This window comes from Prinia subflava, chromosome 1 (assembly GCF_021018805.1).
Source record: "Prinia subflava isolate CZ2003 ecotype Zambia chromosome 1, Cam_Psub_1.2, whole genome shotgun sequence".
Lineage (NCBI taxonomy): Eukaryota > Metazoa > Chordata > Aves > Passeriformes > Cisticolidae > Prinia > Prinia subflava.
The window spans coordinates 133,450,341-133,738,698 of record NC_086247.1 but is presented as its reverse complement, the minus strand read 5'-3'; the positions used below and the strand labels follow the sequence as shown (position 1 = coordinate 133,738,698).

The following is a 288,358-nucleotide window of genomic DNA, read 5'->3' as shown; positions in this document are numbered from 1 at the left end:
TCTGGCCTTAAAGAAAGCCTGAACCACATGCAACAACATGATGGCTCCTAGCAAAAAGATCAGTATGGTTTCAAGGGTAGTCACAGGATATACAAAGTCTTTAAAATTCTTGGTGACTGTAATCAGCCTGGAGGAAAAGGAAGGAATAAAGGAGGGGAGAAGAAAAAATAGGGAGGTGTTTGCCTCACACATTGTTCCTCTGAGAAAAAGGAGAAAAAGCCAAAGGTTTGATTTTTAGTTGTTCCCAGTAGATGACCCCCAAAGCACAGAGGTGCCTGCAACACTGAATACATCTGCTAGGTTGGTGTCCTTACAAGCAACACTGTCACATCATAAATCCAGTCTATGAAATACACCACAGAGAACATGTACTGCAAGTGAGGTATTAGCCTAGACAAAACACCACAAATATGAGGGCAAATAAGTCCACATTTTAACTAGCAACTATTGTTAAACCGATACAATGCATGTTCATAACAATTTTCTTTTAACACACCCTAGTTCTTATCTCAACCTGTGGTTCCCCTGTTCAGGTGCCAAAAAAGGACTGCCATGGTTTTAAGCCCAGCTGGTGACAAAATACCAATCCCCAGCCCCTGGTGGAATGGGGAGAAGAATTGAAGTAAAACTTGTTGACACAAGAACTATTTAATAATTGAGAATAAAGTAAAATACAATAATAATGGTAAATAATGATAATAAAAAGGAAACAAACCATGGATACACAGTACAATTGCTGATCACCTGCTGACCCAGGCCAGACCTCCCTTCCCAAACCCAGACTGGCCCTGCTTGCAGGTAACTCCCCCCAGTTTATAGACTGGGAATGGTGTTCTGTGGTGTGGGATATCTTTTTGGTCAGTTTGGGTCAACCCTCCTGTCTATGCTCCCACCCAGTATTTATTTTTGTGCGTGCATCTCTTCACTGAGACAAAGAAAGACAAAAGTCCTTGACTTAGAATAAAATGACTTAGCAAAAATATGCATCAATGTGTTATCAGCACCTCTCTCATTCTGAATCCAAAACACAGCACTGTAACAGCTACTGAGAAGAAATTAACTCTATTATGGTTTAAACCAGGACACTGAGATAGATAAAATAGTTGTTGAGCAATATCCAGAATGATTTCTGCCATAATACCCTCTCTCAAGCCTGCTAACTCAATGGATTTTAAGTTCTCTGCTTTGCTACATTGCACAACTTCAAATTATATTTCAGGGAATGAACAGAGCTGGTGCATCTATCCACCTGTGTAAAGAAGTGATACGGAAAGGGTACGAGGAATCATGAAGCAACGAGCTGGAGGCTAGGGAGTTCCATGAGGAGGACATGGACATGGACATGGACAGGGCATGGATACCCTGAAATACAGTCAGTGAATTTAGTGCACAGATTTTGATGTTTACAACCCGCAAGGCCGAAGATGTGGCAGTTGATGTGCTCCAATTGACTTGGAAGTGTCAGAGGTCCCATATTGCTGTCCAGATCAGCAAAGGCATAAATCAGCAGGAGCCTGGCTGGAATATCTGAATGGAGGCCCATACTGCTGAGGAGTGGCTTGCAATAGGAGTGGGCCTGTGGGGTGAAACAGTTGCCACTGGGGATCCAATGTCCACACTATCCAGGGTGGGGGCATGGAGGGGGATGGAGAAGGCTATTATTGCCATTAGTGGTTGGAGCCCACTAGAGACAACCCAACCCAGTAGTCCGTCTTCTGGTTTAATTTAATCTGAAAGCCAGCCATTTTGTGTACCCTGAGACAACTCCACAAAGCAAACAAAAAGAGGATTGGTAGGGTGACTGACTTTAAAAACATTCCCTGAGTGTCATACCCTCTCCATTTCTCTAACGATATAAGCCAATAACTTGAGTGGAAATCATTCCCATTGGCAGGAAAAAGCTTGGTTAAGAGGTGAACTAATACTCATGGGAAACAAAGCAGTGCTTGCTCCAGAGCTCTCTGTTTAGGATGTTGAAGTATTTCTCATGCAGCTGTTTACAGTTTGTAAAATACCATAGACCCACAACTCCTGCAGACGCTGATCACCTGTGCCTCGGTGTCTGGTCTTTGGCACCACAGACCTCTGATGCCGCTGTGGGACCTGGGGTGATGCTGCACAGCCAGCAACAAAAACCCATTTCTATTTCCTCTGATCATTAATCACTCAGGATTTCATCGGTGCTAATGGCGATACTTTGGGCTCTCCTATAAAGACTATAAGATTTCGTGTACTTGGAACCCTTCTGCCTTTCTAAGGCACTTACATTTTCTTTTTCTAGGAATAGCCTTGGTGATAAAATGAGTCACCTAGCCCTCTGCCAACAGTGAACATGATGACTGACGCTTAAATGACACCTTTCACGCTAGGAATGTTTAAGCTATGTGTGGAATCCTTCCCTGGCTGCTGGCTGTGCTGTCAATACGATGCCAGAGCCTTTCTACACACACAGACCAGGAGGTCTCAGTGTGAGGATTCAACACCCTTGGTTGCTGCCTTGGAAAGGATCTGTGTGTGAGGCTCTGACATGGCTGGCAGGCACAAGTATTACACAGGGAGTTACAGTGCTCCTATGCCATGTTGCAGGGAAGAGAAATGGAACTGTGCAAGTCCTGTGGTAAGGTTCCTGCAGCCTTGTCACAGGCACTTCTTCCAATCCTTCCTAATGTGCCAACAGCTTGATCCTCTAGCACACCAGTAGTCTCCTGAGTGCTGCAGAGATCCAGGCGGTTGAGCATCATGAAAAGGCAAGAGACATGAGCTTTATGTTTATTCTGTTCCTACTGGCTTAACACAAGCAAGACTTGACTGTGTGCCTTAGAAACATGAATTAATTTCTCAGGAATGTGGTGCCTAGCAGCGCTAATGTTAGAAAGACTAAGTATTTAATATTGATAGTTTACAGAATATTCTTCATGGACAGAATCGCAACACAAAAGCATCTGAGGAGCAAACAGCTCAGCTGTTCCTTCAGCCAGCCGGCCAAACACATCTTCAGCTTCTCTGCCACAAAGTACCTGATTCAGAGAAACCTGTAAACTACAGAAAGGAATTAGACAAGTAATATTGAGCTTCATTTTTTCTTTTATGAAACTTGAACTTTTGCAGGGCTGATTCACAAGTTCTTACAAGATAATATTGCAAGTATCAAATAAAAATATACTTCAGTTACAAGGGAAGTCAGTGTTGCTACAGCCAGAAGCAAGCAAGTGGGAGATGGAAGAGGATGGTGTCATTCAGTGTTGATGGGAGCCTTGGTCTTTTGAAAGCCTGTGCACATCTGCCCAGCAACATCAGTAGTTTTCTGTTTAAAGTCAAACACTGGTTTGCTGAACCTGACTCAAAGATAACTGCAGCATGTTTCATAAAACTGGAAAATTAATGGGTGTGAAATGTATTGGAAAACAGAATGGTTATTCATCTGCCTCAGCAGTTTCCTTATTAGGTAAAACAAGCTTTTGATTTTTCTCCCAGGGCATACAATACCTCAATATGCTGCAAAATAGGCTGTTGGAAAATGAGCCAGCACGACTTGCATACCTCAGTGACCACTTGACAAATGCAAATGAATATTTTGAATCCAAGGTCAAAGTCTAATCATTGAAATGGCAAAGGCTCAATCACTAACTTCTTTAAATGTATTCTTCACCCTACATAAACAGCCTGCCCTGGGATCCAGTGGGGTTTGCAGAGGGCATGGACCACTGGTTGTCCCTATGATGAGTTCCCTTGACAGCTACAATGTAAATTCTTCACAGCAGATGCAAAAGAAACTAGCATGGGATCAAAACCCTCCTATGGAAGGAAACACTACACATTAAAATAGTGGGATTAGAAGCTCGTAAAACAAAAGGGTGGCTTAGGGTTCCAGATGTATCATGTTACTAATGGTCTTTTACAGTTGGCTCTACTCCTTGGAACCACTGAATCATTTCCTACTTAGGCATGTTTGGAAATGTCAGCTTTTTCCAATTCAATTCTATGTGGTTGCATCAACTGAAAATTCAGAGTGGCTCAGTGACTAAGTGTGGGAAAGACAGTTGTGTAGAAGAATATAAATGAATTCATTATCCCAGCAGAACTAAGCTCATTTTAATAGCACCCCCTACCCTGAACAATGCTAGAATAAAAATCAAAAGGCAGGTCCTTTACCAAGAAGAAAGTGTTCCTTTTTTGGTCTACACTGCTTTTCAGCAAGTAGTGATAATAACATCCATAATAATAGGATGCAGCAGGTCTGGATGCTCTCTGCCTCCATCCCTGAGGAATGGGGTGATGAAAAATTGTGTTTACTTAACCATATGTCCAGAAGGATTAATTTTGATTCTGTAGTCGTGGTATCAGCTGCTACCTCACAGGAGATGAGTGTGATGGTGATGTTTCTAGGCTACTGATTACTTGCTATCCCTGACCTGAAAAATGACAAGACACCTGATTTTACATGTTCCCAGCCTGACTATGGACTACTGCTAGGAGAGAGAATTAGAAGAGATGGTGAGATTTCTTTAAATACATCTTTACATCTGGTCAAGACACAGATTTACTACGCCAAGATGTTATTTCATGGTGTGGGTTGATTCAAGTAATATCTGTAACGAGGTTAAGTCACACAGTGCACACCACAGCAAAATCCCAGTGCAAGCTGGCACAGCCCCTGTGGCCAGCAGCACCTGCACATGCATCAGATCTTCTGAGCCTCAGTGTTCAACTTATGTGTCCATGTTATGCTGGCAATATACAAAATGTGATTTGCTTGATGATTTTGGAGTGCAGACAAGTAAATTTTCAAACCTTGTCAGCCCCCTGTGGTTTCTGCCCTCCCTGGGGCAGCGCTGCATGCCTGTTCACACCAGACAAATCTTTCAGGGTCCTCCCAGGCCACCCCCAGCAGCTGGTGAATGGACATTTTGTGCTGGCAGGCAGCTGGCCTGCCACCTCCTGCTTGTCCCCTTCCCCACAGGCTGCACCCAGAGCAGCTGCAGGGGGCTGATGCTGCTGTGCCATCGACCGGACAGAAGCTTCTCTCTGAGCACTGCCCAAGTGACTGGGATTTTGAGTGTCTGGTTAATGGCACTTGTACAGCCTAATGGAAAACCAACTTGATACAAAGGAGTTGTAATAATCTCCAAGTGAATGATTTCTACTGTTTTGTTAATATTTTTAAACAAACTCAAGACCACATTTCTAGAAGATTTCTACATTGTGAGTGGACTTTTCCACTGTACAAAATGTTTCACTCCACTAATATCTGTCTGCAGGAGAGTGGAAAGGACTTAGCAGCATCCATGGACATGTAATTTCTATTTAAATTTCATGACATTTATACCCTAACCATATTGTGTTTGCAGACATTCATTTCTAAAGGTTTTCTTTTCCTCTGCCTGAAAAAATTGCCTTTTTATGGGTAAAACAATCAGTGAAAGTGGCCATGGTGCCACTATCCCCTTTAAATTATCAAAAATAAAAAATAAGCTCAAATAATACAAAGCACAGCTCATTTCTGGTTGTTATCTATTATTTATATGCATTGTCAATAGTTCATTAGTTCTGGTCTGTTTTCCTATGTCAAAAATCTTGTTTTTCGTGCCTACAGTCAGTCACGCAGTACAAAAAATAGAATGATCCATTACCTCAATACAATGAAAAGAACCCATTTAAAATTATCTGTTTGCATTCACATCCCATTTCTGAAAAAAACTCAATCCAACAGCATTTCAGGGAAACAAAATTTATTTTCAAATAGAAATTAATTTTCTTACTGTTTTGAGTGAGGTATTTGAATGGATTCTTGCAAATAACACTGGCAGAAATGGGGATGAGTTTGTAAACAGCCTGTAAAAAAGGAAAAATTGATCTTTTGTGATAACATATCCCTCTTCATAAAAATTGCAGCTAGTCCTACCTAACCCGGAGCTGTTTGTGAGCATTTCTCAAAGTGATGAATGGTGTCTTAGCATTTCCTTCTCTCTTTCTGATGATCTGTTATAATGACAGCAGCTTTTATCATGTCTCTATTTGTGAGGGCCCCTCACTTTCTTCCTTCTTTTACTACAAAAGCTCTCAAAGGAAGCCTTTGTGTGTCAGGAGAAGCCAAATTAACATAACACGCAGCATCTATAAATAGTTGCTTCAAATTAGGCTTCTACAAAACCTTGAAGCAATATTTCTTCAGGTTTTTTTCCTACTGCTGGTAAAAGATACAATTTCGTATCACATTTTTTCCTTTATAAAACATTAATGTTGTTCAGATTTTGTATATTTTTCAATTCTTTGATCCAGCCACAGGTAAAAGATGGACAGTTCGTTGTTCCTGTATTTTGAATTTGTGCAAAAAAAGATCCTGTGAGAAATATGGCATCTGGTACTGGCAAATTAATTACCAAAACAATGCCAAATTATCTGTCTGAAAGACAGATCCTGGAAAATATGGATTTTTCATAAATTCTGCTCCTAAATTTTTTCAAACCTTTTGAGAATTGTTTCCAGATGTAAAAAAATTGGAAAGAATTCATAAGCTGAGATGGATTAAGACAAGGCTAATTAAATCACTGTCTGGTATGAGGATAACAAGAAAATGTTAACCACTATTTGTACATCATAACAATGAAGACGTGAAATTATCAGATATCCAATGCAAATGAAATAACAGGTTTGGTTGGGGTTTTTTTTCTGTACATAATTCCCAACCAAGAAATTCAACTCCATGTAACAAGGAAGTTCAAGAGGAATTTAGACAAATTCCTGGAAGAAGAAACCCTTTGGTTTTTTAACAAGACAGTCCAAAGGTAACCAGTAACTTGGAGATTTCACAGAGCTGAAGGTTTACACTAGGGAAAGCTTACTGGATGCATCCTTCTCCTTTTGCTGTTTTCCTCTCATGGTTGGACATAGTTGGAGAGAGGCATTGAGGCTGCCCCAAACACACACAGTGGTTGTTATGATCTTAAACGTCTCAGGTGCTGCCCAGGGTGAGCTCTGGAGGCAAAGACCCGGTGCCACCTGGTACGTGTTGGGATGGGAGGTGTGCACATCAGCCCTGGGGCCCTTCCCCACATCTGTCCCCTCACCTTCAGGACAGTCTGGCACAGACATCGAGTCCCAGAGCATGAGCACGGCTGTGAGAGCTGTAGAAAAGCACTGATATGCTGCCTGATTGAGGCTCGTTGCCACTGAGCTGGCAGCACTGTGAATGTCAGTGAGTGCCAGGAGGGAGGCAGCAGTTCCAGCTGTGCCAGACAGGAACAACCTGGCCCGTGCGCCGCTCACCGTCTGCTGCGCTGGGCTGGAGGAGGCTCCAGATTGTGCTCCAACACAGGCTGGACCTCTTCTGCCTGATAGTTATTTGTTTGGGGCTTTCTTCTAAGGACCAAGGGGTAAAAAATGGTTTCAAAAATTATCACTAGAAACTATACAGTCTCTTTTCCACATTAGTTGCTTACTAATGGCTGGTACTGTCAAACACAGCTTTACAAAACCTGCAAAAGAACACACCAGTTCTGCCAAAATTAACTTTGGTTTTTTGTTTGTTTCATTAACACTGAGGAACTTCTATTTTAATTTTTTCTCTTCTGCAATTATAAGGGCTAATAATTTAGTTTTTAAAGGAAAAGCTTGGCTTTTCACAATCTCATGACTCCAGTGACTAAGCAGTGAGGGAAACACTAAATGACACAAGATGCCTAATTAAATCACAGGCAAACTCCAATCTCTTTAATTCTTCAATTTCTTGAGATTTTGTCCTGAGAATATTTTCTTGATCTTCAAAGCGGCCAACATTTTAATCCTAACCACGGAAAGGCAACCACCCCTACTCAATCTAATCTAATCTAATCTAATCTAATCTAATCTAATCTAATCTAATCTAATCTAATCTAATCTAAGGTTTACGTTAAACTAACTCATGACCAAACTGTTTACTTTTAATTCCATGGCAGTATAATACATTGCTATATCCTGGAAAAATTATTGATTCCAGCTCATGTATAAATATAGAGGTTATTTACATAAATCTTAGACTATAGTATCAAACAGCTACTCAAAGAACGTCTGTTTTCAAATCAAATAGCAGGTGCATTGAAGAAATCCTATGATGAAAACTATTATTTCCAACTATTAGGGCTCCTCAGTAGATATTTTTTTGAGAAAAGGCAATAGCTGAATAATCATAAAGCAAGCTCTTTATGTAGCCAAGCTCACTATGCTTCTGAGGCAGCACCATCTACCTACTTCTCCTTCCCCACAACAGTCACTTCTTCAGGAGGAATTTACAAAATTAAAATAGCTTTTATTGAATAGCTGAATGTTTTGCATGATGGAAATTCTTTTAACACTTCCACTTCTGTAACTCTGTAACTCAGTGCAATGACTCAAAAATGACAGACGAAATTTCTTAAAACATGTTCACAGGAGATATTTAGGAGCAGATTTCTTGCTCTGCTTTAATTTGAGTGTCATTTTCCAGGAACTGCAGACTGAGCCTCTCTTCTTTATTTTTTTCTCTTTTTTTTTTTTTTTTAACAGATTAAGGGGGTTTTTAATATTCTTGCCAATCTTCTCTTTTTTAAGGAGTTTAGCTCCTCTTTGTTCACTAAGATATTCCTGTACATACAGCTGTACTGTAACCCAGGAAGGCCTCCTACACTGCTGGGCTGTCTGTACTCACCATGTTTTGTGGCTCGCAGGGTTCTTTGTGCCCAGGCCCATTCACCTGGCACATTTATGGCTCAACATTAGAACCTGCGGCAGCTCCTTTTCTTGAAGAAGCATGCTCAGCCTGACAGAATATGAGTTGTAGAGACACACAGGGGTGTCACTGAGGGACATGGTTTAGTGATGGTCTTGGTAGTACTGGATTAATAGTTGGAATAATATTTTAGACGTCTTCCAGTTTAAATGATCCTATGGTTCACTGATTTGAACCTAGACTTTTGTTAATTGTTGTTTTTCTCATGCATGCAAATAAAAAATCAACACAATACTCTTTCCAAGTCTCTTATAACTTTGAGAATGGTTATGGAGAATGGACTTTTGATAGTTGAATTCCCAAACCAAGCCACACTTTGTGATTTTCTTAATATGAACAGCATGAGCCACAACCCTGGCCGTGCTCTGTACACCAGTGCCATCCAATCAGGGTGGCATCAGAATGCTCCACAGATGATGGATCAGTTATTTTGGTGGATACAAGATTTCTCTGTGTAGTTCCCACCAACTAATTCTGCTCTCTGGGGAATTTAACAGCAAAACCGCTTTTAATTTCTGCGGTAAGTGCTTGAAAAATTCCACCTGCTATAAGATAAGTGTAGCAGACTTCTACAAGAAAAGGATAAAGGCTAATTTTGGCTCTAAATTCAGGAGAAATTGAAGTAGATAGCATGAATATAGCAGGGTGTCCATGGACAGGATAACTCGTGTCAGTAAGGTCATGAGAACATGCACTGTACCAAGTCTCTAAATTATTTTTCCCACATAATTACACATGCAAATGTAATTAAACCCTACATCTATCAAGCTTAGTCCATGTCAAAATGTGACTTTATTCAGCCTTGTGTCTCTAGTAGAAGTTGTGTGTCAGACTATGTAAGTAATACTCATTTAAAAGCTTGCTATCACCTCATAATATAATACGTCTGAATACATGAAAAAAAATCAGTGTTTTCAGATGAGAGGAGGAATGCTTTTAATTCCCCAAATATTTCTCAGGAGAAGAGGGCTTTACCTCACCTGTAGCTGAAACAGTCTCTCTGGGCTTTTTACGCACATGATAATAAATATTAACCTAAATATGTTCACTTTTGGATGAAATATATTTCTCTCCAGAAGTGAGTATCTTTCATTTAGGTATAAATGGAACCAGGGTGAATGGTTCAGATGTGGATGTATATATTTCATATGACTGTATCTGATAATATGAGACCCAGCCATGATGTGCCATTTGTGTTCTACAAAGGCAAACTTTGTGTCTTTGTTTTTTAAAGATTGTTTACATAAATAGATCTAATGAGGTTTATACTTTCAATGAAAAATGTATAATTTCAGCTTCCCTTTAAAACTAGAAGCCCTTACAAGGTCTTCTATCTATAACTGGCAAAACCAGCTTGTTTCTACATAATTTATTCATTTTGCATCCTGTCTAGGTAAACACATTATCTGTAGGGTATTTAAAAACAAATTGTAAATGCGGAGGTAAGTTTATATTTCATGACTTAGTTAATTTCCTAAAAATGTTCTCTTTACTGAAATAAAAGAAAAGTAACTACCTATGGACTGAGGAATATAACCCAACCTTCCAAATTTTGTACTATTTTACCCTGATGATTACAGAATAGATCAGTACAGTCAAAGGTCAAAGGGGGAGCTCTGTCACTCTTTCTGTTATGTTACCTGAACATGGGAGCACACATGCTATACTCTACAGAAAATAATCTGTTTACTATAACCAGGAAAAAAACCCAAGAGAGATCTGACCTTCATGTGCCCACTGCAGAGCTCCTTCAGTGTTTCTTCACCCAGAGCCTGGGGAAAACACAGCTCCCTTCCCTGCTGAACCCTCCAACAGCTGCTGCGGTTTGTGATCAGGGTGGTGCTTTGTGTGGGGTAAGTGAGTGAGCAGCTCAAAGCACCGCCACCCATGTCACATCGAGGACCTCAGCCAACTCGTACCCAGGGCACAGGTTCCTACTGCAGCTCTAGCAATGCTATTCTCCATGCTCTGCTCACTCCTCCCTGGCCCACACCTCTTTCCCTGGTTTCCTACAGAACATCTGGCAACACCTTCTCATCAAGCATTGGAAGTGCCCTCACGTAGTGATGCGTTCTTGCTTTTGTTCAGCCTGAAATATTTTTGTGTTTGTTAAAAATGGCCTGTACTCTGTTTATGAATCTAGATAAAATACATGCCTAATAAATGTAAAACGTCAGTAAATGGTAAAACAGTATTTATAACTGGGCCAGTCATTATAGACCAAACATTGACTTATAGTGCTGTGTTGCAGCTTTACGAATTATATGGTGTCTGAACAGAGAAATCAATATGTCACAATTTTGAATTACTTGTCACCTTTTAGTTTTCAGAGATAATCTTGCTTGAGACCTTGACATGCATCACTGCATGTTTCCAGACAGGAAATGGGCCCCATGACGGCACTGGTTCCTGTCTTACAGGGCTCAAGAGGCTACATGCAAATATCCTGTGCAGCAGATCTTCCAGATACCTGCCACTACACATCATCTTCAGCTAGATGCTAGCGTGCCTCAGAAATGCAAATATGTAATTCAGTGTTGAAAATCTGGCTCACTGTGGCTGAGAAAGGGAGCTAGTTCCAACTCCTCCAATGTGGACTGAATTTGTGGTCTCAGTCTCATCCCTGGTGAAAAGATTGTTGGTTGTTGGGGTTTTTCCTCCCAAAGGGAAATTATTCCACCATATTCGCATTACTGAAGACTGAGTCACACAAGATGGAAAAAGGTAGTGCAAAGGCTAAAGCACTGTCTGTCCTCAAAGAAGATCCAAGTAATGTGGTTTGGGGCAGTTCAGGGAGGTGCTGCTGCATCTGCTTGCTGCTCTCTGTGGTACTCTCTGGTCAGCTGTCAGCAGGGGGCTCGTTCAGTTTTTCATGACCATACCCAACAGTTATCAATAAAAATTCACATATTGCTTACTTGCTAAATTCTCAGTTTTCTCTTAAGGACAGTCAAGCTGAGCCTGAGCGCATCTGGGGAGCCTGCATAAATTTTCTTCAGCTGCAGGTTCCAAGTGATGATTCCTTGCTTTAGAATTGACTTTTACACACACTCAGCTATTCGGTCAAATGCATACTCATGCAATATGCAAACACAACATTAAAGGCGAAGAATTCTAAATGCTGGTATTTAAAATGCACATCTCCCCAGCACATGATAATGGTACTTTAAGCATCAGCATTCCTCTCAGCTGAAAATGCCTTCATCCTCCCGCCCCTCTGCCCTTAGTGCTCAGGCTCCACACCCTTCACACGCCATCCTGTCCCCCACACTGAGTCTCTATGTTCCCCTTGCACCCCTTCACTGTCCCGGATCCTCCATTCTCCTCTCCCTCTCCTGCTCTCCCTTTTGGGTCCTCTTCCCAAACACTGATACATTTTTAGACATCTTCAGATCTATTGCTGACGCCAAGGCTGTTCAATATAAAGGACTCAGAAATGGTATATGCATGCAAACCATATATTTATAAACTTAGTCTATTTAGATGGATTTGTTAATTGTAGGGGATGTCCAAATAAGTAGTATGGGTGTTAAAGCTCTCAAGATTAAAAATGGGGTTGGTCAGTCTGTAAGAAGAAAATGACCATGTGCTGCAGAAAGTCTCACCTGGGAGCTAAGTACTGAATGCCTGTTCTGAAAATAATGCTAAACATAAGAGTTATTACTGATCCCTTCTGTTCAATTGACACTCACTCTTCCTAAGCTACATTTGTTTTTCCTCTCTGCTAGACCTTATTTTTTTTCTGCCAGGCCATCAAAGGCACTGGATATAATAAACTAAAATGTGCTTTCTCTTGAAGTACAGTAATTGAGAGGGAGACAAATAGATAAGTGACTATCTGAGGACTGTAGGAGAGATTCTGGCTTATCCAGCACACAGATTTTGCAGGAATGGCAGTATATTTGCAGAGCCTAATGAAAGTGAGCCAGGGCTGCAATACAATCAGCAAGGCCTGTCACTGAGGTATGGGATATCAGCATATTTACTGAAGTCCCATGCCTAGCACTACATGTTTAGAGGAGAGAGACAGAGAGAGAGGAAGAGAGCTGAGCCAAATTGATGATGATCTGCTGTGAGAAGGAAAATGTCCTAACTCCCTCCCTTGGCCTCTGCCTGCTACCTTCCATGCCCCAGACACAGCACAGGCCTTCCAAGGTTTCTCACTTTCTCCCTATGCCAGAGAGGGGCTGTGCTGCTTTGAAGCTGCCAGGGAGAGCCCCAATGCAGCTGCCCCACTGCCAGTCCTCTCCCCAGCAGGACAGCAATGGTCATGCACTGGCTGAGATGGCCCTCTCATATGTTGGCATGAATCCTGTCATGTTTTGGCCCATTTTGGGCTCTGGTCTACAACCAGCATGGTTGAGACAAAAAATTTCTTCAGAAGAGGAAAGAAAAAAAAACATCTGAGACAACTCCGGCTTACAGCAAGCATTCCCAAATGTCCGTATGTCTTCTTGATAGCTCTTAAAGTACCCTGGATTTATTTCTGTTTAGAGGTAAAGGTTTTCAGTTCCAGTTTATAAATGGCTCAAGATGTTACCAAACAAACAGAAATAAAGAATTGTGCAGAGTTCCGCCCCCCCCCGCCTTGCTTTCACAGACGATTCTGAAACAGGAAGCCACCCTAAAGTTTAGAGGTAGATTTTTTTGTACAGCTTATTTTCCTATATATTTCCCTTCCCAAGATGTGCTGAAGGTTGAGTGACTATCTTCCTTTTCCTCATCACTGCATGGATATGCCCCCTGCCCTGTGTGAACACTGATGTTTCACTTCAGAGACACACTGAGCTTTCAGAGGACTCTGGCAGGTGCCTCACCAGAAGCTCAAGACTGGCCCCAGGTTAATACGTGCTTAAAGCTGCATCTGCACTAAGGGACCTTGTTGTACCCTGACTCTCAAGCACCCCCACAATTACATTCCCACACAGCTCCATGATTTATGGGACATGGTTTCTTCTCCAGGTGATCTCCTTTTCACAGCAAGGTATCCCAGTCACAAACCCCCTCTGGCTGACTCCACTGTTGACACCCACGTCCCTCACCTGCACCCCTTTGGCACCCTCCTTGTATCATAGCCTTACCAGCATTAACTTCACTGCTGCAAACAGCCAAAGTACCTGATGATAGAAGAAGGAAAACCTAGGATTTGCAGCTGCTATGTTTCTATGGAGCATTCAACAATTTTAACTGCAGAAGAGACTGTGAGAATCACTATTATGTAAGGATATGTTCAGGCCACAATCTGGGCAGTTATATTTGTAACTCTACTTAATGAGGTTAATGGCTTTTTCCCAGTTTAAAGACAGAGGTCCTGTTTTTCTTCCTCCAAACCCCTAAAATTCATGAGTTCGTGGTGTTCTGTACCACTTCTTTGGTGTTCTTCTATAGCAATGAAGTAGTCTATCCCCAAACTTTGGCACAGGATTCTTCCTTATTTTTCCATTACTGTACTCTGTGAATTTTAACAAAAGAAATACAGGGGGAAAAAGAAAAAAAAAAAGAAAAAAAAAAAAAGAAAAGAAAAAAAAAAAAAAAGAAAAAAAAAAGAAAAAAAAAAAGAGCAAAACGGCTCCAAAAAGACATTTGGAGCTGATCAGTCAGGCCACCCTCCTGGACAGAACTCAGTGGATAATCTTCCCATCCCAAGATTAGGTCTTTACACCTGTCCTTTTTTTTCCTTCTTTCAAGTGATCCCTGCTATTTGCTCATATCATGCATTTATTTTCATGAATTGTTGCTCCGATTTTTCATAAACATAAATTATGCTCACTGACCATCACACTTCATCACTTGTATCATAAAAGATGATTCCCCTATGGCCTCTCATTTCTATCACTGTGTATTTTATATGCACATTTCAACAAACGTGATCCCAAATAGGATTTTTCTACAGATGGGCAGCTGGACACACTGTGTCACACTCAGTGATGGAAAGAAATGTTTAGTTTGACTTAATTACCTCAACCATTGGCCACAGTGCCCAATGAGGACACTTCCATTATGTGACATCCCTTGGAGGCGTATTCCCCCTTCAGCCATGCAGACATTTTAAAAGCCTCTGGGAGCTGTACAGTCAGTCTGCATGCTGATCTATGATGAGCAAATGTTGCCCCAACAGTTTTAGTCAGTGCTAATTTACTTGCTTTGTTTGTTTGCTTAGGGTTTTAATAATTGTATTAAAAGTCTTCGCTCCTGATGTATTTGACATTGTGCCACTGGTCCATTAGGATTTGGTTGAGTGTTGTGCATTATTTTTAATTTGCATTCACAGTATGCTCTGTAATAACTCCCACTGAATTCTAGCAACGGATGCTGTGAATTTGTATTAACAGCAGTGCTGTTTTGTGCAACTGTAGTAAAATTCTTTGCAGAAGAATACTGAGTGCATTATCTCCTTTAGCGAAGGAGATCAGAGTTCCAAATCACAACAGAGACTTGCAAATTGTTCCTGGGCTAATTGTAATGGAAGGATTCATCTTGGATGGAAATCATTGGCACAAGTTGCTGTTGATGCCAGAAGTTTACGGGGTTTCAAAAAGCAATTAGACACAATTATGGAAGAAAAATCCATGAAAGGCAAGTAGACACACAGCTAGCTCTAGTTCAGAAATTCCCTGAGCCATTGATTGCTGGAAGCTGAGAAAGGGTCCTAGGGATGGATCACTGCACAGTTCTTCCCCGGGATTGTGCTACTGGGCACTGTCTGAAGAACATACTGTTCTAGTCTGACCCAGTATGGCCTTTTGCATAGTGTCATATTAAAATGTCGTGCTGAGAGCCTTTAGGAAGAAAAGAGAATGGGGAAAAAAATTATCTCCCTTCAGGTTAACAACTTGCAAGCTTTTCGGTTTCTGAATTAAAAATCCTCCTTTGTACCTAATTGTAATTCAGATCCTCTTGGCCCATCAACTTCCTCTGGAAAAGCATACACACCAGACTGAACTACAGTCATGGGCCTGCATGAAGGCTCACACAGTGGCTGGCAGTAGAGCACTCATTTTCAGTAGTTAAGTTCAAGTTTGCTTATGCTACAAGATGCATTTTTGGCAATGAGTATTTATCTGCCACTGGGCTGGATCATCACTGCTAAAGAAGAGATGCTGGTTTCTCAGTTAAACTAGAAAAAGGAATGTGGTGAAGAGCACACAAAATCTTACTCTGACAGATATAAAAACATAGCTTACAACAGTGAAAAATCATTAATTTTGTGCACAAAAAGTCCTGTTGTTGGTTAGAACAGGGAGCTGATAACAGTGGGTCATGGGTTCAATCCCCATACGGGTCAGTCACTTAAGAGTTGGACTCAATGATCCTTGTCTGTCCCTTCCAACTCAGAATATTCTGCGATTCTGTAAGTATGACATTCTATGAGACACTCAGAGTCCTGAAGACTTCTCCATGCGCCCTGATTTTTTTTTCACCTTGACTTTCACCAAAGAGTGAACAGTGCTTGACTGGATGAGTCATCACTGGCACACTTGATGAACATCTCAACGTCATGGTACATGTAACTGCTTTTAAACACCTAATAATTTAGCTAGGTTTATGTAGATCTCAACAGACTGATTGCTGTCTGAATTTAGTTATTAAATTATTATTTTAATAAAGCCTAATTTTTACATTACAGGACACAAAATTCTGTCCTAAAAAAAAAGAGAGAGAAAAAAATTAAGGCAAGACAAAAAGCATAGCAGCAATAGCCACACAAGGTGATTATTTGGTTTGAACTTTTTTTTTTTTTAATGAGGTACAGGAATGCATTACTTTTTGCAGTTTTCCTTTAGTGGAATGATTGGGGCCATTTGGTGTCCTGGAGTCTGGCAGACGGCACCTTAGTTCTTGCAGTTTATCATTATGTAAAGCCATGTTCCCCAAAACTGTGGGTGGAAATAAATGAAGTTGTGAAATGCAATGAACCAATGACTTTCTCCCAGTTTGAAACACATATGTTTCAGTTTTGTGAATTTGCTGGAAGTTTTTTTTGCTAAAAGAACTCGCATTGTGAGTGCACTAAAAATACCAAAACAGTTGTCTCACACCAACATCTCACTCTGGGGCCTCTTATGCTTCCCCAGAACATGGGACTCCAGTTTCACTGAACATCTTTAGTACTCCTCTCTTCTTCTTAATTGTAGCAGTCATTTCTCCTCCTATTTGCAATAACGAATATCCCTATGACAGCCATTCCTTAGATGAGAAGGCAGCACTAGGAAAGCATTTAATGAACATTAATTGCTTCTTAATATGATTTAGCTGCTGGAAATATGAAGGCTAAGCTGCCTCCATGTGACCAGTAGCCCCACAGGCACCTCCCCCAGACTCTTTTCGAGATGCAATCCTGCTGACCTGGGCCGCAGCAGCCTTTCATGGATGATAACCAAGGCTGCATTTTGCTTTTCCAAATTAGCAGCTAAGTAGGGCTGTAGGAGCTCAGTAACAAAGTCATGATGATACCACCTGGCTGATTAGTGATCTTTTCCTTCTGTGCAAGCCAGCAATTATCAATTCCTGCTGACTTCAGAAGCTAATGGGAATCAGAGGATGGGGGATGCTGCCAAGATGCAGCAGCTTCCAGCTGTGAGGAGGATGATGAGATGGGACACAGACACTGTGTGCACTGCAAGACTCTGTCTTTTCCTGTGTGGCATGTTTGGCACCTGTGCCTTTATGACTTTGACCCTCTACATTACATTACCTGACCATCACTTCTGACATGGCAACACCATGTAAGAGAAACTTAGTCTTTTGAATCTAGCATTCCTAAATTTGAATTCTGATTCACCATTGATTCTCATCCCACCCTCTAGTAGGGTCACTTAACCTTTCTACCAGGCTGCTGTGCCAGGAAATCACAGCTGGTAACATTTAAAGATATTGTAACAATCAATCAATACATGTTTGTAAACTTGTTAGTAAACAACAAGCACCAAGTGCCAAGTCTAATTTAAACACGTACAGTTTATAATCGTCCCATTTTCTTTGCAAGAACTTTAGTATGACACAAAGATTAACCTTCTGATCTTGGAAAAAAAATCTTTACTGGTATTATAGACTAGCATTGGCAGCGGACCTCTAACGTGAAACATGATGTCCTCACTGGAATCACTAAATTTGCCATGGATTAGCTGACAGTGATACCTCAGGACTCATGGGAAAACTGTATTGCAGAGGGAAATGACAGAGAGGACAAAACCCAAATCTTTTTCTGGACTGTAATTCTTACTCTTCTTTCATTCAGAGCTGGAATTGAATACCACTAGGCTTTTAAGATGAAAGACTTATTGTTTTACATTGGATATTTAATAGGTATTATGAAATAGTTGATATTCACTCACACAAGCAAGAGACTTCATGTTTTACAGAGGTAATGGGGGATTGACATTCTAATATCTGCTGATCAATAAACATACATGTATCTTGAAAAGCTTGACTGTTGGCCCCCTACTTGTTCATGTACAGTGTCAACTGGTTTTATAGGATAGGCCCAAAGCAAGCTTTTGGGAAATGGTGATGAATCAGCTTCATGTTCCAAACATTTATGATTCATGACAATCTCAAACCAGGAAACATCTTCAGGACTTCAAAAGTCTGCACACTGGCTTTGTTTCACTATTACAACAAAGCACCTCAAAGCCAAGAATACAATCGAGCTTTGCTCCCAGGGGGACTGTGCAATGAGCCAGTGAGATACCTGCAATCCCTTGGGACACCAGCCAAATGCTTCTAGCTCCCTCCCACCAGCACCCACAGCCCTGCCCACCAGCAAGCTCAAAAACATCAATATTTCTCTGCATACCCCATCACAATCACAGACGGTGCTGTGCTGTTCCTCTGGTGCACTATAGGCATGCTGACTCTTATTGTCATATCTAACCATCATAATAATATCAAGTCCATGTTAATTCGTTAATATAGTTGCAGCACAGCTCTTACTTTGAGACTTTCTAGCCCTTGTTTGATGAGCAGCAGCTCCAAGGCTTAAGGAAATGCTCACAGATCCAGAAAACATGAAGCATAGGGAAGAATCTGCAAAAACAACCTGTCAGACAGCTCACGAGTGAAAGGCTGCTGTAACAGACCTATCATAGCATCTCTTCTACCCACTCTTTTAATAAAGGAGGCCTAGTTATTGGCACCTTATCATCTTACTAGGTTTCTCATACCAATGGCTGACTTGTGAAAGCAACACTGAATGCACCATTAGGTAGAAACATACAAGCTTACGACAGAAATATTTCTTTACCAAAACCACTGCAAATCATAGACTCATAGAATGTTTTGGTTTGGAACTGACCTTATAGATCATCTAGTTCCAACCAACCCTTGCCACAAGCAAGGGACACCTTCCACGAGCTCACACTGATCCAAGCTGGCCTCGAACACTTCCAGGAATGGAGCATCCACAGCTTCTCTGGGCAATCTGTTCCAGTGCCTCACCATGCTCACAGTAAAGAATATCTTCCTAATATTCCATCTAAACCTGCCTTCTTTCAGTTTAAAGCCACCCTGCTTGTCCTATCACTATATGTCCTTGTTAAAAAGTCCCTCTCCAGCTTTCTCGTAGGCCTCCTTCAGACACCAGAAGGCTGTAACGAGGTCCCCCAGAGCCTTCTCCAGGCTGAACCACCTGAGAGCCCTCTCAGCCTCTCCGCAGCAGTGTTCATGTTCACGGGCCTCCTCTCAACAGTCCGTATCCTTCCCACGTTGGGGGTTCCCAGAGCTGCACACGGTATTCCACGTGGGGTCATTTTTATCTATAATATTTTATAACATACCTTTTATTTTTATTTTTATAACATACCTTTTACAAGACAAAATACAGAACACGTCGACTATCACTTTTTAATTCAGACAAAGAGCTATTGAAGTAGCAACGGCTTCACTACCCCAGCCACGGAGCAGGTCTGTGTGCCCTCGCCGGGCAAGCCCCGCGCCCCGCTCCCGCCGCCGTCCCGCACGGCGCCGCTCTCCCCCGTTAAACTTTGGGCAGTTTCGACTCCCTCGCTCCGCCGCCCTCGCCACCGGGAGGCGGCCGCCGGCACAGGCCGCCGGCACAGTCCGCCCGGGTGCCGCCCTCTCGCCGGCCCGGCCCGGCCGCCCCCCGCCAGCACCGGCGGGCCGGGCCCGCGCGCGGCCGCGGCGGGAGGGGGGGGCGATGGCGGCGGCGCAGGGCTGCGGGCGAGGGGCGGAGCGCACAGACCCTGTGGCTGCCATGGCCGCCTCCCCCTCCCCGCAGCCTCCCTTAAATACTATGGGGCGGCCGTAGCTGCGACGGGCGCCGCTGCCGAGCGCACCATGCGGGCTGTCATCGCCTTGGCCGCGGCGCTGGGCAGCCTGCTGCTGGGAGGCTGCCTCCTGCGCCTGGGCGGCCAGCAGCCCCTCCGCGCCAGGTAGGGCGGCCGGGCGGCCTCGCCCGCGGTCCGGAGCCGGCTGGGGAGGGCGGGAGGAGCGGGACGAGCCCCGCGGGGCGCGGCGGAGCCTGGCGCGGTGTCCCCGGCTCGGTCTGGGCTGGGCGCGGGTGCTGGCGGCTCTGAGCGGGTCGTGGGCAGGAGAGCGGCGCCGCTCGCACCGGGTGATGTTCCATCACTGGTCCTGACAACTTTGTTTTCCCGTCTCGCTTGCCAGGGGCTGGGAGGAGGAGGCAGGAGCAGCGGCTGTCACGCCGAAAGTGGTGCGAGCCCTCAGGTCTCCCCTGACGCCCCTTCCTCAGACCGAGAACAGGTACGGGCTGGCCGCCCGCAGGTGGGTCCGTGAGGTCGGGTCTACAAAAGCAGAAATTCGCCTTCGCTCCGGTTCATTCCTCCTTTTGTTTCGGCAGCTTGATCAGAGAGAGCGTTAGAGATTGTTACAGCAAATGAGACTTTGCGTCAACTATACTGAATTATTTGCTCGTGGGCCCTCTTACTGACGGCTGTCACTCTGCCGTTGGTTTGGAGCCCAATAAAACATTGCGTAGAGCGGTTCTGTTAGCGTACGATGCGAAAAGTGCATGCTGAATGGCGTGTTCCAGGTATCTTTTATTCTTCTTTCCAGGAAGGTGGAGCTGGAGCTGGGTGTTACTGTTATTGTAATCTGTATTTAGTTAAAAATACAGATTTATTATTACAATCCATTGGATGAAGGCAAGACATATGAAGCCTGGTTTGTTTTGGGTTGGCATTGTACTTTGTGGGAGCCCATTCACTTGATCCTGTGTCTTGACCTTTCAGATCAGTGTGGATCTTTGCTTTACAGCCTGTTATTTTATACTGTGAGGGTTTTGTAAAATCACCCGTGAAACACATTTTGCCATACATGCAGACTTCAATACTAATGACTACTGTTTTCATGCTCTTGAGTCCTCACGCACTGTAGGGAAACTAAGAATGCAGAAGACAGTGGTGTAATCCACATAAGAAGTAATTTTGAAATATTTTTGCTTTCCTCTTTTACTTTATATAGTCTTATTAACTTTGCAGTTACCATGACTATTATATGTTAATATATATTATGGTCAAAAACACATTATAAAAATTAGAAAGAACTTAAGAACTGGGTCTTTCACAGAAACTGTGATATCCTGGTTGTGCTGAAGACAATGGTGACAGTGCAGTTAACCTTACTGAGGCCACCATCTCACCCAATCAACTTGAATTTGACAGCCTATGCTTTCCTTAAGTAAATGCAAGTGATGTTAGTTTATGATTGCTGTGTACCCTAACAGTGCATTTCTGTTGTGTTTATGATGAGAGACCCTTGTGCTCCCTCCCTCAAAATTTAGAACTTTCACAAGCTGTAAGTTTATAGCATCTTTCAAAATTAGACTGAAAGAGGAGGAACAGAATCCTGCAAATGTTCCTCCCTGATGTTATGAGCTTCTAGCCTGCTTCTCTTTCCTATTCTCATTTTTTCCCTTTCTGCCTTTTCCCCTTGTTTCTCCCTCTTAGTATTTGTTTTGCAGTATGTGCTGTTCTGCTTTGCTTTTTTTATAGCCATTACTCTGTTCTTCTCTCCGCTGTGTTTTGGGTTATATCTGTGGTTTCCCCCCTAGCCCGTCTCCTCACGCTCTTCTCTGCTAGTTTTTGAGCTGCATCTCCTTTCACTCAGCTCTGTGTGCTACACCATGGAGTTGAATTGACTAGAAATACTGGCAGAGAGCACTTCAGAGAACAGTCTAGCTATTTCCCATCTGCTGTTAGCACACTCACAACTGGAGCAAAGAAAGAAGAAACAACACTTAAAAAGAGGTCAAAAAATCCATGTCATGTTTTTAACCTTTGTAATAGGACAAGTGAAATGGAGATTTTAAATATGTATTTTTCCTTATTCTGCTTGGAGGATTTTGGCACCAATTTGAAGCTAGTTTTGGTCAGCCTGAAATTGTATTTCTTCACGACTAAGGGACTGCAAAAGTGTGTCAAGTAAATAATTCATCAAAGAAGGTTTCAATTTACTCAAGCTCCTGTAACCGTAGTGTCTTTGGAGAGATGTCTTGCCAGCTGAATCCAAGAGTGGATGTGCTTTCTCACCTGAATGACTATGCTCAGTAAGCTGGCCTGACAGGGGTTTGTGGTGCATGTTTGGCTTATGAGAAAGGAGAGAGCTGCTGGACTGGAGTGACCAGGAGCTGTTACTTCATCCAGGGAACAGCAGGACTGGGCAGGGAGCCATGCTGGAGGGGTTTGATCCAGGCAGCAGCTGGACTGGGCCTGGCTAAGCGCCATGCTGGAGAGGTTTGATCCAGAGAGCATCTGGACTCATTCAGGAGGTTCAGACCAGGCCCTCGAAGATGGAGATGGATGGTCTAGTCAATAGGAATTAGATTCCAGTGTGCAGTGGGGAGCTATGGTTCTCCTAAACAAGCCTGATCATTTGAATGGTGTTGCTGTGTTATTGACAGGAACGTCCTTTCCTGCATAAAAGGATGCACATGGATATTTCTAGGAAGGGAAAAAAGAAAAAAAAACCTAGGCACTATCCTTGACCTCTAAGTATAAGTAATCTAGACAATCTTCACAGTCACGAGCTAATCTTTTTTTCTTATCATTATTTCCTTTGCTGTTGGAGGCATATTTGTGCCCAGACATCTCCCAAAGAATCTCTAAGGCCCTATTATTCTGGTGCCTTGCAGTATTGAAAACTAATCTGTTCTTTTACTTTGAGTAATTCTTTTAAAAGGATGAAACTGAAGGATGAAAGGATGAAAAGCAGAGGATTGGATCAGACTCTCTTAGATATTTAAGCAGCTATTATTCACAGCCGTGTTTAAATACATGGTGACCAGGCACCTAAAGTTTTCTGAAGATCTGTGTCTTAGTAAATAACCTTGATGATGTAGCTTGTCTCTTAGAGGATGTTGCTTACCCCTTTTTTCTTGTTAAGCCTTAGCTAATTGGAATAATGTGACTGCCTCTACAGTGCGACTTGCACGTTTAGTCTTGGGCTTTATTCATAGCCTACTGTGCCATTTAGTAGGGTTTCTTACTGAAAAGAAAGGCCACTGTTAGTAAGGTATGTCTAGTAGTCCCCAGATTTATTCATGGAATCAGTATCATTTATACTGCAATGCTATATTCTCTGGCAAATTCTCCTATCTATGCCTCATACCGTCCTCTAAATTTTTAAGCTGTAACTGCAAGTAAAATTTATATTTTCTTAAGCCAACAGTATAACTGAAAAACTGGCATTTTTCTCACCTTTAGACCCCTGGTCTTCACTCTCTTCTTTCCTCTCTCCCCAGCTGTGTTTGTGCAGGCATATTTGTTTGTGTAGTGGTTGCGTTAATAGTAGACCAGAAGGCTCAGTACTGCTAGTGATTATCAGGGGAAAATGAAAATAGTAAGAGAAGCTAGGTAGTATTTTCTATGTTATGAGGCTCAGGGTGTGCTAGGTTAAATTTAGGCAGAAATTCTAGCTCCTATTATACTACCCAGAAATATGTAGCAGATAAATAATGCCAGCTCCTGCAAGGGAAGTGAAAATAGCGCTGTTTATGTATACATTATATGAAAGTACCAAGGCAGCAGTATCCTGAAGAACTGCCCACCATTGCTCTTGTACTCAGTGTTGCCACTTTTAAGGCATTCACTTACTATGTCCCTAGCTTGCTTGCTATCTTTGCAGGTCCAAGGCAAGCACAGTGTAAAGACCACTGGGGTAATTGAGCAGGGGGAGGAAGTGATTGAGGAGCTGTGAGTAAACAAGTTAGTATTAATACAGTGTTCCACAGTGTTGATTTCACCAGTTCCTCTCTCAGCAGCAGATCTGTATGCAGGCCTAGGAAATAAACAGCTATGCTTAATTAACAATGCTACAGAGACCTGTACATTCTGTCTCCTGTCAAAAGTCTGCATTCAGGCAGTCAGAAGGGGAAGAAGGGACAGGCTAATAGCGCAATTATGGAGTGGCCTAGTATATTGCACAAATAATTTCCTATGGTTTAGATTAGTCAGCAGTGGGGGCCCACTTCCCTAATTTTACTGCTCTCTTAATATTTTGCTCCTTCATTCCCAAGTGATGCATGCAAACATATTGTAGGAGCACATTTTGAACACATGCCTCATGTATTAGTTCTGTCTAAGTGAATAGGTGTTCAGTTGAAAGCTGCTGCCAGGACACATTTATGTTCTGACAGTGGTGAAAGGTTTCCCAGACTCTTGCTGTTTACCTGGTCCAAGTGAAACTGCTCTGTCATTCTACTGTGTGCCCTTGTAACAGGATTTTAGTGTAAGTACCTTATTCTTTCCACTTCACCTACCGTGAGGCTCTGAATGTTCCTTGTCATGTTACCTGTCATGCAGTTTATGGATTTTATAAGTAAAAAGTATCTGATGTTGTACATAACCCTGGTGAATGCACTGGAGGGTCTTTCAAACAATGTAAAGATGCAGTTTGTGTTAAAGAGATTTAGCATTCCTTAGATAAGCAATACCTCCATAGAAACTTGAACAAAGATAGTAGGATCAATCCCTTTAACAGTTACTGTGATTAATGTTTCAAGACAAATTCTTACTCCTGTGGTTTGATGAAGCCATTTTTATAGTCCATTTCACCAAGAATTTATATTGTGTATTGCCTTATTAATCAAAGTGTTGCAAACTTTAAGAACATCACTATATTCTTATGATCTGACTAATTTGAAATAATGTCAAAGACAGCACTTAAGAGCACCCTTCCTAGAGAAGTATGGATTGTGGGGTTTTTAATAGTATTCAACTAACAGATGATGAGATTCAAATATAAATTAGTCCCTTCAAGGGAAAGATTAAGACAGAAGATATTCACAATCCAGATAATGCTATTCAGTGCCATTTTGGTAGAATGATAAAAACGTGCAATTTTGTGTACAGAAGTTATCCTTTTTAGCTGGAGATGCTCAGCTGGAACATGCTCAGAGCTCTTGTGCTGCTTCAGACAGACAAGGGCAAGAAGCTGTAGAAAAGAGTAATGACGAGTTGTGCTGGGTGTGGAGTGAATAGCCAATGAGTGGAGTTTTCTCTTACTTTCAGTGTGGACTTACTAGAGAGGTAAATTTTTTGTTGATTCACTGCTACCAGACAGTTCAGTTCTGAGAAATTTTGAGTATCTCATCCCACATTCTTTGTTTCCACCTCATTTTGAGGGATTTCTAGAGGAGTGGCCTTACAGTCTTTACATTACAGTATAACTCCCAGCACCAGTTTTCCATCTGCCTTTTTTTTTCCTCTTCCCTACCATTCCTCCATCTTATGCCCATCTCATTTTCCTACTCTGATAACTGGGGTTGAGTTTGGTTTTGTTTTTAAAGGATGTCCCTTTGTTTTCCCTCTCCCTTGTACGTTTCAGCTCCCCCAGAATGCTGCGTTACTTGACATACCTCTCTATCTGGTTGCTCCCTGCACTAAGGTTCCCTGTTGTCTCAGGACTGAATGCTACAGGAGCAGCAAAAGGACTTTCCATATAGTTTCTGTATTTGTTATTCTAAAGGCAGATTCAATCCTTGTCTTAAACAATTTTACAGTTTGAGGATCTGCTGTCTTCCTGAGAGCAAGATATAGAATAAAAACGTGCTGATAAATATGGCACATGATCTTAATCTACTGTGGATTTATTAAAGTACAGATGGTGTACTTCCTGAGTTCCTAGAATTACCATAGGAAGTATGTGGTCCTCAAGCTGTTCATATATGATTAAAAAAAGCACTGTTTTTCAGATTTTGTCCAATGAGATTGGCTTTGAGAACATCTAAGCCCTAAGGGGAATACAGCTGAAATTTCCCTGTATCATCAGTTTTATGAGTTCAAGCCAACAGCATGTTTCTACTTCAAGTTCTCATTTAGCTTAATAGTTCATGGAATTAGTTGAATGTAGCCTGGTATCTGTGGTGTTAGGCACGTTTTCTGATTTCATTGCAGAAGTTGTAGTGCAGCTCTAAGTAGTGAACAAAGACAGTCATCCACTAGGTCAGGTAAATTCATTTAATGGTAAATGTTGCCTTGCACAATTATCTGAAATGAGCAGAAATTTAATCTGGGTCTGATGTCTGCACAACTTTGCCATGAATAATGCAGTAGAAGTCTGGACTACCTCTTGCACAACCATTTTTATCTAAATGTAAAAAGATTTCAGTCATGTGAAGCTGAGGCCACTCTGACAGTGAAACAAAAATTCAGAAATGTAACTTTTAATGGAATGAGTCATTGTTTACATCTCTTGCAAATAAATTGTTTTAATCTTGTACCTTTTGCACCACATAAAGAGCGTTGAGTAAATTTTACATGTAGAAAGCCACAGAAGACTCATTTTGGTGATCTATCATGTGGCTATAAAAGTGACTGTGAAGCTTTAATGACAAAACAGAATAGGGATTTATTTTGTTCTTTTTCTTGGATTTCCTCTTTTTTGAATTTTTCAAGTCTTGAAAATGCATGCATAAAAAACAATTACGTATTAAAAAATGAGGCAACTTGCTTGTGTTGATCTTACGAATTTAAAAGGACTGCAAGTCTGTGGAGTAAAGCTTGAGAGAATATTTATTCATTGCCCCACAGATCTCAGCACATAAATTAATAGGAAACTGTAAGGACTTGTAATGGTTGTCTGCACAGAGTTGTGACAGAATGTTGGTGCTCTGCTGCTGCCTTCTAACACACCTCGGAGGGAGCTGATCAAACCTAACTGCCTGCTCTGGCTTGGTCATCCTGGCAACTTTCACTTATTAGACAGGGTCTCTTCTGGCCAGCTGTGGCTCGAAGGGCTGGGGCCACTTGTCAAATCAGCATCCAACATCCTAGGTTTTACTTACAATGAAAGACTTATTTGAAAGACTTATTTGCAGCAGTAACATACACTTAGCTTATATCAGGAGTGCTTTTTTTTTTTTTTTTTTAAGATGCTGGTTAGGCAGCTAAACTTTTGTCTGGAGTCATTTCTCTTATTTCAAGCTGCAGCTGCAGAATAATCATTTGAGGTTACTGAGTTAAAGAAGCAAGCAAGAAGAAGCAGGATCTAGTGCTAACTAAATTTGTTTGAGAACTGTAGAGGGCCTACCTGGTTTTTCTGCATAGACAGAACCATTCATAGCAAGCTGCAAGAAACCTGTATATGTAAATTTTGTAGGCAGAATATTCGCTAGCTCTTACTATGTGAGAGTTGTTTGCTCTGAACTGTGTGCTCTGAGAACCTTCTGCTATTTGTATTTCACTCCTTGAGAAAAAATGAGATAAAGAGCTGCATGCAAAGACAGCCACGGAGCTCTTAGTAGGCAGTGCTAGCTTTTACTATCTGTTGAAGTCACTGCAGAACTAAAAGGGTAGAGGTTTATGTTGTGTTGGCTTACTGTTGTCCTCAATAAGGGGCATAAAGATTGGATACTTTCTCAGGGGCACTAAGTGTATACTGGGAAGAATTTCTTGGTGGTGGGAAGAAAGAAAGAGAGCTGTTCTCACTCCTCTGCAGCCTACATCCTATGGGAATTCCTACTAGGGGTGGCTGAGTCTGTAGAAAATTCATGGGCAATGGAAAGAAAAAGAAAGGTGGTTCTTTCCTTCCCTGTCAGCTATGATCATGAGAGTCAGTTCAATAGCAAAATAAACAAGCATTTATTCTTCTCCAGTGAGTCTTCTCATCTGAAGTGTTTAAGAGGAGAAGACTTGGGATAGACCTTATTGATTCCTGCAGGGAGGGTGCAAAGAGAATGGAGCCAAGTTCTCCTTAGTGGTGCTCAGTGATAGAACAGAGGCAGTGGGCACCAACTGAAACACAGGAGGTTCCCTCTTGTAGGAGAAGGGAATACAGGTGACCTCACCCCGAATAAGTAATAGCTGTGTTAATTACCCAATACAGCTTTGCTCCCGATGAGTCACAGCTATATTCAATAAAGTTAAGTGTGGTAAAAGGGAGTGGGTTAGCTGGTGAGGGGAAATCATGATGAAGAAGGATTCTGGGGAGAGAGAATGACTGCTGTGAGGTCAGTCTGGGTCTGCAGTTAGAACCTACTGTTGGAACCTGCAGTCATAGTCTAGCTAGGTAAGAGCCTGCATTCAGAGTCTGCAAACAAATACATACAGTCATAGCTTAGCAGGAAGTAACCAGCAGTCAGAGGCTGCAAGGGAAACCTACAGCAAGGACTTGCTGTAGACGGAGTTGGTGAATAGGTGGAGTTAGGATGGCTAATCTGTAAAAAGGAATAAACCAGGACCCTTTTCATGCTGTGATAAGCAAGAAATCTATGTCTCGTCTTGTTCCTACTCTCTAACAAGAGGGCTGCTGCAACACCTTCTGACCATCGGGCATCACTTTTTCACTGTAAGTGACTGAGCACTGGCACAGGCTGCTCAGGTGGGTTCTGGAGTCTCTGTGCTTGGAGATATTCAAAAGCATCTGGACACAGTCCTTGCTCACCCTCTCTAAGTATCCCTGCTGAGCAGGGAGTTTGGACTAGATGACCTCCAGAGATGCCTTCCAACCTCAGCTGTTCTATAGCTTGAAATGGCATCTTTCCCAAGCAAGATCTTCAAAATCAGCTTGTCAGAAATCTTGTTGCTGCAGGGCCTCCATGTTGTGGCAGGTGAAGGCAATGGAGTTTTGGTCCTTGTCAGTAAAAGCAGTGATGGTTCAGAAGCACAGTGCATTCTGTGCTAAGCAGGAAGGCCCTTTATCTTTGTGTGTGAGTGCCTCTGTACAGAGATGTTCCAGTTGTTCTCCAGGAGCAGCACACCGTGTCTCTTGTCTTCTGTGTTTCTACTTCTGGTTTGGACAAATAGGCTGCAATGTCCAAGGGCTCTGTAAGCAGTGAATCAGTGGAAAGAAATACAAAAGAGGGGGAGGTGGCAGGGAGTAACGTGGTGAGGGGCAGGGAATATAATGCCAGAGGATGAATCTTTATGATAAATGGCAGTCCACAGAGTGGAAGGCTGATGTTAGAAGAGTGCTTGTATGAGATTGGACCTAGATACAGGATGAACTGAGGCAAATGGAATAAGACCTCTATCTCGATCATTTACTAATTTACATCTCAGTCTCCTAGAAGGGCTGCCCAGAGCAAGAGGACCACACAGGAGTTTGGCGAAAAAAAAGACAGGAATTAAAGATTACTATCTGGCACTTGCCTTGGTTCCTTTTACAAATATTTGTTCTTTCTATGTGAATAAAGAATAAACAAGGCAGGAAGTATTATGCTGGAGTCAGTAAGTTAAGGTTAAAGTACAAAGATCTGCTTCACCTGTGGTGTTTCCTGTATATATTATATTCATTCTGAATATTGCATTTCATCAACAATTTTAGGACATCACATCTGCTAAATATTTTACTAGTGAATATTTTAAATATCTTCAAAACTTAATGTTCAAGAGGCTTTCCATTTCATTTATTTTTTTAAATTATATTTGCTGATTACAGTGTAAAGTGGAAAATATAATTCAGACTATGAAATAGAGTTATTTTAAAGAATTAAATATTTTGTAGTCCTAGCAGCAAACTCTGTTAGTAACAGGAGCTTCACAATAGAAGTCCATAAGATTTGTTTGGTAATGTTTTCAGCTAAATCAGTGGTTATTAATCTTACTGTCATAGCAAAGTAAATGTGACAACATTGGTAGAGTATGTTCTCTCTTTTAAAGTTTATTGCTTTTTCTCCTTCTGCTCCCTTTTCACAGAACAACTCTTAATAAAAATGGAATTTACCAGTTTGAACAGACTTCAAAATGTAAGGCAATTCAGGACAACATTTTGTCATCATCTATCAAGAAGAAAAGGTAAGTGTTTGCTGTCCTTTCTGCTTTGTTTGTTTTAAATAGAACGGTAAGATTGTCCTTTTTTACATAATTTTTGGTTTATTAATGTGGGGTTATACAACCAAAAACTGAATTTGTTCAGCCAGGGTTTGCTGCATTTTTTCTTTTACATGGATAAGATTTATTCGAGGTGGGATTTCAGCTATCTTATTTTCACAATACAAGACTTCTTGTCAGTTAGCAACATTACATTCCAAGTTACTGACAAAAATATTGAGGGGAAGTGTGGGGTATAATTTCATTTTTGAATGTCTTTTCCCTGTGTGGTGGACACTCCTCCTTGTTATGAGCAGCTTTAGTTAATGATTCTGTTCAGCATTGTTGACTAGAGTAAGTTTGGAGATGTACTAGTATAAAGACTTGGTGGTTAGTGGCATGATTGTATTATGATAACGAGTCCACAGGAAACTAACAGTCTAATTTTAGACACATTGCAAAAAACCACCCCAAATTAACTTTGGATTTCGACTTGCTGTTCTATATTTTTCTGGCATGGAGAAAAATCCAACTTTGATATCAGTCCTGCTCAAATTCCTTGTCACTTTCCAAAGTGAAAAGGGGAGAAGCAGCCATTGTTTTTGACATGTAACATATTTTCCTATATGGATGCACCAATAAATAAAACATTGTAAGTCAGAAAGGCTTCCCATTAGTACTGAGTTGCAGCTTAAAATGGATGGTGCCGTGCTGTCTTTAAAATTGGGAGCTTCGCTCTCCACTCCCCTCCATTTGGGAAGAGAAATGGAATGAGAAACAAAAGGTGAGTTAAAAATAATTATATACCTTTCCCTATTCAAAGTACTGGCAAGGTCAAATTTTTCGTTAATGCCAAAACAACATTAAATTATGATTTGAAAACTTATTCTGTCTTTTCTGCCCCTTCTTCACTTTTTTATTGCATTTAAAGATCTTTCACCTCTTTTTAAGTCATCATATTTCCAGCATTTTGTCTTTGCTCTTACTCTTCTTTTGTTTATTTATTCTTTTTTTCCCCTTCTTTACCACCTCTTCTCCTATCAATATCCCACCTCTTTCAGCAGCACTATCATTGAAGTTTTTATTCTTTTGAAAGGTGCTAGACCACTATCCACTATGTTATTGATGCACTGATAGTGAGAGCTGAAACATAGACTGGCAGAGGTCAAAGAATGCAGTTGACTGAAAACTTCAGTGATTAATACCAAGGGAAGGAACAGCAGTCACTGTATTGCTTTCAAAATCCACTTAGAGCAATATAAGTACTGTTGTTTATCCCACACATTGCAAAGTTTTTCAGTCTTTTGAGATGAGCTCTTCATATTGAAAACATTTTGGAGCTGAGATTATGGGAGAAACTTTACAAAGACCTTTACAAGACCTTTATTCTGTGGTTAAAGAGAAAGGGGCTGTACCCTTTAATGAGGCAGAAGATGAATTGGGCAGGTAGGAAGAGAAACAAATGCTTGGAAATAATGAGCAAGGGGATTGCTTTTTGCCATGAATATTGCAGCTATTGACCTTCACTGAGAGGACCTGCAGAGATTTTGTTGCTTTTTCAAGGTGTGACCCATGGATGTGGTATAGTAATGTTTTATATTGCAATTCTGGACTTGCAGGGGCATCCTGGACACTCTTGCCTCTTAAGTTGGAAGAAAGAGAAAAAAATTACTAATTTAAAGCTTGTCAAATAATTTGATAGTAAGAAATGCTATGTAAGTGGGATATTGTTATTATAGCAGGTGTGTACTGGTGGTGACAAAAGAGCCTGAAATGCTGAGTTTTGTTAGCATTTTTCCATTTTTATTCTAGAGCAAGCCTCATGTACAATCTCCTGCGGGCTTGTAAAACTGATATTATTTTAGGTAGTATTAAAGTGTTCAAAGGCAGAACAGAGCCTTTCCTTATTTTGCATTTCATGCCATAGTTTTTCTTTTTATTTGTTTCTGTCTTGAGCATAAACCGCCAAGTAGAAATGTGTCCTTTTTTCACTCCTGTTGCTTAATCTTCCTTCTAATTTAAATACCTTTTTTTACAAGTTGGTGTTTAGTTTTAGCAAATAACCAGTGAGACTGCATCTCTCTGTTCTGACATTTTACTTGTTGTCTCCATAGTCTCTCAACACTTTTGTCCTTGCTGTTGTCCTTTAAATATCTGCCAAAAATTAGAAGATACTAATCCTTTGTCAGTGCTTTGAATGTCAGTGCATAGTAATTCCACCCTGGCTGCCGCAGTTAACATAGGAGGTCACTGCTTACCTAAAAAATACTGTGGGGAAAGAAAAAAAAAAAAGCCTTACAGATGTTGTCAGTCAGGCTCATTTAGTGTAAGTTTCCTAGGACAGCAAATTAGCATAGTGGTTGTGGTGCAGGTGACAGACAAAAACAGGACAAAACAAAACATGATTCATTCATTCACTCTTCTCAACACTGTAATTATTGTGTTGTCCAAGTATTTTTATAGCTCAATTTACCTGAGATTTTTTTTTACTTAATAATAAAACCCTTTTAGCATCAGTGAATATGTGCTGTAGGCTCCTGGGTGCCAGTGGAAATATATGTAATGTGCCAGCTCTTTAAAATGGAACAGTGGAGAGGATGATTGTCTGGGTTCTAGCAGAGTCATGGAATGATTCCCTGATAACATGAATTGTTTCCTTTGCAGGAGTGAATCCCCAAGCCTCCTTTAAAGCAGAAAATGCTAAAATTGGCTTTCTGAGAGGAAAACAAAGTTTTCTGAGCTGTAAACCCAGCTGCAGCAAATCCCAGAGCTTCATGTTGAGCCTTTAAAAAATTATTTCTAGGAATAATAATACTGTCTGTATTGGAGTTCATCTCATAGAAACCTTTTATTGATGTGAGCAGATGCCTTTGCAGAGCTGCCACAGTTGGGAGCTCCTGTCCCCTGGGACAGTGTGCTGGGATGTCTGTGCTGCCTGCAGCACTGTGCCAGCTGGTAAAGATAAGTTCTGACAGTCCAGAGGGTCTTTGTAAGTCACAGGAAGAGGTAAATTGGATGCATGAGGTGAGCAGAGGTGGTGTTCTGACTTGTAAGGACCTGGAAATGGTGCTTTTCTGTGTGAGCTGGTGAGCTTGGATACCTCCAATCAAGAGCAAGTCCATTCAGCAGAGACAGCTGTGGAAAGGCTGCAGTGTTCTGGCTTTGCAATTCGTGTTTTTACCCTAAGTGCATTTTGTTACAAGTATGAGAAGGCCCTTACGGTTTCTGACAGTGGGTGCCTATGTTTTGTATGAGGTCTCAGAACTAGCTTTATGGATGATGCTTTCATTCTTCTCACTACCAAATGTTTCCCTGTAACTTGCTAAGAACTTGTCAGTCCATGCAATTTCTTTCTGAATAGACAGTAATTTTTTGTTTCTTTTCTGACTCTGATCTTCATCTTTTCAATATCTTTAGGCTAGAATTATTTTTTCTATTTTTTTTCCTGGATAACAGTAGCCTGAGTAACTTCATGGTCTGTGATCCTATTAATTTCTGGAATTTCTTTGCAAGTCCAAGCATCAAAGAGTGATTTCTTGTTTAGATTAAGTAATGAAACCGGATGAGTTATTCAATGTCAGAATAGGCTATTTTGGTCTTGTGTTTTTATCTCATCTTCACAAACACTCCCTGCCCTGCACTGCTGCTGATACTTGTCTGACCCCATGGTGACTCAGTTTGGGTATCAGCTTCAGCAGGAAGGTAGTTCCATTTTTTTCTGGCTGCAGTTCCAAGGCTGATAACATACCAGCAGGCAGCTGCCAAAATAGGAGGGCCTTGATCCCTGCTCATCCATTTCAATCACTCTTTACTTATACTGGCGGTGGTGTTAGATGAAGTCTTTCTTACCTGGTTTAACACAATAAGGAAGAAGAAAATGTATATGCATATCTGTTTTCTTCTGGATTATATTATTGCCCTGGTAGTAAAAGTGGCCTGTGAAGGCATTTGACAAGTGCAAAACCTGGCAAAAGGAAAACAGAGGTGGAGTCAGATAGGTACCCATAGTGACACAAGGGAGCTGGACAGGAAGGAGGAAGGATGTGCTGCAACAGGTCACATCAGCTACAGCTGCAATAAAACTAGTTTTTTCTTTTCCTGCTTCTGCTGATAAAGTTGAGTTGTGAAAGGCTCAGTAGAATCAGTTTAGTCACAATCTTCTAGTTCAATTGAGAGTTTGCTAAGTGTGGAGGATGAAAATTGCACATGTCACAGGTGCAAACTTGAAGCCAGAGACCAGTTTTAATGCAGCATCCCTCCTAAAGTTATAATTTATTTTTTCATGTGGGAATTGGACATGATTTTACTCGGGGTAAGATAAATGAGTTACCTCTAGCAACTGCAGTACTTTCAGGAAATAATCAATCTGTGTATTTCAAATATGGAGCAGAGAGAAGGAAGCTTTCAGGTAACTGACCTCTGCTGCTGCAACCACCAGTATTTTTATATATTGCTTTTTGTCAATGCTCATGTTCCACTTGTAAATAAGTGACTTTTCTTGCCATCCCAACTCTTGTAAAACTGTTCAAATTAGATGCTTCTAAGTGACAGCATGAATAAACTCATGTTTGTTTGGGTAAACACTAAGCTATTTTTCTGAAAATAGTGCAAGTTAGATCTTGTATGGAGACCTGAGTCCCACAGAATTTAGTCATGGCATCCATACTATCCTTTCATCCTACTCCCCTTGTTATTAGAAGTCACTTAGTGTTCTTAAAAAACCTGTATTATGATCCAGGCACAAATGGGAGAAGTAGTAACACTGAACATAAAAGCAAACAATGTCTTCATTCTTTTGATTTGCTTGTTACAAAGTATTTCACTTATGAACAAATTAAAATCTCTTGAATGGATTTGCAAGAGCAGAGAGCTCTTTGGTTATATGTAGCAATGTAACCAAAGTTCTGGATCATATAAAATAGCAGATTGTTGGATTTTAGAGACAATTTAAAGGAAAGTTTACATCTGTAAATATTGCACTATTGTCTTTAGAGGACTGAGCTTTGGGGACTCTATAAAATAAGTGAAAGAAAAGGCATAAGAAGTGTTATGTTCCATCTTGGCCTGCAAGAGCCACTTTCCAAAACACGTTTAAGGTTTAAACCACCAGCTACAAGAGAAATATTTATATTTTTTTTGGAATTTTACACTTGAGATGCTGTCTAATAACTTCAAAATATTTTTGGTCAGTTATGTAAGTTTGAACCACATGCACTTTTGAAAGTTTCTGAAATTCATTGGTACACCAGTACTAAGAAGAGATGTTTAATAGGTCGTGCTAGTTAAATGAGGATAGTGCTGTTACAAATTACAAAAATAAAATAGGTCATGGAGTTCTAAAAGCAATCTATTATATATGCACCATGCACATTATTATTAATAAATGCATCATTTGAATGTTTTTAGAGACTGTTTCTAAATATACACACATATATATTCTACTGTTTGATGTTGTTTCCTTTTTTAGGTACTCAGAAGATTATTATCTTCACATAGTCAAAAAACTGCAGAACTGCACCTGGGTAAGGAAACCAGAAGAATCTTCAAAATTCAGGTAATTTTCATTGTCTCATTTAGAAAAACTGTTTACCCTAGATTTTTCTAACAAGCCATAAATTTTAATATTCCCTTTTAAACAGGTAATTTTGTATTGCTTGTAGTCATTTCTATGAATTTTTTGATGCTTGGGTTCTTCTTGTTTGTTGGAATTAAGCTGTGCAAACTGAGTAGAATAAAAGAGCTACAGAAATAATTTCATCTATCTTCACTATCATGAGTAGTAAACTAACTTAATTAGAATGAATTAAAATATTCGTGACATAAAGCCTACAGTGTTAAAGAAGTACTGATAATGTTATTTTGTCCATCTGAACTGGCACTTTGATAAAAGGCTGTAATGAAGCAGTGTGTTCCTTACCCCAAGACTATTGCATGTATTACAGAAGTGCCCAAGGCACTCATTAGGTTTGTCACTGCATGTCATGGCCCCTGAGCATGGCAGCATGTGATTCCATCTGTCCTTGATTGGGATGGCACAGAGGGACATGCTCAGTAGGGATGGTGAGCTCTGAAAAGCCTAAACTCTCATTTGGAAATCATGCTGGTTTTAAAGAACAGCTTCGCTGTGCCATCCTTGTTTTCTCCAGGGAAAAAAGCTCTCTTGAATTACATTTTTACATGGATCAGAATTAAAGATTCTGTCATGATTGTTTAAAATAAATAGCCTGACCTATCTTCCAACTCTTTGGAGTTAACTAGCATTGAGAGCTTAATATCCACATGCTCAGCATGATCCTTTTGGAAGAAGTATGTGGAGGGGGGAGGGAGGGGCAAGGCAAAGCGGTTTGTGCAAGATAAATTGCTGTGTATCACAACTGACTAATGGTGTTTCCCAAAGCCGAGCCAGGAGTTAAAGAAACTTTGTATTGACTCAGGCAGGCCGTAGCTGTGCAGAGCTATCATGCATGATAAGGAGCTGTAAAGCAGCACATTCCATTTCAGAACAGGCAAGTGTCTTGCACAGAGTTGACAGGCAATGAAGCTGCTCTCACCTGCTCCTCACCCTGCTACATTTGGGCCTTTTGTTTTCCAGTCTATTGTTTTTAAAACTTCCTTCCAAACGGACCAGCCACCATGTACCAGCTATTTGGTGCTGCTCCTGCTGTACTGGGTGTTTGAATCAGTGGCACAGTAGCCACTCCTTGGTCCAGCCTGAGTTCTTAATTTATTGCTTATACAATCTCCCCTCCACTGGGCCAGCTTCTACATCTTTTAGGCCTATGGGAATCAAACATGCAAAACATCACGTGAAACTGGACTTTAAGTGCAGGATGCTTACTGTTCCTCATGCTGTCTTTGGCTTCCAGCAAAGAGCTGGGGTCATAAGTAGTAAAGGTGGGTTATGCAACCAATGATCAAACTGGAAAAATTCAAAAGATAAAACTGTGGGATGCACTAAGCCACCAAAAAAAAAAAAAAAGTAGACTTTATGTGCATTGATGCAATCTTACTAGCTTTAATTTAGCTCAAATATGAAGCAAAACCCCTCTTTTAAAATCCACGGTTCAGCTCAGGCTGGACAAACTTGTTACTGAATGGACATTCAAGGGCTATGCTGTTATGGTTTCCTTGGTTTTTAACGTCCAAACTAGCTGGAGTATTAGCTAGTTAATATGTACATAACCCGTGCTGCAATTCTGATGACAGCACTATGAGTTCTGTTCCTGAAATTGATCTGATTTGATGTCATCAAAGATTTCCATTGAAATCTAAGGAGTGGTGGGGCATTGTGAATGATTATTTTACAAAAGATGGGTGCTTTTGCATAAGTCTTTTTTTTTTTTCATTCGCAGTCTTCTCTATTGTTTTTTGGAAATAGGGTATTAAAATTTTGCAGTTGTCCTTAATCTATGACCATACTGGAGATTTTCAAGGCTCTTAGCAGTTGGTCAATACAGTCTTTAAAAAAAAAGATTTAAAGAAGAAAACCAAGTTTCATATAAAATTTACTGGCTAAACCTCTCCAGCACTCCCAGACTTATTTATCAGACTTAAGCCTGCAACTAGCTTTGGAAGGGCACATTAGCTGAGAAATGATGCATTAACGGAGCTATGGGGGAGAAAAAGTTTCTAGAGTTGTAGTGAAATAAATGAATTAATAATCCCTGGGCAGTAGATCTCTTCCTTTTTCTGACTTAGCCTAGTGTCAGTAATAGCTATGTAATACAAATATTATACAGTTTGAAAATCTCATTAAGTAGGTAGATAAACACACCCATTTGCAGAAGAGGAAATTAATCTCTGAGGAGTTGTGCAGCAGGAATTGGGTACTACAGCCAGCCACCTTCAGCAGGAGAAACCTGAAGCTGCCTGTGTCACATTATTCACCTGCCAGTGCCACCAGAAGTCTGCCTGCTGACAAGACTGCGGTGAAGCTGCTTGACTTCTTTTCCTGTTTGTCCATCTGTTAAATGGAGTGAATGCTTAGATGCTTCTCGGGCACAGTGTCAATTTTATGACATCTCTCTATTATCCTGAAGTTCTGAAGAACAGGCATGCATATTTATAAGGGATTTAATGTCTTATGCTTCAGGGCATAAACTAACCTCTAATTAATAAGGTTCAAGAGCAGCTTCTCCTGGGTAGTTAATTTTTCAGAGAAGCATTCCTGTGGTTTCCTTTGCAGCTTTCGCTGTTGGCTTCCGTCATGCTGCTAGTGGAGTGAAGGAATATGTGATCTAAGCCAGTAACTCCTGTTCCTAGAAGACAGCACTGTGTGCCAAGGAGTACACATCCGTTCTCATTGTTAGCTGCTCTCCCAGCAGATCCAGGCCAAATAAAAGAATATAAATTAGACTTGCAATTCAGGAAAGAAATACTTGTCTTTTTATTTGGCAAAAGGGTTATAGCTGACAGCCATGTCTGGCACAAATTACAGTGTTCTTGCCAACTCGCTGTTGGAGAGTAAAGTGCAGGACTCCAGGCTGCTCCTCTAGTACCTGGCTCAGCTTTGTCATGCAGCTGTGCAAAATGTGTCCGTTTGTCGTCCGAGGGCTGCCCTTTCCCAGCTGGCTCCCTCTAAAGCTGCTCTGCTGTGCAGGCTCACATGCTCTTAGCTAGGTTGCTATCTGGCAGTGCTCACTGGTTCTTGACAGCTATATGATGTTTACACTTGCATTTCTCAAAATCAAGAAGGACCAGGAAGCAAGCGCAAGCCGTGATTTCTTTAATATCTCCCATATCCACAGTCACTCTTTTGTGGTTGATTTTTGTCCAGACTGTGTCAGGGAACTAGACTCCTGGCATTTCACTTATTTTAGTGTCTATAATGGTGACATCAGCATTGCCAGATATAGGCTGCCCTCAGAAGAGCAAGTGCAAGCACTTGGTTCATTGCTCTTGAAATCTGGTTAAGATTTATTGTGCCCCGCAGTCAGTCATTATTACAGGAGTGGTGTAAGTAGCATCCTGCTAACAGTGGGTTTGGGAGCCTTCTCTCTAACATTTACTGCTAGGGACATATAGAAAACTATATGTTACGTGACTTTTCCTTTATAAAATTCTTCTTCTCTTGACCTTTTTAAAATTCCTTTTGTTCTTTGCAGCTCTTCAGTCATCTAGCATCTTTGTATTATGCCTTTGTTTCTAAGCTCACCTGAATTCTTCTTCCCTGTTCAGATTTATGTCAGCTCTAACTTGTTTTACACAGAACAAGTCCTTGGAGTTCTTCTTGTCTGTAAGAGAGAAACTTGGTACAAACTTGGACAAGTGGAGAAGATAATCTCACAGCTGCCTGGAAGGATTATCCTTAAAGCTGTAGGAAAAAAAGCTGTGCTGGGTAGCTTGCTCTGCAAAGGATCTCTAGCTACAGTCAGTAGAGTCTCAAGTTCCCTAGGTAACCTGAATATTAATTATTACATTAGTATTCTCTTCAAAGGTTTTCCACTTTAAAGAAATATTTCATTACTGCAACAAATTACAGAGCCCAATTAAGTGCCAGCTGTAATTGTTTTTGTACACTTGCACATCTCTCTGCTTTACAGACTTTTAAGCGTAATTTACTCTCATTTGGGCTATACACCAATGTTATCAAATATTCTGCAGATTTTCAAAATAGTTGCAACTCCAGTTTTTGCAGAAAGCTACAAAATAGTTAAGCCTCAGAATGAGGGGAGAAAGGCTGAGCAGGTGCTGAGTTTCAGAGAAACCTCTGAGCATTGTGTTTTTGTCTGTCTGACTGAGTTTGAAGCCTGTCAAAGCAATGCAGCAGCACTTCAGGAGTGGTATCATACTGGAATAGTGAGCTATGGGTACTGGGCCCTCTCCCCATGAAAAGACCATTCCAGAAAAACCTTATTTGTATCTCATAATGAAGGAGAAGGATATCCCTAGGTATAAAACACAGTTTTAAAATTTCTCATGTTATGCTGCAGTCTAGTTGGCAGAAAGCTGCCCCTAACCAAAATATTTTAATTTTTTTTCTTTTCTAAAGGAACATTACTTTAAAAAAGGACAGAGTCTTAAAAAAAGAGTAAAAAATAGTTAAAAGATCAACCATTTTCCTAGTCCTGTTACTTTCCATCTTCTTTTTTATTCCACTTGACCTCTATTACCCTTTTCCCACTTTAATATCTCTTCTCAAAAGTGTGTGTTAAACATTCCTGCAGCTTATAGAATCCCCATTCTTGAAGAGATTAGTTTTGTTGCAAGCTACACTCTAACCCATATAACAGTGTTGCTTATCACATCTGTGTACTGCAATGAACCCCAGCTGAAACACAAATAAAACACACTGCAAGGTCAATTTATGCTTATATAAGCTTGCACCACGTCATAATCAATAGTTTTTCTAACACTAACAGATCAATATTTCTGCTGTAATCTCTGAAATCTTCCAGTTTACATGAAAGTACACAGAACTCAGACTGTAGAGCAATTAAGAGTGCATTTGCTGCACAGATTTAATAGATGACATGTAAAATAATGAGTATATATTCAAAGACATATTTTATTTCAGGAGAGAAAAAGATGGGTGGAGAGATAGTAATTAGTGACAGCTTGAAGAAATACTTGAGTCTTTTAATCGGTCTACAGACTATTATATACTTTTCTAAAGGATGGAGGATTCCTATAAAGAGAATCTAATTTTGGATCATTCTGAGCTAATTATGTCTTCATGGCATACTCTTTAAATAGTCTTCGGTTTGAAAGTTTTATTACACTTTTTACATATTCAGCCTTGATTTCAGATTCAACCCTTTTGGCTTTCTTTGTCTTAGACATTTATGATGTTACTTCATTTTTAGGCAGTTCAAGGACTGTCAGTGTAGCATTCCCCTTCAACATGTTCTGTTTTAGATATCAGTTTTAATCACTCTTTTCCTAAAGTTTGGAATATGTCATAATATGACTTATTCCACTTTGACACATTGACTTGGATTGACAAGCGCCTGGAGAAACCTGTATCATTGTCTATAGCCCCCAGTGCAATACAATAAGGTAATTACTTGCTTATTATAAAATAATACAGCAGTGGAGATAGATAAAAAGTAGTCTTCTTGCTTGTAGTTGTGCACTTGAAATTTTGCTGTTATACAGTGGAATTTTTTGTGGGTTCTTCTACTGTTGCAACAGTCTCTGCAGTATGAAACCTCAAGGTCTTTGATGTCTTCACATGTACAGCACAGTAACTTACATGAACTAATGATTACAAATATCCAAGCTAGGTAAACTATTAAAACAAACTAAACAAACTTTTGTGTTTGCTTATTAAGCAAGCATAAAGCTTTTTCTGGTTTGTAGTAATCCACAGATTTTTGTCTCTTGAATGCTTTGCTCTTTGTTCAAATGACCTTACAAGCTGTGAAGTCCACTTAGCTCACAGGAGTTACAGTTCAAATATTTGCTAGTTTTAATTTGTGTTGGGTTCTCTTTTATGTGATGTTTTTGTGTCTAGTGTAACTGGAAATCCACAAGGATATAGATTATGTAAGCATTGCTGGTATGGATAATGCACCGGTGCATTATAACAGGACTGATACGATACTGTTCTTGCTAACAAACATTCACTTTATAGATGTTTGCAAATGATGATGTAAAAACAAACAGATTTACACCATTATTGAAAAAAAGTTTGTCCTGATCACTATTAAAATAATCCAGTTGTTGAAATTTTGCACCTTGTCTCGGCAACTTCTTTCAATGTGTTTCCTAATAGTGAACTTAAGGTTTCTTTAGAGCAAATTAAAACTATTTTCCTTGCTCTTCCCACTATAGTCTTAAAGGACAGTTGAGCATCTACTATTTTAAACTTCTTGACTATTTTGATACTTCTGCTCCTCCCACCCCAGTTTAGTCCAATGCGTAACAACAGTGAAATATTTCACACTGTTCTCAGCAATGACAAATGCCTTCAGGCCACAAATCCACAGGCACTGGTGTCATACTGAAGCATTTTCAATGGAAAAAGCTTGGAAGAATGGGAAGTTTTTAAACTGCAGAAGCTTTTTACATAAAGACTGATTTCACTCTCATTATAGATTCTTCCCATATCACTCAGAGTAAGGTCAGTGCTGGCTTTTGAACCAGCTGAGAGAGAATGCTAAATCTTCAATAACCATTGATTGTTTTAGCCCTTGTGGCTGGTCCACACTGAATTGTTGAAGGTGTTGAGGTGTTTGCAGTACCTTCAGGATGTGTGCACACTGTGACTTGTCAGCAGGCACATGCAGCTTGTTCAGAAGGCTGGAATCAGCCAAAATGCATAAATTCAAACTCGCACAGAACCGAGGTAGCTGATTTTGCTGCTATCTTGGCTACAGAGCAACTGCAGGAGCTGCAAACAAACTATATCAGCATATTTAGAATATGTGTATTCCACTAAATACAGTGGACTATCTATATGAAGTGTTTGTTATGCAGAAAAGTTTGGAAGCATGTAATCAAGGCAACAGCCCTCTGTTACCGCAAGCAGTTCAGCATGGAAAAACGGCATAGCAGTTGGAAAATAACATTATTTGGCTTGTCTCACAAGCCAAAACAATTTTGGTAACTTGCTTCAAGAAATCAGGATTTTCATAAGGTCTCAGTGACCATGAAACTGAAGAAATTATTTGAATGCCGTAGGCTCAAAATTCTGTTCCTGACGAACAACAATACAAACTTGGGTGCTACATCCTTCAGCCACGAAAGGAAAAAATCAGTGCAAGTGTATGCTGAGCAACAAAAAACGTTCTTCAGTGTAACTGTGTATGACTCTGTATTTTCTAATGTGATCAAAACTTCCCAGACAAATGCAGCATACCCCTCTGCTTAGGTTACCAAGATTTTCATGACTGTACTTACTCAGTCCTATGAGATATGTATTGCCAGTCAAAATGGTTTTTTCCTCATTTATTCCAAGTGACTTCTAGATAATGCAATCAACTCCCTTTCTGCTTATCTTGGCAGAAGAAATATCTGTGTTTGGAGTTATGCCGCAGGATTTAAAAATAACTCCTAGATATCACTCAGCTTCCAAATCCCTGCAGGAGAAATATTGGAGGAAAAGGCTTCTCCAAATAAGAAACTGCCAGTAATAACCTCTGCTACAGAGGAGGTATTTTGCCAAGCTAGTGCTCTACAAAACTTGGGTACTTCAGCTCAAGCATCACCTTCAGTCTGGACATGTCATGCCTGGATAATAAACACCCTTTGTCCCAGGACAACTTCACAGTCTCTGATAAAAGCTGGAACTTAAAACTCCCTACTGTAAGCTACATTTGTGTTCTGGAAAGTAGGAGATGGATGCCCTGCTGGCATAGCAGCATCCTATCTTCCAAGAGCAGCTTCCATATCTCACAGTTATCTCCTAGTCAGAGATCTCCTAGTCAGAACAGACAATGTGAATCACTCTCTAGTCAATTAAGAAAAACTACTATTTCGTGCTGTGAAGATTTTGACCATTGTTTGTTATCCCACCATCTCCCCAGGTGACATGATGCAAGTTAAGATGTTGTGTTGACTTTGCAACTCCTCACACAGAGCCCTTGTAGGATACAGGTGTTAATCTTATGAAGTAAATGCTCTTCAGTGAATTGTCACCTCCTGACAGAACATGGGAATGACATTAATACTCTGATGCAATTGCAGTAATAGATTGCTTGAACTGCCCAGTCTCTACCCCTTCCTCACTGTTTGCTGTCAGATTTAGATTACCACTTGTCACAGCTTGTACAAAATCCTGTGTGAACAGATTGCTGAATACGCTGCCGTGGATATTGCTGGCTGCAGTTTACATGCATTCCCACTGGAGCTCTGTACAGGGATGCTTGAGCACAGTGGGATTCTGTGTCATAATTTGATCTAAGTAAAATGTTTCTATTGTTACCACCAAATTTAGCATGGATGCTCTAAGAATATTTGTCATTGCTCAGTATGTATTCTCTTGTTCTTACTGTGTTTCTGGACTAGCTTGGCTCTGTTTTAATTCCTGAGTGAATCCATAATATTAATTTAAAATATTACTTTCTTATTAATTCTGATATCTGTTTTTCTTCTATACTGTTTCTGCTTTTATTGAAGCACAGGTTCTTGTGGAATGAGTAATAAAAAGCAAAAACATGTCATCCCTATTAATGAATGGGATCTGTTATCAGTTTGCCTTTTTGGAGTCTGGTAGCCATCACACACGAAAGAGCTGTTTTACTGAAGTTGACAGGAATATTCTGGCATTATTCCTTTTCCTCTGAATGTCCAGGTTCTGTTGACGCAGATAATGTTTAGGCCTGCTTCATTTAGCTTCAAGAAAATAAACAAGGAAATCGACATAAAGGGTTATATGATTTCCATGTGAGTGCCAGGGAGCAGTGAAGGACAGCTGCTTCCTGAGGGACAGGGTTGTGGAATCCCAACACAGCAACCTGGCCAGCAGAGCAGAAACTGGTAGCTGGGCTCATCCTGCCCCTAGCCAGGACTGGGGCAGCCCAGGCATGGGCACCTCCCTGGGAGCAGGATGGACACAGCTGGAGACTGGCCCTGCTGTGGTGTTTCTGGGGCAGCGACTGATGGCTCTGGAAGATTGAAATAGGGTCCTGGACCCCAGATAGGGTAGGGGCAGCCCCAGGCTGCTGGACAGTACTGAGGCTTGGTGATGCCCTTAGGACCTGACAGTGAGATCTGAGTCCTCTTATTGCTGCAGTATTAAGATTGTAAAGAGCTGGTTAGCAAAAAGTGACAAGAAGGAAAAGCAAGTGTGCTCCATTCAAAACCCACTGATTCAGTAACATCCAGTGTTCCCAGACATTGTAATTTGACTCTACTGCCTTATTGCACCCTTTTTACTTTGCCATATATTTAAAATAGGATACTATATACACAGAGAAATTGTTTTCACCATGTGGGTGTCTCCTGACCACAGAGCATAGTCGCAGTTCCGTCCACAGCCTTGGACCTAGTGGTTTTCATTGGCCACAGATCTTCTCTGCCCCTTAAAGTTCTGAGCAGGGCACTGGGGATCACTGTGTTTAGGGTGTGCAGTCAAATGCAGCTTATGGAAATCTGAACCCTACTGGTTCCTCTCTTAGGAGTGACATTTCCTCGTTACCCTCCCAGTGTGGTGGTTTCAGATCTGTGCCATCTCAGCACTCAGTCTTTCCCAGTGTTCCTCATACCTCTGGAATCTTTGCCTTGGAGGAGTTTTAGAACTCAGTATTCGAAATGGGTTAATATGTACCAGTAAGTCATCTGACAACTGAAATGGTGCTCTTTTCTTTCTTTCTTTCCTTTGGTATTTTATGTGTGAATCAAACCAAGCTTCCCAAGTGCTTTTTTTCCCCTAATTTTGACCATTTTTTCAAGAGAAGTGAGATTGATCTATACCAGACCTGTTCATTCTCTGTCTTCTGGGAAACACAATCTTTAAGTTCTTCCATGTGCTGGACTATGCATCAATTTCTTCAGAAACATGAAACTGTTATTATTTATAATATTTTATATTATTTATAATAATAATTAGTATTTTTGTTGGTTTTAATATTGTTATTATTGTATTTTCTCTGTCTACATTGTTGATAAAATGTAGCAACTTAGCTGTGTCTTAATCCATCAAAGTCAACTCACTTTCAGGCAGAATTTGGCTGCTAATATTTAACTAGTTTCAACAATTTGTTTTACTTTACACATCGAAGCTGTATGAAATAGAACTTTTCTATTCCTTTGGCTTTAATGGTAAATTTTGTTTTCTTCTCAACTTGTAGCGTGGTTGAGAATTTTCAAAATTCTGGGCAATTCTTTTATAAATGTATTTTCTTCTCTGAATTGTTAGTAGTTCTCTTAGTATCTCACCTAATGGGAAAGCTGTGTCCTAGCAATTGATCCATAATGTTTGGCCATGAATATTTCAGCCTTACAGCCTGAAAACCAGATCCCGTGGCAGCAGAGAGGACGTTGTTGCCTAAAGCAAAATGAATTATAGTGTTTTGGGACTGATTTCAAAGGTCTGATGGATATTTTCATTTCATTTCACTTCATCTCACTTTTAATAATGTAGAATGTTTGCACACATAATATTTTTGTAAGTTTGGAGGTAACAGGAATTCTAAGATGAGTGATAGTCTTCACTCCCACAAAAGGTTTGTGTGAATCGCTTGCATTTTTATTTATTTAAGGACTTCTGCTAGGTGTTTTGGGGAGCAGCTAGCCTATTTGTCTAGCACATAGGTAGCTGTCTTCTTTATGTGCAAGTTGTGATGTAAATCTAACACCTGTGGTACTGTGCACAGGAAAATTGTGATTGACAGTCGCAGAAGTTAATTATTAATTAATTGGCTTGCAACCATCTAGATGTTCACTAAGTACCACTGCCAGTACCTTCCATCTCTCTTTTATTTCCTTTTTTTTTTTTCCTTCTTCATCCTTCTAGTTTGTTACAATCACTTCTTCTATGTTGGTTAAAATCACATTTTTAATTCTTTGGGGACTGAAGTCTCTCATTGTTTCTATATTAATCTTAGCAATTAATAATATTGAGGAGATTGATTACAACTTTTTCTCAGTGGGAAAATGAGACCAAGACATAAAAAAAGTTATCAGTTCTTGGTCTGATTAGTTTCTGAATATTTGCCCTGAAAAGAGATTTGCTTAGCAAAGCAAGTCAAAGGAAATGACATCATAGGAGGTTAATGTAGCCTTTTGCTGCTAGTTAATTCAAACTGGTGTTCATTGATCTGGTTCTCTAGCACTGCTTTTCTACTTATTTGCCTGTCTTTGAACAGGTTTTGTTTCCTTGTGTTTTTTGCAGGTCAGAATTAGCTTCCTGCTGTGATGCAGTTCACAATTTTATTGCTTCTCAAAACAACAGCCCACTGGGAAGTAACATGAGTTATGAAGTGGACAGTAAAAAGACTATCCTCATTACAGAGGACATTTTTAAGATGCTGCCTGTGGTAAGAACTGTATCTTTTTCTTGTTATTATAATCATAGTATCTATATTTTGGGTTAGTAATTGAGATGCTGTGATTCCTCTGGAAAAGACCCATCAGCCCCTCTATGCACTTCATGCAGTTCTTTATTTACCTTGCAAGGTGGTTGTTTTTTTTTTTTTTAGCCTTCCTCTGCAGAGGTAGAGGCATTTACAGATATCATAGATCACAGATTGGAGGTACAGTTGCTACAAAACACAAGTGGTGCCTGGCTTAGCAGCCAGTTGAATTCAGGAGCAAATACTCTGAAAATGTTTGTCTTACTTTTATCATTCCTGTTTTTAAAGGCATTTCAACCTGGAAGAACGTTTCATATTCCTTATATGCCCATGCCATTTCCAGTGCATACTTGGAGTCTTATAAGTTACTTATAAGAAAGATATTTGGGTGGTAAATGTGATACAGAATAGCAAAGTACATAATAGAGTAGAACAGAGAAATTTCAGTTGGAAGGGACCTGCAATGAGCACATAGTCCAACTGTCTGACCCAATTCAAGGTTGACCAAGTTTAAGCCAGGTATAAAGGACATGGTCTAAATGCCTCTTAAACACTGACAGCTGAGGATGTCAACCACCTCTCTAGAAGCCCGTTCCAGCAACTGACCATCCTCTTGGTAAAGAAATGCTTCCTAATGTCCAGTGTAAACCTTCCCTGGTGCACCTTGGAACCGTTCTGGTGTATCTATCACTAGATACAATGGAGAAGAGATCAGCACCTTCCTGTCTCTTTCTCTTCCTCACAGAGCAATGAAAATACCTGTTCTTTTCTCCAAACTGTACAAGTCCAAAGTCCTCAGCCACCCTTCATAGAACATTTCTTCCAGCCCTTTCACTAGCTTTGTTACCTACTAGGGCAGGAGGTTTGCAGCCAGAAACACAGGTTGAACAAAGGGATCAGATTTTGTACTTCAGGACTACAGCAGACATACCAGATCCTGAGACTAGACAAAGAGCTTGTATTTGGTTTCTTGAAGCTAAGAACACGTGGGAACCCTCTTAAACCATCTCTGGCATTCTTGATTTGTGAGATCCCAGCTACTATGACTCTGGTACTTCCTAACACTGCTGTGAATCAGTCTTTACTGACTTCATTGCAATAGATGATATAGTAATTCCAAATTTAAGCTGGAGAAATGAAAAAATAGTATGTTTTATGTGCTCATATACATGCTAAGGTAGACAGAATTGCCTGGCCTTTTTGTTGTCCTACCATCCTTTCAGAATTGAACAAACTATTTGAACATGTTGTTTTGTAGTATATTGCCAGGCAATAATGATGTTTGCCACTTTCCCCACACTTTTTGCCTTGTTTGTAACAGTGTCCCTTCTTGCTTCTCTTTGGGCAAGCTGACGAGAGAAGAAGGATAAAGCTTTCCATAAGCAAGTTTTGACTCACTTTTACAACTGGGTTTAATTTCTGCAAAGTTTCCCAGCTGTTTGCCTCTGGTGAATATCAGTGCTCCCACAGCAGAAGAGGTTGAACAAGATGTATGAAAAGTTTCTGAGACTGGGAGAACAGCCAGCTATATTAACGTCAATCTAAATAGCCAACAATTTACATTAATTTTGTAGGTTGTGGACTGTGCTGGTCCTCAAGTGGATGCACTTAGCTTCCACTCAGCTTCCCCACTGCAAGACAGCAAGCTGTAAGAAGAGGAGCAGAGAGGGTGGACAGCTAGAAACAGTAACATCTTCAGTGAGGCCTCACATTCACAAAGAGTTAAGCCAGGTCACATCATCATCCTTTACAGCATCTTCAGGTTTCCCTAAATTTGTTATTCTGCTTCAAATGTAATTGTGTGATGACACAAGAGAGGAAAATTTATAAAGTTACCTTCTATTACCTGAGAAAGTAAATTACTATATGACACCCCCCAGTCTGTTACAGTGCAAAGGAAAATGGCTAAATTTAAAATATCTTCAGTATAAAAATATTTCCTTTGCTTATCAACATTTCAGTCCACTACTAGATAGTTTTAGTGTTAAGTGTATTTAAAAGGTACCCAGTTTTAACAATCCAGTGTTATTCTCTCAAAGTTCTGATAGAAGAGGTAACAATTCTCGTGTCTGTTGGTGCCTATTTTTGACTCTTGGCTGTCCAGGTTTGGCAATCCTGTCTGCTAAATGGTGAGTGCTTTTACTGGGATTAACCAGATTAAACCTGCAAGAGCAAATAGACACAAAGAAACAATCAAAACACTTATAAAGAATTGGCTGTATCTTTTTATTTGTTTGCAGTCTTCTCCTCTTTCAGTCTATCCCTTCAAGAACTGTGCTGTGGTTGGAAATGGAGGCATTCTGAAAAATTCCAGCTGTGGAGCTGAAATCGATAGTTCTGACTTTGTGTTCAGGTAAGAGGTGCTTCATCTTCCTGAAGTGTGTCCAACATTCTAAAAACTTGGCAGGATTGGAAGTATGCCAATGCCAGTTTATAGCAGTAAGGAAGGATCTTGAGAGTTCTTTATGTCTGCCTCTTTAAGAATACTTTTGCTTTGTGGTTTTCAGAATGCTGCTTTCTAATACAGAGCAGGCTGGATGATACATGTATGATCTGTGATTGATTAGTCACCTTGCACTGATGTGAAATGTGATTATCTGAGAACCTGACATTTCTGGTCGTTTAACATCCTTTAGGAGACTGGTTTTAAGTGGTGTGTGTATCTCTGGTTTAACAAAGCATTTACTTAGCCATAGTTTGGCTCACCCACATAGCTACTTAATTACCCTGAGATTTGTTTCATCTGTTCCTCATTTAAAAAAATTAAGCATCTATGTGAGTCGTGTTTTTAATCTCCCTGGATAGACTGGGAGAAAACCAGGCCCACTTTGAGCGTAATTTTGCCCACTCTCCCAGAATATGACTCACAGTTTGTAGTTCGTGCAAAAATACAGAGCAACAGAGGGAAGGTTCTTTTCTCAGTGATGTCGAATCACACAGCATGCTGGATTTTGTTTCCTTTTTCTTACTTTTTCCTAATATTTGAGTCTTTGAAAATCTATTAAAAAATTTAATAAAGTCTTTCCAATTAGATAACTGTTTTAATAAAAATGAGAAGTCTCTGTACTAAGATGCTAAACTTACTAAGTGACTGAATTTAAAAAACTGCTTTCTTTACCTTTTACAGAAGTCACTGTTTCTGTGATAGGGCAAGTTATGCTGTTATTAGAAGACACAGTAGAAGACTTCCAGCAGCAATGCATTTTTTAGGCAAGATGGGCAGTATTTCCTAGCAGCCAGCACAGGGCATTCATAGACTGGCTCCTCCTGGGATTTTGACTGTGCCCCTGGTTTGTGATATGATTTATGAAAATGAGCTCTCTGTGCCCTATTTTAACCATCTGTACAGCAGATTAAATATATTTACCAGAAGTGCTGTAAGCCTTATTTAATATTTGTAAAGTGCTTAGACATCCCTGGGAGCTGACGTGAAAGCATCATTGCACAAGAGAGGAATTTGCAAATAATAACTGCAAAGCATTTCTGGTGCACATCTGTTTAAACAAATGTTTCTCAATTTCAGGTGTAACCTCCCTCCAACCACAGGAAACTTTAGCAAAGACGTTGGCAATAAAACAAACCTTGTGACTGTTAATCCGAGTATCATAGCTCAGAAGTGAGTACTACTGCAAATCTGTTTTTGTGCAATGGTGTATAATTGTTTGACACGATTTAGATTTTCATGGAAATCCATTGGGATACCAGCAGTGCATGTAGATTACCTCATTAAGCCTTAGTTTCCATGTAAAATATGTAGTAAAGTTTACATGGAAATCTTCTAAACCTGGCCTTTTTTGTAGTATAAAAGAGTCAGCAATCCCCAGACTAGCAAGAGCCTTGCTTGATACTACTCAACAGTTTGTGGCAGAGTAAAATTGGTGATTGTAAGCCCAAGCCTCTTCTTTTCCTCCCATGACCCTCACAACCCCAAGCATTTAAAAAGAAATTGTAATCATCTATCAGGAAAGCCTGGAAATGTGTGTGTGACTCTATCAGCAGTACTGTGAGCACGTGTTCTTAGGTAATGTGCTGAGAGGCTGTTCTGATGAAGGTTGTTTCCTGAATCGAGCCCCAGCTTCTGTAATCCATTTTTTCAATCCATATGAAAACTGCTTGCTCACACGCTTTTTTCTCAGCAGAGGTAGGGGGTTTTTTACCTTCTTGATGAAAAGAAAATCTAATAAGGCCAGCCTGACTAATCTGACATCTTCAGCCGGCTGGAACTGCAGCTTATCTATGAAAAGGACTGCTGGGCCATGTTATTTACTGCTTGCTAATCTTACTGCATCTTATTGTCTGTCATAACTGTACTGTCAAAAAGACAACATATGGCAAAGCTTTTTTTTTCTCCTTGAAAGGAAGAAGGAAAAAGTACAATGTGTACATAGAAATGACTAACAGGTATTTTTCATTGATTCAGGGATAGAACTTCATTTTGTGCAATGAGTACTAACTATGTTTATGCTTACACAACTCCTTTTGACTTTAATGATGACAAATTATTGCTTCTCTAAAACTAGTTTTAGCTCATTGATGTTAGTGGGGCTGCACAAGGATGTGAGGAATGGAAATTGTCCAGTAACTCAGCAGCCTTGGTGACTTGTGACCTGATCAACAATTTTTATGGGCTTAATCAGAGTGTTCTGCCACAGCTGCACTCATTTTTTAGCCAAATCAAGTCACACTAGGGTTAATAGGAGTTAATAGGCACTAAAAGAAATGGTAGATAAACCTGTGGGAGGATTGAGTATAAGAGGACTTTATGATTTTAAGAAAGTATTTTTTTAAAAGTTTAGAGGAAACTGTAAATGCTTTTGAAGAAGAAGCAGGAAGCAACTTGGTACCATTTAGCAGAACCAAGTTTGTTTCTTCTCTCAGAAGACCTATTCCAACATTATTTGTGTAATTTCTAATTCTTTGTTTGCATACTGGCTTAGTCTGATGTTGTTATTGTTAAGGTTAATCAACTTTTGAATTGTGTTTGTCAGGGTGTAAAATGTAGGTGAACTTTCTTGGAGAAAAGCACAGTTCTTATGTGTCCTAATGGAACTGGGATATGCTTCTCCTTAGAGTGGCAGAGCTGGAAAGGAGATTGAGACACTGTTGAGTTGTCCAGGTTTCTAGCTAAGGAAGAATAGAGATTTGAATTCTGTCTTGGGGGTCCAGTACTTTACACTGACTAAAAATAGAGAAAATTGTTGTTGTGGAGGCCAGAAATTCACCCTTCAGCCACTTTTTCTAGACATAAGCTCAGGCATTTCTTGCTTGTTTTGGCTGTGTGATGCTTGCATGCACAGAGGCTTGGGATCAACAGGAGGGCCTGAGTCTCTCATTCATTTTGTTTCAGAGTCTGGTAATGGCACTTTTCTGGGATACAGAAGCTGTAAGTTTAAACCCCTTCAGGCTGAGGAGGGGTATATTACTCCTTGCACTAATTTAGTTGTGCAAGAGGTAACTCTTCCATGAATGTTTTGAATGGAAATGGCAGTGACTTCTGTCCTCTGTGTTGAAGTGCTGCATGAAAAGAGGGTTTGAACCTACTCAAGTTGTGAAGAGAATGAAACCAATTTTTCCAGCTCCCACTGTGTCATTTGTAAAAAGTGAGCTCTAATAGCCTTCAAAAGGTGAAAATACACTGCTCAAATAGACAGTTACCTACAGAAGAAGACTCAGTGCTTTAAGTCCCAAAGGCGGTGGAAACTCCACATGTTTAGGTGATTCAGAAAAGTCAGATCTATAGGGGACATGAGTTGAGTGACCCCCTTGCTTGCATTACTTCTCAGATAACTTGGGAATTTCACTAGTCAGTATTTGGGAGCACAAAATTATGCAGTGGTGAGAACTAAGTCTCTTTGCTCTTTGAAAGCGTCTGAGAATTAATCCTTGTAATTTATGAAGTTAGAGCTCCAAGTCTTTATAGATCTCCATATGTTCCCTTTGTCGTTGAAGGACATAAAGAGGGATGCCTATATTTTTAGTTATTTTAAAAGTATATCCTGCACTTGAGCACACAGTAATCTTTAACACCCCAAGGCTGCTCACATGCATCCTTGGATTTCCACACAGGGCAGACATAGAGATTTTGAAGCGAGATTTTTGTATACCCGTTGATGTAAGATACACATTTCACAAACACATACAGTATATATTGTAGTGCATGTATTTTTAAACAGGGAAAGTACGAACAAAACATTTTTTTGCATTCTTAATTTCTTGAATTGATCAATTCTGTAAACATGTCCTAGTCTCATTAGCAGTGAATTCGATCTGCTTCAGTATCTCCTGTGTTGCCAGTTCAATCCTAGTATGTTCTTACTATACAGTAGTCAGATTTTCATAGCTGCACATATGAGAACTTATAATAGGGTGATATAAATTTGCAGTGTAGACAGGCTGAACTGCTGCGGCAGAGTTTATAACACGTCTTTGCCAGTAGAGTTGTGCTGTTCCAGTCTTTAATGTTTGTATCAATACTACATTCCATTCCTAAAATTTTGTACTTTGCAGATACAACAAGCTAAATGAAAAGAAGACAGAATTTCTGGAAAATATTGTGGTCTATGGAGATGCTTTTCTTTTACTGCCGGCATTTTCCTTTAGAAGCAACACAGCCACTTCTTTTAAAGTATACCACACTCTGAAAGAGTTTAAAGCAACGCAAAGGGCGATATTTTTTCACCCCGCTTATCTGAAAAGTCTTGCCCAGTTCTGGAGAACTAAGGGTGTGAAGGCCTACCGGTTGTCATCTGGTTTTATGATCACTAGTGCTGCTCTTGAGTTGTGTGAGAATGTGAAGCTCTATGGCTTCTGGCCTTTCTCAAAATCCACAGAGAAGATGCCAATCAGCCACCACTATTACGACAACCAGCTGCCTAAACCTGGTTTCCATGCAATGCCCAAAGAATACAGCCAGATCCTTCAGCTTCATGGTAAAGGCGTTTTGAAGTTGCAGTTTGGTAAATGTGAATCAGACTAAAAAGGTAGGTCACATTCTTACCACATGAAATGTCTTTATTTCACTAATGTGCCAAGGGAAAACTTGTTTTACAAAGTGTGAGTCTGTTCTTTCTTAGAGAGACATATCTACCATACACTCAATGAAAGTTGTATTCCTAAATAAGTGAAAGGTCGGATCTTTCTGAATAAATATGTGTTCAGAGTTGAGAAATGTTTTTTAATTGTGAACATTAGATGGGGAGCATAGCTAAGTTATCCCCATAAATCATAGTCAGAAGTGTCGCCTTATCTCAGATACATGTCTCTGCCAACTTATGTTTGGCTTGGTATCAGTTCCCAGGTACCAGCCTCCTTTAAGAATTGCTTTATGAAAGGCATTCACACATTGTGATCTCCAAAAGGAGACATCTAATCCTTTCCAGGTGTGTACAGAGAGAGTAAGAATGAGGATTGTTCCATGAAGGAAGCAGAGTAAGGATGAGGATTGTTCCATGCATCTATGGCCTCGTTGCGTCTTGTTAGTTAGAGATTCGAGCAGTGTGCACTCACAGCCCAGGGCTGCAGAGCAGCTCGTGGACAGCAGTGAAGGAGCTGCCATATCCTACAGCAGATCTTGCTGAGCATTTTACCTTGAGGCAGCTCAGAATCTGGGAGTTACAAATAGAGGATGAAGTGTCATTCCTTTTCCTCTGTTCTTTCTCTCCCAACTGCTTGGACCTCTACCCTCTGTGTATTGCCTCGGAGAAATGCAGCACAGTCTGGTCTCTGACCTTGAGCCAATTTGCTATGTACACACTAGAGATGACTCTGAAAAGATTTGTCTGCATGTTTTCAATTTTGATTTGCCTTGTTGACAAAATAAGACCAATTTGTATAAATACTTCCTCATCCTTTAAGCTAACTCAGAAATTTGTGAGCTCACAATACTGTTGTTAGAGTCTCCTTTCACAGAACTCTATTTTTCCAGGGGGTTCAAGTTAATATAATGATAAGTGAAGTGTACAGTAGAACTACCATTGTATACTATGTACTTTAATTGGACTGATGTAATCTCATGACTGTATTACTCAAATAAATAGCATCCTCTTATTCAAGCCAGAAATTTCAAGCTTAAAAGCTAAGGACACTTTTCTTTTGGCTATGTTCTGAAATGTATTTGAAAATGTCCTTTCTTGATATTTTGAAAACATGTTGTCAGAGATACATTCACACTTAGTTTATCATCAGAGAATACTAAGTTTTAAAATAGCAGATTGTTAGTACCAGGAAGGCACAATTTTATTCCGTTTCAAGGGGTTTTTTAAGAAATAGGAAAATAAGTTGCTTTCAGATTATTAGAATAAAATAAAACCTGTGAGAAGGAACCTAGAATCCATATAGTGGATCCATTCTCCTAGTCCATGGCAGGAGATTATCTAGGAGGAGTTGAATTGTATATATATGCAGTTTCATGTGGCTGAGGTATGCTTTTTTTGCTTGTAAAAGGTTACAGCATAGAAAGGTTAAAAAATACATAACGTATTTTTTTCTTAGTGGCTAAGCTGTTTACATCCAGCAGTTTCCATTGTATTTGTTATTCCTATAATATAAATCATTGGGGATATACTGTGTAATTTTAATTGTAGTAACTACATGAGCTAAGAAAATGAAAGTCAGCTCCTTAGAAATATTTGCTCTAGAGAGAAGCCACAAAAATGTTTAGGTATCTGTATGTGTTAATTAAATGCTGTCCATGCTTGACAGACTGAAAATCACTTTGTGGCCATATTTGCCAAATAAGCTGTAAAGAAAAGAATTCACAAGAAGAATAAGTTGTGCTGCCCTAATTTACACTTACGTTTACAAAGAGAAAACCAAAGAAATGGTTTCAGTATGAACTACCATTTTGCTAGTATTATAGCTATTAGATAATTGAAATTATATAATGAGTATATTTTACTGAAGATGACTTTTTCTAAAAATTGAACAATCTCCTTTCTCAATTTTCATTTTATGTTCTTCTCCATGCTTTGTGCTCTTCCCTCGTTGTGGGTAGCTGGAGGTTCCTTACACCAGTGGATGCCCATAGAAGGCTCAGGCAGAACCTCCCACACACATTACTGGGACACAAAATTTGCTGCTGTAAATGAGAAGTGAAGGAAGCTTCTCTGCTAGGAGCACCTATAGGGAGAGTATAATGGCATCCCAAGGATCTTTTTTGGCAGTATTGCTCCTAAACACCATCCTTGGCATTGGAAGGTCAATTTTTCTTATTGGATAGAGAGAATTGTCAGATGTGAGAGCCCTGTAGAGTCCCACAGTGTGGGAAATTCCGCCTTAATATCCTCTTCTGTACCTTTAGGATTATGTCCAACAGACATGTACAGGTCATCACAGGTGCCCTCCTATCATAGAGTATCAAACAGAAAATGCAGCAACAGCAAAATCTTGAAATATAATTAATGATCTTTATTATTTTATTAGATTACCAAATCATTTTTGCTGTGGTCTTGCAGCTGAAGGAAATCTTATTTGTTCATTGGTTTAACCTGACTAGCCTGAAGGGCATGTCATTAGCTTCAAGTAAACGTAGGAGGCAAAATGACCTGATTCATATTTAAAAATAGAAAAAAAATCTGATTAGAAAAGTTGTCAGATGATATATTAATCAGACTGGCATAAATTTGATTGCCCAGAAGCCTGGTTAAAATGCAAATTTTGTCTGACCGAGAATCCATCAGTTTTTCTGTTTGCTAGGAAAAGACAGCAGGGCAGATGAGTATGTGTTGCTTTGACACACAAAACAGTAACATTAAGCATCTGCTCAGAGGAGTCAGTCAACACAAAAGAAAAACACAGAAAGGAAGAATGAAACTGAGACTTTTTCCCTGGGGAAGAAAATAGTACCCAGTTATCTGAGCAGAAGGACTGTGGGAGGAGGGCTTGAGCAGAGGTGTGCTGGGGGTTAGGAAGTAAGAACTGCTGAACTGTCCACTGTGTATCTTATCTGGAAAGCAAAAAGTAGGTATGAGTTTTTTAACTCAAACCAAATGATTAAATGTGATCTATTTCTGACAGAGAGCAGCAGTGACTCCTTCCACTCAGGGTGGAAGTTTTCAGTTCCTGTAGAGCAGGCAGGTGCCTCCTTACTTTCTCAGGAACTGACATCAAAAAGAATCATTTTTTTCCAAACTCTCTCAGCATGTGATATTTTTTAATCTTGAAATTTGCTGCAATCCAAGCAAGTGATAAATACTCTTACACATAACCTATTTATAACTGTAGAATGCCAACATGAGCTTAAATTCTTTTATTCCTGTGATGTCCCAGTGTAGCTAGAGAAATAAGAGCCAACCCACAGTTCACTTTTAATTACCTTGAGCAAAATGATACCACATTTAAAAATATGGATACTTCTGGGTTCCTGTCAGGCAGCCAAACTGCAGACTATTCTTGACTTGGGCAAATATTATCCAAAGTGAAATTATTAGGTATTTAAAGAAAGGTTTTCTGCCTTAGCACCCCTGCAGTACAGCTTTTAAGCACACACTTTGCTTGTGCATTAAGTGAATTAAATTTACATGTTAAGAATAATGTCAGTAATGAAACACGTAGAGATAAATTGTTTCTGGTTTGGTTAAAACCTACCAGAATATAAAATTATAAATTAAATCAACTTAGAATTTATTTTAGAGTTCAGTTCAAATGAAGAGGTATTTACATATCTAGAAGGGTTTTGTTTTGGTTTTCCACAGCAGAGCTATCCTGTTGAGGAAACAGGATATTTCGAAAGAAATTGCTTTGGAAAAGTGATTCCAAAATATGATTAAGATACTATAATTTAGAACATATCCATATTCAAATTAGCAATGGATGTGTCCCCATGAAGATACTGGCTAGACCTAGCCTTGGCTAGCTAAGGAAGCCTGAAGAGTGTGGAGCAGATGAGGTAAGCAGGAGCAGTTCTGGGGCTATTCCAGTGAAGGAGTCCTCCTTTAGAAAGAGCAGATGCTCGAGTTAGAGCAGGCACGAGCATTCCAGCCTAGCCAGGAGAATTCTGAGAGCCTGCGATTCTGTATAAGAGATCTCACACACTCAGCCTGAAATACAGATGAAAAGCAGATGCAGAAGGTGCAGCTCATACATGGAAGACTGAACTATTGGCTTACTTCAAGTATAACAAGCAGTTTTTCTACTATACAAGAAATACCAGTAACATATTTTATTGTTTTAATTTCAGGGTGATGATCCTAAGGAGACAATTTGTGTGTATCTCAGCAGTTTGGTGTTGGATTTGATCTGATGTGATTTTGTGAGGATTAAACTGCATTATTACAATAGAGAAATATTTTACACTTGGGGAGAAAAGGGAGTGATTTTTTTCACATAGTGACTGCTACATTTACAAATTTTGAATGATCATTTTTTAAAACAAAACGTAACAATTATTTGGAAAATCCTGAAACTCCTTACTGCTGGTTTAATGGTAGCAAAGCACAATCTCAGGATGGTGGCAATATGTGACATTCATCATGTTTTGCTTCTTAGAGGATCATTAAAATATTTTGACATAAGATCTCTGGTTTTGTTGATATCACATAGTATAGGCAGTAGTCTCTGTATGGTGGCTGCATGAGTTGGCAGTGAACATTTTCAATTAAGAACTTCATCCTGTAAATACTGGCATTTGTATACATGCGAGAAGCGATGAGAAGAGCTGCAGAAGAGTGATAAATTCAGAGACATGTCATTCTTAGTTTGTCCCAGGGTGCACAGATGAGAAAATCCCTCAGGTCAGAGGTAGTTAAGTGGTTTATGGGCTTTCATTCTGTGGGCAGTAAATAGTGCTGTGGATTTAATGGGCCTTCATTTTGTGAGCAATAGATGATGCTGTGGATTTAATAGGATCACTCTTATGCGTGATGTTAATTCTGAGAACAAGTATATGAAGGACCAGAGCTTTATAATTATTTGTAAACCACTCTACTTGCTTGTGTTCTTGTCTAAGGTCCTGTTCAGCTCCTGGGGACTGTGAACCTGGTTCCACACTAAAATCCCCAGAGTCCTGGTAGGGCATGGCTTGGTAAACATCCTTGCTATTCCAGCTCTGTGTCTTGTCTGATACATGAGATGGAACTTCCATTAGAAAGATACCAAGCCTATAATTCAATTTATTTTCATGTAGTATAGCTTGTATTCATATGTGACTACAGATAATGAAGCTGCACTGAGCATTATTAGAAGAATGTTCCTCTTACTATCAACCCCAAGCTCTTCTACACCAGGATGTATGAGAAAACTGACTACATTCCCCTAATTCATAACCTGTGTAGTCCTTTACATTTTCCATATGGTCCAAGAATACATGTGGAGCATCATCCTGCAGCAAGAGAAAATGCAGTAGAAAGAATGACTTTAATATTTACAGGAGCTTTGACAAGCAGTATTACCCTAGCTTTTACCGCTTATATGTTCTACTGCAGAAAAAAAACCCAAGCAAGCAGACAAATTTTAAAAATTTTAATAACCAGATTCTGTTGAGTTTCACTCACTCACTCAAAGATAGTGTCCTTCTTCTTTTACGGTCAGAGTGAATCAGGTATTTTGTTTACTAAAATTCCTTTTGCTACTGCAGCATTAAATCCCAAATCAAGTGATTTAAAGAGCATTCAGTATTCCACTCTTTGAGGATTATATCTGCAAAAAAAACCTTCCCACTTAAATGAATTGGTCCTTATGAAATAAGGTTCAGAAAAGCCTTTTAGATGTATACTCCATAAGAGCATTACTGTACTGTAATATTTGAAAGCTTACCTTGCAGCAGTTTTATAATCACATAAACACTTGTGGAAGTATTAGAATCAATCATTATGGTTAGAGGTCTGTTGACTGAGACACATTCAGCATCTGGATCCATTTCCAGGATAATGATATAAGAATCCAATATTACTCCTACCCAAGCAGTAGTGTCCATAAATTCTGACTGCAAATATCAGCAATTGTGTCAATTTTTGAAAATAAGGGGTTTTAAAAAATACATAGTGCTTTGGGGCAATAACTGATGCCACTAATGCACATGAGGACCTCTGAGTGTCAGTAGAGCCTTTAACATAAACAAAGAGAGCAGAATTGAGCTGACGAGTCCATCTGCATTACCAGCTGGTAAAAGGAAGAGGGGAGCATAGGGGTTTGATTTACTCTGATCTGTTCCAGTTCCAGCACCACAATCCACATTTTTCCTTCCCCAGCAGTGAGATTTTTGCCATTTTCTGGCCACAGGCATCTGCTGCTCGTGTGCAGAGAGCTGACTGCTGCAAGAACCTGCATCCATGTTACAAGTGTTATGGATGATTGCCTACTGCAACATCCTAGTAGTAGATCAAAGACAAATTTGCTCCCACAAGAGCATCTCCTCTGCTCTAAATTACTCACATGGAGTGTTTTTAATAGAAGCTGTGCAAAGTGATGTAGTTGTCCTTTGGGTGATGCAAACAGCTGACACTGAGGAGAACCTTGCTGTATTTCAGACAGATGCACACCTGTGTTCATGTAAGGACTGTAACTTATTCCGGTCTAGTGTAGAGCAGTGAGGTGATCTTGGCTGTGTAGCAGCTACATGGTTTGCCTTGGGGAAAGTTTATACATCTTTTACGGGTTCTTACATTGTATCCAGGACAATTGCAAGTGCTCTATGTGCACACAGAGATCATGCAAGATCATTCGTTGTTTCAACTAAATTCAGTTAACTACTCAGTGTGAGTAAGAGGGCAAAACTTGGTTGTGTGAAGTAGAAGATGGGCAGAGGAGAAAATGAAACTTACTTGCAGCAAGAAAGCAACCTTTTTCAGAAGTGTTTGTTAGTTAGTACCATGTTGCACTGTCTCAGTGACTAACTGTAAGCAGTGTACCGTGACACACCACAAAGAGCTGAAGTTCCTGTGTGTCAGAACTATTTCTGTGCAGCTACATTATTTGAACCACACGTGTATTAGTAACTAGAAAGATCATCAGAATACATTTTAAGAGAGGTTTAGCCAAAAAGAGGAAATCTATTCTGGGTTCCTTGGTGAAAAGAGGTCTTAACTGAAGGAAATAATGTAGCACTCACAATTGAGAGCAAATGGAAATTTCTATAGTATGGACAGCTACTGACTTTCTAGCACTGTTTCCACGAAGTTTAAACTTGCCAATGACTTGAAGACCTGGTCATCCATGCTCTCAAGGCTCTCAGTGATTTATGTGGAACACAAGGCTGATAAGAAATGCTTGAAGGAATTGTTGACCTTTCCTACCCTTTCCTACAAATGCTCTTAACTCTCCATAGATTAAAAATACACTCTGTTAGACTTTAGATTAAGATCCTCAGGCCTTGCACCAGATACGAAGTTCACACTAGAGGAGGGCAGACATTGTAGTCAGCTTTATTATAGCTACTGGTGTTGTGTGCTGGGTGGCTGGGTCGAGTTAATTTGGGTGCCAGTTGGGCAAGTTAACAGTGGCATTTCTGCATCACAGGGTACCATCAGATTGATCAAGACTTGCTAAAGTACACTTGCTGTGGGAAATTATGTTTTCTTGGGTAGCTGAATACATTATTTCTAATGTATTTTACACCTGTGCTAGGTTAATAATAATAAATGGATTTTGTACCTGGCTGGGAATGTTTATGACACTCTTGCAAGACAGAGCCAACATCAGTTTGGATTAAGGATTCTTGACCAAAGGCTAGTAAGGACCTTTCAATTCCCTCTATTTCACATCAGGAATATTCATTTTTAGGTTTTGTGGGCCTTCAGTGCTGTCACATGCTGTGGAATGAATACTGAGATCAAATAATTTTCTAAAGATAGAAACACTGACAGTGTGCTAATATTTCCACTGTACCTTTGCAGAAGCTGACAGTGTCCTTGCATGACTGCATCATAGCACCATTAGATTGAAGTCTGTGCCTGGCTGGTTTAATTCCTTTTTCTCCTCTGAATCTCTAATGTTGCATCCTCCTTCAGGATCCTGTGCTGCCTTGAGTTGGTTGTCTTTACCCTGTGGAGTGCTATGCAGCCCTGCTTAGTGTCTTTAGGGAGTTTGTGTGACTGTGAATCAAACACTGCTATGCTTGCAGCTTAGTAAAACGTGCTGTAAATGAGTGGGTGTACACCTCAAGGAGGGCAGCTTGGTGTGATATTCACATTCACTAACTGGAGGTGCTAAAGTTGGTCTGTAGCTCCATGGAAACTTAAGCTGGAATGGCTGCAAGGTCCAGCCCCCATTCTTGTCCTGCACCCCTCCTTTCATGCCGTGTCTGGCCTTGGCCTGTCCCACACCGAGCTGTTTTGGCACACTGAGATGGGAAACCCTACCATGGCAACAGAATGAGAAAATTGGTTCATGCCAAGAGACAGGGGAATCTCAGAGTCAAAGCAAAGGACCATGCAGATGGCATTGTAGGGACACAACGTGTGCCTTTTGTTATCTGACAGCTGTTGGACGGGCCCAGTGGTATCCTGAAAGCTTGACCAAGTTCAGAAAGTAACATCTCTGAGGGTCTGCCTGGTCAGAAGGGAGAGATGGGCCCCTGCAAGGGTGTTGGCAGCACAGCAGCTGTTCTGGTGGCCGAGCCCATCTCTCCCTGTGGTGCCAGGAGGTGCTTAAGGGAACTACACTAAGGACTCTAGGTGCCTACACTGCTGATTATTGCTCACCCTTCTCTCTTTCCCATTACAGTCGTTTTAACAAGCTGGTGACCCCAGCAGATTCAGAAGTGCTTAGAAAAAATTCTCAGTTCAGTGATGGTAGACTTGCATAAACTTGATTGTTATTCAGTGTGCCTTTGCTTTCAGCCTCTTCTAATCCCAGCATCTAAAACAGCATCTGCAGAGAACAGAGGTGAATGAGGCCTGAGGGGGTTGAGACCAGTTACTCTCACTTTGATTCTCTTTCCTTTGTACAGTCATGAGTTGACTGACATACCACCAAGCTTGACAAAAGATGAAATTCTCTGTCTTGAGTAACTCAGGAAGAGAAACTAAACTATCTAGGTGACCTCTGACCTTATGTGGCTCTCTAAATTACTAGCAAAATATTCCTGTTGTTAGGCATTAGTTGATTTTATTCAGTGCAAATATCTGTATTTGTTAATTCCATGAACAAATTGACCCAGTTAATTCATCTGGGTTCATTGATCATGTACACCTTGAGCCTGCACAGACTCATTGGTGGAGCTGCAGCCTAACACAGCAGTCTAGGTTTAGATCCATTTGACCTAGAGATTTTTTTTTTTTGTCCTGTCACTTGCTCTCCTGTGACAAATTTGTGGAGGGAGTTCCTGAGTATCCATGCAGAAGCTCCTCCAGGGTCACTCAGGTCCACAAAGGACACATCCACCTGTATGCAGGAATCTGTGAGAGCAATCCCAAGGAATATTCTGTGGAGTGCTCTATTCTGAAACAGATCTGTCTCAAACAGCTGATAGCCACTTGCTGCATGCTTTGAAGCAGTAGATGTCTTACACATGAGCCTTTTACTTAATTGTATCTTAGTTTAAAATATTCAAAGCCTGGTAGTCCTTCATTTTGTGGTACTTCAGCAGCAAATCTCTTTAATCTCTAGGTCTGCTAGCCAACAACAGCAACAAGGGGGCATGTAGTTACTTTAGATGGCCCAACTGTCTTCATTTTAAATTCTGTCATTCTAGGCAGGATCATCCTTCTCTGAGTTTCTGGACAGAAAAATTTCAAATGCTGCTAATCTCTCAGGGTACTCTGGGAAAGTCCTTAAGGCTTTTCACCCACAGCATACAACAAGTGGGCAGATTTATATTTATTAATCTTTGTTCCAGATTTTCATAAAGTTGGCTCGAAATTATCATTATGATCAAGTAGAGCAGAAACACTGTGCAGCATGCCACTAAACAAAGGGACTATTGCTGTTATTTCATGGTCTCCTTTCATAAGGGCACATTTCAGAATACCTTCCTATTCTGGGAGCGCGGCTCACCAGGGGAGTGACCCGGGGTTACTGGGTTACAGCTACAGGGTAGCAGCCCGTCAGTGTGCTCTCAGTGTCCAGCAGATTCCAGCAGTGCAGCAGGAGCTTAACACGAGGGCTTGAGTTTGCCCTCGACCCAGCAGTCAGTGTAGTACTGTGACGTGTGGTGATTGAGCTGACATCACTCTGAGCACAGGCAATACCTGCCCTTGGGTGGCAGGTGTTGGCAGATACCGGTTTGAGGATGAAAACAGTCTGGCTGTGAAGTACAAGGAGTGACATCCTCATGTTGCCATCAAAAGAACATTCAAGTCTGTCTTTTGCTAAATCCTGATGTACCTTCAGCAATACATCAGTGTTTGTTGCTGCACCTGGTACTTCTGTGTCTTGTCTTTGTTTCATCCCTCTTTTCTCCGGAGAGGGAGAAAACTCGAAATGCATGATGGAAGTATTTAATGATCCCATCACGGTTTCAAGAACACATCAGAATGAATCATGCAAATGATTGTGACAGGATAGCCTATTGTCAATATCGCTGGGTTTAAATTCCTCTCTATTCACTTTAGTCCCTGATAAGAGGAGATTCTTCACAGCAGATTTGTAGGCCAACAACATGCTAGGCTTCTCAGCTCTTGGCTTGGCTGTGAGATGTTTCCCTGAAAATAGTTCCTCCTTGGTGTATTTATTGTCAGTCTTTATAATACAAGCCCATTCTTGAATTCTTGTGACATTGAAGTATAACAGCTGACATTTCTGCATTTTTATATGTACTATTTATTTAGTGACTTCCTATGTATTCTTTATGTTAATATTCTTCATATTCTTTTGAGTACCTAATTAAAATTATTTTAAATATTCTTTGTTTTTAAAGCCACCAGAGTAAAGTGTGTGGGAAGTTTCATAATGTCGCCTTAAAAACCAGTCATACAAGCCAAAATAATTTTAAGGGTATTTGACTGATTTCTGGAGCAGTATTTTCATTAGTCATTTGGACACGTTCATCTTAGATTTATCTTTCTAAGATAGGCCTAAGAGGCAACCTCTGCTTCTGATTTAGTTCAAGATCTGCAAGGGACAAAACAGGTGAATGGAGAGGTCCTACACAGGGCTGCTCCTCAGGGATGGCAAATATTTGGCTTTTCTTTTCAGAGTCCGGTCCATGTGTCAAAATGTAATTTCATAAAGTTACCATGATAGCTTTTGCCCAGAGGTTTCATTGTCTCTTTAAATGTGTATTGTTTGCATTCATTTCAGCTCCATTCTTTCCAATGCAATTGTCAAAGGAGAGCTTATTCCCCTGTGGAGCTGGTATAATTGTGCTCCTCCACATGCACCAAGCTCTCTGAAGCTGCTAGTGTAGGCTCTGCTGCTGCTGTTCCAAAAAGGTTCCTCAAATTCTCTCAGTGCTGAACTTATTTATGTTTTCAGATGTGAACTTGATATTGTCAGAGTAGAATGTGTGCAGCGTAATATAGAAATGTCTCAGTGCAGGGTTTAGGAGGAGGCAGAAGCCCCTCAGCTGTGTGTGTGCTTTTATTACAGAAAACCAAGATGAAGTTGTATTGTTGAATCATCTGTTACAGCTGATTTAATTTGTACTTTGTTTTCATGTTTTAAGTGCCTGATGATTTTTTTGTCAAGGAGGCAATGGTTTCACTGTTATAAGGCATACTTAGAATTCTGTACTTGTTACCTGTTCTGTAATAGAATATTTTTGCAATTTATGTTTGGAAATAAAGACTTATTAGGCATAATTCTGGTGGGGTTTTTCTTTTGTGAATTCTTGAGACTAAACAACCAAAAATATGTCTCCTGAGGCAGCAGCATAGAAAATGATTGATCTGAATCCTCTGGAACGGTATCAGCAACTGACCGTGGAAATGTGACGGTTCCTTAAAATTGTGCGAGGAAAAAATCAACTGTGCTTAAAAGCAAGTATAGGGGATTGGGGCACTGGTGCATGTGTAAGTATCTGTTGCTTAAATGGTACCTTGAAGTGATTTCAGTCTTTTCTGTTCTTGAATGGCAACACAATTAATCATCTTTTGTTACTTCTAATGACTTGAAATACCTTCAAAAATTATTTCTTGAAGAAACATCAAGCATGGGAAGGAACCAAACAAGAAAACACAATTGTTACTATCATCCTCTGAAAATAGCTCTTGAATTTGAAACTGTCTCTAATTACAACTAAATGCTTCAAAAGCAATGATTAATGGAAAATGTTTAAACAACAGATGCAAAATTTTTTTAAACAAAATACTGACCATGAGTAAATGTCTGATAGATGTGTATCAAGTAGATTACTATGCATATTTTAGTCACTTACATTGGGATTTTTTCTTAATATAGGTTTTGGTCATATACAAAGATGATTGTAGTGAATGAATTTCAAACAGATAAAGTTCAGAGAAAGAATTTTCCCTCCAAGCATTTACTTTTGTGCAAAGGCGGTCGTAGAACTTCTGTGCCACTTACTGTGACTTCTCCAAATAGAAGCTGACTGCCTCGTCAAGTCAGGTCAAATATGTACATGCAGCTGTTTTGTGAGGAGGACTGCTATCCTTTAGGGCCCTCTAGGGACTGAACTGCAATTGCCAAATTTTATTGCAGAGAGAACAGAGGTTTAGAACTGAAAGCTTTTATTTGGCCTCATAGACCATCAAGTGGCCTCTGCCTGAAGATAAAGATCTGGATCTTTTAGCCTACCTCCTTCCCATAGTGCATGAGTCTTTCACTGATGATCAGAACCAAAGGGTTTCTTTTGTTTGCTGTGCTGGCAGCTGGAATGCCGTATATGAGTGATGCAGATGCAAATGTGTCCCCATAATCAGAGCAGGTTCTAAATCAGAAGTGTGATTTCTGCTGAGGAAAGTGTCTTAGATTGAGCTTAGCCATCTCAAATATTTATGAACAGCTAAATGTTGAAAGAGCAGCACTTCCAGGTGATCAGGACTGCTTGGTCCAAGTACAGAATAACTGAGTGTGGCCCTAGACAGTTCCTAGCCTTGTGTTATTCCCTGTTTAGAAGGGGAACAGTCTGGGGAAAGTCAGTGGGAGGGAAGTGGTTGTGCACTGAGGTGATGCCTGTCACAGAGTCACTGTACCTCTGGATCACACAAAGCTCAATCCATGCTCCTGGGGGCAGAGCACCTACCACCTACCTACTCCTGCTGTGGGAAACCCCTGGTCACTGCTGTTAGAAGGGCTTTAGAAAGAATGTTCCCAGGAGCAATTATAACGATTAGGTTTTCCTCTGGCCTCTGTTAGGCAAAAAGAGTCATGTGAAGATTTTACAACATGAGGCCACTGGCTTGGTCCAGAAGAAGAGAATGGCCAAAGTCCACAAGCTAAAAGCCCATGGCAGTGGGCTAGGGAATCTGGAACCACAGCTACAGCCCAGCCAGCAGCTGGAAAAAATACACAAATGGGCCGAGGAAGTCATCAGCATTTTAAAAGGTGAGGAGAGATTGCCTCCTTCTCAAGGATCCCAGTATGCCTATGTTCTGGAAACTAAATGTGCCTGAGTTTTGAGATACATGGCTAAGTTTTAGCTTGCCTTTTCCATCCTGTATCAAGTGTCTATGTCATCCTCACTCTGCACCAGAGCAAATTAATACTAAATAGGAATGTTAAGGTCTCATGGCCACTGCAGACTGATAGAACCATCTGGTTAATGGAGATACCATAATGAAAACATTCGTCCTTAAGTATAGCACTGCAGATCTTTTATCATGTGAAAGTGAAAAACAAATGTGAAAAAAGAGACCCAGTGAGGACTGAATTTAAGCTGCTGTCTGTTTTCTACAGCACAGGGAAGCAAAGCTGAATTAGTCCAGGAGCTCACATGCTGCTGCTGTCGTCGGAGGAAGAAAGGCTGCATGTGCTGGGAAAATTACATAAGTATTAGAAATGGAATAACTTTCATATTTGAAATTACTTTTATTAGGCAACTTGAGAGACTGTTAAGGCAAAAATATTCTGACTGAATTTTAAGCACAGCGCTGCTTATGTAAATCCAACCCTGCAGGGACATTGGTTCTTTGTGTTTAGCTGTTAATCTTCGTAAGGACAAAAATTGGTCTTTTATTATGGGTAGAGTTTTAATAAAGTAAAATCATTCAGTAAAGGTCCCTCAGTTTGAACTGCCCCTTTAGTACTGGTAGTTTCTCTTGAACAATGTGTATTGTGCAAAACCTTTTGTGAGCCCAAGCAGGACAGCAGGAGTGTGCTGCAGCCTCTCACTCTGTGTGCCCTCTAACAGAGCATGGCCACAGCTCCTGACTCTGGGCTGCTACCAACCCCCACCCGCGGGCTCCTGCCTGGAAAGCAGAAATTATGGGTCTGAGTCACATGTAGGAGAGGAAGGAGTTGAGGTGGGTGATGGCATGCTGCCTCAGTAAGTGTCCTGGAGTCAGATTATGACATAAAAAAGAAGCAAGAGGACTCTTCTCTAGCTGGATTTTAAATTAGTTGGTTCTCTTTAAAAAAAAAAGTTTTTACACTCCCAGGAAAAGTTTCAAGTCTGGATCAAAAAAGGACAATGTTTTCTGAGGCATTGGAGTAGAAGAGTGAGAGACAAGGTTTAAGGTACTCTGGATATGTTTGTGTGTGATACATCGTGGAGAAAGGTTCTGAAGGAAGGATGAAGGGTTGTGATTATTAAGCGGCAGAGGGAGTGACCTAAAATGGAAGACTGCAGTATGACATTGAATTCACAGTTGTCCATCAAATGATGGTGTAAAAGAACTGTTTTAAAAAGCCAAACACGTTGAAGCACTGAATGGGTGAGAGTGGGAGGCAGATGGGCACCTCACCTTGCTGTAAAGCTGAGTGAAGTGACAGGAGGAAATCGCTCAAGACTCATCTCCCCACCCAGTCTCCAGTTCAAGGCAGAGAGACTTTTATGCCAAGCTCCATGGTCCTTAAGAACAGAAGGCTTCTTCATAGTCAGTGACTACTTTATATATAAATTCCTACATCATAAACACCTACATTTACTAGATCAGTCCCATCATGTCCTACACTTGCCCTATATACATTGAATGTTTTTTCAACAGTGCCTGAATCATGGAGCTCTGAATTCTGTTGGCCCTATTTGCTTTGCTGTAATACAGATAATTATTTCCAGGATGAAATCTCTTTTTCTGAATATATTTAACATCTTTCAGAAGAGTCTAAAACAGAAACTCTAAGAACATTAACATAGAGCATTTTTCAAGTTCATCTCACTTGCAGTCCATTAAAGTGAAGTGACAACTGAGGGATGACATGAAGTAATTATACTGATTGTGTTGTATGTGCTCTGCAGGAGCCGAATGATTAGCTGAGGATATTAATTTCAAAAGTCAGCAAGAGATCAGCTGAGATGAAAGATCACTGCAAAGTGACCTCAGACCGGGGGAAAAGAAAAAGAAGAGAGGGGAATGTGGGCCAGCTGAAGAGTTCAATGCTGTACAGTCTAGCAGTGAACTGAAGTAGATGCATTTTAACACCAAAGGTGGTTTCCACGGAACTGACTGCAGGTGTCATCACTACAGTTCAGAGTCGCCACTGTGGATTCCCTTTATGGTCATGGAGAGAAATGGAGTATAATACAAGCAGCTTGTTTTAGTGTCTAAATCAGCTTGTGATAAATCCTGGATTCCTTGCTTTATGGAGGGAGTGTAGAGTGACTAGCTTGGCCATCACATTCAGTGTTGCACCCTGAGGGAGTGGGTGAAATGCAGGTACAACCCCAGACTGAGCTACCACCTTCCTTGTTCATACACAGCCATGACTTGACTGAGGCCTGATCATTACCCTGTGGAATTACACCTCATGAAAAGGGAAATAGTAGCCAAGTAGTAGACTATATAACATCCCGCAGAGACAGCATATAATGAGATTAGGTTGATAAGGATTGTCTGAAAGAGAATAGATATAGATTAACCTTTGTGAATAACAAACCTATTGAACATAATTTCTTTGACGCCTAAAACAATTTTCACAGTCACATAAAGTTAATCAGAATTTTAAAGCTCTTTATCAAATGTTCACCTTTGAAATCAGTATTGGATTTGTGTACTCGAACTGCTGTGCAGCCCTGAATAGACACATTAAAAGTGGTTTAATCCGATTGTACTTTGGCTTTAGCTTAGTTTGTCAACCTAGCAGTGCAAGTCAAACAGCTTTCACTTAGGGATTTTCACTGCTTCACTTGGATAAATTCATTAGCAAGGCATAAAGGAGCTGTGAGTGTGAGGGACTTTGGGAGCCATGGAGACCTTCCTGGAGGTAAGCAACAGTAACCTGGAAGCCAGTTCTCAGTGTAACACAGTGCTACAAAGAGAATGTCATGAAGCTTGACTGGGCAGCGTGTCCATTGAATCTGGATACCCACACTCAGAGAAGAGGTAAGCAGTAGCAAAACCATAATTTTGTGCTAACAGGGACACCCTCCCACACCCCCTTCCTCAATATGTTCCACATGGCTTCATCTGTCATTTGTCAGAAAAGTGTCAAACTACTTCAGCTTCACTGAAGTGTTGACTTGGCCAAACAGCAATGTTCTGGCACACCTAGACCAAAACAAAAGTCTGGAATCATCAGGGTTATCACTGCTACTGACTCACAGACCTCATGCAAAAACACAGGCACTCCCTGAGCTGAAGGCTCTGGGCTCAAGGGTTTTGAACACATGTCCAAGGATCCCTGGCCCCTTGTGGTTTTGGCTGCTAAGGCTCAGTCTGTACTGAAGAAAGGCCTGGCCTATCCAGCCTGTCCCACGGTAACCGTCTGGGCTGCCTTCTGTAGTCAGAAACAGGCCCTTTATCCCATCTATCACTGTGCTCTTATGCCTCCCCGACAGCAGAGAGACAGTTTGAACAAGAGATTTAGGGTTTTGGCAGCAAAAGAAAGTGAAAAGATCACCTTTGCTTACTGGTTGTATCCTTACATGGCACCATTAATTGCATCAGTACTCTGACCTGTGCAGCACAGGCACTATCCACAGGTGACAGTGAGAAGGGGTGCCAAGCAATTCATGGCCGTCAGGAATCTTTTCTCACTTTCCACATACCTGGAAATGAGGGGAGGCATTGCAGTTCTGATGGAAGAATGCCTTTGAAGGGAAATTTTCAATTTTTATGTAGTGGGAGTAGACAGCAATCCCTGGCTTTCTCTATGGCAAAGCACTTAGTCCTATATTATTCCTTCTCTGAAATGGGGACAGTGATGCTTGGTCATCTCCCAGTAGTGTTATGGGAGTAGACAGTACATCTTGAAGTCTATTTATGTCCTGTATGATGGAAACCCTGCATGACCTGCAGACAGACAGTATTTCCTGTCCCTGAAAAAGGCAGTTTATCTCTTGCTGCTGTTTCTCACACAGCTTAATCTATGCTTGGTTGGCTATGACATAAAGCACAACTGGACAGTTTAGACACATAATACTATTATTATGAAATTTAAATTACAGAGATAGAAAACATCAAAACATCAGGGAGAGAATTTAACCTTTATGATCAACCCTTTCTCCTGCATTTTCAAACAGAAGTTTTTCTTTCATCCTGTAGTAATCACCCAGATTACTACAATCTCCAAGAAGTGAAAATACTCTTGCAAAACTAATAAATGAGAATCTATTTGCAAAGACATTTATTTATGCGCCAGGCACTTCAGGGTGCTTAGAGGGTAATCTCAAACTGTGAGCTCTGCACTGTGTAAATTTAGAAGCGATTTTTTAAAATGTCAAGTATTTATTACATGAAAAAAACATTTGGAGTGTAGAGCAAGTCCCCAGTGCATTTGGGGAAGGACTTCTTGGATGAGCAGAAATAATACTTGAGAGATGAAAAGCAAATCCTCTAATTGAAATTGCTTTGTGTACATGCAAAGGAGCTTAAACTAAGGTAGAAGACCAGTTCAGTACTTTGTTTTGTCTCATGCATAAAATAGTGGTTTTCCAAACCTTTATAACCTTTATACCAATCTGTCTTTTCTCATCCTGCAGCATTTCTGTCACCTCTGCTTCTCCTTCTTGCCCTCATAACAGCTCCAGCAGGCTTCATTCAGACCACAGAATGCACAATTTATTCATGCAGGATTTTAATCATTTAAGGGGATGCCTTACCTTAAACATCAACATACCTCTAAGTGTGAAGCAGTAAAGTGCAACTCTCGAACAGGAGGCTGATGATACAGAATGTAAGGGACACTGCTCTATTGTGAGAAGCCTGTGATGACTGTTGTTTTGCATGGAAATATGAGAAACATCAGAAGCAAGGGAAGGAAAAATTGAAGGTGGCCTTACAATGACATCAGCCAGCTCCCTCAGCACTCAGTGATACATTGTCTTGGAGCTTAGGGGTTTATGTATGTCCAGTTTGTTTAAATATTCTCTGACCTGATTCTCTTCCATCAAGGTACAACTTTCTTGCTCCAGTATTTCATGCTGGCCTCTGGGGATTCCTGAATTGTGTCTTTCTAGCAAAGGCTGAGGTAAAGAAGACATTAAGTATCTCAGCCTCGTCCACATCCTGCATCACCAGAACACCTGCCCTTTTCAGCAGCAGGCCCACATTTTCAACAATCTTCTTTTGCCCCATATGTATTTATGGAAGCTTTTCTTGTTGCTCTTGACATTCCTTGCCAATTCTGGATGGCTTTGACTCTTTCTGACCCATGTCTGTTTGCTCAAAAGGTGTCTACATTTATTGCATGTTACCTGACCTAATTCTACTTTCTGCATACTTCATTTTGAGGTCTGAGTTTTTCCAGGAACTCCTTAGCAATCCATACAGGCCCCCTGACATTTCTGCTTCACTTTCTATTGTTTAAGATGATTGTTCTTAAGCATAAGGAAGGTGATTGTTGAGTATCAACCAACTTTCTTGGACCTCTCTTCCCTTTAGGCTTCTATCCCGTAGGATTCCATCAAGCGGAACCCAGAAGAGATCAAAGTCTTCTCTCCTAAGGGCCAGTGTTGGGATCTTGGTCTTTGCCCTGCTGTCTCCTCTCAGGTTACTTAACTTCACCATCTCTTGGTCACTGCATTCAAGGCAGCCTTTGACTCTCACATCCTCAGGGAGCCTTCCCTTCTTTTTAAGTGTGAGGTCCAACAGGGCTCCTCTCCCTACTGGCTCCTCTATCACTTGGGTCTGGATGTTTTCGTCAATGCTCTCCAGGAACCTCCAAGGCTGTGCCCTTCCTCCAGCAGATAGTGTGGTTACAGTCTGCTGTGAGGACCAGAGCCAGCGAATGAGAGGCTGTGAAAGGCCTCATCTAATTGTTCTTCCTGATCAGAACAGACGCCCTCTGCATCAGCACCTCCTTCCCCATGGAGGTTCCTGATACCTTGGGCTGAGGCTGCTCCATCTGTCATTCCACAGCAGCCTGCTCTGTTCCCTGGCTGCAGGAGGTGGGACAGTCCATGGTGGTGAAGTCATTCCCTGTCAGCCCATGGGGGGAGCACCTACAATGCTTGTTCATCTGATGACAGTAAGTCAAGGTCTGTGGATAGAAGTCCTATGTTTTATTAGTCCATCTAATAAAGTTGGGGGAAAATAATAAACTTCCATCTGAAAGCTTTTCCTCATGTCTGAAAGAGATGCTGTGAAATTCAAAACAATTGTTCCAAATTCAGTCAGGTACATAGGAGCTCTACTACTTACAGAGGAAAAGGCAGCTGGAGAATTATGGGTTAAAGAAGAGAAAAGCTGAAAACATATCTTGCAAAGGACAGAGAGAGAGAAGTAATTTACAGTCTGTGAGGAAAGTGGAGAGGTTAGAGGTGGAAAGGATATAGCAGCTGCGTGACATACACAGAAAACAAACAAACAAACAAACCCACAACAAACCCTAGAAGCCAGAAAAATTAAAATGCTGATTAGACACAAAGATATTTTTTGATACATCTTATGTCCTGGTTTCATGTGGGAATAGGGTTCATTTTCTCCCTAGTACCTGGGAGAAACTCAGTGCAGGGTTTTGGATGCAGGATGAGAACAATGTTGATAACACACTGATGTTTTGGTTGTTGCTGAGTCGTGCTTGCACTGAGCCAAGGACTTTTCAGTGTCTCATGCTCTGAAAGTGAGGAGATAGCTGGGACAGAGAAGAGCCAGGACAACTGATTAAACTGGCCAAAGGGATAGTCCACAGCACAGAACCTCATGCTCAGGATATAAACTGGGGAGAGTTGACCTAGAGGGGCAGAGCTGAACTCTGAGATGGGCTGGGCATCAGTCAGTGGGTGATGAGAAATTGTATTGCGCATCACTTCTTTCTCCTGGGTTTTATTCCTCCATCTCTTTCTCTTTGAAATCTTCCTTTTCACTGTAATTACTATTATTAGTAGTACTAATATTTTATACATTATCTAAATTATTAAACTATTCTTATCTCAGTTCCTGGGTTTTACTTTATCTGATTCTTCTCATCCCACCAGGGGTGAGGGGGCAGGGAGCAAGCAAGTGGCTGTCTGGCACTTAGTTACCAGCTGAGGTTAAACCATGACACCATATTAAACTGGGAACTGCCCACTATCACGCTGAAAAGCCTTCAAGGAAGAAAAAGGAAATGGAAAAACAAAAAGCTCACAGAAAGCACCACTCAAATTTAAAAGGACAGTGAAAGGAACTACTAGACTTTTACAGAAGTCATGTCCAAAAGGGAAACCTGGGAAAATCTGGCAGTTGAAAAGTAGATCTCTAAATGATATGGTTCAAATACTTTTTCAAGTGGCAAGATGCCAATAAAAAACACTTTTAGGCACATCCACACCATGATGTCTGCCAGAAATTCAGTGCAGCTTCAAGTGAGATAGGAAGTAGAAAGATTACTCAGCAAAAATAAGAAAAAACTTAGATGAATGCAACTCATTAAGTAAAAAGGTGAAGGAGCCCCCTGAGACAGATGAAGAACAATCTCAACTGAAAAGGTTTGAAACAAATCAATACACTGACAGATAAAAAGGCAGAATGGCAACCATCAAGCAGCTCTGCAGCAACTCAGCATGAAACTGCCAATTTGTGAACTGTAATGCATCTGGTGTCAGAGGAACAGACAATAGTCAGTATAACTTCAGACCCTCAGAAAGAAGCTGAAGTTTAGAGAGCAATAACACTAATGTTTTACCTGGCAAGATCAGGAGGAACTGTGAGAGCAGCTGTGCTGGGTAGGAGTCCACATGCATTTTTTCCCGGGGAAGTCACGCCTCATGGAGGTGGTGGAAACATCTATAGGATTATACAGGTTCTGTGTGTAATGGTGGTGCAGACAGAAGATTTTGTCAAAATATTTTGTGTAACAATAACTTCAGATTTCTAAGAGATACAAAGGTCATATTCTCCCAGTTTTAAGCTAGAAGGCAGGAAATGACAGAAATAATGGAGAGCCTTCACCATGGCAGGGAAGATGTCAGTGGGCTGCCACAAGTATTCCTACATTGGACTTTACCATTCAATACATTCCCCAGAGACCTAGCCAAGGCTGTCCAGCAGGTTGGCAAAAGAAAAAAAAGGGCAATCAATATTAATGCTGAGCTCAAAGGTGCAGAAGAGTATTGTGTTCTTATATAACTGGGTGATCAAAGAGGGAATGAAAATTTAATGTCAGAGATGGTAAAGTAGGGGCAAAAAATAACTCATAGGTATTTGTCCTTAGGAAACAGATCTTTGAGTTACTTTGGATAACTTTCTGAAAACATCATCCCAGTACTGAGCAGTGATCAAAAAAGTAGCTAGGATATTTTTACTTACTTTGAGCACAAAACAGGAGTTCTCATTGTGTCACTCTGTATTGCTCCAATGCACATGTTTTGAAGATCACATGTTCTTAGTCACCTTGTTTTAAATAGATCATAGCAGAGCTAGAATGAGGAGTAGAGTGAGGAGGATTATTAGGGTTACAGGATGACTTCCTGATGAGAAGGCACTATAGATGTTAAAACATGCAAATGTGCTGGAGGAGAGCGAGTAGAGAATCATAGACTCGCAGAATGTTTTGTATTGGAAGGGACCTTAAACATCATGTAGTTCCAACCTCCCTGCTGTGGGTAGAGACACCTTCACTAGACCAGGTGCTCAGTGTCCCATCCAACCTGTCCTTGTGTTGGTGGAGGGTTAAAAAATATAATTTCTAGATTGAGTAATGTGCAGGGGGAGGAAAGTAGAGAACGTACAACTGGAACTTGATGCAGCTAGCTGAGAACAAGCGTCAGCTTTTGTAAACAGCTCCATGCTATTGTTTTAACCAAATCAAGTGTGGATCAGGGTAGAAGCGTAGGTATGATTTAAGATAGTAACTAAGGAATAGGATAATCAGTATCTAGGGGTGGGGGTTAGTTAACATGTGTATAATTTAAACTATAAAAATCACGAATCAACTCTGTATCCTTCGGACATCAGATTTGGGTGTATTATCACCCCGGTGTCCCGCGCGCTTGAATAAAGAACCGCATATGATCGCCTCTGTGTGGTTATATGTTTTCCTACGCTAACACTTGAACACTTCCAGGGAAGGGAAATCTGTCAAATGAGGGATAACATGGAGGGGGTTGAGCACAGGATGATTATTTACCAGATTTCATGACACAAGAACTCCTGGAAAGTCAGCAGAATGGTCAGACAATAAGGATAAAATCAAAAGGCAATGTTCTTCCCTGGTATACTATCATATTATGGAATACTCTGTTAGAAATTAAAAATACACAACTACTCAAATCAAGTCAGACAACTTCATCAATTGTTTGGATAAAGCCACTGGCTCAAAAAGACGCTGAATTTCTCTTTGCCTTAAAATAAAGGTTGTTCCAGGATTGGAGCCCTGTTTCTTATGCCCTTTTTCCAGCAAGCTTTGTAGGAGGCCAGGCAGGTCACTGGCCTGATCTGAAATGGCTTTTCTTATGTTGTTGTAGAGCTCTGGGCTTTACTTCCCCCAGGTCTGCCAGGCCACCACTTTCTATGTATCCTTTTTATGACTAGTCAGTATAATTTGATACAATGAAGCTAAATTTTCTGGAAGAGGTGATCCTTCCCCCTGCACAGCCCTGGTGAGCCCCTCTGCAATGCCAGGTCCAACTCTGGGCTCCCCAGTACAAGAGATGGATGTACAGGAACAAGTCAAGCCAAGGGCCATGAGGACATCATAAATCACATCAATTTACATCATATAAATACCTGGTGTCAGGAATACCAAAGACAAAGCCAGGCTCTCCTCAATGGCATCCAGGAGAAGGGCTAGATGCAATGGACATGAAACAAAAAACAAGAAATTCTGTGAAACATATAAGAAAAAGCTTTCAGTAACTGGATACTGAACAGGATTTGGCCATGATAGAAGCATACCCTACCAATGCAAGAACGTCCCACTCAAGACCCCTCCTAGATCACTGTCCAGTATTTTTTAGCCTAAAGTATCAGTGAAAGTACTTTGTGTGGTACAGAAACACACTTTCACAGTCACCCAGCTGTAGGGCATAAGAGCTGAGAGGAAAAGTCAGGGGCAGCAAACCTGCTCAGTACTGGGATGCATTCCAGCAAGCATCATCAAAGAAGGACTGCTGGAGCAGAAAGTATGTTTGCAAATATGATCTCCAATTTGCAAAATAAACTTTAAAAATATGATTGTAATGGTTTACAGTAGGTAGGAGCCAAGATACGTTTGCAGTAGTTAAACAATAGCTAAAGATGGAAATGGAAACCTGGCCTGCACATGGAGTGCTTCAGACAGCAAAACCTCACCGTATTACTCACTTTTCCATGTATTCTAAAGCTGGTTGTATAAAAGGGAAGAGATCTTCTAGTTCATACATTTCTTGGACACCTATGAACCCTATAAGGTGTCTTAAGTTGGGAGATCTGGGCTTCAAAACCCCCTCTTAATTTGGAAAACATGGACTTTGAATCTGGGTCACTGTCAGATCTTGTATATGGCCTCCACCCCACTGCCAGGTACAGAGACACACACCCCATCTGAATTTCTGCAAGATTCTTGAGGGACTCTGGCCCAGATGGAGTTCACTATCTTCACAACAGCCCTGGGGGTGCTCTGCTTGGGACCTGTGACTAAAACAGTGTTGATGGTGCACTAATGTTTTGACTGAAAAGTGCTTGCAAGCCATCAAAGCTTTCTCTTTGTTTCCCACTCTGACCAGTCAACAAGTCTGGCAGAGAGTAGGAAAGAGACTGGGAAAGAACACAGTTGGGCCAAATGACCTGAATTGGCCAAGAGGATATTCCATGCCATACGTCATGTTTGATCAGCTCAGTCGTCAGCAATAAAAACTGAGACAAAGGAAGAAGGTGTCGTTGTTCAGAGACCAGGTGGGCCTCCGTCCGGCTGTGGGGCACAGTGCCCGATTGCCTTTATTTTTCTTTTAGTTTTCCCCCACTTTTTTGCTTACCTATTAAACTGCCTTTATCTCCACTCAGCAATTTTCTTACTTTGGCTTTTCCTTTTTTGTCCCCCATCTCACTGGTAGTGACAAGGAGAAGCAAACATTTCTGTGGGTGCTTGGCTGCTGGCTGAGTTCAACCCACCACACTTCTCCATCCTGAAAATGTATTATATATAAATATAAAAATATATAAATGTATATAAATATATATAAATATGCTGCCTGTCAAGTCTGAGACATCTTCCTGTCTCGCTGACAGCAGCAGGGAATAGCTGCAGGACAGTTCTTGGAGAAAGCAGCGCCTCTGCCCTTGCAGCCATCCCACCCCCCCTGTGTATTCACTGCAGGCCGGACCCAGCAGGCAGAAGAAGGCTCCACGCAGGCTGCCTTTGCCTTGCAGTGCATGTCACCCACCACAGGGAGACAGCTGCAATACGTCTCTGCAAAAGAAACCGGCCCAAAATGTCGGGCTGTTTGTAGGGAAACTGTGCCAGCACTGTGCAGAGGTGGGGCTGTGCGGACTGCCCTTTCCAGAGCAGAGGGTTTGGTTGCTGTGGACGGAATCTCACACGCAACATTTTCCTCTGGCAGCTCGAGGGCCTAGGGAATGGCCTTGGGCTGGCTGAGAGGGGCCCTGTTAGGGACAGCACTGCTGCCCTCAGTGCAGAGGGAGGGGACACGGAATAAAGGATGGGACACGCTGCAGACAGGAGGAGTCTTACGGCTGAGGTAACTCTACACTGTTGGAGACAGGGATTTCTCCGTGTTTGTGCTGTAGCCTTCCTGGCTGAAGCTGAGAATTTCACTTGAACTGTGCTTTACATTGGTACCCCACAATGTGTGAGCTTCATTTTGTGGGGACTCATTCTGAAATCTAGACTGGGAAAATACCTGCACCTGAAATCAGGGAATGCCTTAAAGTTACACCGTGCTGAACACCTTCCCAGTGGACCCCTGAGACTGCCTTCCACTTCTGGTCCTGACTGCTGCTCTCCATGGCCCTGCATTTCAAACAGGGCTGACAATACCTCACCTCCTGCAGGGGGGTTGCAAAGGATCATGAAGAACAGCAGAGAGTACTCTAGAGGAAATTAAAAATTCAGACTCTTGAAAGCAGGTAAACTCGGGAAACACAAGTGCAGGAGATCTAAAATGCTCTAGCAGTGAGCAGTAGTGATTCCTGAAGTGCTGGTGGGTGTGTGCAAGACAAGATCCCTGAACTTGCAGCTCAAATCCACAGGATTATGCATGAGCATGAAGAGACCAAGTGAAGACTGAAGATGTAATTTTATTTTGGCACTTCCTAGTTCTGCATGTGTGACTGCACTCAAATGAGTCTCTTAGAGCAGTCTATTCTATGTAAGTTACTTAATTTTTTTTTTTTTTTCAATATCCAGGCTTTCCTTCCCTGTGGAAGGATTTTATAATTAAAATCTCCAATACTTGTTAGGGCACCAGCAAAATGCTCTATCCAGCCACTCAACTGTTCACCCTCCCCAAACATGGAAATTTATATCCTCTGAATGCCTTCCCTTCCAGCAGTTGGCATAAGCAAGCCCTGGCCAGGAGCAGGTCCCTCCCAACACCAGGTGTGCTCCAGCAGGACATGATCTCCATGCAGCACTGGGTCCTTGGTGACTGCCACCAAGGTGGGGATGCCAGCCACAAGTGTCTCCATGCTCCACGGGTGCCTAAAGGTGATTGAGAATTTACAGGATATGTTTAAATGATGGGACTAATGGGAAAACAGAGCAGTCTCAAAGTGCCCAGTGGGCACTTACATGTGGGACCTTGCACCTGCAGGCAGGACTTTGAATGTGAGCCCTGTAAGTGTCTAACCACAGGTGCTGGGCCTGGGCTGGTGGGATTTGGCCCAGACCCAGCTGGGGAGTTTCCCCGTGGGCTGGGATGAGTGGTTTCCTATCAGCAGTTTTCTGAAGGTTCCTTGGATGCTTTTGTGGCTTTGCCCAGGCCCAGGTGCAGCCTGAGGCCCAGCAAGGCCAGCCCCCAGCACCATGATGGACAGCTTCATCAGCAGGCTTCAGCCAGAGGGTCCCGAGCAAGTTAACCTCACTACTGAACATTCAAAACCTCAGAGCAGTCTTCAGGTATTTCCTCCATGCACTTAAAAAATACAGATGTTCCCACCCAGAGGAGCATGGCATCAGTGAAAGCACCAGATCGATTTACTGATGTAACAACTGAAAAGAGATGCCACAGGGAGGGCAAGAGAGAAGGCCAGAGCCTTTGTCTGGGACAGAATTGGAGGAGAGGAGAGGAGAGAAGAGGAGAGGAGAGGAGAGGAGAGGAGAGGAGAGGAGAGGAGAGGAGAGGAGAGGAGAGGAGAGGAGAGGAGAGGAGAGGAGAGGAGAGGAGAGGAGAGGAGAGGAGAGGAGAGGAGAGGAGAGGAGAGGAGAGGAGAGGAGAGGAGAGGAGAGGAGAGGAGAGGAGAGGAGAGGAGAGGAGAGGAGAGGAGAGGAGAGGAGAAAGAAAAAGAAAGAAAGAAAAAGAGAGGGAGGGAGGAAAGGAGGGAAAAATATATTTTTTGAGTACTAAAGCAGACGAACTGGATGGCAGAAGAACTGAGTTAGCTACGTGTTCCCAGGGGCTTGGAATATGGAGTCTCTGCTAACAGTTTCTGTGTTTTGCAAGGTTATTAAAAAAACCCCAAAAAACATGGAAAACAAGGTTCTGGCTACATGAGGAAAACAAACTAAATTTGAGGATTCTCAGTCATCTGGAGGATTATTACTGTTGGCTGTGGGAACAGCTCACACATTTGAAGGCACTCACTATGTAAGCTCCCAGGAGCAGCTTTGTGAGGCTCGTTGAGGGCAGGACAAGTTCCCAGCCATCGGTGGGGGCTGCCCCACTTGGTGCAGCTGCTGCCTGCAGTTATTAGGATGTGAAATACTGCTCTGAGGTCAGCTGCTGGCTCAGCACTAAGCAGCTCGCAGTAATTATATACGGGCATAAGCCTGGTGCCCCTCGATCAAACACTGAGAAGTTTACACACCCACTGTCCACTCTCCTTTCCACTATGAGGGTGCTCTTGCACTCGCAGGGATGTGGGGTTTTGAGGTTTCCTGCAATCTTCTTATCCCCTTGGTAACTAGGTTTATTTATTTTTATTTATTTTTCTATTTATTCCTGGGACTGAGAGCTGTGCCACATGCTTCTCTATGTTCTGAGTAACCCCAAACCCTGAAGAGCCAGGAATAACTCCTTTGCTGCAGTCAGTGCTTGATACAGGCACTTCTTTTATCTGCTGAGCGAAGCGATCAAAGACAACAGAAAGCACTGAGCCAGGTAACTGGTGCCAGAGTGGGAGCAATATCTGAAAGACTATCACAAACTCCATTTCAAAAAGCACACTGTGCTGTTGGTCTCTGCCCAGAGTCACCAAGGGTGCCCACCATCCTAGTGGAGCTGACTCTTCCTGCCATACAGTGCCAGGTGCCACCAATCAGGGCTCTCACATTGCTTTAGGGGCAAGAAATTACATTTAGCATTGGCTGAACTTTTTCAATAACTAGATCCAGAGAAAGACTTAAGTAGTCTGCAACAGGCAGAATAAGCCCCTTATTCCACTTGTCCTGAAAAGTTGTTGACACTCATGCCTATAAAGTACTTAAAAAGGATACATTACACATGCCCAGAGCTGTTATTATCACAGAAAATACTTCCCATGAGAGTGCATTTGTGCTTTATTTTATTAGTCTGGGTGTTGAAAGGTAGTAGAAAACCTGGTTTCTGTAATCTCTGCAGCATGAAAAAGGCTGGGTTCACTCTCAATTTCTAGTGGGACTATCCTACCCACAATATGGTGGATAGGATAGGTTGAATCTGTTCTGCTTTGCTGAGGCAAAAGCTGTGGCAGAGACTTGGGTCCAGGCACTCTCCTCAGAGTCACTTCTGGCCCTTTTTGCATGAAGGGAGTCATCAGAACAAACGCTGGACCAGCTGCAGGACTTTTCTCTTGGGAAGCACATAAAGCACCAAGCTGGACAGGACCTAATGGATTTACATGTATCATCAGCCCATGTTTGGTGTAACAGCAAAGAGAAAACTCCCCCCTGGCCTGATGGGAAGTGGGAGGCTGAAGCCTTTGAAGTTACTAGAGGAAAGTGGGCTAAGAACAGCACCATGCCTTGTTTGAAAATTTAGGTGCTTTTCTGCTGTGAAGAGCAGCTGCAGCAATTCTGCCTGGGTGGCTCAAAGATGTAAACTGCTGGCATGCCTATGCCCTGCCTAGCATGCCCAAGAGTGTTGGAGCTGCAGAGGTTTTCAGCACACCCCAAGCACTGTCTACCTCCCTCTTCAGTATCCTGGCTGCAGGACCTGGTGCTGCCAGCAACTGGGATGAGCAAAGCAGCCTCCCACTGCCCCCACAGCCCCCCCAGTGCCTGCACTGCATCCAGCAAGTCACGTGCTTGAGCAAAGGGAAGAATGAGGATGGAAAACGACTAAATTGTTTTCATCCCTATCAGATGGAGGGAACAGTAAGGTTTTCTTACAGATCAATTCCCAAGTGCTACCGAGAGTGTCTGTACAACATGTTAGTACTACCCTTACCCTGGCTGCTATTCATATTAACTGAAAAATTTCAGTTTGCAGTTACTCATTCCAGAAAATTTGTACCTCAGTAAAAGCTTACAGCAAGCAGACTTTACAGAAGTAATGCAGAACACAGTAGCTACTTTCATGCGGTTCTGCTGTGGGTCTTTATTGTGTTTGAGAAGTATGTTGCTCTGCAGAAAATAACTTAAGTGTACAGAGAGGACATCAACTTCCACTACTGCCTCCTGGAAGACTACGGCAAGGCAGAGTGGAATGTCCTTGTTCCCATTCTGCTGATGATCATTTACACTGATGTTCAGCAGAGAACACCAAGCATGGTGGTTCTCCTTTTTTAAAAAGGGCTTAAATACTGGAATTGTCAGCAAAAAGGCAAGTTAGTCTCTCCTAACCCCCACTCCAGCAAAAGCCTTCATGTAGCTTCTCTAATACCAACAAGCCTTTGGGAACTAGTTTTTCCTGGAAAAATAAGTTAATGCACCAAGTCAGCTGTTAACTTTGCAAGGTGGTGTCTGAGATAAGGGCTCACATAAACTATTTCTCTGTCACGTAACTACTATGTTTCATAAAGCCAAGTGTTAAGGTACTTCAGGCATTCTGACATTTAGTAACTTCATTAACTAGTACATGGAAGCAAGATTAATTTTTTATTAGCTTGAAGTATCATATTTTATTCAAGTGATAAGAAATATCATAATACATTATGCATCTGCCAGTTATAATCCATTTTAATTGGTTCCAAAACCTAAGAAGTAAATGAGTAAGACAGTTTATCTAGTTAAACTGAAAAAACAGCATTCCACACAGCCAGTACTAGAGATGTCAACCGTATAACAATTCCAGCATTATGTTGTTATGGCTTTCCAGAAAGTCATGAAGTTAACAAATTAGAACACATCAAGAGCCATTTTCCAAAGATTTATTGAAGTAGCGACAGGTTGCTCATACTGTGCTGGAAAAAGCAGTTTTATTGAGTTCAGATACTTAAAAACAGTATTGCAGCACAAGATATTGCTATTTGTAAACTAGACTCCATTGTAAACTCTAATCCTTCAGGGAGAGTCAGTTTGCAAGATCTAAGACCTATTTCCTAGCATAATCATCTTGCGCTCATGGAAAAACTGCAGAAAGGCACTTGAAAGCTGTTTCTTCCTTTAAGACATGGACTTCTTCAATCTTGCTGGTAAGAACTTCTCCTTTAGTAAGTATGCATCTTCAGCTTTACTCTAAGTCATCATGATGCTGGGAAGTTTCATTAATAACCTAATGAAAAACAGAAACACTTGCGTTAAGTTTTAGTAGGAAGATTTTTTGTGGTTTTTTTAAGAGTTAAAAGTGGAACATCCACTTTCAAACTGGGAACAAGTGGGTATCAGCTCTCACTTATGAGAAATTCTAGTTTGCAAATAGCATACAGAAACCATTCAAGTTTTACTTACTTACACCAACCACAGCATCTTATCCAAAGCAAGTAAATTATCTCTGTTTACTGCCTCATGTTTTCCTGAGGAAATCTTGAGAATTTGCTAACTCAGCTGAACTTCAGTACTCAATACACAGGTAACAGTCACCAACTTAAAGTTTTACTATCAGATGAATTTTTACTTTTTTCCAGAGAAACCTGTTTGCTATACCTGTATGTTTACACAGCTTGGAGTGCCACTTGCTGTTCTACTCAATACTTACTACCACATACAAGCTGCAGGAAGCAGTAGGCAAACTTAAGAATTTAAAGCAAGCAGCTGTGATAGAAATAAAATTAAAGTTACCACCAACCTGTCCATCTCTAGTTTCGACGGTCTTAATTAGAAGTGTTCTCTTTGAGTGAGTGTCAACCATTGGCTGAGACTCAATGTTGGTTTCTGCAAAGAAGATGTATTATTACCAATAGTCTAGATGAGGAGCCTCCTCAAAGAGATGAGGTGTAACAGATTTTAGTGTGTACTTGGAGAATCCCAATTAAGTATACAAAGAAGTCTCCTGTTCTGAATAATCCAGGTCGTCTACATTTTCTCTCCGTGCCCCTTAAAACACTTTCAGCAGGTATCCAAATGAATTACTTGCTATGTACCAATATTTAAAACTATGTGTCCAGGAGCAAAAGAGCTGCTACCATCCAAGGTTAAGCAATTGCAAATACTGTAGTTAGATCCAAGAAGAGTATTCACAAGCAACTGCACTTATACAAGTTCAAAAACCAGCATAAAAGGAAGTATCCAGAACCCTCATGCTAATGATAGAACAACTGCCTAAACTGAAATAGCAGAATCAGCTTACCTCTCAGGTTCAAAGCAGCAAAGGTTGGAATAGGCATGTTAATCCTGAAGGAAAAAATAAATGGATAAAATCAGGCATGGCTATAAAGTATCTTCTAGTAATTCCTGGTTTTAGAAAAGTGTCTGCATGTGATTACCTGCTCTCTTCACCCTCCAGCAGTTTTCTGTAGGTGGCAATCTCAATGTCAAGAGCCATCTTTACATTCAGCAGGTCCTGGTACTCGCGGAGATGGCGAGCCATTTCTTCCTTCATGTTCTGAATCTCATCCTGCAGACGGCCAATAGTGTCTTGGTAGTTAGCAGCTTCAACAGCAAAATTCTCCTCCATTTCACGCATCTGGCGCTCCAGGGACTCATTCTGGAAGACAAGAGTGAAATCAAGCACTGCTGCAGTTAAATCACTCTTTCCCACCCTCAAGACCCTTAGCATTTTAAAAAAGGAAAGTTGTGTTACATTAGCATCCTTTCTGAAAATGCCCATATACGTCCCAAATTTGTAATCTCCTTATTTTCCCTTTGCAAAGTCAAGGAGGGTTATTCTGCTGTGTGATCAGAAGTATGCCAGATATTTGTTCCACCAGGTGGCAAAGCCATCCTTTACAGAAAGCCCAACACATGCAGTTCAAGTCAGCATGCAGACAGTCCTTAGTAGAGATTTGGAGGTGTGCTAAACACTGTTACATCCATTTCAAGCCTGTCTTTAAGGCAGCCTTGTTCTAGCAATAGCAAAATTTGCACCTTTCACTGCTCCTCCAGTTTTTTTTCTGTAATTTTAGCTGTACCTGACAGACAAGGCATCAACACTTTCAGAAAGTGCTGCATAAACAGTGAATATTACAGCGAGAGAATGAACTTATTGTTTACAGCTTAAGTAAGACTAATTCAGTGTATCAATCTAGCCAGTGCACTGTTGTGCCTACACACAAGTTGAGCATCATTTTCAAAAAGTACTAACATGCTGCTGAATTGTGTGGCAGGTCACCTGCATTCACATCCCAATTAAAAATTAAACTGCAGTGCAGGAGAATAGCTGCTGTCTTCTACTTACGCTTCCCTTCAGAGCATCGACTTCGCAGGTGAGAGACTGGATCTGCCTGCGGTACTCGTTCGCTTCCTGCTTGGCCTGGCGCAGGGCGTCGTTGTTCCTGTTAGCAGCTTCAGAGAGATCTGCAAACTGGAAAACCCACTCTGGTTAGCACAACACTTCAACAGGAATGGTGAAACAGACCTTCTGTGGACACAGCAGTCGAGGGCAACAGAAGGTATTACAAAGGTTAGCACCTGAAATGCTTAAATATTAGTATTACTCTTGAAGTGCCTCTCTATTTCTAAATGTTATATTGTAACTAATAGCAAACTTTCATACTTGTTTCCTCACCCTGCACATTTCCCATCTTTTCACCATTTTTTCACTCATTTCTCCTGTACTTCATCCAACATCTGCTTTCAAGTACAAGCACAGGAAAGACTCCCAGTGTGCACCCATTATTTTGCTGCTGTAGTTATGGCACAAAATGTTTTCAGTTGTACCCTTCCCAGACTAGGATTTAAAAAAAGACTTTGTGCCATGGTTATGTTCGTGTCCATTAGAAAGCCAGAGGGAACAGAAAGTGCTACAGCATAACTGTTAAACAGAATTAGTTACAGTGCCTGATGCATTTTACTTACTTTGGACTTGTACCACTCTTCAGCTTCCTGAAGATTCTTAGCAGCAACACTTTCATACTGTTGGCGAACATCCCGCAGGGCAGCAGTAAGATCAGGCTTAGAAACATCCATATCAATTTGGATGTGCTGTTCCTGGAGCTGGGCCTGCAATTCTCGGATTTCCTTAGAGAGAAGCAGACACTCAAAATTACTGCACAAAAGCACATAGATCACACACAGTGGGGGACTCTGGGACAGATCCAGCAAAGAGTTTCCTTGCTAGACAGTCTGCATCTAAACACAGACCTCATTTCTCAGCTTACCTCATCATGAAGCTTCTTCAAGAAGACAATCTCCTCTTGCAGGGACTCAACTTTGCGCTCAAGATCAAGACGTGCCAGGGAGGCATTGTCAACATCCTGACCAGAGAGAAGAACGATTCATAATCTTACAAAACTCATGTAGAGAAGTCTTTTACAGCCAGTTCAGCAGCATACAGACTGATGCTACATCTGAGCTTTTTGGCAATAGGAAAGCAAAAGCTGTAAAAAACCTTTTTGCCGCCTCCTACCTTAGCCTTAAACTATTATATACACCTATACTGTGAATTTGGAAACTATACCATATATGTTGATTATATCATCTTTGCTGACATCCTGCTAAGCATGACCAAGAGCACACAAATCATTATGGGTGTAAATCCTTCAAATACTTGAGTCAGAAGTTGGTAGTAGGTGGTCCTAGCTTGATTACACTGACAAAGAGTTGCAATTTGCAAACTTCCACTTTTTTCAGCTGGGCTTAAAAGTACAACACGTGAACCTTCATACCTATCAGTGGGCTTCACTTATAGACTCCTTGGTGAACAAGCACAGAGCCCCTTAGGTCCACAGACCACACTTTTAAAGCATACTTGTAAAGTTGGTGAGGTACAAATAAGAACTGCAGCATTCACTTAATGCAGGTTAACAGATCTCCCTTAAGAAGGTATGAGCATAAACACAAACTGAGCTACTCATCATTGCCTACACCCTCACAGTTGCTGGCAAAGACTCCACCTTTTGCTGGACAGAGATAGTCTTAATCAACAGCAAAAATTCATTTAGAGCATAACAGAAGATATGTCATGAATGTTACAAGGGAGCAACTTAAATTACTCCAAAAACATAAGACTAAACATTGATTGGCAACTTCTTACATTTTGAATGTGTAGGGCATTTAGTTTGCAAAGGGCAGGATTGTTCCTTTCCTACTAGTTACATACACAGCCACATGCTTGTGCTCACAGGGTATTAACATATCAGGTTCTCACAGCTTACTCTAAAGCTATTTTGGATTGCCCAAAGCATAAGCATTCCTAATCAGCAGCTCTCTTTATTATGGCACCTTTGAAATAAGGAGTGTTTTCTTTAGACTCCTAGAAAGCCTTGGATCACTCCTACTCTGGGGTAAGGTCCTTGCTCCAGAAGAATTATTCTGTTTACTTTATCCAGCAAACTACCCCTTTCATGCACCATGCCATAACTTTTCTATCAATTCCAGTTTTACACCCACAGTTCATATCAGCTCTGTTTTTCAGTTCAGGGAAAGAATTTCCTAATTAATTTGTTCTCCTCCCCCTAAACCCCCTCAAGATCATTCTGGCAGAAAATGACATGGCTATGACCCAACATGTTTACATAATTGGCCAGACATCCAAACATCTTCTAGAGGATTTTAAAGAAATCTTCACCCTGAAGGCTATTTTTTTTTTATAACAACTGAATAGCTACAGGATTTTAGGACCTTGAAAAATAGTAAATTGAAAGCAATTTAAACTGAAGACACTTACAATATGTGGTATGTACTTTACTATGTGCTATCATTTATGTATTCCCTATCACTAGGATTCAGTGTTTCAGCAGTTCCCAGATGTGTGGAGAACCACATAAATGAATAGGCTACTTGTAGCCTGAACAAACAAGGAGAAGTCAAACACATGCAGTTGGAGTGCACACTGATTTTATCCTAGGAGATTCTTCAATGCAAGCCACACACTTTGCAGGGCTGAGCATCCACGTTTACTTCAGACAAACCTCATGTTAGCCAGGACCTGCCCTGTTAGGTTTGCCACAGGTTCAGGACCTATTCCTTGCTGCTAGACTAGCTGGCAAAGGGGCAGTAACTTCCTCACTAACTGTGATGCTTGTCCTGCCCCAAAGGAAAGTCCTCACTGAACTTTCACATATACTTTATGCAGTACACCCCTCAGCACATAAGTAAAATCACATCTTTTCCCAGAAGAAATAAATTAAAATTCAGTACATATGAGCTGAACAGTCTCTGAAACAGGCAGCTTTTGGAAATAAAAGCTTAAGTTCAAATACTCATTCTTTATTTTAAAATACTGAAGTACACGACTGCTCCATCAAGAAGTAGCTTTGATGATACATCAGCAAAGCACCTGCTGAAGTGTTCCAAATCTATACAACTACACAACTTTCCAGTGGAAAAATATAATGATTTAAGAGAAGGCTGTGGATGGTTTTAAAATGGAATGCACAACAGGATCTTTCAGCTTCAGTGCTCTGTGAATTTAATTTCACTTTCAGAGGAACAAAACTTACACTGAAACAGATTTACGTTTCAAAACCTGTATGTTAACTCCATCCTTGCCAGTAAGGATAAATGAGGTATGACTGATGTTCAAATTAAGCACAGCAGCAAGCACCAGTGATGTCACAAGAGGATTTAGTGTAGTTTCCATAGACAATGATTTGCATTTCTTATGCACAAGCTGCAGCTTAGAAGGTTAAATGGATCCAATTCTGACTGTCCTGCATGCACACATCTGCTAGAGGCTGAACTCCTGAGTGACCCCTTTCCAAAGTAGAGGGAAGAGCTGGATAATGAGAGTGGGGTATGCACACCAAGCCAAGCTCACTTTGAAGCCCAGAGCCTTCATAAGATTCAATTAGATTAAAATACAGACATGCCTAAAGTGCAAAATTAAATATGAAAGATCATGTAAAAGCCAACCGTAAGTCAATTGATCCTTCAACTCAATTCAGCAATGAATCAGAGCAGATGAGGTTCTCTAAAACTTAAATGCTCCTTTAGAGAACTTTCCACTACATTAAATTGTCTTAGCACTCAAAAACCCCCCAGAAGCTTAAATTAAGGCAGTATCCCAAACTGTTGTTTAAAACTTTTGTCCCCAGAACACTAGTGGAGACTGAATTCCCAGGCTCTGAATGGGAGTAGGTGTTTCAGTTTCCCCACACTACTCTTGAACACACCTGCCCTCCTTCAAGGACTGTAAATATACTGCAGTCAAAAGCCTTTCCCAGGGAAACACAGACAATCAAGTGCTCATTTCCTGAATATTGACTCCTGTTAATGCCTACGAAGAGCTCTGGGACAAAGTCAGCCTGTACCCAGCTGCGTGGTGATAAAGGCAGTCACTTCCAGTCGGAAGAATGCTAGCAATGCTGTTTTACACCAGCAGTTTTAGGGAAGAGACCTTGTTTTGAGAAGGCACATTCCTAAATATCTCTTAGTCCAAACAAGGCTTAATCTAAGTTGAAAGCTGGTTTTGCACAAGTGAAAACTTGAGCCTAAGTATTTTCGAACACTGTTTGCACAGTTGTTTCTGGTTGTCATGTAAATTTACTTTATCCAGATAACATCACAGCATCCTATAAAGACAAAACTCTGTTTCCTAGGTTAACACCTTTGTTTTACAGAGGATTAAATTCCATTTTTTAATGGTCACTCAGAGGAGGCAAACTCAAGCCTGTGACCTCACCCCAAGGAACATACTGTCTACTTCTTGTCAGCAGACAACACCCATATGAAAAACCTTACATTTGAAACTCTTGCCCAGTAATGCACTGACCAGTGATTCATCAAAAACTTCAGTTTTGTACAAAACCTGGCCCATAACAGACACATTTCGCTAGAAATATTCCTGCACCATTACACATTTAGTAAGAATGCAGCCCACTGCGCCCTCCCCTCCGACACAAAGGGATCTATTATTTCAATCTGCTGCCACCACACTTGCCATAATGCCTGTATCTGCATTCCACGGTGAATCCCATAGAAACCATTAATACCCTTCAGCCAAGCGCGCAGATGGCCCCCTTTCACTTTTATTGGATCGGAAAGTGATTCCACGTTGGGGCGTTTTTTGTAAAACGGGCTAGACTTGGATAAAGCAGGACAATAGTTTCCCTCCCCTCCCCTCAGACTGCAGCATCCCCCTAAAGAAAACACGGAGGGCTTGCGTGAGAACTGACGGAATCTCTTTGTGCAAGGAAAGCAAACTCCTGCACTCCCACCCTCCGCCCCGGGCCCCTCCCTCCTCCACGACCGCTAACCTGTCTGAAGGACTGCAGGGTGTTCTCGGCCTCCTCCCTCTGAAGCATCTCCTCTTGCAACCTGGAAGGGGCAGGACAGCGGTGAGGAGGGAGCGGGGCTCACCCAAATCCCCTCCCCAGCCTCCCGCCCGCCCGGTGCCGCTCGGGATGCGCAGGGGCTGCCTCTGCGCCAGGGGACGGGGCGGGGGGCAGGCAGCGGGAGGCGGCGGCGGCCCGGACCCGCGTTCCCCGGGCACACTCACTTCTCCCGCAGCCGCATGATGTCGTCGGCGAGGTTGTCCCGCTCCACTTCCACGCGTGCCTTGTCGTTGGTGAGCTGGTCCACCTGTCGCCGCAGCTCCCGCATCTCCTCCTCGTAGAGGTCGCCCAGGCGGGACGTGCCCTTGCCCTTGAGCTGCTCCAGCTCGGCCAGCAAGATCTTGTTCTGCTGCTCCAAGAAGCGCACCTTGTCGATGTAGTTGGCGAAGCGGTCATTAAGCTCCTGCAGCTCCACCTTCTCGTTGGTGCGGTTCGCCTTGAACTCCGTGTTGATGGCGTCGGCCAGGGTGAAGTCCACGGAGTCGTGCAGCCGCATGGGCGGCATGCTGCTCCGCAGCCGCACCGACGACGTCTTGGTGGCGTACACGCCGCCGGGCGAGGCGGACACGAACCGGGCGCTGCTGGGCCGCAGGGCGCTGCCCAGCGAGTACCGGCTGCTGGACGTGATGTAGCGGGTGCCGGTGCTGGGCCGGCTGCCCCCGCCGAACATGCGGCGGTACGAGGAGTTTTTCGTGCTGATGCTCATAGCGGCGGCGGCGGCGCGGGCTTTGTAATCCGGGAGCGGAGCGGGACGACCGGAGGAGAGTGCGGCGAAGAAGGGCGGTGGCTGCGGCCAGGGCCCCTTCTTATGGGCGCCGCGAACCCGCCCCGCCGGGCCCGCCCTGCTCCGCCCCGCCCGCGGGGAAGGGGCGGCGGCCGCGGACACAAAGGAGGCGAGCGGGCGGCTCGGCCGGCGGGGCGCGGAGCGGAGGGCGGGCGGCAGCCGGGGCTGAGTCCCCAGGGACCGGCAGGGTTCCGCCGCGGCCGTGGGACGTGGCAGGGCGGTGCCGGCACGGGGGGCGCGGGGAGCCTCGGCACGGCGCGCCCGGGGCTGACAGCAGCGGCATCCTCGGCGGACGTGGCTGAGCTTCCCCCTTGCATCTCGTTGTCCCCCTCCAGATGGCTGCAAGAAGGGCTTGGCAAGTTTAATGTTATATTGCAGGCCTGGCAAAACACTCCGAATAACCTATTAAAACCCTTCTATAGGTATGATGCATATGTATCTTATATATCTTTCTAAGAACCTTTCATTTCCTTTTGAGCTTTCTGAACGAGTAAAATCAGGGGAAAATTATGCTAACTATTCACAAAGAACTGCCTAATGTTCAAAACAAATAACCAGAAACATAATGTATGTGTTTTCTTTAGCTGCCTCCCAATATAAGAATCTCAGCTCCTATGCTTTACAAGCTCCAAACTTTACAGGTTAAATATGTTTTCCTTGTAGCTGGGTAAGCAGTTACATGCCTAAGGCTTAATTCTGCCATTGTTGTAACAACGGTCCCAGGAATAACTTAGGTTTCTTTGTGTGGACAGTACATTATTGAAATTGCTGCAACCAGGATCTTGCTCCTGGATAATAACTAGGATAGTAGCAGGCTTGATTTTAGCAAAGGTTTGTTTCTCCACTGTTGTACTCCACTGTTCTGCTGTCTGGAGCCAGCCTTTTGCTGTTAATTTTGGTAGGCACATGGTAAGAGTCTTAGGAGAGCACGATCTGCAAATATGTGTGTAACATAAAAGGCCACACAAAAATCGCAGTGTTTTAAGAGCAATTTTACTATCAAAATGGAACTACTAGCAATGGAAAAGAATGATGTAGGTAGTACAGGACAATAGCAATGGCATAAAAGTTAACAGAGAAAAACTTTGAGTAGCAACAAACTGTTTCAGCATGAATGCAGAAATTGCTTAAGAAAGATGATGGAATCTCTGCCATTTAGCTAACTTAAAACTAGGGTGGCCAAAGCACAACTCCCATTCTGAAATCCTGCACTGATGCATCAGGTAAGGGACATCTTTTTCCTCCTTCCCATAGGAAGTGAGTGATACATTGCAGAGATATTATCTGTAATGTATTACTTCAGCACTTAGGGGATACAAAACTATCATTGATTCTTGATTCTTTTTAGCTTGCAGTCATGCAGAAAGAAATATCTTCACTGGAAGTACTGATAAACCTGAACATGAACAGTGGGTAGAGAAAAAGGTAAACTTCACAGCCCAATTCACAGTAGTCAACTACTGTACTTCAGGTAATGTACTGTACAAGAAAGAATGTGAACCTGTATATTTTATTAAAGATCTTGATGTTTTTTTGAATAAAATTCTGCTTTGCTTTCATTCTGTTGGCAACCAGAAGTGCAGGAATGTAGTTTGTATCTAAATGTAGGTCCTTGAGATTTTAATTTCTTTTGTTCACTGAAGCTTAGTCAAGCAAAGGAAGCTGACAAGGTTGAGCTACCGAAGTGCTTGCAGTAGAAGTCCTGGGCTGCAGCTCATTCCATTCACCCACTGAATAAGAGGCAGAGGTCACACAGCATTCCTGAGGCTAAGGGTTCCCGAAGCCCAGCCTGATCCCTGTTGTGCTGCCCAGCCCTCTCAGAGCTCTATTTAAGCCATCAAGTTTGAGCTGTAAGCCTTTGTGAGCCCTGGCACAGAAGTACATACTCATTCTATGAGTAGGCAAAAAGCAAAACAGCACATAACCAACAGTCTCACAGATTAAAGATGCTGTACTTAGCAATCCTGATAGCTTTAGTAGACTGTTGTTTTTTTTAAAGGTGTGCTGGTGCCCCATCTGTTTTTCCTTACAGAGCACAAATGATACTTCACAAAACCTTCAATGACACACTTTTGCAAGAATCATCCCCATTCAAAAAATGCTTTGTCCCTAAAATCCAATGTATTTGTTTTAGCAAATATGACCCGCTCACTTCATGTTTCAAGTGTAATTTCCATATGTTTATGTCATTGCTGCCATATGTGCTTTTGGCCACCTGCCTCATCTCTGTGTTTCACTATGAAATGTTCAGATATTGCTGGCTGTTGGGACTGCAGTAAACCTTTAAGTGCCTTTTGCTGGTTGGCACTTACACAGATGCACAAATGGAAGAAGCTGTAAGTTTCTTGTAAGCTGTAATAAATTTAAGGCACATATGCATTGCAAACCCCAAAGGGCATTAAAATATGTCCCCTTGAAATGCAAAATATCTCTACTGTCCTCTTCAGAACAGACACTGTCTCAGTGTAGCCATAAACAACACAGAGAGTGTACCTTGAATGGAAATGAAATCACAGGAATCTGTCTAGTTTCATGGAAAATGCTATGGCACTCTCAGAGGCGGTGGCTGATGGAGACCTTGACCACTTCTGACATGAAGAGCAGACAGCTAAGAGCATCACTCAGCACCACACTGGGCATTATTCATAAACTACTGGTTGTCATCTGTGCTGTTTACTGCAATGCCTTTCCTTGCAATTCCAGTGTGCAGTCATGCAGCTGCCTGGTCAGCCCAAAACTTCACCTATACAGAGGTAGATCAGAGGTAAGCCAATGGCACTTTTGAAAAAACAAATAGGTATTTTTATCCCAAGAGTTTTAGTTCACAGTAAAATTTTCTTTTTTACCTTTTTTTTTGTAGCCTTTTTTTCCCCAGATAATTATGTATTAGTTTACTGCCAAGAATGAAATACAGAATCATGTCCTAGAAATTTAGCAAAAACACACCTGTATTGTGTGTAACTTCCATTAACAGGGAAAATGGATATGCACAGAGAGAAGGTACAGGTGCCTGAATCCCTTTATACTGCATATCTGTTGTACTAAAAATTAAAAAGTCTATATAACAGAATTTCTATTATTCCCTTGCAAAAATATCTGTTGGTATGAAAACATAGCTGAAAAGACTGGCATTCACTTCTCTCTCTCTCTCTTTTTTTTTTTTTTTTAATTTACCATTTAATTTAAACAGTAAGAAAGAAGAGCAATTTAGTCCAAATATTGAATGCGCTTTCTATATAAACCTTGACTAAACAGATGTGAATGCTTTTCTTAATCAGATTTATGCCCTTTTTGTAAAGTTTCTAAAGTCTCTGCTTCCAGGAGGTGTGGAAAGATATAGAAAGATTAAACACCCGTGGAAAAACATCCTGCCATGCAAATACAATAATTTTTGTTGTCAGTACCATACAGTAACCGTAAGCCCTGGCATGCATGGGGCTGTAGAGGCATTCCTTGACACATCCCCTGCACCATGAATATTAAACAAATTTTGGGCAATGGGGCCACACTTTACCATGAGGAAATAAAAGACCCTTAACACCCTACAGACAATTGAGGAACACTAGTGCTCAGCAAGAGTAAGTGCTGTGGCCTATCACTTGAGTGACTGCTGTGACTTTCATGGTCTAAGAAGACCTTCAGCCATGGCCTAAAAACATGAAGACTGCTATGATTTTGAAAACAGAAAGGTCCCTGTTTAAAAAGAAAAAAAAAAATTCTGGCTCTAATCTTCAGCTGGGATAAGTCAGTCCCTTTAGCTGAGAGCCAAGTGTAAGGAGGAGTCCCCAAGGCCAGTGCATCCAGTGAAATGATGGTTTTTCTGAACCCTGATAATCCATCTCCCTACATTCTGACTAGGAGAAGCTGATTTGAATTTCTGAATATAACCAGGCTGCAGAATATCTAAATGTTCCAGCATTGAAATCTCCCCTTGTGAGTAACTTCCTTGACTAATTTTCATCTTGAGAAAGAAACTGGCAAATTCTTTCATGAAATTTATTTTTTAAATTATGTTGTCTATTGTCATTGCCAGCATTGTAAAGCATATCAAATTGGTATGACTAGCTGCTGATTTTTTTCAGGTAAATGACTAGGCTCTATACTCAAAACTAACCAAGTCTGTCTAAAATATTCTATTTTAATGTACAATGAACTATATGAAACTGGCAGGGGTTTCATCATTAAGGAAGTGACATGAACATGAGTCAAGTCACCCAGTCGCACGATTTACATTTCTGAAGAATTATTGTCATGCATTAGGTTCCTCTCTACTATGGTTTCTAGTTGCCAGAATAGGAAGTTTTCTGTATCAAAATATGACATTTCTGTACCAAATCAGGTGCTCATTTAAAAGCCACTACAGCCCTGTGTCCTGAGGCTTTCTCAAACATCATGCACACCTCAGGGAAGGGAAGGGAAGGGAAGGGAAGGGAAGGGAAGGGAAGGGAAGGGAAGGGAAGGGAAGGGAAGGGAAGGGAAGGGAAGGGAAGGGAAGGGAAGGGAAGGGAAGGGAAGGGAAGGGAAGGGAAGGGAAGGGAAGGGAAGGGAAGGGAAGGGAAGGGAAGGGAAGGGAAGGGAAGGGAAGGGAAGGGAAGGGGAGGGGAAGGGGAGGGGGAGGGGAGGGGAGGGGGAGGGGAGTTTTTAAGCTCTATTACAAGTATAGCAATTTATATAATCCATCCCTTAAAAATAATCAATAAAACACAAATCAAGAATAACACCCTGTCTCACTTCATTTAACTGCAATAGCACTGACTGCTGAATGGGAGCAATACAGTTAGCAATGACTGGGACATAAAGAATGAGGTTTTCCAAACTAAGAAGAGGTTTGGCATGGTTTAAGGTTCAATGCTCAACCTGAAAATCTTTAAGCAGAACCAATTTTCAGAATACACAGTCTCTCAGTCTTGATTTTGGGTGCCCCAAAATAGATAGTTAGAAATTTTCCCTCCCCACATCCTCGTTTCATGAAATTTGTACATTGTCAAAGACCAAGAAATTGTTCAAGGATCATGATAGGCACTTTATAAGTACCATTTAACTTAAATATCAGATAAAATGTTTGAATTAAACAGATCAAGTTTTCAGGAGAATCTATGCAAAATGCACAGTGTGCTGTAGCTTGTTTCTTGTCCTTTGCCACACTGCTGACCTGGCCATCTTGACATTGCTCAGCACTAGGTTGCAATTCCTGCAGCAAACTTTTAGTCCAGGTAGAACAACAGTGTGCATGAACAGTCACTTGCCATATTACAATGGGAAGCCCTGTCTTAGTTCACTGTTTTAAATTTTGAGGTTGCAAACTTTTTCAAGGATGAGTCATCCATCCATGCATCCATGCATCCATCCATGCATCCATCCATGCATCCACTCTCTCTTTGAGAAAATAGAAAAGAAGTGATTCTTCTACGTCATTAATGAACCCTGTCAGTTAAACACTTACTACTTCTTTTTGGCCAAGCTTTTTCAAATCAAACTGCTTAAAGAGCTCCTCTAGCCAAAAAATAATTAAATCTGAGAAGTGATTTCATGTTTCTCTCTCTCCCAGTTCCATCACTTACACAAAGCATAAATAGCATAATGTTTTCTTGCCATGATATACCAGGAAATGATGACCTGTCTGAGGAAGAGGCAGGACATAGCAATAGAATCATTAAGTGCAGCAATTGTTCCAGTCTTCCTTTGAGAAGCCCAGGACAAGCAGAACAGTACTGGCTCCTTGAAGGCCAAGTTTTTAGTGGATTCCTCAGTCCAAATCCTTGTGCCAAATCCTTGGTTCCAGTGAGACTCATAAACTGAGCGTACATTGTGTTAGCCATTCTGGGATTAATTGGCTCCTTTCAAAGGGAAGAGGTGGTGCTGCACACACCCCAAAACTGAGAAGACTGAGTTTCTAAAAAGACATTCTGTTTTTACATGCCAGCTCTATGCCTAATTTTCAAGCATAAATGTACTCTGTCCAGCTGAGATTAAGGAGGGCAGATGATTCAGATTTAAGATACATATATTGTGGCCACAAGGAATTGAGTGGAAAATTAGTTAAATACAGAAGAGATGATGCATGTGGCTGAAGAAGGAAGAGAGCCAATGTCTGGAAGAGTAGAGGTGTCCATAATTTTTCAGGTGGAACAGTGTCCTGTTTCTCAATACAAAGACAATTCACTGTCTACCTGACATTTTCCTTAAGAATTTGGTCTTGTATATGGTCCAATACGTATACAGTGTGAGAGACAGCTTGTGTAGGATGGAAGGAGGAAGGACCTAACAACTATTCAGGGACTTTACAGATGTTTCAGTTTTACTAACTCAGACTTTTGCCAGTGTTTGTTGCTGTTCATTTAACATGGATCAGGCAATTTTATCAACTCCATGACAGAATTTACCAAGCCTACCATGTAAGTCCAGCACATCAGGATGAAACAACATACAGGTCAGATGTCAGGATATTTCAAAGGCAAAGGCATGGTTTTCCCTGAATATGGTAATGCCTCTGTCCTGCAGTTGTATTCCAAAGATAATAAACTTCTGTCATATCAAGAAGAATCTTGAGAGATATCCTGCAGATGAAGGACACAATACTATTGTACTACAATATACATGATGCCTGGACTGCCAATGACAATGTGAATAATTCACAGCTTATGTTAATTAATTACTTGAGTTTAATATTGTTAGGTTTTGAACAACAGTGTTCTATATTGTTGGAGATGAGTGCTACATCTGACTTGGCACCAAAACTGTGATAAAATCATCCTCAGGGACTTCATCTGACACACAGCGTTCCCAATGGACAATTCCAACAATCTCCCATTGTATTTTTCTGGTGAGTTATGTGAAACATATTTGCTGGAGTTTCAAGTAAGCCCAGCTCCCTACCACTGAATTTTGACACTGCCAGTCCATACTGGCATATGTCTTGTGCAAGATTTCTCTTCCTCAGAAATAATTGTTTTAGGCTTTCTTGGCCCTTTTAGACTAGGCTTTTTGGGGCTCCTCTGTCCAAGCTGTCTTGGCAAAAAAAATAACATTTAAATTTCACAGTCTTTTTTCTAAATAAAGTTTGTTTCAACTGTAGAAAAACCTGAAGTTTTTTGTTCTTAGTTGAGGCAAAGGGGAAGGGACCCCAAAAGCAGCCAAAAATGATACTGTTATATTTTTCCTAGACTTTTTTCAAAATAACTTTTCAATTTATCCTTTATTTCAGTTTATCCTTACAAAATCTCACAACTTCTTCAAATCTGTTTTATTGTGGAGTATTTTCTAAGAGACTTTCAGGCAGATATTATATCAGTGTGTTTGACAGATATCTGTGGACATGTCCAAAGCCAGAAAGAGGATATTTTAAGTAAAGTAACTTTTGTAATTGCAGTCCATAACTGATATCAAATAGTTTTATATTAGCTTTAAAGTAACTCATTTGCAAATGCTAGCAAATAGAATAGGATGGAATACATCTCTGGGCTGTCTAGGCACCAAGTGCTCAGCTTCTTGGGCAGATTTTGCAGTACTCACTGTGTACAATTTTGGTTTATCTAATCTATATGTCGTTCAGCAGGGCCACAGTTACAGTTCTGTTATTGGCTGCATTAAAGATTTTCTTTCTCTCTGGAGAAAATACCCTTCTGCTGAAATCCTACCAGCATGGCAGATCTATTTCCTGTGCTAACTAACACTAGTCGTAGTCAGAGATTAAACTCACCACATGGACTGAATGGAAAAAACAAGTTTGGGCAGGGACTTAACTCTTTAAAAGACAAAACTGCAATGTACAAAAGCTGTAGGTGATACTAGATGGCTTTGTGATCAGAAGGTGTGACTGACATACAGCTACAAGTCTTTCTCATTTTGCACAGTATAAGTTGTGCAAATCATACAGGGATACCAGAGGTGGAAATTCCTGCCTTAAGCAAGAAGTTAAGAGGCATATCCAGGCTCACCGTCTGCACTTCCTTTCTTTCCCTCATCTCCCTCCCCTCCCTTTGTGAGAGCAGAAGGCACCACATCATTTCCTCCTGCCCTTGCAAGCAAGCTGGAATCTCCCACGCCATTACCTCATCCTGAACTGATCCCCCTTTAACAAATGCTGGCTCCGTGCCTGCTGTCACCCTTCAGAGGTCTGCGTGAAAACACATTCATTGCACCAGCAATCTTTTGCATGACTGCAGGGGCCTTAAAAAGCTTCGAGTCCGTTTTTTCAGTCCAGTGAATATATAATTTTTATATCACTTTTTTGTCAAGCACTGGAATGTGTAATTTAAAGAAAGTCAATAACATAATGTAAACATGTGCCTCTCATCCAGACTGGTAACCACTTCAGGCCAAATGTAACAGACAAGCCAGATTTATTTAGATTTAAATGTATTTAAACCAGAAAAGTAAAGATTTAATTAGAAAAGCAATGTCTTTTTATTCCTTACTCCTTACGGAATATATACCTAACACCAAAACCTGAAAATAAAATCATGAAATGGAGCTATTAATATCTTTGAAAAGCATAAGGTTAAAAATATTTGTGTTTGATGACTTCCAAATAATTTCAGCTACATAAATTTCCCTGGTATAGAGTTCTTAGAAAATGCATCGAGAGAGGCTGACAAATCTGGTTTGATGTGGTTTTCATTGCTAGTCTTGTAAATGCATGGCACTATAAATGAAAAATCATAGGCTTCCTTAGCCACCTGGCACAGCCACGCAGGCTTCCTGGAAGCACCACCTCTGTGGCTGACAGCTTCTTTTACTGAGCACCACTTCAGCAGAAACCAACTCTGATAAATACCCTCCTGAAACATAACATCCGACTAAGATTGACTTTGATAAACTGCAAAAGGTTTTCAGTTTTATTAGTAAGCTCCTGGGCAAATGGTTATGGAAAAAATAATTGATGCCATACACTCTCAGTGATTTTTTTTTCAATTCACTGGTTGCATTGGAAGGGTATGACATGCCTCACATTCTTTCCTGGCCACAGTGATTTCTGACCCAGAACATGAGCTTCCCTTCCAGACAGCTGAGATGTTTGTACACTCTTCCTGATCCTCACTTGGGTGTTTAGTAGGTTATATCGAACCTTTGGACAGAAGAAGGATTTTTTTTGTTCAGCCATCAGCACTGATATTTGTTTATACTGAAGTTTTGGCTGAGCACTGTGAAGGCACTGTTAAACATCTGGTATACAAACAGAGGGAGATCCTCCCTGCTCTCTCTCCATTTTTTGAATATAGAGGAAATGCTCTCAAACACTTCCCAGCTTCAGGTCTACTACCTTTTGTCACCCAGCCTTAGGCTGAGGGGTTACATTCACGGCCCCAACAAAGTGCAGTGACAGGCACTGCAGACTGGCAGCCTCTGTCACAGCCGGGGCTGAGCAGAGGCCCTGCTGGCTCTGCTCTGCTGCAGAGGGGAGGCAGGGAGGAGACGTACATAACTGCTTGTGGAGTTTTGTGTGCATTTGTTGAATAGAAACAGAGCAGTGAAAATCTTTTCTTCTCATTTTGAGGACAAGATTCCATCGTCCAGTCATATTTTGTAATTTTGCATTTCAGTTGCCAAGTACAATGCAAAATCTTAAAGAAGGGGGTTTTGCATGTTTCGGTGATGTTCTTGTGCAGCATTGCTAATTGTAATCCTAAAGTGGGGGATTTTGCATGTTTCTGTGATGTTATTGTGCAGCATTGCTAGCTGTAACGTTTTCAACAATTCTGAAGCATTTTAAGAAGCGGAAATAACCCAGTGGTTTCGTGTTCCTCTTACCACACATAGCTGTTTCATTGGATGTGTTTGTTGATTACCAAGGTAACCATTTCAGACCAGCATGATTACCTGTATCATACCACTCATCAGAGATGTGGGCAAACTCCAGAAACTTCTGCACTGAGGAAATGCTGCAAGTTGGTAGGAGGCAAGAGTTTTCAAATCTGTCTCAGGGAAAATGCTGATATCACATGCTTATGTCAACAACTTTAAAAATATCATTAAAAGATCAGTTTGCTTAAAATATATTTTTACTATAAATATATTAGAGTCAAGCAAATAGCTGCTTCATCAATGCACTATCATAATTCTGTAGATGTGCCCATTTAGAGTGAGTTAATGTTGTCTTTGAAGAGCCTTTCATTTGTTATTTAAAGCCAACTACATTGTGGAGCCATAATTCATACATGAAACAGCCCATACTTGTGTCCTAAAAAATGCAGAGTCCAGACTTTGGACTTTAACTCTGTTAATAATCTCCTCTGTTAATAAAATCAAATGTTCATGGAGTTTTACAGGAATCTTATCCATTCTATATGCATGGAGAAAAGTAAAAAGGAGCTGTCACAATACTCAAATTTCAGTAAGTCAGAGAGATCCAGTTGGGAAATTTTGCAGACACGTGGCTGCTTTGTGGTCACAAGACAAAGTGAGCAATGTTTAGCCCACCCTATGGCAGTGCCAGCACATTAGCAAGATTTTCTGAGTGAAGTATGAACACTTGCTTTCACAGGGCTCACCCTCTCTCTGCCATTATTCTGAGTTTTCCTGTGAGAAGAAATATATGAGTGGCCATGGATCTCAGCACTTCTCAGCCACTGCCCCTGTCTGAAATAAGCAGCATGCCTTAAATACTATTATGTAAGTTTGGATCCAAAAAATATGGTTACTATTATGATGATACATTTTTAAAGTGAAGAACACTACAAGTAACTGCTTCCAGATTCCCTGTGTTCATTTTGGTTCTTTTCGCAGCTGTCAATAAATAATGAGAACCAAGTTAGGGCAGACACAGTTATACAGAATTATAAAAGTGGCTGCTGCCATTACTTAAAAATGAGCACTCGGGAAATTTTGGTGCTTCCCATTCTTTGCAAGAGGAAGCCAATAAAATCCCAATCTAGTTTATGAATTTCTTTGTTGCCAGAATGGAGGCATGTTGATTATACTCTCCAGCTTACTACACTGGAAGAGGAAGTAGGTGGAGGATTTCCCCTGAGCAGGGTATGTTCTACTGCTACCACCACATCAGAGACATCTCTGCTCCTTTTTCCATCAGACTCCACTTTTCCTATGTATGAATGGCAAAAATACCTTGGAGTCAGGGAAAGGAGAAGGAAAAGCAGGTCTCAGCCCTGTTTTCCTGTCTGATATTAATCACTTCATGTACTGGGCAGCTCCAAATAAATGAACTGCTTTTGGCTGACTAGAGTTTGCTCTCATCACAGTATGTAGCATTGTGTGATCTGTAGGTTACAGGAACAGCAAGACAAGAAACTCAAACTCATTCATTTCTTTACTGATGTCAATAGTCTAGAAGTTGCTTTTTATTTATTTTCACCTTGCATCTATATTTTGAAAGGGTTCTACTAAAGTGTATCTTCCCAGCTGATGACAACCTTGCTCTTTGTAGCACATCTTCATCATCTTGACCAATTTTCTTCAGAGCCTTCAGCATCTTTGTCCCATGAATCTTTTCTCCAGCAAGCATATTTCTCGTTTTGTTGCGCCATGTGATTTCCTTTTCTCAGTTCCCTGTCAACCAGCAATGCAAGAAACCTGCATGCAGCTAGTTGCAATGCCTGTTGCTCTCCTCTGATATCTCAGATGCCGCACTTCCTTTCACAAACCCTAGACTTGGACTTCTTGTTTTATTCACCTGCTTACTTCCATGGCTGACAAATAAAGCAGCAGCCCCAGACTCTGATAATGAAGATCCACAGGTGAATGACAGCATTGTTTTGAAAAAACTGGCACAGACTGATATTTTTACTTTGAAATTTTGTTTCTAATTCCACTGTTTTCCACAGGTGATGCATGCTGTATTTTGGAGGACTGCATTGAAAGGCAGCACATTTATCTCTTCTTTGCCCTCCAGTTTCAGCTAAAAGTTCTTCCCCCACTGCAAGTCAAGAGGTGGGAGCTACTCTGACATGCTGTATGAGGCAGCTTCTAAGGAAAAATAACTGTTCCTTAGACCCACCTTATTTTTGACAGGTTTCTTAAAGGCTCCACAACAATATAAATAAATCAAGAAACTAGTGGAGAAATATGTTCAGGTTTGGTTTTGTTGATTTTTTAATTATTATTTTTTAATGTTTCATCTTCACTTTAGAATCTGAATCTGCAAACTGAGGCATAGGTGAGTGTCTGCTTGACTGGTGGGTAACCCATGTAAGAGTCTGCAAAGTATTTACTCTGGTTGATATACATGCACACACACACGTGTATAATTGTTTAAAATATTAACAACATAAAGGACACTTTGCAGGGGAAACACTGTCATTGAGTAGTCTCTTAATTCTCAATTTAGCAAGAAGCGTTGGGCGGAATTACGGCAGTTTCATCAGGTATTTCATTCTTTCCCGTGCGGGCTTCTCGAAAGCATCACCGTACGCCGCACCCACGGAACGCCCGGGCCCACGGCAGCGTCGAGGCCGCTGGCAGGGGCAGCCCACGGTCGGGGCAGCTCTCAGCCCTCATGAGGACAGGCCCCAGTGCCACCCGCACGGCGCTGCTCTCCCGGGTTCCCCTGACCCCCGGGCAGCGATGGAGGGCAGCGGGTCCCTGCCCGCCCCTCGCTGCCAGGAGGGCGCAGGTGGCGGAGCCGCGCGCAGCAGCCGCCCCACGGACACCTCTGGGCCGGCTGAGCCGGGGCGGCCTCGTCCCGCGGGGCCCATCCCGCCCGTGGTTCCCCGAGCGACCTCCACGGCCTGGCCGCCGCCGCTCCGGGGCAGCGCAGGCCGGGGCGGGCGGGGGAACGAAAGAGCGGCGGAACGGGCGGGCGGCGCTCGGGGAGGCGCCGGGCGGGCCGGCGGGCCGGGCCGAGCATGGCGGCGCTGCGGGTGCTGGAGCTGTACAGCGGCATCGGGGGCATGCACCAGGCCCTCAGAGGTACCGGCGCGTCCCGCGGGGCTCCGTGTGCCTGCCCCGCCGGGACACCCGCCCTCGGCGGCTCCGTCTTCTAGAGGGGACCCCGGCCCTAGAGGGAGGGCGGGCAATGCAGGGTGCCCCTCTTCTCGATGGGGCGGGCAAAGGTGGCTCCTCTTCTCCCATAGCCCCTTCCCCGTCCTGGCGTGTCGGCACCAGGTACCAGAAGCACGTTGGGACAGAAATTAGAGATCTCTGCACCTTGTTTGGCCCAGGCAGCTGCTTCTGGAAAGGCCGTGATTTTGTGTTTGTTATTATGTGCTCTGCGCAATACAGACGCCCCCCGGCAGAGATGGGATGGAGATCACTGAGATGCCCAGGGTGATAACCACGAGCCAGGATTTCCCACTGGCATGCAGTGGACTTGGTTTTCAGAGGCTGTAGTTAGGTGAACAGCTGAGCCATCTTCCAATATGAGCGAATCTGAGCAACTCAGGCTGGCGTAACTTTTTATGAACATGAAAACTGAATATGGAATTTGAGCTGGTATGGACAGGTCACACTAGCCAATCAGCTCAGGTGAGTTTTTGATCTGGTACAAGGAACCCTGGCGCTCAGTTTGCTGAATTGTTACAGCATGGCCTGGGTGACCTTCAGCAGACTCTGTGAACTGGCTTTCCCAAATTAAAAAATGAGTTAAAAACTGTTGATTTCGTTTGTAAATGTAAAGTATCCTGGCCCTTATTACTTTGAAGTCCAGGTTTCAACACACATTAGTATAATTTATGAGAATCACCATAATTTTAACTGTAACTGCAATCCTTCAAGTCTGTCAGTCTTCAGGAGCACTAGCAGAGAGCATTGTAATAAAAACATCAGGTAGAAATTTGTCTTATCTTGCTATTTTTCCAAGGAGCTATGGAATATTAAGAGAGTGCTTACAGAGTGAAATCCATTTAGCATCATTTATTTACTTAAAACACACTCTCAACTGTCAGTGTGGCATTTTTCCTGCTATCCTAGTTTTGATGAATGTGCATATGTGCTTTATTTATAAATATAAATGTAAATGTAAATATACATATAAATATAAATACAAATATAAATAATGCATTTTATTCTATTTATTATATATAAAAATACACAACAAAATTGGTCCCTACATTGTGGTTAGGTACAATGTTTTGAGGATGTATTTTCCTTATTTCCAGAGACATTCTTACAATATTAAGAGGAAAGTATAGCTTTTTCTGGAACTGCAGATTTTGGAGTTTTGTAGACTGAAAAGAGTGTGTTATGCCTTGTATATAGTGTGCATGCTAATGGTAACATGCTGCTTTTCTAGTAATCAGGTTTCTGAAGTGATGGCAAGCTCTCCATGTTTGTTGTGTTGTAGGCAGTTTCCATATTGCCGTAGAAAGCAGACTGGTTCCTGAAAGATAGCCTACACCATGCTTCCTTCATTCTTTGCTGAATTATCAAGATGTATTCTTGCCATAATAATAGATGTCTTGGGGCAGTTCAGTAGTGTGCTGCAATTTTTAGTAAATTACAATGCTAGATGTGATGTCCTGTGAATTCTCACCTGTGACATCACTTGCAACTCAATATATACTTAAAAGGGTGGAAATGTTGGAAATGCCTCATTAGATTTTCAGAATATTGTAAACTTTTATCCAAAAGATACACAGAATTAGTGATGCCCCAGTGGATAGTTACTACACATAAGTCTTGAAACCATGTCACCTAATGGGTGTAGTTTGGAGACTGAAGGATTTAACTAAACCCCTTGTATTATTTCCTGAAAAGGTAAATTTACTTCCACATTTACTGTTTCTGAACTTGCTGAGCACAAATGATTCAATGTCAGTCTTTGGTGTAATTTCTGTTCTTACATGTTTACATTTGAGTGGAGAAATTGCAGTAGGTATGAACAGTGAGACTGAGATTTTTCTGTAGTGGTGTCAGCCAAAGCAGATAAAGGGACTGTAAGTAAGGACATTTAATTTATTATTTCTGTAAATGACCTTATCTAGTTCAAAATGGTCAAGTACCAATTGAAATTTGCCAAGTGAATAGACACAAAGCTATTTGCACTGCAGTTTTTTTTACATTTTCAGTCTGGGTGCTTATGTTTCTGGGAAGCAGATGAGAACTCAGCCCATAAGCATTGTGTTGTGTCAGGAAAGGTCCAAGCCATTCACTTCTAGATGAAAATCTTGTTATAGTCTTGTTAAAAGTAATAGGCAATTTGATTAAAAAGTGTACTACGAAATTTGCACTAAATGAAGTATATATTAACAGGTTATTATATAAAACTGTTTTTGATGAACTGGATTTTGTTTGGGAGCAGAGATATACTTGGGCATTTGATAATTTCTGCTGGTTTTTAAAGTCCTTTAGACATCTGGATTCAGTTTTCTTACACAGTTTATGAAGGAACAAAGTAAAGTCAAGGGGCATTGAAGTGTTTGCTTTTACATGCAAATAAAACAGAAAAGAAGTGAATGTTCCTCTGTAAGTACTTTAATAATGTGTTTCTTATGTTTTTGGCCTGTATGTGTACATGAAACCACGCTGTTTGAAAAGGTCTGTGATCCTATCCACCATTTAGAAATGGGCAGATTGTTCAGCATCTTCCTTTTAAATCATGTATCGAAATATTAGAGGGGTTGTGTGGTTTTTTTCCATATAAATATGAAGTTTGAAAGAAAGGCCTCCATTGTGCCAGTGCTTCCAGAAGCCAGATGCACCACAGAGGAAGATTATGTATAATAATATATTCTCTTGGTATGGTTTCTAGTGAAACTATAAGCCAAGCAAAATAATAGGAGTATGTAGAAGACAGAGGGAGCATTTAGTATTTCAGTGGTAGCATCCCAGGAAAGCCTTGTTCTACAAAAGGGTTGTGAAAAGGGGTCAGTTATGGTTAGTTCAGCTGGTCCAACTTCCTACTTTTTCTGTGAAATTGCCACTGTTTCAATTGGCAAATAGGTATTTGTCAGGAAATCTGATGCTGACTTTTCTACCTTGGTGCCCTTCTTGGCTGTGATCTTCCAAGAACTTAGTTTTATGATAGCTTGCAGGATGAGGGTGTTCGTTGTTTTGGCTGCTGTCACTAACATAGAATGCATTTGGCACCAAAAAGTATGCAATTGGTTTTGGGATTGTCCTTGCCTACAGTAAAAAATAATTGAATTTCCCCATGTTGGTGGAAGTTTATAGTCTCTTGTAAGTGTTTCTGTGAAAGAGCACATAGAAGTTATGAGTACATGGTTTCATAGTTTAATTGTATTCTTTTTGACAGCGAAGGCGAGGTTGTTCCAGAATTTAGGTTTCATTCTAAAGCTGAAAAAGAAAAATCTTGGGGATTGTCTAGCTCTGTGTTGGTACTTTAGCTATAGATAATTCAGCACGTGCAGAATTTCTGGTTTTAGGTTTTGAATAGCTTTATAATAGTATTTTAACATTAAAGACCTGCAAAAAGATACAATTTAGAAGGTTGAGCTCAGTTAAGGTCCGAAATCAGTGAGTCTGTTCATATTCACACTCTTGAAAGACTGAGGCAGCTAAGGGAGGAATGTGCATTTCTTTCTTCTTCCCACCCCATACCCCAAGCCCTTTGGGATTTATAAACATTGATATGTAAGTCATACACACCTAAATCTATGATTTTTTTTTATGTGTGAGTGAATTCATTCTTTATAAAGTGCAGAGTTTCTGCAGTGAAAAATAGTATTTTATTTTTAGAAAATCTATGGGTACAAATTCATTTCCTTAGCAACATTCCATCAAACAAACAGCCCGCTCTTCCTCCTTCCCAACCAAAACAAACTTAAACTGGCCTATTAATTCAGGCAGTTTTCCCATGAAAGATGGATTCCATGTCTCTGCCACAAGCATTTGTAATCTGCCAGGTCCCTGAAAAAAGTCTTGCATAAAACACTAAAGGACGTATTTTAAAAAATATCATAACTTTGCAATGATGAAGATGGCGGTATTTTTCCTCTGCAATTGTTATACTTCAATTTTACAAAGTAAAAACTTCTGTCTCTTGTGCTCTGTCATGCATGTTTGTTTATTTTACTTGTCTCTGTGAATTGCACAGCACAGTAAACTGATGTGTGTATTTACACTGAGCAGAGCTATCGCACCAGGAGAGGCAAAGGAGACAGAACTGACAAGGAGCTTTAGGATTCACTACAATGCAAACCAAAAATATTGCATGTTTGAGCAAATTTTTACACCTAAACTCAATGCTTCTCCAAAATATAGCTCTTTGAAGCACGGGATGGTGCCAGTTGTGCTATAATGTAAGTTTATAAAGTTTATATGGCTTAACATGATCAAATCCTGTACAAACAGAGCAGTGAAAGAAGTTGCTAAGTATCCTGCAGACAGCAAGTATCAGGTTTACTGATAGTCGTGTTGACTGTAGCCATGGACAGTTCAGCCTAATCATTTCAGCCAAGAGCTGCCAACTCAGAAATTAAATCTTTGCTCTCTGTTTTAAAAGGAAACAGGTCTGACAAAACGTGTGACTAATCTTCCCTTTTCCATCTGTTTCCATATACCTGTTAAAATAGATAATTGTTCTGGCTCTATTTTGGAATATGCTGAAATCTACCAAACTGCCCTTGCTATAACCCAGTATATTTCATGTGTTCTGTTGACACTGATGACTCTATTGCAAAAGTACAGTAGTGAATATAAACAGATCTATGTTAATTTTAAAGTCTACAGAAACACATGACAAAGGAATCAATTCTGAAGAGGAAAAGGACAGAAATTTTATTTCTGGCATTTGAAGGTGACACTGTTCAGGTTTACTTTTTCAAATCAGAAGCTAATGCACACACCCTGTCTTTTCTTTGTTTTGAATGCATCACCTTTCAATCCTTACAGCAGTGTCCTTTTCCCTCAAGAATGACAACTCCATAGCTGAAATGGCATTGTGTATTCAATAAAGTAGAGAACTGGGACCCAAAGTGTGATTGCTGCCTCTTTAGGCAGTTTGACTGTTTAAGTAATAGTCAAAGAGCTTCTGTCTAGAGGCTTTAAGCTTTAAGTGTGAAATCAGTACATTACTAATAGGATGATACAAATTTGATTTCACTTACCTTCAGCCAAGGGAGTATATTACAATCTAGTTTGCCTAAAAATGAGTCATAATATCTCCCTCAGTAACTTCCCCATCATGTCTGTGGCTTCCAGTTGAACTATGTCATCTTGCTCAGAAATGAAAAATCTCTGTTCAAAAACTGGTGTTGAGGAATCTTGCAAATCATGTATTCCAGCAGCCTCTTAGTTTCACTTAGGAAATGTGTACTATTTTTTCTTTAGTCTGAATAAAATGATACTGTTTACTACATTGTTGTAATTCTCTTAAATATCTGTGTTCTGAAAATCGGATGTACTTGTTTGAGGGGAATAAAAGAGTCTCCAGAGCTGTGTCTGTTTCTGTGTTGAAGGTCTGCTATGTATTTTGGGGAGTTGATTTAACATCCCACCAAGTCAGCGATTTGTGAGTTGGTTTTGTGCCTTTTGTCAGTGGGAATAGTTAAACACAGTCTTGATTCTGTTTTCCTTAGATTCTGCTTTCAGGCTTTTTTTATGATGCATTCCTTATAGTAATGTTCAAGTAGTAAATGTAATTGCTGTAGAATTGCTGTAGAAAAGCAGCATATCACAGTTTGACATAAAGTTATTTAACTTTCAGGAGAAGTTCTTTAAAAATGTTGCATTTTCACATTGTTTGAAATTTACACAAGCTTCTCTTTGTTAGGGTGGATGTGTGAGAGCTGCTTGTCTGCTCCTGCTCCTTCATGCGTTTCCAGGGCATTTCCACACAAATATGCTTAATCAGCTTTTAGAGGGAGTTCTGTAACAGGAATTCCCAAGTGAGCTGCAACTTTTAAATGAAAAGGAGGAGAAGCTTTGAAAAAGTTATCAGGTCTTTGAATTAGGAAGAGAGGGTCTCAGGTGGAATACTGCAGGAAAAGTCCCTGTCCTTTTTCCATGCTGGTTTACATCACTGGTTTAGACTGAACATTGTATTGCAGGGAGATTGCAGCTCTGTGCTGTCTTCCAGCACCTCCAGGCTTTGGGGCCTGTGAAGTCCTCAGCAGTTCTTTTTTCTTGTATGTACACAGGGAGGTATTGGATGGATGGCAGTAAAAAAGGAGTGTCTGTGTCATGAGTTGTGAGAGCACACTGCTTGCCTTCCCATTGCCCTTTTAAAACTATATGCTAATTTAGATAATGATTTGAGGGTGTTGATTTTTTAAATGTTATTTTTCTTCTGGAGTACCTGGAAAACACAGTAAGGGTTAGCTTGTTGGGACAATGTGTTTTAAGAATTGAAGGAGTAAGTGGGAAAAGCAGTCTCTTTGACAGTATTGGAAGTTTGTTCCTGTTACTTACATGCTGCAGCTTTGTTTTAGAAAGATGAAAGTGTTGTTTTTTGAATACGTTTGTACATTGAGACATTCATCCAGCTTCTTTTCACGCTAGGTGTCAGTGTTAACATACCTGTTCTGTAATCTCAGGTGTAGTCATTCTATTGTCCTTGTGGATACACCTGTGTTTAGTTCTCAGTTACAACTTGTGGTCAAAAGGTCAAGACAGTAATGGCAAATAATGGGTAAGGGTATGTTGACCCTTAATGGTCTGTAAGTATTTATCTTGTGAAAATCCTTATCTTTTTGCCCTCAATATCACCAAGTAAACCTGGAAGAACTCGCTTGGTCCTTGTTAAAATGTCTGCTACAATCTTTTCAATACCCAGGTTTCTCTTTCATCTTAGTTTTGACTAAGGTAGCCTTGAAAACCTGAAAGATAGTAGATGGATGGTAACTGCATTATTCAAAATTAAATCCACTGGGATCATCCCAGCTGTGCTTTCATCTTCTCAGACTGTAAATAATTAGCTGACTAGCAGTAATTCATATGGTGTCTCATAAGGTCATTTGTTAATGTGTTACTTGAGCATATTGTGAGATTATTCAAAGGCATGTGGCCTTGTTTCTTTTGGTTTACAAAAGTTTTTTTTTTTTTTTTTTTAATTGCTTTTGTTTCATCTGAGGCTTTGTAATGACCATAATGTAAATATCCCGGTGGTTGATGCTGATCTCGGGTAGCTGGAGGTAGGGTCACTCCTCTGCCTGCAGCTGTGACAGTAACCACAGCCCATCTTCCTGGATAAAAAGACTCAGTAAAGGTATTGTGTTTAGTAATAACAAAAGTGTGACATGATGACCAAAGGAGTAAACACTGCTCTTTTTATCTCTTTAGCTTCTGTAGAACCTATTCGTCTCTACTCTGTAAATTAACAGTTGTTTATTTACATTCTTTGTAGTGTATTTTTGTTTCAGGGTTTTAGCTGTGGATTTGTTACACTGTCCTCTCTTCAATAACACCTCTCTCCAAGAGAGGAGAAGCTGCCAAGTTTGGTATTTTGGGACCTTTAACAAAGGAGGCAGCAGTTGAGTTTGAGGCCTAAGGCTTTACTGAAATGTAAGCACAAATGTTTTTCAGGCAACTTAAAAGTTTTATTGGAAGAGTAGACATACGTCAAAGATATTGGTGCTATGTTTTTATAATAAGAAGTAGTAAACCTCTCAAGTAACACACTTATTTCTTGTGAGTTGTCAGAGGATAAGGCAGTGGCAGTGGGGCTTGGCAGGTTGACTTGGGATTCCTGTAGCCAGGGAACTTGCTGGCCACAGAGACCTGCACAGAGCTGGAAATGTAATAGAGGTGCACCCTGTTTGGAATTTTTTTATCTACTAATTAGGTGCACGGTTAGCTGCCATTTTTGGATCTATAAAGAAGGGAAGTATTGCCCAGATGATTAGAAAAACCATGTGTTTTTTATACAGAGTTTCAAAGACAACACAGCAGAATTTGACTGTGTAATTTGCCTTTTGAGTTTGAGCAATTCTGTAACACAAATACATTTTTGTAAGAGTAGTAAAGAGAAGCTAAAGTTTTCAAATTGTTGTTTTAATTTTAGAAAGCTGCACATATGCAGAAGTTGTAGCTGCTGTTGATGTGAACACTCTTGCCAATGATGTTTATAAGCATAACTTTCCCAGCACGCCATTATGGGCAAAGACTATTGAGGTGAGTAACTAATGTGTTTTTTACTGTAGTCTGGCATTTGTAAGATATAAGCTGTTTTCACTGTCTTTATTAGTAACAAGACAAACAAAAAGCTTTGTGTTATTATGAATAAAGCAGTTTTACAATAACTTTGATTGCTTGTGCTATGGTCACTTGTTGAAATAAGAGGGATATTCTTGCTGCAGGCTTCTTTTTAAAGTCTTGCCTTCTGCATCAAGAAAGGTTATATAAATGTCAAGAGGAATGCTTACCACCAGTAAAGGAATGTAAAAAATCATATTTTTAGATTAAAAAAAATATTTTCATGTACTTTGAAAAATTTTAATTAAGTTACTTGGGAGCATGCCTTTGTTTTGCAGTTATAGTTGGGCTCAGAGAAACACAACAAATTATACTGGATTGAACCCTCTTGAATCTTTTTTAATGGGCTCAATAGATAAAATGTTTATTATCTGGAATTCTGTTACTTGCCAAATTATTTGAAAAATAACTAAGTAAAATTGGATTTTGTTTTAATAAATGAGAGGCAAGGTAGGCATGGAGTTTTGCTTGGACAGAGTTAGAAATTACCGTATACTTCTTAATCTTTCACGGTTTTACAACATGACGGTAAAAGATACTGTGTCTGTTTTAAGACACCACCTTAAGTAAGAGTTAAATAGGTGGCTAAAGGTTAAATGCTTATTCAGCTCTCAATAATAACTGTCTAAATGATGGTTTATAGTTTTATAATGGAAAAAGAAGAAGAATCCTTGCCTGTGTCATTTTATAGTAGACAAGAGCAGATTATTAGAGTTGGTAAAACCTTCTTCAAATATAATGGAAAAAATATCAGCTTTTTTCTAGTTTTCTGAGGGTAGTTATGTTACATTTGCTGTACAGATATCCCTCAGAATATGTAAGGAGTGATTTCTTTGTCCAAGTCATAGTTACTTGATCACTGTCCTTCTTTCCTCCTGCTCCCTTAATGTGTTGACCTTCTGGTGAAAATTTAGTTTAGAGGAATTTCTACCTGTGTGATTGATTCCAACCACAGACCTAATTCTTTCTTTTCTGAACAGAATTGTCTTTGTAGAGGAGAATTTCAGCCATGCAATATCTCTGACTAATGTTTATAGGGTAAAAACTATGAAATAAACTTTATAGGGTGCCTTGCCAGTAACCCCCGAAGAGCTAAAACCCATAGGTTGGATCTGTAAAAATTATCATATTTACACTTTTCTTCTCAGAGGTTTTTACACATATTTTGAGTATGTGAACACTGGTTTTGATGTACAAAGACTTCATTTCTGAATAATGATAGTTTATTTTGGGGAGAAATAACAGGTCAGTATCTAAAAGGTACTGAAGGAACCACTAAACACCTCAATGAATAAGCAGATACAAACCTTAAGATTATGTGTAAATGATAACCTTATTAGTGTTTGATTTTATATTCAGAGCATATTTACATTTTATGGTTTGCCAAGGTAGAAAAGATTTTGAGATTACTAGGTCAAATGAGAGATTAGGTACAGAGAAAGTAAGTGGGGTAGTTTGATCTGAAAGATGACTTGAGAATTTCATACAGTTTACAACACTCAACATTTTTCTATTTTTTTTTCCTGTTTTCAGGGCATAACACTGAAAGAATTTGACCGACTATCTTTTGATATGATTTTGATGAGTCCTCCCTGTCAGCCGTTTACAAGGTAGGTACAGCACACTTGGGGAAAAAAGTGCAGTTATTGCACTATACACGGTCAAAGGAGAAATGTTATCAAAAGTGACATTATGTGTGGGTGATCTGTGTATCTTTCTCTTCCTGAGATATGTTGTAGCTCTGTTCACCATGATGAAAGAAATGCAGCACTTTGCACCTTGTTGATCACATTTCTTGCATATGTATATATTAATTCAGTTTAAGTTAAGTAAGCTTCTTACAGCACAAATGTTGTGCACTGTATTATTTCTCTAATAGTGAAATTTAGTGTTTAGGAGTGCTGTCTTTCCTTTTAGATATCAATCTAATATTTTCCTGGGCCAACTCCAGAAGGAGGATTGGAATTTCTCAGTTCTGCCTGAGACTCAAAAGTGTAATGTGGTTTTATTTCTACTTTGAAAATTGCACATACACAGACAGATAGTTTATTCTGAGGAATATTTCTATTTTAGCCAAGATGGGAAGGTTTATGGCTTTGAAATGATTTTGTGGATGATAAAGAGGAGTATCTTACTGATTTAAGGACTGCGTTTACTGAGATGTTTTTGGTCAGATTAATTTGTAACTCGTATCATTTGACAGCAGTGACTGGTGGGAAAAGATTCTAGTTACTGCACTCATGCAAAGTAGTAGCTTCTTGAAAAAAAATCTGTTGATGGTGATAATACTGATTGTATAAGAAAGTGTATCTCATTGAATGTCCTAAGATTGAAAAGAAATCCCTGTAAAGTGGTGCTGATCTATAAAAATGAATTAGTGCAAACCTGTGATGCATATAGATACATTTCAGATTTTTTTCTTTACAATATAGTGAGAAGAAAAATCTATGTATGACTGATTAATTTAGATACATGCTAAAACTCTTCTACAAAGCTTTTATTCTTTTTTTATGACCTAATACAAGTACAAGCTAGGAAAACACAGGCCTGGAATCATTATAATTTTTGTAACCCATATAATCTTTCCATTTTAGTGTTACAAAATTGGTTCCAAAGTTATTCACGTGGGGCTCAATCCTGCTAAATGGTGAACAATGAGGCTTTAATTCATAGAAATAATTTAATATATTCAGTGCAAAATAGCAGGGTATTCCCAGAAACCCAGTGGGGTTTTTTTGTTCATTCAGAGCCAAGTATGTTCAAAGACTTCGCTGGACAAGACCAGAATGCTAAAGGCTTTGCAGCCTGGGGAGTGATTTCATTACTGAATGCTTCAGTTTTAACCTTGCTGTGAGCTCATGGATTCCAAGGGCAGACTTTTATTCCTTAGAGCATCTCTCAGGACACTGCCTCTGTGAGCAGGTCCTCCTGTCTGTATATGATGCTTTTGCAGAATCGCCTTTCAAAACTCAAAGCAAAGTGTGAGCATTCTGTAGAAAAATGTAACCCAAATGTCAGTCTGCTCTGAGTAATACACCAATGTTTCTTTATTCTTTCTTAGAATTGGCCTGCAAGGTGATGTGTCTGATCCACGGACAAAGAGCTTTCTCTATATCCTTGATATTCTCCCAAGGTATAAATGAATGCTACCTCCATTGTAAAGCCCTTTTGTAACTAGGCTTTGTTGTAACTGGGTCTTCTGATTTCAGTGGGCCAAGACATCTGTAATGTTTTAGAGGGATACTTCTAGTGTTGTGATGTATCCTGTGTTTGATTTCACATAATCATATGTAACTTACAAATATTTGTATTTTACTAATGCTCACCTCATTGTTGCTCTTTATGCTTTCATTGCCTGGTTTCCTTTTCATTGCATGTCTTTAAACTGTGCCTAGATGAGAAATGAGAGGAAAGAGTTCTTTTCAGTTCAACATCAAATTTGCATTGATTTTACATAGAAGCAGGAGTAGATAATATAATAGTTTGTCTGTTGGTCTCATGGAAACATGAAAAGTTTTGAAAATATTGGGTAACAAAAGCTTAGAGTGAACATATAGTTATCTTTGGAAGAGGTACCATTTGAAAGTTGGTTTAAATATGTTATTGACTGTACAATGCAATGCATCTTGTAACCTCTTCCATTCTTTCTTAAAGTCTCTGTTCTTTTTGATGCTGCTTCTAGATATCTTGGGGCAGATTGTGTATTTTTGGTTTATAGTGCAATCTCTTGTTTGAGTAGTAATACTAAAGACTTCAAATAGCACTGCATTGTCTGAACAGTGTCCTTGTCTTTGTATTCATCTGTCATTTTTGCTTGCTCAGATCTCAGTTCCTAATGAAACAGCCATACTTTGGCAGTCTTGATTCAGCTGAAGACTAGGAAAACTGTTCCCTATATATTCCTCCATTTGTTCATCTTGCTGTCAGGATTGGGGAAGGACAGATGAATCTTTGGTGTCTCTTTTACTCTTTCTTTTTTTTTTTTTAATGAATGCTTTCAACACAGAAGGAAGCCAGTACCAAAATGCCTTTCTTTCAAACTGGTGTTAGCACTGGCAGAAAAGGGTCTTGATCTTTGTTTGAGAAACTTCATGCAGCCAACAACATTAAATGGAACTGTGTCTTTGCACTTGTCATGAGCAGAGACAGAACAATGACACAGAAGGGCTGAGTGGTTTACAGGGCCATACATAAGAAATCTGTGGCAGAGAACACAGAACAAAACACAGATTCTGTAGCCTACTAAGGTAGACAATTCCTAGGTAAAAATAATAATTATTACGACTTCCCTGTTTCTGTCAGAGATACAAAATTAGGGAGAAAACTTGAGTTGTTTAGAAGTTGCAAAGCATGTCTTTCATGGAACAAGAAGTGTAACAGAGGTTTCCAGCTGATGTGTTACAATGATAAATAAAACCTGGCAGGTACTGAGTAAGTTAATAATTTGTCAGAATAATAGTACCTTCCATCCCTTAAAGGCATCGTGACCTGGGGATTCCTTTCCTCTAAACTGAGACATGGTTAAGAGGCTGGCTGCTTTTGGGCATTATAGTGCATTAGTAAGGAAATACTGCTTCCCAGTTGCTGTGGGCTTAGCTGGATAAATGGCAGAAGCTTTTCCTTCTCAAAACCAAAGCTTTAGACACTCCAGGGCCTATGTGTTTATCATGACGATGCAAAGGACCTGGGCTTGGCTGTCTCACTTTTATCTCAACACCCCAGGAGACACTGCTAATGTCCCTTATCTCCTTGGGGAGGGTTCTTGAAGCAGCACCTACTCTAAGTAGTCACTAGAAGGTTCAACATGATGGCTTCTGTAGAATTTCTCAGTTCTGGGGGATTTGTGTTTTACTAAGATAGCGCTTATGTGTTTTTTGAATATGATACATTTGTGAGACATTGAGTATGGAGTAGTTCAGCCCCAAAAAAGGAAATTCTTAATACAGGAATTATGCCTTTACATTCCAAATTGATATGGTATGCATGCAGTTTTAGGAAAGTGTGAAATAATTTCTCATCCCTTGGATGTACTTACCTTTTGTTCAGCCTTTTATAATGAAATATTGCTGAAATGAGGCTCAGAGGTAGTCTGGGATGACAAATATTAGAGACAATGGAAAGGACAACTTCAAGATCTGGAAAGACCTGGGAAATCCTTGGAGCATCCAGCCAGCAAACAAAGTCCAACCCAAATGGTCCAGATACTGTCTGTTTATTGTGTCCAAGCCATAACCTGGCAAAGTCCAATGCTAAAACATCAAAGTACTGCTTTTACAGAAACATTTTTAATGTTAATACCTGCCAAGTAATTAACACTTCCTCTTTTGTACAATAATTACTTGCCTTGTGATCTGTTGATCCCTTACAAGTGCTTGCATTTCATACTGTGCTCTGGATTCATTGCTAAAAAAGAAGTTTTATAGTAGTCAATGATGATGAGTGTGGGTAGACATACTAGCAGATATATTCTCCATTCCTCTGCAAGGAATTTGGCTGCTGCTGCCTTTTTCAGCTTAGTATTATTTTTCAGTATTCATTTTAATATATATTAAATTTGGTATAGTTTCTTGTAAGTTTTCTAGTTTCTTGTGAGAGGCATTGGTTCTTTTAATTCGTGGGATGTCTTTAATTGGTGGTAATTAAAAATGTGCTGAAACAAATTCTGCTGTGATTTGTTCCAATGGAGGTCCAGAGCCACTAACTTCAATAAGCATGAAGCTGCTGTCTGGGGGCATTAATATCCTACTTCTGTATGTTGTTCTGAGATCCCAGTGTGTGACAGACGTTCTGTGTCTACACTGGCCTTACTACAGTGCTACAGAATGTTCCCAGAGACTTGAATCTCAATCTTCTATGCTTCTAAATTGTTGGAACAGTCCCTGGCACAGTTTGGGCATGTTCATTTCTCCAGAGATTTAATATGCTGGTTTTGGAATGTGCCTATTTCCAGACCTTTGCACTGATCTTGTTAAAGCTGACACCCCTCTTTTCCCCATCAAAATAAAAAAGTCAAGTTTAGAAAATTGAAAATATCTGCAGTTTGAACTCTAAATATGATGTGTTTCTTGAATCAGTTAAATGAATACTGGTTCTGATGTGTTACCAGTAAGGTTTATGTGACATTTTGACATTGATTTCAGGTACAAGCACTTGAAAACAACAGTTTTATGGCTAAGTAGCAACGATGTTCCCCCAACGGTTATATTTCCTGTTATACACTGAATCTGTTGCATAATATTATTGTGCTTTAGGAAATGAACAGTGATAAACATTTTCAAAAGTACATGCATAGAGTACAAGAGGGTACAACTGTTCATCCAAGCATAGGTGGGCTTTGTGGTTTTTACCAGCAGTCCACATTTTTAATCCAGTTGTTTTTTGAAGGATACTAAACTTTAACAGCTAGCATGATGTGGAAACACTTTGATCTTTCTGCTAGCTAAACAGATCTGTGGATGAATATAATGTACTTTACACCTTGGTACTCTGATTTGCTTTTTGTTTTCCCTGTAGGCTTCAGAAGCTTCCAAAATACCTACTTTTAGAAAATGTTAAAGGATTTGAATCCTCTTCTGCAAGGTAAATCTTACTAAAATATGCAGGTTTTAGTTTGCAAAAAGGATATATTCTTTAGAAGGACAAGGGATTTGTAGAAGGGGTTTTTATTTCCTAGAATTGGAGTTAACAAAACAGCTTGAGACGGGACAGGAATTAAAATTTTAGGTTGTGAAAAGAACTTTCTAGACAACTTGTTATGTCTCTAAGTGGATAAAATACAACAGTATTTTATTTTTCATTTTAGTTGATGAGTATTTGATTTGATGGCCATGTTTTCTTTAGAAAAGGTCAGAAATAGTTTTCAAAGAAAAATAACAATAGGTGTAACACTCAGAGGTTCCAGGGCCTTGTGCATGACAGGATCCCATGGCATCTTGTGTTATGGTTACAGAACAGTCTAGGGGCTTTCTTGAGTACTTTTGTCGATAGTAGATTATCCCTGGTTCAAGGGATACCATCCAGAGATACTGTAAGAAAGTCGTATTCAGTCTTGGTCTGAAATGTGGAAGAGGAAAGGTGTCCCTACAGTTACCTAATGACAGCAGGAGCACTCTTCTCTTCTCTCTTGTGACCAAAGCAGGAGAGAGTTGCAATCTTCATTCTCAATTCTTGCTGGAATAGAGTGAGATCGTTCCATGCACTGCATATCATGCTCTTAGTGAATACGGCAGGCAGCAGGGAGACGTGCTCAGATCTCCCACTGGTTCAGTGTTCATGGTCCTGTCTTGTACAGCCTGGGATTCCCTAGGCTGTGCCTTGCTGGCCAGTGCTGGGACAAGCTGTACTTCAGAAAACACCCACTTAGGACATTCGTTTTCTCAGTGACAGCTCACAGTCAGTGGGATGCAGTCTCACATAAAATGCTGGGTACAGGTCACAGCTCCTGCCTTTTGTATAGTTCCAGCCTAGTGCAGTCTGCATGGAATACAGAAGAAAAGTATTTTTAAGATTATTTCCTTTGCAGTCTTTTTCCGTTGTTTATAAAGCACAGTTCCACCTCACTTTTATAATCAAAGCCACTGAGATTTGTCATCCCTCGATTTAGCCTTTTTGTTAGGCTTAGCTGGTGCTGTGTATTTGAGCAGAAGGAAGTAGTGAGCTATTTGTAGTGGTTTTAATCTCCTGTTTTATGATTTCCAATAAAGAGAGTATCTTGCCCTCTGATTACTTTCCTTGTTGATGTATTACAATTACTCTCCTAGAGCTGGGATCTTTTTTGAAGAGGCATTTACACTGTAGTGAGAGTGAGGTGCCTCTGAATGTATAAGTCTCTAACACTGAACTTCATATGTTGTTTCTCAAGTTCAGAAGTGAATGACATTAATAATTTGCTGTCCAGTTATTTCAATGAATGCTTTGGTAAATATGATATTGAATTTAATCTGTCTTTATTTAGGATTAAAAAAAGGGGATAAGACTATGTGAAGGGAGTAATTACTTTTTGATTCCTTTCAGAAATGAACTTTTGCAAACACTAGCAACATGTGGATTTAAATATCAGGAATTTCTCTTGTCTCCAACCTGTGTGAGTACTAAATTTGCTCTAATATTATTTAATAGTTCAAAGTGCACTGAGTCCAAGAACACTTGAAAATTTTCTTTTGTATTAGAAAAGAGAGTCATGCCCAAAGCTGAAGACACACTTGAATGAGAAAACCAACTGACACGACTTCTGATTTCTCATAGTGGCATAACTGTATTGCTGTTTGTGTTCAGATCCCAGTCCCATACTGCTTTGCTGGCATTTCATATTTTTAAGAAGGCATGAATTTACACTGTAACCAGGAAGGTGGTTTTCCCTGCAGGAGCCTCATTGCTTCAGAAGTGCTGTGCCTTTGGATTTCCCAGCACAGAAAATGTGACTGTTTCTTGTGGGAGGAGGAGCTTTGTTTCCATGTTACCCTGGCAACTCAAAAAAAGTTTGAGAGAGATTTCAGATTGTGCAAGACTAACTGGAATCAGTGAAGTACCATAAATATTTGAGAGAAGCTAATAGAGTGTAGCTTGAAAACCAATTGTGGTAGATTTATTTAATCGTTAGGTGTTTTATAATTCCTTGTTTAAAGAGGCAAAAAGAGACTTTTTTGCTTTTAACAAAAAACAGATAGTACCTGTCCCAAGAAATCATGAGGCATGTAAATTTTTCTTCTTGCATCACATAAAATTTTGTTTATATTCATATTAATTTACACAGAAGTCAAAACTATGAGGTACAAAGATTAATTGCTTGCTTGTAAGTACCTAGATATGGAAGTTACAAGTGTGTAGGTGTTATTGACTAATACCTAGAGAATACCCTGGAAAAAAGGAGGCTTCAGGGTGGCCTAATTGCAGCCTTCCAGTACTTGATGGGAGACTACAAGAATGACAGAGAGGGACTTTTTACAAGAGTCTGTAGTGACAGGACAAGGGGGAATGGATTCAAACTTGAAGAGTAGTTTTAGATTAGAATCAGGAGGTAGTTCTTTGTGATGAGGATGGTTAGGCACTGGATTGGGTTGCTCAGAGAAGTTGTAGATGCCCCAGCCCTGGAAGTGTTCAAGGCCAGGTTGGATTGGGCTCGGAGCAACCTGGTCTAGTGGAAGGTGTCTCTGCCCATGGCAGGGGACTTGGAACTAGGTGACCTGCAAAGTCCCTTCCAACACAAACCATTTTATGAATCTCTGATTCTGTGAATGCTGATATCTCTGAAGTCACAAAATATATTAGTATCTCATAGTCCTGTTACTGTGTGTAATGGCAGATAGCTTGTATGATATTATAGACCATTTTTTCTCTACTATCACATGGACTAAAGGCTCCTGAATTTTGATTACAGCTTGGCATTCCAAATTCTAGGCTGCGGTATTTTCTAATTGCGAAGCTTCACGAAGAACCATTTTCCTTTCAAGCTCCTGGTCAAGTGAGTCTATTCGTATTACTTGAATTTGTTTCATTTCATGAAGATTGAGAATTAAATTTTCAATGTAGTGGTGTGTGTTGATGATTGAGAAGAAATGATTCCAACAGAAAAGTTAAAGTCTGTCCTTTTTTCAGCCTGGATATCGAGCTTTGTAAGGACTGATGTGCATGTCTGTGCCTTAGGTGTCTTTAATGAGTTGGGAGATGTATTTTCTAGCCTGATAGTGGGGTCATACTGCTACATTATTTACACACTTGAAAAGGTCATTTTGCAAAGGCAGTTATTGGAGGTTGTTCTGACATCATTGCCAATAGGTCAGCTAATCTCGATGCTGCTGCTTTTGAAATCTTCATGAAAATAAGATCTAAAGGTTACTTGCTTTATTCTGAGGATCTCTGAAGGAATTCTTATTCACTGTATGGTTGGCTGTCAAGTTGTTTATTAAATACAGTTCTTTAATTTTGTTTTCATCACAATTTCCTCTTAGATATTGACAAGATTCCCAGATCAGGGTCCAGAAGATTTACTCCAGGAAAAAGTCGCTGACAAAGTGGTAGAAACCAGTTCTTCTTTGTCCTCTGAGGAAAAGCATCTGGATCCAAACATTGGTCCAGATTGCAGCAGTAAGAAGAGTTTACCAAAAGGAGCCTTTCTATTTAAGCTTGAAACAGTAGAAGAAATGGAAAGGAAACATAATCAGGATAATGATTCCTCTATTCAAATGCTAAAAGACTTCTTGGAAGAGGAAAATAAAGAAATGAGTCAGTATTTCTTACCACCCAAGTCCTTACTGCGCTATGCTTTCTTGTTGGACATTGTTAAACCCACCTGCCGGAGATCCACGTGCTTTACAAAAGGGTAGGTTGCCAAGAAAATGTCGTGCTAAATCATGTCCTGAAATTTTAAGTATGTTTTCTCGCTTGCGTCCTGAAAAATCACAGAGAGGTGTTTCATCAAAAAATCCCAGGCCTTTGAAAGAAATCTTATGTCCTGTGCTTGCTGGTCCAGTGGAGTGCCCACATGAGAATCTGTCTGGCAGAACATCATGTGCCCACTCCAAAAAGGCATTCACAAAAGACAGTTGCCATTTGTTGTTGACCTTCACAGAAGCTTAATTACCCCTGCGGAAATATAGTTCCAGTAGACTGCTATAGTGCTGATTCATTAATGAATTTCTTTATATTGCTCAATGAAGTTACAAAGTGTCATGCATGACAGATCCATTCCTCATTAAATCTGTCTCCACTGTACATTTTATTGATTTCTTGGATTTTTCAGCTATGTAGATCAGAATAGCTGTGGATTGTCGTGAAACCAGTTAGGTTGCTGCATTACAAATCATATTTGATGGAGTAGAACATCAGTGCTTTTCTGCCTAGTAGGTTTCTGACTTGTACTTTGTAATTTTAAGTTTGACTTCTAGAAGTTGGTAAGTGTTCTGAAACTCTGTGGACAACTGGTGAGGAGCTTTTCCACTGAATGCATTTGTATTGAAACATTCCAGTAGCAGCCTTCAAATTTGTGGGAATTTTTAGTAAGGATAATTTTTTCTAATTGGGTTGGTTTTTTGAATTTGCTGAGTGTTTCAGTAAAATGGTTTGGATAATGAGCTAACTGCAACTTTTTTTTGAATTAATTAATGCCAGATTGACAGAATTCCTGCAGATTTTTTTGATTTTTAACTTTTAGATAATAAGAAGAAAAAGAATTTCAGAAGTTTGAAATTAGTGCAATAGGGAAGGCCTTCACTCAGCTCTCATTGATATATATGTATGTGCCTTTTCTGCCCTCACTCTCTTGAGTTGAGAGGGAGTCAGCATCTCGTGAAATCTCTTTCTTAACTAGAATAGTCAAAAAACCCCTTAGCCAGAATGGTGCCTGATGTGTCTTACGTATGCCTTAAGTGTCTTCGAACATAATTGGCCACTTATGGTTTCACTAGAATACATTATGGCAGTTTGTGGTCATGTTTATCAAAATCACGCTGAAGGAGGCTCCTGAGTAGTTAATATCAAGTCTCTGTGACCACATAGTGGTGGGGAATCTGACACCAGGGGAACGTGACTCTTGTCCCTGTGCTGATGTGGAGGTACTTGCGGTGGCAGTTCTGTCTGATTTACCATCTTTGTTCTGTTTTTCAAGAGCCTTTGGGAAGGAAGGTTGCCAGCATGGTTCTCAGTGTAATCATCTCATTTACAGCTCTGCATTAAGAGAAGGTTTATAATCACATCTCATTAAATTCACTTTCTGAGGCCAAGAATAAGTCCTGGCTGTATCTGTTCTAGAAGTTCCGTTTTTATGTTTTTCTGAAGTATAAGATCTAGGAAAAAGACCCCTGAATGGGGTGGAACAGCACTCCAGGTTGTACAGAGAATCCCTGTGCTGCTGTGCCTGTCTGATGTCGTTCTTGTAAATCACACTGACCATTAGCTTTAGAGTGGGAGAAAAAAAATCCCTTTTTCTCTTTGGTTTTCAGGTATTTCTTGCAAGGTTCATGTGATGGAAATAATCTGGGTATGCTTTCTCTAGTCCTTGCTAATTCAGGGACTTCAAATGCTGACAGTTGATCAGTGATCTTTGCTATACCAGTATGTCTTTTGAAAGGCTTTGGTGGAGTATACAGCAAAATGTAATGTGTGGGAGGTCAAGGAGGTAATTCTGTGTGCAATTCTGGCACTGAATTCCTGGGCACGTAGTGAATGACTGCTGACTTCCATGAGACTACCAACACCATGGTTTCTCTTTGGAGTATGCTTGCAGTGGCTGAAGTTTTGAAAGGAAATTGACTCTTCTAAGGGACAGAGGAAATGAAAATTATATCTAACTTCTCTAGATACAGTTGTTTTGGCCATGCTTTAATTTTTTGATGTGCTATTGACGAGAAATGATACATTTCAAAATAGTGCAAATATCAGTTACAGAAGAGCTTCCTCACTTTGTGGAAATTACTTTTTGTCAGTCATAATATACGACACAATATACCCAGAAAAAAATGCATGTATGAAATGATTTTTTTAAGCTTACAGAAATAAAAGAGGGAGGGAATCTCAAATCAGATGAAAATTGAAGACTGTAATTTTTTAAGCAAACTTATTTCATTATAACATGTAATGAAATGTCAAAATCAATACATAATTTTTTTACTGTGACAAAGTTTAATTATGTTCTGGGTCTAAGGTAGAAATGTTAACTTTTCTGTAGTCAGCAGTTTCAATAATAATTAATCCAGCTAGCATTACATTAGCCATATGCCCACATCTGTATTAAAAAATTAACGTGCACACACACACACTCACGGCCATCAAAGCACATGGACACCAACTGGATTTTTTGGGGGAGGGGGAGGAGTTCTGTACTCTGGTGCTAGTTATTTAGACAGGAGTATTTATGTCTCCCAATAAAACTCTTCAATACCACTTTGAATTGTACCCCATTTGTTTCTTTTGGCTCAATTATATTAAACTGAAATATTACCAGGTGTTATATAAGAGGAAGAGGATCAGGATTCCTCAATGCTGTGTGTGTTACATCGTCAGACTTTGTGTTAGGGAATTTCCAGAATGCAACTAACCAATTAAAGATGATTTATTTATAAAACAGTTAGATTCCACATGTATTTAATCTGTAGCAGTGTTTAGGTCTTCTGATCCTAAGGAAGATTTATAACCACTTTCTTTCTTTAAATAAGTGCTGCTCTAGCTGTTATTGGCAGAAGTAATTGTAGCTTTTTCAGCTGAGGATGAAATACCCAAGATTAAGCCATGCTAGGTCATTGTGTCTGTGCTGAAGGGAGAGTATTCTTTTATTCACTGTGGAATTAGGGAGGCTTGTGAAACATAACTTGTGCCATGCTTTAGGAATGGGTCCCAAGTGGAACAAAAGACCCTTATAGTTGTCTTTACAGTTGTACAGATAAAACTGGAGAAGAGTGTCTCTTAACAATTGATGCAGACCACATCCCTCTTAACACAGGGGATCTTCTGAAGTTCTTCCACAGGGAGAAGCCATCTGTTGTCTTGAATCACTCTTTTTCTGTTCAGAATGTTCAAACTGCCATAGTTAGACCAACAGAGCATGTTTCTGAGAGCCCATAATTATATTTAAATTACAGCCTTGAAGAGACTACAGAGTAAACATTTTGTTAGGCAATCAACCACAAAGCATGCAGAACAGCTATCACAGGTTTCAGAATGCAAGTTTACTTGCTGTTTACTTGGATTTAATTCTTTTCTTCTTTCTTTCTTCTACTGCTCTGCATAGATGCCTGGCCATCACCCTTCCTTCGGTGGAAAATGCACAACCAACCAGAAGTTAAACCTGATTGAACCACTTTGTTTCTAATGCTTTGACATGAAAGCTGGATGTTCACACTAGTGGTCCTCCTTTTAATAAGGAGAACTAATTTGACCCCCTGGGACCATTGACCTTTAACACATTTTGCCTTAATGTAAAATTGGCTTAGGCAATGTAGATGGGGTTTTTTGGTGGTCCTATGCTTGAATTCCTTGGCTTTGTGTAGTTGCCATGTATAGGACACTAGTGTGGATAAACCCTTGAGCACTGAGGGCAGACTCATCCGCAGAGAGCACATCATAGGGTACTGCACTCCGGGGTGAGCACAGTTTATAACTTCTGCTTTATCTGTCCAGGAGGCTGGTTGTTCATCAAGGCAAAGGAACCTAAGTAACCTCTCTGCACCTTTGCAGTTGTCAGTGCTATGAAATCCAGTGGAAATATTAATTTAAGATTGTTACTGTTGTTGTTAAGGTATGGACACTATGTAGAAGGCACTGGCTCAGTCCTGCAGACAGCAGTGGATGTACAGGTAAGTGTATAGTTTAACATATTAAAATGACTTCTTTTAAAACTCAAGACTTGTTTCAAAACTTGGGGTTTTTTCTGCTTCTCCTTTGTTACTCTGAATATTATAAGAAAAAAAAAATCTTTTAAATGTACATTTTATGGCAACTGAGTTTCCAGTTGGTTTACTTTGTGTTCCTACACAGCAGTTTGTTTAGACCAAAATTAATTTTCTCTCCATGAGGAGAATATTCGTTGCTATTACTTTGTTATCTGTCATGTCATACAGAGGTTTCACAGGGATATGTGAAAACCTTAAAAATTACTAGTTCTATGGAGAACCTACAGTACAGAGTTATGAATCAAGAGCTGGTTTTATACACATGTAATTCAGTATATATTGTCAGATGTTTAACATGTTTGAATTTCAAAATTATTATTTATCTGTGATGAGTATTTTGAAAAGTTGATACTAAGTTCACGACCAAGTGGTGTGTAGGCATTGGGGAAGGTAATAAATGTACTGGTTAATCAGCATTGAAAGATACTTTTCACAAAAAAAGTACACACACTGTACTTGCTGTATTGCAAAAATATTGAATAAAATATTGTGCTGTACACAAGCCCCCCTTCCTCCTGCACTTCTGTGCTGTTCACTAATATTATAGGGTATTTCTAAGCATAAGAGGAATGCAGCTCTGGAATTCAGAATAATCTCAAAGCAAGTGTATTAAAACAGCTGCATCCACACAGCTTAATTTGTATGAATGGTCTGTTACTGAGTTATATTGAGTCACTGTCCCTTGACATTAACAAATGTTTGTTCTGTGATTGCCCCATTAAGTGTTGGTATAGCTTGGAACTGGAGGAAGAAATTATGAATGTCCTCATGGCAACATTGATTTCTTTCTTGCAAGTTCATGTGTTGAGATGTTGGCTGCAGAAACAGAATGCAAATGACACTTGCAAGCAAAACATGCTATTGTCTTTGTCACTTTGATGATTAAGGAAATATTCTATTAAGATGTGACTGTAAATTTTACATATTTAGCCTGCATCAGTCATATTTCTTTGTTTTGATATTCTTCATAGCTTGAATCAGTGTTTAAACACATTGATGAGTTACCAGAAGATGAGAAGCTTATGAAATTGTCAACACTAAAACTGAGGTACTTTACCCCAAGAGAAATAGCAAATCTTCATGGATTCCCTTTGGAATTTGGTATGTGCTGCAAAATACCCACTTCTACATTACTTTTCAGACGTGCCAATGGAATTTTTTTTTTTTACTGGGACTAATCCAATCTTTTTATTTCGCATTTTTTTAGACCACTCAGTTCATGTGATTGATTCTTGTTGTTTGTCTAACTTTGAATTTCTCTCAATTTCCATTAGTTTTTTTCATGTTTTGTAAGAGCCAGCTTCTGTGGTAAGGTTCATCTCTATAAGCTAAGAAGAAGGTCTTGGCATGTGAAATGCTCTGTTAGTGAGGCGCAATGAAGGACTACCTCTGTTTAAAGTTGAAACTATTTACTCAGCAGCCAGTGTTACTCACAACTGTGGTAAATCAACATATCCTGGCAGCTTCGGAAGTCTGTTTGTGGTTCTCAGTGTTCAAGCTGCTTTCTTTCTCCCTTCCACACATTTACAGCTGCTGATAGGGAATTTCAGATTATACAGATAGTTCTTTGTTGAGGAGTAGCCAATCTATTAAGCCATCTCTGTTTTCTAGACAAGGAAGCCCTTGGTCAATTACTTCATTTTCTAAGTGGTTTTGTTTTTTGAAGAAGGAGTCAAGGAGCAAGACTCAGCAGTATCAGTACACTGGATATACATTAACTAGAATTAAACCTGAAGTAAATTCATCAGAATTCTCCTTGTAAAAAGGGCAATCAGGAAAGTGTAGCTGTTACTATCTGCAAAAAACTGCCCTGCTGACATCACATCAGATCAATTTATTGTCATTCAGCAACCAAAGCATGGAATCGTGGAAGGTTTTGTGTTTGAAGAGACCTTAAAGATCATCTATTTCCAGCTCCCTTCTGCTAGACCAGATTGCTGAAAGAATAAGACAGCACTGACCTTGAATAATTTGTTATATTTTGCTTTGGCTTCCTTAGTGACTTAGAGTTCTGAGAAATGTGACTTGTTTCTATGTATTTATTTCTTTTGCAGTTTTAGTTTGTTATTTATTACTTGTTATATATGAAATTGCTTCATTTGGAGAACATTATCAAGGTCGCACAGTGAAACTAGAGTTGCCAGCACTAAGCTTACATGTTTATGAGTATTTGCAAGTGTGTGCTGTGTTGTTAATATACCAACATGCAATGTTTTTTCATAGCCCCTCTTCTTTAATGGATCTGTTCTATTTGCCGACAGCCTTTTAGCACAGCTCTGTTCCATATTCATGCAGGCTGATATCAAGATAATTGAACATAACAGAGCTGGATTGGGCTTGTAGAGGCTTATTATGCTGCTCAAGGTCTCTTTTGGGCACAAAATTGCCCATTCTCTCTTTTTTTTTTTTTTTTTTTTTGAGTTTTTCTACTGTTAAATCAATCTCTGCAACATTACTGAGAGGTGCAATAGGGTTAATGCTGCTTGTATTTTACAAAGGGAGAACTGAGACAATGGAGAAATTTAGAAGTTGGAAGACTCCATTACTTTGGGGTGAGCAGTTTGCAAAACCTGACTTTTATAATTTCATAGTGCTTGGAGTGATACTGTGCTTTCTGTTCAGAGCTCATCTGCAGAGACACCTGTGAGGTTCAATATTTTTGCAAGCCAGAACTGAACTCTGAAGACAAGTGAGGCTTCTGAATTTGAGGATCACCCAGATCATCAGCATGTAACAATGTGTTCATTTAGCAGACCTGCCTTTTGTTGGTTGGGATTCCACCTCTTAGAGGAGAGTTCCCTTTTGCTATAATTATGGCAGTTAGTGTTATAACTGTTTTCTTGCAGTTCCCTTCCCACTCTGTACTGCTTTTCCAACTTTGATGACACATAAAGCAAGCCTCTCTCTCATTCAGTGGTTTCCTCTTGAATATACTCCTGAGTCAATAGAACATGCATTTCCCCCTGCACTGAGTCACAAGTCTGACATTTCTTTGTGTTTAAAGCTTCTCCCACTTTTTGCTTAAAAAAGTGTTACTCGACTTCAGGCTGATAGAAATCTTTAGTGAATTTAGGTATTGTAATCTCAGTTTCCTTTGAGAATTTGCAAGCTCTGGGTTTTTTTTGAAAGTGGATATATTTATGGCTGCAGCAAAGGGTGTTGCCCTGACAGCATTTCTCCCATTTGTAGTGAAATATGGTATTTTCAGAGCAAATGAGTTCTCTGCTACTGTGTTCTGTAGTGATAGCAACATTTAGGAGGAAATTTTCAAAACCAGGAAACTTGGAATTGCACCCACTGCAAATATGTTATTGGTCCAAGAAACTGAAGAATGAGGAAACTATAAGCTGAAAACTGTGTGAACAGACTGTCAGGAGCTTTGTAACAGATGCTGTTACTAGTGCAGCTATAGTATCATCAGAAGAAATGCAATTGTCTAAATGGATGTGCATTTTAAGAAGTTGATGGCCTTCTCTAATATGTGAGGTCCAGAGTTAAAGTCATTGTTAATTCTGTACATGACCAGATTTCTTTGTGCTTTTAACATCTAAATGTATAAATAGTAATTGCACTACACTTCAATGAAATACTGCAGTCATTTGTCTTTGTCACTCTGGTAGGCCCCACAGCAATATCATTAAGAGTGAACAGAGCATTCTTGCACCTGTGACCTGCTTTCATGAGAGTGATGTCAGGATGTGTTTTCCATTTTTTTAATTGGCAATGTATACAAGCTTTTAGGAAACAAAAGCCAGCGTGGTGGGGGAGTACATGCTGTTGAGACCTCAGTGTCCTCAGATACTGTTTGTGACATAAATGCTACAGTGAGAGCTGTGCAGCAAGTGCCAGCATACTGGGAATTGTTGAATCTGACCTTTTGATGTAGGCCACTCTGGAGCCAAGAAGATACACAGTGGTGTAACATTGAAAGACAATGCTAACAGTCAGAGGATGGAGGCTTGGGATAAAGGAAGCCACAAGTTCTGAGAATTAATTCTTGGCTTTCAGTTGCCAGAAGGTAGAAGGAGAAATTCTGACATTTTCGAGATTTGGATAGGCTTCTTGGCCTGTAAGTGCATGTATGTGTGTGTGTATGTGCATAAATACATATTTGTTTTCATGTATGCTTTTAAAATGCTTTTATTCTGTACCTTATTCATCAATGGAATGTAAAAACTCCATCTAAGGAAATGTTTGTGGGAGTGCAAGTGATTGTTCCAAAGACAGAATGGTTGCCCAAATGTGAGTGCCAGGAAGCTGGGCAGAGTGGAGGGAGCTGGCAGAAGATGTGTTTACCAAAGCAGCCCATATTTGAGGCATTAATAACTGGCAGAGAAGGATGGAACAACTCCTCCCAGACACCACCTCCTCCTCAGAGGCTCCTTTGGCTCAGTAACTGTCCAACCACATTCTCTCCTGAGCTCTCTCTGGAGGAGAATTTTTCTGAAGAGATGTGAAAATTTCAGAGCGTACATATCATTACTTGCACTCAGTGTGCTTGTGCATCTGAGCTAATTGGGCTGGTGATGACCTCCGAGTCAAACTTGTGTTTCTTCTTAGGGAATGGTGAAATAATTGAATGTGGCCAAGTGCCAGCAGCTTACTATATGACCCTGACAATTAAGTCATCACTGCTGTTCATCTTTCACTCAGGTTAGCAAATGTACTTTACCTCCAGTTGGAGTAAGGTAAGAGTGCAAGCAAGGACAGAGCAGAGCAGCTGGCTGCTCGAAACTGCTTCACTCTCAGGAGCTTGGTAGTCAGTACACAACACAGCCCTTTCACAATACCTGGGCTGGTGACATTTTTACTGGTGCTCCCTTCTTTCTGCCAGGCCATACACTTCCTATGTGAAGGACATTTCTAATGCTGTCTGTGTTTCTGAGTGTGTTTAATGGGGTTGGCATTGAATTACAATGGAAATTGTTCAACTGCTTGATCACTCACTGAACAAGCCTTGCTCATTGTTTAATCTGTACGGGTGGTATATTGCACTGAGACTTGCTATTTGCCTGAGCTGTTAGAGGGGAGCATGTGGGAAGTACGATATAAAGCTTATTGAGAAGTGCAGTTCAGTCCATCTGCAGAAATATCACATTTTCTTTCTGCTGTGGCCGTGTTCTTCTGTGGATGTTATCTGGAGTAGCAGTTGTGCAGGGATTTAGTGCTGCTGCCCCTCCCTGAGACTGCTGGATGTTGTGAGCTCTCTGAAGGGAAGGTAGATCAGCAGTAGTTACACAACAGGGGAATGTTTTGAAGCTTCTTGTGAAACCTTAGAGATGGTGATACTGGTAATAGAAGAACTGATACGAATCCAATGAACTGGTTGTGAATTGGTTTTGTAAGCTTGTGAATTTTTGGGGGTGGTTGGAGGGAGGGTAAATCCTGCTGCAGTCTGTGATAACTACACTAAGAGATGTTCACTAAAGAAAAATTACACTAAAAATAGGAACAAACTCAGACTAGTGATGTTCTATATGTTTTTTTTTAGGTTTTCCTGAAAAGTTAACAATAAAGCAATGCTATCGCCTACTGGGAAACAGCCTCAACGTACACGTGGTGGCAAAATTGATCTCCATTCTACTTGAATAATTTAGAACCTGAAACTGATGCATATGGACTGGTGACAGAAAATATTCCATCTTTTTGGAGAAAACTGATGGAACCTGGACAAAAACCAGAGCTTAGCAAGATATTTATCCAGGCATTTGGCTGAACAGTTTTGATATATTTTTAATAACTTGCATGCATGATGGATTTGAACTGTATAGGTGTTTTATTTAATTGGCAGTTTACAGGACTTATTTGCTTTATTTAAATGATTTTTTTAGTTTGCAGAATGAAAAATAGCAGCATATGCAAATACTTCAATTAGAAAGGATAAGATTATTTATTTTTTTATCTTAAAACCATTTTCTCAGTACTGTGTGAAACTGTGTCAAAGCTGTTTTAATTAGGTGCAGAGACCAAGTTCTACATGTAAAATGTCTTCATCTTTAAATGTAAGTGATGCATTCTGAAAAGGTTTACTGTATATATGATCTGAAATTTTGATGTGATTTTTGTAGCTCACAAAAGTATTAAATTCAGTATTTTATATACAATTTTTAACATGTAGTAGTGTTCTTTATGGTTGTCTCATCTTCTTTAAATGCTTATAGGATTCTGGAACCCAACTGTATTTGTCTAGAATGATTTGTTTAGGTGCAGCTGAATGAAAATTTTGCATTATCACAAGCCTTACAAAACTTCCCTGTTTCTCTTCTCATATTATTCAGGATAAGATCATTACCAAAAACCTACATGTAAAAAAATTAAAAAAAATTAAAGCTCCGTTTTTAGGTTCCTGTGACATAAGAACTGGAGAGGAAACTGTGGAGGCTGCACAGCGCCTCATAGAGCTGGACTCAGTGAGTTTGTAATCAAGTCTTGTGAGTTCAGTACCTGTGAAATAACAGAGAAAGTTATGGGAAAACTGAGAGCCCTCTAAAGAAGTATGTGTTCTAGTTGTTTTCTTTCCTTGAGATTTTCTCATTGGTATCTAGATTAAAAGCAGCTTGAGTGAGGAAGAGGCAAGGTGATACCTAGCAAGTATCCTTAGGGAGATTATGTGCCAGAAGACAGAAGGATTTTGTAGCTGATCATAGTTCCTGTGCACCTAAGCAGTCAAAGCTACCAGTCCTGAAAATGAATGAGTTTTCTTCCCCCTCTCCTCCCCACCCATGGGATATCACAGGAGCAGTCATGGTTTGTTCCATCTGGACTTGGTAGTGCAGGAGAAAGTGAAGACCACAGAGAACTGAGCTGCTGTAGAGATACTGCAGCTACTTTAATCCGCTGTAGTCCTGAAAACAATTTCAGAATGAATTTATGTCAATAAATTCACACTGTTTTTTCTTATGATGACTCCTGCATATTTCTTCTTCAGTCTTGATTTGCATGTTGCTTGTGGACCAGTAAACCAGGGAAAGTTTGGCTTGACCTACTTCAGCCTGTCTGATTCTCCAGCAGCATGTTGACCGCTTGGGCGATTCCAGTTGTGAAAGAGAAATGGAAACGGTTTCTCCTGGAAGTGCTCTGTACAAAGCCCTAGAGAAGGATGAGGTTGATCTCTTGTACTGAAATGGCCAAAAAGTACTGCTATGCTGGGTACTAAACTGCAAAGAGAGGTGTGGTTTTGGCAGTGAACCGTGGTTACCTATACACACAATGGTTACTGTGAAGATTTATCGGCCAGATCAATAACTAGTAGGTGTATGGTTTTGTTCTTGGGAGAAATGTGGCAGTACGAAGATCTATTGCTGTCTGTTCCAAACATTGGCATGAAAACTATATCAATTTGATGTATAAATTGGAATTCCTTCTGCTAAACCATGTAAATAGTCTATTCATTCTGCTTCACTGTAGTAATATTTAGAAAGATATTGCTATTAACAATTCATTTTCAATTTCTTTGTGTTTATGCTTTATATGCCACTTGTAAGTTAGCAGTGTGGAAGTGTGAATTGAAACACCTAGTTGCACCTAAAACTGATACAGTAATACAGAGCCTGTTCCATATTGATAGTGAATTTTAATCCAATATAATTGTGAAGACTGAATCTGTTTGCTAATTTGAGCTGTTTCTGAAGGAAAAAAACATTGAAAGAATTCAGAGTTGTAAATACATATTTGTGTTTTACCCCTGCTAACCCTGTAATACTGGTGCAGCTAAATTGAGTGACTGCTGCTTATCCCTTGGTTTGTCATTAATAGACTGGTTTACTGGGTTCTATTGGGTTGTACCTGCTTGACCTCTCTTGATGATCATGTTGCTTCCTTTTCCAAGCAGTCTCCTAATCCTAAGTACTTTGCAGCCTACATCATTGCTGTACTTTGCAACTTCGGCTTAAGCATTTTCACAGCAATGAAATGTGATTACAAAAGCAGCTGAAAGGTGAAGAAGTAAGAGCTGGAAAACAGCTTTGGAAAGGGAGGGAGATTTCCAGAATCTGATTTTTGATTTCGTACCTAATTCATTTGCACATCTTAATTACATTTCATTATCTGAGTGAAGTGATGTGGTTGTGTTCCTTCAAATTCAAGATTTTCCACTGAGAAAAAGGGTGTCTTATTTGGTGGTGTTATATTTTTGTAGTAATTTTTGAAGCTTGCAGATTGTCTTACAAAAATCTCCCCTATATCAGCTGGTTTGTATCTGAGTTAATCTGAGGTTTCCCTGTACTCATGAAGAAACCTGTCTAGCAGCAAAATTACTACAATACCATTTTTTTAATGCAGTGAGTTTGAGTATCTCTTGATGCTTGAAGTGGAGGTGCATCCTTCCATGCAGTGAATGTAAGGCTCCCGCCCAGAGGCTTTTTTTTATCTCACTTTTGACTGATTCCTCCTAGGAGAAATATAAGGATTTTCAGGAATCTCTGTATTACAGTCTGGGAAAACATTGATTGGTGATAACTATTTCTTAAATTTAGACAAGGGAAAGCCCATTTTGGTTTTGACAGAGACATTTCAATAGAAATCTGAGCAGGTCCAGTGTGTCAATGACTATACAATTCTGTTTTGGCAGTTGTCACATATTTCTAAAATAAACTGAAAATTTAGAGAATATTTGTTACATCTCAAGGATGAACTAGTCAATTCTCAGCTTCTCCTTTGACTCCTCTATTTTTTTGCTATTCATACTAAAGTTTAACTCTTGAATTCTTGTATAAATACTGAATTATATTTATTTTCTTTAGCAGTTTAATGTATGTTGTCTCCTATGTATTTACAACCACTTTAGTGTTATGTTTTTTTCTGTATGGTGTTTAAAGAATATGACATAGTAGAAAGGATTTGGAGAAGATGAAATAATTGGTCAAGAGCATTAGGCATTTCTGAGCAGCTTTATGTAAATATTGTATAAAATTGAACTGATCAAAGAAATATCCAAGGAAAAGCAATGAGAAACCATAAAAAGGTAGACATGAGAGCCCAAAATTAATTCCAGCCATTTTCCTTTTTCCTGCACAAATATGAATATTGTAGTGTTACAGCCTCTTTAGGGGAAGTTTATGAAATACTGAGAAGTTGGATCAAATGTCAGATGGCCACTCTGGTTGGATGCCCTTCACTAGGATTTGGAAAATTGCACCAGAAAAGTTCCTAAAATCTCCTCCAGGGAGGAATGTCTCTCATTTTAGATGCAGGAATACATCCTGAAATCCCAGCTTCAGTGAGAGAATGTTTATCTTGTGCTTTTGTCCATGCACTGGTCTGTTTTAATTCAAATATTTTAAAATTGCCACCTGGAATTTGGAAGCAAAGCATGTTGATGGTGCTGATGTGTTTTCTCATACGTAGACAGCAATAAATAGTTTTGATTAGTTCAAATGTTTTCCCATATATATTTAAAAAAAATAAATGAATCTCATTCTGTTTATGAATAATACACTTAAAATAGGATTCTTCTCAGAATTAATATTTTATTGGCATTTTCACTGTGTATTGACCACAGTTAACATATGGTATTACTCCTTCTTTGCACATGTGTTATAAGGTAAAACTTGTGGAGAGGGAGAAGACTGGACAACTTCATGTAAGAAGAATCCTTTGAGAGTACTGACTAAATAGACTGAAGAATTTCTGGCTGAAGAAGTTCTGGAGCTGCAAATAACTGGAGGCCAAGAGAGTACCTAGGGGAGATACTGTATGTGCTCACCCCTCCGTGTACCCTTCATTTCCTATCTGCTTTTGGCCACTGTTGGAGAGCGACCTGGATGCTCCACTGACCTGCACAGACCCTTCCTAACCCGGGATGATGACTCTTACTGCTCATTTTGTGTGGTGACAGAATGGCAGTACTTGTAACCACAGCATCAACACACAGCAAACTGTGCAGGCACAGCTCGGACTGAGCTTCTTGGTAAAAGCCAACAGTACAGAATAGAGTGAATCTGAGGGGGGTTGTGCAGCCAGGTCCATTCATGGCTTTAGGGTTATTAGTGAAGAAGGGTGGCTGTGCAAATGGAAGTCCCTAAAAATAACTCCAGTGTATGTTAAAGCGATTGGAATGTGTTAAAAGGACTGGAATAATCAATAGAAAAGAACAAAGCCAATACAACTGACTGGAAGCTTTTCATTTGCAAATGAAAATGCTAATTACAAAAAAGAATGAAATGGAGACTAGGAAGCATCAAAGTGGTTAGTGGTTTACAGAAACATCAGTGTGAAGGAAGAAAAACCAGAAAGACAGAAGAACTAAAATAAGAGTCTCATAAGGAAAGTAGAAGCTAATATGTTAAATCTTACTTGTGATAAAGGAATCTAGGGAGAATTTGGACAGTAGATCAATTTCAGCTTAAGTAATTAACTAAATCAAGACTCTTATCTTTGTCATTTGCTATTAGAAACTGAAAAACTCAATTTCCTGACCAGGCAGTTTAACTTCATTAGCATTATGAACTTCATCAGCTGTGTTGAGGAAGCAGAATCTTAAACAGATGTCAGAGGGCAGAATGCTGAAAAGAAATCCTTAAGGACGAGTGTAGGAAACAGGTTTGCAATAGCTGCAGCCCCTGGGGAAGGTGCTGTGGCCATAAAACTCTCCAGATACTCATGGAGAGAGGGAAGGAACTGATGATAGGTGCTTATAGGAACAGCAAGGGGAATGTGACTTTTCAGAGTCGCCCATGTTTGATGTAAGCACCATGGTTGCTGATCTGTTGCGCAGGGCCTGTTACCAACCTTTTGCTTGATTGTCTCAGAGCTGTAGGGACACTCAGGAAATGTTGAGTTCAATATGGAGCATGGTTTACACCAGGAATTTGCACAGTTATATGGAGGTAACAGTATGACTTCATATGTTGTGTATCACTTTTGAACACTAGAGTATCATTAGAAAGGAAAGATGAAGGAGGATCCAGGGAAGTGAAGATAGAAGTACTGGGGGATATGGGAGGTATGAGCTCAGTGGAGGGAAAACTTGAGTAAATGTGCTCTACTTGGTATATAACCAGCAACAGACTGGATTTATAATTATTTGCAAATACCTAAAGTGATAACAATGAATAGCAGGGATTTTTTTTTTTTTCATCTGTAGGAAAAAGGATTATCTTTTAGTCTTCCATTAAAAAATTAGCCAGATTTGGATTCACACCAGTTGCTGCTCTTCCTCCATTTAAACAGATAACATTGTCAAAACCTCATGTCATGTCCATGCCTTTGAATTACTTCCCAGAAGTAATTAAAGTGTATTGAATTTTTGGCCAGGATTTGAGTCAACTCTTGTCTCCTACATCAGCGTCTTTGCATTGCAGGCACATACTGCTGGAGAAACAGAGGAATACCACAATTTCATTCACACAGCTACACAAGATGGTGGTAAATTGTAGTCCCTGCTAGTACAGGATGAACTTCAGCCAGAATTAGACACAAACACTCCATTACTCTTCCCAAATCTGCATACAACCTATGCTCTTTAGAGCTGTTTTCTGAGCCTTCATCTTAGGCAGGTAATGAATGACCTATCCCTGGAGGAGAGATTTGTGCCAGCTCTTCTTGTTAGAAAGAACAGCCCCTATCCTTGTGCCAGACATTTGTATGTTTTCCATTATGTTCCTCCAAAAATGATGTCTCAATCATTGGATTACATTACATTACATTACATTTACATTACAGTAAAATTAGAGGGTGTGGACCTATTTCTCTCCTTAAGAAGGTTTATAGATTTCTCAGTTTGGCGAGTCTAAGGTGCATTCACTAGGAATAAAGACTAAATTAAGTAAAATCTGGAATGTCTAATGAAATGGAAAATAGTGTGTCATGCAAATAGGTGGGTGTCCAACTCTCCATCCTATAATCAGTGCATAGTCTAAATCAGCTGGTCCTCAGGCCAACCATTTTCTAAGTTTAAGGCCTACAGGAAGAGAAAGTGAATTTCTTCTTGTTCCTTGCATTACCAGCCTTGTCTTCATCCTTTATGGTTTATTGCTGACTGGTTATTGGTTTATTGGAGTTAATTAGTTGGAAAGGGAAGCCTGAATTGAAGGCTGACAGGTGGCAGAGAGGGGTAGTGCATACTCAGCATGCGAAAGAAATGAATAGAGCAAAGGAAGGACTTTGTTGGCCCCAGCCAAAGGCCAGGATGGAAACTGTCAGCATGCAGTGGACTTTGTGAGAGTGAGGTCCTGGAGTACACAGACATTCAGCCAGGCTGCTATGGAGTGCAAGTGTGGTTGGCCCGTAGTTTATTCAAGTTGACATCCAATGACAGTTACACAAACTCTGTAAACTGTTCAAACAAAAAGAAAATCAAAACAAAAAGAGAAAACATCCCCACCAGACTTCAAAATTGACAGGAAGAATGTTAATGAGCATCAGTTTAATGTACAGTACCAGGATACCCAGAGGCAGAAGGTGTCTGGTCAACTAGACAGAAACATTGATAATTTGTCTGTGTTGACCTATTTCTGAACAGAGGTTTCAGAGCAAAAGGCATAATGGTAAATATAAAAAAGGTGTAGGAACAGATTCTCAGTTGATATAAAAAAACATAGCTCATGTGGGTTGAATGGAGCAGTTGTATTTCCAACAACTAAGGACACAACTGTATTTTTATGGAAATATTATCCCTCATGTTGGTAAAGAACAACACATGGAAAATTCTCCTTATATTTCTCTGTTCTGGAAGGAACAGCTGATAGACTCCCCACTGCAGGGCAGGTGAACATCCAGAGAGCTGTCCTTGTCCCTCCCCAGGAGGTACATGGGATGGGCTGTCCCCCGTGGGTTCAGGAGGAGCTTCACCGCCGCCCCTCCAGATCCCTCGGCAGCAGCAGTGACTGCTGGGTTACCTGCAGCCACAGCCAGTGGGGGCTCAAGGGACATGGTCAGCAGGCTGGTGCTGTTCTGAATTCCAAGGTAAGTTTATGAAAACACAGATAATAAAATATAATGATATATAGTGAAAACACTAATAATAAAATATAATACAAATCTAGTTTGGGGGAAATGGTGGGATACAGCTGGTACAGCCTAAGACACTATGGTACTCACAGTGAAGATCACATTGTCTGTGGCAGCACCACAAGCGTTAGCTGTCCTGACTTCACATTCACATTCTCAGTGTGCATCTCTTTCTGAGATTACATCAGTATTTTTTGCCACCACATTCAATTTCTTCCCAGGTTGTTTTGAGCTTATAATGCTTCCATCTGTGAAAGCTGTAGAGTTCATTCAATCCCCCAGCTCCAGGACAGGTTCCGCATATCTGTGGGAATCTGTTGGTGACCAGTACAAACTGGAGCAGAAAGAAGGACTGGGCAGGGTTAGGAGCAGGAGCTCCATGTCTTCCAGGAAGGTCTAGGACTTAAAGGATGCTTGTGTTACCTATGAGCAAGAACAGCTACAACTGTTGCTACTCTTCTCAGTTGAGTTTTGAAATGTGAGCAACTTGAATAAGATGTCTGCTAAGCAAAAAGGAAAATCAAAAAGAATGGTAGTGGACCTGGACATCTGGGAGCTCCTAGCATGAGGAAAGAAAACACACACAGAGCTCCTCTAAGCAGGAAGAACCAAGCACAGCAAAGTCTTGTGTAAGGAGAATATGGAGAGTCTGGCAAAAGCAAAGGGGAGGTGGGACGTGGAACCTCTCATGGCTTTCAGCAACAACAGCCTGAGCCTAAGCAACTGGGTTCTGAGTCACCCTTGAATCAGAGCAACCATATTTGGTTAAAATTGTACTTACTGTGGTAATCCATGGGATGCTGTTTAGTACTGCTGACTGGTTTGTGTCATCTGCCCAGTAAATTACTGACTGGAAGCTTCTCTTTCAATACAAATATTCCTTGCCATCCACTGTGGGTTTTACTTTTAGGGTTGGGTTTGTTTGTAACAATTTAGGTCCTTTAGTGCTGCCAAATAATTTTTTGCCCCTCTGGTGCAGCATGTGGGAGAGCACTCTCTGCAGATTACGAGGTTCTCAGGGACACTGTACAAAGGGCAAAGACATAGTGATAAAATACAGGCAGATTCCATGTAATGATCTCTCAAAGCTCATGAATCCAAAAGACAAAGGGAGAAAGATGCATTTAATGTCTAGAGGATTTGCATGCTGTCAATCTTTAATTAGGTGTCTGAGATAAAGTTCACCCTTGCAAGACGAGGCAGCAGAATGGGCACCTTGTGAACAAGGAGCTGGGGAGAGCAAAGGGCACTTGGGCTCACAAGCCCAGTCCAGCACTGGAGCTTTCTTCACTTCAAGCGTAAGGCAGCTGGAGGAGAGCAATGCTTTGGGCTCCTCCTGCTCCTGGGCTGGTAGTTGTGTTATTATTGCTTACTGGATTGAGCTGTGACCAAAACCACCATGAAAGAAAGAGGCAGAAAAGAGCCACTTATGATGAGCAGTAAGTACCGTTGCTTGCAAATATATTTGTTGATATGGTGGCCTCTAAGTGCTGGTAATGGGAGCAGAATGACTTTACTACAGCTGTATTTTACATACTCTTTGACAATATGTGTAACTAAATTATATCTTTATTATTTTTTTTTCAATACATAACAGGCCTCGTTTATCCTCTGAGCAGGGTAATTTAGTGTTCCATGCTGGCTCCAACAAAAATGTTGAATTTCGAACTGGACCACTGGGGAAAGTAAAAATTAATGAAGAAGACCTTACAGAACTTTTTAGTCAGGTGATACAGTTATTTTCCCTTAATATATTTTTGTTTTAATTTCTACATATTGAGTTAAATTGTTTTCAAAAGTGTTTGATGTGTTTTGTATTTTATTTTATATTATCTATATCAGCAGTCTAATATGAAAGTAAGCCATTGCAGACTTGTAAAGTAATCATGTCATCACAAAAGATAATGAAAAGATTAAATTGTGTATGTTGTAGTGTTCTCTGTATTTAAGTGGACTTTATAATAGTGAAGTTATGCAAGGACTAAACTTTCCTAAGCTTGTTTCACATTATCTCTGTTGTTTAGGTTAGAGAGAGTAGCACAGAGATTCAAGAACTTAAAAAAGCCAGTGGTGCCTTGCAGAATGTATCCCAGCAGATTACTCTGCTGACCTCCAAGGTGAGTCATACCTTCATGCTCTCCTCCTCCAGCATTCCCAGGTTTCCATTCCTCACACTAATATTAAACAACCTGATTCATTTTAGTTTTTCTGGACCCAGTTTAGGGAACTGGAGCAGAGTCCCTATTTAATATCAGGTTGGAATCTGTGCTTAATTTTACATACTTATTCAGTAACTCTGTAGACAATGGAAATATTTCTGTAAATCTCCCCAAAATTTCCAGTAACTGTGATTCTTCATTGTCAGCATCTGCATTGCCTGTATCCTCTAATATTTATGGATAAATTCTGGAAATGGACCACATATATTTTGATAGTTGTTACACAGACATCCCATTCTGTGGATGAAATGGGCTATAGGAGTTTGCAGTGGAAAGAAAAGACTGATGCAGTAGTTTTGTCACTTCCCTGCTCCTGAAATTCTTTTTCCAAGAAAAAATTTTTAAACAATTGCCCAATTTATCTTTTGTTACAGTGTTTCCACAAGTGCCTTATAGGAAAATATTTTATAAGTGTAAGACACCTTCCTTTAGGGAAATTATATTAATATGTATCCACCACATTCTCTGATTCAGTATCAGCTTGCTGTTTGTGGTTACAACCCACTGAGATGTGGACTCTTGGCTTATTTTTGTGCTCTGTCCCAGACCTCTGTCCTTGTCACACATGTGAGGACCTGAACAGTCCCACAGGAATATTCATATTCTTGATTTTCAGCACCTGAATACATCTTTGCAAGACTGAGTCTTGCCTTGTGGATCCAAGCTGGAAAATATTTAAGCTTACATTTTTTGAACTGCTAAACCCACCAAAACCCATTTTGATCTGACTGTCACCTGGTTTGGCATACCAGCTATTCTCTTTTCTCAGAGGAAAATATTTAGTGAGTTTACCAATATCCAGCAAGCACCTCTGTGGTCACTCTCCTACTAACCACAATGTAATTCACATTTCTTTTGCAGATCCTGGGTCTTGATAACAAACTTCAAAGTTTACAGCAGGTAAGTAAATGGGAAGCAAACTAGAGATCAGAAGAGAAAATCTCAGCTCAAAGTAAATAAAGGTTTCAATGATTAAACAGCTAAATGATTTCTTTCTTCTCATGCATTCCTCAGGAAAACTTTTTTTGGTAACAGAAGGTTAAAAAAAAAAAAGCACCAAGATTTGTGGAGGAGGTGATATGCCTTCTGTAAACTCTTGTTTACATTTTGTAAGAAGGCTCTAAAATGTAGGAGCCTGCATTTCTTAATGGAAAAACAGTTATGCACTCAAGAACAACAAGTAGATACTGAGGAGAAGTAAACATTTCCTTCACTGGTCTGTCAAGATAAAGACCAGAAACTCAAACTGATTTTTATTGTGCTGGAACTAAGTAAGTTTCAGCTGTTGCCTGCTTCTCCTGTGAGCTTAAGACAAGCCACACCTACAAATGCCACTAAAAACAATTGTCAGATGAAATACCCGGGGAATCAAAAAGACAAGATAACCCTCCATCTAGACTCCCAGTATGCTGCTGAGGAACAGTCTCTATTAATATTTACATTTTACAGGGCTTTTCTCATCCTGGTGCTTGGCCATTCTGTGTATGAGCAACCACAACACCATTATTTTGTACAGAGATGAGTGAAATAGCTCAAAACTTTTACAAATCAACCTTGCTGAAAAAAATTGGAGGGGGAATTCAAGAAATAATGTGGGGAAAAAAAAAGAAAAAAGATAGTTTGTCTTGAAAATAAATGCTGATAGAACACCAGCTAAGCATAAACCTAATTTTCTACTCTTTTCTGGCATTTCAGGATATCCAGAGGAGAGCCTGCAGTAGTAACCCCTGCATGAACTCAGGGACCTGTATTAACTCACTGGATGGTTTCCTTTGCCTCTGCACAAGGAACTGGCAGGTGAGTCTTTAGCCTCCTCAACTACAGAGTTTTATTTCAGCTGTGAGACTGCATCTAGGTTAGGGTGATTGCCACGAAGCACAGCATTTTGGGTTACTTAGGATGGAGTGAGATGCACTGAACAGCAGAGCAGCAGCTTCACTCATTGATAGGAGTGCTACATGTTTGCTTCTCAACAATATAAATGTATATGTGTAAAAAGAAGCCCAAAGCATTGGGCCAAACCCTGCACTGTTACACTGCTGCTATGGCCCGTGAAGTCAGTGATCCTTGGCAGTTTCCACAGCAGAGAATGAGTCTGGTTTTTGCTGAGCACTGAACTGAGCTGTGCCTTGCTGCTGACCTTACACAAGGATAGAGAGAGGCTGGGGGAGGGGGTCGGTATTTATTCAGCCTTAAACAAGTAACACAAGCAGGGGGTGTAAAGAATCAGTGCCATTCTGAATTTTTTAAATCCAAAGACTTTATTAGCAAATGCTTTAATGGTGCTATTATGTGCACCAGAGATGGAAATGTTATATCTTCTTCTCAAAGGATTTCAACCTAAAAGTTATCCCAGCAAGATTTGGGTCAAAACTGACATGCTTTCCTGATAGAAACAGTTTATAAGAAAAATTTCTGAGTCTTTTTCTATTTGGAAAGTGAGGGGATGACAAAAATGTGCTGTTCATATGCTTTCTACATCTGAGATATCTTATCCCTGTCTGACTGATAGCAAAGGTCACAGAAACAGCTGAAAAGTAAAGTTTTGTTATTATGTTTCATAAGGGAAGCTGTGTTGATAACAGCCCAAGGTTTGTATATCTTTGAAAACTATATTAAACATTGGGTCCATGGTTTGCTTCATTTCTCAGTTATTTGGAAAATAAACTGGTTTTCCATTTCATCTTAGGGCCCCCTGTGCTCAGAGGATGTTAATGAATGCCAGATTTTTGCTGGAACAGAATTAGGCTGCCAGAATGGAGCCACTTGTGTGAACACACCAGGCAGCTACAGGTAACTTCTCAAAACTAGACACAAATATCCTGTGTAGAATACTCTGCTATTTTTTGTACCCCATATCATGCCTGCAGCACAAGTTCTAGAAATAAGTCTGTTTAATATCTATGCACTATAGCCCTTGCAGTCTGGGAACATCCAAAATCCTTACTGCACTGTACACTGAGCCCAGCACAGCCACTGAAAGGCCTCCCTTGCCTGCTTTGACACAAGAGCAGCAGGAACCAGCTCCATCACACAGCCCTGCCAGGGGAGAAGGCTGCAAATTGAAGACTGGCTCCAGTGACCCACCCCCCTGCTGTAGGTGCAGCTGCTTTGAGGGCAATTTCCTGCACCATAGGATGCAGCTGGGGCAGGGAGAGGCTCGTGCTGGTCTGTAAGCAGCACTCACCAGCGTGCCCACAAAGCACAGCCACTCCTCCATCCCTCTGCCATCACCTACCCCTTGAGATCAAGGGTAGTGAGGAGATGAAGGGGGTGATCACCCTTCATCACTGCCATTCCCAGGACACTCATTTGGTCAGAGCAGGGTGCTAATAACATCAGGATCTTGTTTTCAATCCCCACACAGGCCATTTGCTAAGGCTTGGACTTGATGATCCTTGTGGGTCCCTTCTGACTCAGAATAGTCTGTGAAATCAGAAACAGGGATGTGAAATACCTTCACCACTCCGAAAACACAGGCACTGCTAAGACAGCAGAAGAGCAAGGAATGCACAGTGCTGCCAGGCAGAAAAGGGGAGAAGTGCTGTCTGCAGTCTTCTGACCTAGGGGTGCCTGGGCTGCCTGTGTGCTGGGTCCCACACACCTGAGGCCCCTGGAGCATATTCTTCTATTCTTCCTCCTTAGGAAACATGCTCTTGCTTACAGGGCAAGCCAGCCTGAACATTTTGTGTCTCATTCTCCAAAATGTCAAATAATCTGGTAAATAAATAACATTCACATATAATACAAAGCTGTCCCTGTGCAATGGGAACAAACATGCTGGAGAGCATGCCACAGCTTTCTGCAAAGCACTTTGGCTCCTGCTTCAGCATGGAAATCTTAGCCCCCACAAATATTTGCTTGATGTAACACTGGCTTATAGTGCTTTGTCAGTTCTGGAAGAACCTCAAACAAAGGAAATTCTCCTGTAGTGCTCCTCATGCTTCGGCATTAACAGAGTCTGGAGGTGTCAGTTGTGTGAGGCTTCCTGTAAGCTTCACTTTGATTTTAAAGGATGTTTCTAGCTTGACTGCAACAGATATTTTTCAAGGAAACAACACACAGAGCAATATGCCTTTATTTGTTTCTTATTGTGCTCAGAGAGGTACAGGTGTGACTAAATTAAGGTTTAGGGTCTGCTGTTCTCACAAGCATTGTCATTGTGTTAGTACAGTCACGATTCCCCAGATTCTTCCCTGGTGTAGTGCTTGCCCTCCTTGGTACCTGCTGAATCAATGCTGCATGACTCTTCATAAGTCATTGAAACCTTAATATTCCTGCTTTTGCATCACATTCAGGATTATTCTATAGTCCCTTCCCTAAGTCCATTGTACTATCTTGAGTCTCCCTTTATATATTGTCTTATTTATTTCTGAGTGCTCCCCAAATGCTAAATCCATCCCCAGGCAGAGCATGCCATCTCTTTTCAGCAGCTGTGAGGACATTGCTGCTAAGCTTTCTGGGGCTCAACAACCCAGGTGATCCCACTAATGCTCTTGCATAGTTATATACACCACTGTGGACTGCAGGGAAAGAAAAGCGGTAATATCTGACTTTCCCTAGCCTGGAGAGAAAATACCAGGGGATGGGAAGTACTGGATTAGGTACCATGAAATGGAACATAATGCAGTTTTCACCCCTTGTTCATATTCTTTATCTGCATGCTTTTCCTGTAACTCAGAAAAGGTGAAATATGAGGAAAAAGAGCAAGTACCCAGAAATACCTTCCTCAGACAGAATCTTAAGGGGACATTGGATGAAAGGCTCTGAAAGTCCCCGTGTCTGTCAGACTTCCATGTCACAACTGAAGTAACAAGGGCCTCATCACAACATGCTGTGTGTCATGTGAGAGAACCACGGCACTGCCAAGCAGCAGTGCATCACAATTTGGCTGAAGTGCCTTGCAGTGTGACCTACTTCTTGAAGCTATTCTCTGAGAAACTTCACATGGCTAGCAGATTAATCTTTGCCAGAGTAGGCAGGAGACAGTGCCATTGTTCCCCTCCTTTGGAGATGGCCAGACTGTTCTTGTTGTGTCCTTTGAAGTTGAACATGAAGCTCTAAATGTACTTCAGACATACAAAAGTTATCTGGTTACCTGTTGCCTCTGTGCTTCCAAGGCTGAGCTGCTGCACTGATGAGAAGGTGTTGTTCTGCTTGCTGTCTCTTACAATAATGAACGCACTGTCCTGCACTGCAGACTGCAGTTAAGCATTAAGCTGCAGAGGGTTTTTGAAGCCTAAGTTCATGTGGGTTGCTTGTCCTGGGTGCACTGCTTAGTTACCTGCAATTGGCTTATCAAACTGCTATTTCAGCTGAGCATGTGACATGGTGGAAGGGACAGCAGCAGCTTATTTTATATAAGTTGCTCCAAGGTCCAGGTCAGCTCCACTGGAATACCCTGATTCCAACTCTTCAGAGAAATGCTTTTGCAGAACATTTTTCATTAGGCAGCTTAAAAGCAATGCAAGAAGGGTGTGTACCTGCCATGTGTCTCTGCAAGCTGTGGACATTGCAGCATATAACTTGAATCCAAATGAGAGTCTCACTGTCATTTTATTAAGAATCTAGTGATCTGATAGGAGGTTTTCTGTACATTTATTTCTCTTTCAGCTGTATTTCAGAGCCTCACATTTTGTCTATGTGGAAATTAAGAGCCAGAGTCTTATACGATGGCTTAGAAGTTCCCAATTTCAGTTCCACCACTATGTATAATGCTGTAACTAAGCTCTGCCCTATAAATAACAATGTGATGCATGTGGCGGCTTTCAAACCAAATCCTCTCAGTAAAATGCCTTCTTTAAATCCACTACTTTGTTCTTCCCACCGTACCAACCTCAAAGGCCACCTCTTGCCTACCACACATCCCTAAACGCTGAGGTGCTGCTGAGACAGCAGCTGCCCATTGTTGTGGTGTGGGGGTCAAAGTACCTCACTCCCTAGGACAGGCCAGACATGGCATTTCTGCATATGGCTAGAGGGAGGGTTTAGGGACCTGGCATCATATGATAATCATAACTAAAAAAGGATATTTAGGTGCTCTTTGACTGAAGTGGGGGTTTCCATGCTCATGTTCTGTTTAAGTCTTATGTTAGACTTTTATTTTTTCCTGGATTTGTGCTCATGAATGTAACAAAAGGCTGTAGATTCTTCCATAGGGCCAGACAGTCATGAATATACACAAGTCTCAAATGATGCTTGAGTCTCTGCTGAACAGGAGATTTGCCTCTCTGCATGAATATTAGCAGGATTGTCAACATAGGTAAATAGATGTATTTTGTAAGGAACACCCCATAAAGTGGAGAATGGCAATGAAAAATCTTTAACAGTGGTAGAAAGACAAAATTTTGATTTTTCTTTCCACTTGCACTATTAGCTGCTCCTGTACTCCAGAAACCTATGGGCCTCACTGTGCCTTGAAGTTTGATGACTGCCTGGAAGGATCTGAGGTGCTCTGTGAGCATGGCCTCTGCGTAGATGAAAAGAGGGATCAGCCCAACAGGGTAAGGAACAATGTATAAATTTCATCACACAGCACAGCATGAATAAGCAACAAATAGTGCTGACCACAACAAAACTGTGTAGCATGAACTGCTGCTGAAAACAACAAGAAAGGTCACTATACAACAGCCTCTCTGTTGTACCAAGGGTGGCAGAAAGAATCAAAAATCTTTTATGCCTTGTTAGAGGTACTTGTTAGAGTATTAGATGTACTACTACATCCATAGGGAGCTTGGGAATATATTTTTATAAGTTAAAGTCATATTTAAAATATAATATTCTTACAGTGCATTATTTTGGGAGAATTGAGTTGCTAGAACATTTTACTGCTTAAATAACTAAGAAGGACAAAAATCATGAATCTTATTTTTCTTGGGAAAAGGCATACCAGTGTAACATTAGTGCCAGGGGCCTGGGAGCTGCTAGGGCTGCATGGGGACTGGGTGGCTGCTGCTCATCTTTGGTGCTCCTCAGTGTCAGCTGGATGTGGTGTCTGACTCCAGGCCCAATATTTCCAAGCATCTGCACTGGGTGGATGCTAGCACACACTTGAGTGCTCATCAGGAGCCAGCCAGCTCATTCCATTTGGGTGACAATCTGGGTACAGGGTGTTCACTCCAAAGGGACAGATGGACCATGCCAGCTTTGGCTCTTTCCACTGAGAGCAGCCCTCCAAAACCACCCAGCCAGGCTTCTGCTCCTTAATGCTCCTATACACCCATGCACCATTCCAGTCACAGCACATATTTTCTGTGCTTTGCAATAAAATAATTTCTTTGCCTAATTTTTAGAAGTTTCACAACTTATCACTTATTTTCTGCCCACTTTTTGTTGAGAAAGTTTTTCTAAAGGGTTCAGTGTTGGCTTAACAGTGTCTGCTCCTGTGACAATCAACAATAAAACTCCCATTAGCTTTAATTGGACCAAAGCTAGATAAATGCTGAAATCTGGCCATTAGTAAAGTTTACTAGAGAGAAAACTGTTTTCCTAAAAGAAAACATGTATTTGCAATTTAATCTCAGTGCTTCACATTGCATAGACTACTGAATAATTTGATTAGAAGAAAACAGCCAAGATGATTTCAGGTTGCTTACACTGATCTCTTTGCCTTGGTTAAAAAGCAAGTTGATGACTTCTAATTATGTTTATGTACAGCTCATAACTGATCTTATTTTCTCTGGGAGCTTTGGGGTAAATTACAGATTTCTTTTATGAAAATAATGAATGATCCTGAGTTGCTTCCATAATCTGAATAAGTAAATTCAGAGGAAGAAACAGACTGAGAATACTACTGAAGCAACCTACCAAACAAAATGTGCAAGCTGTGTGATGCTCTGAAAGCTTTCTTGCTATAGTTTGAAAGTCATTTCATGAAATTAACTCCCGCTGCCTTTTCCTTGACTATTGCAAATGTCTTAACCATGCAATGTGATGTTTTCTGTGACAGCCCAAGTACCGCTGTGTCTGTGAGGCTGGCTGGATGTCCCCTCCTGGCAGCCCTGCCTGTAGTGCTGATATAGATGAATGCAACCTCCCTAACCCTCCGTGCTCACAGCATCCACCTGTGCAGTGCCACAACACTCAAGGCTCCTACACTTGTGGTCCCTGCCCCACAGGTATCTCGTCCTTCCATGCTCTCAGGTTGGATGGGGTGGCAGAGTGTGTATCATAAACACAGACACAGGATGCAGATGAGAGGAACTCCATAGAATGCTTTGGTCTGTGTTCTAGGGAATAAATGCAGGTTATGTTTTATATAGGTAATGCAGACAGTGAAGTCTAATGCATGATTTATCTCATCCTAAACCGAGCATCTAAATAGGTCTCATGTCCACAGTACCTTCATGTCCATCATGTCCTATCATCTTCACATAAGAGATCTGCAATAGTTTCATATCTGTATGTTTCCTGCCTTAAGGCAATATAAAATCTGATTGTTCCCTCAGACCATATAACCTATGATTACTCTTCCTGAGCTGGGCAGGAGGTGTCTGTGGGAGAAGTTTTTAAAGTGTTTAACTGAAGCTGTAATAAATCTTTGCTGCAAAATGTACATAAATGCACTAGACCAGAACTGCATCCTCTTTAGGTAAAAGTGTGTTTGAATCTAAAATACCCAGAATACAGTTGAAATAAAACATTCTTGTACACATATCTCCACCCTGTAGTGTTTGAAACCTAATTTTCAGACCAGTATTAATTTTAATCAGCTATGAGAGAGACAGGTCTATTCTTGTGCTAATGAAGTGCAATTCAGTTGTACTCTATGAAAAGATTTGGTCAAAGAAGAAACCAAAAAGGCCATGCATTTTCTTTCTGATGTCTTTTCTGTGCTGCTTTTTAGGCTGGCAGGGAAATGGCTACACTTGCCAGGACATTGATGAATGTGCAAGTAATAATGGAGGCTGCTCCACAGTACCGATGGTCCAATGTATCAACACAGCTGGATCATTCCGCTGTGGGCTCTGTCCACCAGGTAAAGTGGATTTCTTGTGGTAATACTATGGAAGGGCTTAAAAGATGAAGATCCAACACATTTGAGCCTGTTTTGGAGTAGATTTAAGAAGCTGAAAATTGGTTTTATAGAAAGAAATATCACATACACAATACTGCAAAACAGAATGCAGTGTCCAAGTGTATTCAAACTGCTTCAGCTATTAATGAACATTGTATAGAGTATGCCTCTAAAGGTGATCCTCTGAAATGTGTTTCTCTTGTACTAGGTAGCTGTTTTCAGTGTTACAGCCTTGATTTGGTGAAGTACTTCCTTTACAAGATCATTAATGGCAAACAAGGATTGCATAATTATGGCAGTAATCTCATTGTCTGTATTAATTGAAGGAGTATCCTGTGTGCCATAAATCACAGACTCTATTGTCTGCAGTAAAAAAAAAGCCTTGATAATTGTCACGCTCTGAATGCTGTCTGAGGAGGCAGTGTTTCTACTGCAGTACAGCTCAAGCAGTGGAAGTTGTAACTTAGGTCTTTATAATTTATGATTTAAAATGCTTTCTGAAATATATGGTATTAATATTAGAAATATAGCACAAAAAATCTTTCTAATTATTGATTTCTATTTAAATGGCAATAGACTGTGGGTAGTGAAGACTCCAAGTTACTGAGTGCTGAAGGGTTATCACCATGCTGGAAATGTGGCCTCAGACAAGTTTTGATGATGTCACCTCTGGCCATAACAAGTTGTGCTGCACGGCTTTGGTTCTCCTGAACATCCTGAGAGGATCTGAGTGCTGTGTTTGAGATCCAAGGGCTGCTCTGGTCTGCAGGAGGGAAAAGTCTGGGTGTGGTTATGGCTGACTGGGTGCAGATGTGTAGGGAGGGCAACGCATGGTGGCTGAGAGACATGGGGCTTCTACGGCCTCACTGAATTTACCTATATTTGGCATATATTAATTTATATTTTTTTCAGCAACTGTGGAAGGATTTATTTACAGTCACAATCCATCACTTCAATGAAGGAGCCACAATAAATATCCCAGATTTTGCTTCAGCAGCTATCTCAATTCTTTCTAACTTCAGGAGACTATGATTTTACACCATGAATTAGTGTTTTGCTTACCAGTTGATTGTTTTACTGTCAATTCTCAAAGAAAATAGTTTGTTACAGACTAACTGTGATTTACTTCTGAACAGGTTATGAGGGAGATGGACAAACATGTACCCAGGTTGATATCTGCTCAATAAATAATGGAGGGTGCCATCCTTTGGCTACTTGTACCTCAGCTCCAGGTACTATGCTTTCTTAAAGACTGTAAGGTAACATCAGTGTGAATCTCAAGGAGAACCTGGTTAGGATGAATCCACTTTATAGCAACATGCAGCCACTTCACCACAGTCAGTTTTGCCTCATGCACAGGATTTTCAGGCAAGTTAGCTAAAGCTAGCAGACTTTTTCACAAACACTGACAGAATTAGATTTAGGCCCTGTAAAAAAGAAGACTTTATTCTAAAACTGTGCAGATGTCCACCATTTGTCTTTGATGCAGTTTTCCAATTATAAGGCTGCTTTTACTGTTCTCCTTCCCATAAATACCCTTTGACTACCCCACCACTTCCCATGAAGGTGACCTTGGACTCTCAGATACTCATAGCAGAACAACAGTACGGCTCTTTCCATGCTTGAACTGGGCACTGACTAGGGGAGGTGTCCAAAGACCAAGTAAGTCAGAATTATATTAAGACTCTGCTTCAAAATGTCAAGGACTTTTATAGACATTGATATTGTCATTGTAATAGAATTACATTTTATATCTTCTCTTGTCTCCCAAGGGCCCATGGCACTTTGTTCTTGCAAATCTGGGTACACTGGAAGTGGATATGGGCCAAACGGGTGCTCTCCTCTCAGTGATATCTGTCAGCTGCAAAGCCCTTGTGCAAATGGGCAGTGCTTGGTAAGTGCTGGGCTCCTCACACACAGTGACAACGTTGTGTGGTTATAACGAGCCAGGGAGGCTTGGTGACACTGAAGGCTCAGTGCAGACATACTACTGGGAATGAGGCAAAGTCAGTGGGCATTGCAAGATCAAAGGACATACCTGAGGAAAGCAAAGTGAGTTTCAGGGCACACAAGCCATTTCTTCGTGTGTGAAGTAGAGGTAGCAATCTTGGCACTAATGGCCTGAGAAGCTGTGTTTGGTAGCTCACACTAGCCAATGAAATGTGCGTGCTGATGGGAGAGAACTGTTCTTGGTGACACAGGAAAGTAATTTACCACCCTGGATCATGGAGGAATTACCCATGATAACAGAACCAGGACCTCTGCTGACCTTCAGACTGTTAATATCCAGCAGAGATAGTTATGGGTTCCTAGTCTGATCTTGTGAGAGCACTCCTGGAGTCTCAGGCTGTCTATATGAACATGGAAAGGGTGTTTCAAGAGAATTTGTTGCACTGATGGTAACCAAGTCTTTTGGACCTAAATTGATTTGTGGTATGAATTCATTCTCATGCACAGTGAACATTTAGTTTGTTCTTGTGGACCCTGTGAAGGCTTTTTTGGCTTCCTTAGTGAGGTGTGCTGTGCCCTGGAAAAGTCCATGCTGCTGATCTGGGGATTTTGTTGGGGAGGATATTGACGGTGGTGATTTTGCTAAAATATTCATGAATGCTGAAGTTTTTGTTCCAGTAGAGTCTTTTCCCATTTATCCCCATTAGGCTGCAGATATCCCCATTTTGGTTGTCCCTGGAGGCATAGGGAAAATGAGACATAAGATACGGATTTGGCAGTGTTAGGTTTTCAGCTGGATTTGATGATCTTAAGGGTCTTTTCCAAGCTAAATATTTCTATGATTCTGTGGTGTATTATCTCTTGCTTCTTTAATTTTCTGTGTGATATGTGATGGTCCTCTCACTTACACTCCACTCCTTATCAGCATTCCTTGCTCTCTATTCTGCAGGTATCTACTGTGTCTTCACTCATATTTTAAGATATTTATAGGGCCTTTTGTGCCCAGATATTATCTACTTTTTCTGACTATTTTGTTCATTTTAGTTTATCTATTAAAAGATACGACATCTTTCCCTAAATATATCCTAACATACAACAGGCAATCATGGCTACAAACTAATACCTGACGATAATAACACAGATATTTAAGTAATGAGACTACAGAAGCATCTAATAAAATAGAGAAATAGCAAAGCTATATTTGGCCACCATAATGACAGAGGAAATAATGTCAATTATCAGGCAACGCAGATCAGGAAACACCTTTTGAAACAATATGCAGAACCCTAAATACATATCAAAACCATCTTCCATCATACTGAAAATCTCTTTGGGACACAGAGAATATGACTAGATAATGAAAAAGCAAATAGAGAATGCAATACCCTAATTGTATGTCATCAAACATGGGATAGTAGCCTGTACCTGGGGCCATGTTCTGCTTTACCTTTAAAGATTGTGTCTATAAAACATAAAAAAGAGATACAAGGTAAGAGAATATATGAAATGGAAATGGTTACAGATATGGAAAGACTTGATTATACGGAGAAGTAGTGCAGGTTGCAACAACGGAAATGGAAAAGAGACATGCAGAATAAGGAATAAAGCTGAAAAAGTGATGAAATTTTTCCCCTTTAACATTCCTCAGGATGAAAATGAAAGCTAACAGCCCACATAACTGCAATGCAGACTTCCCAGAGAAAGGCCTTGAGAGAAATGACTTCTAAACCAGTTATCTTGCCTTGCTATTTATAAAGTTTAGGTAATATGATTGACTTGATTCTAGCATGATCATTCCAAAACCAAGCAAACAGTTTTCTGAATGGCTAAAAGAGTACAGATTTTGATTTTTGAGATGGTAATTTGAAAGAGGCCTGCTAAGAAGTAACTTAATAGGAAAACTCCAAAGAGATAGATAATCTAATTAGGATTTATGTTTATTTTGGTATTCACCAGTGACCATCAAGGCCAAAAAAAATTCAAAGGTTTTATTACTTTACTCCAATATCTCCTCATAAAATAAGTGTAACCATCAGTCTTTCTGCTGACTCCATTGGTTTCTCTAGGTTCTTCATGCTCACAGTTTATTTGATTTGTTTGTGTCTGCAGGCAACGATCTCTGGCTATTTCTGCCTGTGTAATGCAGGCTGGACAGGCTCTAACTGTACAGAGAACATTGATGAATGTATCAGCAACCCGTGTCAGAACGGGGGGACCTGCACCGATGGGGTCAATGGCTACTCCTGCGAGTGCACCAGCGCCTGGACAGGACCGCAGTGCCAGACTGCCCAGCAAGGTACAGCCAGAGCCTCCTCCCGCTGCTTCCCTCCTGGAAATGGGACAGCAGGCTTCAGCGAGTCCATGGGATTAACACGGGAATAACAACTGAGTTACAGTGTGAAAAGCAGCCCTGTGTTGGGTGGATCAGAGGTCCCAAATTCCCTCCAAGACAGAGTTTTTCATGAGCTTCCTTTGTAGCTGGTTTGTTTGGCAGTAGGAACGCAACAATGAAGTTGATCTGCAGGCCCACTGGCCTCGGCTAGATGCCAGACATCCTAAAATCAGATCTCTGTTCCCAAGAAAGTGGTCTGAAAAGCTGGTTGGGAAAGAGGATCCAGTATAAGGAGAACTAGGGAATATATTGATGTTTCTCTTTTGTGCATATTATTTCATCAGTTATGAAGCTGAAAGGTCCTGATGTCTTAGTCAAGAGTAAAAGCCAGAAAAGGTTTTCAAACAGAAAATTAATGAAAGAAATGTTAGCATGAAAATGGGGGACTCTCAGTTTTATATTGACTGCAGAGTTCTCCCTTTTCCTCCTAATATCATTTCTTCTGCTTGTTTAAGAACTTTTTCTGCCATTAATTAAACAAGGTCAGGATAGCATTCCAGTGAGTCCAGTGTCCCTGTGGCAACAGAAGTGGCTCATTTTTATTGTAGAATGCTAAGAAGAAAGCAAATTACATTTTAATGTAATACAAAATGTAAAACTTCCACTGATCCCCTGTGAAATCCGCTCTATTTTAGAACTATTTTAGGGTTTTTTCTATTTTCCTGAAGTATCTAACTAGTAATGTTTTATTATTAAGTCCACAGGGGAAAAAATTATTTTTCGGCATTCATAATGAAGAGATAGAAAGCCGTTTTTTATGCAGTGAGGAATCATACTGTACCACCTATTATTTTCATTTCTAATCAATGAAAAAATAACGTATTTTCTTACATGATCATTTTGAATCTGGTTGAAAAAAGGTGAGATGATTAGACAGACATTTCAAATAAAATTATATTCTTTTTACCACTTCTTGAAACAAAACAATTTGGTGAGAATTGGCTATTTCTTTAGAATCAGTTCAATGTTAAACTACAGGTGCCTGCTGCATGCTGTAGCTGTATGTGCATTATATTTTGGCTGCTTTACAGACATATTTTTCTGTAGCTGTTTGGGGTTCTCAGTTCCCATGCATTGAATGGTTCAGTGAGTGAAGAGACCATGGTATACCATGAGAGGGATTATCAGGCCCAGAAATCTGAACAAAAAGAATAAATGGAACAATAAAACCTCTTCAGGATAACTTCTATGGTGTACCACTACTGAGAAAGACAATTTTACACCATGTTAACTTCAAAATGCAAAATGTTATTTCATTGAAGGGGAAAATTTAGAGATTCAATCTCGAGGTTCTGGAAGCAAAGCAGTTTACAGATGCTACCATGAGACAGAATCAATATCTTTTGGCAGTATCCACATGTTCCAACTGATATTCTTTGTTCTTTTTCCAAGAACTATTTTTCTTTCAGGGAATTTGCACTTTTTTGAGATGTTATTCCACTTGAGAGGAAGCTGTAAAGATGCTTTTATAGAAGTGTTTTTCAACATTGTTTTAAATGGTCAAGAAGAAAAATACTATGCAAAAAAAGTTACATTTTGTTTTAGTTTGTATAGTAATACCACAATATCTGTTTAATTTTCTCTGTCTTTTTGCAGTTTGTGGAGGATACCTCTCAGGCTCCAGCGGGACTTTCAGTTACCCTAACAATCCAAACAGCCAGTGGTACAACAGTGGGGTCAGCTGTGCTTGGGTTATTCAAACCAGTCCCAACAAGGTAAAATAGAGTTCAGGTTAAGAAATCCTCAGTCTGTAGGATCCCTCAGCTTATCAGAGCAAACATGACTATCTTCATGCTACATATGTTCCTATGTTGTGATCCAATCCCCTCAGAATAAATAGTTTTTCAAACGAATAAATTTTGGATCCTTACAATCCTTCATGCTCCTTAGCTTAAGACTTTGCGTGAGATAGATTTTCCAGGCTTTTCTTAAACAGTTGAGGGTTAGTTTCTGTTACCTCCAGCAACAGAAAGGAACTGTTCTACATTGCTTTAGAATGTGATCTGTGAACAGCTGCATGAGAAAATCTCTGCTCTGATGGGTTCCACAGGTGGTTCCTGAGCTGAGTGAGTTGGTCAGAGCTGGTGCTAACACCAGGACGGTGGGTTGGATCCCCACATGGGCCAACTCTTCACTGAAGAGTTTGACTCGATGATCCTTCTGGGCCCCTCCCAGCTCAGACTGTTCTGTGATTCTGTGACCCCCAAACAATTTCATGTTTCTGATCTCTGAGTGCAGAAAAGTAGAATGCTTAATGCATATTGTCAATCGCTTTGTGTAATAACAGCATTTGATTTTTTTTAAGGATTAATTTTTAAATGTTGCACACAATTGTATATTCTGATTCTGATCTGCAACTAACAATTCCACTTGGGTTATAAATAACAACTACAAAACATGCTACTTCATAGTTTACCATGAAATTTCTTACTTGGGATTTGATGTGTTTTTGTCATTTTATGGAACGAATTAAGTCATTTTATAAACCAGTGCTTAACAGTGGTTTATACAGCATTACAGAAATATATGTATATGACATGTCCTCAGCCTTAAGCCTGGGAGCCACTACTGTCTTCAGCAGAGCATAGTACAGCACATCGATGAAGAATCTGAACAAACTAAAAGCTGTGCATGTCAAAAAGTATCCAGAATGGGCTTTAGAGACACTGATTTTATATGTGTGAAACAAAATCATTGACTCTTTTAACTCCCATTACAACACTTTCAACTATAGCAAGGCTATGAAAAATGCTAATTATCTGATTAAAAAAACTGCCTAGGGAAACCTGGAATAAGGTATTTTATGCCGTGTTTCAAGCTTTTAACATAGCTTGAAATTTACACAGATATATATATTTTGCACATATAACACACAGAGGCAGATGGTCTCAATTATTAGTTATTAGAAATAATGATCTTTCCAGAAAACTTCACTGACTGAATTCTTATCTGTCTATCTTCTCTCTTTCCTTTTGGCACTTAAGATTCTTTAATATTCTTTTCTGTCCTGGAACATTACAGGAAATGACATAGTGGCTCCAAAGCTCATAGATTCTCACAGGTGCATGAATACATATATCTGCTCTATAAAGTTTCTACATAGATAGTATCTCAGCAGATGGAAAAAACAGAATTTCTTGTTTTCTGGCTTCTAATAGGTTCTGCGTGTTACTTTCCCATTCTTCCAACTGGAGACAAGTAATGAGTGCAACTCTGAATTCCTTCAAATCCATGATGGGCCTTCAGCATCAATGCTCATGCTAGGAAAATACTGTGGCTTCACAGGTCCTGCAGACCTTTTCAGTTCCCACAACTCTCTGTATTTTTGGTTATACTCAAACCACACCATTACTGGAGGTTTTACTGTTCACTGGGAGTCTCAGGATCCTGGTAAGTTGATGAAATGCCAAGCATCTTCATGTCTTTGGAGTAAAATGAATTGCTTATTTCCTTTGATTAGGAAACATTAGGAACAGAAGGACAGTATTTTTCAAGGGAGTGAGGCTGAAATGTAGACATATATATCACTTGAAGACATTTTCAAACTCTAGCTCTATGCTGCTTTATGAATAGCTTTCTGCTGTTTTATAAGGCTGCTTTACACTTCCTGTGAGGAATCCCCCACAGAGCTGGTGTTTCTGGGGATTCATTTAGTCAGTTCTCTTTTCTCACAGAAGTATCTAGTACTTCAAGCAAGCAAGTTAATGGTTTGTTTTGCCACTGACAATTTACAATAACCTATATGTTCCAAACATGATAGATTGTAGGGAATTGGACTTTAAAGAATGTGTGAGGTTTCTGGTATGATTTGTTGTACATTTCTGGCTGAATTGTTGGTAATGTTAATTGGGTGATTGTTCCAGATGGTCTGGCAATGCCTTCCAGGGATAAACTTCAAATCATCTCGCATAACATTAGGGTCACTTTAGTGTTCTGTATATTGTCTAGAAACAAAATAATGCATTGTGTTGTGTCTTGAATGAACCATAGAGTAAAAAGTGCCATTTCCTTATTTATAGAAATATTTCTTGAAATGCTTTTAATATGATTTTTGATTTTTTTTTCTTTCAATTGTCATCATTAGACTGATAATTACTAATTGACAAATATAAGTACTGAGAAGTGAAAGCAGATATTTTGGCAGAAAAAATAGCACTACCAAAAAAAAGAAAAAAAAACAAAAAAAAAGCAAAAAAAAAAGAGCAAAGGGAACAGTCTAGATGAGATTAAACTAGCCATTCATGAGGTGTAACACATGGTGTACCCCTCCCATTCCCAACTGTTGCACTGATGTTATTTTATTATGGGTATATAAAACAACCTTACCTGTAACTAAATTTTCCTTTTTTTTTTCTTTTTAATGGAAATACCCTTGTGATAGAATAAAAAATGGATTTTTTAAAAAACTATTTACAAAGTACAGAAATTCAGATTAATTTTGTAAATCCAATCCAAACACAGTGCTTCTGATTATTCTTCTTAAGGCATATTCATCGTAACTGGGTAAGAATCTTTCTTTTACTGTGCAAATCAGGAAATACTTGGAGTTATCCTTTTAAAATTAAGTTGCAGAATTAACTGCAAAATTTAAAGAAAGAAGAAACTTGGCTGGTTTGTTTGGCTTGGTCTTTGTTTTTTAATTTATTCTGACCCCAAAGTGATTGCTAGTTTTGACACTACAGGACAATTCATCTTCTGACCTGACATATGGTGATAAAGACTCTTCTCTTTCTGATAGAATGTGGTGGTGAGCTGACAGGTACTTACGGCTCAATAAACTCTCCAGGATATCCTGGTAACTATCCTGTAAACAGAAATTGTTTCTGGACCATCTCAACCAGTCCTGGCCTCCTCATCACATTTGCTTTTGGCACACTGAGCCTGGAACACCATGAAAACTGCAGTTATGACTATTTAGAGGTAAAGTGTAATTGTGAATTACGACAACATTTTGTGGATACGTTATTGCAAAACAAACTATTTCAAAACTTTTTTTATGTACAGAAGGGGACTGTTGGAAAATTTAATCCTGGGTTGAAATGCTCCTTTCTGTTACATATTCCACCCATCCATGCACAATCAGAGACAATAGGACAGAAAGGGGATGAGAACCTGCTTCACTGAAGTCGGTGAAAGTCCTGTGACAAAAAGGATGGGATTCAGGCCAAATACATGATGGGAAGCTTTCACTTTCTTACAAAGTTCAGTCTCCTAACTCCTTTTCAAATGTCAGCCCACAGAGAATTCATGAGCCTATGGGAAACTATTCAGGAAAGGGATCTAAGACTAATAGATTCATATCATAGCTCACACAGCCATCCACAACTTGACGTATGAGCTTAGGGCTTTTTGTCAAGTGTGACATACAGTTTACAGATTTCACAAAACATTTTCATGGAAATGAGAAGCCAGTTTGGAATACCATGTTGTGTCAATGCAGAGCATGATTTCAAGAAAACAGTTCAATAGTAGATCTCCTGATAGTTTCTTTCCCTTTCCCAAAACTTTTGATGACTCCTGGCAGCAGCATTGCAGCTCTGCTGATGGATCTGTTTCTTGGTTCCTCTGTGTCTGGAGCTTTCCCTCCACCTTCCATCCACAATACCTCTGGGGCCTCTGAGATAAGTTAAGGAGTGCTGGTACTGTTCACAACTGGCACACATATGATAATCCTAAACCTTGATCTATCATTCTGTCTAGATTCGAGATGGTCTTCTTCCACAAGACCCTGTCCTTGGTAAATACTGTGGCACTGGATCTCCACCCCCACTCCAAACCACTGGTCCTTATGCATTTATTCACTTCCACTCTGATGACTTAGTGACTGATAAAGGCTTCCATATTGTCTATACAACATCTCCGGGTAAGTAAAATACTCAAGATTAAAGGTTGGTCTGTGACATTCTTGAGACAGAGCCAACAACACATGAAAGGATGTAATTAACATATGCTCTTTAATAATATAGTAATTATTTTTGATTTGCAGACATTGTACAGAGGCAGCCTCAAAAGGAGTTTCTGTACTTATGAATATCTCTTCTTTTTTTCCTTAATATAGCAGATGCAAGTTGTGGAGGAAATTTCACAGAGAGTGAAGGGGTTATCACATCTCCTTTCTGGCCTAACCCTTATATCAACAACCGACAATGTGTCTACATTATCCGACAGCCAGAGGATGAAAAAATATTCCTCAACTTCACCCATATAGAGCTGGAGAGTCATACTGGCTGTTCAACAAATTATATAGAGGTGATTGCCTTAATCAGTTGATATGAAAGTCTGAATGCATGTGTTTACAAGAGCATGTATAACTTCTGTCCCAAGGGCTACTGAAGAAAGAGGTGTTAATCAAACAACTAAGTATACAAATTTACTAGAGTCAAAAAGTCACAGGGGCTGAAAGAGCAGGCTGGTGCATTTGAAGTGAAGCAAAGATAAGAGAATGAGAAAAATTGTCTATCTTAACGCTAATTCTTAATAGTCTGTACAACATTAAGGGGGAGTTTGACATTTGGTAAATGCATGTCAACTACAAGAAAAATAGAATTAATGCCATAGCCACTATGCATCGTTTTCTGGACTCAAAGTGTTATATGGAAAATCTTGTTCTGACATTAAAAGGAAAGACACCATATAAATATTTACACACACATTCCCAGGGAAGTGTTAGAATTACCATTTGTGGAGGTATTTTCAAGATGTGTAGAAGTGGCAGTTAGGGACATGATTTAATGGTGGGCTTGGCCAGGCTCGGCTTACAGTTGGACTCCAAGATTTAGAGGTCCTTTCCAACCTTAACGATTCTATGATTCTATATACATACCTAAAGCTGGGAGTTTATTGTTGCCATAACTGAAACCTTACAAGTCTAACTCAAGAATTGTTTTTAGTCTAAATCTAATTGTCAAAGAAAACAAAATGGTACAGTTAGAATATTTCTATATGGAAAATGCAATAATAATGCAGAACTAATGTCAGTACTTAGCGCGATCCACTTGAGATGACTTTTGCTTTGACTCCTAGCTCTCTCTTCATTGGTTTGCAGTGTTGTGTGACATACAAATGTACAGCTGTAGGGTGTCTTTTAAGTGCATGAGACAGCATGTTTTCTTTGTTGTTGTCCCTCAGCCCGGTTTTGTGCAGCTGCGGGTGTGCACCCCTCGGTCTGGCCGTGGGTGAGGTCTGGTGTGGGGCTGTGCGGGTCGGGGACAGGGCCGGTCCCACCGCCCTGGCCTGGGAGCAGGGCAGCCCTGGGCTGTGGGCCCCTGCCGGGCTGGGCATGGACTGGGGCAGGCCGGGGTGAGGGCACACAGGGGAACCTGGCACAGCAGAGCCTGTGGCAGGGCAGGACTGTGGGGAGACAGACACTGACCGGGCTGCAGGTTTGCTGGGGCAGGGCTGACATGGGTCCTGGACAGTGGCAGGGTGCGGGACCCTGGTGGAGGCAAGGCTGGCCCCAGAGAGTTGTGGTGGTGCCCTCAGAGCCTGACAAGCTCTCTGTGTTGATGCCCCTTCTCCTACCACGGCATCCCTGTTCTCTGTGTCACGCCTGGCTCACCATGTCTCAAGGCCTCTGCTGTCGTACCCAGCTTGTATTTCTCTGTACAGTCATAAACACCTCACCCACATCGAGGGCTGCTGGGCACCACAGCCTGAATTAAACTGTGCCTGTGCTGAGCAGGGCTAAACAGAAGGAAAACAAACTGGGCACGGTCAGTGGTTGATTTGTGAAGGTGCCACCGCTGAAGCAGGCGAAAGCCATCCCTGCAGCCCCAGAGCGGGGTCCAGCACTGCCAGCCATGCAGCTCCGTGGCAGCAGAGGTTTGGTTTTGTATTTAATCTCTTCTTGACCAGTAAAGGAACAGGCCCCTGTGAGCTTTATGCTATTGGTCTATTTTTAAAAGATATTACTGTGTTGACATCGTTCCCTTCTCTCCTGTAATTCAAAGACCTAGGTTGGAATGAAATGTAATTAGTTTCTGAAATGAGAGGGGAAGTGTGTTTAATGAAAACAGACAGCTTTTGTTTGTTTGGCCTGCTACTCCTCTTGCCTAATTGCTGGCAAAACAGCAGCTAAATTCAGAGCAGCCAAAGAAACAAAACCATTTCTGTTGAACACCATCGGTTTGTATTAGTTCAGCAAGGCATTTACCTCACTGTTTGCTGGTCAGTCACAAGCCCTTCAGTTTCCATGTGCTTCTGCCCTCCTCCTCTTCCTGTCCTCTTACTCTGTGGCTCAGCCCAGAGCAGAGAAATCGGACCGACATTTTCTGGCTGGGACAGTCAGTAAATGTTATTAAGGCCCAATTTTTTCACATGTGCTTTTGTAAAATACTGTCCCACTGGTACATCTAGGGTGATAACTTTTGGGTGTTTAAGTTACTTTAAAAGCCACTCTCCAGCAACTCTTTTGTCAATTTGGAAAGATGCAGATTAATCCATTCCCTGGTTCTACCAGGAAATCTGTAGACTTTACACAGGGACCAGACACAACTCACAGCACTTGTTCAGGGAGGGATGTTTAGTTTCTTGCTAAGGAAGGCCTCTGCAATAAGAAAATAGAGACAATAAAACTTATTTGAGAAAGGCTGTGTCATGATGATGCAGAGGTAAGATGCTAGCCAAGGCAGTCACTTTTCAATGCCATCCCTCTAACTGGCAATAGGAGATATTACTCACATACATGGCTAGGAGAACCTGTTATTTTTATCACTACTCACTGGACCATATAAACAAAAAATGTAAGGAGAACCAGCTCAAGAAAAACATGTAAACTCCTGTGAATTACCATTCTGGAAGTTTTCACTGCTTTCCAAAAGTTTACTAAATATTTTGGCACAAATTCTTATGTCAGCTACTCTTCTGTAAATCCAGAATAATTGTGTCACCTTAAATTCAAATTTCAGGGAAAATGAAAATATCTGTTAGTCAGAAAGTCATCTCAGCAGCTTTAGACTGCAAAGCTGGGCAAGCAGGCAAACCACTGCCTGTTCACCAGGCTCATAAGGGTTCCTTACCTTCTCTCCCAGGCCAGGAATGAATACAGCTGAGGAAGAAAGAACGGTTAATGAGAGGGGACCTGAAAGCTGGATGTTCCTGGTTTGCCCGTGAATTCATTGCAATGATTTTTTGGCTTTGACAGCATATAGATGCATTTAAAAGCAGTTCCATCTACATTAACTATGACCACTTTTGCAGCAGAAAAAAATGTGTTTTGTTTTCAAGAGATTCTTTGGGACAAAAATTGCACTTTTTTGCTTGGGCAGAGAGCAGAGGACCTGTCTTTTGGACCTCAGGTAGTTGTTGCCTACTTGAAATGAGATGGACACCTCAGAGATATATACCAGGATCAAGGCCTGGATGCCTTGATGTAGCTGTTCTTACTCATAGAATATGAATTCAGGGTCTGAAGTTTTGAGATACAAATACCTCTTTCCCATCTACTCCCCTTGATAATCAGCATTTATAATCAACTTTAGGGAAAAAATATAAGATACATTTTTCCTTTGATTAGCAAATTGATCGAAGTCATTAGAAAGGCAGTGCAGAAAGTAGAACCTGGATTTCCTGATATAGCCTCACTGCCATTATCATGCATTGAACCCTTCAGATAAAGGTGTGAAGAGATGTCAGTCAGTGTGCCTCTTTACTGCTTTAGGGACTTGGAGTTGCGTCTCCTGCAGCTATCTGCCTTCATTGATGTATGGGTGTGATGGGACAGATGCTTGTTCTGGAGAAGTGCCATTGAAAAATCACTGGAAACTTCATAGCCAGAGCAAGAAAATCAAAAATATCCTTTTTATCCCCATCAGATTTTAGTGCTGGCAAAAGTTTCACAGCTATCATTAGTGAGCTCCCTACCTGTCTCTTTCATACTAAAGGTACCACTTTTGGAAGCATAGGCCCAAACAGTGCTGAAACTGTGGTTCATAGAGAAGATAATTTCATCTTAATGTCCTGTGACAGCAGTATGTGTTAGTGTCTTCTGTGCTGATCATCTGACTGTTCCTTTGAGCTCTCACAAGTCCCGTGCTTGTGCCAGTTACTGTGATGGCTCTTTGCCCCTCTCATAAATACCTAAAACAGTTACTCCTTTTGTTATGTAGCAGCTCTTGGGAGATTATAGCTTTATCTGGATGTCAGATGCCAGTGCTTTTATGATCTAACACTTTTCATTCCTTTTTTTGATGACTAGGTTCGAGACGGTGACAGTGAGATGTCTCCTCTTATCATAAAAATTTGTCATAATACAGTCATGTCTCCAATCACTTCTACCAGCAATGGTCTCTGGATCAAGTTCAAGTCTGATGCATCTGTGCAAAGAACTAGCTTCAGGGCTATTTATCAAGTTGGTAAGTGGAACTGGTCATTTGCATGGTGAACTTATGTATAATTTGGACATTTCCAGTCATTTCCATGCTATATTATTTGTATAATAGATTAAACACAAGCTTCAAAAGAAAAGAAAGAACAGAACAGAGACAATTTATTTATTTAAAAAGATGTCAGCACTTGGTTTGCTGTAGGCAGTCCTAGCATTCTTGGAAAAGTGTCTTTTGTTGCTTCTGACCATGAAATTACCTCAGATGGTTAGAGCATGGTGCTAATAACAGCAAAGTTGTGGGTTTGATCCTCATATGGGCCATTTATTTAAGAGTTTGATTCAATGATCCTTATGGGTCCCTTCCAACATAGACTATTCTGTGATATGATAGTAAGGATTCTGTGATATGTTACTAATGATTTATCACTTGATACTGACACACCAAAGGTGTTACAGCTTCAATTCTGCCTAAATCTTTTTACTTTCATTTTGCCTGTCTTTAAGTTCTTAACCAGCAACAAGCCTGTGTGTGTCTGTGAAACAAATGAGCCAAATCCATTAGTTTTCATGGGCACAGTTTAGTCTTCTGTACAAGCATGTTTATGGTATACCTGTAGTAATTTGTTCTTTTAAATATGTTATGAATACTACTTGAATGATCTGTAGAAACTGCTGTAATGAGATAGTTTAGGGTTTAGGGTTGGTTTTCTTCTAATTTCATAGAGTTACTTGATACACATCATACATCATCATTATGATACATTCCTTGAAATCATTCATTACCAGTACTGATTCTTGGTGTCTGTTGGCAGCCTGTGGAGGTTCCTTGTCTGGAGCAGGCACAATCCATTCACCTTATTACCCCAGGATGTCCTCTCACCCAAAGACCTGTGAGTGGATCATCTCCCAGCCAGCTACCAAAGTGGTGATTCTAAACTTTACCGACTTTGACATTCGAAATACAACCACTTGTGATTCGGACTATATCGAGGTAAAGAACAATACACATGTTCTATGAATAGTAGATACATATCTGCAAGTTCCTTCTAGTACTGATCTCCACCAAAGCAGAAGTTCTTGGCAGGTGAGAACTCCTTCCAGCAGGCACAAAAGCTTTTCCAGGTTCACGATGGGATCCCAAAGCTTTTCTTGGTTCTCCAAAGATGTTATAGCTGTTTTGATAATCAGAGATAAGTATCAGGTTTCTTTAAACAGGTAAGCCTGATTTGGGAGGTTTATGTGCTATTTACTACTGACGGTGTAAGATCTCATCTTTTTTCCATCTGACATGCTTTGTGTGGGACGGTGCTTCTCTGATAGGCATAAGGTTGTATTTTATGTGCCTGTAGTAGAAAACACACTGAAAAAAGGGTAGAGTTGACTTACTAAGGATCTCTGTTATATAGTTCTTATTAATTACTTTATGCTTAATACCTGAATGTAATAAAAATTTCTATAGGATATTTTGAATACACTGTTCTTCAGGTCAGAGATGGCAACAATGGAGACTCTCCTGTTCTGGGGAAATACTGTGGTACAGCTGTACCCTCTATGGTGCAATCCACACGGAACAATCTCTATATCAAATTCAGATCTTCTGCACTTACTAACCTTGGCTTCAGAGCTCAGTACTGGCCATTAGATACAGGTAAGGACTGTTTTGCTGTTTTCTGTGTAGAATGTTGGGACTGTCCAAATTTTCCTGCAAACTGAAAATGATTGGCAATCAAGTTTTATGATGGTGTAATGGAAGATAAATTTTGAATCAGTTACTGTGTAGTATACATCAAGGAAGAAAGATTATGTAATTTCAGAAAGAAAAGTAACCAATTTTATAACTGTCTAACACTTTTAAAAATAAAAGTATCATTTAACCTGATTTTTTAAATCTCTGCAGTATGTGGAGAGACTCTCACTGGACTATCAGGAACCATTGCAACCCCTGGTTATCCAGTTGTGTACCCACATGGGATTAACTGTACCTGGATTATCAATGTTCAACCTGGCTACCTTGTCCGCCTGACATTCACTTCATTTAACTTGGCATTTGATTATGGTTGCAGAAAAGATTATCTTGAAATATATGACAACAGCACTGTGCAAAAATTGGGAAGGTAAATATGTCCATTACCCTACAGACCTGTATTACTGGGGAGTGAGCACTGTTCTGTAGGTCTTGATATTCAATTTGCTTCCTTAAGTTTTGTGTATAGATTATTTTCTCTTCATTGTAGGAACAATAGCACCAATTTCTCTTCTAGGATAGCAAAGGCAGCTTGCTTTCCTTGACCATGTAATGAGAAGCACATTTAATAAATAACATATTGGGAGAAACTAAGTTTTGTCAAAAGGATAGCTTTTTAAGGACAGGTTTCAATAGCTGGCTTTGTACCGCTCCATTAAAATTTTGATTTATGGAAAATAAATTGAAAAGCACTAATATATCTCTGCCCAGAAAATACATGATTTTAAAGACTTGCAGAAGTGAAAGCCAAATTACTTAAAAGGCTGTGCATTTGAATCTCTGCAAAAACTAGACCACAACCTCCATTTTATGGGATTTTGTTTTCACTTTCTCCTGATACATGTTTTTATCTTAGAGAAGAATATTTTCTTTTCTTCCACTTCTCCAATTGGCATATACACAACATTTTCTTGCTGCCCTAGAATTCAAGAACATTTGAATTACTTGGGAACAGTATCTAGCTGCAGCTATAGACTGTAAAATAGTTGGCTGACAAAGCAGTATTTTGGAAAATAAGGAGCAAATGACTCTCATAGTGAAGAGCATTTTGCAATCTTAGTGTTTGGCCAGCCACTCTGACTCCTACAAAAGAACAGAGTATGGTTTAGGTACAGGACAGCCTAAACTCAATAAGAATTTGACAACTTGATGTAAGTCAGAATTTCTTCTCTGATTTTGCCAGGCTTTAGATTTGTACCCTTGTACATGTAGTGTGCTATTTAGTCCCATAATACAGGGTATATGCCTGGGATCTGTATCATCCAAAGGAGAGGATTGTGTAGCTATTCAAACTTCACAGGAAAGCTGAATTCTCTTCCAGTGATACAGATGCTTTATAAAGTACTGCCATTCAGTTTGGGGTATCTTTTTGCTGCAGGTACTGTGGAAGATCAATTCCACCATCTCTCACTAGTGGAGGCAATATGATGACATTGTCCTTCAGGACAGATCACAGCATTGCAACTGAAGGCTTCTCAGCTAATTATATCTCCCTGAATGCATCCAAAGGTAATATGTCAGTCTGTTCATTATGCAAATTAAATGGTTTCAGCTGTCACTATAAATAACCACTACAAGAAACAGAAACATTATTTTCTATGTTGCCAGAAGACTTCCTGGTGCCTCTTCTAGTCCTTATTCACTCTGCTGTATTCAAAAGCTTTTTACTCCCTAGGAAAGCGGAAAGCAATTTCTGTAAGCAGCATTCTTGCTTTCTTTAAAATGTCAGTAAGAGCTGACATGGCAGAACTAAATAAATTATTTAGGAAAAGTATTTTCTGAATTTTCTTTGTCCATTCTGAGCTGAGTGTGTGTGATCTAGGAAACTTAGTGATCATGGACAACTCACTTGAATGGGAGACTCCTGGGTGCCATAAAAAATTAATTTAGTCTCAGTAATGTTCAATATTGATGGCGGGTAGAGAAAGGTCAATTAGGATGACTATTGATAAAGCAGCAGAATAACCTGAAAGCACTAGTGATTTTTTCATTACAACAGAGTGCAACATTTCTGTCTCCATCAGAGTTCAGGGCTCCTGTTATGCTTTAAATCCTTTCTTTAAGTATTTTCTAAAGGGCCAAGACTTACATCAGTGAGGTAAAGGAAGAATGCTCATTCTCTCCATTCTCTTCACTTTTGGACATTAGGAGGAATTTTTTTCATAGAAAGGGTGGTTAAACATTGGAATGGACTGCCCAGGGAGTTGATGGGACCATCATCCCTGGATGTGTTCAAGAAAAAACTGGACACAGCACTTAGTGCTATGGAAGGTAGAGGGACAGGGTCTGCCTAGCAGAACTAAACCACAGAAGTGGCACAAGGGGAAAAAAAGGAAAAATGAGAACATGTTTGTAGCTGGGGTGTTTATTATCCATCACAAACCAGTTTCTGTGTGGCTTCTGTGTCTGAGTGCAGACTACAAGGGATCTATTTGATGAATACCAGAAATTCATAGTGCTCATCTATGCAGCCATAAACTACCAATGCCTGTTGATTGTGTGCTCTCAGTTTCTTTAATTTTCCCAATTCCTGAATTTATTCAGCCTGCTTAAAAGCAGCAAATTTTCCAGTTCCTAACTGCTTTCTTGGTGACATCTTGGGAAAATTGGCTATTATTTTGTCTCTCAAGTATGTGTGTAGGTGGGACCAGTACAGATTTTGCTACTGTGGTTTTATTCAAAACCAGATAACTTAAAAATTCAAAGAAACCATTTCCTCAGCTGCCTTCATTTATATTCAAGTTATCTAGCATTGAAACCAAAAAGCCAGTAGAAACTATTAAGTCTTAATGAGAACTATTTCAAGGAGGAAATTTCTATTTCTTAGAAAGTAATATGCAAAAAACCAAGTTCTGCTTTTAAAATTTTTTCCAGGAAAACACTGTAGTTTGAAATCTTAGTAGTGAGAAATCATGAAATTACCATCCTGATAAAGTCTTTTTTGAGTCTTTGTTTGCAACTGCAAATGAAACCTTTTGTAAATATCATTGTTGCTTTTTAATGTGATATTTTTTCCTTTTTACTCACCTCAGATTACTATTTCAGGGTGGATTGATTTCTTCCTAAATATTCTAATAGCAACTTTTCTCATTGTCCATTGAGATCAAAGTATTCTTTACTCAACATTAGTCTGTATTTCTGTCTCTGTTGTAACCTTATCTGTTTCTGTGGGTTTGTTAGTCATGTCAATGCTGTCCAGTTTCACAGTTCTGCCTCCTCTCTTCTGTGTTCCCCCCCTCACCAACCATGGTGATTGGCTTTTCTCATCTTTCTTCCAAAGCACTGCAATATGTGTCATGTGGAGTTCCAACTGCATCAATCCTGTCCCTGGAATGTTTTCAAAAAATGCCTTAAAAATCTGCTGTCTCTTCAATGCTTTTAACAACTATATAATATGTTTATATGAAATGAGTGCTATATGATATCTTAATACAAACTATGAAATACCTAGGATTTTCTTTTCCCATAATGGACACAAATATCTTTACTACTCTTCAGCCAATCTGCACTAACTCTCAATTTATTCTCACTCTTGGAACGAGCTCTAGAATAAACGCTTTTTAATTTCAACCACTAGAATTGTATAAACATGGCTAAGTGGGAGATAGACACTGAAACAGAGAGTAATAAACTTTAAACTTACAGAGAGGCTGAAACTATGATTTGGTTTTTTTACAAAGATTTGTTTCCTTTGGTCCAGTACAAGCATAGCAGTACCATAAAGTTTTCATAATACCAGAGAGCTAAAATTAATTTTTTATTAAGAATAAAGTATTTTGAAACTTCTGTGGCCTGAGAGAAGGCAACCACATATGTGTATGTAGATTTTGCTGTGAGAAGCAACTCCTTATTTCCCTGTAATCATATAGAGTTTAGTTTTCCTGTTGTGAGATGCTTAGGTCTGATCTTCATCTCATGTATATCCAGTTACACTAAGCTAGCAAATTGCTAAGCATAATAATGCCTGAGAGATGTACCAAAACTATGATTTTTTTTTCTTTACATCTGCTGCTAATTTAGGTTTTTTCTACTAAAGAAAATATGGTTCTAATAATGTCTCTTATGCAATAAGATTCTTCATATTTTTCAGTTGTGTTTTCTTAGCCAGCTAGAACATAACCAGTATCAGAGCTTGTCAAAATGTTCTGGTTCATATTACACATTTCAATAGTCTTTTGCCTGGAGTTATTTCAGAGAGAATGAGCTATTGAAAACATTGTCCCTCCCCCTCCCGCCAAATAAATTTGAGTCAAAAAAAGAAGAATATGTAGGAGTGATTTTTTTAAAATGCAAAATGAATCTAATTTTCTTCTCCATGAATCTTGGTAAACAATGTTTTTGTTAATATGACTTATCTGTGATATATTAAATACTTGAAAAGTAGCCTGAAAAGAATAAAAGGCAAAGCTATATTTCCTGTCAAAAAAAGAAAAAAAAAAAATGGAGTGCCACAAGATGCAGCCGTGGCCCATAAAGTGCAAACAATTGTTTTAACATTCTGCCAGCGAGTAGCTGTGAATAGGTCATGTAGCAGCAATACAGATGGAAATCCTTTAGTCAGTCATGCCCACATGATACTCATTTTAAAATGTGTATCACCCACTTCAACTATAGAGACCTTGGATTCTTAGTTCTTTGTCATCCTTCTCTCATTTAAAAGGGAAAGTCACATGGAATGCTAGGTAATATTTTGATTTGTTTCAGAGTCCAGGTCTCAACTACCAAATAGATGAACATCACAAAAGCCATGTTTTAGTGTTGTCTTCTGTCAATTTTGGCTGACCACATCACAAATAACCCATCTAAAAATATCAAAAGATCTTTTAAAGAGTTTAGTCTTTCCTGGAACTTTTGTGCAGGGTCTTGATAGATACAGGCCACAGTTTTCCCATAGGAATAGTACTGGAGTCAGTGCTATTATTTTTTTTCCCTCAGCTTCCTCACAAATAAATGGGAATTCATCTGTTTTACTTTTATTTGGGGGTTTGGTGGTGTGTTTGGTTGGTTTGTTAGCTGGTTTTCTGTTTGTTTGGGATTTTAAAAATTTATTTCTTTAGACATGCTTCATTTCAGTCTTTCTGCTGGGAAAAGTTAACCATAATGAGGTTTTTAGCAGATTGCCTTTCTGATAGACTTTTTATTCCTGGTCTTTCTCTGGCTTTGGTGAAGATAATTTTCCTCATTATCATCTTGAATTGTGACTACTATTTATCAGGATGAGTAATCTGGTTTTAAATAGCTTGATTGTGGATTATATGTTAGTTACAATGGCTATTTGGAGAAGCCAGAGTTTGAGAAGGATCAGGAAAGAGAAAAACATCTGTGAATCCATGTACTTAAAAGTGACCTGGAAGTGCAGTATAGATTTCTGTGTCTTCTTCCTTGGTAGCTGAGTACAAGTTGAGATGCATGGTACTAAACATGCATGGTACTATACAGACAGTGAATAGACAGGGATCCCAGTTTTCCTTTGGTACAGTGAGATTGCAAGAAAAATCCCATGTTACATACTGCAGTATTGCTTGATTTTTGATTAATTAGGATTGTGGAAAGTGATTGGTATCTCTTTAGGGGAAAAACATGGATATAATTTTCTACATGATGCATGATTGCATGAGTGAACAGTAGAAAATCTGGCATTTTTCTCTGCTGTTGGCTATTACTGTGGGTTACTGCCATTTATGGCATTTTTTTCAGAAAAGCCAACACATTCAGTGCTAACATCAGAAGGCAGATTAAATAGCTTTCAAAACTTCATACTCTGGGCAAAGCAAGATGTGTTATTGTCCTCAACAATCGCCTCTTTCTGTTTTTCATGAGCTGTAATAAGTGTCTTCCAACTAAACTGAATTAATGTTTTTTCCAGACATATAACAATCACATATGCCATTAGACTGCATTCTGAACTTTGGCAAAGGAGTCAAAGTACGTTTTTTCCTGCTAACTTTGCTAAGTGTTCACTGAAGGGTCTGTCATTGCCCAAGCACACCCTCAAATGTTGTTAGTGAGGTGAGTGCTAAAGGGGAGTGCCAGGTCTCCTGTGGAAAGTAGAACATCATGAATTAATCCAGTTACCAGAAAACAGCTGGCTGTCAAAAAACATGGGTTCATCTATGCTTTTCTAAATCCTCATAGCAGCCAGCATACTCCATCTATACTTGGATTTATTTCACTGTAGCCAGAAGTCTAACATTTATAAGGCAGCCACTGTTCCATCCTCTGTGTTCATTATCCCTTAGCTCATGAAGAAGACTGTTAACTGAAATATAAAGCAGTACAGAGCATCCAGTTTAAAACAGCACACTTGGGATATAAGTTTCTATCTGGGCTCCTCCCAGGAAGAAAAACTTTGGGGAGGGAGGAAACCTGGACAGTTCTGTGGAAATTGTTATTAAAAGGGCAGATTAAAAAAAATTGGCTTCTGTAGTGCTATTTTTACTGTAAGGGTTCTTATCTGCTACACCAGTTTTAATATTCTACAGGTTGAAAGCTGATATTCTTTGTATCAGGCTCTGAGAGAGTAATTACAGTATTGCAAGAGCTCTAATCATTAAGTATGCACAAGTCAGACACCTATCCCTCCAAAAGTAGGAGGAAATAATTAGCTAAAATAAGTAACCTAATAAATATACACACATTTTCTTTTTAATCTTTTACTGTTTTCTCTGAAGTGGTCTGTTAGGAAAACTTGGGTCACATTTCTAAGTCAGATTTCTAACCCTTCAGTCATCATTCTCAAGACAACATAAGACTGGAGGATCTGGGGTTTGATGATAAGCCCTGCATATCACAAAACACCATGGGAGCTGGCAGCACAGCCAGGGCATTATGAGGATTTACTGAACAACACAAGGCTCTTATGGTGACCAGGGCTAACCTGTTTGTTACATGCTTACATTAAAGCATACCTGTAATGGAACACATAAATTACTAAAATTCTAGATAAAGACTTGCACAGATAATGATTTTAGGTAAAGTGGTGCATGAAACCCTTTTGATTCGTCAATACCAAACTCAAGCCAATAGCAGAAAATTATTGACCTTTTTCTGTGTCCTGTTTCTCTGTTCTCCCCATGATGAATTAGGATCATGAGTCTGGGAGCTAGCTTTGGGAGTATTTATCCCACAGAAAATGTTTGCAACAGAGGCCTTCCAGGTGACCCAGAATGCAAAAAAACACTATTAAAAATACAGCATTAAAAGCAAAAGTGTTTTAGTAGTTAGCATGGCTAGAGAACAGGCATGGAAATGACCAACCTTAGACATGAAGGGCCTGGAGTATAGCTCCATCGCTTCCTCCTAAATTGTTATGCAGTTAAAGAGTTAAGCATAAACATTGCTACACTGCAGCTGTGCTTTGGTGGAAAGCAGATCTCAGAGATCTGTGGCAACCATCTTACACCATGAGTGTAGTTGAACATAATATTTGGCTTGCTCTCTCAGTTCTATTTATAATTAGTCTAAACCTGCCTATTTGGTAGGAAATATTTAATTTCTTATATTTGCAACCTGTAGGACCTGAAATGGGGAAATGGGGGACCAGAATGAGTCCCCAGGGTTATCAAATCCAGTCCACAATTTTATGCCACTCCCTCTGTCCTTTTTTTTTTTTAAAGCTACATAATGAACCCCTACTTAAATTAATCAAACTGTATCTTAAGAACCAGTGGACTGTTTTCTTCTTTCTGCATCTGCATATGCTGATTGGATCATTGCTCTAGAAACTTATTTCCTAGTAGAAACTTTCTCCCAATTTCTATGTATATGTACTCATGGACATTTTTAACTTTAAAACTTGTCTTGTGGTTAAGAATGTGTTCTGATTTTCCTTTCTTCTTGCTTCTTGATGTTTATCTGCACTTGCTAAGTGAAACAAATCAAGCTCTTCTGGTATCTCTTGCTTCCCAATCTACCAATTTCCTGCAATCTCCACAACCTCTGTCTTACTTGTTCTCATTTGATTTTCAGAATACCAGTGACCATGGTTATCCACATTTTTCCAGGTGACGTCACTATTGCCTTGTGCAGTGGCATCAGGATGTCCTGTTTTGCCTAAAAACACCTGGCACAGTTCACATTTCTTCTTGCCCTTTTTGCAGCCATATCACAAACTTTACTCATTGACTATGATCAACTAACATAGAACAATTCTTCTAGTTTCATACTATTTCATAGCAAATATTTTATTCCTAGTCCTTTTTTCTGTATTTTGAAAAGAGCTTATTTTTAATTATTGCTTAGGTTCTACCTCAGTATTAGTGTACACCATTTTCATCTTCCCAGTTTGTACATGGCTCAAAAAAAAAAAAAAAAAAGAAAAAAAAAAAAAAAGTAGTTAAATATAAGACCTTAAATAAAACCCTTTTATCCTCAAATTTTAAGGATTATACCACTTTCCAATTTATTGTCACTTATGGCCCAGAAAATGGGAAAAGAAATTTAAATATAAAATTCCCTCCAACAGGTTTGACCGTGGGGAATGCTTAACAATAATGTAACTTTTCCTCATAGCTAGAAAATATATTTAGTTTCCATCATCACTGCTTTTCAGAAATTCAGGAATCCTACCTTTTGTGTTCAGCAAGACATCCCTTTCAGTTTCCTTTCTCTGCTTACTTGGGCTTTTGGACAAAGCCAACTAGGCAGATGAAACTGCTTTTATGTTGCCTATTTATTACAGACACAGTGCTCTGGTAAAAGCTGAACAAATCAATTCAAATTTAAGAAATACCATGAAACAGCTGGATTCTGGTTTTAGTTTATACTGTTGACGTTCAGCAGGAAGATGTGTCCAGGAAGAGTTGTAATGCACAGGAACACAGGATGTTTGCTCCTCTGCCTGTTGAAAATAGAAATTTCCTGTTAATTTAGCAGACATACGACATTAATTCATCTTTGTTTCTTTTCTTTTTAAAGTTTGCTCTCACAACTACACTTCTGAAACTGGCGTGCTCAACTCTCCAAACTACCCCAATAACTACCCTGTGCGGACAGAGTGCATCTACACCATCTCAGTGGGAATGAACAGACAGATCGTGCTGAACTTCACCGACTTCGCCTTGGAAGGGAATCAACGCTGCACTGAGGATTATGTAGAAATCAGGCAAGGATAATTATTTCTCTTGTCCTTAGTACTGATTACCATGTACATTGTCCAAACCCTCTTAAGTATGTCCAGGATCTTTCGTTTTAACTATACACATTGCTGCCAATGTGGGAAAAAGACTTCCTGGAGAGCTTTAAAGGATATATTCTCTTCTTCTCATCCTGCTCTGTTGTCAGCTTTCCCACTCGATAAATTTCAGTTCTGAGGGCAAGTGGACTGTGTGGACTGTGTTCCCATGCACTGCATTTGGGTTGTTTTCCTGAGTGCAGAAACAAAGAGTTTTATTGTCTGTTTTGTGACATATTCTCCATGATATTTGAGAAGTTGTGGCAGTCAGGTGAAGTTCCAGGTGACTGGTAAAGAGGAAACATTGTACCCCTTCTTAAAAAGGGTAAAAAAGAGGACCCTGGGAACTACTTACCTGTATGCCTCACTTCTGTGCCTGGGAATATCATGGGACAGATCCTCCTAGAAGCTCGCCTAAGGCACATGGAAGACAGAGGGGTGGCTGGAAACAGCCAGCATGACTTCACCAAGGGCATTCCTGACCAACCCAGTGGCCTTCTGTCATGGAATGACTATATCAGTAGATGAGTGAACAGCTACAAATGTCATCTGTGTGGACTTCTGTAAAGCTTTTGAATAGTCCCCCACAACATTCCTCTCACTAGATTGGAGAGAGATAGATTGGATGGGTGGATGGTTTGGGAGATGAGGAATCAACTGGATTCTCACATCCAGAGGGTAGCGGTCAATGGCTTGATGTGCAGAGATCTTGACAAGTGATCCCTCAGGGATCTGTACTGGGATCAGTGTTAATATCTTCATTAATGACACAGACAGTGGGACCAAGTGCACCCTCAGCAAGTGTGCAGATGACACCAAGCTGAGTGGTGCAGCTGACACACCTGAAGGACAGGATGCCATCCAGAGGGACCTGGAGAAGCTTGACCAATTGGCCCATGTGAACCTCATGAGGTTCAACAAGGCCAAGTACAAGGTCCTGCTCCTGGTTTGGAGAAACTCTCAGTATCAATACAGTCTGGAAAGTGAACAGATCAAGAGCAGCCTGGTGGAGAAGGACTTGAGGGTGCTGGTGGATGAAAAATCAGAGAGGATCTGGCAATGTGCCCTTGCGGCCCAGAAAGCCAAATGTATGCTGGGCTGCACCAAAAGCAGCATGGGCAGCAGGCCAAGGGAGGGGATTCTGCCCCTGTGTTCTGCCCTGGTGAGACCGACCCCACCTGGAATGTTACATCCAGCTCCAGGACCCAGCATAAGGACACTGACCTCTTGGAGCAAGTTCAAAGGAGGGCCATGAAGAAAATCAGAGGGCTCTCAAATGAAGACAGGCTGACAGAGTTTGGATTGTTCAGATGAAACTTTTTACAATGAGGGTAATAAGGCACTGCAACAGGTTGCCCATAGAAGTAGCTAATGCCCATCCCTGGAAATGTTCAAGATCAGGCTGGATGAGGCTCTGAGCAATTTGATCTATTTGGAGATGTCCCTGTTCCTTGCAGAGTTGGGTGGCATAGATGACTCTTAAATGCCTCTTCCAACCCAAGCTATTCTATATTCTATATTCTATATTCTATATTCTATATTCTATATTCTATATTCTATATTCTATATTCTATATTCTATATTCTATATTCTATATTCTATATTCTATATAGTCTATAGTCTATAGTCTATAGTCTATAGTCTATAGTCTACAGTCTATAGTCTATAGTCTATATTCATTTATAGTCTTTAGACAGCAGCTACTCTGGGAGGTAACAAGAGGAACATGTAAATAATCTGCTATATTTTTCTATAGTGGCATCACCATAAAACTTAAGATGCTAACCTAGTGATTTCTAGAAAATTTACAGGACAGAGACAAATAGCAGAAAATAATATTTGCAGGAAGGATAACTGCTTAGAGTAGAGCAGCACCAAGCACATATCCTTTCTGCTGTGTGGCTGCAGATGGATTTGCACTTTGCAGCGTTGGTGCAGCCATTCCTGTCCTCATGAGCCAGCTCTCTGGGTGAACCATATCTGAAGAATGCAGTGTGTTTTTTCAGTCTGAGCATGCTAAGAGTTTCCATTACCTCATTGAGCACCATGATAAATCTCATCCTGAACATTTTGCCAGATATTCTGTATGGATTATTCCTTGGTAAATAGTATCTTCTTTTTAAAAACAAACAAAAGACTGCCTGCTGAAGTTGCAGTGTTGAGATTCTGAATTCCATCTGAATTAGCTGGGCTCTTCAGATGCACGCACCAGCTGGAGAAAGTTGCGAAAACCTGAAAAGCTTTCTCAATATTTTCTAAGTAAAGCTTTTATTTTTCTTTTTCTTTTTAGAAAAACAATCTAATATTAAATTTAATCTAACTTTATTTTAACAATTAACACTTTAATTTGGGGTGACCCAAATTTTAACCAGGGTGATTTTTTTTTTTTTTTTTACTTTTTCACCCTAGGAACTGAAAACATTTATTTATTGCATAAATCTAACTCTGTTTTCACTGTGAGGAGTTCAGCAGCATTAAACAGGTTTTAAGATATGGACAGAACCCTTTAAGTGCAACTCAGCCCATTGCTGCTGCCATAACTGGATTTATAGAATGCCTTCAAACCTGATACTGTTAAATAGGGTAGTCAGACAAGTCTTAGATGACATGCCACTCTCGTTTCTTGTTCTGAGGTGTCTTCTGATAAACTGCATTCAGTCAACAAAGAAAATTGTTCATGTGACCACAGCTGCAGTGGCCAAGATGCAAGTGAGCAGAGATTCTGGCACATTTCTTCAACTGCCAGTAACATGAGACACCAGCAAGCAGTTTAAGCTGAGAGAATGACAAGAAAACAGTGGCAAAGGCTAAGTAGAAATTTTTTCTCAAAAGCAGCGTAAACCTGTGAACATGCCATTGAAAGTATTCCTGTCAACTTAAAAAGCATTGTAGCAAGATCACACCCATATACTGATTATAAATTATCTGTTATTGTCCTACTGACCTGTTGTTTGTAGTATGGGAGAGCTTAAAGACAAGGTCAGGAAGCAATTGATAAACAGGTTGTATCCCTCTTTTTTTGTTCCCATAAGGCATCTGCAGGAGGCAAACCAGAACATTAGCTGTGAATCCTGATTACAGTGTTAAAAAATGTTACTGGAAATATTACTTAATTTAAAAGCAGGAAAATAAGTGGTTGTAGAACCAATTCTGAAGACTAAGAAAAATATTTCAAAATGTGCATCGCATCAGTGAAATGAATTCAGAAATTAATTCCTATTTGTGTGGTGGCAAATAAACTTTTTTTTTTTAAAAAAATAAGTCAGCTCATCTAGGTTTGCACCAGGCTAAACAGTGAGGAGTGAGAAAATTACTACTTCAAATTAGAATATTACCTTTGGTTGCCCCAAGGATCATCATCTTGTATAGTGAATATAGTCTGCCTGAGACACTTCTCAAGCTTTGTGTTGACACACTCACAGGCTGCTGAGATGAGAGAGTGACATACCCAGCAAGCAGGTGGTTGTGTAAAGCTTATTACTGCAAACAGCAAAACTCAGTATTTGGTAGCAGTATTTCTGTTGAAGATGAAGAGCCAGGATTAGTCTTTCCCAGGCCTGAAAGAATCGTAAGATTTTTGATTTGCTCGCATTTCTCATGGTATCTTTCTTTGACCAAAAGTTTTTCTTCTTTACCATTCTAGAGATGGAGGCTATGAAACTTCTCCTCCTCTTGGAAAATACTGTGGTACAGACCTGCCTCCTGTTATAATCTCTCATGGTAACAAGCTGTGGATAAAGTTTGTAAGTGATGTATTTGGCACAAGAAAGGGATTTTCAGCAGAGTGGGATGGCACCTCAGCAGGTAAAATGACTGCATCAAGTATAGAACTATTTTACACAGCTTATTTTTGATCCTTTGTTTGTATTTCATTTTCTCACCTTTTCCCCCACAATTTTTCTGCTTCCAGTCTTCTAAAGTCTGTCTGCTAATTATATAGTGACATGTATTCATGTTGTTAAGATCAAGGGTATTTCTTGATCCTTGGGCTTTCTCTTTTACCACAGAGAAGAGCATGCTATTCCCTAGATATAAAGTAGCTTCAATTTTCTCTTATGTTTAAGAAAGCAGTAATTAAGAATTTAATGAAGAGGTTTCTAGTTACTAATTCTTCTCTATCAGAAGCACCCTTTAAATTAGATAGTTAATACTTCTTTTTGCTATGGGCTCTCTTCTGCTTATAACGTTGATGGCTGGATGCAAATTTTTGGGGCACTACTGAAGATGTTCAGGGTATGTGAAGGAGCTCAGTAGTGAGAATTGCACACACCAGGTTTAATTCTCTACTCTTCCAGTTGTGAAATGTTGATTTGCTTTCTCTGCTATTTTCAGGTTGTGGTGGGACTTTCATAACATCTTCTGGCATCTTCATGTCTCCCAATTACCCTCTGCCATATTACCAAAATTCAGAGTGCTACTGGCTGCTCAAAGGAAGCCGAGGAAGTCCATTTGAAATCCAGTTTGAGCAGTTCCATCTCGAGTACCACCAGAAGTGCAACTTTGATTACCTTGCGGTAGGTGCCCTGGGACGCTTTGCTCCACAGGAGGCAGATGAGTATGCTGAGTACAAAGGCCAGGAAAAACACAGGGCCTTGGTTTTCAAATATTCCTCAGTGAACAGGCTCAGAACAGGAAAGGTCCATGTTGATGTGCTACCTTCATCTCTCAGAGCCATGAGAGGCAAGACAGTAGAGTTTGTGTAGCTGCTGGTAAGAAAGGCATTTATGTCTAGATAGAAAGAATCTGTTCGATAGAAAGAAGAATCTGTATCTTTTGAATTTTCTGTGTTTTGAACCAAGGCTTTAGTATGCTTTCTTACTAAATTATGTGGAACTAAGCACAATGGTGTTGATAACCATATTGTTAATCCCAAATTTCATATTTGAATTGTCGCATAAATGATTTGAATGTTTTTAATAAAATTAAAATGGAATGCCGTGTTCCCCTCTTGGTGACTAAGCCCCTAAAAACCCACTAGTATTCAGTTACTGGCTTCCTGTTTTTGCTTATTTCTGAAATGCCTGCCAGGCTTCCTCTAAGCAGAAATGGAATTTAACCTCTTGTATACTCAGTAACATTTCCCTAAACAGACATTTGTCAGGGAGAACTTAATCAGATTTGTATTGTCATCAGCTTTATTATCTTTTAATTTTTCTTTTTTGTTTTGGGGTTTTTTTTTTAGATATATGATGGTAACAGCAGCAATGCTAGCCAGCTAGGTAAATTTTGTGGGGATCAGATACCACAAACAATCCATTCTAGTGGAGACAGCGTGTACGTAAAACTAAGGACAGACAACAGTCTGCAAGGTGGAGGTTTCTTAGCCAAATACAAACAGGGTAAGTAAAGGAAGATGAGATGTTGCTACTCATGTTTCTAGCTCATGTTGTCTGTGAAACTGCTTACAGCCCATCTTACATATTTATCAGCACAGTAAAATGTCTAGAGCATACCAAAGACCCAGATTTTCTAGACTGGTACAGTTACAGAACACAGAGAGCTAAAAATTATCTGCCCATCTACCTGTGATGGAGGTCATGTCCTCCTTAGGAGAAAGCTAGTAAGGTGGCTCTATTTCCACTGCACCAGTGGCACTTACCACTCCAGATTTACTCGGAATGACAAATGCTGTAAGTCCATAACCTGGTGGATTTTACTGTTTTTGGTCTTCTGCTCCTTCAGGCTCCTGAATTTTTAAAAGAAAAGGCAGATGCAGCAAGATTCTCTGATCTTAGAGCTGCTTTTGAGACAGGATGACAAAGGATACTTGAGTTTCTGCCAGCCAGACTGCATCATTGTGGGTGCTTGGGATAATTTAGCCTATTGGGAACATTTTAAAAAGTTTCAATCTTTTATATCTTGTGATAAGGGTAATACTTTTCTTGCAAACATTTTTTTTGTAAAATAGTACTATCCCAGAAATATCAGAATAATAGCATTTGGAGAAAAATACAAGAAGACACATGACAAATAATGTTTTATTTCTAGTCATAATCTTGAATATAATCCTGATTTTTATTTTTCTCTTTATACACTTTATTTTTTTTTTACAGTTAAATACACATTGGAAAATATGTAATTTCATCACAGACAAAGTGATTTGAAAGCATCCTTGTGTCCTCTAAATGCCCAAGTGACAAGGTTTATAGACATGAAGTTGTCCTAGGTTTGGACAATAGTAAATGGATTATGAAGAAACAGAGCTATTCATCCACACGTGACACACATAGTAATTAGAAGAGGGAGGGAGCCTTGGCTCCCTCACTCCTTACAGATATCACTACACATTCATCTACCATGTACTTTCCAGACTGCAATGTCAAGAGGATATATTAGAGAAGGTTCCCTTTGCCTTTCATTAATTAAACAGAAAGAGCACTTTCAAAGCACTCAGATGTAGAACCTGAGCTATCGGATAATGTGATTTACATTCATATTTAATTCCTGAAGATGCATCAGAAGAAGCTTTTAATGGCTTGTCTAAAAATTAGAATTATGTAGTCAGTATGTTGTAAAATAAGGATGCTTAGATACTAGATACATTTATGTGTACATGAAAGAAATTTAATGATTAATTGGAAAATGTTGCAAAGGAAAAGATAGTATCAAGTTACCATTCAAAGGCACCTTTGTGCCTGATATGTTTCTAATAAAATCCTGATGGCAGGGGGTAGCAGATTTTACCCATCTTGCATTCTTCAAAACTCATTTTGTGCTCTTTGTCCTGCCCTTTCAAAAAGTCATATGCTCAGTGTAGCTTTGCAGGCCAGCCCCACTGCATTCCACTGCACCTGACCTGACCTTTGGCTGTATCCCAAGCATTTTGAAATACTGAAAACACAGACCTTTAAATCGTTTGGATAGAATAAAGAATGTGCAGGAGGCAGGAGTACTATCTGTGGTGACAGACAATAGAACAGTTATGCAAGTGAATCTCAGCTATTTCTGCTGTTCAAACACTGCAGATTTGCTGCACAATTCAAACAGCCTGGTGTGCTCCCTGCCTCCTGCCCACTCTCCTGTGCATTAATTACACTGCTCTGCTCCCAATACACATTGTATGCTCTCTCCAGACAAGGGATTACCCACACAGATATTCTTCTGTCTTTAGGGAAAGGTGGATACAAGAAAATGAGACTCACTGACCTAATGTCATAACTGTAGTTTTGTTCTTTATCTAGTTTAGTTTCTTTTCATTTTCTCTGCTCTTCGAGGAGAGCTCTTATTCTTCCAGGTAAGTGTCCAATTCTTATGCCAGGATGCTGTTGAATGTCTCACAAAGAAAATCATGACTCGTTTTCAAAAGTTTTCATTATCACATTCTCTTCCTGAGGCTAGAAAGCCCAATACTAGTAGCATTCTTTTCATTGGTTGTTTTAGCCAGGGATTGTAATTTTTCCCTAATTAGCTGAAATAAACCACTTTTATCTATTAGTCAATATTTGTTGAGCACCTCCCCAAATTGTTTGAAATGACAGGGCACATTTCTATGATTAGTTAAAAAAAAAAAAAAAGACAAAAAAAGACAATGTGTTTCATGAATAGCCATGTATTTAGATTTAAAGAAGACTGCCCAAAAATAGGTTATATATATACTGATGTGTCTGCAAGTGTCAGAAAAGAAGATCATAATAATCTTGACAGATTCAAGTTTGAATAGTTGGAGTTTTGGTTGAAACATATAAAATATATTCTTCATTAGGTCACCATTCTCTTTCTGCATGGCTTCTCTAATCTAAATAAAAATACTTCTCACCTTGAAATGCTAAAAGTAACTTCAGTTAGCAATTTTTGAGATAGTGGATTTAACACTGTACAAAAATAATCTATTACCACTTGTTTTTCAGTTTGCCATGAAGTGCTGACTGTTAATCGTAGCCATGGCATATTGGAAAGTTTAAATTTTCCAAATAATTACCCATTAAATGAGCACTGCAACTGGACTATCCAAACCACCAAGGGAAACACTCTCAACTATAGCTTCACTGCCTTTGATTTAGAAGATGGAGTATCTGACTGTGATCGTGACTTCTTGAAGGTATGTGCCCAGATTCTAGAAACAAGAAAAATCAAGTCTTTAACAATAAAGAAAAATAATAAAATTGCAGAAGACCAAGGGGAAATTTATCATATTTAAATTTAACCATTAAAGCTCAAGTGTTAAATCGGAACCATTTAGCCCTGTTTCCTCAGTGATCAGTAGGGAGTGGAGCATTGCTACCTTAAGCCAAGTGTGTGCCTCTAAGAGGATGAGTCACTCTGCAGGTGCCTAGCTTTGGCACAGTCTAACTTCCACCTTAGATTAGATGCACTGCTTTTATGGGCAAAGGGAGATGTCGTGATTCCAGCTTCATGCAAAGGGGAAATCCTGAGATAAGTACATGGATTGCAAAAAGGCAGTGAGCCAAATTATTTTCCTCTTGTTTTTATCTGAGAAGGAGTGAGGAATGTTCAAAAACTTTGATAAATGTCTACATTTTTAAAGGGAGGGTTGCTGTGTCTCCTGCTTATACTTTTCATAATTCATCTGCATCTTTAAAGGGACTAAAAGAAAATGAACACACCCACAACCAAAATGTGACATACTTAGGTGAATGAAACCATAGAGTCAATCTAAAGCCAAGTACTTTTTGTTTCCATTTCCTCAATAATATTTCAAGGATAAAAAAAGTATTTTCTCAAAATTTTCTAGGAAAACTGAAAAGTTATTTTGTCTCAACTTTGTACTTAGTACTGTAGGATGTAGAGGGTAGTCATGATCACTCTATCTGTGGATCATAATCTCCTGCCTACAATTTTGCTGTTTTGCTGGACTAATTCATCCTTCAGACCTCACTGTTATATAGGATATCAGCATGTAGCCCCTGTGCTCTACTTAGGTTTCTGCACAAGAGGAACTGAAATTTAGAGAAATCTTAGAGAAGGGAGAGGACTATGGACTAGTATCTGTATTTCTGGGGATATTTACACCCAGGTATTGCAGAAGGTTCAGCAACAGACCAGTTGATGAATCTGTTCCTTCTAGATGTATTCCCTCACTCCCTCTGGCAGCTTTCACAGCTCAAAATTGGTAGTAAATTGGCAATAGTGATGTTCTTCCAGCTTTCTTCTCTTTGTGGCCAGGAATGGAAAGAAAGAATAGACATATGAAGAAAATAAACAAGGGAGCACTGTATTGAGAACTATTAAGCCCTGGTTTGTTTTTGTGAGGAGCCTGAAAAAGAAACATTGCAGCCAAGTGGAGAAGCCAAAGCTAGTTTCAAGATGCCCAAGGCCTTGACCCAGGGAAAGCAGGAGCCCTGCACACAGTAGCCAGCCTGTGAGCAGCAAGAAACTTGCCAGAAGACACTATTCTAGACATAAGTCAAGGGTGGAGGAACAGTGCCAGGGGCAAGGACCTGATCCAAAGCACTTAAAAGAACAGAAATAAAACATATTGGAGAGTCAGGAGACAGGAGCACTCTTTTCTTAACAATTTTTCAGTGCTTTCAATCAAAGAAAATACAGACTGAAAGAGGTATAAAAAAGAAAAAAGAAGGGGAAAATAAAGTCATGGAAGTGTGTTAAGGAGGCTTTTATTTGCAATTCATGTAACGTTACTTACAAATCTTTCTCCAAATGCCGTTAAGAAATACCACTTGGAAAAGATGTTCTCATTGGGTTGTTGCATGCTGCACAAATATGTGCTATAGTGTAAAAAGAGAAGGAGGTTGAACTAGCCAGGGAATTGAATAGTGTTTGCTCCCACCCTGCATCTTGCGAAAGGGGAGCATATTGGCAAGGCTGGGAATGTGCTGTAGTGTAGGGGAAAGGGGGAATCATCTGGAACAAGTGTACAGTCATTTTCTAAGCAGACTGCAGCTATTTGGGACCTTTCTGTTCAAAATCCATGTAGAGTCTGACACTGCTGCAAATTGGCAAAAAGAGATAATTAAAAGAAACCTCATATCCATTCAGCTAAAATAAATTACTTTCCTGCCACATGTTATTTTTGAGATTCCTTTATTGCAGCAAGGTGTAAGAGGGAAAAGATCTGATGCTCTCACTGAGTCTACCAGAAACATAAACCTGTTCAATGTAGTCTAAGTAGGTGATGCAGGGACCATACACCAGAGTCCCTGACCCATTTGAAGGAAATGAGAAGCTGCTGCTCAGACACTTTCCATGTAATTAATGAACTGGAGTGGCCACTGGTGCTGATCAAGTGCTCTTTTCCCTGGGAGCTTTTAAGGGTCCCTTCCCCCATCTTGTTTTGGGTTTGTGGCAGCAGCTCTCCCACCTCAGGCCCTTACAGCAGACAGCAAGACTCTCTTTGTCTTCGTAGCTCTGTGGCAGCTAGCAGATGGCAGGCTTGGTGACAAAATTTCCTCCTACTTGCTGGGAGGGTGGGGACAGGAAGGACAGGAGTTAGCTGTTAGGTTGGATTAGGTGATGGTCACAGGTGTAGTGGCAGAAGGAGTAAGAAAAAGTGGTGTATGATGCAAAAGGACAAGACTAAATGTTGCAGAGGTGTTATGGCAGAGACATGACCTGCCTTAGCAAACTACAGTCAAGAAATGGCAGTTGCAAAAAAAACCCAAAAGTAGTAAAGCCTTTTTTAAAAGTTAATGTGAGAAACAGATTTATGGATAAGTGGACATGTTTTTATAGTCTCAAACTAAACTCTAATTTTTTAAAATCTTTCTGAATTCTGAAGGGGAAAATCATGGTGCTTGGTGGGGTGAGGACAGCTAAACTGAGCAAACTGTTTTCCTGAGTACTGCTGGACTTTGCCTTCTGGACACAATGGTTTTGGTCCCAGTCTCCACACTGGAAAAGGGCCTGTTCTTCAGTTTGTGTTTAATTATGACTGACACTCTGACCCAAACCCACATAAAAAGAGCATTTTGCCTCATGACTAATTCGGTCAGATATACACAGTTAATTAGCTGTTTGCTCCCTGGGTTAGTCCTTATATGAGTCAGAAGTTATATGTGTAACATCAAAACCAAAAATTTCTACACACAAGTATTCCTAGTGATTTTCAGTTACCAGAGATACTATCATGCCATAGAGCAAATAACTGTTTCACATTAAGGACAGGAAAAATATGGTCAGATGTCCAGTGAGTACAAGTAAGTACAATTCTTCCAGACTAAAATTCAGTCACATCTGTACAATGAGATGTCAGCTGTGTATTATGTTACCTACTTCCTTTTCTCCTTTGATCATGGGATGCTTCTTGTCAGCTGGGCACCCTTCCACCAGCTGGCAGGTGTTACTCATAGTGAGCAGCATTCTCTCTCTGCAGGGAGCATTGGGTTTCTCCAGCTTGGTCTGATCTGGGCAGGACCTGCATCTCCACCACTTTAGCATGTACAACTATTTATGCCTGTGTCAAGTAGGAAGGAAAAAACTCTGTGCTTCTGACTTTGTGGCAATTCTCTGCCTCTGTGTGTAGGTGCCAGAAACTGAAAAGGGGCAATGTGGGAGGGAAGTAAAACTGCAGTTTTTTGTTATGCCAGTCTCTAGCATGAATCTCGTATGAGCACTTTCGCAGCAAATCAGCACTGTGCAGTGTCTCATGTCCTGTCAGAGGATGTTGGCTCATTGCTAGTAATGCTCACAGGATGTGTGACATTTTGGAAGGAGTTTTGCAGTGAAGTTGCAAGAATATGAGATTAATTGCTTCTGATAAAGACATGTGCAGAAGTGACAATAATAAGATACAAGGTATATCAAATAGCAGACTGTTTACTGGTGATGCAATACTAACTGTAATTAGATTAGATGGTCTTTAACTTATATTGCTTGCAGTGCCTTGGCTAAATAACCTGACATTAGTTTTTCTAGAGGAGTCATGGGACTGTAACTAGTGAGATATTTCAGGCAATGACATAAAAATATCATTCTTTCCTCGACATTCATCAGATTATTAGTTGGATAAGCATATATTTAACTCTTCCTCCTTAATGATGAATTATCTTCTTATTTGGTATGGCAGAACATAATCTCTGGCAAAGTAGGGAGAATGTCATGGTTTTGCCTTGAAGATCAGAATCCTGCTGTAGAATTGACACATACTCCTTCCTTATGCAAGAAAGATATTATTTGAAAATCACTGATCATTTTTTCAGTGACAATGTCCCTCTATGTCCTTCTGCTCCAAAAGTACTACTGTCCATTAATGCCCAGTCTGTTTAGCATCTGCTCTTCTTAATGACAGGGATGTCATGGTTTAGGAATGATATTCTCCCATTTCGTACTCCCACTAAAGCCATGCACTGCTCCTCTTTCCCCTCCAACTGGAGGCATAAAAGGCAAAGAAAGATCAAGGGTTGAGATAAGAAAATTAACAGTATCAACAAAAATACTAATGACAGAGGGTATAAGAAAATAAATTATTCATACAGGCAAAAAGCATCCCCAAACTGTAATAGACAACATTAGACAGCTCCCTCTGCCAGATTTTCTAGGCCAGAAGGAGCTCCTTCTTCCTGGCCCTGTGCCCTGTGCCCTGCTCCTGGCAATGAAGTGAGGTGGTACAGAACAACCCCTGTGTCCTGGCCATGTTCCCTCACACCTACTGCAAAAAATTAACCCTGTCCTGGCCAGAACCAGCATAAGGGCAGACCTTGCCCAGCCTTTTGAAGATGTCAGCAGCCTGATAAGCAGATAGCAAAACTGTGTCAGGCAACAAGACAAGTTTCAGAGTTCTCTGTCCAAGTTTCACCCCTTTGGTCTGTGCATCTATTGTCAGTGTTGGAATTATCATTGGGTTAATGGAAAAGGACATCTTATGGGGGCAAACAACTGCCTGATAATAGCAAATACCTTTCTTCTTCTAGAGGACAGGTCAGAGTTCCACTTTGGACCAGAGTCTTGCTGGGCCACAGCCTTGCTTGCTTACTGTCAGTGTGCTTAAGCAGCCCAGACTCTTTCAGCAGCTAGGCTCAAAGTGGTTAAAATACCATTGCATGATTATATGATGAATATTGTCACATAAATAGAGTAATTAATATGGCATCTGCTCCTGAGAACTGTTTCATTTCCTTCTGGTGGTAGCAGGATATGTCTTTTTTTCCCTCTTTTTTAATCCACAGTAGCATTCCAGGGATGTGCTATAATATCCTTTTTCTCCATCTGGGAATACTGCATTAGATAATTGTTGCTCACTCTCATCTGGTCATCCTCTTTTTTATTAGCTTAACATAACAATATCTTACCCTGTTTCTAGTTTTACTCCCTCTTGCAATTATATGCTTGAACTATATTAGGAGATAGCCATTATTACATTTTATTTATGAGTGTGTCTTTCTAAAGTGCTGCAGGAATTCTTCAAGCACAGGGAATGGCTTTTCTTATGGCCATGCATTAATTTACAAAATGTCACTGGTAGTACATCTCCCTGGAGAAGCAGACGATGTATGAAATATACCCACCCAGGTCCTGCACCCAGACATCAAATCACAGCCTGCTGGCCAGGCTGCAGTAGTATCCATTAACATATTATCATGCAAGCTGGCAGCACAACAGCACATCCCTGAAATCCTTCAGGAGGTTATGGGCCTCCACAAGAAATCCTTCAAAGTAACAATTCTCCTTAGGTTTCTGTGCCAGGCTTCACCATACTTTGTTGGTATACAACGAAATCTCAGCCCGTGCACTGATGTTCAGTGAGAGATCTGGATATTTAAAAGGAGAGCATCAGGCCAAAAAGCTGTCCACCCTAAACAAGACCAGCTTAGGACTCTGATTCTTTGTTTTTCTAATTGGCTGCATTACCAGAATCAAAGCACACTTTTGCTTTGCTGTTCAAAAGGTTATGTAGAAGCAAAATTACAAACACACACAAAACCCCCAACCCTTCACAAACACTAAACTTGTAGTAATGACGTGGTTGTCTGCTGCCTACAGAAACTTAGATGATAAGAAGCACAAGCAAAGCCAGCACAGACTCCTCTTTTGGACTCACAAAATGAGTCAGACCTCCATGGACTTGGCATTTTCCACACCCTGCCAGCTCATGGCAATGTGACCTGGCCTGTTCCTTCAGAAAAAAAACACGGTACAATCAAATGACTGTGAAATACCACCACATGATGGTAGTGTGCACGCCCCATGTTGGAGAAAGAATATTTGTGACTCATCTAGTTGCAGCTGGATTCTTGAGTCCTCTGTACTTCTTCTGTATTCTAGATTTTGCTGGAAAGCCTGGCCATTATCTGTGAAACTGTCTGCTTATTGCACTCCACACAGGTGTCGCAACAAAAAATTACATTATGGCTGGAGAAACTCTATTTAAATCAGTCAAAGCTTCCCCTCATCAAAGAGAAGACCCCAGACAGCTCAGAAAAAAATCTTTTTTTTTTTTTGAGGAAGGTCCTGTGTACCCCCTGCATTGTTTCCATAAGCAAACCTGAAAGCCAAAGAGGCAGGAATATTTCCCTATTCTTCTGTCTCCATTTGCTGAGACCAAGCTGCAACTCTTCATAGTGTCCATAGATATGAATAATGCAAATTTTCTCAAATAAGGGAGAATTCCCAGAGCCCTTTCTTCCCTCTCTGGCCCTTTATGGTGTCAGCGTGATGTTTCTTCCACTTACAGTTCAGTTCATCTGGGCTGGCAAAGCACAGGAGGAGAAGCACAGCCCTGGGCACAAGCCAGCAGTGCTGCAAACTGCTCAGACCACCCTGGGCTTTTCAGAGCAGGCACACTTCTCCACCCCCTTAGGCACAGCCCCTCCCTTTGTAAGGAGCTTTTCACACAGAGTTCTGCTGAAGAGTAACTTTGGAAATATTATTGTCCCAAGCTCAAAAGCAGTCCTGTTCCCTCCACCATGAGTGGGTTCTCCCTGCAGAGGAACCGCCTCAATTTCTGCTTTGAGGACAGTAGTCACTCTACCAAAATAGCAACAGCCTCATCACCAGAAACGTGATCCCACTGCCACAAAGGCATGGAATCCTTGGCAGTCCCTTGGTCAGCAAAAGCCACAGAGACACTTTAGTGACCCATCTGGATTCTGTCCACCACAGCATGTGGATTGGGAAGAGGTGCCTTCTCCTACAGAGCTTTGGAGATTTAGAATGGCATGCTGAACAAATAATATTTTGAGTGCAGATCTTGCATTCATCCAACTAGGTGAATGTCTCCTAGGCATTCCTTTCTTCAGCAGCTGTTATTTCCTACTCCTGTATCTAAAACAATTTTAAAATTTAATCTAAAGATACACTCTGCATTTTTTACGTTCTTATAATTCAGTCATTGCTAGCAAAAAAATTGGTTTCATAATTTGAAGAAATAAACCTTTCCTCGAAAGGCACGAATGAGCAGCTATGACTGTAGTTGAAAATCTTTGTTTTCTTTGAGAAGGGAGTAGGTGCTAATGCAAGAGGTGAAAAACCTTTTTTAAAAAAATCACTCCAGTGTAATGTGGACTTCAACATTGCTTGAAATTTTCAAGGGGTTCCAATTATTTTAGGCTCAGATTACAAGACAAAACATAGATAAAATTCTTACAGTTAAGAAACTAGACATCTCTTTATTTCCATATGTTAGCTAAATCCCAGCAAGATTAAGTAGTATGCCTACATGTCTAAGTGATGCCTGATGTCAAATTCCATTTTACTATGGAATAAAATGGTTCTTTAGGGAAAGTGTGGAGACAAGAAAGGTGCCTATGGTGGTCAGACTTTTATCATAGTCATCCAGGGCATAAAAATATTTAAATAATCATATTAAAATATTAATTAGAATGAGTGCTTAAGGAGGACCTTTTTCTAGTGGTGATTGCTAACTCTTATCATCCAAGCACAAACATAACCTTATTTTGGTCTCCTGTTTGTGCAGAAGTGTCAAGGCTCTATGCAGTCAGTCACTCAAAGTCTTAAGCTGCCTTTGTTTCTGTGAAACAATGTCATTGTACTGCTTAGCTAGCACATTGGGCCACATCCTGGAGCTTTAATTTGTTTGGGGTTTCCTCTGGCTGACAGACTGCAGGTTCTTAAGTTTGCACTCCATGCCTTCTGGAAAGAAATGTGTTGCTTGGGAAATAACTAATTTTGTTTGTGTTAATTATTGTTTTAACAATTAATGGTGATCTCTCTTTAGAGTGCATTCTGTTATTTGGATGAGGATTATGTTGCCTGGGTTTTGCTTCTTTTTGTTTTCTGGTAATGTATTTGTAGCAATGTCATCAAAATTTCCTTTCGAAAACTTCTTTTCCTTTCATTTCCTTTCAGGAAGAGCTATTCAGAAACCTGTAATCACAGCCTCTGGTGTTTAGATCCAAACAATCCCATATAAGTTTTCCCACTTCTAAGAGGAAAGGGATACTTGCGTGTGTCAAAATGTCCCAGAGGCTCTGACCATGGGTGGGACACTTTGGCTTTGTTGGTCTGATCCGAGGCAATGCCTCCTTTCCTAAGTTCTGCAAATACAGCCCAGGATTGTTGCTGCTGGTCCCTGTATAAAGGTTTTCTGACAGCAAGTAGTTTGTTTCAAGAATCAGTTGGAGACAATTATTAACATAATTGCTCATTATTATGATGAAATGATGAATTCATGACATCTGACGACAGTATTATTTACAGACCAATGAAAGAGAACTGTCAGTATTCATAGGATAGATTTTCCCCTCATATAAAACTGAAAGTTTGTTTTTGAAGACTATCACCTCTTGGTCAAGACTATGTGTTATGACTAGCTATTGTATATAAGCTCTTTTCCAGAGCTGATTAGGTATGGACTTTTCCTCTACAATGTTCTTCCTGATGGAAAAAAAACCCCTCATCCTTTTCATTTTTTTTTCCAGAGCTGATTAGGTATGGGCTTTTCCTCTACAATGTTTTTCCTGATGGAAAACCCCCCCTCGTGCTTTTTCATAGAAGTAACATTCTCCAGGAGGAAACTGATATTTTGCCCTAACCATCCCTCCCTCCTCCTGCCCCCCTTCTCCCCACCCTCTAATTTTCTGCCAGGAAAACTGAACAGATGGAGTCTTACTACCAGTCTGAAAGGCTCACTTTTGCAAGACAGAATAAGCTTGACAAGGCACTCGGCTAGAAAATTGTCCCTACCTCAAGTATGTCCAAACAGAGCACATTCCAAGTTTCTTTTCCCCATTTTTATAGACCTTTATTTCTTCCAAGTAGAGGAAACCTCATTTTCCAGTCAGCTCAGTCTTTGAGCCCCTGCTCCAGTTCTGGTAATGAGCTTTTCTGTAACATGGGTCATGCCCTTTTGCTTTGGTCCTCCAAAGAGAAGTGAACAGCTGTGGCCTCCAGGGCATCATTATTGGTGACATATTTCCAGGCTGAAGAGTCAGAAAAGCCAAAATGCAATGCTGGTGACCATGGTGTCCCCCCCAGGAGAGCTGAACCCCTCCTGCAGCTTTTGCTAGTCCTGCTTTCCCAATCCCTTTCTAGTGTGCAGCAGATGGTTTTCAGCTGCCACTTTGCTGTGGGGCAGTCACACAGCTCGATTCATCCCTTAGAGAGCTGGTACCTCCCCTTTTCCCCTTCCTGTCAGCCTATACACTTGCTCCTAGGGAGCCTGGTAAGGAGTTTCTTCTGACAGTTATTGAGCCATGACTAATAATTCATTGGAACATGGCACATCTCCACCTGGACCCAGTGTTGGGGTGCAGGCCCATGAAATGGAGTGTTCTACTTGCTTCTGGGCAATTGCTTTGGCTAAGAAGGGGAGGCTAAGGATCTGAATGTATGTTGCAGGTGTTTGCATGTTTTGACAGTTGAATTGTCTGCCAAAATCAAATTATGAAGTGCTTGGATTTTCTGGTGGAGGCTAAAAGGTCTGAACAAATAAATATATTACAAAACCAATGTATACACAGAAGGGGAACAAGCACTTTCTTCCCAATGGGGTGCCGGAAGGGAATCAAATCACCAGTTCCTGGAGCCAGTATGGTGTAGGAGTGACTAATAAACTGCCCCAAAATCCAATTGTCTTACACAATCATAAGGAGTACCTTGCCTCATACACACTGCAGAAGAACCTTCCCTTGATTTGCAGCAGTTTAAGATAACACAGCTGACAAAGCAGGACCTGACACAAGAAACATTATCTCAGAGATCAAGAGAGAAATTATGGCTCATGAGAGCTGTGTTCAGCTTCAGTTTCACATGCCTGTGTTTGTGTGAGAGCAAAAGTTGGTTTGAGAAGTTCAAAATGCCCTGTGAAAACACACAGCTGTTCCCTTCATTTAGAAATGAAAGACAGCTCAAAAAACCCCAGCTGTAATTCTAGCGGTCGTGGTTGTGCCTCTCTCAATGAGTTACAGCTGGCCAGGCACTCAGATTCCCTGCGAAAGGCAGCTCTGAACTCAAACCCACGGGGCAGCACGGCATGAAGGGATTGCCATAGTAACCATGCTTTGTGTCTAGAAAAACTGATGGACTGTTTTCAGAGGAAATGACATAGAAATGTGGCATTCTCTGACTTAGATAAAAATAATACTCCCTCGATGAATCAAATTGCAGGAGATACATGAAGCTTTTGTTGTTGTTTGGATTTGGAAGTTTCTAGGTATGATTTAGTCCATAGTTCTTTAGAATGGGTTTTCATTTGTAATCACTAGAGCTAACACTACATTGTGAATATATATTTTGACATAGTTTTAGCTACTATTAAGTGTGATCTCCACATCAATTCATTCTTCACCATTCATATTTTTCTGGTGTAAGGTTTCCATGGCTTGAAGCCACAGAAATATGAGCAGTATACACCACAAATTTGTCAAAGGAAGTACTATTAAAAAATCTAATTGGATCTGGCTTGATTTCATTTTGCTGAACTTATGCCTTGAAAGAATTTGTAAATCTCTCACCCTGGCTTGGAAGAAGGTCATAACTGTAATGCTGGGCATGGGACAGCATTTCTGTCTATTAGATGGTCCTTCAAATTTTACATGTGGAAAGAATACAGATTGATATTCAAAATATTGCCATCTAATATTTAGGGCAATTTCATATTTATTTTTAAACACATCTGATCACTACCAGCGATGTGTCTGCTATTAGAAACTTTCAATCATTTCTGATTTCACCAAGAGAAACCATACCAAATAGGTGATAGTCCTCAATTTACAATACATGTAGCTCGTTTTGTGCTTTTCATTGTATTATATTGATGGTCACCAGTCGTGAAGTAGACCATGGAATATTACCATAGAATCATTCCTGCAATTTGCCCCTAACTTCTGGCAGAACTAACACCGTTTTTTTTAATTAAAAACAAAACAAAACAAACTGTCTGCTAGAGGATTTGAAATCATTTGAGTTGATTTCTGGGCCCCAGCTATGTTTTAAATGCATAACAAGATTTCTGAAGATTCTGCAAGACCAGCATTTTCAACAGAAAGGCTGGGGGCTAATGACTTATTCTCATGAATCTGCCAGAAAATATGCACAAAAATTAGTAGCTAGCATGGTCAATCAATATTTGCTGAAATGTCCTATTTCCATAGTATGAGTTATACAGCACTAAATGTAGCAGAATTCTTAGTGGAATCAAAGATATTTGGAAAAGAGATTTGAATGGGGGGCAAAGATAAATAAACCTTTGCTGTTTTTCTAGAGATCATAGATTTTAGTCTTTGCATGGAGACAACTTCAGCGTAATGGCTTCAGAAGAAAAGAAATGTTTTGTTGAAATTCTGAAAGGAAGTATTCCAAAAATGCACAGTGAGAATGTTCAGACATGGTTTCTGTACCAGTAATTTGCTGGGTTGTGTTAGGGAGATACACTTTGTGAGACAGAAGATCAGATGAACTGTTGCAAAGTGATAATAAAGGACAAGGGTTGCTGTTTTCCTAAACTTTAAGAATCATAGTAACCAAGGCAGAAATAATAAAGCAAGTCCTAACTCAAAAATAACCAGCAATCTGATATAGCAAATCAAAGGCAATCTAGCTAAAATGTTTCATTTTTACTAGCCTTGCAAACATTACATTCTTCACACTTGAAAAATGACACTAGGTCGTGGTGAGAACACAGAGGTATGGTCAGTGTGATTTGTTGGATTTGAAAAAACTTACAAAACTAGAATCTGAAAGACCATTTAAACATGTCTGGAGACAACAAATGTGAAGAAGTTGAAACGCTCTGAGCATCTACTATCATTCCATGATATGTATTAAATATGTATTAAATGTTTTCATTTAATTGTGAGTATATGACTGCCTTCAGACATCATTCAAATATTTTAATACAGGAATATTTCCCTAGCATTTTGTTGCTTTGATTGTTTGGTGGATTTTGGATTTTTTTAAGAGTGGCAGTGTTTTAAGAGTGGGATGGAGGATTCCTCACATGTATTTGGAAAACAGATAGATTTTCAGGCTGGCTACATCTGCCAGCACACTGATTATCAAAATACCAGCACACAGTGTATGGCAAGGAAATCAAATTTCAGAAGCATGGCTCCCTACAGATTTCCTCCAAAGCAAAACTTTAGCATGAGATTATGAAACCATATACAAAAACATATGGAATCTCCTTGTGTTTTGAAGATTTACTTTACTTCTGGTTTTCAGTTTGTCCTCACTGCTCTGGGAGGCCGTCGTGTTGCTGGCTGCTGGATTTTCTTCATCAGAAGCCCGGGCAGCCCTCATATCACCTGAGTGCAGTTTTAAACAGATGAAGATGTAAACAGAGTTGTCACCAAGGGGTTTGGAGGCACTCAGCACGTTAGGTGCATGGGCAAATCAAACCCATGACGCCCTCTTTTTCTTTTTATTTCAGTTCATTGCCACTTGCCCTGTATCTTCTTCCTCAGCAACCCCCAATACACACCAAAACAGAAACAGCAAACCCTTCCTACTGCACACAGTGTGCAGCCAGTTTTAAAGACATATTGGCGTTGTATTTACTCATCATTTTACCCAAATCTTTCCACACTGCCCAAACTCATATTGCTGTGCAAGGGTGATGGCCAGTGGGAGAAGTGTCACTGCTTTTTTTTTCCTTTTTTTTTTTTTTAATCCTTTACAAAACATTGGGGAGCTGCTTAACTGGGGAGCTTCTTTTTACTCACTGGCATTTTTTAAATTTCATTTCAGCTCTATGATGGGCCTGATGCACAAGCCAACCTGATAGGCACTTTCTGTGGACAGTCTCTTCCACCGGCAGGGAGCACTACAGGGACCAGCCTTCATGTGGAGTTTTACTCTGATGGACTGAATGCTAGAAATGGGTTCCAGATGCTATGGCATGTTAATGGTAAGTTGGCCAGGTTTCCCCTGGAAAGGTAGGTTTCCTTCCCTGTATGTGTAATGGAGTTCCAGCTTATGCCACTCTGCCATCTGAAGAGAAATAACCCAATACAGCTCTAAATCCATTGTGTTTCCTCCTAATTCTTCACATGCTTTTCCAGTGGAAGTTTCTGCATATGTACACTATGAAAGATCAGCTGATTGGAGCTGAGAGCCATTAGTGAAATATGCTTTCATTTCCAGGGGTAGGCACAGGGATGAGGGGTGTGTCCAGAATTTCTGTACTGAACAGGAGACAGATGCTGTCACGGGTAACTGTGAGGGACTTGGGCTTTTAATGGGAACATTCAGCTCTCAGTTTTCCCCATTTCTATAGACTTCTGTTTTCTGTGCAGGCTTCTCTCTAGTTTAATTTACTGGAACTTGTTTTCTTTGATAGTGTCCACTTCCAGCTTGTCCCCATTTCTCTGTATGAAATAACATAGGCCAGGATGTGCTTTGGGTGTTTGTTCTCTTGTTCTTGCATGCCATGAAAACTGTCACAGGCATTATTAAGCAGGCAAGCATGCACGCCAGCTGTAAACAAATCTGTTAATGATTGCACAACAGCAAACTGTGTTCGTTTGCAGTTTCTTCAGAAGTGAGGCTACAAATGTAGTATTTTTCAGTCTGCTTATTTAACAACAATTGATAGCTGTGACAAGGTTAAATCGTGTGGCATTGTACGTCCCCCAAAGGGGCTCCAACCTTGAAAATAATTAACTCTCCCCAGCTGCCCTGCCTGTGTCATCAGTCCGCAGCATTCGGGTTGGAACTTGGTGAAGCAGCTGAACCCACTGCGGGCTGCTGAAGTGGGAGACGTGCTGAACACGGTTTGAATGGAAGCTCTTTGCTCCTGCCACAGCCTGCTGGGGCTGGCAGGCTCCCAAAGCCTCTGCAGCCCCGCAGAGGTGCCCTGCACTCCGCGGGGTGAGTGCAGGGGCGTTTCTGGGTGAGGGAGGGACCCGCCGGGAGCGGGATGTGGAGCAGCAGCCAGCAGGGGAAGGGAGCAGCACAAAGGTGCCCCCTTGTCTTTGGGGTGACGTCATTCTGGGGCTGCACAAAAGAACAAAAAGCAGAGGCTTTTATGCACAGCCAGATGACATCAGTTCCATACAGTAGCCATGGTGCTGGGTTAACTCGCTTTTCTAAAGCTCTCAAAGCTTTCCAGAATCTGCCTGCATGGTAAACACTGTTGTGTTTTCCCTCCTTTCCCAGCCCTCAGCAGCCCTTTTCTGCGCTGACATTCATTTCTCTGTCAGACAGCACTGCCCTTCTGTTAATTCCTGGGCACTCAGCTCCACCCGAATGCTGCACAGGGCCCAGACTGCTAATGCGGGGCTGTGTCTAAGCAGCAGACCAGGAGCTGTGGGGTCAGATAGCCTTGGCTCTTAGGGAATGTCATTGCTGGCTCAGAACGTCACAGCTGTGACTTCTGACAGCTTGCAATGTGAGTGCAAGTTCCTCCAGAGCTGACCACAGTTGTCATCTTTTTGTTCATTATAAAAACTTCTTTTTCTTTTCTCCATTGGTGTCATGCACAAATACAGTTATTCCTCTTACTCTTGATGGTTACATTGCCTGGTTGCCCTAGAGTGGATAAATTAGATATGTCGCTGTGGTTGGGGTAGTATATTTACCTCTCCCTTCTGGAAATCTTTAAAGTTCATTTAAAAAATTTGCTGGGAAAAGTCTCCTTGTCTAGGGGAACTGATCAAAAGATGCAGCCTTTGTGTTGGTTATTTCAGAGTGAAGTATTTGGGTCCTTTCTTCCCTGAGGGCAAATTCCTGGGGGAGTCTACATCCAGATCTGGTAACATCTCACCTGACAAGAAAATAACAGAGCTACTACATATATTGCTGGGAGAAGAGCTTTTATTTCTGCTCAAGTGACAAATGTGTGCTCTAGAGTTCAAGCTGCTGTGAACTATTTCTCAGGCTGCCCACATGCTCCTTAACTGGCAGTCGTGAAGCCTCTATGAGATATATATCAAGGACATTCACATGTTTAGATGATAAAGAGAGCAGAACTTACATTTGCCATGTGCCTGATGCAGTTTGCTTCAGACACTCTTCCCAGCACTCTTCCCAGCAGCTTTTTCAAAGTTGTGAGGTGGTCAAAAAAAGACAAACACTTACCTCATTCTGATTTGAATAGCCCCTCCTACCATAGATGAAACAAAACTGTTTTGATTTAAAACATTTGCATCTGATCTCTCCAGCCACTGAGTAAACCTGCTTTAAAAAGAGGTTTCTTTGAAAACCTAAAGGTTTTCACAAAGACAGAATTAGGAACTGATCTTAGGAGAATACTCTTATTTAGGTTTAAAAGTGTCCTATGTAATTTTGACTTGGATAGAAAGCTCTAGTGCAGACAAGTTAATTTAAAAATTTTGTGATTCTGAAATAATGCTGTTCCTGTAAGGGGGTTTCATTGATGAGGATGGATTTAGAATTGATTTGGCGAAATCACTAATGTTTTCTTCTGCAGTTAAGGCCTCAAAAGGATTATTAACCAGTGGAAAGCTTGAACCTGCAAGGTGCTTATTTTATTTTCGCTCTGTTTTAGGAAGATTAATATAAGCATATATATATGGGACACATATTGGCCCTTTGAGAAAGAACAAACTTGTGGTAACAGTCTATATATTGCAAAGATGGAATGCCAATCAAATTGCTTTCCCTAAAAAAATTCAGGAGGCCAAGAGTGCAAAGGTCTCTCAGTGCAAAATTACACCAGTGACAACTGTCATATCTGAGATGACACATATCTGCTAGACCTGTCACTTACCTTATTCAGCAACGTGCATGTAGGGCCTCACTGCTTTGTGTCTACATCTGAATTTTGTTGGAAGCTCACTATTTTGCTGCTTGATTGTCAATAGACCTTTTAAATTTCATTGTCTCTTCTCTGCATAGCAAATTTACACCAACTATACTGCTTTCTGTTTCATGTTGTTATTCTGTGTCTCAGGTTACATGTTAAATAGTTTGTTAGTTTTTTAGGGGAGCACTACAGAAACGAAGGTTAGATGGAGATGCAGAACTCATTCACTGGAAACATTTGTCAGGCATCCATTAGGATTGCTGAACAGAATATCACCCTGCAGGTCAGCAAGGGAGCTGAGGTCCAGATTTTCTAAGCCTGAATCATAGTTCTGTTGTTTATTTCTTGGGTAACCTTGACAAATTGCCATTTTTTTGTTTTCCAAAAATGACTATTCCTTTTCAGTGTCTTTCTGTCACATTGAGTGTAAGGATGAGCAAGGTCTGATATTAACAAATCAGAAAGCAGAAAAAACCTGAAATTGTATCTCACTTGAATGTGTACTCTTTTGCAGAAACCCTTATCATAGAAATTATTCTACTTCATCCACTGGACAATATTCTATAACCAAATATACCCAAAAGAGCAAAAGTTTTCAGAATCAAATCCAAATTATACTTCACACAAGTACAGGCAAATGTTTATAGTGCATGCTCCTTGCAGTTACAGTCAGTTTACTGAAATGTGTCACCATGAGTACCACAACTGGAAAACTCTGTATTCTTTCATTTCTCTAACTTTGATTTTACAGGAACAGTGCCAGTTCTCTTTAACCTTTATGGATGGGATTTTTCTAGCATGTGGCTAAAAAATACCCATGAATAAATCTGAAAACCTAGCAAATAATAGAGCTTTCCACAGATTACAACACTGGTTAATGAACACCATCTGCTAACCAGACAGGCAGTAATATGGAAAGATCAGTAAATCATCCCTTGCACAATCTTCAATGAATACGTAGGTTTTGGTCAGAGGAAAGCAAAGCCACCAAATATATGTTTCCTAAGTTTTCTGTTTGTTGTCTGATTTCCTAGCAACTGACACCAGAGTAGGTAGTAGTTTTCAGCATTTTTCAAGGGAATTCCAGGACCTTTACACTACTAAAAGAGTATCTCCCCTTTCTTTTTTTTTTTTCCCTCTGTTTAACTGCAGGGCTGAAATGTCCAAAATTACTGCAGGGAGGTTGGCACAAACCAGTCATATGCTGTATGCAGTTCAGCTGCAAGCAACTTTTCCACAGTGCAACTGTCTGCATTTCACAGCACACAGCAAGATCATGTATTTCTCTGTGGAAAAAAACTTTTAAAGATGTTTCACTAGGAGCAGAATGGCTTGGTGTTAATCACTATTATTTTAGTGAGAGCTGAAGTAATGCAGGTATTTATAGGTTCTACTTCTGCATTTTTATTTATCCCTAAAGACCAATTTTTTTTTACTTTGTTGCTATACCCAGCACAAATTCCATTTATTTGAATAGAATCAAAATTTTATTTGATGTTTGCAGACAAATACAAACATTGGGAGAAGGTTTGTATTCGTGTAATTAATTATTCATGTAACTTTGTAATCAAAGTTTTGTAAGCATTTCAAAAAGTTCATGATTTGAGTTTTCTCATTTTGGCATTGTAATACAGCAAGTGAGTTTAAATTTGGAACATATATTTTAATTTCTTAAGTATTTAGGTAAATCTTTTTTTTAAATCAACTAGCATATATATTTTCAGCAAAGCACGAGAAAATTGACTCTTATCTCATCCTATAAAGAACAGAAACATCATGCACAGACTTCCTGGCAGTTGGCCAGAGAGCTCAGAGACAATGATTCTGCTCTGATGTGGAGGTTTCTTATGCTGGTCAGTCAAAAAACTTCAGGTGTGAAGTTCACATATTTGCAAAGATCAGTGAGTTCTTTTTTCATAAACTCAAGTAATTCTTATGTTTTTGCAAACAACTAATAAGAAATTAATTTCAGAGACCTAAACTTTATCTTCATTTAACTGGAGAATGTTAAAAGAATCACTCCATTAAAGAAAAAAAAAAGGACAGGACAGGACAGGACAGGACAGGACAGGACAGGACAGGACAGGACAGGACAGGACAGGACAGGACAGGAAAGGAAAGGAAAGGAAAGGAAAGGAAAGGAAAGGAAAGGAAAGGAAAGGAAAGGAAAGGAAAGGAAAGGAAAGGAAAGGAAAGGAAAGGAAAGGAAAGGAAAGGAAAGGAAAGGAAAGGAAAGGAAAGGAAAGGAAAGGAAAGGAAAGGAAAGGAAAGGAAAGGAAAGGAAAGGAAAGGAAAGGAAAGGAAAGGAAAGGAAAGGAAAGGAAAGGAAAGGAAAGGAAAGGAAAGGAAAGGAAAGGAAAGGAAAGGAAAGGAAAGGAAAGGAAAGGAAAGGAAAGGAAAGGAAAGGAAAGGAAAGGAAAGGAAAGGAAAGGAAAGGAAAGGAAAGGAAAGGAAAGGAAAGGAAAGGAAAGGAAAGGAAAGGAAAGGAAAGGAAAGGAAAGGAAAGGAAAGGGAAGGGAAAGGGAAAGGGAAAGGGCTTTTCTGGGAATATTTTTAGTTGGAAGAAAAGAAATGGGACATTGAAAACAGTTTGATCTTCTTACTCATGTGCTTCCAGAGAATGTTGATTACGCTCAGAGGAAATATAAACCTCTCTGGAGAGGGAGTGTGAGTAATCTGAATGCTACCTGCAAGGGTTGCAGGGAAGAAAGGTCTGTGCCTCAAAGAAGAGCACACAAGCTTTCCACTCCTCTGAGGCATTTCAGGTTTAAATAAAAAAAGTCTTTTGTGGCTATCAGGAAACTCGTAGTAGGAGAAGCTGAGTCATAATTGCCTGTTAAGTTTTAAAATGTTCCCAGCTTTCTTTGGGCTGGGATAAATAGCACTTGGCTTTGTTTCGCCTGCTGAAACTCCCCTGATCCCTGTTCCCACCCCCTCAGAGCTGAGACATTAAGTCTGTTTGTTGAGAAATCTTTCTGTTTCCCAAGCTGGCGAAGCAGCTTTTTCCTCCTGAGGTCTGTCCTCAGTGGCTGTGCCATTCTGGCTGCTGAGGGGAAAGAAAGCCTGCAAATCCCACTCTAAGGCTTCCCCAACAATGACACCTTTTTTTCTCCACTTGTAAAACCTCAACAACGTGGTTTCTTTAGAGGAAAAACAGGCCATCTTCTAAAGGCACTGGGAGAAAAAAGGGATGGTGGTTTACACTGAAGCTTTCTTCCTCTCCATCTCACTGATGAAATGTTTATGGATATCAGAGTTTCAGGGGGCTTAACATTTACCTGTGCTGACAGCCTCAGGGAAGGAAGTGTACTGCCTTTTTCTCCACAGGGATAGAAGACAAGACTGGTTTAAAATGCTCTTAAAATCTTCTTTAGTTCCTAAATTGAGATGCCCAGTGTCTTGACAACATAGCTTTGTGACAGCTGGACAAGCCACCTCTGGTTGCTCCATGTGCAACAAGGTGGAGAAAAGGGAGAAGAGCTAAGCCTGTGCCAATTCACCTGAGAGTCAAGTTCAGCTATGTAAAGGTTTACCTGGATTAGTGGGAATTCTTTTGTTTAAAATGTGCTTTTCTGGTGGATGCTGTGTGATGGACTGAGAGAGATCAGTGTTACATAGCTGGCATGGCTTCACATCTCTATTTAGATGTCTCCTTATTTAACTTAAAATAGATTCTTATAGCTTTGCTCCTTTTCAGACCTGCTCTTTCCCCTCATAGATTTGTGTTTTGCAGTCCTAGAAGTCCTAAAGCCATGAGGAAGTCAAAGCCAGGTTTTCTGTGTGAAGCTGAAAGACCCCAAGGTAGAGATGATGGCAAATGCTTCTGGGACTTAGCAGCCACAAGTTTGGCATGAAAGACTTTAGGGAAATTATTTGCACTTAATTGAAGATCTTGATCTACAGCTTCCTGACAATATGGTGTAAAGCAGAGCAATGGCCAAAGACACCTTATTCAAATTGCAAATTATCCCTAGATTTAATAGAGATTGGAAGAGTTTACACATCTGTGTATATATGTTGAGCAGATCAAAGGGGTCGTTTATTTGGTTTCTATTACAAAATATCTCCTATAAGTAAAGGCTCTGATACGGATGCTCTTTATCACTTCTGACATACCACAGTATTTGCCTCCAGGAATATAGAGCTCACGGTTTGTTAGATGATTTTATTAAATATTCTGGGGCTTTGCAATATGACAGAACCTTTCCTCTGTGAAAGGTTCCTTCAGCCTGGCAGTGAATTTTCCTCTGGAGATGAAGCCAAAAAGATTGATGGAGTGTGGGCATTTCAAAGCTCGAGCGACCCTATAAATTCTGTGTAAGCAGAAGATTAGTGCCTAAATGAAACGCTTGGGGCCTTGTAATGTAAAGAGCAAAAAAAAAAAAAAAAAAGCTGCTGGATGGCAGATGCAAAATCAGGTCAAACACAGAATCCTTTTTCTTTCTGCATGTGACAGGTACATAGCCACCCTACTGTCTTTTCTAAAGGCAAAGTTCACTATGAATGTAGTTGATCTAAATCTGCCCAGATACAGGGAGGGCTGCTGTGCCTTCCTACACTGTTTATGCCAGAACTTTGGGACTGAGTCAGGAATAGCATCTTCCCAGGATTTCATTAAAGAGAGGCTAGTGCTACACTTAGCACATATCCATAAAGCAATGATAAAACTAGTCTCAGATGTTCAGCCTTTTTGTCCTATTAAACCAGAGCCTGCATTTCATCCATTGTTTTGCTACAGGTTTGTTTTTTCTTTTCAATCTAGCTCATAGATGTAAGAACTTAGTCACCCCAGGGTCTGGGGAGTGGTGTTAGGAAAATACTTTCGTATCTGAAAAGAAAATACATAACTTTTCAAACACGGCTGGTTTACAATTGCACTGTTACAATTGAATAAAAAAAAAGAATATTCAACCCACCAAGTGTCAGAAAGCTTGTTTATCCACTGTATCCTGGCAGCTTGTAATCATGCTCAGTAGGCTGAGGAAATTTGCATTGTCTTTAATTTTATGATTTCTAAAGCAGTGGGAAATGACATTTTTACAACAATAGAAAGACCACCCTATGATATCTTAGCTTGTGCATTATTTGAAGTTAGTAAGAGCTGAGAATGGATCTGATTTAGCTTTCTTGAACTGATAAAGTTAGAAGCCAATAATTTTTTTTTTCTCTGTGCCTCAGCAGCCAGAGCAGATGCTAAGGTTTGGTACGAAACATACCCAAACAAGAGAAGTATTTCCTGCACAGGCAGTGCAAAGAGCTCCAGCCTGCCATTCTCTTCCCGGGTGCCAGAGCAGACCTTCCAGCCCAGTGTACACATTTGTCAATAAAATGGGTGCCTGTGCTTGTCAGAGCTGTCAGTGAGTTCTTCCAGACCTCCTCGCTGACAGGCTGCTTTGCTCTGTTGTCAGGTTGTGGAGAAGAACTCTCGGGCCCTTCTGGTTCATTTCACAGCCCTGGTTACCCCAGCAGGTACCCAAGCAATAGGGAATGCATCTGGTACATCCACACAGCGCCTGGTAGCAGCATTCAACTCACCATTCATGAATTCGACGTCGAGTATCACCCCAACTGCAGCTACGACGTTTTGGAGGTAAGAGTGTTAGTTTTACTCCTCTAAAATACACAAGTTATATTAATTTCTGTCTGTAACAGATAATTCCAAGAACTGCAGATGCAGAACAAACAATTCTACCACAATTTCCCATTTCTGCTGCGGCTAAAATTATGTTCAACAGGTATTGTCACAGAAGGCACAATGTTCTTATTATTTTTTTGCTTTTATGTCTTTGATGACTGAATACTTAATGATGTTGTGCACTGTATGCTTCCTAACAAGAGACAAAACTGCTTTGAAAAACTTAGTCATAAAACCCCCGTCCTTTACAAAGAACTAACTGTAGGGTGCTGTACCATGAAAATAATTTCCTGATGTAAAGGAAGATGATGGATCACTGCGGGGCATAACTCAGGTGAGAGCTTGTGTAGGGCCTTCCAAGGATGTGGGGAGATTTATTACCCTGAGTGATAAAAATTACGAAGAATCTTTGCACTTAGGAAAAGAAAAAAAAAAAAAAAAAAAAAAAGAGGCAATATTCTAGTTATCTTAGATTTGTGGAAAAGGAGTAAAGGGGCCTCTCTAAGGATGTTCTGACCTTTAGGAGACCATAAGAGTGGATGACCCTGTTATATATAACATCTCTTCACTCATGTTGGTAAGCAACCAGGTGACCAATCAGCTAACAGAGTTGAATAGACTTCCAGTACAGGAAGAAGGAATGGGAAATAATTTCAGGAAGAATTGTTTAGAATTATAGACTTTCTCGACTGTTCTCACTAGAGACATTTGAGATCACTAAAGGATCTCTTGTTGTGACTTTTTGTCACTGTTAATACATGGGTGCCTTTTTAATGGTTTTGTAATGAATGGAAAAAAATGGATTAAGAGAACTTGTACCACTCTGCTGCAGCCTTTCTTCTCCTCTTCTCCTGGGTGATGTTATACTGCATACAGTTAGACAACTTTCTGTCCAGCACTCACATCTATGCTCTGCTGCCCATTCCCACATTCTGATTTCTGTAGGATCTGGGTGTAAGGAAGTTGTTCCATGAATTCTCCATCAGTAGCATTGGCAAATATACCTGTATGTCACATTGCTGACACCAGAGGCTGTGAGTAGGTGACAGTACTGGCTGGTTTGGGTATTGAGGAAGTCTGTTGAATTGTATCTTCATTGTTCTTTGTGCCCAGAATTGAAGGTAATCTGCCTATAAACTTCCATTATGCTCTGTTGCCCAGAGGAATCCATTAAACAGCCTCCAAATCTAAATTTGCTGTGGATGACCATTTCCTGAATAGTCCAAGGACAATACCTACATCTGCAGATGGTTGCTCATAAGCTATCATGATCCAGCAAGAGTACAGATGGCTGGCAACCATTTGTTTGAGAACTTTTTGACTGGGAAGGTAGCTGGCCTAGACCAAATTGAGTGGGTTGCCAGACACCAACTGCTTAGAGGCACTTTACCAGGACCCTGCAGTTTGCTGCTCTGTGTTCCTGAGCAAGCTATACACCTCAGGTTTTGGGTTTCCTTTCTTTGCCATTTGCAGCTTAGTTGCTGTGTTTTGATTCTTTCTAACCATACTCATTCATCTGCACAGACGCTCACCTTGCTGCTTGAACTCCCCTCCCTTCCTGCCCTCAGAACTGGCATGCTTCGAGTTCCTTGTCTCCTGACCTTGGTTCATCCAGTTACCAACACCTGCTCTGCTCTGCTCTGCTGGCAGATAACCTAACAAATCAACTTACAGGGGAAAATTGTCTCATGTCTTAGTGCATGATCAAAGGTCCTGCCTGGAGCATAGAGCTTCCCCTGCCAAGCTGCAGGCACACGGTGGCCTTGCCACATACGTATTTTCTTGCTTTTGTTATAAAATTAATTCATACCACAATTGACATAGTCTGAGCAGAACAGCTGATGACTCAGATTTAGTGGGGGGAAAAAAAAGTACATGGCTAGCCAATTTCAGAAGCTGCTTTTTCACCTTCTTTCCTGTAGCTGTCTATGTGTGCCCAAGCTGAAAACCAAACACACATTTAAATTTGCAGAGTGTTAAAAAAAAAGTTGCTGTTGTGCTTTTGATACTGCATGTTTCAGGGATCACTAAGGTTCCAAAGGTATTTCATTCTCACATTATCTTCTCAAAAGTATCCTGTCTAAGTATCTTTGGGGTTTGAAGTTTAATTTTTCTCATGGTTATTCTCCTGAATTCACATTTTCCTTATCTCTGAGTAGTGAGTTCTACTGCTTCCTGCTTTCTTTCACATCAAACAATTTTCCAGTTTTAATAGGAAGTCAAAATCAGTACTAAAGTAGCTCTGCACTCTGCTGTCTCTCCATGTCCTCTGCTACCCAAAATAAGATGTCCTGTAATAAATATTTCCCAGCAATCACAAAACTTGCTCTCCTGGATGCATTTAGCTTTTGCTTAGGAATACCCTCATCCCTTTGACCTGCAGGGGATAACTCAGGTGAGACCTTGTGTAGGGCCTTGGCAGTGAATTTAGGAAAACTCCAAGAGATATTTCTCATTGCAACACCTTTGTTGCTAGCTTCATTTTTATAGCATAGTTTCTTGACTATTTCACCCTTGCACATTCGTCTGAAGCACACTTATTCTTGTAAAAGGCAGTGTCTCACTTCCCTTTCCTTTGACAATGCCTCTTAAAAAAAGCTGTAATTTCCATGTCAGTATCCCAGGACTGCCATGTGCTTCACCAAAACTGTGCAATAATAATTACATTTTTTTTTTAATATTCAGGTGAATATTTTTAATATTCAGGTTATCTCCAGGGCTCAAGTGTTTGATGCATTCTTCTTTAATATTTTTCCTTGTTTCTTTTGTGACACTGTTGTCTGTCTTTTTTTCTTTCCCATCGATTTCCATTCCTTTCATAAATATTCAGAAGCAAATTTAAGTTGTTCTTACAGATATTTTCTAGAAATGTTTCATGGAAATAGAAGACATTACTTTGGACACAATGAAAGAATTGAAATAATTTTTAAATGGCTTCTATTGAAAAAGCATTCATAGAGGAAAACTACCATGTCTGCTTTGAATAAATTATGACACATAAATTACGACATCTTCTCCTTTAGCATGGATCAGATTTTTACAAACTATAAATATATTCTGCCTCAGCAAGATGTAGCCTTGAGCTGAAAAGGAAGGAAGACTATTAATGGATTGCATTTCCAAGTCAGATGCTCGTCTTCTCAATTAAATATAAAGAAATATCAGGTATTACCACTGTTCTTAATTCTCTGTCAGAGCCAGGCTCTCTCTTTGCTGGAAGTTATATCTGAGCAAGGATCAGTGTTATTCCCAGAAAATCTGTGTCATGAGGGTGACCAACTGCATAAAAACAGCTTTCTGTTGCTCATAACTCTGGAATGCTGACTGTTAACATGAAATGGAGCTAATGGGGCAGAAGCAAATGGTAAGAACAGATTAAAACCATGGGCTTTACGGCAGTGTCCTGCAGCCCTGCTATGCCATCCAATACCACTTTATCTTGGGATCAGGCACTCTGGTCAGACTAGATGTTTATATTTGTATTTTTTTAGCTCAGACATCCTATCACTCTTTATGAACCACACCCTTGAATTCATTCTTTCCGTCCATTCTCTTTTCCCTCTTCTTTTTTTCATGTGGTAACTATTGTTTTTTCTCTTTTTAGCCAAGCATAATATTTTATTGCTTTTTGTCATGGAAACATTCTAACTTGTTTTTGGTCCAGCCCTTATGAGAGCATTTGATTAATTGAACTGGCCAATAAAGGAGAAAAGAAAATACCTATACCTCATATCTATAAGGAGCAGGCTTCTGACTGCTTTTTATTTTGAAACTGTGCAGAAGCTGTTGCTGAACAGTTAACAATGTAAAGGAGACCCAAAACCTTCAGATTTCGATAAGTGTTCATTCAAAGCGTTCATTCAAAGTGTTCAGTTTGGGCCAAGTTAATTTCTGAGGTAATGCTGCAGAAATGAGCAGGGTTTATGTCAGAGCTGGGTTTGGTTCCCTTGCCCATGGTGTGCAGAGAGCCCCAGGGAGCACCAGGGATGATATGAGAGGCTGCTCCATGAGACTTATTAGATGCATATTAGAAACTCCTGCTGTTTCCTCTGCCACATAGCTTCCCTAGGCTGGTTTAGATGATTAAGAGCATGTGTTCCTACTAGATCTCATGCTGTGGCTCTGACTCAGGGAATGTACCACAAACACATTTTAAAATTCACATTTGAACAGACTTCTGACAAATGCAGAAGTCACTGGGCCTCACAAGCAGCCAAGCAGTAAGAGTTTCTGAAGACACTGAGCTTCCAGCAGACAAGCAGGCTTCTTCCCCAGAGCGTGACAGCTTTGTTACAGATTCTGAATCTGAGCTGTGACTTCATCCGTACTGGGTTCTTTTGAGTGCCTTGAGATGATGGATTAGACAGAGGAACCATTATCCATTCAAGTCATGCAGCCTCCTTGCAGAACGCAAAGAAGTGCTGTCTCAGTCAAAATAAAAATGTTTAAGCTATTAAACATATCAGTCACCAAAGCAAAATAATGTCTTTTGAACATCTAACAGACTATGGTGTTTATAGAAAACTTAATTCCTTATTTCTTCTGGGGATGCAAGCCTCAGCTCCTGAGGTATCACATTAACCTGGAGTCACTGATCTTTTTTTCCAGTTAAAACCAAATTATTTTTCTTATATCTCTAACATCAGAGCAGTGTCAGGCCCTCTGAGTAGTTAGTGAGCACACAATTAATCAAATTATGTAACAACGCAGTACGCTTAGCCCTGCATGTGGGGGGACTAGCTCAGCTCTTTGTTAGACTTGCTCAGATATTTAGTTTGGACAGAACCCAAACTACTTCTGGGGTTTAAAAGTGTCTGACAGAGCTTATTAAAATATTGAATTTCTCTTCATCTTGAAGTGATCCTAGGAAAAAAGGACACATATAAATCTGTTTCTAACAGTATTGTCACTTTCTGAGAAAGATGCATAGACTGCTCCTTTTAACTTTTTCAGTGTTTACCAAACTATTAATTTTTGGAGTGTACTTGAGGTGCTACTGTTGGAAAATTCTGTTGGAATTTGTTGCCTTATATTCGTATTCTCTGCTTTTGGGGTTTTTTTGCTTGTTTGATTTTGTTGTTGTTTTGGGTTGGGGTTTTTTTTTGTTGTTAGAACTTGCTATTATCTAGTTTAGTTTTCAGATGTATACATAATTTATGCTTATAGAATTAGAATCTCTCTTTTATTCGTTCAGTTGCTGGAAGACAGCAGCACATTCTTTATTTGGTGGATCTCTTTTCTAGTTTTCACATCCAAGGTTACTGCCAGGCTGACTTTTGCAGCTGCAGTCCTACCAGGGACATACCATGCAAGGTTGTAGACTGTTAGTACCAGCTGCCATTTCATTAGCACACAGGAAGCCAAGAAAATCCAGTCATCAAGGGCTCTAGGCACCAAAATCACATGTCAATTGGAAATTGCACTGAGCATGTGTGCTTTCTTCAGTTCTGAGAGAGAGGACTAGGGAAGGTGAGCCAGTTCCTCCAGTTACAAATGGGTTCAAACTAAAATCCTACATCCCTTCTGGAAAACAAGAAACAGAGGTAACGAGACTTCAGCACTGCCACCTAATTCACTTCACTAGGTTTAAAAATGCATTGTAAGTACATAATACTGCTGTGATTCTTAAGGGAGTGCTGGTTCTCTGGTTTATGACTGCCTGAGGCACACTCTTCTGAGTAGGAAATAATTACTCTTAAAAGCCAAACCCCATATTTTGTGGCAAATATGTATGCTATATATCCTTGCTTCCAGAGAACATTATTAAAATGTAGTTTACTTGACCCAAATCCAATATTTTCGATATTTATGCTGCCCTTGAAGTAAATAAAGTTGCAATGCTTTTTTGTTTCATCAGAAGGAATTATGAAGTCTTCCCCAATTTAAAAATCATCTTTTTAAATATCAATGATGCAAACAATTCAAAAAGAAGCATTTTTTTTTGCACAAGCATGCAAAAAAAAAAAAAAAAAAAAAAAAAAAAAAAAAAAAAAAAAAAATTCTAGGTTTATATACCCAGAGAAACAAGGTGCTAATTCTGGAGGAAAGGGAAGAACTGGCCAAGATCCCAAACAGAAAATTCTATTTAATGCAAGGCTGTTCTCAAATAATCTAGAATTTAACATTTGATTTGTACAGGTGGTTCAGATGCCAAGTAAGTCTGCAGAGAAAATGACTCTATTAGCTGCTTTACATTTTAAGATGTTCAATCATTTTTAATGTTTATAGATGTTTGTGTTTTTTTCCTCCTAAAAACTTAATAGTTCTCATGTACTCTGTCTGACATACTCTCTTTGGAAACCTTTGACAATATTTCTGCCACTTCTAGGTCTTTGGTGGCCCAGACTTCCTCTCTCCTAGGCTGGCCCAGCTGTGTGTTTCAAGATCAGCACAGAACCCTCTGCGAGTCTCCACCACTGGCAATTCAGCCGTTCTCCGTTTCGAGACAGATGCAGCAGTGGCAGGGAAAGGTTTTAATGTCTCCTGGCAAGAAAATCCAGGTGGTGAGTATACTGATTATTACCAGGAAAATTCAGAGAGCCTGAGAATTGAGGATCAGCCATGCAAGCATTCAAAGCAGTCAAACATCACAGGACTGAAAGCTGAAAGAGAATTTGGGTGGTACTGAATTTGGTAACACCAAGAGATGCTAAAAAACACAGAGAGTTAAAAAATGTCTAATAATCTGGAATCTAGGCCCATTTATGTATTTTGTTTAGGTTTCTTCTCTACATAATTAATGAAGACATTCTTGAAATCAGCAAAGGATTTTGCATGCTACCATTTCTTCCCACCCACTTACCCATACAGAATCCTTTATTCACTGAATAAGGACTGATGCTTTCAGATTTAAATGTTAATGTGAAAAATAGCTGAGAACATGGCTTAACTTGAAGAACTCAGTGGACTGGCCCCCAAAAATATTTGGAATGATTAGTAAATACTTGATCTCTGTAAGATTGATCATATCCCCCAATGTGATTAGTTGTTCATAGCCTAACTGATAATCAGTAAGAGATATGCTTAAAATACTCAACCACATCTCTACACGGGAGACCTTATAAAAAGAACAATTATCAGAAAGTAATTGCAATGAAAAGTGGTGAGAGGCAAATTTTAATTCTTGTAGTTTTGCTTGATTAAGCACAGTGATTCATTAATTTGTCAGGGTTTATACTTCTCCTCTCTCACAAGTTTTCTGAGAAAGGCACAAGATTTTTTTCTTAATAAAAGAAGTCTACAATAGTCCTTTGAATTAATCTCCTTCTGAGATCTGGCGGCTTATTTTTTCTACTTAGGCCCCCTGAAGCTTTCTTATCCCTTTACAATGTCCTGCCTGCTGTACTCCAACCCCCTCAAGCCTCTAAAATACCCACTCACTAGAATGCAATAACAGTACAGTTTTTTATGCTTCCAGCAGGCTGTCTGCACCTACAGCAATCCCAATGTCTTTCTTTCTCCCTCCTCCATCTCTTCTTAAGATATAAAAGTTCGTTTGTTTTAGTCCTGTTGAAATCCCTGGTGCTTCCCACACAGAATCCATCATTCCATGCTATTTAGATATTCATGAGCACCAGATCTCTTCTGACCAGAAGTATCTGAGGGTGGAGTCCTCAGGAAGCCCTCAACTTAATGGGTAGAGAAGTAAAAATGTAAAGATTGCAATTGCTGCTCTGCTCATGAGCAATGAGGAGCTCTCAGCTCTCTCAGTGATTTTCTCACTCTGTGCTCAGCTAGGCCTAGTTATTACTTTCTCAGCATGCCAGGTCTCTGGCATTCATATGAACAGTATTTTGGATTTTTACAGTCTCTAGGATAGAGGAATACCAGCACTAATGCCTCAGCCTTTGCAACATCTACTACCAGTTTGGGGCTACATTACTCAGAGCAGTGTTATTGCATATTCAATTATAATGATAATGTTATACTTCCCTAAAAGGAATTTCCATTGATTTTTGTTGCACACCTCAACAGTTGTAGCAGTCATCTTACAATAGCTTAAATGTAGGAAATATGAAAAAATGAGGTGTTCTTAGTTTAAAAATAGAAGTGAATTCTCACTAAGCATAAAAGAAAAGAGCTTCTGATTAAAACTGATTGTGTCTTTTTCAGGCTGTGGTGGTATTTTCCAAGCTACCAGTGGGGAAATCCATTCTCCAAACTATCCTCAACCTTATAATAACAACACAGATTGTTCCTGGGTTATCCAAGTTGACCACAGCCACAGAGTCCTACTGAATTTCACGGACTTTGACATTGAAAATCACCATTCGTGTAACTATGACAACGTTGAAGTAAGTAACAAAAGAATTTTCAAGAGTTTCCCTAATTAGTCTGGTGAAATGCTTGCAAAATAACCTCATGCCTGATGACTGTTATGATGACACCCTATTCCATTTATAGTGCAGTTTACCACAGCTTGCTCCAAGCCATAGGACAAACTGCTGACGTGTACACATATACACACTCTGCTACAAACTCAGGAGAGAGGGAGTCTGCATCCAGAGGGAATTGTTGCTGGCTAATTTTCTTTATGTATGCACTGTTTATTCAGGTGCTCTGCAGCTGTCTGTTTAATTGCTTCATTAGACCCACTGCTCTCTTTAAAGCTGCACATGCTGGTTTGTGAACTTTTGTTGGTGTCACAGAAACTGAACTTGCTGCTCAATCAGTGCACAACAACGAAAAACTCTCCAAGTCTCCTCTTGGCCTTTTGGGAGCAGGGACATGAAATCCTGCCCCTCGATGTCAGATTGCACTTCACTCAGTACAAAGGCATGTGTGATCAGTACTAGTCAGATAAAGCACAGTGGCTGTAGCCCAAAATCCAGCTTTCCTCTCCTTGATAAACTTGTCATTCACAAAGAACTCAATTTGGCAGGAGCTGAGACTCTTTTGAAAACAGCATCAGTTTTAACAACATTGCCTCGTAAAGCTTTTTTGTACTGAACTAGAAAAAAGGGAAATGTGTCCCCATTTTGCTGAGCAGAACTGAAGATTTCATTTGCCCACAAAGCGTCTTTGTACAATGACTGTTCCCTTTCTTTTTCTTTTTTTTTTTTCTGGTTATGAAGCATAAGGAAATATGGTTATGTCTTTTTATTTAAATGATTAACTACATCAGGGGACATTTGAAAAGGAACTTTCAAATCTTCTGTGGTATGACACAGGAGTAGAAAGTCAAAGTGCCTGACAAAAACACAGGCTATCTGAGATGGTAATATTTGTATTGATGCAAACAAACCATTCACAAATTAAGGGCTAAATTAGGGCTAAGGCCTGATATACCAGTTTCTCTTCTAGACCTGATGCCAAGGGATGTTTTCATGTATCTTAACACTTTATGGAATAGTCAGTTCCATGAGCTCCTTGCAGCTACAAGCACAAGTCTCCCATTACCTTTACAGGCTGGATAGGACACTGAGTTTTGAATCCTTGAACAGAATCATTCCTTTGGTGGGCAGAGGAGATAGCTGTGCCAGAGCTCTTTGCATGAATGGAGTCTGCAGACCCTGTGCAGTGACACCCCTTGTCCTCCAAAGCTATGGGAGTATCTGTTGTTTGCTTCTGCTTTTTGGTTTTTTGGGGGTGCTGAAGAAGGAAGTTTCCCATTAGCCCCAGCTGTGCAAACACAACTGGAGATTCAAATTTAATGCAGACATCAATCACTGCCCACCAAGTAGAGTGAGGTTTGAAAATTGATAAGAGGAAATGTTGGTTTGAAGCCAAGAGATAATAAAGGGGTCTGAGGCCTTGGTGTATGAGGTAGAGTTTTTCAGTGCTTATACAGGGGAATCAGCAGGGCAAGAAAGGAGTAAATAAGGTTTCTTTCACTCCTGATATGCCAGTAATAGGAGAAGCCCTTGTTACCAACACCTAGATATGATTTGTGTTCACATTGTTTCAAAACTTGCTATTTGCCTCACATGTAGAACAGTGTGAGGGGACAGAGAGTGGCTGGAAAATATAAGTCTGACTGTGAATGGGTTTAGAATTGCATTCCAAAAGTTGTGTAAATGGAAAACACAGGCAGCTAAGGAAGCAGGTGGGTTGTTTTTCTCTCCCTAATATAGGAACAACTACTGTGGATGAGTAGCACAGAGGTTCCACCCTTTTCTGTTTCTTGAATTTTTACTTATCTATGTGAATTTTATTTGCTGTATGATTCTCTTGGGGCATCCCTCTGCCCTTGAGTGAACTAACGGTCTTTTTCTTCACCCTCCCCTTCTAGATCCATTCATTTTTCCCTGCATCATGACTCAAGGTTTTTTTTTCAAATATTTCTACTATAAATTCCTTTCTATAGGGAACACATGAAAATGCATTCTTTTTCCTCTAAGGTTTTCCATTGCACATGTGTTATGTGAGCAAAGTGGGAGGAGGGAAAATACTTGTGTCTGCTGCTTCTTGGCTGTGCTGCAGCTCCGTAAAGCCCGGTGCATATTTCAGTTCTGCTTAGTGATTTCAGATGTGAATCTCAGCACAAATCTAGGTTGAGCAAAATGTATTCTGAGCCTGTGACGGTAAATCATGGGATAACTGCCCTGAGCTCCCCCTAGAGCAAATAGAGGGAGTGCAGAGAGGACATTTTTCATTTGTTTGGCTTTCTAAATTTAGCTGAGTCCTCTGTTTCTGCACCTCAGTTTTCTTTCTTGGTCTCAGAACAGATGACCATCTGTTCATCTGTTAAATGAGGCTGTATAGCCTTTCACTAATCTCAAGTCTAACTCAATTATATTATGTAGAAAGCATAAGATCTTTGAGAATTTTTCTGTTGTCATTGTCAACATACTTGAGTAAATTTTTAATTCCTCTCTGTGTACCAACCCCTGTGTACTGATGTCAGGAGAGTGTGACTCACAAAAAATTTGTTTATTTGAAGGAAAATGGAGGTAAAGAAATTGTGAATGCACCATTTGCTGTGTTTTTGGACCATGTTTAACCAATAATGTATCTGATGCCGTGCCAGGAGCTCAGGTCAGCAAGAGTTTCAAGTATTTGGAGGCTGGAGGAGGACATGGCTCAGAAGGCAGTGCTTGTAGCACAAGGTCCTGAAAAGTGGAGCGAGAAATAGCTTAGTCTGTCCAGTGAGTTTGATTAAGTAAATGTTATTTTTCTTTCCTGTTGCAGTATAACTAGTAAAACACAGGAATGTAGCAAGGTAAGCTTCTGGGAGATAGAGAGGATGTATGATTTCATTTATTCCAGGTGCTGGCAAAGAGAATCTTTTAAGAGAGAACAGTTAGACATTTCTGGAGGTTTTTTGCTTAGAAGACAAAAATTGACATATTTTGTCATGTGTTTGTGCAAAATTCAGGACACATTTGAAGAAGAAGGCAATGAGTCACTCATATTCACTGTGGAAAGGGAATTGCTGCTATGCACAGTGCAACCGAAAACTTGGCTTTTAAGTAAGCAGATGCATCAGTTTTCCTTAGTCATTCAGCCACAAAAATGCATTTCTCAGATGCTTTTAAAATAACTTTAATGAAACTGCAGAGACTCAACTCTTTCCTGAGCTAGTGTGTGAATATTGTGGTTTCTGATCTAACTGCAAGCCTGAAGTCCTCCTGATCATATCCTCAGCTGGGCAGAGGCACACAGATCAAAGGCAGCATTTTACCAGGAGTAGTCAGACCCTCTCTCCATGCCCTGTCAACACAATGCTTCTTCTCAGTTCTAGCATTCAGATAAAATCCTCTCACTGCTGTCAAGCGAAAGACACTGCCTTAATTCCTAAGGGTTATTTTTTTTCCCCACATTCCATGGTTTGTGTTTTTTAACTCCAAATAGTCTGATTTATATACAGAATATGTGTGCAGAGGAAGAATAAACACTGCATGCTGTGTATTAGAGGGCTGACTGTGGCAGGCTGCCAAGAGAGAAGAAAAGGTTGAATGGATGGATGTTTTTGGGTGTCTTTACCAGGTACTCATTTTAACAGGGGTTGCAGACTTAATACTCCATCACAAGATCCCACACAGTTAGCTAGTGTTCACAGAATCACAGGCAAATGTTTAATTCATGAGGACAGCATTGACTATGTAGGGTATGTCAGGGGATTAAGCAGGAGTTTTGTCTCTTGTTTCTTAGCTCTGAGGTTTATTTGAGACAGGTCATCTTTCTCTCAGCTGTTGGGTTGTTGTTTTTTTGTAGGGTTTTTTTTTTCACAAGTGTGTTCAAAAGCCTTTTAATACTGGAGGCAGAAACATTGCATTGTGTTACACAGTCTAGTTAAAAATTTCTAATTCATTGGTGCTGTCTTGCACAGACTTACTAGAATGTGAGATGTTTTGAAGTAAAGGAAGACATTCTCAATAAAAGTGCATGTCTTCTAATGTGATGGCATTTGTATAGCTTTTATATAGCTTTTAGCATTCTGGCTCCATTTTTGCATACACCTATACACATTTTAATCCAAATTTTTCTCCATTATATTAAATGATGTGCCTATGGGAGGGCAGGGTGTTAATGCTGAAACAGGAACTGAATTCAACTGCTGTTGCAACTCAAAGGCTCTTCCTCTGTGGGTCATGCAACTATGCAGGGAGCTCCAGTGCTCCTTACAGCTGAAGGCAGGCACTTCTGACACTGTCCCATGGCTCCAAACACAGCAGCAACAAATCACTTCTGCTGGAGTGCTAGCAAAGATTAATGGGAGACTGAGTCTGTGGCCATTTTTCTCTCTCTGTCCTTTCTCTTGTCAAAATGTTGATGTTTCTCAAGTTAAGAACTCATTGTTTCTAACTTCTCTGTCCTTCTTTTCCTGATTGTGAAACAGGAAGGAAACAAAATTATCAGCTGTAGGGGGGGGAAAAAAGAGATGTAAGCCATTTGTGGTAAAATTAAAAGTGAAGTTTTGTAAACCTATCTACTTTCTTCCTTTTTTTTTTTTTACTTTTCCTTACCCTCTGCTTAAATAGCATTTCATGTCTATGTCCATAATCCAGCACTCTAAAGCTGTTATAAAACAGATATAGGACTCTGATCCTTGATGCTGGATCTAAAAACCATAATCCTAGTGACATTTTATCCAGTGTCATAGCTCTCACTGGTGGATCAGTTGCATGCTAGGGTGAGTTTGGAAATCTTTACTGAGACAAGATGTAGGGTTTAACTGAATGAAAGCTACATGGAAGCTCATGTTAGCTATTAACAGAAAACAACAAATATATGGAGACATCAGGATTGTTAAAGGAGAGTTGCTTTAATACCCAATACACATGAAAGAAGATGTTTACTTGGAGCATTTCTGTTACAAGGGTCACAGTAGCTTTAACCTGAAATACATGCATTTTTTGGGAATTGCTACTTAAGATAAGCAATGTACAGTTTGTTTGCACTGCCCATAGCAGAACTATGTCATGATCAAAATATAAGAAACATAAGAGAGGGAATGAAATAAAAATCTTCTCAATACTCCCATTGAAACCAAATACTTAATTTGATCTTTTCATAACAGGTATTTGATGGTCCTAACAATGAAGCACCAATTCTTAGAAGACTCTGTGGAGCACAGCGTCCTCCTCCGATCACATCCTCCAAGAATCTGATGTACATCCGCCTGCACTCCGACACAACCATCCAGCACAGGGGCTTCAGTGCTCACTTCACTGAGGGTAATTCCATCATTTATATTAATGCATATTTATCTAACCACCACTTTGTCTCAGGCACAGTCTTTTAGCACAGCTGATAATGGAAAGTGTCATTTCTACTCATGCAGCACACCAGTGTGTCTCTTTACCAGGAACAATTTTTTCTAAATTATAGATTAAACACTTTAAAGTCCGAGGATCAACTTACATTTTTCAATTGGGAAAAAAGAAATCATACTTTTTGTAGCAAGGCATCTAGCACACATCAGCTACCTCCTATTCTTCCTCCCTAGGGGGTTAGCTGTCCATAACTGTCCTGAGAAAAATATGCAACTGGCAGTTTCCACAGACCTAGTGCCAAAATAACATTTTATATGTCCATCCATGCACATAAATCTGAAAAACTATAAAAGAATTCTGTGTGGTGCTGTTGATGAAGTCCATGGATTCAGGCCTGCACACCCTGCCAAACATCAACTATCCAATTTGTGGCAGACTAATTGGTATTTTACATGGTTTCCTTTTTAATGACAGATGACACTAACTGGGCAGAATTTTTCATGAAGCTACATATTATTTCATAGCCAGTGATTTGCTTTTACTTTTTCTCAATAATTTGGGAAACAGCTTTTCCCCAAGGTACAGACATTTAATTTTTCAGAGAAAATCAGTTTCTCTCATTTTCCTCTCAGGACTCTTTTCACTATAAATTATTGCTTTTCCCAGAAATGTTTCTTTCTTTGAATATATTGAGAAAAATTATAAAGAAAAGGAGGATTTTGTATCAACAAAAATCTCAGAAACCCCATTTACTGAGGTACTAGTTAGATACCTAACTAGGCATTTCTGGCTAACAGCTGTGAGAGCCTAAACTGTTCAGCTTTCTCAAACACATTTACTGGATTCAGTACTGCACAAACCACGGCTGGAGAGTGAGTGCTCTCTGCCTAGGAAGTTAGCAACCCAGCTTCCCTCTTCCTGAGAAAACTCAGTTAACTAAGTCTCATCTTTCCTTTGGTATTCTAGGCAGCACAGCAAAATAAATAAACCTCACTCTTCAGTACTTATCTCCTCACCCTGCAGTTTAAAGCAGATGCATGTTAAACTCTGGCCTGGGCAGATTCTGAGCAGCCAGTGAGCTTAGAGATGAGGCATGGCAGCCCTCAGCACTGTCAGCCAAAGTTCTGCAGTCAGTCAGGCTCTAGCATGTGTGCAACAACTCACACAATTGTGCTTTTGCTGGCACAGCTCACAAGAGGATCCTGCCAATGCAATGTGAGGCCACCCTTGGGTGCTGGAAGGTTGTGGACAGTTATGATTTTTTTCTTCCTAGCTGCCAGCATAGACAAATGACCAGAGAAATGGGTGTATTGCACTAACCTGAAACAAAGCTATTTTGGCCCCAAAATATCTTTTCTGGGCTATGAACAAATAAAAACTATCAGATCTAAAGTCACTCTGGCTTCTTGCAGATGGTCAGCCAGGTGCAGCATGGTGTGTGGATCCAGGTCAAGAAAGTGCAGCCAGTGCTGAGAACTAATCCTTAAATCTCTTCTTCTGATCAAATATTATTGTGGAATTTATTCTCATTTCATGCTGATGTACCATATTACACTTCATCTATTCATTTTTGCTACAGAATCTAAACAAGGTGATTTTTGTATATAAATATTTATATATGTATCTATATCTTTGTGTTTCGTTCTAAAGCATGTGGAAGTTTCATAGAGTCCGATTCAGTTGGGGCAGCAATTTCCTCTCCTCTGTATCCTGCCAAATACCCAAACAATCAGAACTGCAGCTGGATTATTCAGGCTCAGGAACCATGTAAGTAAAAACATCTTTTATAGTTAGTTGGGATGACTAACATCCTCATCTTCTTTTCTGTAATAACAATGTAAAATTCCTCCTTTATTTCTTTAGGAAGTTCTGCATCCTGGTAGTTGATGCGTGTGGCTCTCCCAGTCTGTCACAAGTCAGATTTCACTGTAAAAGATTTAGTGCATAGCAAGGAAAACAATTTACAACTTTGTCATCTTAGCCAATTTACTGTGACTGAAGTGTTACAGTTATAAATGAGGTGTTGAATACCGTGTGAAGTTGGATTCATGAGAAAATCTAAGGGTTTTCATATAATTAAAACACTTGCATTTAGCTGACGTTGTTCTGGTCCGGAGTTTTCTAGCTGGAGTTGTGTTACATTAAATCTATGCTGTTAGCATTAAAAAAAATAGATTGAATTATGAGAAAAGATACACAGAAATTTGATTTCAAATACAAACAAAAATATATAAATAAACTGTTGTTATGTGCATAGATACATTCTCAGCTATGCACAATTTTACACAGATTTATGATTGATTGTAAAACACCAAATATTTTCCATCAGATACTGCTACTACCCTTAATAACCTCTATTACCTTTACATTGTATAATATTTCTAAAAATAATTTGTATGTGTTAAATCCTATAAGTGTCCTAATATCCAAATTTTAAATAGCAATTATTCTAGTTCAGTAGTACATATTATATTTAGAGAGTGTTAAAATCCTAGAATGTTTCAATCATGTTTATAAGTTTATTTTGCTAGTTTATAAAGCAAACATCAATTTGCCAAGAAAAGACCATAACATAAATCAGGAGATAAGCAATTCTTTTGTTAGCATAGTTACTTATACAAATAGGATGTCCATGAAAAGGACATCATCTGACCTGTTCATCACCTATACAACATTTATTTTAAAAGACAAACTTTCCCTGGATTCATATTGAAAACTCATACATGACTGCTGTCTCCTGAATTACATGAGTATGAGAGACCATAAAAATGCTGTGTAAGAAGCAGTGACTTCCTGCACTTACCAGCAGGACCCCCCCATGCTTCATGTTACAGCTCCATATGGCTTCATTACACTGTCACATGGGATTACATAAATAAATAGCATCCATCCACTGCATTGCACACCCATGTCTGGTAGATTTAGCCAATGGCAGGCCATAGCAGCGTTCCTGCTCTGCTTTTACTGGGAAGGCCAACAAGTCTCCTGCTCTGGCCACCCACTGTGTTTTTCCTTTTTGCTGTGTATCCTGAGGACCTGCATTGATAGCTGTAATTGAGTGACCAGACAGGACACAAAGGAGTGTGGAGCATGCGTATGCAGCTGAATGCCAGTCAGCAGCACCCTGCTGAATGCAGCCTGGGCTCCATGTCTGTCATTTCAGCTTATTCAAGACAATTGAGTGGGGCTCAGTGAGAAGCAAAATATTTGTGTCAAATTCAGCTTTGTCACTGTAGGGGAAATCTTGGTTATCATCTAAATCGTGAGACGCTTTCTGACCCACTCAAACTGCATGGAACCCTAAAGCCAGTAGTAACTGTCCAGGACTGGTGTCAAGGACAGCTGCTCTTCTGCCAACTGTGACTACACCTTTGTTTATATCAGACAAGCAAGAGTAGCAGGAGAGTCAAAAATACCCTGAATCAGAAATCCTCTTTTTCATTATATAGCCTGCAGTCCAAGAGTGTGGAAAATCCAATTCTGTACAAGTATAGCTGAGGGTAGTTAATGATCCTTTGACCAGTCCAATTGATGAGTATGGAATGTTGCAATATGAAAGAAGCGGCTCTTTCTAAGCCTGGAGCAGGGCACATTTGTCCAGATCTATGGTATAGATCGCAAAGGGACAGCAGGTCATGGGTGTGTAGAAATAAGTTTTGTTTCTGAATGTCTCTAGATTTTCCATGTTTTATTTGCTAAAGTTTTCAGTATATAATGAAGTTGTCCAGAAACAAGGAAACTTAGATCCGTGTGTATATGCTAAATCCTGTCCTTCAATATTAGTTGAACTAGAAAGTACTGGAAGGCACTGAAGAGGTTTACCAGGACCTTTGCACTAAAGGTTAATGCACTTACATCTAATTCATTCAATATATCATGAAAAAAACTCTAGTTCAGATGATATGCTTTATGGGGTCTGATTGACTTCAGGGGAATAAAAGAACATTTGTTTACATGTGCATATTTCTTTGTGAAATTAAAAACTTCCTAAATTTTTGCTCTTTGCTGTTGCCAGTCAACCACGTCACACTTTCATTTACTGACTTTGATATTGAAAACGACAGACAAAACTGTACAACGGATTTTGTGGAGATTTTAGATGGGAATAACTATGAGGCTCCTCTTCAAGGTATTGTACCTTTCCCTTGTGTATTTCTAATATATAGAACTACACCCAAGGTAAGCAGGAGAAGATTTTCTGTTCATGGTCTCCTGCTTCATGGATTTTCCTTGATAACAGAATCTCCTTGGCCTCTCTGGCCAGAGGAAATTGAGAATGAAGACTAAGTCTTCAGTGTGAACAGCAGAGTCCTCCCAGGCCCTGACTCTGCTCCTACTAACCTGCAGTTTGGTGTTGACTCCAGCTGCCTTTTCTGTCCTCCTCAGCTGAACAATACTGGGAACCAAGCAATTCTGCTTAAACTGAATTTCCAGTTAACTGCACAAAAATATAACATAACTCACAAGCACAGCAAATAAGTGCAGTCCGTGCTAAACAGATAAGGAAGCTGCAGACTTCTGGGAGCAGAAAATGGTTTTTCATAAAGCCATAAAAAGCCTGATTTTTCCACGCTTTCCTGAATTTTCTACAGCTTTCTTCTGACTTCTCTGGACAGTACCATTCCCTTCAAGTGCCAGGAGCAGCCTGAAGAGGCAAAATTCAGAGCCCAGGCCACAGGGTGGTCTCAACTCTCCTCATATCTCTAGGGCTTGCCTCTAATTCTTTTCTGGAAAATTCAGAATATCTCTGTCTTATTATATCTCCCTTACTCTGCTTTTGTACGTGCTCCTTTGTTGGGAGTGGGACTGCAGTCAAATGGTTTGTAACTAGGAGCAGAATTTATCTTTTTGTCTCCTATCCTTGGCTTTCACTCGCCAAAAGGACTTTTTAGTACTTAAAGGGGATATATAGGAAAAATGGTGAAAAACATTTTAGAAAGACATATTGACATTATTGTGGTTTTAAGCTAAAAGAAGGTAGATTTCAACTAGATATAAAGAAAAAAATTATAATGAGGGTGGTGAAATACTGCAACAAGTTGTCCAGAGAATTGATAGACACCTTGGAAGCATTCATGGTCAGGCTGGATGAGGTTCTGAGCAATCAGCTCTAGCTGAAGACGTCCCTGCTCATTGCAGGGTGGTTGGACTAGATGACCCTTAAGGGTTCCTTCCAACCCAAAGTATTCTATGATTCTGTGATTCTAGCTGTTATCCTTCTTTTTACTGTCAGATGCCTTTTTGACAGATTATGACTCATATTCCCAATCCCCATGTTACAATCCATCACAAGAGAAACGGTCTGTTATTTTTCATTTATTTTTAATCATAAACCAATTGAGTGAAATGGAAACTGCTGTCAGATATATTTGATAGGTTTTGTTGGGGTTTATTTCCAATTAGGCAGTAATTCCTCTTTTTTTTCATATTTATTGAAGGAACTCAATGACAGAATAGCCAAGGATGAGGGTGTCTGGAGCGCAGGAGGTCCTTTTCTGTTAACAAATATTGCCACAAGAGTTGAGTTTTGTGCAAATGTAATGGAGTATTTCTTTTTTATGTAGATTGAATTGACAACCGCAATTGTAAGCAAGAAATCTTACTCCTTCTTGTTGTCAGGCATTAACCCCAAATGTTAAATTAGCAGTGATAATTACATGCTGAACACTCATTTTTTTCCCTCTCTGGTCTGCTCTCTTTCAGGCCGTTACTGTGGCACTACTTTGCCACACCCTATCACTTCTTTTGGTAATGCCTTGGTGGTGAATTTCATCTCCAACAGCAACATTACTGCCAGGGGCTTCCATGCCACCTATGCTGCATCGACATCATGTAAGTCCATAAGAAAGGTGCTACTTCCTTATGCTTCTGACTTTTCAGAAAAAGAAGAGATCCTTTACCTCTTTTTCTCTCTGCCATTTGATTTTTGAACCTCCTCTGCATCCCTTCGTCTTTCTGGCCAGTCTCAGCAAGTACATCAACAAGCTAAAGAACAAAGAGACAAGGAGAAATGCTTTTTTGATTAGCGAGTGCTCTGTCTCTGTCTCTGTCTCTGTCAAGCTTTTTTGTTGTTGTTTTAATGCCATCATTTCCAAGCCTCTGCTGTCTCTTTCTTGTTGCAGCCTGCGGGGGTACTTTCCACATGGACAGAGGAGCTTTCAACAGCCCTGGCTATCCCGAGTCATATCCGCTCAACAGCGAGTGTGTCTGGACAATCCTCAGCTCCCCTGGCAACCGGCTCCAGCTGTCCTTCATGTAAATGCATTGCCAGGGGTCATTGTTCAGCCTTTAACAGACCTGAAGGAAGGATGCTCTGTGTTTATTAGGAAATGTAATTACCAAATGATAAAGCTGAAACATATTTTTAGAGTAACTTGGAAAAAGAACACAGCAGGGGTTAGTTGGCAGCTTGCAATCAGTGTTTCCCTGTCTTAATCATTGCTTATATTAAGGCATATACAGCATTACATAAATAGGTGGTTTATTATTTGAGCAGCATGGGATGCTGAAGAAGCCAGTTATTACTCACTTATAAACAAGAAGAGGAAATTTAGCATCACTCTGCCTTTTCTTTACAAAGGAAATGTCTACAATGTAAAGATTCATTTTAGTGTTTGTTATATAGATGATCAATATAAAGGGCCTAGATATTCCACACATTATAGAGTTATGCCTTCAGAGGGATTTTGATGCATTTATGAGGTGGGCGGAGGCAAACCTCATGAAATTCAACAAAGTCAAGTGCCAGGTTCTAAACCTGCATCAGGACAATCCCAGATATGCCCACAGGTTGGGCAAAGAAGTGATTGAGAACAGCCCTATAGAGAAGTACTTGGAGGTGATGGTTGATGAAAAACTCAACATGAGCCACCAGTGTGTACTCACAGCCCAGAAAGCCAAAGGGATCCTGGGCTGCACCCAAAGGAGTGTGGCCAGCAGGTCAAGGGAGGATTCTGCTCTCATGAGATCCCACCTGGAGCACTGCATATGGTTGTGTTGCCCCCAGTGAAAGAAACACAAGGAGGCCACAAAGCTGAAAAGGGGACTGGAGCACCTCCCTTGTGAAGACAGGCTGATAAACTTTGGGCTGTTCAGGCTAAAGAAGAGAAGGCTGTGTGGAAACCTCTTAGCAACCTTCCAGTATCTGAAGAGGGCATACAGGGAAGATGGAGAGGGACTCTTCATCAGGAACTGTAGTGACAGGACAAGAGGCAATAACTGAAAACAGGCAGGTTTGGACTGGATGTTAGGAATAAATTCTTTACTGCGAGAGTGATGAGACACTGGAACATGTTGCCCAGAGAAGTTGTGGATGCCCCAAACCTGGCAGTGTTCAAGGCCAGATTGGATGGGGCTCTCGGCAACCTGGTCTAGTGGAAGGTGTCCTTGTCTGTGGCAGGGAATTTGGAACTACTTGATCTTTAAAGTCCCTTCCAATTCAAAACATTCTATGACTCTATTCTGAGATTCTAAAGTTGATGTTAAACTCTTCAAAATTTCTCCAGCAGTTAAAGCAGAGGACCTACAACAGGATTCAGAAGATTATGTGATGGAATTTTGTTTTCTCTTCAATAAACTAACTTTCCTTTGAACACTTCTGACAGGAAAGTCGTGTGGAGAATAATGTGGAGTCCTTTACCAGGGCTGTTATGTTGTTCTTTACCCATGAGGTAGATTTCTAAGCCTCCTCATTTCCGGGCATCAAACAGTAGCTGCTGCCAAGAAAGAGAGCACTGACCTTTAGCAAAGCTTACCAAGAATGAGCAGGAAAAGAAAACGAACTCCAAAACCTGCATTTGCAGTTAATCAGAACAAAAGGAAAGTTTTTCTGGTAACACACTGACTGCATAAGGCACAACTTGTTAGGCATGTGCTGATTCACTAATGCAATAATAAGGACATTCTATTCCTTCATTACTCAGTGAAGCAGAGAAAAAGCACTACAGCCTGAAAACATTTTCCAAAATGTTTTCCAAAAGCTTTAAAACATTTTTCAACATGCTACAAAATAAGCAGTAACCTTTCAGAAACAACCCAAAATTCTAGTGTGCAGCAGAAACTTTCAGTGGAACGTACATTCACTTATATAAAGTACCACTGAGTAGATTTTAATTCTTTTTCTTCAGTTACACATTGCTGAAAGGCAAGCTGAAAATATTGGAAAGCATGGAGTAATTGTGTTAGAAAGCACTATTTGTTTTATTTCATTTAATGTTAGGGGGTTATAAAGTTTTGTTGGCATGAGGCATTCATTTTCTTCAGCTCAGTCTGAACTGAAATATCTATCTTGCAATGTGAGGGTTAGCTTTAAATTGTTTTGAAATATAGCCAGATGAGTTGGTTGGAACCATTTCACAGCATGGTATACCAAACACATATGACTATATTCAAATCTGAAGGGGAGAAGTTGTTATCAGAGTATCAAAAGCATGAACATTTAAGGCATTGGTTATTAGAGGCACTCTCTAGAATCTTTGCTCTGTATTCATAGCCTGCTTCTGAGAACCATGTAGGTTTTCATTTCACTTAGAATAACAGATGATTTTCAGAACATATTTAGCATTCAGCTTGGTGCAATAATTAAGAATTTATAATTTGATTACTATGTCTCATTCCTTTTCTATGGTAAAAAGTAGTTTAGAAGAGTTGATAACAATCATTATTTTTCACCCAGATCTGTAGAAGTCAGAGAGGTCAGAGAAACAGTAATATTTTAGTTCTGGAGAAACTGCTAAGGGATTTCTGACCTCTGAGGTGTTAACTGCAACTAAATTAGCAATTGTTTTCTCACCACAGAGTGTGCTGAAATAATACACATAGGAAGGGGCTAAAATATTCTCTGCACCCAACACTCATTGGATTTCTGTTAAAAATCTGGATTATATCTCAGGGTTTTCTGAATTTCATGGTTGTTCTTGGAGAATCAAGAAATTTTAAAAGGGTTTGAGTACTCTTTAAAATGTTTAACTCTGTACACTGAAGCTCTGTTATAAAATAAGGGTCTGGGATGTGAGTGCCCTGTATTGGTGGCCTTGGCAGGTGCTGAGGGTTTTGTTGCTGCCCTTTTCTTAACTCTTACAGTAGGATACCATCTACAGTGGGATTAATGGCCTGGCAGGCCACACTCTGAAGTATGTGCTAGTCATATGCATGCTAATGCTCTTCTACTGTTATTGAAACAGAGCATTTCAGGTGGAGCATAGTGATGGCTGCACCAAAGATTACGTGGAGATCCGTGAGGGGAGTGACACAGGCAGGCTGGCAGGACGATTCTGTGGGAACTCCCTGCCTTCAAATTATACATCAACTGTTGGACATGTCCTGTGGGTCAAATTTGTCTCAGACAGTTCAGGCACGGATGTTGGCTTCAGGGCCACCTTCTCTCACTGTAAGTAGATGTGATTTGATTGAAAACTATTGTCCTTTCTTAGTATTTCTGAAGTTATTCTAAAAAGTGATTGTTTGGTCCTCTAAAGTCTATTAGAAAATATTTGCTGATGTCAAAATGTCTGTAAATTCACTTAAATATATTTCGTAAAATATCTGCTGAATGTAAAGGGTTGCTCTTAAACATGCCAGAACATAATTCATGCTCATGTAAGTATATCATATTTATTAGGCAATTGGCAAATTATGAAAAAAGTATTTCTTTTCCAGCTTTCCATTTTGCTTTTTGAGTGTGACAGTGTCCATCTTCTGATTTGGATCTAGTTGCCATCAACCAGGGAGCAGAATTAGAAAACAAAAAAATTATGCCAATTTATAGATCCAAAATTTCAAGGGACCACTTGAAACATCAATCTGACTTGCTGCACGAACAAACTGCTGAAGCTAAACATCCGCAGACATTTTGATTATGCAAGCTAAACTTCTAATAATTTTCTTTTGAGATTTAACTCCTTTTCAAAATGAATTATCAATAGTTCAGAATTATTTTTCACCAGAAGTGAAGTCAGAATTATTTTTCATCAGAACATGTACAGGAATTTAGAAAAAAAACTTTAATGCTTTTGGGTAAAAATGAACATAAAGTCGTCACAGCCAGGGAGGAGTTTAGATGTGCTGTCTTCTCACTTCTCCTACAGGTAGACCTACATGGTTCAAATGGGTAATTTCCTTCAGAAAAGGGAACACTGCATCTCTTTCAAAACAGGAAAATAATTAGATGTGCATCTTAGAACTGCCTGAGACATATCTTACAGCCTTATAGCATTTTCTAGTCCCAAGTAAATTAAGTCAGATGGGCTTAATTTAACTCTATACAGTGTTTCTTTTACTCTATGTGAATTAGAGGCATTAATTGTCTCTTTCTGGTTTTTCAGTGTATGGAAATGACATTGTGGGAGGCAGAGGACAAATAGCTTCCCCACAGTGGCCTAGAAGTTATCCTCACAATTCGGATTACCAGTGGCGGATAAGTGTTAATGCCTCACAAGTTATCCACAGCCGTATCCTGCAGATGGATATTGAAAATCATCCTAGGTGCCAGTATGACCATCTAAAGGTGATTTCAGTCAGAGAAGTTATTTTATTTCAATCAACTTTAATAAAATGGTTAAACAGAGAAACCTACAAGATGAATGGGGAAGCATTTATGAGGATCTGGTGTGGCATATTGTTTTTGCTATGTTGTTGTCCTTTCAATAATTATTATTTATAGGAAGAGTTACATGCTCTTTGGCTCCCTAACAGATATTTCCAATCTGTAAGTTTGAAATTTACTAAAAATAAGTTCTCAGTGATACAATCCTGAATATTACTATTCAAGAATTTCAGGTCAGATACCAGACTGAAATTTGCTCCTTGCTGGTTCAGTTAAAGACAACAGTGATAGTAACATCACAGTGCTTCTAAAAATAAGTTATTTTAAAATCCTGCACAGACCAATCCTTTATTTGTATCTTCTTTGCTCTCTGCATCAGTAATTTGGCTTCTGGTGGTAGAAATGTGCATCTTTCTTGCAGTTTGATTGTTTTTCTGTACCCCCCTGTAACACACTCTAGGCAGGTTAAAAAATAGAATCGTGGAACAATTTTGAGTTGGAAGGGGCCTTTTACAGGTCTAGTCCAACTCCCCAGCAATAAGCAGGGGCTTCTTCAATACAGCACTCATGGTGCTAAGCAAAATGAACAACAGAGAACACAACTTCTTTCTGAACTCAGCTAACATAACTATTTAAATAAGGTAAATCTCTTCTTGCTTTCTTTTTTTTTTAAGCAGTTAATTAATCAATTATCCTTTTTCTTTGTATTTGAGAAAGTTAATACTAGCTCAATATTTTCAGTTCATTATTAATATAATGACATTCAAATGTAATATTAGTTCAAAAGGGAATTAAAATCTTTTCTCTCATCTCATGTCATATATTAACAACATTTTTTCTCCTAAATCAGCCTACCTTTCTTTGTCCCTCTGAAAACAAAATGAGTTTTTTAAACCAGCTAGATGTTTAGTGCATGTAAATCAGCCTAACCTTTAACCTGACTCAAGGATCAGACCATTAATGTAATGTTAATATTTATTTAATAATTCACCTCTTTCTCTACTGGACATTTTTACTGAGTAATAATGAGAAGAACAAAATAAGCTTGAAGGGTGCAAAGGTGAAACATCTTGTAACCAGCCAAGATTTTGGGTTATAAATATATACAATAAAAAAAAAAATCTGCATATTTATCTGATAAAACTCAAAATACATATGTTCCTCAGTGGGGGGAGAAAAGATAAAGGAAAAAAAGAAAAGTAATTCCTTTTCTTTTCCCTGCATATCATGGGGTTTTTTTCCCATCAAGGATAAAAATTGTACCTGTAGACTTTTTTTAAAGTGGGATGTCATTCTACATCCCCAAAGAGCAGCCCTGTGGTAGGGAATGAGGTGAATTTGATGACTTCCATTCAGATCCTTCTTCTGTGAAAGCTTCACTTTTAACAGCATACAATGGAAAGGGAAATTTTGTTCCCTTAGAGAGGTTTCTCTCTTACTTGGATTTGTTGAAAGATCCCTCACTCATTTAAAGAGGGTAATTTTCCCCTTGGAAATTTGCTGAGTATGGGGCAGATGAAAATCTGGCTGTGTGAGGAACAGCACTGTTATTCTCTCTGCAGGTGTATGATGGGCCCACAGTTCATTCTCGTCTTATTGCAACATACTGTGGTGCAGATCCTGCTTCTTTTGCCTCCTCTGGCAGTTCCATGACAATCCAGTTCCAGTCAGATTCAACTGTGACTGGAAAAGGCTTTCTTTTGGAGTGGGATGCAGTGGATGCTTCTGCTGTTACACAGACCTTTTCTAGAGGTGGGTTTTCAGTGAGTTGCACAGTTACAAGTGGTACAGCCAGTGATACACTCAACTCTACTTAAAGAATTCCAAACCAACTTCCCCCCAAGAGGAAGCCCAAATTATCAATGAGGGAAAGCTTTCAGTGACATTTTAATGAACATTTTACTATCTTTTAAAAACAATTTATAGAGATTCCTAGATATACTAATTTACAGTGTTCTAAAAATAAGCATGTTGCTAGAGGACAATTTTTCATTACATAGGTATTTAAATTTAAACATTTGTTATGCTTTCATGGAAAATTATCCCTCTTGAAAAACCATTCTAAATCATTGGCCATTGTGATATGAAACGTGCACAATAACTTATGTTAAACTGTGGTAGATGCTCTTAGGTATTTTGTTAGATATTCTTCAAGATAAAATAGGTCACCTCATTGCTGCAGCAGGTGGCACAGGAACATCCTTACAGATGAGGATTTTCAAGTTTTATACTTCTGATCCAAACTGAAGCCGAAGAATTCCTGCATTACTGTAACTACATACATCATTGCTGTGTGTGATGATGTGTGTAGTTACAGTAATGCTTTACATCCTTTATTATAGGACTGTCATCTAATATTACATGAGTGGTGTACTCAGTTTAAAAAGAGGATTCTTTCTTTTTTTTGTCTTCTTGTCCATGACAGGCGCATGTGGAGGGTCTGTAACAACTGAAGAAACACCTTCATTCCTTTTCTCACCGAACTGGCCAATGAATTACAGAAATCTTGAGGACTGTATGTGGCTTATCAGAGCTCCTGGATCCACTGTGGAATTCAATATCCTGGCACTAGACATAGAATCTCACAGCTCATGCAACTATGACAAACTTATTATCAAAGATGGTGAGAAGCCAATCTTACCCTGCCCTGACAGGATGCAGTAGAGACCCAAGGTCCAAATACCTCAAATTCTCATCTCCACTGAGCTTAAGCCATCTAGATAGCAGTGGGAACACGCCCTAAAACTGTACTCTTCCTCTATTCTGAGCCATTCTGCTAGCTGAAATAAAATTAGCAAAGTCTAGCAAAATATTTGATGATCTATAAAAATATTTCTAAATCTGTAAGAGGTTAAAGGTCTTGAAAAGCACCTTCCTGAAAGTGTGAGCCACAGCAACAAACAGGCAGATGTGGACTGATTCAGTTTTAACACCAACGTGTTCTTTTCATCTCAGGAGACAATGGTCTTTCCCCAGTACTGGCTACTCTGTGTGGACGAGAACCTCCTGGGCCAATAAGATCAACTGGAGATGCAATGCTCATCCACTTCTTGTCAGATGCAAGTGTCACTGGAGCTGGGTTTAATGCCTCTTATCACAAAAGTAAGACTAACTTCTCCCTCAGATAAATGTCTGCCTTGCTGCTAACAATGGGGTAGGAGACTCTGGCATTTTAAAGAGCTGTCTGCAATTTAATTAATCACACACATGTAATTATTCACTTCTCATGAATGTGTGTTAATAAATTTCTGACTCTACAAAGGTAAAATTTGCTATTTTTCCAGCAATATAATGCAACAAAGCATGATTCAACCCAACCAGTCACTTCTCAGAAGGAAGAAAAGTGTGTGCCTAAGTTTATAACAGCTCAGCTGAAGGGTGAAAGAATGCTAAGGAAATAAATGACTCAAAGCAGAAAGAGACAAATGCAGAAAGCTGTATAAATTCTAGCAGGAATGCCATCAATTTCCAGCAACAGTCCTCCCACACAAACTCAGGAATGATGACAGATTCCTGAATGGGCTCAGGCACCAAGCAAGTGTTAGGACAGCAGTGACAATAAGAACAAGTTTTTCTGACTAGCAGCAGGAGTAGATGGCAGTGTTTTGGTTCATGGCTAGAAGCAATGTCCTCAGACAGGGTAATGATAAGCTCATGCCATGGGAGGTCCTTAACATTGATGCCTGCTTATTCATCTTCTAAGTCTGAGAACAGCCTCATGGTCAGAATTTTGGTGTCATCTTGAAATCTATAAACTTGTGTTTTGGGAGATCATTCATCATGTGCATTGCCATATGGCCCTCAGCTCTTCATACACTCATTTCAACAGTTATTTTAACCCATCACATCTTTTAGGAGGCAGGGTTTTTCTCAAAGTGAATAGATGAATATTTGATACTTTTGGGTTTTCATCTTTGCTTCAACTTTTATATTTTTTTTTCAGGTTGTGGAGGCTATTTGCATACAAGCAGGGGTGTGATAACATCCCCCAACTACCCTCAAAACTATTCCCCTAATCTAAATTGTTCCTGGCATGTAGAGGTAACCACTGGATTTATCATTGCTGTTCATTTTGAACAGCCTTTCCAGATTAAGAGCGAGGATACTTCCTGCACCCTTGGAGATTACGTAGAGGTGAGGTTATTGACTGAGCCACCAAACCCTCAAAGCTATTAAAGCTATTGAATCTTACAGATTTCAGTGTCAGTAAAGCAGCTCAAGATGTCATGGGGTGCAAACACCAAAGAGAAATACCGAAGACGATATTTCTTTCTATCTCACTCTCACTCTTTTTTATTATAGTGTGTTAATTAATCACTAGTTTATTAATTTCCCCTGTGGCTGGAAGCATTAAGATGGTGTGTACACAATGTTTACATTCCAGGGCTGTTTGCTTGAGTAACATTAGCAATTTCTATTTTAGCTGAGGAATGGGTTAGATAGTGCTGCCCCACCTTTGGTGTCTGCAAGAGGGAATGGACGAGTTTGTGGAAGCAGCCCCATCTCTACCATGTACACCACAGACAATCAGCTGTTTGTCCACTTCACTTCTGACAGCAGGAATGAGGGGCAAGGATTCAAACTGAAATATGAGGCTAAGAGCCTAGGTAAGTCTAGGTAACAAACTAAATTCTGCAACTTATGTAACATGGAGTTTGTCCTCTTAAAGGATATTTTGTTCAAAGTCCCAACCCTGGTAAAACTGGATGTCTGCAAAAATGTCCTGTAGTGCCTGACTTCTAAAATCACACTCAGATTTCTCCTTTTTAAAGAGTATCAGGCTCAGGTCACAGAACCTGAAGACAGTAAAGATAGATTTTTAAATAGACAGACAGACAGTTAGATAGATAGATAGACAGATAGATAAGAGACCCTTTAGTAGGTAGATGCATAGTAGCATCTACAGTTAGGAAGAGATGTTAAAGATTCATACAAAAAAGGAACAAGCTCTTGGAAAGAAGAACTTTATTTTGAACATTTAGTACGCAGTGCAAGTGCTAAATGAAGTTAGAAACTTTTCAGGGTAATGTGTCTAGAACGGTGACAACATTTCTCACAAGTGTTACTCCCAACTGAGAAAATAACATTAGTTGCCAAAGCTAACTTCTTTGAAAGAATGAACAAAATGGAGACCCAGGTCCCAGGAGGAAATCACAAACTTGGCATTTGCAGTTATCCCACTGTGTTCATAACAGAGCCACTTGGCACACCTGGAGACCTGTTAAACAGTATATCTAAACAACTCAGGCAACCTGCCAATCAGCTCAAATCTTTGAGTGCTTTATTTCTGCCTATTTTCCCTGCTGCCCCAAAGAATTAGCATTACTTCAGAGAATTCATGAGGTATGAGGTGAAGCTGTACAATAGCATTTTTACCTCTTCAATTTATGGAACTTGAGTAAAACCCTGGGTTAAACCAGTATTGCTGTAATATAGAGGAGTTTGAGACAGAGAGATTCTGATCAAAATAAAGATATTTTTGTCAGGTAAAGGACCTGAACAAACTCTCATGTTTGCTCTGAATGGCATTTCTCACATTCCTTACATTCATTATTATCTGAAACAGACATTTCAGTTCTTGGAAAGTAGAAGTTGGGAATGATTCACAGAAATATTGATAGGTCTGACTTGTGGACTTCCTAGCTCTTGCGAATTGGCATAGGAACAAGGCAAGAAATGTTTTCTGCTTGTTTTATAAGCAATCCAAGGAAGAAGTAATAGCAGGTTAATTCAGGACCCTGAACATTTGGAAATGAGAAGGACTAGGTAAGCAGGAGCACAGGAATACAGGATTCTACTGCATTAAAATGTTTTTCCCCAGCAAGCAACAGAATGTATTGTTTTTTGATGTGACTATATTACATCAAAAGGAAACAGTGTTGGAATATAGTGATCATATTTTTGATGCCTCACCCATTTCCTTTTCATGTTTTTTACTGGTGATCTTTTCTTTCCCAGCCTGTGGAGGGAACATTTATATCAATGATTTCAACCCCAGTGGATATACATCTTCCCCCAACTATCCCAGCAATTACCCTCCGCATGCTGACTGTGTCTGGACCATAACTGCTCCCAATGGACATGCAGTAGAGCTGCAATTTGAAGATCAGTTTTACATTGAACCTTCACCAAAGTATACAGCCACATTATTTTGCCTATTTTTCTTCAGAGACTCCATTCTGATTTTTCTTTCTCTGTTACTTTCTCTAATTCCTCCCAGAGAACAAACACTTCTATATTTAAAACCAAATGGGGTTAAGAAATTTTTGAGAGATCACTAAAGCTATCAGGGCACTGGTTTACATTCCCAGGACGTTGCAATGCATAGCAGAAATTAGTATGACAGGAAAAGTGTAAACATCCATGATAGAAATGTGTTTTCTGTAAAATCTGCATCCTATAGTCCTTTCATATTCAGGTTTTCAGTAATTTGGACTCTCAGATGCTTTTAAAGCCAATGGATTGCCACCATGACACTTTGACTCCCCCCTCCATTGCCTGCTGGCTGGTTTGCAATGGGTCTACACATTTTCCACCCCCTGCCTGAAGCATAAAACAAGGCTGTTTTCCAGCTGATGTAGTTTCATTCATAGGGGCTGGACCCCTGTAAGGCAAAGGTGAGCCTGTGAAACCACATCCAGGAAAAATAGTGAAGGGTAGAGAATCCCAAAGGTGTCCTTTCTGGCTTCCAGAACACTGCACCATTCTGAAGGCAAAGCTTATAGTTAAGATATTTTGGGTCTTTGTACGCCCACCTAATTAGACTCCAGAACTGAATTTTTATTTCCTTAATCTGTCTTCTTCTTATCCCTTAATTCAACACTTCTCAGTGAGACTTAATAGGGAATATCTGCTGAGTCTGAATCCTGCCAAAAAAATGTATTTAAGATGATCACAATTACTTTGTCAGTGCTGTTCATATCCCTCCTCAGTATTTGCTCCTGTCAAATCTGATCTGATCACAGACTGAGTATGAGATGAATCTTTCTCAATGTTTCTAGTACTTCTTTTGATTCAACTATTACCTAACTGCAATGGATTATGATCTTGTTGATTTTGTCCTGGTCACACTGCATGGAAACCAATCTAATTCACCAGAGCTTCATGGCTTTGTGCACATACTGGAATGATTTTGAACCACTACTGCCATACATTGAGAAGAAAATTGTCTCCTCTTCCAGCTGTACTTCCAGTTACCTCGAGCTGCGCAGCGGTGCTGACTCCAGTGCCCCCCTCATTGCCAGGCTGTGTGGAGGTTTGATGCCAGGCTCACAGAGATCCTCAGGAGCTGTCATGTACCTGAGGTTCAGATCTGGCACCAGTGCCACACACGTCGGATTCAATGCTAAATACTCCATTGGTAATGCTTGCATTTATCAGTTTCTATGATTTTAAAGAAGATTTTGGTCTCAAGTGTCAGACTTTTGTAAAAAGGCATAAATCAGACCTGTGGGGTGGGTTGACATGGCTCTTTCAGTTAGTGTTAGAGCTGAGACATCAGAATATTGGCAAGTTCTGCACCTAGCAAGTGCTGAAAATTGGGGAAATATTAATAGAAAAGAGTTCATAGAACACCAGCAGCAGAAACAACTACTGGATAACCTCTTGTCAAAGCCAGTTGTCAAAGGAGCAGTAGAAAAAAGGTCAGTGTGGGTAAAGTCATGTAACATGTTTTGATTTTCAGCATGCAAACTTAGTGTCACTTCTATGAGCAGGGTTCTGAAGGGGAATTTGAAGATCAACGGAGAATTGGCAGTAGAAGAACAAATTAGGAGCTTATCTATGTAAATGCAAATCAATCTATAGTAAAGCTGTTAGACAAACGGGCAGCATAATAATGGATTAGAAAAGAAATGAGCCATTATTTGTCGTCTGGGAAAGGAATACTTCAGTTACTTGTTCTCAAGCTGCAAAAACAGGGTTAGAAAGCACCAAAAATTAAAATTCAAGAAAAAGTAATCCATGATCAGATTCAAAATTATGCTACTTTTTTGGGTTTGGTAATGTTAATAATCTTCAAAGCATAACAGCCATTACCTCAGTAGAATTTATTAGGAAAGTCTAGGACTGTTAATTTCTCAAAGGCAAAGTAGTGAACTATATTGTTTTATACAGAATTTTTCTCATTGCATTAGATCTGAAACACTAAAGCCAAAATAGAGTTGAATGTGAAAACTGAAGGAACTTGCACATATATATATATATATATATATATATATATATATATATAAGCTGAATGCCAATCATCCTGAAACAAAGCACTAATGACTCATGGAACTGACAGTATGAACACAACTGGTATTGCCATGGAAAGATTGTAACTAACAGAAACCAAATCCACCACCAGAAAAAAAAAATCCAAAAAATTCCACCTGGGGAATATTGTTTCATAGAATCATAGAAAATCCTGATTTGGAAAGGAACCACAAAGATTATCAAGGTCCAAGTGCTGGACCTACACATGACCACCCCAAGAGTCACACCATGTGCCTGGCACATGTTTGCTGTATGCCTTTACTGCTACAAACTTATGTTTGCAGGTACTGCAGAGAAATTAGTGTTTAGAAAGAGGCAATTAAAAATTAATATCTGTTTTACACATGGTGCAGTGATTACTCACTGAGGCATCACAAGGAGTGAATGGGAAGGGATGAAAATAAAAGGAGTCTGAATTATAACTGTTGACCCAAACCAGAAGCCAATTTCTGTCTGTCATGCTTAGCAAGTTTAATTTAATTTACCTGTTATATCTTTGCAAGGTTTTCTGGTAAATATGGACATAGACAGAGATTAGATTGAAAACTGTGAGTTTATTCAAATTATAAGAGATATTAAAGGGTGGAAGGGACGTTTGCAATGGCAGGGTGTTTGTGGGTGTGGGGGAGGGGATGAAAAAAAACAAAAGAAAACAGCAACCAGGACTGATTGAATTAGATGGAAAACATGGAAGATTTTTAATTGGAAGGCAATTCCTGTCTTATTGCCACAGAGAACAAGTCAGTTGTACCTTACCTTTAAGTTTTTTTAGAAGGAAAATAATTTCTCTGAGGTTCTTTAGTCAACCAAATAATATTCTTCCTTTTGCAGCTCCCTGTGGTGGGACACTGATAGGACAAAGTGGTATCATTGAAAGCACGGGGTATCCTGACCTTCATTATCAAGACAACCTGCTGTGTGAATGGTTTCTGCAGGCTCCCAGGGGCCACTATCTCACCATCAGACTAGAAGGCCTAGACATTCAAAACTCTTCCGAGTGTGCAAATGACTTCGTGGAGATCCGAGAGTACAATGCTTCTGGTCTGAGAATTATTTCAGTTTTTGTCTTTCCCCCACTACTTCTACTATGAAACCTCACCTGAGGTTCCTGAAAGCATTTTGCTTTGGGTACAAAGTGAGCCTTTTCAATGTGCAATATTTGCTTGTGTCCACCTCGCTTGCTGATGCAAAGGCAAACAATATTGCCAGCAATAACTTGATTCCATTAGTTTACTCCTGTCTGTACAGTTAACTTGGAAGGAGACCCTTCAATATAAATATATCAATATAAATATATCAATATAAGTATATAAATATAAATATAAATATAAATATAAATATAAATATAAATATAAATATAAATATAAATATAAATATAAATATAAACAATATATTTATATAAATTTCTCTTTCCCTGTGTGATTTTTGCAGGAAATTTGTTGGGCAGGTACTGTGGTAATACTCTCCCTGGTCCTGTGGACACCTCTGACAGTTTTGCTTATGTCAAGTTTGTCACTGATGGATCAGTCAATGCCCGGGGATTCAGACTGCGCTTTGATTCCAGTACTGAAGGTAGGATTTGTAGAGTTGAAATGTACTCTCAGGAAGCAACTTATATTGCACCGATACAGAATATATTGTAGATCACTTGTTCTTGGAGTGGTGTGTATTTGCTCTTAAATTTAAACTTGGGGGAAGTATGAACAGAGCTCTCTGGCAACAACTTAGCTGAGCTGAAATTTGATGAAGCAAGCAATATCTTGCTATATTGCCATCTGTGGCACAAGGAAGCACACCTTTCCACACCTTTTTCCTTCAACAGTGAGTTGAGGGATGTTCTAACATACCCTTCCCATATCCCTCTTGATAAGCAAGATCAATTTATTCTGGTATTCAATGACCCTCACAGGGAAAATTGTTTTCAGACGTTCAGGTGAAATTTCATGTGTTTCAATTTGTACCCATTGCCCCTTTTTCCTGAGCACAGTGACTTCAAAAACTGCTCTAGTCAGGACTAAGGACATGGGCCTACTCCTGCTTCACACTTCTTTCACAGTCTTCAATGTCCATGCAATGCTTGTCCCACCAAAATATGACAACTTTTTTAGAAATTCTTTGCAATGATCATGTTGAAAAATCTCCTGCCAACCAATCTTAACTCCTTCCAGTTCATTCAAAAGTTCAGCTGAAAGCTTTCTTCATGTTTAATTCTGCAATTAAAAACAACAAACAGGGAAAAAAGCTCCAAAAGAATGTTATTCCACTCCTAGGGTCCTATTATGCAAACTTAGAAGAAAAACTCTATTACCAAAAAATTTAATGCAGGTGGATGCAGAGATCTGACTGTTCTGCAGAATCTGTGAGTGTGAGGAAAGGGAACTTTCACTACACACCATTAAATAATATCTCTCTATTTTAAAAGGAAACTGAGGGTAAGGTGGTAAGATTACATCATAAGTTTCAGTTTTTAAGCTTCTGTATTCAAGACCTTAATTGTTCCTTTCTCTCAGCACAGTTTGATATTCATAACAAAGATAGGAAAAGCGAAAATAACTGTACTGAAAAGTGTTGCTTAAAATACATGAAAGCTTTTTCTCTACCTCTGTGAATCAGAATAGGAAAAATACATCCTCGATCATTAGCCACTCTAAGACCCTGCTTCTTCTGGGTAGCTCTGCTCAATCCTCTGAAAGTCAAAAATGTCTCAGTCTTGCCACAATGAGGAACTTGTATCATGTGGTATCCAACCTGTGGGTCACCCAGGCTTCTGAAGCCTGGGATGAGCCCATCAGAGAAGGAAATTTTAACAATTAGACTACAAGGCGTTGCCATGGTCAGTTAATATTCAACTGCTTTTATGACTGAGTGATAAAGACTGACAAGAACTTGAGTGTTTAGACAAACATATGGACAGGGTAGACTGATCAAATCAGCCTCTCAGGATCTGTTTTTCTCACAACATTGCTTTCTTTTGCTATAATTCTATAAGCAATGCTTTGCTCTGAGAAGCAAATATTTGGATGTTTCAGAATGCGGTGGGGATCTTACTGCACCTGTTGGCACATTTACTTCACCCAACTATCCCAACCTGTACCCTCACAACCGCGTGTGTGAATGGAGGATCACAGTGGAAGAAGGCCGACGTGTGACCCTAACCTTTAATGACATGAAAACTGAAGAGCACTGGAGCTGCTCATCAGATTATGTGGCTGTGAGTATTGTGTGCAGAGCCAGAAACTGCTCTTCCTAATCCCTCTATGGAGAATTAATGGATGTAATAAAGCTGAAAAATCACTTACAGGTCTATATACGGTTTTAAGACAAGTCATAATTTAATCTGAGGAAAGCAGATAAATGAGAGAAAGTTATCCCCGTGGAGCATCCAAATTCATCTGCATGTTTTGGAGTATGGAAATTTTGAAATTGTGTCCCAGGCAAAGTAGAAGACTTAAAGGAATCACTGGAGTTGTGTTTTAATCAATTATGAAAAAAACATTCTGGAGTTTTTGAAAGTTTTCAATGTCTCTTTTCTGTGCGAGCAAAATCCATCAGTTAGTTCCAGGTTTTACTGACTTTGTAAGTGTCAACTGCTGTTGTTACTTTTTGCTGTCCATTAAAAAAAAAAAAAAAAAAAAAAAGACAGAGCTTGCAACAAACGGCTTCTCTGAACTAGAGATAGGGAAACCCCAGGAAGCTTTACTGATTTACTCGTATATCACTCTCCATCTCAAAAAAAAAGGTAGATATTGGTTGTTTTATCATGTTTGATTTTGATTTCTGGTTATTTAATAGTAAAAAAAAATTCAAGCCTGGCACACAGACCTGGACCTGGTCAGATGTACAAATGCCTCAAAAATATGATTTCTCTCTGAAATTGCAGGAATGTGAGGTAGAGTTTAGCTTCCCACTTGTTCAGACAGCGGTGCAAACACAGGAATTAACAGTAGGATGATCAGAAGCCAGTCCATGCACAAGCATGGGGAGCTGAAGTAGCTACTCATCCCTTGAGGTTTGTAGACGAGGTTTCCCTTGTTTTTCTTCACAGATGCTTTAGAGAAACCTTTAGGAGCTGGCTTTTTATCAGTTAATGATCTCTTAAAGGAATTTTTTTCCTGCCAGCTTTTATGCCTTCAATACTCTAATATATTCCAAGTCTCAGTGGGAAACATCATTTCTGCCTTGCTTGCACTGCTGAGTAGAAAGAAGGAAATTAATTCCTAGGCTAAAGTGTGTATGAAGGAAACAGAGCAAAATATCTCTGGATCATCACAAAGTGAAATGTTTGAAATAAACAGAAATGCCCACCAGCACTCAGTATGTTGGAGAAGATTTTGATAAAGCTGATGTTGGCTTTAACAAGAATACAAAGATGATGATTTGAAATGAAATTAATATGATCAGTAGCTGGCATTATTAAGTGATTGAATATATATATATATTGAGCTAAAACAGTGTTCTTTACAATTGAAAGAAATTCAGTTTCCGTTTGAAAAAGGAGAGAGAGCGCCAGAGTGAATATGTTTATATTTCACCAAAACAAGCAAGCATTATTTTTGATGTTTGCTTCAGGCCTCATCCACTCAAGGCAATGAAAGTTTGCTCCAAGATTTGGGTAGATTTGAGAAGTAACCCCTTATGAGGGACATCAATGAATTTTATATTAAAGGTGGTAAACTCTTTTAAATGATACAGGAAATGCTCATAAGATTGTATATTGGTGTCATAAGAGTTTATTTTGACTCCACAGGTTTACAATGGCCTTAGGCAGAATTCTCCCCAGCTGGCCAAGCTGTGTGGGGAAGTAAATCCAGGCACTGAGGTGAAATCCAGTGGAAACACAATGAGAGTCATTTTGGTGACAGATATGTCCCGTGCAACCAGAGGCTTCAGTGTCTCGTATACCTCTAGTGAAGATGCAGGTAGTGTATGTTTTTGACTTAATTGATTGATCTCTGGTGAGTCATTTCATAGCTAGAGTACTGGCACACATAAAAAAATTACCTACACAGGTAACAAATCTCTGATACCTTTTCTTTCTCTTTCCGCTCTGGATGGGAATAGATATTTGTCTTTAATTGGCTGAAAGAACTTGAAAAAAATGGAGAATCACTGTGAGCAATGTGCCTCATGTGCCTCTGCATGGATCACAGTCCCTGCCCTCCCTTCTGAGTTATTTTTTGTACTTCATCTTGAGTAAGAGATGGCCCAAAGTGCTCTTATTCCATGAAAATTTTCAAAAGGCATAGTGCTATAGAAAAAGTGAATAATTCAAGTGCTTCCTTATTACTCAGGGGGGTAATTAATTTATTGTAGCTTGTGAAAGAGTGCAGCTAACCTACTTTTGCAAGCTCAGCCTCCAGAGAGGGGGCAGCTGGCAGATCCTTACTACTATAGCCTTGAGTCTTTTGAACTTATTTTCCAACTCCCACCCCAAGCATCCTACTATGGCATGAGGGTTTCTTCCATGAAAATTTTTCTCTTGAGCCTAAAATTAGGTAATGAGTAAGTCTGAGCAATACTGAACTGAAGCTGTAGTGAGATTTTATCTAAATATTAAATAATGCTTGTTGTATTGATAGTGCTGCTGAAATATTTTATTTGATACTGTAAATAAATGTCCTTTACTTTACATGTGTGTTTTAAAGACTTGACAATAAATTTCAGGGCACCAGGCAAGAATTCTCTTGTACACAGCAATAAATTATAAAAAAGTAAGAAGATGGGCAAGATTTTGATCTAATCAGCACATGTGCTTTCTGATGTGAGCATACCTGAATGAAGAGGGGCAAGATTTCTCCTCCTACAAGAATTACTACTACTTTTAAATAAACCATAATTTGTTTCTGCAGTTTGTGGTGGAACCCTGATGGCATATACAGGCGGGAATTTCTCTTCTCCTGGTTATGACGGGATCAAAAATTACACAAGTAACCTGAACTGTGAATGGATCATTGAAAATCCCTCTCACTATAATTCATCCATTTATATATCTTTTGAGGATTTCCACTTGGAAAATCACCAGAACTGCCAATACGACTACCTAGAGCTACGAATAGGTTCGTATGTTCAGCAGGAGAATGGATAAAGCCTATCAAAATTCTGGTTGTACAACTCTGTTCGTGCCAAGTCTCATTCATACATATTTGCAGGGAGTGGCTGTTGTAGAATCTGTACATTTGAGAGGGTTCACATCATGCCTTCCATGTTGAATCCATGATCAGAAGTGGGATTTCACTACCAGAAAAATGGATGCATGGATTTGTTCACCTGTTCTTTTAGAGGAGAAAATGGAAATGTGGATAGACATCTTGGGGGCATAAATAGTTTTACTGTTTGCAATACTCATCTGACTCTCCCTTTACAATGGACAATATGAATTTCAGTTCATCTGCCTTGAGAGATGGCATTTGCAGTCATCAAAACAATTTATTTGGTCCACTCCCCATTCACTGCCTGGTCCTGAAATATCTCCAGGGAGAGCAGGAATGGAGTAAAAAATGTTTTAATTATTCATAGCCTCTGGATTGAATGCCCACTTCAGATCCATTTTTGTGTTCTAGAAGATGACTCTCCAAAAAGAAATTCATATTTCCAGTGAGAATACATTGCAAAACAGAGACTAAAGCATTTTAAAGGAAAAATAAAAAACAACACAGGATTAATGCACCAGTGAAACCCCTGCATATCTGAGCATCTTTATCCACAATAGCAAGCAACTGGAAATGTCGTATGAAAGTCGCTCAGCTAATGCCAAGTGTAGTATAAAATCTGCAGCTGTCTCCTTCATGGAAAGGCTGTACCTGTGAGTCCCAGAAAATGCAGGTTTTAATTTAGCAGAAAATGCCTTCTGAAACATGTGAAAAGGTTGAGAGCAGGAATCTGTCACATCCTTATTTGCACTCATTTGGGCAAGAGCTTTTGCTTGTATAGCATTATTCTGTGTAGAGACAGACCCTGCATAGCTCTGTAGCCTGGCAGTTCTCTCCCATGTATGCACTGGAGCTGGGAAATAATAGGAAAAAAACTCAGAGAATGAAACAGTAAAATATATTTGCTTTGTTACTCATCCATTCCTGCTAGTCTCACTTTGTCATGAACCTCAGGCCTCCAGGCAATACCATCAAAGAAAAGTAAAGAAAGTCTTCCTTCGTGAACACTTGTTCTTTGTTCAACAAAGTGCAACAAAGCACTTGTTGCTTTGTTCTACACAGTTTTGTCATCAAATAGCAGTGTCCATTTCAGCACTACTAATGGACCTCCAATGTCACAGCTGGCTTGGAGTCAAAAGCAGAATGCCCCTCATTCTTCTGAGTATGTTGACAAGTAACATTTAATAAGCACTGAGATGCAGTAGTGCAGAACACCACTAAACTCAGGCAGATGCTGTTTAAGACTCTTAACACAGCAGATGCGTAGTTAGGGAAAGGTCCAATTCTACTTTAAGTTACCTGGGAGACCCCAAGTGGAGCTGAGATGGGCAAAATTCTTTTGTGATGCTCTTACAACACACTTCATGATACTCAAATAAAAAAAATTAACAGCAGAATTGACTGTTATTCACTGACTAATATTTAAGCTAAATAGATAAAATAAATATTTCAAATTTTTTAGGGTAAGGTATTAAGTTATTAAATTATCATGCACGTGCATGTAGATTGCACATGGTAATACACCTGAGCATATTGCTACAATGAAATATACTCCTAACTCTTGGCTTTTGTGGAAGACTCTTCATTTTGTCTTTCAGATCATTCCCTTCCGTTTGAATGAAATGTAACAGCACAATATTTCTGTTTTCCTTTTCTGTTTATCAGCAGTCTAGATCTCTGGTCAGCTGGCCATTCATGAAAGCAATGATTGGTGTCACTTTTCACACTGTAGAGACTGAGTAACCTGGGTGACATCTGTCACATAGTCAATCACCTCATAAAATGTACAAAAAAGAAAACATATTTCTCATACTAATGCTAAAAGTAGTTATTACTACTTTTTCCTGAAACACAATTTATCATTAATGTCTTCTGCTTGTAGAGCTCAATATAATTTTCAGTGTGTGTTATCAAGACAGTTTGTACCATTTCTCTGTGTAGTTCTCATGACAGAATTGTATTATATGTCCCATTTTATTCTTGTGCTTCAAGGCATTTCAAATGGTGGCTGTTTCACTTGCATATGACAGAAACATGAAATTAGTGCACCAACTCGTGACTTGGAATAACTCTGAAAAGGCTTTGAAAAGCACCCAAAATTTCCCCCTCTTGCTCTGTTGCATTCTTCACAAGAGTGACCTGCCACTTTGCACAGAGCTAGGAATTGCTTTTGAATGGAGACTTTTGAAACCAGCAACGTCCTATTATTAGAGAAGTGATCTTAGGAATGGCATTGCCTGGATGTCATGAGGAATGCTGTTACACTTACTTTCTTTCTCTTGACAATTTATCAGTAATAACAGAAACTATGCTTCTAGCAATGTGATGGATAGGAGCCTACCAACTTGAGCAAACATTCCATGTCACTCAAGTACAATGGCCTGTGTTATGCTTTCCTTTTAGGCTTCAAAGATTTCAGCAAATGCTGTTTGGGGGCGGGGGGGGGGTTGTTTGTTTGGTTGGTTTTGTTGTGGGTTTTTTTTTTTCCTTTGCCATACAGAAAACAATATGTTGAATTCCCTGGGACAGAGCTGCCCACTATTAATACAATGATGACTGTTCATGGATGGTGCACATCCCTATACAGTAGAGAACTCAAAATCCTGTTGACTGTAATGAGGATGTCACAAAAACAAAGGTTCAGTAGGTATCCATGTGATATGGTCCTTAGGCCATCTCTTACCACTGTTCTGCCCCGAAAGGTCTGTGGTTTTGGGGCAGAACAGTGAGGCTTTTGTGTGTCTGATATGTCAGATATGACATATGAAAGTGCACAGGATGGCAGGAAGGGGAGTAAAGGAGCCCAGGGTATTAAAAAAATCATTGATATATCTTTAGGGAGAACTTTCTTGTTGCCAAGATTTAGATCCCAACAGTAAATTGCAACACTCTGCTTATATGCATAAGAAATAATCAGTTACTAAGTGTGATATGTACTCTTCTCCGTTTTCTTGTCAGAACACAATGAATTGCATGTTTGCACTATTCCTTTATGTTATTGTAGCTCTTTTAGGACTCAAAAAAGTGCTGTGTTTTGTTTATTTTTCCCTTTCTTTGCTTAGGGGATGCTGATGGAGAGCTAATAGCCAGACTTTGTGGTCAGGCTGCACCATCTGTGCCACTAGTCATAGCTGCCCCCCAGGTCTGGGTACAGTTTATCAGTGATGAAAACACAGAAGATAAAGGATTCTTGGCCCATTACACGTTTGAAGGTAAATGGCTTGGTAGACTGCTGCCTTGGCTGACTGAGGCACTTCTGGGGAATGTTGCCAGGCATTTGGTGATACAGAGAATAGTCATGATGGGATCAACCCTCAAAGAGGTCCTCAAAAGTTGCACAGTGCTAGCCACTATTTATATCTTCTAAAGCAAGCATGTGCTAGCAGTTGAACTCTGAGATTTATTTTTCTGCCTCAGTGTTGGCATCCCACAAACTACATTTGAGATTTTGCAACAGTCAGAGCAGCTGGTTGCTCTTGGGAATAGGGACATAAGAGGTAATACCAGCCAAGTTTGACTTACTTCAGATAGGTCTCTGGAGTGCTAACAGAGATGAAATGCATTCTGCTGCTTGAACCTTTGCACTCATTTTGAAATCCACTTGAAGCCATATCCGTGCAAATTACACCACTTTGCCATTTATGTGCCAGAACAACTACTCTTCCTGTCACAGCTGAATTTAGCCTTGGGGCTTATCTAGACACGTCAGAAACTTTTTTACTTCATTGTGTTGGTCCAAGGATGGCACTGGCTTGCTTAAGTGTGAGATAAACAGATAATAAGGTGGAAGAGGCAGATGTCAGCTGGCAAAGATTTTTCAAAGTTATATTAAGTATCAAAATACATACAAAGTTCACGGTCATTGCATCCTTTTACTCAGTATTCAACGACAAAAATTATAAAACTTTGCATTTCTCAGATAAATTGTTCATCTTTAACCCTGTCAGTACATCTTAAATATATTTTATTACTATTTCAAGCTGAATAATCTTCCATTCATTTCATTATAGTGTTCTGTTCTGAAAATGTATTGAAATGTTACTTCTTTTTTTTTTTCCCTGCAGCCTGTGGCGGTGTCCAGTCAGGTGAAAGGGGAGTTATCTCAAGCCCTAACTACCCAGAGCCTTACAGCAATCTGAATCGCTGCTCCTGGGTGTTGGAAGCCCCTGAAGGTGAAACCATCACTGTGAGTAACATGTCACAATTGTGTGCACAGCAGGCAGTGTGAGAAGTATCTTTTGAGTTTTGAGGAACAGATTTGAGACAATTTGGAAAATCAGAAATATTGAATAATTGCATATCTTCCCATTGATTTTGCCTAAAAGAGGGAATGAAGATAACACAACAAAACTGTTTGAAGATTGCTCTTTCTGAAAAACAGAAGGATCCTAGTGTAACTTGACCTCAAAAAATAGTACTGACTTCTCCTTTAAACAATGACTTTCTATGTTTATAAAATGGAAATAACTCATTTTATTAGATTTTCATGGATATTCTCACTATCATGAGGATAAACATGAGGCTGAAGATTTTTCTTCTCTGCAGGAAAGTTTCAAGCCCCTAGAAAGTTACTTTTGTATATTACTGATTAGTGTGGAACATAATATTATTTCTGCTACATCAATGAAACATTGCTCCAATTTGCCAATAAGTACTAAAGGTCTGCCTGAGGTGATACTTCCTTGAGTCAAACTCCTGACAGAACAATTTTAGCACCTTTATGACCAAGCAGTACAAAACCTAGTTCACTGAATTATTTGACTGATTCTTTCAAGCACAGATACAATCAGTGACATTTGTGATTTGGGTCAGAAAAATACCTGAAAAGCTGTTTTGTGGGAACACATTGCAGATTTTCATATGTAGTGTTTTCATTAATTTCCCTATCATGTTTTCCTTGCTTACAACTACAAGGGTTAGAAATACAAACCCATAGTCCTAATTCTTCTGCTACATTTTATTCTGACAACTGTTTATGTACTTATTTCAGGGAATACAGGATTATTTTAGCAGAACACAAGATTTCTGTTTAATCCACAAACTAGTTTAAAGCAGAACTAATTTTAATCAGGAGAAAGCAGATTTCTGTTTCGAAAGCATTGAGTAGCAGCATGCTCAGTGAAGGCAGACTAATTTTTTCCAGTATAAGCTGCCAGTTACAGTTGCTGGCAAAGTTCTGAATTTAAACTTTTACAGTTAAATTTTTATTTAGTCTTGGACAGATTCTTTTGGAAATGACGCACAAAAGGTACAGGAAAAAAAATCCTGTGTGTTTGCTAATCTTTTCTACAAAGATCCTGCTCATGAAAATAAAAAAAAAATTAAAAATCTCCAAACTGATAGCAATGGGGCTAGGCAGTAACTAGTGTACATCAATATTTCAGCATCAACAAATCCAGGAGCCTACAGGATCAGCAATCTAAATGTTTGAAGTGGAAATCCCACGTGTGAGCATGTATGTCCAAGGACAAGTGGCATCGGTGTGGGAGGGAGACAGGGTCAGGAGCTGCCTGTCCAGCCTGCTCTGTTGATGTGATGCATACAGGCCCATGGGAACAAACCACAGAACTGTTTCTGGTTTGGTGGAAACAAACATTATTTTTAGCAACTGTTAGTGTATTGATGCAAAATAATAGGAAAAAAAAACCATCCCAGGCCTTCTGCTTGCATAGCTAGTTATATTTCATGAACAGAAACTTTGAGTGCAGGAAAGTGGTTCAACACCTGTACATATTCAACACTGTTTGAAGCACTTAGTTTCAAAATATGGTTAAGACACAATGATGCCAGTTTTGAATCTATGAATTCGTCTTCCACTTCTGTCTTCAAGCTAAGTAGCTGCTGTTACTTACACTGGCAAGGTTCCAGTCTTGCAGGAAACTTGCAGGAAAGCATCATGAAGTGAGGGTCAGATTTCTGAGTGTACCCAGAAATCATTGTGCCACGATGGCTACAGGATCTGTCTGGAATTGTTCTAAACCCTTCCCTGGAGTGACTGGTTTTAGCACCTCAATGTCACCTTTGTGTTGCAGCTTAATTTTACAGCCTTCCACATTGAGAACCATTCCCTTTGTAAGTGGGATTCTGTTACTATCCTGAATGGTGGCTCTCCAGGGTCTCCTGTCATAGGAAAGTATTGTGGAAGCACCTCACCTGGGACTATTCGATCTGGTTCCAACAAGCTCGTCATCATCTTCAATTCTGATCACTCAATTCAAGGAGGTGGCTTTTATGCAACATGGACAGCAGAATCTTTAGGTAAGTTTGCATTGAAGAACAAAAGAAAGGCATGCCATCATCTTTAGGATCCTTGAAAGAAGTCAGTACTAAAAAAATCAAGTATTACTCCAGTGCTTTCTGATCTTACATAAACAATTGAAATTTGGATCGATTTTGTACTTTTTAGACCTCCTACTGGCAGTTTCTTGATGGATGTAAATTGATACCATCAGCATTACCCTCCCAGCAGTTGTATCTATTGTCAAGGACTATGAGACATTTCATTTCATGAATAACTATTGTCCCACAGTTTGATTTGGTTTAAACACTTAAAACTAGGATGAAGTGAGTTCTTAAATAGAGAGGCAGACAGAACATCTCACAGAGCACATGTGACAACAGCCTAGAACTCTTGCACTGTGATGGAAATAGTACATTTTTGAAGATGGTATACATGCAGGATTGAATGGTACATTTCTCAAAGCTGCCTTCATTCTCTTGAAATTATCACCAATCTGTAGCTCACCATTTGTGCAGTGTACTGCAGGAAATCATTAAAGGATTAAAGGTAAGTGTAGATGTGGTAGATGATGGCAGGGCAGAAATTGCTGTGCCTTCCTGCCTCAGTACACAGCTGGCATATGCTTCCTAGTGTCACCTCCAGCTGCAAACCTTCTGGCTGATCCTGATCACCTTTCTGTCCACTAATGATGTAGCTGTATTCACACAGTTAGTTGATGGAGTGTCTTCTAAAACATATCAATAATGTTGCATGAATATACACTGTCGTTTTAGCAAGTTTTTGACACTGTTCCCTATTGTCCCTGAGATTTCATGTGCAATGATGCTCACTCTTTAATGGTGTAGTAGATATTAGCCTACATGTCATGTGCATAGGCAGTATTCTCTCTGAAAGTTTTCATTTCTATGTATACCTAATTTATTTTCTTCATCTTTCTTCTCATTTGTTCACTTAGAATCTCCAGTTTCTGCAGAATCTGCATTTCCCATGTGTGACCAAAACTTGGCTTCACATCCTTCTAAACACAATTGCCATTTCTAACAGAGAAGAATAAAAAATATCTTCCTTTTAAAGCTATTATGTATTTTTAAAATTAAGAGGGAAAAAAAGTAGCATGTTACAAACCTTTCTCTCTTTATTCATCCTTTTACTGCACTGTATCTGAAATAATAAAGGCATGCTAGTATTGTACTAATATATAGCCCTAATAAATTATTCTTGGCATGGTATTTGCAAATGTGTTTCAAATTAACTAAACTTATTCTGTGTAAAATCATGAGCTGCCACAGAGCCATGACCAGCTATTCCCCTTTATAAATGAATCTGTTAGCAATTTTTAAAGGCATGTTTTTCAGCCCATCCCATAATTCCACTGAAATCTGCAGGGCTGCCAAGGCCAGGGAAGTCACCATTTTGCCCTGGGTAAACGGATGTAGCTTGAATAGATTCACATGTGGAACTGCAATATTTGCCTGTTGCAGAGGAGAAGAAAAATGGAAATATCAGTGAGTGGGGTTTGTTTCCCTAGAGTGCTTTTCTGAATGGCTGATTGTCACAATGAGCACACAATGAGCGTGGGGTGTGGGGAGGAACCTGCAGTCTCAGAAGTATTCCTGATCCCTGCACTCTTTCAAAGTAATATTCACTTCATATTGCCAGGAGTATATAGATGGACCTTGCAAAAGGCTATGAAGCAGCAAGAATGAGCTTGTGAAGAAGATAAAGGGAATTACAAAGAGACACCTCTCGAATGTGACTACCTCTCTGCTGCAGGGGTGGGAGAAAGAAAATCAAGAGGGGTGCATGAAGTTTCAATGAGTATCAGGGCTTTTCTCTCTCACTTTTGCAGCCACTGAAGCAAACAACCATTCAAAGCTGAACACCACTCAAAAATATTTGAACATTTCTCCTCTCTGTTACTACTTTTTTCCAGGCTGTGGTGGAATCCTTCATTCAGATAATGGTACAATCAAGTCCCCTCATTGGCCTCAAAATTTTCCCATGAACAGCAGATGCACATGGACCATCATTACACATGAAAGCAAACATTTGGAGATGAACTTCCACAGTAACTTCCAGATTCCGGATAGCAATGGAAGCTGCCAGACCAGTTTTGTGAAGGTAAAATAATTGTTGAAGTTAGATCAGCAGAGCAGAGCTTTAAGAAGTCATAGTTTCAGAACCCTGTTTTGCATTTGTTATGGCTTGAACTGCCAAGGCACAAAATTTGGGAAATGTAACTCAAGTCCTTGTGTCATACAGTTCCGTTTTCTGTATGCTTTGTGAACTGGCCTCTATAAAATCTTAATTTTCATTGGTTCTTGAGGTTCCCCCTCCAGCAGGGTCCCATCAGCCTACATGCATTCCCAAAAATGAAAAATATGACAAAGACATATATTATTTCAGAACCAGAATATAATGAGAAAATAAAACATAAAAAAAGGTTTTTATGTCCAGCTTGCACTTGTTTTTTTTAATCTCCAGAAAGAAAGATAGCTATCTGATCTTTCATATGTTATCAAAAGCCGTTGTTTTCAAAGCAATAGAATAGAGTGGACATGTCTTGAATTTTTCAGTGTCATTTTTTTCTCAGGCATTTGGCATATGTTCAGTGGTTTTGTGCTCATTTTCTCCACAGCAATACAACTCCCACTTGAAATAAAGGACAAACATAATTTTACAGCATGTAGGACGACTTGAGCAGCATCTAGGAGCATACATCTGATCTATACCAAACAACTTACAAATCAGAATTTTTTAAGGCTGTGAAAAAAACCCCACAGCTATTAGATTTGTCTTTTCATAACCTGCTCCAGCAATTAATTGATGCAAGGTTACAATACATTTCACTATATGTAAGTCTTAATGCCACTCAGTAAGTGTTTAATTTTAAATTCCTAAACTGCCCTGAATGATATAAGCAAAGCTATGTCAACTGGAGATTTTCTCCATAGAGAAACATCTGAAATTCTTGATGTCCGTTTCCTTTTCCAAATGTCTAATTTGAAAAGTACAAAGGTGTCTGAAAAGCTGTAGAATGATGTAAGTTTCTTCCATTTATTCCAAGCTGAGCCAAAAGAGAGTAATCCAAAATCAATAGTGACTTTGAAAAACCTTGCCTGGGGTATAGACTGTATAAATTAATCCTTTGAGCATCCATTGCCTCAAACACCTGGTCACATGAAGGAGGTGATTCATATGCTTACATTTACAGACTAACCCTTGGCTAACCCTTTTCTTTCTAGGATGGTTGCTTGGAGAAATCACAGTTTCATGTGGCTGTACTAGTTCCACTCAATTTCTCTCAAACACGTAATTTTAAAAATCAAATATGATACATTTTTGGCATAAACTACAGTAAAAAAACTGTTCAAACACACCAAAAAATTATTATTAAAATAATTTTATTATTAGAGTAAATAATTCATTATTAAAACAGACATTTTAAATCCTGTCAATAAACACCCTGATTCAGCAAAATATTTAAATGTTTAGAAACATTAAACATTTATACCTATGTTTCATTTTACACGTCTTGAAATTCAGCACTTAAACTGTGAGCCTCAAGCACATATTTGAATAATTACCTGAAGAAGATTTCACTTAAATACCTACCTAAACCTGCATGTGCCTTTTAGGATGCATGGTTTGATTGAGCTTCAACTGATTGTTGGTACAGTTGAAGTAATACTTTAAAACATCATGAATTTTTTCTTTATTATATATATATATATATAATTTTGTTATTTTAGTAACTCTTTATTTGATTTGATACTCGTCATTGAAAAAGTGAATGCAAAATTTAAAACAAAAATTAGCAACACTAGGTATTATCTGATGCCTATATATTACCCTAGCATGACAGCTTTGATTTTTACTTACTAAATAACACGAGGATTGTGTGTAATTCCTTGTATACATAGACATGCATATTCATAGGCTGTATGGAGTTAAGTAAGCAGAGACAGAATAGAAGTAGGTAATGAAATGCATAAAATGTTTTTCTCTTGTCTCCTGGACCTGATCTATGTTTGCTCTGTTACCAGCAAGTTTTCAAGCAAGTGACCTCCAGATGCCCTTCAGAGGTCCCTGGCAACATAAGTTATTCACTGTGACTCATTCCTTGCAGGAACCTTTTTGTCTCACTGACTATAGTAACTAGCTCCAATTTAGAACTCTTAGATTCACTGTGAGATGAATCCTACCCTAAGTCTGTGGAAAGAAAAGTTGCTTGTGTAATTTCTGTTGGGTTCCCACAAGCTACTTAGACTTTGAAAGCACTAAACCATTTCCAATCTGGCCTTGCCAGGTGTGGAGAGGAAATAATGAAGAAGCAGCAGCTTTGTTAGCCACAGGATGTGGAAGTTCAGCTCCTGATCCTGTTGTTGCTCCAAACAATGTGATAACTACAGTATTTCAGTCTCAGGATGCTCCTGCGCCAGGTTTCTCCGCATCTTTCACAAGCAGTAAGTAATATTAAACCCAGATGGCTGCTCAATTGGTCCACTCGGGATTAGTTTGACCTGTGTGTAGCAATTCAGACCCCTGTCCAACAAGGCACTGAAGCCTCTGCCCAGATATGTAAACCAAGAGTTTTCATGCTGAATGCAATGAGCTCTAGTGTCGGACTTGCCCAAGATGCAGCTCTAATTTTGTAGTTATTCTCAGCCACCTTTGCCTTTTCAGTGTGCTGAAAAGAATGAATAGGCTTTAAATTTAAAAATTCATAGTTAACTTGCATGGAAGCTAAAGCTTTGATTTTCTTAAAAAGTCATTTCTTTAACCACGGTATGTGCTTTGTGATGGTCAAACCCACCAGAAATAGAAGAGGTACTGCTCAGCTCCTGTTGGTTGCTTGGGTGTTTTTGTAGTATGCTGCCAAAGAAAACCACTTGCCCTTTATGGCATTCAGATTAAAACTGCAAGGAACTAAGTACTTTGAAGAAAACACCATTGAAGCATACAGAATTCTGAATTTAAACCATTTTTGTTTTTATAATGGTTGCACTAACATTGTCAATACATCTAACAATCTCTTAGTGGACAGAGTCATAGGCTTCATATGCCTGTTCCTAATTTTCTACCAGCATTTCACTGCACACTGCATTCTTTTAAGCTTTTGTCTTAAAAACGAGAAACAAAGGCCATGCAAGTCATTAGGATCTGAAGAAGCTCCATGAAAATGAACTGTTCTGTGTGCCTGAAAACTTCTGGGTGGTAAACCTTTCCTGCCTCTGCATATAGCAAAACAATCCAGAGGTAGTCTTAGAGCAGACTGTATTCTCCTGGATGTCAGACAAGAAACAAAAAGGGCACCACTTACACTAATGTGGGCATTTTCAAATAAGGCTGAACTGCTCCTGTGCCCCAGTAACCCCCTCCTCCAATTCAGGCACATTTGTATGTACTAAGGAATTTTGAAATGTGCAGGTTCCATGCCCACAAGAAGAGCAGTGCTGTGTCCTCCTGCTCAGAGGCTGTGTGCCTATGGCCTGCTCTTATCCAGGAGTGTGACACTCTAGGTGGGAAGGCCCCACGCGTCCCAAAACCACTGCTCTGGGTATGGGTAAAACCTGCTTAGCTGTCATGGTATATGATACTGTCCCTGGTTGTTTTCACCAGGAGAGTTGAGGTCCTTGTGTAGATTATTGGGTTTCTTACTGTAAATCCACAATACTATTATCACCTGGATAATAACTGTGCTTTATTTATTTGTTTGCAGGATGCGGAGTAAATTTCACCAGCCGTGAAGGTCGTATTGTCTCTCCAAACTACCCTAATCAGTATGATAACAACCTGAACTGCAATTATATCATAGATCAGGGACCACAGGCACTGGTGATCCTAGAATTTGAGACTTTTCACTTGGAAGGTAACTGGTTCTTAATAATTTCAGTATGTCTTATGACGTGTAATTTCTTACTTGAAAACATACAAGTCTTCTACCATTGAAAATCACTGATGGTGTAATTTGCTGGCCCATTCTGAAAATCTTTCACAGATGGACATTTACAGTTTTCAGGGTTAGGTTTTGAGTCACTGAAGTCTTCCAGAAGAATGAAGAGAGATTTCACCTGTTGAATATCTTGCAGCAATGATTTTGGGAATTTACCAGTTTCTTGGACTATAAAAGTGACTGTAGCTAATCTGGGGTTTTGTTCCTGTTTGTTTGTTTGTCTGTCTGTCTGTTTGTTTGTTTGTTTGCCATTCAGTCTTATAATATTTTTTATCTTAGGCCATATTTTGCTTTTCAGTGCATCTGCTCCTTAACTGATAAAATAGATATAAATATACTTGGATGTTTTACAAGGATGTAAGAACACAGAAATATAAAATTAGGTGAAAGACTACAGCAGTGGGAAATGCATAAAAGTGATTACCCTGTACATCCCAGTAACAAAAGTCCCTCTTGTGATAATCAAAATTAGCAGCATTTAGCCAAGAAATAACAAGTATAGTACCCTGATCACATTGGTGTGAATGCTAAATCTTTCTCAGCCTTGATAAGAACATATTTTTTTTGTGTGGACATGCCATGACAACACAGAGGAATCAGTATGTCCAAACTACTTGAGTGGCATCGCATATTTTGAGGCTGTCATAATCTGGCAGTCACCAGACAAAGAGATATTGAGTAATATGGTACTAAGTTGGGTTGCATGATTGGAATTTTCCTTCATACTCAACAACAAAGGTAGAAAACAGTATTCTTTTCCTTTTAAGTTTCCAGGCTCTTTTGGAAAGTATTCTGGACTCTTTCGAAAGTATTCTGGTTCAGACTTAATTTAGGTCTGAGATAAAAATTTGTTTTTATTTATTGTTTTGCTGAATTTTTTTTTCATCCCTCAATACAAACCACTGCCTTAAGAATTTTTTAAAATAAAATGTAAACCACAGAAATTATGTAATTTCTTCACATAGAAGACACTGTTATTCACCAAACACACTAAACATTAAGCTGAATCAGATGGTGCCAATTATGACAACTCTTTGAGTACATTTACTAATCTGCATTCTGTCTGTGCATTCAGTTAATTTATAAATGGATTCAAGCTTTTATTTTCAAGAGAGTTAAAGCAGAGAGATAAATGATACAAACATAATAATAGACATAGATCTAAATAAATACTAAAAATATTCTGTTTCTTGCAAGGCAGTTTTTTCCTTTATTTTTATAGGCTTCCTTAGGCTACACTGACTAAAAGTCATTCGTCACATGAAAGAACTGTGGATATGAGCTAATGGACATCTGGTTAGCACAGAGGAAGATGACACTCTCTAGCAGTTGGTTACTAATATTTTTCACAAAATCTTAAAATACAACCCTGCAATAAAGAAAGATGGCCTGGGTTTAAATTGTAAAAAATATTGAAACCACCATCTTGAAAGCTATCATTGCAGAAATGAAAACCTACTCAGCAGTCACACTGAATATATTTAGCATATGTGCCTAAGGTTTTCCAGTGTACAGTCCACTAGTTCTTTTGCAAAGGCAGGACAATGTTTGGCAGCATCTGTTAAAAACATTTCTAGCTATTCCATATGCAAGGAAGCATTGCACCTGCTTAGACTGTTGCTGAGAGCAGCCTTTAAAATTTTAACCATGCTATTACAGATGTTCTAGATTGAGTTTTAAAGTTAGCTGTATATCTAATTAAGATAATTTATTAAGTATTTGACCTCTCAAAAGAAATCTAATTTTTTTCCATAGTTGTTAGGTAAAGAAATTAAATATTTAAAATAATGCCTGTAAAGCGTGCATGTCTCATTGACTTGAACAGGTTGAGATATCTTCTCCAGAAAATTAGAAGGCAGAAATTAACAGTCTGTAGTGCAGTGACACATTGCTACAAAATGGAATGACTTAATGAGTTAGTCACAGATCTCTGCCCTATAGTAGTTATGTTTTCAGTTATGATGGGATGCCTCTTCTGATTGTAAAGAATGACTGAGCAGTAACCCACAGCAGTGATTTTGTCAATATCTGGAGCCAAACATACACAACATGCATGTACTAAGTATTAAATATGTATTAAGCACTAAATATAGCAGCAAACAGCAAGAGAGAACTTGGGGAAACTGCATTTGTTGATCTTGTGATCAAAATTTAATCTAAACTGTCTGCTTCTTTGTAGGTAGAACAATTTTTATCTCACTTTGAGCCCCTGAAAATATACATCTAATTTAGATATTCACCTAGATTTATCTCCTAGTAGTGCTGGAGGGCTTTAAACTCAGAACCAAATGTGTTGTGCAGGTGAAGTGAATTACTTTCTGGAAGCCTCTCTCACTCTCTTTACCTATTGACTATTGTAGGAAGCCATAAACAATAGCTTACACAAGATACTTGGGCAGGAAAACATAGGCAAGATTAACCCCATGAATGGAGTTTGGCTTAGCTTCTGTGATTTCCTCGCAGTGTTCAGGATGTTTATTCCTGTGCCAAATTGAATATGGTCACAGAACCTCTGTTTTGATTTGCCAGTTTCAGGAAGTTGCATAAGCTGCCACTTGCTTCTTGTACTACCTCTTGCATTGTTGTGCTTGGTTGTTTTTTAAAGAACCAAACAAATAGGAGTGAGTTTGCTATTCCAGCCCAACTTCTGCAGTGCTAAATGTCTTCCATCTGCCCTTCCTCCTTGGATCAAAAGTCTACAAAAATCACACAGAATTACTAAAAAAACCCTTATTTGTCTTTCTTTTTGGACTTACTATCTAAGAAATAATCACATTCAATTTCTTGTCCATTAGATGTATTCAGATGAACATCCTGACAAATTCTTCTCTAGGACAGCTACAGTAATGTATTATTAACTGGCTGTAATACTCTTCAGGTGTGAGTATAACATACAATGAAGTCAGAGTCCCAAAGAATGGGAAAATAGGGAAAATGGATCTAGGCTTCCTGCAGTATCTCCTTTTAGAATTCTGTAGTATTTACACTCTGTCCATAAGAGACAAATGCTTTGTGTTTATACAATATTGATTAGGAAAATGTTTTTAAACTTGTTTATTTTTCCTTTAAAAAAAACCCCTGTCTGCAATTTTGCAATCCGGGATAGGGTCACAGCTTTGTTTTGGAGTCTGCTCTATCTGCTTTCTCAACTGTTACTAGGCAATTCAGAAAACAGACAAGTTTAGTAATAGATTATTTTGAAATAGAATGTATATGAGAAAATTTTAATTCCTTTCTTTCAAAACAATATCTTGTGCTATAGAGCTGGTTGATATATTGCACAGTGGCATATTTCTAGGTAATACTTCTACTTTAGTAATTCCTAATTGTATTCCCATTTATATCAGAAGTTGCTGTTGTGAAAAGAAGTCCCATTATTTTTAGTTTTACAGCCTTTAAACAAAAAGGTTCTTTCTCATTACTAAACAAAACAGAATCTATGACTACAGACAGAGATAGAAAGAGGACATTGATATTACACATTGATATTAGTGATCAGATAGTCAGGGGCCCAGATTTGGTCAAGGTTTTTTGTGCTGGCATCATATCAAACAAATGATTTTATGGACAATAATGAGACTGGACAGAAATTTCTGCAAAGTGGAAAGGAGACAACCCAAAGCATATTTCAAAATGTAGTGTAAGGACAACTGAAGCTCTTATCATGTGAACTTTGGAGACAAGGGTCAGTGTATCAATGCTGAATGGTGCCAAGAGATGATAAATAGAGCACAGATAGATTACAAAAGGCTTTGAAAGCAAATTCATGCAGCAATTCAAAGAAACGGGGATATGTTCATAATGTCAGGCCAAATAAATTATCTCTCCAGAGGTATTTGCAAGAAACATTGTCAAGGTGAGAGGAATGGGGGGAAGGATAGGAAAGACTTTATCTTAAAGATAGTAATTGGAAACTTACAGGGTCATCAACAGAGAGAGAGTAGCTGCATCTGTCCTTGCAAATGAGATTATACAGAGCTAATGTGGAGATAAGGAGTGCAAGACAAAAGACATCTCACTGAATCCTCATGGATGAATCAGAACAGAGGCTACAGTAATACCAGAAGGATGAGCAAAAGCTCTTAGTAGACAAGGCTTTATGAAGAAGAACAGTGCTGGCTATGTGGAAAGTGCCAGTCAGCTCAAAGAGGATGTTGGTCTGATAATCTGGCTAAGAACAGATCTCTGGAGACTCATGAAAGCTATTTCATTGTAGTGTAAGGGACAGAAATTGGTCTAGAAAAGTTCTATGATTATATCATTAGAGGAAATAAACCACAGAGAAGAATTGCAGATGATGTGCTAAGTATGTGTAGAGGCTGAATGTATGACATGAGGAGAATCTGAGTCTGGGGAATATTTACAGAATAATGCATTTAGATTGGTGAGAAATTAAGAAAAGTATAAATAAGAGAATGAGTTATAGGATAAAGATCAAACAGTAATTAGTCTCACCAGGATTTATGAGTCAAAAATCATATTGGCCCAATATTGGCATTGGAAAAAAATAGTTGACAAAAGACTGCGAGCAAAACTTTTCCATTCCTACAGAAATTTGACTGCAAATGAGAAGCTTAAAACTGTGAGGAAAAAAAATAATCAACTCCCCATTTCTGCATTCCCTTTTTTTCCCACTCAGTCTAATATCTGCACTGATTTTCCCCCAAAAACAGATTGCTTTAGATAATAACTGCAAGATCAAATTTCCTTTTGACTTTTCCTTGAGCTAAGCTGAAGAGCCTGAGTTTAGGTACTCCAAAGTTTGAAGAAAATCAGGAAGAAATAAGTCAGCTCTGAAACTTGCTACTGTATGGACTACTTTTTGATTTTTCAAAATGGTTTTAAATTCTCTGCACTGAGTGCTGAATTCTGCATTAGGGGAAAGAAATTCCAGGTAGCTAGTTGCCTGTAACACAGAGTGCACTGCTTTTATCTGCAGAGGACAGCCATGCTTTTGTTGGGTCTCCTTATCCATTCATAGACGGCTTTCACTCAGCTGTGAACTCTGACAAGTTCAAGGGGCCTGGAGCCTTTTCCAGATCATAGGATGTGTTGAATGAGAAGAATCTGATGTCTTACATACAAGGTCTCTTGCCTTTTTCTGCCACAGTTTTACTGCATGTTTAAAATTGACATTTGCTTCCTCCGCAAGCAAATGAAATCCTGAGATCCCTGGAATGGAAAGTAATATAAAATTTAATTCTTCTCCTGGATTAGGTCTATATAGTTGTTCCTCAGTAAATCACATGTAAAATATGCTGCTAACACTTCCACGCTCTATGTCCATGCAGCCCCAGCACTTCTGAGCAGAATTTGCCTTTATGATGGAGTGAGCATCTTCAGGGGGAAGAGCGCAGCCGCGCAGCCGCTCATCACTCTCTGTGGCAATGAGCTCCCTGCCCCAGTCAGCGTCTTTGGACCGATGCTGCTCAACTTCTACACTGACTCCCACATTGTGGGCTTTGGGTTCCAGGCCAGATACAGAGCAATTGGTGAGTATACACTGCTCTGTATTTTAGACAGTAGAAATATTCTGCATAACGGTTCTGTGTAGGAAAGCTGTACATCATTTTGGAAATACCTTACATGGGTGTAGATGGTACATTTTCCCTCTGCATTTCCTCAAAATAGTTCTCAGGACCAGGACATGGCACTGTTTGGTGTGTATTAACACACTGAATTATGTGTTATCTCACAATTCTCATTTCTAGACTTTCCATGGCACCAAGTCAGAAACTGAAACATTTTCCCTTTCCTGTAGAAAAGAAATGCAACCATTTTTGGCAGGTTTTGGTTGGTTGGTTGGTGTTTGCATTGTCTAAGGAGAAATGTCACTAGTTTATTTAGTTGAGTTAATTTTAAAGATTTTATCACTTATAGGAAAATGATCTAATTCTCAGTTATACTAAAATTACATTATACAATATGGGAAACAGAACAGGTAAATTTACACAGTTATATGCCTCCATTTGATGACCCTCTTTCAGTGCCAGAAATTAATAAAACTTGGGACATAGATTTATTTTTATTTTTCATAACTATTTTCACCAAAACTCTTTGTCATTCACAAGAGATCTCTTAAGTTTTAAAGAAGAAATGTGAATGCAAAAGAGGAATTTCAATCTGAATTTAGAATTTACATATGCACAAATATAAATATCCCAGAAGACTTATTTTATTTGCAAAACCAATTTTAATATTTTCTAGGTTTAACTGGTAGAGACCACTTTTATGTTCAAAAGCATAATTTTCTAACTGCAAAGAAAAGTGTGAATTTAACTTTGGCATTTCCATTAATGCATTCTTCATGTTCAAAGCCACAGTATAAAAGCATAAGGCTAAATTCTTTATGTAAAATGAATGGTCTCATACAGATAAGACAGAGGGACTGGCACTGAGAAATGACAGTGTGCAGTTACTCATGGAAAAGACCTTCATAACTCACTCAAGTCAGTTGCTGCTATCTGACTTGTGACTTCTGACATTTGAGAGGGATAATTGGAGCTTTATTAGCTTGTTGTTGTATACAAAGCAGATTCTGCCAATTAACATTCCTCTTCCCCCTAGCTGCATTGTTTGCTGCAAAAAAATGAAAAAGGCTCCCCCCTCCTAGTGTAGAATAATGCTGATTCTTTATCTTCCTGACTCCTATCCTTTATCTGCCAGTTCTCCAGGCTGCCAGCCTGAGTTGTCAGGGGCTCTACATCGAGCAGCACCGTGTATGGGACTGTCTTTGTTAAGTTGGTGGCCTGGGCAATGGCATCTTCTTTAAAACATGAAAAACTGTGTGTGACTCTGAGCTTATCAACAGGATGCAGGGAGACTCAGGGAAAGTTTTTTTTCTTTTTCCTAAGTTTAAGATTATAAAATGAAGGCTGAAGCTAACAATGGAGATTAGAGTTTTTGTTCCTTGAAGTGCTGAAGCTGAGAACAAATATTAACCGTATCCTGGCCTCATTTGCATCCATGGTGAAAACCCTGAGAAGCCAAGCAGTGCCTTGAGTTTAGAGCTGCAGAGTTAACTTGCTTTTCAGCCAGAAAACAAATATTCAGTCCTCCAGCTCAGCCACCCCACGCTGCTGGTGAGTCCCAGCACAGGGTGAAGAGGGGAACAGGATTAATGATACCTGGAGACTTCTCTATGCATTTCTGTGCAGAACAAATGCTAAAGCAATGCCCCTGCCCTGAGAGGGTATTGACAGATTATGAACATATATTTATTCCTGAAATGTCAGAGATGAGGGCCATGAGAGCAGTTGTGGCTAAGAGGTTTCCATGGGGCCAGGATCTGGATGAAGGAATGTCTTTGCCCGCATATCAGCCAGGTTTCTCTTGGCAAGCTAGAATGAGTGCAGAGCTATTCTCACTCATGCTGCTGCATGAGGCCCCCATCCCACCCTGCTGCTCCCTGGACCTACTGCAGGACATTTGAAATCAGTCTCAGTCTCTTCCTGCACAGTGCCAGTGCCATTTGGTATGGATTTGTAACAACCTGTTTGTGCAATGCTGATTAATCTTCCACTGCTGAGCACAGCCTGACAGACATCTCACATTTAACAGTTCTAGGCATGACAATGGAGACTGCTCCAAACTTTTCAAGGGTCTTTCTTTCCTTGTAGGTGGGTAAACACTTGAAAGAAGTATGAGAATTGGGACTAAACTAGTGTTCAGCCACTAATCACTCTTTTTTCTCTTTCCTCTGCAGCTTGTGGTGGCATTTTCAATGGCTCTAATGGTGTTATCAGCAGTCCAGCCCATTCAGTTCTTGACTATCACAACAACATGAACTGCTCATACTACATCACAGTTGGAAATGACAAAGTAGTGGCCCTGAAGTATGTAATCCAAATTCAGTTTATCATGAAGGGAACAGGGAGGTCTCTGATTCCAGTTAAAGCAGAAATTATTGACAGTATTTTCTATGACTATCCTTTTCCAAGGTCAAAGCTAAATTAAAATAAGAAACTGTTACTGAAGTCACTTTTGTCAGCCTCAGGCTCCCTTCCATCTTTCTTTTTAACTTGTTATGTAAAAAAATCACAATTTTAGGTTCCCACTTTGGTTATTGACAAATATAAGATATTGTAAAAATGCAGCTCATGCTTTTTAGTTAAATTCTGTCAGCCTTTGAGAAGTTTATACAAGAAAAAAAATAATTCTTTTAGAAGGGTAGCAATCACTTTATAGCCAAAGTAATAATCTCCACCAAAAAATAGTGTATTTCTGAGCACATGCTGTCTTGCCTAAGAGAAAGATACTATTACCACAGAATCTTGCCACTGAGAAATTAAAAGCTGATCCGTTCTTCAATCATATGATTGTGAATTAGGAGAATATTTCGTAGCTAAGAGGAAGACTCACTGGCCCGCACTCTGCCCCGGCGTTTTATAGGGCACTCATGTGCCCAAGGAAATTGCAGCTTGAGCAATTTCAGAAGTGAGAGAGGGTGTGTTTGCACAGAGACCTACTGCTTCATAGAAGCTGAGGTGTGCTGACAGCTTGCCTTGCAAGAGGCCCAGTGGATGAGGGTCCCAACTTCTTTGAGGCTTGTTGGCTGAAAGGTTTTGCCTTGCATTTAATAGTTGCTTGGTTTATTCCTGAAGAGACACGTTTTGCCTGTATATGGCTTTGGCTAATGCTAGTACTTGGACCTTTCCTCAAGCACTAAAACACAAGTAACACAGGAAAAGTACTGAAAATATAATACTTAATGATCCAATTGTGTTTTACAGATTCAACAGCTTCCAGCTTGAAATATCTCCCTCCTGCTACAAAGATTATGTGGCAGTGTATGATGGCTCAGATACTCATGCTCCTCTCCTTGGAAAATTCTGTGGCTCAGAATTGCCCCCAAATATTAAGAGCTCCAGTAATAATTTGTTCCTGGTGTTTAGCACTGACTTCTATGGAGCAGACAGGGGATGGAAAGCATCCTTCAGAGAGACCTTAGGTAAGTGTATTATCAGACTCCTGATCTGCTGGTAAGTAATTTCTTTTGGTGAGGAGCAGTTGTGACCTCCTTCTCTAGGAGTGCATGAAGCAGAAGCATGTTTCTGAAAATTGAGTGTACTAAGGTTTAAGATACTGGGCTTATGGGATCCCTGCATCCCAGTCTGGTTCCGAACAGATCCCCTTCATTCTGTGCTACCCTTTCCCTGCCTCTCTGAAAGTACAGGTATTTCTTGGGTGACTGAAGGCTTAGCAGCACCCAAAGGCCTCTCTTTTGGAGGAAATACAGCAACACCTGAGAATTCCTATTCTTCTGTAGTCAAAGGTTGTTGGTGTACTAACCTATCAATCCTTTCAATCTATGCTCAATTTCCATTTCCTTCAGTTTCCCTCACACGTTCTAATGAACTGAGGTGTTGGGGTCAGATGAGATTGTGGTTCCACACCAAGCACCACTGTCCTGATTTCTACTGATTTGTGAGATCATTCTGATTAGCTGGCCATAACATAGATGGGATCACATCAAGAAGGCACTGGATGCCTTTTGTTTTGATGGATGCAAGAATAAGGGGCAGAGCTTGATTATCACCTTAAAAAACAGTTTTAAACAGTTTAAATTCAGTACTCTACTTTTAAGATCAAGGTGTAAAAGGAGATTTTTATTTTCTTATCTGAATTGTTTAGGGATGGTAAGCAACAAATTATAATTATTACATGCAAAATTGATTTTGTGTCATCTCTACCACTTTCCTGTATAATTAACTCCATGTTTTTTGTGGTCCAGAAAGAAGTAATTGTCTGGTTTTCGAAGCTGGCGCTTAGACAGATCAGAATGAAAGGCCTTTGTGGCAGAAGAAACATAGTCTTCTGCTGAGTCATTGAACCCCCTCCCTACTCCTAGCCAGTGACTTTCTCATTTGATAGGCTGAGAAAGTATTTACAGATAAAGAAAATAACTGGTTCTACAGGCTTTGCCAAGAAAAATATTCCCACAGAACCTCATAATTATTACTATTATTAACTCTTCCTTTGCTTCACTCAAAGTAATTGCTACAAAAATGCTTAAGACCCTGTGAATAGTCTTTAAGTCTAGTGAATGATATTCCAGGTAACTTAATGTTGCTTCACATGTTGCTGTCTTTAAACCCTAAAGTATCATTTGTTATAGATCTCCTTGCAGCCTGAGTTCATATTTCCAGGGTGAGATCATCAGGAACTCCCCAAGCTCTTCCTCTTCCTGTCGGCATTTAATCAATGTTTTTAGCCACTGACTTTAGATTTATTTGTACAACTAGCCAGATATTCTTCTTAAGCACAGAACAGAACACAAGCCAAGCTCTTCAAGTCAGTACCATGCCTGATAATTTCCTGGAGTCAGAAGCCTTTTATGAATAAACTTCGATATCTCTCAGATGTTTTGGAGGGACATTTCTGGAAGCTTCCAAGGAAAAAGAGGTTAAGATGTTGCATGGGTTACTCATGAGTTGGAGGTTATTCAAGATGCCCAGGGAGGGGTATGGATTGTGTGACAAAGAGCCTGTGGTGGTGAGCTGCTTAATGGTAGGTCTTCTCTCTTCCCTGTGGGAAGCAAGCCACAGGGACTGAACCACACAGCCATTAGCAAGGGTCTTGGCAGTCCCATGATAGTACAGAATAGCCAAAAAGTAGAAAAGCATATTATAAAAGGAAAACATGAGTCACATCCTATAAATGTTTCCAGTTTGGCTTGCCTAAAAAACAGAGCCAGGAAAATCTGTGACACATCTTTGTATTATGAGGTCTGAGATTATGCTTCAAATAAAAGAGAATCAAACCATGAAGATCTAAAAGCCAGTTATTTTACATGGTGCTTTAGAGAAGCTCCTTCATGTCTGTTAAAAGATAAAATGCATGTGGTTTTGTAAGAGTACAAATGCAATCAGATGACAATTCATAATGATAAATCTCTCGAATAAGGAAGATGGTATCTGTAGAGAAACAAGAAGCCTCATTCTCTGTTGGATGACAATGAGCACATTATTCTCTAGTTGCCCCAGGGAAACACAACAGGATAACGTAATTATTGCTCTCTGTTTCATGTTGTGAGTGACCCTGATTATGTATTGGAAAGAAACAAACAGAAACAGTATGTTGTTTCTGTTTGTAGTAAATGAAACTATTTCCTTTCCCCACAAGCTCTTCCAATTTCTTTCCTGATCAAGCTATTTCAGGAATACTGCCAAAATCTAGGATTATCCAGGCACTCACAGAGTTAAACTCTGAAATTTCTGTAGAAACCTTCCCTGATTTTATCAAAACAATTCGTTTCCATCACTGATCCTGCCCCCAACAGAACATTCAAGGTCTCCCCCCACTAGACAGAAAAAGGACACTAAAAGAAAGTATGAAATAGTGTTTGGCCATTTAGCAACGTCATCTTTTTTGTCAAATATCTTTTCTTTCCCTGTGCTTCTCCATACACTGTGCAATAAAAGGTGCATGTTTCACAGGCAGCATTCTTTGTCATAACTCTGCAAGCTGGTGTGTTTGAGGCAGGGGAACATGCGGCTTTTGTGATGTGGTTCAGAGGATTTATCTTCTCACTACTTCTGCTGCTAAGTTGGGGCACTAATCAGCCTCATTTTTGGAATCACTTGGACATACTCTGAGGCAGACTTGGAGAGCTGGGCTGACTGGAAGATGCCAGCCTGCTCCAAGTGTTAGATTTGTAGAAAGACAGACTCACCTTAGTTACCACTGACCTTTTTCTGCCTTTCTTTTCAGTCTGTAAAGTGAGAATTACAACTCTTTTGCACAGTGAGTATGTGCTCTTCTAGGCAATCAATAAAAGGATGAGAAGATAGAAATCAATATCTGCTTAAGGGATTTGGTTACATGAGATGTCTCTGTAAAGGAAGGAAAGCTAAGATCTCTCCCCAAAGAATAAGATATGCGTGCACAGAGCTTGTGACTTGGCTAAAGGCCTCCTGATTATCTCTTCAGCTCTAAGGGAAGATCTGAGTGTTTTAGCTGACCCTGGCTGGCAGGGACAGAGCCTGAACATACCTCTGCCATTCCTGCTGTAATAGCACAAATAGCACTTTGGTGACAAATTGAGCTTCTGCCTATTCCCATTCAGTAATGGGGTGAACCCTCTTACCTGAATTTGTGATCCCCTGAGGCATATGATACAAAAGCTAAGAAGATATATTGATTAGGGGTTTTTTTCATGTTTTAAAGAGTCAGAAATCCCTGTTGGAAGATGTAACTGTGACCTTATTAACAGGAAATCATTTCTCATTGAAAGCTCTCTGCTCATGTACATAGCTCCATTATCTCAGTAATGTTCTATACCATCAGAGTAGGATCAAGGGGACTTCTGAAATGCAGGTTTGCTCACTGAAGCTTTCTAAGAAATTCACAGGAATATACAAGAAGCAAAGTGTTGCACATGGTTAGATAAGTGAGTTGAGTTAGAAGGTTCTTCCTGAACTTTATTCACACAATACAGGTAGAACTGCAACAGTTGGGACAGTGGAGAAGGTGGGGTGGAGGTGGGGAGGAAGATTGCCTGCTTTTTCTCTACTGCCCTAAATTCTGCTTGAATTCAAGCTGTGACCAGCTTTTCCCCCTCCCTTTTTTATACTATCTTTTGTGAGCATGCAGAAGAAGTCCAAGTTTATGCATTGTGAAAGATGAGCATTGTGTACTGGATTAATACCATGGTCCCTTCTTTGCATTATTTTGGGGCTTATGAGCTCATGGGCCACAATTCTACTGCACAAGGCACTGCACAGGCAGAATAAAGCAACAGTTCCAAGTCACAAAAAGATTATGATTTAAACACAAGATGAAGAAAACCCAATGGATATATACAGGCAAGAAGAATAGGTCAGCCACAATGAGAAGACTAGTGTTGCTGGCTCTAGGGCACGAGAAATGTCTCCTAAACCTTTGGCAATCATTAGGCTGTTGGAATGTTAATTCCCCATTCTCTGCATTGTCCTCAGTTTGCTCAGTTTTCCCCTCAAGGATTTCTCCATTCTTTTTATACAAATCATCATTTCTATGGAATATTAATCATTTTACATGAGAAAAATAATCATAAGCAAGTAAAATTTAGAAGAAAAATAGCTGGAAAAATTAATCTTCCCTGATATACCAGAAAAGTGCATTAATAGGTAATTTACATAAATAATCTAGTTTGCATATAATACAAATAGCAAAAAGACCTTCACACATTATAATCTACATGCTTTTCTTCTTGATAAGATGATCTGTAACTTGTCTGATAAATCACCCAGAGGTATCTGCCTTCTCTTATTCTGTTTGCTGTATATTGAATTACTAAAAGCCTGTAACTTTTTTGAATTACTAAAAACCTGTCACTTTACAGGTTTACTGTTATGCTCTCCCCTATCGAAATTACAGTCTACTTTTTAAAAATATTGATCCAGTATAATTTTCATAGTATTTTTATGCTGTTTTATTGTATCAACTACAACAAAAATTCCTCATTTCATTCTAAGTCATGTTCTGTCCTGTAAACTCAAACTATGGCTTACTTCATGTTCCATTTCTAGGTGCACTTTTTCAGCAGTGTTCAGCATGCACAGTTGTTACAGAGTCTTTTTGGGTTGTTCAGAATTGCTGAAAAAGCCCCCCACAATTCTGAATGAGCAATATAAGGTGCAAAATATTGGTTTGGATATTCTGTAGCATAGGCCAGGGGTAGGTGTCTTTTTGTGAGTCATATTTAAATTCTCTTGCCACCAGAAATAGTTCACTGCACTGATTTATGTAATTAATGTTGGTACCTGCTGTAGGTGGCACCAGGTACCTGCACTGAAAACAGCAGTTATGACCTGATATGTGGAAAGCATATAACATTCAGCACAGCTGAGTCCTGCAAATTTTTCTTCCTGCACCAAAAAATAATAGAAGGATGTGTCCTTGACTGTGGCCTGTGAATGTTGTATTTTCTCATGCCTTTGGAAAAGCAGCGGTGGCTTGCAGAGATTTCCTATTAGGACTGGTTTCCAGGGGTGTATCTCAAGGCATCCAACCTGACCTTGGAACCTGGTCCTGCAGAGGCTCTAGCTGAGAGGCAAATTGTCTGAATGTCACCAATCTTCTGGCAGAAATTTCTTTGGGGTTTCAGTTCACAGAATTTTTGCCCAATTTATAACCCATTAGTATTACACGTTTCATTACACTGTCATGGATAACTTATGATTAGTTTTATGTATTAAAATAAGTGAATAAATTGTGGCTAATAATATCTTTTCTTGATCTTATTATAGTCTAGGAAAATAAGAACATCCGTGACAAGATCAGAATATATGATCATAAGTCACAATTCCCAGACTGTTTCTAAATGTATTTTGGGGCTCCAATATAAAAATATCCATCAGCTTGAAATCTCACTAAATTTAGAAAGCATTTGCAGTGTTGAAATATATCTCTTTAGTGTCTTTGAAAAGAATACAACTGTTGAGCTAAGGGATAGTCTACAAATGCTTCTCAGAAATGTCAATTAATTAATCACAAGGCCACAGAATGGGTGAGGTTGGAAAGGACCACAGTGGGTCATCTGCTCCAATCTCCCTACTCAAGCAGGGTCATCCTAGAGCACATTGCATAAGATTGCATCCAAACAGTGCTTGAATATCTTCAGTGAAAGACTTCTTCCAAATCACAATAAAAAGAAAGGGCTTGCATGCTCAAATTGGACAGATAAGAAGAAAAGCAGACATAAAAATAAGAAATTTCCATCTGATCTGAAAAATTGAGGTGAAAACTTATTTTCAGACACAGTAGTTAGATACCTTTGTAGTAACTAAATGGTTAAAAGCTGATGGGATATTCAGATTAATGGCACTTCACAAAACTGTGGGTGAAGTCTGCTGGCATGAATTGTCTTAGCCTGACAGAAGTCAACTTCTTTAGCTGAAAATCTGTCCTCTGGTGCATATAAAAAAGAGATGAGGAGACATTTCCCATTTGCAAGAGAGATCTGCAAAGGCTTAAGTAGCTATGGTGCCAAATATGAACACTAATTTAGAATTAGTAAGTATTGGAATTAGACAAGACTGCATGTCAGCCTCTGATCTCCCAGACAGGCATCAAGGAGATGGATAGGACAGTACATAGATCATCATGGTTTTGCAGGCTTGGCACAGAGCATGTCTGAACTGTTACATTTGGTATCAGTCCAAAGAACCTTAAGGATACAAATTTCATCTGACTGCATTTGTGAAATCCGGCTAAAGCAGGATACTGGGGCTTTACAGTCCTAAATGTCACTGCTAGTACCATTGCACAGCCATCCAACCAGTCAAAAATTTTTCTGCATAAAGGCTAGCTAAGGACTCTAAGGGTCTTGTGCTTTCAGAGGTCTCATGAAGTGTTGCAGGCTTTGTGTACAGGGCCTGCAGCCACACAAAATCACGATGTTGGTGCAATGACTGCCAAACACAGGAATAGCCCAGCTTGAGAAGGCTCACCAGCCTTCAGCATCAGCCAAGGGACAAAAGAGAAGAGTATAATTCCTCACTCCAGGCTTGTCCTTCTGAGCCTTACAGTTTGAAGCCATGATCCAGACATGGTGTGAGCTAATGGTTATAGCCACAGTAAGTCCAGTCACTACTATACACTAGAAAAAAGACCCATCAAGAAAGAAGAATTAGTCTTAATTGAATTAATCTTTGCTTATACTCATCTTTACTTCAGATCAGAGAGAAGACTAGAGTTCCCAGGGATGCTTCTAGGTGAAACCAAAAGAGGTCTTGGAGGGAATTTCATTACTGTCAAGCAGAACTAGACAATTTCTTTAACTTTGCAGCCTTCTAGTAGCTGTTTAGGGTGCTCATTTGTAAAAGAAGGGAAAGACAGAAAAATCGCTTTGTTGTCTTTTGAAATGTCAATGGTGTAGTTGATTCTGATAGATTTCAAACTATTCCGTAGGTTACCCTTTCATTGCACCCATACCTGTAAAAATGAACCTTACCCCTGGCTGTACTTCAAAGGCAGGAAGCTTCAAAGATTTATCTTCATCTTCATTCCATGTCTAGAGGGTATACCTCTTAACAGAGAAAATGTGCCTGGTCTCTGCCGTAATGATTTTTATTTGCCATAGGGAACCTTCAATTCCTTCTTTTCTGAATGGTCCTTGAGCCTTTTAGTTTCACTAATGCTTCCCACCAAAAGCAATTAGAGATGACAGTGTGTGCCCTAGTTCTGATAATTTGCATTTTCTGGCAAGCTGTTTATGAGAACAATATTGCCATCTGATTTATGAGGACCTTATGATTTTCATTTCAAATAAGAAAGCAAAGACTGAAAAAAGACGGTCAGCCATGTCATTGGTCCATCTGCTGACATACAAATTGTACTATAAGATACATTTCTCATTCTCTTAATCAAGTTTAGCTTTTCATATCTAAGAGTCTATTCAACAAATTAACAGACTTCTCAGTCCCAGATTTTGCCTGGATTTTAGTTACATTTGCTTTTGGCTGTGTTAGCCAGTGATGAATATCTTTCCATGAAAAATCCTCTGCAGGCTGGATGGATACTCTTTGGCCTTCTGTTCAGAAGTGGTGCTGATTTTTAAAGCAATGTGTTCTGTCCTGGCTAAAATGCAGTGAGGTAGTGTTTCTCTTAGTTCCCTCCTGTTAAGCAGTTGGCTCTTCATTTACTTGTGGGTGTTCCCTTCATCTACACAGTTTCACTATTGTGTAACTTCTAGTGCCTGCAATAAAATGTTATGTTGATCAGCACTGAAAAGCACCAAGATAGATGGATTTTTCAACAAGGACTTCTCTTTATTCGGCTTGATGTAGGATTACTTGATAACTGGTCAGCCTCCAGTTTAGCTGTTATTTATAAAGTACTGTCCCGTAAGCATCTGACTCTATATCAGCTGAGCAGGCCAGGCATTGTGAAACCTCATCTTTATTAACTATAAATCACATTTTCAGTTATTTTTATCTCCCTTTAGATGATATTGCTGGCTAGCTGGACTTAATTTTCTGATAAGGAGAATTTGCCCAGCTTCTCTCTCTGTCAAGTCCTTTTCATATGCTGTACACACAGAGCTTACCCACATGTGTGTTTTTTGTCATCAGAGCTGTCTTTATAGCTGCACAGTTAGAAGTGAATTTCCCCACTGCAAATGTCCACCCATTTAATATTCAAAAAAAGGATGACCCTGCAGCACTGAGAGCCTTCTTGTTGCATGGGTCTGTGGCAATTCCCTGACTCATGTTGCCATGGTCTGACTGGTATCTCTGCAATTTTACCCTTGAAAAAGGGGAGGGGTGTCTGACCCATATATCAGTCCAGATGCAATATTGCTGGGCTGGATGGTCAGACTATGATCTTTGACTGACGTTTATATGGCTAATGTTATGCTGAAATGCTTGCAGGTGACAGCCCCAATAAGATTGTCTCGGGGGAACAGAATAAATCACACAGGAGGGTGAACACAGAGAAAAATATAGGGAAACTGCACACTTAGGGCCCAAGCACCCTCCTGTCTGACATTTTCCTCCTTCCTAGACTATTTGTGAGAATGTAATTTATTGCTCACATTTCCCCTGCTGTTGTTCTCGCCTTCTGCAGTGGCAATGGAATGAATGCTAACACTTTTCCAAGTGTCTGACTTCATTAAATGCCCACAAAACTGGACTATACTCTATTAATTCCTGGCCTTTTCACTTTGTAATAAGTTTCTTCTGTTCATTTTTAACTATAGAAAAATCTGAAAGCTAGTGTTATTAGGATTTTGGTTTTAAGCAAGCTGCTTTACAGGGTGGGGTTTTTCTGGCTTTTGTGGGTAGAGCAGGAGGACTTTCAGCCTTAGTCACTCTGCTTTAACCACTGCAGTCTCGCAAGCCCCGGGTTACTGATGCAATCCTGATGCTTGGATGCTGATTTCTCATCAGCATGATCTTTTGTAACACTGTAGCTCAAGTAAGGCATAGTTAATATGTCTGGAAATGTATCAGTGTGTCAAGGTTAAGTCACTGAATGTGCCAGACAGGCATATTTTACACACACAGATGAAATTCTGAAACTCTGGTTGTGTTGCTTAGCTGTAGCTTTATTTGTTATTGACTGTTCATAAATGAATTTGCTGCAGGAAACAACAGGATTGCAGTTACTCCTCTGCTCTGTCCAGTTTACAAAAGATTTTTCCTCAGACCCCAAAGCAAGAGTAAAACAATATTTTATTTAAATTCTGGAGTTAAAGAAGTGTCTAGGAGACCTCATAGAGACTGAGGCAGGAAATAAATGAATTGATGATCACATAAATTTAAAAAAAAAAGCCCCTGTCAGGTAATCTGTGGGTTTTGCTTGTTTGGAATTCAATGTGATAAATAACTGCTTTTCCCCAAAGGTAATTTCTTTCAATGTGACTGACTTAATTGGGTTCAAATTTTCACAGTAAATAAGTCAAGGACTTAGCCCTGTCTGTGGGAACCAAATGAAAAGTGGCCAGCATTTCAGAGGGTCTGTAAGTTCCCACCAAGCAAAACACTTCCAGAAGTAAGTCCCTTTTAGCTAGATTGGTGAATACGGTGTCAGGCTGCCAAATTCAATCCCTCTAGGATGCAGCTGTATTGCCAAAATAAGAAACTTGATTTTATATCACATTTTCAAAACCAACAGCTCAGTGCCCCCTACTGACTAAATATTCTCAGCGGCCAGCAAGGATCTCGTTCAAAGGCACTCAGACCAATGCTTCTCTGTTTCATTGCTGCCCTCTGACTTCTTACAGTCCCTTTAAAAACTTCCATTGATACATTTTCAAAGTAAATATTGTTTTTATATTCAACAAAAGACATGAGCCTTTCTTAATTCACTCTATGAAATCTAATTGTGATTCATGTCTCTCTTTATGTTGAAAGCCTTTTAATCTCTCAGATAGTACTTGCAAGACAGGACAGTAAAATGCTGTAGCACAGATAAAAAGCTTCTGGCTTAAAATTAAAGAGCTGAATATTAAATAAATGCCAGGAATTGCTGTTAAAAAGCTTCTGCTTCTTCAACAGGACCTCAGAATGGCTGTGGTGGTTACTTGTCAGCTTCATCATCTACCTTTGGCCCTCCAGTCTCCAATGTGACCAGAAGATACGAGAAAAATCTGGACTGTGTATGGATCATAACTGCACCTGTAAACAAACAGATCAACCTCACCTTCACTTCATTCGAGCTTGAAGCACAGTCTGCTCGGATGTGCAGATTTGATTATGTCAAAGTAAGACAGCTGAGTATTCTAACAAGAAAATATCTGTGAGATATAATCCATTGTCTTCTTCATGAGGCTAACTTAATTAATAGAAAATTATTTTAGGAAGAAATTAAATTCCTTATTATAATTAAATTTTTTTATTGGGTTAGATTACTACTCCAGATGTCATTCTGCCTTTCTGGAAACCAGTGAGAGTTTTAACATTACACACACTCCTGGTCTTAGACTGCTCCTTTAATGAGTATTTATTTCACAGAATAGAAACAAAACAAAACTCAGACATCTGTAAAGTAAAACTTCAGGGTAAACTTGCAGAATAATTATCACACACAATTGCTTGAAAGGACTAGAATTAATAAAATTTTTCATATTTTTTTTAAATCAAAAGTCTTAGTCTTCTACAGTGCTCAACTATAGAAGCTATTTTCTTGGACATGAGCATACAAAACATCAGACAGCAGAATGCTGCTAAACAAACTCCACCAAGGAATGTTATGTTGAACATCTAAAATACTCAGTGAAACAAGGAATTCATTCTACATTTTGATGAATAAAGTCAATCTTCTCACTGAAAAGCACTTTGAGTTTACATATAATAAAGAAATGAGAGTGCCAAATTAAAATGCAATCATTTTTTGATAGATTTGCTGAGACAGGACCAGAATGTTCCATAATGAGATTTACCCTGTCCAACAGACTTAGTTAATATAGCAGTGAATAATTATGGTAATCAAGAACATCCTGTTAAAGCACAAGAGAACACATTGGACTTTCAAATAAATGAAACTGTAATGGAAGGAGGGGTCATTTTATTTCTCTTTATTTGTTTGTTGTGCCTAAACTATTAGTGGTTTATATATTTTGCTTCTTTCAGATCTATGATGGAGATAACGAAAATGCCAATTTAGCTGGCACATTCTGTGGATCTACAGTGCCAGCCCCTTTTCTTTCTACCCGTAATTTCTTGAGAGTGAAATTTGTCACAGACAATTATGTGGAAAGGGCTGGTTTCAAGGTCACCTACACCATAGTAGATCGTAAGTGTACATATATATGCATGCATATATATTATTACTCTTTTATAGAAATTCATATTTAAATAATAACTTAAAATTTGTTCTAGACATAAGCCTCAGGGAGGGGCAAAGACAGTCAGTAGCACAGCATCTTTAGGCAAGCTAAAAGCACCTTGACCCCAGCACAATTCTCTTTGGCCTTAGCTGGTTGGGAGGAGATTGTCAGTCTGGGATTACAAAACAGAAATGCTCACAGATTGTTAATAGGGAACATTTCTTTGAGTTGTATGACATATATTGATTCCACTAACATGTATTTTGCGTTATGTTTTCCTTCTGGAGACTCAAAGGCAAATATGAAAGTATACCATCCAAAACTCAACTCCATTTGAGTTTTGCTCAAAAAATAGTTTTACCCAGTTTTCTCTCTATGATGCATTTGTTACTGTTTTACACAGGCCTGTGTGGAGGAATCTATAATGCAACTTCTACATCCGTGACTGCAACATCTCCTAATTTTCCAAATGAATATCCACCATTTACTCACTGCACTTGGGTCATTGACGCCCCTCCGCAACAGCAAGTCAGGGTGGTGGTAGAGACCTTCCACCTGCATTCCAGCCAGGACTGCTCTCAGAACTACCTGGAGCTCCAGGATTCACCAACAGTAAGACATTTACAGGGGATACCATTCCCCATTCCCATTCAGCTCCCTTCATTCTTTGGAAAGAAAGAAGAAACCTACTATTTGGTAGTACATTCATTGATGATCCTCTGTGAGGGGCACATCCAAAGGCTTACTCACCGTGCCCTGATTAACATGTGGTAACCATACACAGACCTCACAGAACCACTCTGTGCACACATGGAGTTAGACCTGGGCAAGTGTTACACAGTTTTTCTCATCTGAACCAAGTATCAGTGCTGCTAAACTCAACACACAGGAAATACTGTCATACAGCAAGTTTTTATTGTGCTTCCTCCCATCCAAGCACCATAATAAAAATGAATACTCATGCCAGGAATAGTGTTAAAAAACACCAGAAGAACCCCCCAATATTTATGTCCCTCATATTCTAAACCTTCCTTCATCTTTTCTCATTTTGGCATGAGAATACCTCTTACATTCTATTTGTTTCTAATAATAATTCGACATGAAATGTTGAGATATTATTAAGTGATTTCTAGGAGAACTTTAAAATGCAATTTCATAATTGGTATAGAAAGCGTTGATTCATTTACCTTAAGTTCAGTATATAAAAAATTGAATTATATTATTAAGTAACTTGTGATGTATTAAATTGCAGCAGAGCCAAGGCTCAGTCCATAGGTTCTGTGGCACTGAAACTTTTCCAGTCCCTGAATTTTACTCTTACGATCGCACTGCCATTGTGACTTTCAAGTCAGATGAATATATGATTAACAATGGAGTCAGATTTTCCTATCAAGCTACAGGTAAGCTTGAAGAAATGTCCCAAAAAATCTATCTACTGTTCTCTTTCTTTGTTTCATACACTGAAATGTAATACAGAGATCTGAAATCCTTACATGTTTCTGGTTTTCTGTCTCAAGGTTGCAGCAGAGAGTATAATCAGACATTTGGTTACCTGAAGAGCCCTGGCTGGCCTGGTCATCACCCCAATAACATGGATTGTTCTATCATTCTTCGAGCTCCCCCAAATCACACAATATCTCTCTTTTTCCACGCTTTCCATTTGGAAGACAGCACCCAGTGTTCACATGATTTCCTAGAGGTATTATGAAAGTATACATATTTTGTGAGCCTATGTAAAAATCTGCTAAATTCAAAGGATATTAGTATGTTTGTATCAAGTTTGGAATAAGTCTGAGTGGAACTGACTGAATTAGGGACTAATTTATTGCCAAAGTTTTATGGTGAAACGTACAAAGATGTTAAAGTAAGAGGTTAAATGATACACCCTAGTAAGTCCTAACCCACTGAATAAATAGTTTCATTATCAGCCAACTTATCCTTACCTAGCTGTTGTTGAGGTTACTCAATCAACAGAGTAATCTGGAATAGTTTGTATTTGATACTAACATCCATGCATGAACAGAAAGGCATAAATCTGAGTGGTTTTATTACAGTGGTAGATTCCAACTGCTTGAGGTTTTTCTCAAAAAAGATTTTTTTCCTAAAAAAGCAATTAAAACAAAACCCAAACAAAATAAAATAGAAATCAACAAAACAGAAACCAACAAACTTAGTGACAACTGTAAGACACTTAAAAAGTACTTTGTGTCAATGAAAAATGTATCTTCCTCCTACAAAATCCTCACTCTTGCAGGTTTCCCCATTCACTGGTCAGATGACAAAAATCAGATGTCTATGGCAGAATCATTATTTAGCTCCACTTTCATATCCTCTTTACTGTCTTAAGAAATGACCAGCATTATTGGAGTGCAGAAAAAAAATCAGATTAAATCTGAGCTATGTAATATGATCCGTGTCTTAATGTGACCGGGGAAAACAGCGGTCTGCAGGCTAAAGAATTAATCTTTTCATCTGGAATATTAACATTTCTTATGAAAAGCAAAACACGGGCTTGAATTGCATAAGAACATCTTAGCTATTAGTCAAGTAATTTTTTTCAGTCAGGATAGACACACTATAACATTTAGCTGCCTGTTTCTGATGATATGTGTTCTGTGCAATTACTTATAAAACTCAGACCAGTTAATGGTCTCTTTTTCCTTCTACACAAGAATATGTGGTAGGAAAAATAGCAGTATTAAAAGGACAGCTGTAGTATGCATGCAAGTTACTACCTAGTTTGTGCTGCATTTGTATCCGTGAATAATTGTGCTGCTGAATAACTGCATAAGAATTTAATGTTGACAGCATTTTTTGTGTTCCCTAAAGGTCAGAAATGGGAGTGATGTGCAATCACCACTACTTGGCAGGTTCTGTGGAAACACTGTGCCCAGTCCCATCTTCCCCCAAAACCATGTTGTCTACCTTCGTTTCAAGAGTGATTTTTCAAGGGCTTATGATGGATATGAAATTACTTGGACTTCATCGTCAAGTGGTAAGGCTGTAGCTACAAAATAATGCTACATAGAAGGCAAATGCAGCAATGTGGAATTCAGCTCTTTTAGATCCTTTCTCATCACCACTTTAGATCTTCCCTAGCACCCACAGTGCACCATATTCTGTCACCAGATAGAGGTAGTTGTTCCTCAAGACCACTGGGGCAAGATTCGTTTTACAAGGTGGAAGAAATTCCCTCTCCTAAAGGTAGCTTGAGAAACCTCAGATGATGTAGTCCACTTAAGATGAAGATCCTTCTTTCAGTGAAACATTGGAAAATATCAGGAACATCTACCTTGGGATCCACAGAGTGGTGGTGCTGGTGGTGACTCAGCTTGCTCCAGTAGTCCAGTTGTGATATGCCTGAGGAGCTAGACACAACACAGCTAAGCCTGAAGAAGTTGCCCCAAGAAAATAAACTATCTCTAATGCTCTGTAATGACTATATCATGGATACATTCCTGAATGGCTTATGAAATGGCAGTCAGAACAGCTGGGTAATAATTTCTTCATGACACTGAGTTACTAGAGGTAGGAAGGTTCATGGCCAGATGAGAAGTACTTTAGAATAACTGTACAGTACTGAGTGACCCAGTGATGGAAAGGCAGAGAAAGCTCAGTGTAGGAAAGTGTCAATAAAGAGTGTGGTCAAAAAAAAAAAAAGACAATCCTAACTTTACTTACAAAAATACAGGCACTGAAGTGACTTTTAGTAGTCAACAACAAGATCTTAGGGGTAAAATTGTTTCATGAAAACAAAACTTCACTAAGAACCAAATAGACAGGCATAATGATAGAAATTGTTGGGAAAGGAAGAGAGAAGAACTAGACATCCACTGTATAAATCCATAGTTCACACACAAGTTGAATGATGTGCACAGTTCTGGTCTCTTCCTCTTCTAAAAAATCAGGATTATCAAAGGGCTCAGCATTAAAAGGGCTTCTGTATGAGGTATGCTGAGACTTTTTAATCTGCTTAAGAAACTACTTGAAGTCTATAAAATTGAGTGATATTGGATGATAAATAGTGATCAACTCTTCTTTGACTCTTCCCACAGAAGAACTAGCAATGATCATATAAAGCCAGGAGCTTGTAGGTTCAGAACAAACTAGACAAAACCAGTTCTTGACACAGTATGCAGTTAAACTATGGAGCTTCTTCCCATAGCATGCTAAAAATTTACATGGATTCAAAGGCTACCCACACAAGTTCATCTCATAAACATTATTAAATAGAAAGGTGCTCTGGAAACTGTAAGCTGAAAATTCTGGGAGACTGTGAGGGTAATCTGGGCCATGACCTGCACATTTTACTCCATAAAGTTGCATTTTTCCTAGATCATCTGCTTCTGCCCACTGTTAAAGATTGAATTTTGGTATAAATAGACTTTGATTTACTTAATATGCCTAATTTTTCTGAGTTGTTCTCTATACTTTTCTATCCCATGAGGATTCACTACTTTTCATGCCAGAGAACAGCCACAGCAAATTAATCTCCAGTTGAGTAGCTGGGAACTGAACTGACTGAGGCACAGACTTAAAACTGCAGTTCTTGTTTCAAAGAATTTGGGAAGGGCGGTGGGTATTGGCTTTTAATGTTCAGTGATGGTCTAACGACCTTTGCATATTCTTAGGTTGCTGAAGCTAGAACCTCAGTTTTATCTCTTATTAGTGTTCTTAGCCACATTAGCTGTCCCAGCTCACAGTCTCTCTGGTTTTCAGCGCTACTGCTGATTCTGTACAATGTACCACATCATGTCTTCTCTTGTGAAACTAAGCCTTCTAGGCCAACTAACAGTGTCTGTTTCCAGGATGTGGCGGAACGTTATACGGCACCACTGGCTCATTTGCCAGTCCCAGCTACCCCGCGACCTACCACAACAACACTGACTGCGAGTGGGCCATTACCGCGCCCCAGGGACGGATCATCACGCTGAACTTTGATTTCATCAGCATCGACGACCCAGGGGACTGCAGCAGCAACTACCTGATCCTCTACAACGGGCCAGATGCCAGCCATCCCCCCGCCGGGCCCTACTGCGGAACGGTGCGTACTGCCTTCCCTCTGTGACCCCACACGTGATTAAAAAGAGTTTTTACTGTTTCATCTACAAGAACATTTCCCTAATTCTGGCATGAATTCCACACAGATGAGTGGAAGTGAAGGCATAAGGTGTGTGTGGCACCTTAGAAGCCTTCCAATTCAGACTATAGAGTGACATCTAGTGGAAGGCAAACAAGTTTGCTCTGTACTTGTATTAGTGTTCCAAATATTTGCAATATCCTGATAGAGAAATGCAGCAACAGTAACTAGAACAGACCTGAGATCACTGTCAATCTATGATCCAATTTTGCCTCAGTTTGGACTCTCTGACTGTCTCTTCCAAAGGATCTCGTTGTTCTATAAAGCTTTTAATTTTTCTTGTCTTTCATTTCAGGACACAAACATCGCTCCATTTACTGCTACATCTCATCAAGTCTATATAAAATTTCATGCTGAATATGTGACTTTACCATCAGGATTCCACTTAAGCTGGACAAGCTAAAACACTGCTATGAGAAATATATTTCCATTCCTTGCTATACTGAAAAGACTTCAGATGATAAAGCAGGTTTGAAGTCCAGTGATAACTGCACTGAAATAAGGCCTTTTAAAAGTTAATGTAAATGTAGCCGTTATGAATTTGGAATTATGTAAAAAAAAAATTATCTCCCATTGTGCTGAAAATAAACTATTACCTACCCAAAGGGGAAAAGGAGGTTTTGCTACATGTTTTTTTATATTCTTCTACGTAATTTCAAAATTGTACAATTAATGCTATAAAAATTTAATTACCCAGGATAAAAATTATACATTAAGTTGATGAGAGAACCTAACACATGAAGCCATCTTTAATTTGTTCCCTAGAGTTATGTGGTTCTGCTCCAAGCATTTCTGAAAACATCAGCTTAAGTATTATTCAAATTACCTAAAATCATAAATTGCTAAAAGATGGTTCCTGTCCTATAACCACTTACACAGATAACTAAAGAACTTTCAGTAATAGTGTGTACGGGGTATAAGAACCCAGCTGAATCAATACTCAAAAATTCACTGAAGTTTAACACAGCAAGGACATGATGTGGGTCTAAATCTTAACCAGATTAAGTAATGTCAGGACCAGAGCCCTATGTTCAATATATACAGATATCTTTTTACAGGTAAGTGGTTATACTTATTGAGTTATATTTTCAAGCTTCAAAGTCTATTTTACAACTGAATATAAAAAAATTCTGAGACTTTCAGTAACTATGTCACCACTCTAGTCAACTTGTAGGCAACTTCCTAGACATTAATGAAACAGATATAACTTTGGAATAGGGCAGACATAGAAGTATTGACTACAGTTAGTTTTTCCCTTCCCCAGGCTAACACACATCATACATAAAAGATGTTGTTGACAGGATATACAGAGGACAGTGGTTCCCACCATGAAGCATTTTTTGTCACAATCCAGAAAAAATGACCAATTCATTTCCTGAATGTCAGCTGTGATGGACAGGCAAGAGAAATTTCCACTGCAGAAAAGGAACTGGGGCCTTATCAGAACTCTCATTTCACAACTATTACAAGGAGTCACTCACAGTGAAAGCAATTCCTTAATGTGATTATTGAAGTAATTAATTATGAAAGGATACTAAAGTGTAAGTGGCAGTTTTAACAAAATATAGGAACGCTTTGAAGATTTCCCAGTGAATGCTGAAAAAGCCATCATTCCACAAACATACAAAACTTTATAACAGCTGAGCAGGTATTTTGATTAAGATAAAATGTAGAAAAAACAAAGCAGACAAAAGGGAAAAGCTATAAAATATGACCCAAAATCCTCTGGTGGTAAGTTAGAAAGAGAGAAACCTGTGAAGTCCCACTGGCCAACAGAATGAGATGTAAGCCAGTATTTTATAACTGTCCAAGGACTAAAAAAACCTGAGCCTAGGTACAGGTGATACTCCTGCTAACATGCCTAAGTATAGCATGGAAAAATCAGAAATATCTATATTTGGATGAAATTGGGAGGCGTCTGTCTCGTACTGAGCTGCTAGCAAAACAGAAAATTCTTCTTATATGGAAAGACATAAAAGACAATTTAATCAAATTAAATGTTTTCTGATTAGCAGTCTAGAAAATTATTGTTGATAGTCCACTCAAACTGACACTGTACTTGAGTCAAAGGATGATGCACTTGTTGTCCATATTGTTTATTAAAACTCCCAACAGGGGATAGAAACCAGTAAAGAAACATCTCAACTGTCTGAAGATAAAACCACAAAAGAAATTCTAAAGACAGCAATGTGTAAGAAACTCCAAGTACAATCAAGCATGGATTGAGTGGTTTGCCTGCAAAGATAAGGAGGACTGCACTTCTCCCCTGTGGAGCACTGCATCACAGGCTTTATGAAAGTCCATCGTGGCTCTGACCTTCCTGTGTATCACCATGGATTTGGTGCAGTTGGTGAACCAAATCTGCAGTTGGCAGAAAATGTCCTCAAGATCTGGATGCTGTCACTTTCTGCTAGGTGGCTGGACATGGAAGCATCAGATTTTAGGCATGAATCAGCTTGGCAAGAATGTTGTCATTTTCTGCATTTCACCAGCCCAGAGCACAGCTCAGCTGGAAGCCACACATGAAAGGGAAGGCTATGTCCCTCCAAACACTCTGTGCCACTGCAGGCAGTGTTCTGTGGTATGTTCATTGCTCCCACTAAAAGTGGATCAGCCCTGTCAGAAATGAGTTCTCAGAGTTCTCTTCTGCCTTTTCGAAGGTGTGACAGAGCATAAACTGATGAACAGAAACCTGTAAGTGGTTTTCATGAATGAAGGTCGTTAGTGGCTTTTCGAGGCTGGTGTCAGCACCATGTCACACAGTTTAGGGACACCGAGTTGCCTGAGGACACGGTAATCCCTGGCTCTGAGTCCAGTCTCCCGCTGACCAAGGGACTGGTACAGGGACCAGGGGTGTGCTCTGGTGGCCTGACAAGTGCCTGAGGCCATTCTGGTAACACAACCTGTGCTCTCAAGATCCTGAGGAGAACTCCAGCTAAACCGGTGAGTTTGCTGAAATCTATACTTCAGAAACACTGCGTCCACGAAGAGACAAAGCATGTTTCACTTTAAAGCAATTAAATGCTTTTGGACATTTTTAATACGGTAAATACTTGCTGCTGGGAGGATCCGTCACATCATCAATTTTTATAAAATCATTGAAATTCTGCAGAAGAGAAGAATAAAAAGCATTATGAATGGGAGGGAGAGAAAGTTTTAAAGGTTTTATTTGAATCTAAATAATAACTAACTAATGCTTGGTGCATCTTTAAATGTTAGAAATACTCAAAACCTATGAATAATTTTATTTACAAATGAGTAACATGCACAAGGCTATTTAGAGGGAAAAAAAAGTTCAGCAGAGAATTTGTGCTCATGAAGACTGTTGAATGAAGTACAAGGTTCAATTGATCCAGTCCAACTGACTCTGGCCAAAAATAGTCAAAGTCTAAAATTAAATTATCAAACCCATTCTTTAAAAGAACAAAGGAACAAAGTAACCCACTGCTGTCCTCTAACATCTTATATGAGGAACCACAACAAAAATATCAACTGCAGAAATATTAAAGTGGAGATCCTTAGAAGAGAGAGCTGATGCTAAACCATGTTTCTGTCTTGGAAGGTAAGGAGCAATTTAAAACACTTGCTTTAAAATGAACACAGAGCAAACACAAGCAGAATCAAACAGATAATCTGGAAATAATTACTCCATGAAATGTCTATGTGCTTTTTGCAGCATAGAAATTCAAAAGAAAAAAATCTGTATTTAATAAGAAATATAGCTTCATCTCACAACACTGCCATGAAAACCTTTGCTTTTGTGTCTGTGACATTGCTATTTATAATGTCATTGTTATGAATGCTGCATGTCTGTATTGTAATAACTGCATGACTGCAACCTCCCTCTGTCAATGACAAAGCAGATAATGAATGTGCAGGTTTTCACTTTCTAGAGCCTGCATGTTTTTATTTTACATTTATTTATTTATATGTAAAGCTTCTTCTGCATGTTACTATACATGTTCATTCTTACACAAAAGTAAATTTATGAGTCTGTTATATATAAATGGTAAGACCTCCAAAGACTAGGATCTGAAGAATAAGCACTAAAATGCCCGTTTTAACACTGTTTTTAATTGCCCTTCCCACATGGAAGGACTCTTCTTTATAAATGAGAAATGAGAAATAATACCATAATGAGATATTGTTACTATTATAGATACTTGAAGTAAAGGAGACAGAAGATATAGAGCTAGAAAATGCTAGAAATCATGGTGCTGGTCAATTTAAAAGAATAGCTAATTTTAGTTAAATTTACAAAGCAATTTTGACTAAAAAACAGTTTTCAATTGGTTCCTTAAGCAAGGGAGGAGGTGTCTCAATTTCCCATAATAACACAGGATATGTGTTCTAGGCACCAGATTTAACATATTTGGTGCAATTATTTTTTGTCAACTGCCAAACTAAAACTGCAGAATTATTCTGCAGTCCTAATTAAAATGGAATGAAATAAAAATTCATGGCATGGACTATATTGTTCCCAACACAAAACAACCGGATTCCTAATACATAAATGTTTAAAATATTTATTAAATGATAATAAAAACAGACACCAAATTTTAGGAGTTTGTTTTTACAACAAACAATGACAAAAAGAAATATTGCATGCCAGTTATCACACTTAGTGAGTGTAATATTGATGGAAGAATTTGTAGTAGCAGTGCCCAGCACTACACAACTGGTTTTGCAGGGGTGCATTGCTGTTGCATTGTTTTGATGACATGCTATCCCTGCATTAATGTTGCTCATTAACATAGCTTTTCTTGGAGGGGGAAAACAGGGATAAAAATAGAATAATAATGTAAAACGCCATTTCCTTGGTTAGTAGAAGTACCTAGGACAGCAAAAGCAAGGGAGGTATCAGAGCTACTCATTCCCTTGCTGATCCCCAGCAGAGGGAGAGGAACCAGCAGGAGGCAGGTCCAGCCATCACTGCCCGGGTGGAGAAGGCTGGGAGCACCATGCAGGGGCAACTTCTGCCTCCTCTGACCAGCACAGAGGAAACTGCAGCTCTGCCACACAGTCATGGCCATACATCTACCTCATAGTCACCTGCTTTAGCTTGCAGTCCTATGGACAGAAGGCATATACCGGGCTCTGCAATGAATTCAGGCATCTGCTCTACAAACATTTAAGCCAAGTGACAGATTTAGAACAGATCTGACAGATAGCAAAGATATTTTGTAGTTGTTTCATAAGCAAAAAAATCAGTAGCTGGAAGGTACAGCAAGACCTAAATTGAAAAAGTCTCTACTGTGAGCTCAAGCACTGTCCATGTGGGTAGGGCTCTACTGGGCAGTC

At 39.7% G+C, this 288,358-nt stretch overlaps 4 protein-coding genes across 8 annotated transcripts; 3 read left to right on the top strand and 1 right to left on the bottom strand.

Moving 5' to 3' along the window:
* The first annotated feature begins 19,829 nt into the window (after positions 1–19,829).
* Positions 19,830–65,602, top strand: ST8SIA6 (ST8 alpha-N-acetyl-neuraminide alpha-2,8-sialyltransferase 6). Of its 3 annotated transcripts, XM_063413118.1 has the most exons (9): positions 19,830–20,133; positions 20,369–20,485; positions 29,857–29,955; positions 35,438–35,524; positions 46,748–46,892; positions 49,169–49,281; positions 50,452–50,544; positions 53,436–53,908; positions 58,105–65,602. In XM_063413118.1, the coding sequence occupies exons 1-8, from the start codon at positions 20,039–20,041 to the stop codon at positions 53,902–53,904; spliced, it is 1,218 nt and encodes a 405-aa protein (XP_063269188.1). In that variant the 5' UTR covers positions 19,830–20,038; the 3' UTR covers positions 53,905–53,908; positions 58,105–65,602. The 3 variants fall into 3 exon arrangements, with proteins under 3 accessions (XP_063269188.1, XP_063269196.1, XP_063269182.1); XM_063413126.1 differs by having other exon boundaries at positions 20,369–20,464; positions 53,436–65,602; XM_063413112.1 differs by having other exon boundaries at positions 53,436–65,602.
* A 17,834-nt stretch (positions 65,603–83,436) lies between these two features.
* On the bottom strand, positions 83,437–91,967 carry VIM (vimentin). The gene is made up of 9 exons (XM_063413099.1): positions 91,333–91,967; positions 91,091–91,151; positions 87,053–87,148; positions 86,751–86,912; positions 86,131–86,256; positions 85,220–85,440; positions 85,084–85,127; positions 84,583–84,668; positions 83,437–84,069 (listed from the first exon to the last, which is right to left on the bottom strand). Exons 1-9 carry the CDS (start codon positions 91,872–91,874, stop codon positions 84,028–84,030), a joined length of 1,380 nt encoding a protein of 459 aa, XP_063269169.1. The 5' UTR covers positions 91,875–91,967; the 3' UTR covers positions 83,437–84,027.
* A 12,670-nt stretch (positions 91,968–104,637) lies between these two features.
* Positions 104,638–134,457, top strand: TRDMT1 (tRNA aspartic acid methyltransferase 1). 3 transcript variants are annotated; one of them, XM_063413090.1, is made up of 12 exons: positions 104,715–104,816; positions 112,150–112,307; positions 112,807–112,916; positions 114,531–114,607; positions 116,059–116,130; positions 119,511–119,576; positions 121,011–121,080; positions 122,374–122,457; positions 122,945–123,315; positions 127,225–127,282; positions 128,350–128,479; positions 132,870–134,457. In XM_063413090.1, exons 4-12 carry the CDS (start codon positions 114,570–114,572, stop codon positions 132,968–132,970), a joined length of 990 nt encoding a protein of 329 aa, XP_063269160.1. In that variant the 5' UTR covers positions 104,715–104,816; positions 112,150–112,307; positions 112,807–112,916; positions 114,531–114,569; the 3' UTR covers positions 132,971–134,457. The 3 variants fall into 3 exon arrangements, with proteins under 3 accessions (XP_063269151.1, XP_063269160.1, XP_063269167.1); XM_063413081.1 differs by lacking the exon at positions 112,150–112,307 and having other exon boundaries at positions 104,638–104,816; positions 132,870–134,449; XM_063413097.1 differs by lacking the exons at positions 104,715–104,816; positions 112,150–112,307 and adding an exon at positions 104,824–105,371.
* A 6,994-nt stretch (positions 134,458–141,451) lies between these two features.
* On the top strand, positions 141,452–283,670 carry CUBN (cubilin). Its single transcript, XM_063413067.1, has 67 exons — positions 141,452–141,765; positions 141,924–142,053; positions 142,351–142,443; positions 143,407–143,445; positions 144,241–144,342; positions 145,235–145,338; positions 148,922–149,048; positions 150,494–150,662; positions 151,391–151,522; positions 152,698–152,793; positions 153,334–153,455; positions 155,621–155,807; positions 157,500–157,618; positions 159,062–159,293; positions 160,642–160,823; positions 161,604–161,766; positions 161,962–162,152; positions 166,099–166,255; positions 167,040–167,218; positions 167,713–167,875; positions 168,125–168,341; positions 169,350–169,480; positions 176,888–177,074; positions 180,787–180,947; positions 181,476–181,657; positions 182,326–182,482; positions 184,991–185,181; positions 198,204–198,363; positions 206,631–206,812; positions 213,186–213,360; positions 214,970–215,151; positions 220,320–220,476; positions 222,166–222,282; positions 224,531–224,644; positions 226,219–226,347; positions 226,638–226,770; positions 229,698–229,903; positions 230,838–231,019; positions 232,621–232,810; positions 233,484–233,681; positions 234,014–234,160; positions 235,002–235,192; positions 235,482–235,665; positions 237,017–237,191; positions 238,240–238,418; positions 240,146–240,355; positions 240,746–240,886; positions 242,344–242,525; positions 244,062–244,233; positions 245,164–245,370; positions 248,526–248,675; positions 249,528–249,649; positions 251,496–251,721; positions 253,638–253,825; positions 256,014–256,170; positions 257,427–257,576; positions 262,952–263,152; positions 265,366–265,495; positions 266,393–266,610; positions 276,647–276,852; positions 277,721–277,883; positions 278,321–278,529; positions 279,170–279,317; positions 279,435–279,616; positions 280,747–280,912; positions 282,726–282,961; positions 283,353–283,670. The coding sequence occupies exons 1-67, from the start codon at positions 141,647–141,649 to the stop codon at positions 283,458–283,460; spliced, it is 10,905 nt and encodes a 3,634-aa protein (XP_063269137.1). The 5' UTR covers positions 141,452–141,646; the 3' UTR covers positions 283,461–283,670.
* The last annotated feature ends 4,688 nt before the right edge of the window (positions 283,671–288,358 follow it).

Excerpts from the sequence above, each read along its gene's own strand:
- ST8SIA6 (XM_063413118.1), top strand. The coding sequence starts at position 20,039 with ATGCGGGCTGTCATCGCCTTGGCCGCGGCGCTGGGCAGCCTGCTGCTG. Across the intron at positions 46,893-49,168 it reads TTTTTAAGATGCTGCCTGTG|TCTTCTCCTCTTTCAGTCTA; the intron begins GTAAGAACTGTA and ends ATTTGTTTGCAG. Across the intron at positions 50,545-53,435 it reads CCGAGTATCATAGCTCAGAA|ATACAACAAGCTAAATGAAA; the intron begins GTGAGTACTACT and ends TGTACTTTGCAG.
- VIM (XM_063413099.1), bottom strand. The coding sequence starts at position 91,874 with ATGAGCATCAGCACGAAAAACTCCTCGTACCGCCGCATGTTCGGCGGG. Across the intron at positions 85,128-85,219 it reads CTGGAGGGTGAAGAGAGCAG|GATTAACATGCCTATTCCAA; the intron begins GTAATCACATGC and ends TTTTTCCTTCAG. Across the intron at positions 84,070-84,582 it reads TCGAAACTAGAGATGGACAG|GTTATTAATGAAACTTCCCA; the intron begins GTTGGTGGTAAC and ends GTTTTTCATTAG.
- TRDMT1 (XM_063413081.1), top strand. The coding sequence starts at position 104,753 with ATGGCGGCGCTGCGGGTGCTGGAGCTGTACAGCGGCATCGGGGGCATG. Across the intron at positions 104,817-112,806 it reads CATGCACCAGGCCCTCAGAG|AAAGCTGCACATATGCAGAA; the intron begins GTACCGGCGCGT and ends TTTTAATTTTAG. Across the intron at positions 114,608-116,058 it reads CCCTGTCAGCCGTTTACAAG|AATTGGCCTGCAAGGTGATG; the intron begins GTAGGTACAGCA and ends ATTCTTTCTTAG.
- CUBN (XM_063413067.1), top strand. The coding sequence starts at position 141,647 with ATGCTTTGGGCTCCTCCTGCTCCTGGGCTGGTAGTTGTGTTATTATTG. Across the intron at positions 168,342-169,349 it reads ACTGTGCAAAAATTGGGAAG|GTACTGTGGAAGATCAATTC; the intron begins GTAAATATGTCC and ends TTTTTGCTGCAG. Across the intron at positions 278,530-279,169 it reads AGCTCCAGGATTCACCAACA|CAGAGCCAAGGCTCAGTCCA; the intron begins GTAAGACATTTA and ends ATTAAATTGCAG.